This window comes from Furipterus horrens, unplaced genomic scaffold (genome assembly GCF_987537825.1).
Source record: "Furipterus horrens unplaced genomic scaffold, mFurHor1.1.pri manual_scaffold_7, whole genome shotgun sequence".
NCBI classification, from domain to species: domain Eukaryota; kingdom Metazoa; phylum Chordata; class Mammalia; order Chiroptera; family Furipteridae; genus Furipterus; species Furipterus horrens.
In genome coordinates, this window is record NW_028327177.1 from 106,158,036 (window position 1) to 106,446,393 (window position 288,358).

At 43.4% G+C, this 288,358-nt stretch overlaps 4 protein-coding genes and 1 pseudogene across 6 annotated transcripts; 2 read left to right on the forward strand and 3 right to left on the reverse strand.

Moving 5' to 3' along the window:
* The first annotated feature begins 277 nt into the window (after window positions 1-277).
* Window positions 278-24,107, forward strand: RBSN (rabenosyn, RAB effector). 2 transcript variants are annotated; one of them, XM_090284216.1, is made up of 12 exons: window positions 278-379; window positions 2,487-2,801; window positions 7,292-7,432; window positions 9,520-9,620; window positions 10,527-10,572; window positions 10,689-10,850; window positions 13,160-13,401; window positions 14,629-14,699; window positions 17,397-17,483; window positions 18,414-18,516; window positions 19,742-19,846; window positions 20,500-24,107. In XM_090284216.1, exons 2-12 carry the CDS (start codon window positions 2,654-2,656, stop codon window positions 21,640-21,642), a joined length of 2,349 nt encoding a protein of 782 aa, XP_090140342.1. In that variant the 5' UTR covers window positions 278-379; window positions 2,487-2,653; the 3' UTR covers window positions 21,643-24,107. The 2 variants fall into 2 exon arrangements, with proteins under 2 accessions (XP_090140342.1, XP_090140344.1); XM_090284218.1 differs by lacking the exon at window positions 278-379 and adding an exon at window positions 503-529.
* A 4,316-nt stretch (window positions 24,108-28,423) lies between these two features.
* Window positions 28,424-50,169, forward strand: MRPS25 (mitochondrial ribosomal protein S25). Of its 2 annotated transcripts, XM_090284220.1 has the most exons (5): window positions 28,424-28,678; window positions 32,918-33,024; window positions 38,287-38,374; window positions 48,489-48,708; window positions 48,907-50,169. In XM_090284220.1, exons 1-4 carry the CDS (start codon window positions 28,545-28,547, stop codon window positions 48,667-48,669), a joined length of 510 nt encoding a protein of 169 aa, XP_090140346.1. In that variant the 5' UTR covers window positions 28,424-28,544; the 3' UTR covers window positions 48,670-48,708; window positions 48,907-50,169. The 2 variants fall into 2 exon arrangements, with proteins under 2 accessions (XP_090140346.1, XP_090140345.1); XM_090284219.1 differs by lacking the exons at window positions 48,489-48,708; window positions 48,907-50,169 and adding an exon at window positions 39,125-39,410 and having other exon boundaries at window positions 28,425-28,678.
* On the reverse strand, window positions 37,622-37,923 carry LOC150004985 (small ribosomal subunit protein eS27-like pseudogene; annotated as a pseudogene).
* On the reverse strand, window positions 42,715-155,968 carry NR2C2 (nuclear receptor subfamily 2 group C member 2). The gene is made up of 15 exons (XM_090284221.1): window positions 155,923-155,968; window positions 140,202-140,285; window positions 85,231-85,341; window positions 66,581-66,781; window positions 64,356-64,458; window positions 61,663-61,842; window positions 60,342-60,489; window positions 59,285-59,378; window positions 57,218-57,351; window positions 56,072-56,249; window positions 54,761-54,882; window positions 53,408-53,547; window positions 51,959-52,096; window positions 50,665-50,770; window positions 42,715-47,845 (listed from the first exon to the last, which is right to left on the reverse strand). Exons 2-15 carry the CDS (start codon window positions 140,259-140,261, stop codon window positions 47,671-47,673), a joined length of 1,890 nt encoding a protein of 629 aa, XP_090140347.1. The 5' UTR covers window positions 140,262-140,285; window positions 155,923-155,968; the 3' UTR covers window positions 42,715-47,670.
* Window positions 155,969-168,554: 12,586 nt separating this feature from the next.
* On the reverse strand, window positions 168,555-284,558 carry FGD5 (FYVE, RhoGEF and PH domain containing 5). The gene is made up of 21 exons (XM_090284222.1): window positions 284,457-284,558; window positions 273,668-276,332; window positions 235,320-235,455; window positions 219,699-219,757; window positions 219,557-219,587; window positions 200,590-200,750; window positions 200,159-200,315; window positions 199,498-199,585; window positions 197,839-197,889; window positions 197,212-197,270; window positions 191,170-191,241; window positions 190,106-190,174; window positions 186,019-186,102; window positions 183,418-183,497; window positions 181,159-181,258; window positions 180,674-180,811; window positions 179,832-179,961; window positions 178,895-179,025; window positions 176,195-176,323; window positions 170,243-170,397; window positions 168,555-169,871 (listed from the first exon to the last, which is right to left on the reverse strand). The coding sequence occupies exons 1-21, from the start codon at window positions 284,467-284,469 to the stop codon at window positions 169,835-169,837; spliced, it is 4,545 nt and encodes a 1,514-aa protein (XP_090140348.1). The 5' UTR covers window positions 284,470-284,558; the 3' UTR covers window positions 168,555-169,834.
* Window positions 284,559-288,358: the final 3,800 nt, after the last annotated feature.

Below are 288,358 nucleotides of genomic sequence, written 5' to 3' on the forward strand. Positions count from 1 at the left end.
GGTCAAGAGCTAAAGAATTATTACCGTATGTACAGGATTCTATTTTTCCACTTGCACAATAAGTGGAGAGAAATGGGCTGGCTTTAAAAATCACAAATTTTTCGGAGCGCCCCCACTCTAGTTCTTACAGCGCCTGTGCTGAAGCGGCCCCACGCCCCGCGCAGTCCGAGTCCGTCCCCGCCCACTTCGCGCCCTGGAGGACTCGGCGCTCTACGGACGTCTGTCCGCCTGCTTCCCGATTTCGGCGCCGCCGCAGGCACTGCTGCCGAGCACCGAGTAGCCGATGGAGATGGAGTCCGCTGCTGTGTGAGAAATCGTGGAGGCCCGGAGCCAGGGCCAAGGACTGGACAGGCCTGCGAGCCCGCGAAAGTCCGACCAGGTACAGACGGCCGGGCCGGGCCTGAGGGGCGGGGGCGCGGCTTCCCCCGGGCACGGAGACGGGCGAACCGTGCGGGTGTGGAATGGTGTGGGTGTGGTGGAAGTGACGTGCGTGGTGGACGATGTGGCTTTCGGGCCGTACGGTTCGCTGGTGCGTGCTTGCCTCGAGTGGGTTCTGTTTGGTTGTGTGCTTACGCGGGGTGTGTACGTACAGTTGTGTTTGGTTGTTCAGGTGAGGGATGGGTCGGTGGTCGTCTCCCGGCTGGTGGTGTTTGGTTCTCTGGTTGGGTGCGATTAAGGCATTTGGGAGTCTGAGTTTGTGTGTTGTTCGTAGTGTTTTGTGTGTATCAGTGCAATGTGTGAAGTTGTCATGTTTGCTGTGTGAGGTGGAGTCTTCGTGTTGTGTGTCGTTTTGCGACGTGTGCATAATCGTGTTGAGGCCGGCTGTGTCCTGTCTCGAGGCTGTGCCGAGTGCGACTGTGCGATGTGTAGTCTAATCGGCCTGCGACCGCGTCGCATTCAGGCTGGAGGTATAGGTGCCAGATAGGTAGGTTTTATTTTTATTTTTACATGGTTTAGAGTGCGAGGGCTTGCATACGTATGGCTGTGGGATCTGGCTTGGTGGTTTGTGGTAGATTTCTGTGGTTTATGGTGTGTGTTTGATTATATGATCATAGAGTTTTATGGAATGTCTTCGTGGTTTGTGCCAAGTGCTGGGCTAGAACTTCGGGGATATAGTGGTGGGCAAAACAGACAGTCTCTGCCCTCACAGAGCTTACAGTCGTAGGTATTCAGCCACTTTATATTCTTGTGACTATAAATTGAGATCAGTGCTGTGAAGGGGAAGTGCAGGGACTGCCAGGAGGGACAAGGTCTGCAGTAGGAAGCATTTCCTTGAGGACCTGAGGTTGGATTGCGATGGGAAGGTTGTGTGTGTACGTGTTTGATTTGCGGTTGTTGGGGTGAGTGCACAGGAAGGAAGGGGGCTGTCAGCGTTGAGGCCTCAGATGAACCACTGGCTGGGAGAGAACGGCGGCAGCTGCTATTTCAGTGACTACCCGGGTGGTCAAGGGGCTGAGATCTGCTTGTATATAGTCGTTGGGTTTCTTCGTGGAAAAAATGGGGATCTGGTGTTTCATTTGTTTATTTTCTGGGTCACTGTCACCCTGTCACGCTTCAGCTTTGAGGATCTGGCAATCCCTCCTCAGTGGTCCTGTAAGGCAAGTCCACCCAAAGCTGAGGGTCATACATTCCCCCTCATTCTCTGGCGTGGTTTCTGGCCTCTAGCTCTCGGGGAGAAATTTCTCTGCTTTTGTGGAATAGTTTTGTCTGGGTTCTCCTTATGGGTGGCAGTTTTTCTGAGGTGACATTGGAAGTGACTTTGCCATGGCCCAGTAAAACTGAAAATGTAACTGATTAAGCCTTGAATTGTTTAAGCACCAAATTCTTTTACATCTGAAGCAGTGAGAACATTAAGCTTCCTGCTCAACTGTTACTGGTTTATAAAGTCTCTTTAAGTTCAGTGGAGAGAGAGTGCTCTGCAAATGTAAGACACAAAATGGATTTTTCTTTTTGACCAGTAGGTTTGTAAAGCACCTCCTTAGACTGATGTTGGGATATTTGTTTGTTTTGGTTTTGTTTATTAGGGCAGACACAATCTCTTTTTCATTGTTGCATTTTTGACACAGATGCAAGGGCTCGATACATGTAGTTGAATAAATAATCAAGGTACAGAGAGAGTCAAAGAAAAACTTCTGTTTGTTGATAAGAACATCAGACATTTTCCTTGTGGTATACAACTTATGAAGTTGGACCATTTGGAACAAATGTTAGAAAATTGCTATTGTATTTGTTGTTGAAGTTGAATTTTACTTTCTATCTTCAAGAATCTGTTTCCCACTTTATTGAGTTGCCATTGTCCAGTGATATTCTCATGTCTTAGAGTTTGTGTTCTTATCTAAGGATTTGAGAGAGTAGTTTGTGTTCTCAAACTTGTCCTGAACAAACGTTAAGGACCCTTGCTGAATTGTGAAAAGAACAAAGAAAATTCTCAATTGCTGCTAATTTGCCTGATTGGCTCCCCTGCCCCTCTTATTTCCTTTCTCAAGGCTTCTCTTCCTCCATAGAGGAAGTCTCATCCAGGACCATGATGCCACTTCCCCATCATCTGCGTGCTGCTTGGTTAAGCTAATGCTACCAGAGCCCTGTTCTGTGGAGGAGTCGAGCTGACTTGGCATGAGGCCCCTGCGTTGTGGGGGTTGAGAGGGATACTCGCATGGCTTCTCTGGATGACCCAGGGGAAGTGCGAGAGGGCTTCCTCTGCCCTTTGTGCCTGAAGGACCTGCAGTCTTTCTATCAGCTTCAGTCACATTATGAGGAAGAGCACTCCGGGGAAGACCGTGATGTCAGAGGGCAAATTAAAAGTAAGAGGGGAGGATCTTGCTTATCCCATTCTGTCAGTGGGAGCTTTAACTCATGGGATAATTTTCATCAGCTTCCATGTTGCCACCAGAACATGATAATCATAAATTAATAATAATAGCCATAAACACCTAATGCTTACCATGTGTCAGGTATTGTTCAAAGTCTTCCCATGCATTAACTTCGTCTAATCTTCACAATAGCTATGTATCTATGAGCCGCATTTTACTGATGAAGGTATCAAACAGAGAGATTAGATATCTTGCTTAAAGTCACATAATTATGCAGAGCCAAGCTTTGAACCTAATAAACACAATTACTGTGCTCTGCTGTCTCTTGCTAGATTGTTTAAATTATCTGCTAGCCTGAGAGGGTTTTGGAGTGGAATTCCTTTCCTTTGCAACGAGAACGGAGGTATATTGTTGACTCACTTACTTGTCATAAATTCTGCCATCCTTCTTTTCTCAATTAGACCTTGCCCTCTGCAGCACAGGAAAAGGAAGGTCATAGCTGAAAAGCTAAGAAAAACAACCCAAAAAGTTAAAACTTGGTTTTTGAGCTTCCAAGGACTCAGGTCCTGGAGAATTGCAGAAATAATTTTTCAAAGTAATTTTGTATACATAGCATTCATTTCTTGGGCTTCAGATTCTAATCCCAAAATAAGATGCTGCTGCTCTGGAACTCACTTTTTAGTGATTCAGCTAACCTGCTTTTTACAGCTGTTAGCATTTCTGAAGGCAGTGAGACAAAAGATCTGGATGCTGTATTCACAGATCTTTGTTGGGTGGGGAGAAGAATGATCATGTGTTCCTAGGTGTACTTTGGCTTCCCCACATGTGAGTCACATGCACCCTGTAATCAAATAGTCACACTATCTCCCATTTTTTGTTTAGAAAAAAGGAGTTGCTGAAAGCATTAACACTTACACCTTCTGTCCCAAAACATGACAGCTTAAAACATTTTCAGAATCCTGAAGGCTGTCATGGACCAGATGGGTTCTGGCTATAGACGCTGGTGCAGAGCCATAGCTATTAGGAAGCCCCCAACCTTCTCCTACAAAAAAAAAAAAAATTGTGCTGTACAGTTTTCAGAGTTTATTTTTTTTTACATATGTTATTTCATTTGACTCTCACAGCAACCCTGCAAGGTGGTTGATATCATTTTACAGACAAAAATTGAGACTCAGATGTTATATAACTTACCCAAGGTCACAGAGGAATTGGTAGAGCTAGGCTTTGAACCCAGGTCTTCTATCACCTCAAAGTCTAGTACTGCTCTTTCCACATGGCATCACTGATGATGTGAGGCCCTGTATTCCAATAAAGCATGTACTGCAGCTGGAAAACAAACAGATCACCTAAGTTTACTTGGATAACTGAAGGACCAGTGAGTGTCCAGACTTAGTGGTCAGCTGAACTGGGTCATATACTGTGATATCACTAAGGCTTTGATGCCAGTGGTTAGAGAGATTACAGAATACCCTCAGATTCCTTTTATAATACCCATTTTATTAGAGGAAAATTGTTTAAGGTTGTTTAGGGAATGACATATGGAAATCTATTTAGAGAATACTAAATAGAGTGGAAATTTTATTCCTTGTGAAAGAAACTTCAAAGTTTTCACTTGTTTTTCTCCCTCAATTTTTCACCCATTTCTACCTTAGAAGAACTGAGATTGAGTTAATTATTCTTTAGTCGGGAAGGAATTCTTAATTATGTTGTAATTTTCTGTGTTTCAGAATTAAGAAAGTAAAGTTTTAAAAATGGTCACCAAAGATTTTTGAGAAATCCTTTGAAAAGCAGATCAACTCTTCATTTGGTCTTTTGATTTTGTAGGAATTTTATGACATTGCTAGTTTAAGCAAGTGAAATATTAAAGCCAAAAATAGTAGACCTTGGTTTCAGGTTTTGGAGGCAGTTTAAATAAGAAAATATAAACTTACCGTAACTAAAAAGTAGTGGGTTTGGGCCCCATCCCTGGTTTAGCTTTAGTTTAGTACATCTTTAGTAATGTAGAAGAAAAGGTCATTGAGAATTAACTCTGGCTCTGCTTTGTGTTTTTAAAAACATATGGGATTCTTCTTTATTGGCCCCTCTTGAATGGCTACACCCACCCTGAGAAGGTTGCCAGGCTGGTTTTCTGTGCCTCCTAAAGGTTAAATGGCATGGACTGCCTGCTTAACTAGACACAGTTTAGTCTTTTTTTTTTTTTTAATCCTTTTGCCATACTTTTTTTTAATTTATTTTTTAAATTGTATTCTATTGTTTACGCTATTACAGTTGTCCCAATTTTTCCCCCTTTGTCCCCCTCCACCCAATCCCCCCCCCACTCCCTCAGGCAATCTCCACACCATTGTCCATGTCCATGAGTCATACATATATGTTCTTTGGCTACTCTATTCCCTGTGCTATACTTGACATCTCCATGACTACTCTGTAACTGCCAGCTTGTACTTCTTAATCCCCTTCACCTTTTTCACCCATTCCCCCAACCCTCCTCCCATCTGGCAACCATCAAAACGCTCTCTGTATCTCTGATTCTGTTTCTGTTCTGCTTGTTTGTTTATTTTGTTTATTTAGATTCAGTCGTTGATAGACATGTACTTATTGCCATTTTATGTTGTTCATATTTTATATCTTCTTCTTAAAGAAGACCCTTTAACAGTTCATATAATAATGGCTTGGTGGTGATGAACTCCTTTAGCTTTTTCTTGTCTGAGAAGCTCTTTATCTGTCTTTTGATTCTAAATGATAGCTTTGCTGGGTAGCTTAATCTTAGTTGTAGGTCCTTGCTTTTCAACACTTTGAATATTTCTTGCCAATCCCTTCTGACCTGCAAAGTTTCTTTTGAGAAATCAGCTGACAGTCTTATGGGGGCTCCCTTATAGGTAACTAATTGCTTTTCTCTTGCTGCATTTAAGATTCTCTCTTTGTTTTTAACCTTTGGCATTTTAATTATGATATGTCTTGGTCTTGTCTGCAAAAACTCATTGGTGTTTGCTAACTCCAATTTCCTGTTTGCTAGATCCTTTGTTATATCAGTTACTTTCCTCTTCCATGTTGTTAAGAAAGACTACTTTAATTATTTTAGAAGGTGTCCTTTAGTTCTTGTGGACCTTATTTTTCTAGTTGGAGAAAGCCATCCTAGAGTGACTGATAATCAGGGAATCTTATTAGCCTGAATGTCTAACAAAGATATGTCTATAACTATATTAATTTCACTCCCTCCCTCCCAAGCCCTCCATTTCTGCATTTACATTTGAAAAGCTATGGGTGTGTTTTTAATGTTATTGAAGTGACAGAGCACTTCAAAATCATGGAAACTCTATAAGTATTGATCTATTAAATTTAAAAGAAATTATATTATATTGAATCTGATACTTTCTTCTGGCTTCTAGTGGCAAAAGGCAGCAGTCACCCAAGATTTAAGAACATAAATGAAAGCAACTTAGAAGTCAGAATTCTTTTTCCCATCAGTTGACTGCTACTGCATTTTAACAGCAGGTCCTCTCACCTCAGCTTACGTGGCTGAACCGCTCTTCTACAGAAGCGTGGTTTTCGTTTTCAAATCATTGCTGGCTGGGCAGAACTGGGGCCCTTGTTTCAGACATGAGGTTTCCAGTTCCAACCCTGTTGCCTATAAGCTCGGTGATCTTTTCCCTCTCTCTGATGTCATGTCCTCATATGTAAGTAGGGATACACATGCCTCACAATGTGAGCACAGACTGGCATAACATATTTGGAAGTACTTTGCTTTGTGCTTGGTACATACAAAGAATCCAGGAAACATTAATTTCCTCTTCTTACGAAGTCTGTTACTCTTTGTGTTATGTTTTACATGTTATATATGTTTCTTGAAACTTTTTGTCAATACACTCATACATTTGGTAAGTGAGTAGGAAAGAACTCTGTGTACAAGCATTGTGGGGAACAGTAGCCCAAGGATGTTGGTTTGGCTGGGTCTCATCCTGGAGATAAATAGGAAATGTTTACTCGTGAGTCCCTACGGTAGATAGATTAGTATTATAGAATTTGATTTTTAAAAACTTTATTTTAATTGAGGTATAGTATACACATAAGTTTCTAAGTGTACAATCCAGTGAGTTCTGAAAAATGTGTATACTCACGTACCTATCTTCCCAGTTAAGGTATAGGAGAAAAGCACTTCCATCACCCTGATTCCCTTACTGAATTTGATTTTAACACTTCTATTTAAATGGGCTGCTTACATTTGGCAATGAGCAGTAATTTAGCTGTATATTGGCTACATAAACCAACTAGCTGCTAACACTGACAAGCAAATGGATTGCTCTTGTATTTGTGGTATAGTGGCTGAATGCTTATTATTGCATTTTATTTGGGATCCAAAATCTCTTGAGCATTTTTACACAAAGCATGATTATTTCTTCAACTCTTGTGCTTTGAGATTTCCCTGTATTCTTTACTGGGTGTTCTTCATGGAATCATTTATGGTGTTTGTTCCATTTTTCAAGGTCTTGTCCAGAAGGCTAAAAAAGCAAAGAACAGACTGTTGAAACGAGAAGGAGATGACCGAGCAGAGTCAGGGACCCAAGGATATGAGTCTTTCAGTTATGGAGGGGTTGATCCTTACATGTGGGAACCCCAGGAGCTTGGTAAGAAATTCTATTCATTCATTCAGTAAATGCTTATTGAGCATCTCTGTATCCTAGGTAATGTCTTAAGAGTTGGCTGAGGAGGCATCCGTAAACCAGAATGGTCTAAGCTTGTTGTGGACATTAGATCCTAGTGGGGGGTGGATAAAATAGACAAGAATGAGCTGAACAGCTGCCTTGTATTAGGCACTGCATTAAATGCTTTCCTTGTGTGCTCTCATGTAATCCTCACTGTACCCATAGGGACCTGCCCAGGATCAGACATCCGGGAAATTGCAGAACTGGGGTAGGAATCCAGGTCTGTGACACCAGCCCAGGCACAGATTCCATTGACTGTGCTGTCTCCTCATATAGGACGTTACCTGCCTACTATGAGGCACTGGTTGGTGCAGTTAATTTTATGAAACACATATTTATGGTATCATATACATACTTTAAAAATAATCTTCTTTTTTGAAGTGATGAAAATATTCAAAATAGTATGCTTTGATGTGGTTGCGCAACTCTGAGTATACTATTGGGTTCGCCAAAAAGTCCGTATGGTTTTTTTCTGTAAAATAAAAGACATTTTTCATTTTCACCAATAACTTTATTGACTTGGATATTTTGAGTATGTCGGCTATCTGTTATGGAGTAGAATGTTGATTGTTCTCAATTAAAGTCTCAGTTTGATCGCTATCAACTTCAACTGGTCTACTCAACTGAGTAGCAAGAAATCTCCAGCACAAAACTTCCTAAACCACTTTTGACACATTTGATCAGTCACAGCACCTTCTCTATATACTACACAAATCTTTGAGTTTCAGTTGTGTTTTTACCTTTCTTGAAATAATAAAGCATAATATGCCGGAAATTTTGTGTATTTTCTTCCATCTTCAGTAGTAAAATGGCTGCGAAAATTCACCAATTTTGATAAGTTTTTTGAAAAATAAACGCTGATATGACAGCTGTTACAATACAATCTAACAAAATTGTTTCAAATGAAGTTAAAGACAACTAAGTGCTACTAGAGCCATCTTAGGGAAAAAAACCAAATGAACGTCTTGACCAACCCAATAAAAACCATTGAATCTATATACTTTAAATGGTGAATTGTATGTATGTGACTAATATCTCAATAAAGTTGTTACTAAATAGGTCATGCCACACCAGAATTGGACTAGTTAATCTTACATGTCCTTTAACTTTTGAATGATAACAATCATGAATGTAATATTTTCTCTCTGTGCAATGGATAATGATTCCTTCATAGTGCTTTATTGTACTTTAATATTCATTATCCTGCTCACCTTTCACAAAAGCCTTGTGAGATAGAATGTGTAGTGACAGTCATTCCCATTTACGGATGAGGAAATAGAGTCTAAGAAGGGAAGTATTTACCTAGAGTCGTCTACCGTATTCTTATAGCCTCTACAGAATGTGTCTGTGAATGAGGGAAGTCCTAGAACTGTGCTGTCCAATACAGTAACTAACTCTGTAGCTATTTAAATTTGAGTAAAATTAAGTACAATTAAAAGTGATTTCTTAAACCGTACACTAGCCACATTTCAAGTTCTCAATCTCCACTTGTGGCTAGTGGCTACAATATTGGAGAGTAGAAACAGTTTCATGGTGGCAGGAGAAGATGGCTTTAAAAATAATACTATACAAATGTAATTACAAGTTACATCTGAAAGCCAGTTAGAAACATGAAAGACAAATTTCGGGCATGTGAATTCTTGTTAGCTTTTTGATAGCTTATCTCATGATAACCATTATTAAATTATAAGGGTGATTTTCTGATTAACTTGCCTATTTCAACAACTGAAGGAAGTCATAAATTACAGAAAGGTCAAGTGAATGGCAAATTTTAGAACTTAATAATTTACAGTCAACCCTAAAAACTCAAAAGTAAATTTTAATTAGATGTTAAGAGTATGGTTAGAGAAGAAAAGATACATGGATACTTTCCTAGTTTTTGAAGTTTTGTAAGACTAAAACCCTAAAATTTTCACATGTTTTTATAATTTATTGAGGTTAAGAGGCAAGGTAGAGAGGCTACCTCAGAGAAATGACATCACTTATCTCCCCACCTCCTCTCCTTGTAGGTGCTGTGAGAAGCCATCTTTCTGATTTCAAAAAACACCGAGCTGCCAGGATTGACCACTATGTTGTTGAAGTCAATAAATTAATAATCAGGTTGGAGAAGGTAAATTTTGTTGTTTAAAACACTTTCTTTCCTGCAAGTATAAATTTTCAGAGGGGGGGATTACATTTCTGCATCATTGTGTATCATTGTGCGTACATATGATGGTGGCAGTATCTGGTGTTGGCAGAGAAACACCTCACCTAGAGAGGTACTGATGGACAATTTTAGCCTGGCTGGTTTTATATAAAAGGAATAGCTCAGGTTGACAGACTTGCTTCATATCCAGTTTCCCTTTTCCTTCCTATGAAGCCCACTTGGCTGCTGGAAAACCTTTCTGTCTTCAGATTTGCTCTTCTGGGTGTCCCAGCCATAATCACACAGTGGGGCATCATGTGATACCATTTGTTGGCAAACAGAGAAGCTGATGACTAGGTCTGTGGGCAGAACTCAGCTGGTCCAGCACATAGCATGAGAACATCTTCACTGGGCCATTATGTCCTGTGGTCTGAGAGTGCATGTTCCATGCCATACTCACTCTGTTTTACTTTGACCCTAGAAATGCTTGTATATAAGCTGAATTATGCGGTAGGCATGGTAGCAACCACAGGTACAGTTCTTTATGTGTACTTTGCAGGGCTGAAATATATGTCTAGTTTAATTGTCCAGGAGGACAGTGAATTGGGAGTTCTCCACTGCTTTCAAGAGGCACCCCCACCATATCTTAGCCTAACCCTGGTTATTGCTTGAAGGTCTAACTGACAATAGAGAGATTGGAAGTGGGTCAAGGAAAGGGAGGTGCTTTCTAAATTATCCCAGGTGAAATTACTTTTGTGACTTTGTGGATTAGGAATGGTAGATGAGACTTCAGCAATGTGTATGTGATAATTTCCCTTTGATGCCTCTTGCCTGTGGAGAGTGTATTCATCACCTAATTAATTCCATTTGGCACTGTTTTCTCCTTGTCAGCTTACTGCATTTGACAGAACGAATACCGAGTCAGCTAAGATCCGAGGTAACTCTAAGAACTTTGTTCACATTTATGCTATTTATCTTTCTCCCTAACCAAATCTCTTTTTTTAAATGGCTTGCTTTTTTATTTGTTTGATTTTTGTTTTGTTCTTCTCAAAGCAATAGAAAAGTCCGTGGTACCTTGGGTCAACGACCAGGATGTCCCTTTTTGTCCAGATTGTGGTAATAAATTTAGCATCCGTAACCGCCGCCACCACTGCCGCCTCTGCGGGTCTATTATGTGCAAGAAGTGTATGGAGCTCATCAGCCTTCCCTTGGCAAGTAGGTAACATGCAGGTGGGACCCTGGACCCTAATCTCCTCCTGAGACTAACTTGTTTGCTCATTACCACTGGGTGATTTCTTTTTGAGCTTTTTTGTTTAAATTAATGGTGTTTGGGATCTTCATTCATTCACTGGTTGGTTACATGAAGCCCAGTACAGGCTAGGCACTGTGCCAGGGGTCAGGGAAACAGCGCTCTGCAACAGTGGTTGGCAAACTGTCTTCGTAAAAGATAGGATAGTAAATATTTTAGGTTGTGTGGGCTGCGTATGGTCTCTATGACATTTCTTCTTCTTTTTATTTTTTAAAGATTTTATTTATTTTTAGAGAGAGGGGAAGGGAAGAAAAGAGAGGGAGAGAGAAACATCAATGTGTGGTTGCCTCTCATGCGCCCCTAATGGGGCTCTGGCCCACAACCCAGGCCTGTGCCCTGACTGGGAATCGAACTGGTGAGCCACACCGGCCAGGGCCATTTCTTCTTTTTTTAAACAACCTTTTAAAAATGTAAAAATCGAGCCCTGGCCGGTGTAGCTCATTGAATTGAGTGCTGGCCTGTAAACTGAAAGGTTACTGGTTCGATTCCCAGTCAGGGCACATGCCTGGGTTCTGGGCCAGGTCCTCAGTTTGAGGGCATGCGAGAGGCAACCAACTGATGTATATCTCGTATGTTGCTGGTTCTCTCTCCCTCTCTTTCTCCCTCCCTTTCCTCTCTCTAAAAAATAAATAAATAAGGTCTTAGGAAAATAAAAATGTAAAAACTGTACTTAGCTCAAGGGCCTTATAAAAATAGGCTGGACTTGGCTTGCAGGTCATGTTTGCCCACCTCTAGTCTATAAGGAATTGCTTGTTCCTTCAAGGAGTTCAGCACCTAGCAGGAGATACAGACTCACAAACAAATAATTTCTTTATAAAGATATAAGTATAATGAGAGAAGTTATATCAGGTACCCATGAGAGCTGACCAAATCTTTATCAATTCTGCTTAGAAGTGGCAGATGAGACTTAGAGGGGAGACTGTAGGAAAGGGTTAGGTTCTTAAAGAAGGAGCAGCAGGCTAATCCTTTCATTTGAGATGAAAGTCACAAATGGTCATTGTCATATGGAATAGACCATAATGTCATAACATGAGAGAAATTGAGTGTGTTGGAGGCTGGCGGTGAGAGCGAGAGCATGGAGACTTAGAGTTGGGAGGTGATGTTCAAGAAGAGCCTTGAAAGACAACTAGGATTGCAGAGATGAGGCAGGAGGGCACCCTGGGTGAAGAACAGGACCGAAGACATGGAGTTTGGAAAGGCCCTGTGGAAGGTTAGTGGATGAACAAACAGTAGTTGGGGGAGTGCAGAGGACATGTTTGAGAATTGTGGGAATGAGTACAAAGGTTAGATGGAACCGAATGTCCAGAACTCTGAATCTCAGCTAGTTAAAAGGTGCTCAAGATGACCTCATGGGGTTTTGGCCAGGTCTGGGACGTTTGCATGTGTTACACTGGAGAGTTACACCGACTGCATGTGCTGTTGGCTGTGGAGCATCTGGACCGCAGAGGGCAGAAGCAGATGTTTCCTCTGTCAAACCCTGACATCTACCAGGCACACATTACCTTGATACTTCCCCTTTCTCCTTGAGACCAACTCCCTGTCTCCCTTGAGACTATAAACTATGGTTTTTGGACACTATTCACTTCTCTTCTCTTGGGCTAATTAACCAACATTTACTGGGCAGCTGCTATGAAGTGGCCCTGTTGTGTATATAAGGATACAAGGATGAATAAGACAGTTTCTACCTTCAGAGTCACAGATCCCTAGGGCAGCTCTGGGTGTACATAGACCTGTCATAAAGGGAGAAAAGTGAGGGTGATGTGGTAAGAACTGCTGAAAAGAAGGGCGGGCCATTTTTGCCTCAAGGAATAGGGGAGGGCTTCCTGAAAGACAGGCCATTTGAGCTGAGCTTTGAAAGGTGCAGAAGTCAGGTATTTGGGAGTGGGAAAGGCTGTCAGGACAGTTCAGGGAGAATGTGGGTGTGTCTGAGGTATAGCACATGGAGAGGGTAGTAGGTGGTAAGGCTAGGTTAGGGGTGGGCCTCAGAATCTCAAATACAGACTGTCCTAGCTGTCTGGCTCTTTCCTGGATGGCAGTGGGAGTCCCTCTCCCCACAGAACCTGACCCCAAGAATGCAGAGATGTGGGTGCTTCTTGCCCATAAGCAGAGCCTCCTCCTCCCTCATCAGCCCCCATGGACTCCCCTCCTGTTTTGGGTGGTGGAGTGATTGGAGGCTGCGGGCTTCCTGCTGCCTGCCCTGTATTGTGCTTTACAGATAAGCTCACCAGTGCCAGCAAAGACTCCGTGAGCTCCCACACCAGCCCCAGCCAGTCACCCAACAGTGTGCATGGCTCCCGCCGGGGCAGCATCAGCAGCGTGAGCAGTGTAAGCTCCGTCATGGATGAGAAGGATGATGACCGGATCCGCTGCTGTACACATTGCAAGGACACACTTCTCAAGAGGGAGCAACAGATCGATGAGAAGGAGCACACCCCTGACATTGTGAAGCTCTATGAGGTGACTTTTTCTGTGCAGTCCTGGGTCTGATTCGAGAGGCAAATGTGGCTGTTCATTACATACGTGCCTACAGAGTTTGGAGAATGATTTGGGAAGTTGTTCCTTTGAATTATTTTTAGTTTCTGTTGAAGGGTCATAGTATGATTTCCTAGCTAGGGCCCTGGGTGAGTCACAGAGTCATCCTGGGTGTGTTGCCACGAACTCATTCCCTCACTTTCTTGCCCTGTTGAAAACGGAAGTTGGAGGCTTTGGTGGCCCAGGGACAAGAGGAGAAAGAATAGTTTCCATGCAGTGTGGACAGGTTCTGTGAGTGAGGGCAGAAGCTGGAGCTGGTGGTCAGCAGTGGTCCAGAAGAGTCCTGTGACACTCACTTGGAAGATGCAGGCTTTACAAGTTTGAGTAACTGCCCATAGGCTTAGAACTTCCCCTTTTAAGTCCCTTCACATCCCTACCAGTGGTCCCAGAACACCTTTAGTAGATGCTGCTTTTAAAGGAACATAATGCAGTAAAAAAACATGGGATTTAGGGGCAGAGAGGTCAGGCCTCCCAATGGCCAGGTGAGCCCTGAGACTGAGACCTGCGAGCTGAGGGGGTGGGGCAGGGAGGCGGAGGAGATGAGCCCTGACAGAGGAAGCAACTCATCCAAACTCTCATAGGAAGAGTGTACATTTGTCTGATGATTACTGAATGGTTCCTGCTAGCAGTTCTGCAGGTCATAATAGCTGTGTTTCTGGGATCACCATGAAAATTCTCAGGGTACTAGAAATGGTGCTGATTAAACTCTGTGCTGAGCTGCAGATGTAGCCATTATCCATCCTTTATTTGGAGTTCATGACTTGATAACTCATTTAGTAAATGGCCACTGTGCTTTTTGCTTCTTTTTTGAAGTAGTTCTGGTGATGCCTTGTGCTGGTGTCTTGCACCACCTGCTAGAGAAAGAATGTAGCAGCTAATTTCTTTTCTCTGCCTTCATAAACTCTGGTTTGTGTCCTGGAAGGCCTTGCTCCTCTTTCCTTCCTGCAACATTTTCTGCTTGTAAAGTAGGTCTATAAATCAGGAAATTGATTACAACAGTAAAAAGAAACAAAACAAAAAACTACTACCTGCATTTTTACATTTTAGAAAACTGTGTATTTTAAATGTACCTCTGGTTGATGCAGCATAACTTCTGGGCAGACTTTTGCTGGATTCTGAGAGCACCACTTACCTCTTCTTTTTTGTTCTTAGAAATTGCGACTTTGCATGGAGAAAGTTGACCAAAAAGCTCCTGAATATATCAGGATGGCAGCATCATTAAAGTAAGCTATTCCTCTGATTTTCTAATTCAGTGGTGACTCTTTTCTGGCATTTTAGGTCAAATCTTCAGTAGCGGAAAATGAAAGTTTTAACTCTGGCTGTAGTCGTAACTCTGGCTGTGCTTTTCCTCTGTGACCGGCTACAGAGTCTTCATCAGGTCTCTTTCCATGTCACACTGTTACAGTCCTCTGTAGCCATGCTGAGGTGACCTCAGCTTTTCTGACTGAGCAGGTTTGGGAAGGGCCTGGAGTGCTAGGCACCTCTGCCAAGTGCAGCACCTGGAGGCGGGCGAGAGCAGTGTGCTTCCTGCTCATGCCTGGGCAGATGCCACGTCAGGGTGGCACTCAGGTATCGGGGTTAGGGCAGAGTTGGCAGATGTCAGCCCATGGGCCAAACCCAGCTGGCCATCTGCTGCTTTTCTTTAATGAAGATATAATTCACACACCATAAAATTCAGTGGTTTTCAGTATATTCACAGATTTGTACAACCATCACCACTATACTAACTTTAAAACATTATCGTCATCCTAATAAGAAACCCCATACTCATTAGCAGCCATAGCTCATTCCCCCTCTCCCTTTATGGAGAAATTTCCCGACTTTTTCTTAAGGGCATTGTTCCTTCTGAAGGTGAGTGATGTGTGAGCCAGAATTTGAGGTGCTCCTACTCAAATCGGATCCCAGCAGTCTTTTCCCAACCTGCAGAAAAAAATATTATGGCATCCAGTGTTCTCAATTTGAGGGTTATTTGCCTTTGTTTTAGGTTTGTGTTGCCCACTTGGCATTTTTGTAGTGATGCCTGTGCCTTGTTTAGAACAAATCTGTATTCTTATTTGGACATTTATTGTAGAGCGGTTTCAAAAAACAAAGGGTGTAAGCTTGGCTTTTCCTTCATGTTGTTCTTGACCATGTTCTAAGCCCATTGTGGGTCTTATATGTAAAGAAAATAAACTTTTTTGTTTGTATAGTCCTTAAGGAGTTTCCTGACTCTTGAGTCTGTAAATTTCTGACTTACAAAACACGAAAGACTAAACCCAGTTATCTTGTGGCACAGACACCCCTTCTGTTACATCTTTTCCTGCCTCTACTATTGCTTTGAGGATTTTCTTTCCTTCCCTGTTCATCCCCCAGTGTTTCACAGCCCACAGGAAGAGGAAAAGAGATAGGAAGAGAATAGCAAAAAGTTAGGGAAACCAGTGTAGATCCTGTTCCTTTTCCCCTCCATCTGAACAACTGGGTGTCTGCAGCTCCTGGCAGCAGACAGTGGGAGGAGCAAACCCTGTTTCTTGTGCCCTCTCAGCCAGCACTGTCCTAGGGCCCTCCCACCTTGTTTTTGCCCTTCCAGAGCCCAGTCTTCCTCTTTCCGTCCCTTAGCCTAGAGCACTGGTTCTAAATAACAGCAGGGAAAGGACCCATTTTCTTTTCTACCTGCAGTTCACTGATCAAGAATTTCAATCTGACCTCTCTGTGAGTAGGTTGGAAGAAGAACCCCTGGTGATTCTCCCAAATGGACAATCCTTGGCTTGAAGAATCAATCTGTCACATGCTCTTTTCCTCCCTGGAGCTTTCTGGAATCAGCACCCCTCCCCCCGTCCCTGTGCATTGGTTTGATTACTAGAGCAGGACTGTCCTCCGCATGGACACCAGCAAGGAGAGCTGTGTTCCTCACAATTTAAGCTGGTACTCAATGTTTTCTTCATGAAGTTACCGAGGGACTCCTCTCCCTGAGTGCTGTTGTGGTTTGTTCTGTCTATCTGTCTGTCTGTCTGTCTGTCTGTTAGCTTTGTGCCTCAGACACAATTGTGGGTTAATGGGTCTCCCTGGCCAGTCGGGGCACTACCATTTCTGAGCATATTTCCAGATGTTTAACTCCTCCTTCTCCTGAGAAAGGCTGGTCCTAAAGGGCTTTAAGTGCATTTCATTTTCTTACCTTTTCATTCAATGGGTATTTATCAAGCACTAGTTACATTTTAAGCACTAATCTAGGTGCTAGGGCTGTAGCAATGAGCAATGAAGACAGCGTCTGCTCTTGTGGAGCTTCAGTTTTGTGGGAGCACAGGCCATACCCAAGGGAACAAATAATGAACAAGGTAACTCCAGATGTGCTGGTTGCTCTAAGGGCAGTGCTGTTGGTTAACATGATTGCAACCAGGGGAAGTGACTTCCAATTTGGGCCAACCTTATTTTCCACATGACTTGGAGATATTGAAATAAAGCACAGTCTTCTCAGTTCTAGTCCGATGTTCTGTTTACAAACTATGCAGTGAAAGATAATGAAACAACCTTAATTACTCTTCACATTACAGCACACAGCAATATTTTTCCAGCCAGAGCTGTTTTTTTTTTTTTTTTTAATTTTATTTCTACTTTTAAAAAAACAAAAGGTGGTCAGGGCTATCTTTCAGTCATTTTAAATGATGTTGGAAAAATTGTTCAGTGAGCCTTTCAGCCATTAAACAATTGGTGATGTGAAAATTAAACTCAGTTAATGAAAAGATTCAGCAGTCAGTAAGCTAGTTTAGCGTTTCAATGATTTGTTGTATCTAAACCATATCAAAGCCCAATTTATATTAATGCAATTAAATCTTGAATAATGCATGATAACTTCTACAGTAGAAACAAAATGATTCCTGGCTGTATATTTTCTGAAAATAAAAAATTTAAAAGCCTAAAATAAAAACTTCATTGTTTCTCCTTAGTGCTGGAGAGACAACCTACAGTCTGGAACATGCCAACGACCTTCGAGTAGAAGTGCAGAAAGTGTACGAGCTGATAGACGCTTTAAGGTAGGTCTGTTTGGTGATGTCTTACCTGCTGCCTTGAGTGGAGGAGGTGCTATTTTAATGAGGTATTGGGCGGCTAGCAGACCAGAGCTTACCTCGAGCCCTGGTGACAGCAGTATGTGTGAGGAGGAGGCTGAGGAAGGTGTCAGTTCTGGCACCCAACACATCTCAGTAACTTCTGGTTAAGGATTTCTCGTGTTCATTATTATTAAAGGAATAGGAGTTTACTGAACACCAGCTGCGTGCCAGGAAATATCACTGGATATTTCCATATAGTGTAGCTCATTCTACCAGAGTTACCCTGTGAAGTAGGGATTAACACCCCCGTTTTATAGGTAAGAGAATGCATCACAGCTAGCAAAAGTGGTGGAGCCAGGATGGAAAGCCAGATTCTTTCTTCAGGTCAACAGCTGCTTTTTAACTGGAATGGGTGTTGAGGTTAACTCAGCCCTTCACAGTGTAGGACGTGCAATGACTCAGGGAAAGAACTGAGATGAGGAATCCTTGTCCATCCATACATGCAGGACTACCTACGTGATTGGTGGGGCCTGGTGTAAAATGAAAATGCCAGTTCCTTGTTCAAAATTATTAATTTTAAGACAGTAACAGCAGAATATTAAACCAAGCACAGGGCTCTTTTAAGCACCAGACCCTGTGTGGCTGCATGTGCCACTCACCCCTGAAGCTGCTCCTGCATGTGTGGTCAGTCCCTCAATGGCCAAGTGTTTGTCGTGCGCCCTGGGCTGTGTTAGAGGCCTCAGGACAGCAAAAGGGTAAGACACCAGCTTTGCCTTCAAAGACAATTCAGTGGAGTCTCTAACCTGTCTCCTCCACAAATCTTCCCAGCATGCAAGCCTGGCAACTCAGAGACTTTTCACCCTTGTTTCTGAGGCTGGCAGCGCTTGTTACATTGATGTGTTTGTTCCAATTCAGTAAGAAGATCTTAACCTTAGGCTTGAACCAGGACCCTCCACCACATCCAAACACTTTGCGGCTGCAGAGGATGGTCAGATACTCAGCTACACTTTTCGTGCAGGTAAAGCCACTCCTGAGGCGGCAGAAGCATGGCACTTGCCTCTCCTGCTCTTCTACCATTCAGGAAGCAGATCAAGCCAGTGGCTTTTTTATTTCCTATTTCCATGTTTATTATTTTTTAAGACTATAAATGCATTATGGTACATTTAGAGAAAAATCTGAATTTCAAAGAAAAATAAAAACTACTTTTAATCCTATGTCCCCAATACCATCGCATATTATTTTGGTATATTTTCTTCTTTTTTTTCCATTTGCATTTATTATATGTTATTACACTTAGTGTATCTTTGCAAATTTATGTCTTTTTTAATCACTGAATTTCATAGTACTTGTTTACATAGTCCTCAAATAGCTCTCAATTGAATACTGTTACAGAGTACTGCTTCGACATACACACCAGCCTTTATTTAACCGTTCCCCTTTCATTGGGCATTTGATATGATTTCCATTTTTGCCATTATGAATATTGCCTAATGGACATATATGTATGTAGCATTTCTTCCTTGGGATAAACTCCTAAGGGACTCTTTCTGGGCCATTCATTGGGAGGAAATAGCTGATTGTTCAAGAGCAGATTAAAGCTAGGTGGTTATATTGGAGTTGTTTCTACCTCAGAAGCCCCTCAGAGAGTCATTTAACCACCCTTGGGGCTCCGTGACAGAGAGATCTAATAGTGACCTTTTGGGTTAGTTTTCCAGTGTTGTATTGCAGAGAATTAGGCCCTTTCTCCTTCTGATGAGTGGCTATTTTCCACAGTCATTTGGTAAGTCCCCACTGTGAACCAGGCAATCTTCTAGGTGCTGGGTGTCCTGCTGTCAACAGAAAGACAACATTCCTGTTCTCATAAAGCTTATATTCTAGAGAGGGGGATAGACAAGAAACAACTATGTTGAAAAGTGCTGTGAACAAATATAAAGCAATGAAAGGGTAGTAGGAAGCTTGGGTGTAGACTTATAAATTTAGACGGGGAGGGCAGGGAAGAGGCTTCACTGAGAAGGTGAATAACTGGGATATTTGGGATTGATCATTTCATAAGAAAAAGGCAGGCCCATTTGGAAATTGTCTCTGGCCCAATTTAGAGATTTTGTCTTTTCCTATTACTGCCAATTAATGTGACTGTCTGAGGGTGGAATGGCTTAGCCTAAATGGACTCTCACTACAGGGCTTTTAGTTCATTTTTTTCCCTAAAAGGGTTTAAGTGTGAAATTGTCCATGGCTCCCTATAGGAAAAGTTGCTTGGTTTGATGTCACTGCCAACCAAAGAACAGTTTGAGGAACTAAAAAACAAAAGGAGGCAAGAGATGGAAAGGAAGAAGATCCTGGAGAGACAGGTGAGTGAAGCTCAGGGATGCTGGCCTCGGGCTTCCTCTGTGAGGCTCTTGAGCACAGAGGCCTCCACAGGCTCCTGAGAGATCTTGTGAGGTTGTAGTAACTCAGACTCTCTTGCTCTCTCTAGTTTCCATTTTTCCTTCAGTTGCTCTCATCTGTAGAAATCGGAATTGTTTTTCTCTGCAGGTCCTATTTTTCTTTCAGAGGTTCTGTTGGTTTTCTCCTGTCCAGAATACTGTGGAGATGGCTGTCCTCCTTCTACTACAGGTTATGAAGGACCCAGACACCAAGGAGTTCTTTGTGGAGCACTTTGGAATATGCAGTATTAGACAGAATGTAATATGTGTATCGTTTTGTGTGAGATTCTAGTGTAGATGAGTGCTTTAAGATGAGTGTATGGCCAGTGACTCTAAGACTGAGAACTTTATCCTTTTAACTCACTGTTACTGTTTTATTTTTGAAAATCAGGGTTTGTCCTTCCTCTCCTCCTGACACAAAAGCATGGCTTGATTTTAGCAGTTGACTGGTTGGTCCTGAGGTGGGCACCTATAGGCTCATGGGCACAGGGGTAGTGAGGATGCAGAGGGCAGTGATGGGGTGGCTGCTGTTGGCTTGGTGACTGTGTTTCTTCCCTTTGGCTTTGATGTCTCCTCAGGCTTCCCTGGAATCCCAGCGAAGGCTTGAGGAAAGGCGGAGTGACCTGCCATCTCGTGCCAACGGGGAGGTGACATCCCTTCGAGGGGGCTCTGCCCCCTTGAGAAAGGCTGAGGGCTGGCTCCCGCTGTCAGGAGGTCAGGGGCAGAGTGAAGACTTGGATCCCCTCCTCCAGCAGATCCACAACATTGTGTCGTTTATCAAGCAGGCCAAGGCTGCAGGCCGGACAGATGAGGTGCGCATGCTGCAGGAGAACCTGCGGCAGTTGCAGGACGAGTATGACCAGCAACAGACAGAGAAGGCCATCGAGCTGTCCCGTAAGCAGGCAGAGGAGGAGGACCTGCAGCGGGAACAGCTTCAGATGCTGCGTGAACGGGAATGGGAACGGGAGAAGGAGCAGTTCCAGGCGGCATCCCTGCACACACAGACCCAGTCCCTGGATTTCCGAGAAATCAGGCCTTTTCAGCTGGAGACCAGCAGAGAGCCTCGCGCCCACCTTGCTCATGCTTTGGATCTGGGCTCCTCCCCAGTTCAGAGCAGTACAGCTCCTAAGACCCCTTCACCCAGCTCAGCTCTCGAGCCTGTGAGAGTGTGGTCTGGGCCCCCAGGCCATGGCCAGGAAGTCTTCGTCCAGAGTGCCATGTCACAGCAACACGAGGTGGCCTCCCTAAATCCCTTTGATGAGGAAGACTTGTCTAGCCCCACTGCAGAGGGCTCCAGGAGCCCTCCTGCTGCAGAGCCTTCCCTCGGCCCTTCATCCTGCCTCCTCAAAGAGTACAATCCTTTTGAGGAAGAGGAGGAAGAGGCAGCAGTGGCAGGGAATCCCTTCACTAACTCAGACAGCCCAGCACCCAACCCCTTTGATGAGGAAGATGAGCATCCTTACCAGACGCCCTCAAGCCCTGTTCCTGGGAACCCCTTCAAGGAAGCCACCTGTACCAACCCCTTCGAGATGGACAGTGACAGCGGGCTGGAGGGCGAGGAGCCCATTGAGGAGGAGCTCCTACTCCAACAAATTGATAATATCAAGGCGTACATCTTTGATGCCAAGCAGTGTGGTCGCCTGGATGAGGTGGAGGTGCTGACGGAGAACCTGAGGGAGCTGAAGCACACTCTGGCCAAGCAGAAGGGGGGCACTGACTGACCATTGGGTGGGTAGGGCACCTTTGGGTCAAGGGGCCTGGCAAGGGCCAGTGGAGCAGGAGAGGGTTGGTGGGATCGACGGGAAGGGGGAAGGGTGAGAATTAAGATGCACACAAGTTAGAGAGGAAATCTGCTATTCTGTGCTGTGCACTTGGAGCTTTTTCCACTACAATTGAATAATAAAATGGGAATGAGAACAGGAAGAATCAGCATTCATTTGCTGTTTTTCCTGGGCTTTTTAAAAATTGGGTTTTCCCTTTAGAAGGGACTTTTAAGTTTTCACAACTGAGATATAACTAAATGCATTTCTGTTGGGTCCATGTGTTCCTGCCTAGTCTTTGGTCATTATGCAGTATTATAGGGCAGCCTTATATGGGGCCCTTCCTTTAGCCAAGACTGACAAGGTGGATTCCTTTAAACTTTACTGTCTTCTAGCACAAGTCTGACCCTGTTAGTCTGTGGGTTCCTTTCAGTGGGGCTTCCTTTGCCTTGCTGGACACATCCTGCCTGTGCAGTGGAAGGGGGAGGTATTGCTAGGAACGTAATAGTTTAGACCCAGGAGAGCCCAGCACCTACCTCTTTAAGAGAGGGTGACAGGGATGAGCTTTCACCAAGGTCTGTTTCCCTCTCAGTTTAAGTTCTTGTTTGTCTCTTAGGATGTTAAACTCCCACCGTAGTCTGATCATGAGCTTTTTAGAAAGTGGAAGTGGTTAACTTTTTAGTCGATCAAGGTAGTAGTATTTGGGAGAAGAGTCTCCACCCAGATATTGCTCTGTTCTCTCTGACTACTAGAACAATTGTCTAGCCCTGGAGAAACCTCCTAGAGCTTTGGCAACCATTACTTCTGTCTGGGATCTTCCGAAGACCCAGTCTGTGATTTAGGAATTAGTGATCAGGAGGCTTTTGTAGGACATTGCCAGGAGAATAGAAACTTCCTTAAGTCACAAGATAAGTCAAAATAATTTCCAAGACTGTTGATCAGCCTTCTTCCCTTTTGGTTCATCCTACCAATGTTTAGCATTAAGAAGCACAACCCAGGACCGTTCTGGTAGCATGGCTGTACTTGAACTCTTCACCAATGGAGGGCAAAAAGGGAAATTGTTAATTTAGCTCTGGTGCTTTGGTTTACAGGAACATAAACCTTAACTGACATCTGACATGATAGCCAAGTGTGCTCAGCTCTGGGTAGAGTTCCTGCAATTACAATTGTTAATTAATGAACAATAACTGACCACTAGTCACTTTATATCCCTTAAATAACTCTGGGTCGTACTCTCACTGGTTACTGGTGTGAGGGCTAAAATTTATTTTGTTACATTCTGGGAAGACTCCTGTTGATCTTGGAAATGTTTGAAAAATATTGTGGTGTAAAAATAATCTGTATTTGTGTTGACACTATTTACATTCTTTTAGCACCCGCTGGATCTTTGGGTTAAATGAAAAGGTAGTTCATAGGGCTGTGGAAATGGAGAGTTAGGGGAAAGTGGGTAGAAGACTCTTGCATTTGGATTCACTAGGGAACGTGAGTGGGTTACTGATGTCAGCCAGTACCACCCTTACTGACTGTTGTGGTAGTTTTTGGAAGTTGGCATTTAGGTGTTTAAAATGTTGCCTTGTACAGGCTCCTTGTCTTCCTTGAGGTCCATGCCTTCATGGTGTAATTCTGGAAGCTTCATGGATGGCTGCATCCTTCCTTCCTGCTCAGTCTGTCAGTTCTCTCAGACTGAAGAAGCAGCTCTTCTCCACTGGAAGGCAGGTAGTCCTAAATGCTGCTAAAGCTGCTTTTCATCATAATTACTTTTCTTATAAGACTGTATCTTCTAATTAGGTGGTTTCAGTTAAGACTAGTTTACTAAACATACCCTTTCCTTGAAATCAACCATAGGTTGTAATCTGTAAGTAACTAAGAGCATTGAGAAACACACATAAGAAACATTTTTAAAACTAAAAAAAAAAAAAAAAATCACTGAATATCCTAAACCAAACTAAAATCTTCTGACGTAATTGGATTCTTTTGTGGCCATACTCTTCCATGAATTCTTTGATTTAATTCTTCCATGGCTACATTCTTCTAGAATCATAGACATGACATAGTTAGAATTCTCTATCCCTCAGCAGCACCATTTCCCAGAATTCACACAGGCACAAAGCTGGATCTATAGAGATGGGTTAACATCAGGGAAAAGATGACCTATGACTTGCAACCACAACTTCAAGTTCTTACCTCATGTAACTGTTTCACCCTTCCTGTAGTCCTTCAAGGCAAATGGTACCCTCATCAGAAACTGAACAAGGTCTTGATACAGTGTTGGCAGATCTCCCTAGAAACAGATTATACATGGAAGAGACTGGCTTTTCCCTTTTATGCCTTGTTTGTGTTTTTCCCTAATACACTAAGCACACTTAATGTATTTGCAGCTCAATGTGTTTTTGCTGTTCAGATATTAAAATGTACCTGAATCGCCATGGGCCATGTGGTTGATTGGACATTTGCATAGTGAGCTTATGGGACTCCAAGTGAGAAGGTGGTCTCTTTACCAGGTTATAGGCTGGTATCAGATTATGCTGGTCATCTGACAATGAGGTTTGAGGGTCATTGATTTGCATGCACTACTCTGGGTCCTTGTATTGGAATCATTTAAAAAACAAACAAACAGATATTAGTGGTTGGGGGTGTGCGAGTATGTGTGCATGTGTGTGGCATGAGTCATCAGCTAATATACCTTCCTCACTTTCTTAATGACCTTCTAAGTGTTAGGAGATAGCCCTAGCTCCTGTTTGACCTGTGTGGTTAAGAGTCAAGGTCACTGGGCTCTTACCGGGGTAAATGTGAGTTCCAGTTCTTCCCTTATCCTCAGTCACTCCTGCAGTGTTGCTTAAATGAGCTGTTTTACACAAGTTCTGTGTAAAACCATTTGCAATCCTATTATCCCCATTTCACACTGGAAGAAACAGGCCCAGCAAGGTTGAGGAACCGTTTGGCTGCCATTTTTGCCAGGCACTGCTACATATTGATGCATTCTTCATTTAGCTCTACCAGCAGGCCTGTGAGGTACTTACTCGTGTATTCATTTGACAGATGAACAAACAGATTGAAAGGTTAGCCTGGCTGGGGTCACACTGCCAGTCAGTGGTGGAATAAGGATTTAAAGCCTGGTCTGCCTGACGCACGTTGCCCTAAGTAGCAGGAAAGGTTTGATCTGGGTCAGGCATAGTGGGAATGCTTAAGCATGTGTCTGGCTCAAAGGAGGCAGGAATGGGCAGGTTTAGGAGCTGCTGAGTGGGTTTCTGATATAGACATCACTTGAGCCTTTGAGACAGACCTTTCCAGGACCTGTGTAGCTTACTAAACCAGGAGGAGGTATTTAGTGCTCACTATGGGCCAGACAGAATGCTAAGTATTATGCATGGATTACTTTAGTTAATCTTCCCAACAACCTCAGTTTACAGATGAAAAATGAGTGTGGTAAAATTAAGCAAGCTCAGGGTTACACCACTGGGATTCCAGCGCAGGGATGTCTTGACTACAAAACCCAATTGTCCTGGCCTGCTTTATGTATGGACACTCACATTTCTAACATGGGATGGGGTATTTCATCCATAGGAAGCGCCTCCTGCAGACTTGAAGATCAAAAGCTCTTCTGTCTAAAACTCTTCAGTAGCCTAGCAGTTTAAAAAATACTTCAGAATGGACTTTGGGTTTCACCTCAGGCACACGGAGTTTGGAAGTTGTTAACTCCTATCCTTACAAGAAAAAGTTGGACAAACTGAAAATCAATTACTTTTCGACCCATCAGAGAATGGAGTTTACAGGGCAAACTGACACCCCAAAATCTGGAAAGAGATGAATTCAGAGAGTCACAGGTGAGGCCAGCTTACCTGGAACAGAAGCCACTGGAACCATAGATGTTAGGAACATTTTGATGAATTGCAGGAGGCTGAGTGCGGACTAGCATGAGAGTGAGGAACTCCTGGAGGCCCCAGCTTAAGGGAGATCCCACACTTTCGTGGCTTTTACCTCCAAGAACCCCTCCAGGTTTTCACAGCTAAGAGCTGAGAAAGAGCCTGGGGCGGGCCTGGCAGGAGAAGGGGAACAGTAGTCTTTTAAAAATAAACTCAGAGCATTCCAGGGGGAAAGACCTTACCAGAGCCAAATCCCACCTGGGGAAAGGGCATTTCACCCCCTCTACCCGTAGCCTTCCTGTCTTATTTAAGTGAGGGAAAGGTAAAGGAAAACTTGTTTTTCTATAAACACTACTCACACACTTCTAACACTAAATGTATGTTTTTTTCCTACGCTGATAAATTCTTCGGCACCAGCTGGGTGCCCCACAGTTTAATTCAATTCTGACCCTATCTACCTGGAATTATTGTAGAGTCTCATACATTAAGGGCTCAGTCTTCCGATCTAATTCACAAGTGCCAGCCTCCAATACTTCTGAGCCAACAGCTATAAACTGGGGTTCCCACAATCGCCTCACTAGGTTTGGTAATTTGCTATAATGGCTCACAGAACTCAGGAAAACAGTTAATTTACTATATCGCCAGTTTATTGTAAAATAATTCAATTTAGAAACAGCCAGATGGAAGAGTTGCATAGGACAAGGCATGGGAGAAGGAGTGCAGAGCTTTCACGCCTTCTCTGGGCACACCACTCCCCCAGCATCTTGGGCTCACTGACTCAGAAACTCTCCCAAGCTGTTCAGTTGGAGTTTTTTTAAATGGAGGCTTCATTACACAGGCATGATTGACTAAATCATTGGTCATTAGTGATTAACCTCTAACCCATCTTCCCTCCCTGGAGGTCAGGGTTGAGGCAAAGGGGCTTTAAGTTCCAACCTTCTAATCACATGGTTCTGGCAACTAGCCCCCAACCTCAGGGGCTTCCCAAAAGTCACTTCATTTGCATAAACTGGTGTGGCTGATCAGGGGCTTGTTATGAAGAACAAAAGATGCTCCTTTCACTTTTATCTCCACAACTATTTCAGGAATAGGGACAAAACCCAGCAATTATGACAAGACACTCCTATCTCATTAAGTAAATGATGGGCTTTTAGGAGCTCTGGAACCAGGACCAAAGGCCAAACACATATTTCTTACTATATTACAATATCACAGAGAGGGATTAAGAAACACTTATGAAGGTCACAGCCTAGGGACACAGGTTCCCTAAAATACTGAGATTTTTATCATAAGATTATAGGCCGATTCCTCTCCTCCACATCTTACCACAATACCAACAATGCTCCAGTTATAAGGGTAGGTTACAGCTGAAAGAGCTACAAAAATCAGTCTTTGAGGAGGACTATCTAAGGAAGACCAAAGTCAAGAGGGGAGGTAAAACAAAAGACTAGAGGAATTTGAAGCCTCTGGCACCTATGGCTACAGTTCACAAACACAGCTCAACTCCTAGTCAGATTATCATAAATCCACATACTGGAGGCTTATTTATCTCAGTTCTTATTACTCAACATAGCTAATATTGTCTGACTTTCAGTAAGAACGACAAGCATGCTGTAAAAAGGCAAGGAAAAAACACAGTCTGATGAAACAGCAAGTATCAGAATCAGATTCACATGACACAGATGTTGGAATTATCAGTAGGGAATTTAAAATAACTTATGTTAAGGAGCCTAATGGTAAAAGTAAGTAATATGCAAGAAGAGATGAGTAATGTAAGCAGATATAAGAACTCTAGGAAATAGTCAAAAGGAAATGCTGCAAACAGAAAAACTAACAAAGAATGCTTCTGATGGGCTCATCAGTAAATTGGACATAGATTAGGTAGGAATCCTTGCTGAAGGAAACCCTACTGAAATGCAAAGGAAAAAATGAATAAAAAAAAAGAAAAGAAAAAAGTATATCCAAGAACTCTGGCACAATTTCAAAAGATGTAAAATTGGAATACCAGAGGAGAAAAAAAGGAAGAAATATTAGAAGCATCAATAGCTAAGAACTTCCATATTAATGACAGTCACCAAACCACAGATCCAGGAAGCTCAGAGAATACCAGGCAGCATAAATATAAAAAATCTACATCTACATATATCTTATTTGAATTGCAAAATCCAAAGACAGAAAATCTTGAAAAAATCTAGAAGAAAAAACTATCTTACCTATAGAGAAATAGAGACATTACAGCTGACTAGTCAGAAACCATGCAAGAAGTCGGGAGAATGGAGTGAAAATTTTAAAATGAACGCCCCACCCCCACCCCATGAACTTAAAAGAGTCCTATATCTGGCAAAATTATCCTTCAAAAGTGAAGGAGAAATAAAAAGTTCTCAGATCAATAACAGTGGTGCTTCTGACATGCATCTCATCCACGTTTTGTTTATTAAAAATACTGATGTCCAGAGCAGTTAATGGGCAAAATCTGGAAGTGGTATACACAAAGTTTTCGTTTTCCTTTTGCAAATCAGTTTCTTTTTTTTTTTTTTTTGCACTGTTAGAACCCTTCATTTTGAAACCGGAGAAGTTGAGAAAAACTGACTTATCTGAGGTTTAATAGAAAGTTACTAACTTGGTATTGGAACTCAGAACTCCTGATTTATTTTCTGCTGTAATTTTGTTCTCTGAATGAGTTTAATCCTATTTTAAAATATATTCTCTTGTGGAGGAGAAGGCGAATACATAGAAAAAACTAAATGTTTTTAGGAGGGTGATATAAAGCGAAAATGTAAATACTCGTACGCCAACTCCCGCTCCAAAGCACCGCCACCAAAGACTACAAATTCCAGGCTGCCCCGCGGCACCCGCGCTGGCCGCCGGGGGGAGTCTTCTGTGAGTCTGCGCGGGAAGTGGAAACTGCGCGGAGGAAAAGCCGCGCGAGGTTCGCCGCCGGCGGCGTGTGCTGCTCTGGTAACTTCTCGCCGCCGGCTTCGCGGCACTGCCACCGCAGCCATGCTCATGAAGGGCCGCTTCCCCATCCGCCGCACTCTGCAGTACCTGGGCCAGGGGGACGTGGTGTTCAAGGACTCGGTGAAGGTCATGACGGTGAACTACAACACGCACGGGAAGCTGGGCGAAGGCGCCAGGTCAGTCCTAGACCTGTGAGGCCGCTCCCGGTGATTAACAACGTGTTGGTAACGTGGAGACCTGGGGCTGGACCCCCGAGGTTGGTGCTATTGCCTCCATTTTGCAGAATTGGAGACTGTGGAGCAGCTCCACAGTGAGAAGAGGACAGCAGAGCCACGCCGTGGCAGCCGACGTAGGGGGCGGAGGGCCAGGCCCCTTCCTCGTCCTCCTTCCTCCCGGGTGGAGGACGAGGCCAACCTGGGAAGGCCACAGCCTCCTTAGTCACCTGTGTCCCATGCCAGCAGTGGGGAGGGGCGGCAGGCGGTTTGGGTGGTGACAGACCTTGTTCGGATCCCTTTCCACCTGCTGCTGGCTCTGGGCGAGTGGATCCTCCTCACTGTCCCTAACGGGGAGGATAGCAGGACCCGGGCCGATGTGGCGATGCACGGAGGGAAGTGACAGCCGCTGGCATTTACTGAGTTCTTACGCGTGCAGCACGGTTCTGAACGCTGCTTGTGTATTCTCTCCCATTTGGTCTGTTCAGAAACCCGTTGTTATCCCCACTCTGGGGGTGGGGAAATGCTCCGAGAGGTTATAGGGAACTTGCCTGTCCAAAGTGTCACAGCTAGTGAGTGGTGGCTCTGCAAGTGTTGCTTTTTTGGTAGGAGTTCTCGTGTTATAATTAAGTGACTAGTCAACCGTGTAGTGGCAACCCCCCCACCCCCCAATTCCATGGTTTTCAGCCTGGAGCAGATCAGGGAATGGTTGAATGGAAGCTTGAGGCAACAGCTGAGCTTTGGGCTTTTCTGGTACCAAGTATACATTTATCGAGTGCCTGCTGTGTCCTGGGAATTCAACAGTGACTAAGGAAAAAGTACTGTCATGCAGAAACTTTGAGATCAGGTTTGTGGAACTGATCAGAATGAGAGCAGCTCACTGAGGGGTGGTCTGGTGTGGAGAAGGGCCTTCACTGCACAGCTGTCCAGGATAGCCTTACGCTACCTCTTAGCCATTTGCCCTCCACAGATGGACCCAAGAACTTGGACCTGCTGACACGGGATCCATGGGCACCCTTCCTAACCCCGCTGTATGCATATCGACACCAGAAACCACAGGGCAGAGGCCAGGTAGGTAGCAGAAAGGAGAGAGGCTGGCTGGATGAGCCTGCGTAACCTGGAGAAACGTGCCCTGTCTCAAGGGGCTGTTCACTGTGTGGCTACATCTTAGCTATGTCTGCTCCAGGAGAATTTCAGATTTGTTGAGAAGCCAGAAGGTCAGATTTTTATGTTAATCTCTGGTATTTCAGTGGCCAACCAGTCAAAATAGGCCTGCCAGCCCTAGTCTCACCTGTTTAAGTATTTTAATACCCCCCAGGTAAATAGAATACAAACAGCCATAATGTTTCTTGATCCTGGTGGTAAGGGCATACCTTACCCACCTGTGCCTTTTTTGTGATTTTGTGCCCTTGGGTTTGAGAGCCTGCCTGACTGGTGCCTTCTAGCCCCGCAGGCCTTTGTTCGTTGGCAGGCAGCATTGGAGCTGTGTCTTCATTCCAAGTGCTGGTGGCCAGCACTACTGCCCAGGGGAGCAATAGGCTTGGGTTATCTGCTGGGTGTGTGGGGAGCTGCCTTGTTCAGTGCCTGAGGGCTGAGTCCTGACTCACCCGTGCCAGGCGTTCTTGCTTTTACAATGTAGTAAGAGAAAGGACAGCTGCTCACATTTATTGAGTTCTGTGTTTAGCTCTGAGCCTCAGGGTCTAGGTGGATTGGATAACTTGATAGTGACAGAACAGTGTAGAAAAAGTCGCTGATCACAGACCCCCGGTTCTTTCACTTCCTAGTTGTTGACGTGGGGCAGTTTATTTAGTTTTTCAGTTTTACTTAGTTGGAAAACCCTACCTTCCAGTGTGCTGTGAGGATTACAGAATAAAGTGCCTAGTAAGGTGTCTGGCATATATAGCAGGTGCTCCACTAAAGGTAACCTACCGTTATTAACTTTCTTCCCATGCTTTAGCAAGAACCACTTAAAGATCCTGTTGAAGTTTTTTGTTTTAGTAGTTTTAGGTATGAAAAATTCCTACATGGATATGTCTTGGTTTATTTGTACAAAATTCTGCGATATTGGGGTACTCTGCTGTGGGACAGGAATTGAGCTTAGGCCTAGGAAGGTAAATTCAGTCTTGGAGCTTCTAGCCCTGTGTGTTGTCCTGGTTTGCAAGGCTTATAAGTAGCACCCTATTTCCACTTCCTTCTCTAGAGGCAGCACCTTTTAGCTCTAACCATTTAATTAAGAGTTTTCCCTCCACAGAGTTAAATACCTTACTTAGAGGGCTACTTCTTATTTTCTTAGCTGTAGACATTTATCTAGTGCCTTGTCACTATGGAGGATGAGGATTTAGTTCTTTCACTACCATTACCATTCTGCACACTCAACATGTGTATACTACCCAAACTGCTCCCATCTCCCCAATGTAGTCATTTCAAAATTTTGAATAGAACATTATTCAGTGTTTAAATTAATATGTGAACACTATACACAGTTGAGCCACATAGAGTACCATGATTATTTTTCCTTTTTGTTTTTGCAAAGATTTTTGTTTTCCCTGGAATTAATAAATGTCATTGCTTTTCTTTTGTTTCAGCTCAGATTCTGTCCCAATTATGGAAGTCTCCCTAACTAAATGGTCGCACAGGTTTTCTGTTGAGTCTGTCAATTTTATCTTCTTGAAAATAGACTTCCAGCTCCATTGTGGACTGCTTGTCCTGCATTGCCATCTTCGTGGCATAAACATTGAAGCACAGAGCACTCACTTGCCATGGGTCACACAGCTGGGAAGTGGTAGTTGGGCGACTGACTGCTTCTGTCCTGTGTATCTCCCTTCCCCCTTTCTGTCCTCTGGTGTGTGGGTCAGGGTGGCAGTAGGAAGCCAAGGTAGCATTTAAATTCACATCATTAAGGGACTATTAACAAAGGTTTGGGATGATGAGGAAAGGAAACCACAGGGAACAGTGCAAGACCCCCAGTCTAGGCTTGCAGAAATGGGGGGGAGTTGGAGAGGGCTGCCTGATAGAAGCCTGGGACTTAGCCAGGGGATGAGCCAGGGAAATAAACACTTTGGCTCTACTCCCTCCTTCCTGTCTTTAGCCAGTGCTCCCTCTTGGCTGAATGCAACAAAATCCAGAGGGCAAGAATTTCCGTTCCGTAGCCCATGTAAGTTAGCCATTCAGGATGGAAAGAGGTGGAGAGGGATGCAGAGATACAGTTGTATTGTAATGATTTAATAAGTCCCCTGTTGAGGGGCATTTACGTTGTTTCTGTTCCTTTGGTGTAAGAAATAATGCTGTAGTAAACCTTACATGTGCCTTTGTATTCAAGTGTGAAAGTATGTAAAAGCAGAAGTTAAATTGAGTCAAGATCTATGCTTTTAAAATTTTGTTAGTTCTAAACTGACCTCCAAAGAGGTTAAACCATTTTATACTCTTAATGAAATGTTTCCTCACTTCTATAACTTTTTAAAAATTTTAGCAATCTAAGAGGTGAAAAACTATTTTAATTTACATGATTTTACTGGGAAGATATAGAGAATCTCTTCATGTGATGATGATAGGCTGATTTTCCTTCTGCCTATTTCTGGCCTTTGCCTGCTGTTCCTCTCAACTATAAATCCTACTAATAATGTGTAAAACTGTCACAAGGTGATTAAGTTTTACAAACATTTTTCCCTTTGGTTTGGTGAATGTTTTTATTTTTGGTAAATTTTGCCATGCAAAAGCTGTAATGTAGTTACACTTATACATTATAAACTTCCTAAGGTTAAAGGTTTTACTAATTCTAGATTGTAAAAATATTTCCCATGTTTTTTAAAGTATATTTTAAAATTTCGGTATACATGAAGTGCATACCTATAAGTATACAGTTTGATGAATTCTACATATGGATACACCTATGTAACCACCATTCATATAGAGATTGAGGACATTCCATAGTTTCATTTTTACATTTATACTTCTGCTTGGGTGAGTTTTAGGTGTACAGATTTCTTTTCCCTCAGATGACAAACCACAAGTCTGAATACCCATGCTCAGAGAACACACCAACACATTCCTAAAGCTTCTTTTTTCAGCCTTTTTGGGGGGCAGGGTCCTCTGAGAAACTGATGAAAGTTCTGGACCTATTTTTTAGAAAAATAAATATACAGGTGTGCAAAATTTTAGGTTAAAAACTCTTGTTTTATTAGTTTAATTTATTCTTCTTTGCAGGAAATTTGTGTTTTTCAACATACCTCAGATCCAATACAAAAACCCTTGGGTGCAGATCATGATGTTTAAGAACATGACACCATCACCCTTCCTTCGCTTCTATTTAGGTGAGTACAGGGGGCCTCTCTGCTGTGGACCAGGACTGTCTTTCCTCCTCTCCGTTCTTCCTACAATAGCAGTCAGGCCATTTGAGGTACAGCTGTGTGAACTAACGTTGCTCTTGTCACTTTGGCTTCAGTGGCCATTGAGTTCAGGATGCCTTTTCCCTCTCCTCCATCGTCTCCTGTTGCCCTCATTATCCTACAGGCCTCACACCACACAGGCTGATTTTTCCAAATTCCCTTGCCATACCTTGCTTTGATGCTTTGCTCATGCTGGTCCCTCTGCTCAAATCTTTCTTTGTTCATTTAATTTTAAAATCCTTCCAGACTCATCTTGGGCACACTTCTTCCAGGAAGCCTTCCCTGAACACTTAGGCTGGCACTCCCCTGTCTCCCAGAGCCCCTCTCTCAATGCTGCACACATTCTCTTCAGAAGTGCGTGTTTGTGTGTCCTCTCTGCACTGAGTGAATATTTATTTGGGTAAATTGGGCTCAGTACCCAGAAGTCACAGGACCAGGTGTTTTGGTCTAGCTCTCAGTCATTCTGACCCTAAGTGAGAAATATTCCCATTGATTTGTTTCTCAAGTAAAGACAAAAATCTGCCTTACATGTTAAGAGAATCAAATGAAGTATAGTTTGGGAAATAAAATTATGTTCTTTCATTTTATTTCTGGCCAGGAATGGCCAGATCCTTCATCAGATATGTAATGCTAGGACTCATGTTCTACGTGCTTGGGATGTCAGGGAGCCATACAAAGACCTCTGCCCTTGTAGAGATGAACTCTAGCAGAGGAGACAAATGAATAAGACACTTAACAAGATAGTATGTTAGAAGATAAGTGCTATGAAAAAAAGGTCAAGGTAAGTGGGGAGTGAAGAGAATGAGAATGGTGGTATGATAATTTGGTGCATGTATTTTGTATTTACATTTAAAAATTAACTTTACTGATGTATAATTTAGCTGTAATAAATGCACAGGTCTAATGTGTATAGATTGATGAATTCTGACAGTTATGTGTTTGTGTCTCGGCTTTCCCAAAGATGAAGACCATTTCAGTTACTCCAGATAGTTCTCTATTGTTCCTTTCCTGTTAATTTCCCCTACCACCAGAGGCAACCACTGTTACGATTTCTTTCACCATAGATTGTTATTTCAGAACTTCATATAAATAGAATCTCACAATATGTACTTTGTGTCTTGTTTTTACTCGTGCTTTTGTGATTCATTCATGTTATATGTATTAATAGTTTATTCATTTTTATTGGTAAGTAGGATTCCATCATAGGTATGTACCACAGTTTACTTATCCATTCACCTGTTGATGAACACCTGGGTTTTCGTTAGATGCCAAGACAGAAGTATGAAATTTATTGGAGATAGAGGGGAGAGGGGATAGGGGTGGGCAGGGCAAGTCTTCATATGGCAAAACAGGTCCAGCATCTCTAAAAGGAGAGGGGGAAGGGAGGAGGTCTGGACAGGCAGCACCTCAGATGGTGACAGAGCCCTTAGAAGTCTGGGCTAGCTGAGTGGGAATTAGTTCTCCACTTTGGGCAGAAATAGCCAGATCTAGACCTAGGCCAAAGAGCCTGGGCTTGGCTCTGGTAGACCCCAAAACACTGCAGTTGGGCTGTTGGCTGGCAGCTCCTTGCAGGAGGGCTTCCCTGGCTGTGAAGGGTTGTTTCCAGTGTTTGGCTTGTCAGTACCTTCTTACACAAGTTGTTCTGTGCACACAGGTACTCAGCTGTCCAGGGCCTGTGGGTCAGGATGGGACTACTGGCTCACAGACTAGGAAGGTGACCTTAGGAACTGCCGAACAGGCTTCCAGAATGAGTGAGGCATCAGCTCCCACTCCAGGCAGCAGGGTGGGAGTCCTGGTGGCTCCACACCCTCACCCAAACTGGTATTGGTACTTGCCTTAGTTTACTGTGGCTGCTGTAACAAATTACCACAAACTTGGTGGTTTAAAACAACACAAATTTCTTACCTTGCAGTTATGTAGGTTAGAGGTGCAACAGATGAAAGTCAAGGTGTCAGCAGAGCCTTCCTTTCTGGAGGCTCTACGGATGCATCCATTTCCATGCCTCTCCCAGAGGTCACCCCTACTCTTTGGCTTGTGGCCCTGTCCTCAGTCTTCAGAGCCAGTAACGTCATATATCTGGCCATTGTGCCAGTCACATGTTTCTCTGACTACTGTCCAGGTAGGTTCTCTGATTTTAAGGACCATATGATTAAATTGGGCCCACCAGATTAGGACAATCACCCATCCCAGGTCCTTAACTTTAATCACATTCACAGAGTCCCTTTTGCCACATAAAGTGACATATTCATAGGTTCTGGGGGATTAGGACAGGAACATTTTTGGGGGCTGTTATTTCACTCACCACATTGTCTTTAAATTTTAGCCATTCCAAGGGGTTTTAATTTGCTTTTCCTCATGGATGGGCAACTTTTTATGTGCTTACTAGCTATTCATATACATATTTCTTTTGTAAAGAAACTATTTGTATCTTTTGTCTATTAAAGAAATGGGCTTTTAAAAATTAAGTTCTTTATATATTTTGGATGTAATTGCTTTGTCAGTTACATGTATTATGAATATTTTTTTTCTGTGGCTTGTTTTTCCTTAGTGGTGTCTTTTTTTTTTTTTTTTTTTTTTAATCCTTACCCAAGGACATTTTTTCATTGCTTTAAGAGAGAGGAAGGGAGAGAAGACAGGAGAGAGAAACATGATGTAAGAGAGAAACATCGATTGGTTGCCTTGCATACTTGCCCGGACCAGGGATCAGACGCACCTGGACGGAACCTGCAACCTTCGGTTATGGGATGATACTCCAACGGAGCCGCAGGGACCAGAGTTTAGTGGTGTCTTTTGAAGAGCACAGCTTTTAGTTTTGATAAACTCCAGCTTATCAGTTGCTTGCTGTTTAGTGCTTTTTGTGTCCCGTCCAAGAAATCCCCGCCTACCCTAAGGTTGCAAAGATTTTTCTCATCTTTCCTTTAGACATTTTATAGTTCTAGATTTTACATTTAGGTCTGTGCTCTAGTTGGAGTTATTTTCTGTGTTTTAAGTGAGGATAGAGATTGAGCTTTGCTTTTTTTTTTTTAGATTCATGCTATTCAGCTGTTATAACACTATTTGTTGGACAACTATCCTTTCCCTTATTGAATTCCTTGACATCTTTGTCAAAAATCAATCGATCATGAGTGGAAAAACAAAATGCTTGTATATCCAGATAGTGAGCCATGAAAAGGTATGAAGTAGTGACACAAGTTACATTACAGATGAACCTTGATAATATTATGTTAAATGAGAGAAGCCAGACGTGAAAGGCCACACGTTTTGCCTGATTCCATTTATATGTAATGTCCGGAAAAGTAAAGTCCATAAAGATAGACACTGGCTGCCAGGGAGGTGGGATGGTACTGTGTGCGAATAGGAAGTGACTGCTTAATTGGTAAAGGGTTTCTCTTTGGGGTGATCAGGAAGTTCTGGAACTACATAATGGTAATAGTTTTACAACATACTGAATGTACAAAAACCAAGTTATATACTTTAAAATGGTTAAAATGGTAAATTTTATGTCATGTATTTTACCATACACAAAAAAATCACTTGGTCATGTATTTTTGAACCCCTCATCCTCTTTCACCAATCTGTGTCTGTCCTTGTACTAATACCATACTTTCTTGGTTTTTGTAGCTTTATAAATGTTAAGATCAGGTAGTGTAGATCCAACATTGCTCTTTTTTTCTTCCCAAAATTACTTTGGCTAGTCTAGGTTCTCTGGTATTTCCATATAAATTTTACAACTTACCAGTTTCTAGAAAAAAGCTTGCTGGGATTTTGGTTGTAATTACAAGTAGTCCCTCTTGTATATCGCGGCCTCACTGTATCGCGGGATTTTTAAAAATATTATATTTAATTATTTATCGCGGATTTTTTGCTATATCGCTGGATTTTGCAGTACTGTATACATATGTTGTTAAAGTTACGTAGGTTTAAGAGTGTAGAATATGTTTAATAACATAAGTAGTGTTTATAAAAGTGTGGAAAAGGTTAATAAGGGACTGGGAACGGTTTATAAGTGTATGGGAAGGGTTTATAAAGCCTTAAAATATATATAAATACTAAAATAAATGTAAGGTTCTTCGCGTATTTTCACCTATCGTGTGGGGGAGGTCTAGAACGTAATACCCACGATAAGTGAGGGAATACTGTACAGTATAGCTCATTTTGTGGAGAATGGACATTTTAATAATATTAATTACATTTTGTGACTATTGTAAATATTTTAAAATATTTTTATTTTTCAATTTTTTTGTTAGTACAGTTGATTTTCGTATATGGTCTGCGTCTTGCAAGCTTGCTATAAATCCACTATTTCTTGTATTTTATTTTCTAAATTCCTTAGAATTTTCTGCATATGTAATCATGTTATCTACAATAGTTTTACTTCTCTTTTCACAGTCTTTCTATTCCTTTTGTGTCTTAATTCATTGGCTAAATTGGTTGTAGTATTTTGTATTTTTATCAGTAAAGTAGGAAAGTTCCCATTACTCTGCATCCTCACTAGCACTTGGTATTGTCTATGTAAAAAAATTTAAGCCACTCTTTCTTGTTGGTTTTTTTTTTTTCCCTTCATCCAAAATGTGTGTATTGGAATGGTTCCCCACTCATCTGGATTCAGGTGCTTTTTGTGCTGCTGCCTTCTGAAGGAGCACCCTTCTGTAAGCCTGGCTTTTCCTCCTGCAGGCTGACGGAGGACAGTGGAGCAGCCGACACACAAAACTACCGTTTGTGCATGGCTAAAGACGGTGGTGATTTTATAGCATCCTGGGCATGTCACATCCATGAAGTAGGAATTGGGGCTCTGCACCCAGTGTTCTTGTTTTGCATGAATTTTAGGTTCAGCTTGTCAGTTTCTACAGAAATACCCACTGGGATTTTGATGGGGATTGCATTGGATCTATAGATCAGTTTGGGGAAGATTGCAATATTAATAGTATATACTGAGTCTTTCTATCCATGAACATGGAATTTCTTTCTATTAAAATAGTATGCTGTTGTACCTGCCTAAAATTTGTCTGCTCATGTTTAAAGAAATGTGGAAAAAGGAAGGGTAGTATATTATGGGTTTTATCAACAAATACACTTACTTTATTAAAATATTTCTCCACTAAAAGCAAATCCCAGATCACCATCTGAGGCTGAGGAGCATGCTTCTAAGTTCTCAGGTTCCCTCCCCCCTTTACTTCCTGTTTACAGATTCTGGTGAGCAGATTCTAGTGGATGTGGAGACCAAGAGCAATAAAGAAATCGTGGAGCACATAAAGAAAATCGTGGGGAAGAATGAGTGAGTTTCTGGGTTTGACCTGGAGGGGAGTAAACGCCTTAGCCCAGGGACTTGGAGAGAGGAAAGGGCTGTGTTGGAAGGGGTGTCAAGAGGGCAGGCTCTCTGACAGTGAGTCTGACACTCACCTGGAGAGTCTGTTGCTTCTGGCTTTGCTGCTCACCAGATGTGAGACTGTTAAGTCACCGAGCCTCTGTGAGCTGTAACTCCTTCCACTGTGAAGTGGAGATAAAAGTCATTCCTCCCTCCTGAGGTCAGTGGGAAGCAGAGATGCAGCTAAAATACTTGCTCTGTGTGGCCAGAAACATGCCCCAGCTTGGAGACGGAGGGTGCACAACCCCATGGCCTGCTGCGACATGTCCCTTTTCTTTACAGAGAGGAGAGGAGGAAAGGGAGGGAAGCCAGGAATGTCTGAGAAAGCTTGCAAAGGCATTTTCAGGCCCCTTCATCCTGCTTGTCCCAGTCAGAAATGGGGCTGCCCCTTGGATATCTGTTAAAGGTTGACTGCTGCTGTTTGGGCCTGGGGCAAAGTGTCTTTCCCAAGTGACCCCCCCACCCCACCCCAGTGGTCCATATGCTTAAGGCCTCACCTGTGGTAAGGGGAGGGATAGGTTTGGGGAGTGGGGAGCACATTAGACACAGGATTTCCAGGTTTCCCTGGCAGATGGTGGGGTTCACACTGAGAAGTCCTGTGCTTCCCAGAGGCTCAGAGCAGTGTTGCCAATACCTTGTTGCTTCTCTGCTCTTCGATAGGGAAACCCTCAAGAAAGAGGAGCAGGAGAAAAAGCAGCTTTCTCATCCAGCTCACTTTGGACCTCGAAAGTATTGCCTGCGGGAGTGCATCTGTGAGGTAGAAGGGCAGGTGCCCTGCCCGGCCCTGGTGCCGCTACCCAAGGAGATGACAGGGAAGTACAAAGCAACTCTGAAAGCTGGTGCCCAGGACTAAGGCCCCAGGCCTGTGCACTAGGGTTACCGTGGCCATAGGGAAGCCCCTAGTTCTGTCCCCAGAGAGACTGAAAATAAAATGCTCCTTAATCAATCGCTCCAGCAGTATCGTATCTGGTCTGAGAGACACAAGGAGGAAGACCTGCATGGGGACAGGGCTTTGGGATCAGCATGTTAAGGCCACAGCCTGTTAACCCTGTGGCTTTTTCCTGGTCTCCACTGGTTTTGACTCCTTCCAGACCCTGCTCTGGAGAATTAGGAGTTGCTGTGGTTGAGTTTGGTTGATGCCATCTGTGGCTGGCAATATGGATGTCCCCTCCATTCAGACTCTGGTTATTTTTCAGAAATCCTGGGCAAACCATTGTGTAGTACTGACTTTTGAAACTAAAGCCAACTGACCCTTTCCTCCTGAGGGGCCTGGCTGTGGGCAGGCCAGAGATGCAGGAGGCTCCAGTGCCCTCAGACAGACCAGCCTCCCTTAGGCATGCACGCACTGGTGAGCCAGCCACTGCCAGCCCCCGTAGTCCCAGCCCCGTGCCCCTTAGGCAGGTTTATAGATCATGAAGGAGGAAGGAAGGAAGGCACTGACTGGCCAAGACTTTTTGGCCCTTCATCGAGGGACCAGTGTTTCAGGCTGCCTCTCAGTTCACCTTCTTGGCTTATTCAGTTCTCACTTTAAGGTTTGAAAGAGAGTCTGCCTAGTGGTTCTTTCCTCTTTAGGACACTGATATTTGTGACACTATTTGTGCTGGTTTTAGCCCTTATGAGACCCCAAAGCTCTCTAGGGTCATTTTAAGAATAAGTTTACTTGGTCAAAAGTAAAGGACCAGCTGGACTACAGACTCATGGAAACAAGACCAGGAGACTTTGCCCAATGGTATACAGCAAGAAGGGGGCTTAGAAGAGCCAGTTTAAGGTCAGAGTTCCTCTCTGATGGGAGACTTCCTTGGTCAAGGTCTCTCTCTGTAAAATGGGAATACGGGCATTACTCTGTGAGGTAATGAGCTGTACTTGAGTGTTGGAGATCATCCCATTAAATTGAGAAATCCAGTTCACTTTACATTTGATGCTCAAGTTACGGTTTACTGTGATTTTGTATCAGACCTATGTTCAGGGTGATAACTTTGCAGGGACTGGGAGGGAGAAGTGGGTGGGTAGGTCTAATGTGTAACTAACTGGCAGGCTTACTTCAGTTTTGTTCCATTGAAATTCAAATCTTGGTGACCTCTCCCCTACCACTATTTTGGAAAGCGGCTAGAAAAATCTATCCTCCATTCTAATCCCTCCTGTGGGTGCTGGGTTCAGTTCCTGCAACGTTTCTAACAGTCCAGCAATCCCACCTGGCTGGTTGCAGCAGGGCCTTCACACCAGCTGACTGGGCTTTCCCCTGGGCCACCAGGCCTTTTCTGAGTTTGTTCCTTTTGTTCTGCCTCTCCACAGCTGGTGAGACAAAAGGTCCTATGGAAGTATTCCTTCCCTCCATGGTCCACAGGCCCAGAAAGGTAGCTGAACCAAGCCAGTGACCCCTCTTTAGAGAGAGAATGTCCAATGCCTGATGGGAAAGCGCCACAGTTATTCTTTGCATGGGCTGTTTTCATAGACAGCAGACAGTGTTTCATGGAAATGAACACTACTTGGGGGTATTCTCTTTCACCCTTTTGTTTTCCATTTCCTACTTTAATAATGATAAAAGATGAGTTTAAAATTTACAGAAATGGGAGAAAATTATTAGAGAAGATTGCTGTGAAGATTTTATGATTGACACAATGTTTCTTAATTTTATTTGCATAACCAGTGTTTGCCAGATGGTTTTTGACCTTGTTCTGCTGAAGTGACCAATTTTCATTTCATTTTGAGTACTACCTGGCCAAGCTAAAGCTATTTCGCTGCCAGTGGGTTCTCTTAAGAATCTTGACTTTGGACCTCAGACTTCTCACCTGTAAGATGAGAGGTCAGATGATGTCTGAAACTTTAAGAATACTTTCTACTTTGGTGTGAGGCCTGGCTCTGTTTGTGTCTGTGACAGCAGTCTCTGAGGTCTGGTAGCCCAAGCCCTGCTCTGGAAACGTAAGTCCAAAGGGCTAGGCTAAGGAGAGGTGAGAGCTACAGGGTTCTGACTAGGGCACTTCCTTACTACTAGGAGTTTAGGTGAGAGCACTCTGGGGATTTTTGGGGGCCAGGCATTATTGTTATTACTATTATGAGGAAAAATGATGAGCAGGATGCACATTAGTCTTTAATTAACTTTTAATAGTATAAACCTCATTTAGGTAGTAGTATTAAGCCACAACAATAATGCCACATTGAAATAGCATTTAATAAAATGCATAAAGCTAATTCATGCACTGCAATACTCTATATACAAACACAACAATGCAAATTCTTCTTCAAGACTGAAGACATTGATTAGATATAAAATTCAGTTTAAAAAGAACATGCTATTTTTAAATGCCATCACATAAACAAAGCTGATTTCAAGCCACAGCTTTCAACAGGTTTTAAACCTGGAATTAAAATGTAATGGCATAGACAATATTTTCTATATTAGGAGGGTCAGAGGTTACAGAAACGGTCCCAAGAAAATCTAACACCCAAATTTTCCTTTAACAGATGTTTTTTAAAAGGGCTGGTAATACTTAGCTACATTTAAACAGAGGTCCAAACTACAGGTAAAAACTATGGTTTTGTACTATGAAAAATGTGCAGCTTTTCAGTTATAAAACTAGTTGAACACTGGTTTACAAGATAACTGGGAGGATATAGAAAAATATTCCAGCACTTGAGTTGAATGTGGCAGCAGCATTTGAGTCCATAAATGTCTGGTTGTTAAAATGATTATACTTTCCTAGAGAAAAGCCATTTTTCATGTAAAGTCTGCATCCAAATGTTATCCAAATATTAAGCATTATCACAGTCAATTGATAAATGTTGCTGTGCATTTTTTCAGCACTTATTTCTTATAGCACTTTCTTCTATGTTGTATGTATGCATTTTGAGACACCAAAATTATTGTCTGCTTAATTGAAAGTATAGATGGGCATTAAAAATATCTCACATTCCCTACCCCAAGATACTTGTTTTTAAAGTCTGTTTATTTTTAGATTGCTGCTAAGATAAATAGCTCCAAAGGAAATTTTTTATTTTAAAGATTCATTTAGAGACTGTCAAACTTCCATTTCTATTATTTGAACTGGAAAGCTACTTTCATTAATGATTGTCACAACAGGCAAGGACATGGGAAAGGTGACAATCACTGCTGGGAGGCCAGCGAAGCAGCAGGAGCTTCTTTACATCACAGATGGGGAAGCTGGAGGCTGAATGGCCCAGTCTCACGAAAGGCACTGAGTAGGATGGTCTCAATGAAGTGTTTTCAAATATTCCAACAGCTTATTAAAAAAAACAAAAACCCCCCACAGCCTGTGAATTAGGTTTTGCAGTTATCCAGTGATTTCTTTCAGCAGACCAGCTTTCAACCTTCCTTGCCAGTCAAGTCCAGGAGCAGCTACTGCTGCGCTGAGCCCTGGCTTGCTATGTCTCAGTTAAAGCCAATTTAAGGGAAAAATTCACCAGAATAAACCTGAACAAGGAAAATTTGGCATCTGTAGCTTTAAGGGCATACATAGTCATATTAAAATGCAAGTTGTATCTAAAATTTTAAAATCATAATTTAGAGAGAGAAGTCAGTGGATTTCATTCACATACTACAGTTGGAGGAGTAATTTAAGATTTGTAATTTATATGCCATAAAGTTAGCCATCAACATTTATGCTTATTCTTAAAGAATACCTAGTAGGTTGTTTCTTTTTTTTTATCGGGAATTTTAGTTACAGGGCAGTGCCCATGGTCTGCAGAGTCCAGAGCAAGTGGGGAAATTACTACAACACTGGGAACCAGGTCCCATGACACAGACTGTTCTGAAACTGACCACATGACAGAGTGAGTCTCTGGGAAACCCAACAGCTTGAGCTACCAAGTTCCAGTCAGGCCATAAATAGGTGTGTGAAAACCAGGTTCAAGATCCCTACCTAGTTTTTAGACATTACGATAAATTGTCTTCCAGCTTCCTAGCCCTTGTCTAATCCTAGAGAATACATAGCAATGTCATCCTGTCAGGACATTTTCTGTCTGGAACTTTCCCTGGTATAAGAGTGGAGATTATGACTTCATGGCCTTTCCCAGCTGAACTCATCCAAAGGAAAATGGAGTTAAAATCTCAGCAAATCCATCCTGCTGAGGGACCTTGGAACACGCACATCAATTTACTTCAGCAACTCTTACCATAGATTTTCTTTAAAACATAAGGAGAGTTTGGATATGTGGCTACATGTCTGTATACATAATATACATCTATGTACACATACACACACTATATACACTGTACATATATAGAAGATATAAACACATGTACATTCAGTCAGTCATACAAGCTTATAAATCTGTACACGCACAATACGTTGAGGGGAGCTCAGGGCTGGACACACAGACATGCCACACTGGTGGGAGGGGCACATGGAGGTCCAGAGCCCTGTGTACAAGAGACTCATACCCACTCTGTCTCAATTACAAACTCACACCAAAGTTAAAAGTTTCCAGAGAGCCGCACAATCTAGGGAATGGAAGTGGGACAAGCATGGGGTTATCTGCCTTGCCTGCTCAGACCTTTCCAGGATCTAAAGGGCACTGACCTCCTGGGATAAAAGTGAATGTCAGGAGATGACACTTTTTCATGACCTGGGCTCAGAAGAGTTGAAATGTCACCTCTAGTCCCACTGCACATAAGGCCATTTCCACTGGAAAGGAGGCCATGCGCTTCTGGACTCGAACCAGGTTACACGTAGAACTTGGATCCACAGCCAAGGGCCACTCGTCAGGTGGACAGCAGGCAGGGAGTGAGACTACTCTGCTGGAAACCCCCAAAGGGTCAGGATATGGTTTTCCCAAAATAAAAGCACTAGGTACAGCTAGAGCCCTTCTGATTCTTGGCTCCCTGCCATGGCTGTCCCCGAAATAAGCAAAACTGCTAAGTAAGCTCTAGTGAGTGTGTTGCCACCATGTTGGGGAGCCCAGGGTAGACATATCCGTTGCTATCAGCATGACTGGTGGCAACTGCCTCAGAACAGTTCACATTTAATACTGACACAAACAAGCTGGGGGATATTACATTAACACATCTTACAAGTGACTACACCAGAAATTAAAATGTAAAACCCAAACAGGAAAAGAACCCTAACCACAGATAAGACAATAAATAATGTAACTCCCAATGAACATATAAAACTCAAAATTAGAAGGGTGGTAGCATACTTCCTTAAAAATACTTTCCAGGAATAGGTTGGAAAGTATTTGTAATTTGGTCTTATTCTAAGTTTCTTCCTGTCCTGTTTTATAATTCTATGTAATGAATTCCACAAATTTCAACAACACATAACTGTCCAACGTTATCTAAGATAACAATAGGAAAGAGCCCACTTCATCACAAAGCAACTGTGCATATCCATCCCCATCTCCCTTAGCCAGTGTACCTCTCCTCACTGAGGGAGGGCTGGCTCGCTGGGTCAGCAGAAGGGTACATGTGAATAGGCTACATGGCAAAGAATCCTGCTCCTGCCTTATTTTTCTCAAGAGGTTCAGTAGGCAGAGGGCTGGTCTACTTCACTAAATCTAGAGTTTGAAACTGTCATGGGTTAAAAGTCTTGTGAAAGTTGAGCCCAAATAATCTGCTTGAGATCCCTCTAAATAATTCTTGACTTTGAGCTTACTTCTTTTAACCAATTTGACAAGAGATGGAATAGACCTGCTGTCAAATGCTTGAAATGATTTGGGGTAGCAAGAATTCAGGTAGTGTGGACCTGATCCTTAAGAGGCCACTTCAGAGTAATTGGAACTAATGTGGAGTGCTTAAACCCCAAAATGGTCCGCTGGAATCAACCATCACCATTGAAGGGATTCAAGGAAAAGGACCAGGTTAGAATCAGTAACTTCCTAAGCTAAAGAGACTTTTCTTCAGGGCTATCTTGCTGGAGTGTGGCACTTCCCTATCCAAGTGTTCACTGTCCTGCTGGTTATCACCTCTTCCCAACAAAGCTAAGCAGTGGGCTTCATCAGGACTGCAGCCTAGGTCTTGGCTAAGCTGCCCCAGTATCTCAAGACAACCAGAGTCTAAAAGCCTGAAAGACACAGAACTCCCAAGGCCTGCCCCTGGGAATTAGGGAACTGGCCAATGTGGACCTTTTCACCAACACTGAGAACTCAGATCTGAAAGATGTGACACTGTATTTCCAGGGAGCCACAATGTGATCAACAGATGCTTTAAAAATCAAGAGAAAAAGACAATTTGTTGTACAAGATGCAAGAAAATGCTTCAGAATGCCCTATGCTAAAACCTTTCACAAGCAGAAATGATACAGAGCTCCCCTAACTCCAGTATCTTGGCCAGTTTTTGTCTTAATTTTGAAATTCAAAATCACTTCTAAGTTAGAAAACCAAAACTTTAAGCTGGTAAGATTAAATCCTTTCCACCATTTTATAATGGGCACCCCCACTATACTCCAAAATTTGCTTCCAAGGCATAAACTATTAACGATAATTAAGTCCAAACTGGAAATCAGAATTGAAGAGACTGTCCCACTTAATTCTTCCTAATGATTTCATAAAGTGCTGTTAACATTTCAGAATAAAACATCTCATTTTGCTGTAAGCCTGTGGCTGGCTTGTCTGACACCCATGCACAGCTCATGAAGTATCCACCTTGACCGATGCCCTCGCCAGACTAGGGAGTGCACTGGGATCTTTTTGGCTATCATCTGATCAAAAGATGTAAGAGATGCAAATGACCTTATATTGTAGTTTTTTATTGTGGGCTATACAAAAAGAAAATGAAAAGTACCTGACTCAGTATTGGGCACACCACTTTTCCCAAACAGGAAATGCTCACTGTAACTCACACCCATGGGAATTTATGGGTCCTCTTCTCTAGATAGAATTTCCTTATAACCACATTCTGTTCTTGTAAACAATGGTTGCTACAAGTTATGAGAAAGAAGATAACTTTAGGAATCAGTGGTCACTTTTTAAGGAGCAGGCAGCTTGCTTCTGCATCCATCATTTAAATGCTCCAAGGTTTGTATGCTGGCACACACCTCGGGGAATCAAAGTGCATGGTGGGCCAGTACCATTAAAAGACTTGCCAACAGAGCTGCTGAGTTTGCAGACATTCTGAAAGACCCTGATATTTAAGGTCAACAGAGACCCTTCCATTCAACTTCACCACCACTGCCCTAGCCAGGCGACAAGATCCTGTACACATAGCCCACCCCCATAGTAGAGCTAAACTACAGGAACACAGGTCCTCTCAAGGGGCATCTGGAATAGAAACCACAGAGGGAAACCCTCATGCTCTAGGGGGGGCCACATCCCTCCATTTGAAAACCGCAGCCACCCCACCCCAGACTGTACCCAGGAAGTAACTACTATCAATGGTTCAAAATGCCCACCTTGTCAACTGCTGCAGGAATTGGCAGTTAATGTCTGACTGGTTGCAGTCCAATTCTGAGAACCAGTCATCAGAAGATGCCCAGGTTTGAAGGAGCCTGTAGATGCCTGTCACAGACCAGGACCAGAGGTCAGGGAACCTGACAAGCATCAGCTCTGTGACTGAAGCAGCTTTTGATTTGGGTCACCACTGACTGCTAGCACACTCCCACTTACTGCATGATACAGATAAGACACATTTCCATTTGCTCACAGGAATTTAGTTCAATACCACCAAAGTGTGCATTCAATTAGGAATGATGTCTTCTTTTCTTAAACTTAAATGATTGTCTCCTATACCCTATTGCATTTTCACAGAAATCATTAGCATTTCGGCAAAAGACATATACAGTTTTCCATTTGCCCTGCGAATAGACAAGATGTTGCTAACATTATGCATCAATACGAAGTGCTTAGAAAGTGCTATTATTATTACCCTGGTAATTAGTAGCTATTAACTCCAAGGACATTTTTAATATATATACACACACATATGGTTCTCTTAGGTTCTTTTAGTTTTAATACTAGTCTCCGACATTATAAAACTTTGTTTTTTGCCCTTTGAGAATTTCTAAATACAAACTGAGTTAAAAGATTGCTCCAAAATCTGCTTCATCAAAAGGCATTAAAACATTTCTTATGGCAGGAAAGGATGCTACTAGAGTTTTAGTTGCTATTGTCTGGGATTAACAGATAAGAAACCAGCTAGGAAATGATGAACATACTGGAAGTATTTGCACATACCAAAATACTACTACTTCATTTTCTTTGTCTCTGAGCAGTCCCGGAGGAACCTTTGCTCCTCAGCAGGTGTGTGGTGTGCACTATAGACTGGCTCCGGTGATCTGCCCATTGTACTCTGCCGTCTCCATCTTGAGGATGTAGGGAATTATGCTGTCTATCGAAACATTGCCAATGAGACCAGTAAAAAAAAGTTCTTCTGTTATGTTGGAGCTCATTAGCCTGAGTGCCGGCAGGCGGACGAGAATCCGGGCCAATCTGTAAGAGGGAGGGTCATTAGAGAAAGGGGGGTTCACTGCCCTTCAGACTTTGTGCTGGACAGGCTCCCAGGGGCCCTATCTGCCCTGCTCAGAACTGAACCAAACAACAGATCCATCCACTATCTGCCTCTTGTTTTTCTGATTTCAGTAGTTCTTCTTGTAGTTTATCATGAGAGAAAAAAAGTCAAAGAAGTGAGTGCAAAGATGTATGTACAAATATGTTCCCTTCATTGTTTACAACAGCCCCACCCCAACACACAAAAAAGTGGATATCTATCAACAGAGGACAGTCTAAAAGAAATATGGTGTCTTCATGTAATGGATTGGTACATACTCATTAAAAAGGATAATAAAGATCCATATTCTTTGATAAGGAAAGAAGTCTATGACATGTAGCCAAATAGAAACTTGAGAGGTTGTGAAGCAGCAAGCAGCACAATCGCACGTGTGTATATTTATTTTGTGCACATTCGTAAATAGTATCCAGGAGGATATGTACCGGAATGCTAATGGCTGGCCTCTGGGTACTGAGATTTGGAGTGATTTTACATATTAAAACTTCTTCTGTATTGCCCTCATTTCCAGTATTCATTTAGCATTATAATTTAAAATAAAACAATGGAACTGTTTTTGTTTTGAAGGAACCCTGGATGGAGGGCACGCCATGACCCTGTCCTGAAGGGTCATGAGACACTGTCTAAAGCCATTCCACAGCCAGTGCGCACAGCAGTGTGTGCAAGGACACGCACAGCAGTGCAGCCCTGTCTGGAAACAATCTACATTCTCATCAGCAGGAAATGTTACATTACAGCATCTCTTTAGCCACGGAAAATGATGAAGAATATGTACACTCACTGAATAGTAAATTATTGATGAAGAAGAGTATGTATACTCATTGAATATTAAATTTAAAAAAATGATTACAAAACCTTACTTTATATTTGGATTCCAATTACACATACATAAAAAACTTTTCGAAGTAAATACATAAAACATTAACAGGTATCTCTAGACAAGTGGTATTTACACAAAGTTAAAATTTTTCTTTTTACTTTCCAGAACATTTTCTACAGTGAACATGTTATTTTTAAAAAGGGAAAATTTATTATTTATTGTGTGAGCAGCATTCCAGCACCATCATCCATTCACCAGCCACGTGAGTCTCGCAGGGCGCACAAAGGTGTAAGGGGACCCCACCACAGACCTGGAGGGGTTGACCAGCGGCTGCAGGGTGTCAGGAGGCCAGCAAAGACAAATCAAGGAGGACTTTCTGGAGCATGCCACATCTCAGCTAGGCCTTAGAGGCTGGCTAAAATGTCTATCAGCAGAGATGCAAAGAATGGGGAGCAATGAGAGGTGTTTCAGGAGAAACAAACAGTATGAGAAAAAGCATAAGGATGGGAAAGACTAAAAAAGAAATGAATGTATAAACAGGGTGTAAACCATTCTAGGGCTGTTTCTTTGGAAACTGTCTTTGAGTTTCTGAATCCTATGACAAAGCCTCCCTTATCTCATTTTTGGTCCCAAATCACCTGGCTTGTCCCCTTCCCCCCTGGGGTCCCTGACTGGACAAAGAATGACTCAGGACTTTTTCAGAACATCTCCTTTCAAAGACCAGAGAGTTGCTGTTGTCAAGGTGATTCTAGTGTGCTGTAGCTCTGCAAGCAGCCCCCAGAGGGGCACTTTCAGCCTCTTCTGGCTGTAGGCACTGTGTGGGAGTAGGTCCATGGCCTCTTCAGGGGACAGCTTGCCTTCACACCTGGTTGGATGCATAAGTTCTGGGTATGGGTACATTACTTGACAGTCCCATTCTATATGTACTGAGACTCAAGATGTTCTAGATTCATGGTGAGGTCTTTCGTGATCCCAGTAGAAAATGGAACCTGCTTTGGCAAAAGCTGCCTGGAGGCCATAGAGGTGCGCCAAAAGCAGAGGTACGCTCTCTACCAGAAAGGCCAACCATAGGCCCCCCAGTCACACCCGAGAAGTGGTCCTCCTGGGGCTGAGAAGCAAGTTGGGAAGGTGGGGCCACACAGCTTCCCCTGCTCCAGCATTTATTTTGAGGGCATAGGATGGGGAGGGAAATACTAAATAATTTGCTTGTTAGGTCCCCAGAAATTCATGTAGCCCTAGTGGGTTGGAAGTAGTCATAGGCAAAGAGCTCTTCCATTCCTTGGCTGGAAAGCCTGTGAGGCATTCTGCCCTATTTCGGAACAACTTTGCTGTTCAAGTCTATACAAGAAAGGCATATATATATATTGCCCAAACCTTACAAATAATACAAATTACCTTTCACCCAAATAAAGGGACTTTTTAAAGTCAGTTTATCTGGAGGTAAAATTACTATTTTATATAGTCCACTCACTCACTGCTTTATAGGGGTCAGACTTGGTTTCAGTCAGTGAAATCTCTTCTGTCAAGTACTCCAGCAATGCCTTTTGAGTGGATGCAAACCAGGGGGGCAGAGCTTCCAACTGCTCTGGACAAGGGGTATCTCCTTGAGGACTCATGCATGTTAGCTCCAGAGAAGACCTTATAGTGTGGACTCCAGCCCCCAGATCACAGAGGAGCAACCCAAGGTCTCAATGCCCACAGTTACCCGGCAACACTGGGATGGCCTAGTATTCCTGACCCACCCTGCCTGGCACTTTCCACACTCCATTACCACCTATAAAATGCAGGAATTAAATAAACTGATCAAATGTAGGCTTTAACAGGTTGCTAGGAGCGGGAAGGCTAACAATTTATATTTGCAACTACAGATCCAGCTACATCCCTCCCTGCCCCAAACTAGAGCGTATGTGCCTGTCATCTCACCGGTAGGTGTCTTCTGAGTAGGTTTTCTGAACATAGTCCTGCAACTCCATCTGTGCCTTTTCTTGGAATTTTTCAATCTGGCTTGTGCTGGTCAAACCTGGATGATCTGAAAAGAGAAAAGTGCCCACAAATTGCCTTCTGTATTTGGAAAGCCTCACTGATTTCTTAGTGCTTATTTTTAATCAAATTTCTGATCAACTTCTCAAGTACAATAGCTTGAACTCTGAAGGCTGACTGGATTTGGATATTACTGGATTTTCCTGTGCTTAGCCAAGGCCTGAAGGTGCTCGGGAGGAAGTTGGACTCCTGAGTAGTCATTCCAGCCTCAGAAACCCCAACTGCTGGTTCTGGACATTTGACTTCCTACTGCTCTAGAAAACACATTGATTTTAAAACTAGCACATGAAACCAGACATTTATTTTCTAGATAGTCACATAATTTCTCTCATTAAAAAAATTTTTACTTATTTATTTTTAGAGAGAGGGGAAGCGATGGAGAAAGAAAGGGAGAGAAACATTGATTGGTTGTCTCTTGCAGGCCCCTAACTGGGGACCTGACTGGAAATTGAACTAGTGACCTTTCGGTTTGCAGGCCAGCACTCAATCCACTGAGCCATACCAGCCAGGGTAATTTCTCCCATTTTGATTAGCTATTTTGTTGTCTGTGAGTGTAGGGCTGGGGAGGAAGGGAAAGGTTAAACTGTGTACAACCCCAGCTGTTGAGCACTGGTAAGGACAACAGTCAGTCATGCTAGTGACCTCACAGGAGGCACCAAGATAACAGCCTAACAGCCAGGGCTAGTGAATGAGGCCAGCCCAGCTGTCTCTTACTTTCCACCAACAGTCCTGCTGATTCTTCTTCACCTGCTGTGACCACATCTTCTCCTGTGCCCTGTAACAGCTGCTGCTACTGTCCTCCACAGAGGACTATGGGTACACTTGTGCAGTTTCTATCTGTACTGGGTTACATATGCTAACGTAACCTGAAAACTGGCAAAGAGCAAAACAAAACAAATAAAAGGACACACAATGATAGAATATGCTATCATTTGGCCAATGGTTTAATTAGGATACAGATATTTAGTATATAAAGCTACTTCTTTGGGACTGTAAGGGCAAGGATTTAAAAGAATGTATTTATGTAAGTTAGCAAAGCACATGTATTATGAGAACATTCAGTCACAATCTGGCAGGGCTCTTCTCTCCACTGCTGACGACTCACAACACATTCACGTGCTCAAACATCAGCAGGCACAGGCGGAAACCAGTCATGCACCACCACCGTGTATCTTACCGGGGCTAAAGAGAACTATAGCTTTAAGGTATGCATACTCATAGCCGTCTATATCCAGCTTTGCCATACTGTTACAGAACTCCTGAAGCTTCCAGATGTGCTCCATGACTTGCTTTATCCGGTCGCCAGAAAGTTTATCTAGAAATCAACATAAGAGATCCCTTAAGAAAGGCTAATAAAAACAATAACACAAGCTTCTTTGAGGGGGGGAAAAAAGAGAATAATTTCATGTTTTAATGAAAATCCAGTTATCTCAAGATGGTCAAGAGCTTTATTTTCCAGTTGACGGTGAAGTCACAATAGGTACTCCAATTCCACTTTTCTATATTCTGCCTCAGTAACAAACTTCTGGACCTGTGATTCTCCCCGGCCCCACCCTGGGCAGCTCCTCTGGACTGTAATATAAATTGGTAATTTCTTTTATTCTGTGCTTAAGACCAATGTGTGCATTCTTATCAATGGTTAGGTTTTCTAAGTCTGCAGGCATTTAATAGATATTTGCCAACTTGAAATGCTGGCATTTTTTAGTCGTCAAAACAACTCTATATGCTATCTGATTTAATCCTCATAACAATATTTTGCTGAGGGATAGATATCATTATTATACACTCAGTTAAAAATGAATAAAAGTAAAAGCTCATATGTGAACAAATCTACCTTAAATTCAATAAAATGTTATAGGGTTTTAAAAATCACCTTTCTGTTAACTATTCCAAGTGTGACAGATATCATACACTTGGAATGCTCAATTACCAGTACAGCTGAATTCCCGTTCTGCTGCAAGTGAGACCGTCAGTGTTAAGTCTCGAACCCTGGGCATGTTCCACCTAGACAGTGTCTTCAGTGTACTGAGGACACGCAGCCTGTGGACAGACTGCACTGTATTGGCTGTCTCCTAGTCCTGAAAACAATGGGATCTGACCACCAAATGTTAGAAGGTTGCCACAGATCTTAGAGGAGAGTCATCTGTTCATTCACAAGGAGCCGGATGAGATAACTGTCCTGGACCTGGGGTCTGCATGACCTAGGTTGGTGCCTCAGCTCTTCTACTTGCTGTTTCATTTGGGACAAGCCAGGGATCTTACCAGGACCTCAGTCTCTCCATATATAACACTGAGATAATAGTCTCTATAGGGTTGTGAGGATTTGTGAAATATTACACATAGAAAGGGTAACTTGGTAATGAAGATAAAAACATAAATTGTGGTTATTCTGAAAACATCATTACCTGTCTATGTTGTAGGAAGTTACCAACTTTTTCAATTATCTTTTTGCCCCCTTATGTAAAAAAGGCAATGAGGTAGAAATTTAAATGTTCTGACTGGTTCTAACTTTTATTACTTAAAAGTTAAATCTCCTTCCACCTATGGATGGCACGGAACACTAAGGCTAGCCAATTTGCAACGGGCCAGCCTAACGGAGACATACTCCCCCACGTCCTGGCCCTACCTTCCTGGATGCTGTTCTGCAGGTGGTTGACGATGGCTGCCAGGATGGTGGACAGACTCATGACCTGAGCACACTGGGCCAGGCCGAGGGTGAAGAGCTCATTCCAGCAGGCCCGTACCAGGCTGGTATTACAGTCCTGCCTGGGGACATAGAGGAGAGGGTGAGTGCAGATATGAGTTGGCACTTCTCAAACCCAGCATGCTCCAAACAAGTGGATTCAGAGTGTGCTGAAGATCTACGGCATATCCAGGATCATTCTCCAAGAACACCACCGTCTAAGAATCTCTAGACTAAGTCCCTCTGAGAACAAACTACCATATTCCCTCACTTATCGCAGGTATTACATTCTAGACCCCCCGCAATAGGTGAAAATCTGTGAAGTAGGAACCTTACATTTATTTTAGTATTTATATATATTTTAAGGCTTTATAAACCCTTCCCACACACTTATAGACCATTCCCAGTCCCTGATTAACCTTGCCCACTCCCTTATTAACCTTTTCCACACTTCTATAAACACTACTTATGTTCTTAAACATATTTTACCCTCTTAAACCTACGTAACTTTAACAACATATATATACAGTACCGCAAAATCCCACGATACAGCGAAAAATCCGCGATAAATAATTAAATATATTTTTAAAAATCCCGCGATACAGTGAGGCCGTAATAAGTGAACCGCGATATACAGAGGGACTACTGTATTTTCTTTAAAAAGATTCTTTAAATTTAAGTAATGAGAAATTTTAATAGGTATGACAAAATCATCATTTACTCCAGTCTTCTAAATCTGCAGCTGTCCTGACATGGCTCTGTCATGAGAGGATGCAGTAATCAAAGGACTAAGAGGTGAGTGTAGACTCTGAAGGGAGGAGACATACCTATACCGAGGCTCAGGAACCAAGGGCCTGCAAACCCTGCAAAGGAGGAACTGGGACTGTGGTGGGGAGGAAGGGGCCACTCAAACCAGCTTTCAGCCCTGCCTTGGGTAAGTTATACTTAGGATGACATGGCTGGTGCACTGCAACACACTACGTCCATATCTCAGACGCCCCCAGAGGCAGCACATCCCTACTTGTCTCCAGTTTTTGAGATAACTCCTGCCTCTATTCCGCTCCATCACCAGCTGCTAGCTCTAACCCCTAAGCACATGGAGGAGCCTTGATAAAGATTTGAGGAATACTGCAGCATTAGCCACAAGGGTCCCCTGCTACCAGTCCATTGACTGTATTTAATAAGAAAACCAGGTCACAGAGGAACAAACTGGAAGGGCCCTCAGAGACGTTCCAGGCCATTCCTAGAGAGGGGAAGGCCCTTGCTGGAGGATACCCAGAGAAAAAGGCCCCTTACCCAAGTGCCTGGAAAGCGGGGATGGACCTGGCCCAGTGCATGGAGAGGAAGAGCAGGCGGGACGCCGACTCGCAGATGTAGTGCACGTTGAGGTACTCCGGCATCGGGCTGGGCATCGTCAGCTGCAGCAAGGAAGGCGCAGAGCACAGGGTGTGATGGATGGACAGGTGGTGGCTTGGTTTGTCAGTACAAATCCCTGTTGTGTTTCAGCACCGTGGTAGCCAGAGCACTGTCTCTGATGTTGAGGCTCCTGTGTGGACCCATTCTCCTAGGAAGTGTGTGTCCTCTGTAGAGGGCACTGGCACCAGCTCCCCGTGGTTTCTTGCCCAGTGAACTATAGTTACATGGCTCTCAGAATGTGGAATGATGGGACCCCCGAGCTTACCCATACAAAGATATACTTTTCAACTCTTGCCCCAACTGAATTGTCTGTTGTAAGGCAATTCCATTTTGAGTCTTAGGTTAAAATCTAAATCAAATTGGGAAAAAGGGGTCAACGTCCTGGAGCAGCAGACATTTGGTAGGTGGCCTCAAGGCAATAGTGAGTGAGGGCTGAACAGAAGCCCAGATGGTAGGAGAGTAATATCCCACCACTAGAATGTCAGGCCTGGGCTCTAGGAGCTCCGCGGTCTAGAAGGAGCTCTAATGCCTTTGAGGCTTGAGTCCCACTGGTGATCTGTGTCCTCAGTACCTCTGGGCAATTATAAGCAGGGTCTCAATCTTCCAAAACGACTGGCCATCTCTCTCTAGTAAAGAATGCTGGGGGAACAGGAAGACTCAGTCTGGAGATCTAGAGACTAAGAGGGCTTCAGGGAAGCTGTAAGTGTCCTGTAGAAGCAAGGCTGGTGGAGGAGAGTGTGGAGAAGACCTATGGGGACCTCACAGGACCCTTCAAGGATACCTGAAGTCTACTTTCTATAGCTCTAGAGGGCAGGTGGTCAGGACTGATGGGTCGGAATGAGGGCTGGCTGCTTGCTTTTGGAGCAGACCAGGTGGCCTGCCTCAGCCTGTGCTGGAGCCAGGCAACCATCAGAAGGCGGAAGGCACAGCAGCCAGCTTTTAGTTCTTGCTGGTCAGCACGACCACATCAGCCTGTCAGGGCTACCTTCAGAGCCAAATGCCACTGCGAGCAAAAGAAGAGTGAGGATGCTTCATAGTGGGAATGTAGTTCTAGAATACAATACCCTGAACAAATGCCACAACAGAAAATGAACTCACTACAACATCTGATTTTTAAACTGAGACCAGCTCAGTTTAAACAAAGCCCCTCTCCCAGCAGGCTGGAGACATGTGGTTAGGATTCACACTCACCTTAAATGTGACATGAGTGTCTGAAAGGAGGGGGCCTTCAACCTCAATGATGGGTGTGGACTGGTCTCTGCTGATGACGTGGATGCTTCCTCCTCCACTGGCGTCTATCCCATCTGCCAGGCTTGGAGGCGAGGAGCTGTCTGTGGTATTAAGTGCTTTCGCTAAAGTATCAAACGCCCTGTGAGCAAAATTGAAGCAAGCAAATGTGAATCCACAGCTTTTAGGGGAAGTGAACTCTAGCTGACACATAATTTAGAAAAACAGTGCCCTGGGGAAAGATAATTAAATTCTACCTGCTGAGAGAAGGAGTAACAATGAATGCTTCTATGTACTGTCCATACATCGCACTGGGCACTAAGCTATATATTAGTATTTTTACATGTAATTTTTATTTTTTACAACTACTTTCCAAGGTAGAATTCTCTCCATTTTACAGATGTGAAAGCTGAGGCTTAGGGATGCTAAATAACTTTTCCAAGACTGCCCACATAGTAAGTGGTAGAACCAGAATTCTGCCTAACTCAAATCCTGCCTTCTTTCTATTGGATCAGATATAAATTTTGCTATCAGACCACAAGCAGACATAAATACCAGCACACTTGTGTGGCCCAGAGGTGCACATGCCTGGTGGCTCCCACAGGAAAGGAGCAAACACAAGATCCATGCTGCAGAGAAGAAACATCCTCAGTAGCCAGCTGCAGATGTCTGGGACCCATGAACACTATCTACATACCCTGATGGATTTAAGGTCTAGACTCACTACTGGAAAAAAAATATACATGGGGAAAAAAAAAAGGCTAAAACAGAAATGGAAAAGGGGATGAGCTATTAACACTCAGGCACAATAAACAGTGACTTGATACAAGTAATATCTGTCCACTGAAGAGCTTTTCCTTGCTTCCACTGAGTTACTCAATGTCCTTTTTCACTGTTTGGCATGAAAAGCAATTTTGATTGTTTTATATAAGTGAGTCCACATTCCCATAGTTCAAATGTGAAAGGAGACAGATGTGCAGGGGCACTGTGACAATTTTACAATCCTTGATTAAATACAGTGTAGGTGTCAAAAGGCTGCCACCCACCCTCACACTGCAGTGACTGAGTGCGCACGTCAGGAGGGGAGCCTCTACCCTCATGGATTCGTACCGAGTAATCTCACTTGCAGACTGGTCCTCTGGCTGCATTTCTGAAGTGTCGCCATTGTTAAGGGATTCACTTAGGTTGGCAAGGGAGGTTACTACATTTGCCAGTGTGCCCAGAGCTCCCTGGCTTGTTTCAGCCTATTAAATAAAAAATAACAACATTAAAAGATGAATACATGCATGGACAAATGACTCTTGGGCCAATGAAGGCAAAATGTTGGTTTAAAAACAGCTGCTATGGGGGTATGACTACAATGGGGCAGCATGAGGAAGATTTTTTTTGGTGATGGATGAGTTCCGTATCTTGATTGTGGTGGCAGTTACACAAATCTACAAATGGATAAAATGACAGATCAATAAGAGATGAACTGGACATCACCAAAATTTAAACTTTTGTGTTTCAAAAGACATTATCAAGGGTAAAAGACCATTCCCATCACATAAAAGCAACCCACAGAATGGCAAATAATACACCTGATTAATGGTTTAGCTGCCAGAATATCTAAAAAGCTCTTATAACTCAATAATAAAAAGAGAAGCCAGTTAAAAAATGGGCAAAGAATTTAAGTAGACATTTCTTCAAGGAAGATACACAAATAGCCATAAGCGGATGAAAAGATGCTCATCACTGGAAATGTAAATTAAAACCACAATGAGATATCACTTCACACCCGCTAGGACGGCTGTAATGAAACAGACAAGTATCGGAGAGGATGTGGAGAAGCTAGAACCCTCATACACAGTTGGTGGGTACACAAAATGGTATAGTCACTGAGGAAAACAGCAATTCCTCAAAAGTTTTAACACAGAGTTACCGTATGAACAGCAAACCCACTTCTAGGTACATACATAAGAGAAATGAAAACATGTCCACAAAAACACTTGTACACAAATGTTAATAGCATCACTATTCATAATAGACAAAAAATATAAACAACCCAAATGTCATCAGCTGATGAATGGATAAATAAAATGTGGTATAGCCATTTAAAGGCATGTTATTAATCAATAAAAAGGCACAATGGAACAGGTGCTGTGAAATCCCTTGGTAGTCAGGAGTTTTAAGGCTATTCAGCTCTTCCTTGCAGTCTTATAGTTTTATCTCCACTCTACTACCCCTCCAGTCACTGTTCCGAATGTCTCCTGGGTGACAGCAGTGAGCCACGTGTGATTCCCAGGTCACACACATCATCACTGACCCAAGACAGGAAGTTCAAAGCCCAGTCTGAAGACCACTGGGTGGAGGACAGCTCTCCATGCCAGCCAGTGCCTCTAATTTTTGCCTTTTCTTTCCCAGAAGAGGATGCGCCTTAATGTACTGAGTGCACAGCAATGTGCACAGCAACAAACGAGAAGGCAGCCCACAGGCCCAGCTCTGGCCTGAAGGGCAGCAGCAGTGCCAGCAGCGCTCTGCTACTGAGTCAGTCCTTTGAGAGAAGAAAACCGGACCTCAGCTGTGGCTGGCTGCTCCTTTGGGTCACATCAGGAACAAGATGAGAAGGATAGTGGAGTTCCTCGCCTGGATACAACACTCCTCTTTGGTTATCGTCACACAAGTAGTCTCTCTCTCTTGGACTGACAGCTCTGTCCTCCACAAGTTATATTCCCTACAGCTGATTTGCTCTAGCAGTTTTAGAGTTGTTAGAATCCTGGCTGAACTTTCTTCTGCAGATAATCTAATAAAAAGGAATTAGAGGCTTCTGTAAAAGGCCATCTTAGGATAAGTAGGTATTTCTTCAGCAAGCCAATAGTGTTCAAATGTGTGTACGAGGGGGAAAAATCTTAATAGAGAAGAGAATCACAGAACTTTCTCCAAGTTGAACTCTAGACCCTGTTATAATGACTATAACCAGCCAGCCCTGATTGAATTTCTGAAAAGTGATTTGCATCCCTAAAACAAATCATGGTGCTGGGGCTGGGGAAGAGGAGGTCTAAATCACAAGAAATAAATTGAGAGGCAGAAGGTCAGGCTTTCAACGTGGTCTCTGAAGGCTAAGAAGAAGGTAGTGCACACATTTAGAAAAGCAGTATGTACTGCAACATGAAGGTAAAAGAGAAGGCGTAACATTACCTTGGAATCTGTGGCCAGGAGAACAGTACCATCCTCACGAATCAAAGGTTGCTGGATGTTCACAAGCATCCCTGGATCAAGAAGACCTGGTTGTCTATTTAAAGACATAAAGAAACCCAGAGTAGCTTCCAACATTTAATGCACAGTACAACCATGCCATATTTCCCTGTCCCTTCCACATCTGTGGGGCTGTCTGGGTAGAAGAAAAGCTCTAACCAGACTCAGCCACCAAGTGACTGAACAATGTGCGCACAGCTGGGTCTGTTGCTTGAGACGGGATGACACACAGATGCACATCCCCAGGGCTTCCATGCTGACTGCAGACTGTGGCCACTCTGCCAAACACTGTTAACTTGATTTTCAGAATATCACCAAGGCATTCTCAACTCTCATTCTCTCTATGATACATTTGTATTTCTTGTTTTCCCTCTCTCCATTTCTTTTAAATTAAGTTTAATAGATTTTTTAAAGGTTTTATTTTTTATTTATTTTTAGAGGGGAAGGGAGGGAGAAAGAGAGGGAGAAAAACATTGATGTGTGAGACATCAATTGGTTGCCTCTTGCACGCCCCCATCTGGGGACCTGGCCTACAACCCAGGCATGTGACCTGACTGGGAATTGAACCAGTGACCTTTCGATTTGCAGGATGGCGCTCAATCCACTGAGCCACACCAGCCAGGATAATAGATTACTTTAGAAAGAACATAAAAACTAACTTGTGGCACTATTGGGACCACACCTGGGAACATCAGCCTTTTGTCTATACTGCAAAAGAGCCCCAACCTTAAATTACAGAACTGTTTTCCTGTATGAAAAATGTCAAACTACAAGACATAATCTGAGCTCTTGAAAAATTCTGACCCCATCATCCATTGTCAGGACTGTCCAGAGGTTTGACTGGAGCAGCTCCATAAAGGGCCCAATAAGGCAAGACAAGTCTGATGGCTGTGGTAGGCAGGCAGGGAGCCACGTAGGCCCCCTTTCCAACATTGGTGCCTCCTCTGATCAACAACAAAAGCTAATGGTAGTGTTGCCCTTTGCCAAAACAGGGACTGACCTTGCTCCATCTTTATCTGCCACAAATGTGGGAGTGGCGATCAGAGGACTTCTCAGGTCCTTGCGGATGTAGATTTTCTCAGTTGAAGCAGCACAATTGCTTGGTTTCTCCCGTTGCACATCAAAAGGCTTCCGTTCACTCTGTACAGCTTAAATCACAACATAAATATTCATGTTTAAAGGAGAAATTTAAATCAATAAAAATCATATCCTTTATGTAAAGGGGTCTTACATAGAAAGTTTGGCTCAATTTTCACCGAGGACTTTTCAACAAAAGGAGAGAAAGATTCACAGCCAAACAATGCCATGTCAAATCTAAAGGCAGGAAGGAAAGAGCTCAAGACAGGGGCACAGCTGGCAAAGAGCCCGCAGCACAGCGTCTGCATGGCTGTGGGGCCCACACGCACCCTCTGGGTTTTCACTTCTTACTTGCTAACAAAATGGACTCTCTCCAGGATGAGAAACACCCATCTTCTAGTGGGTCTCTAATAGAGAGCTTGTCCAATGCTCCACATTGTAGAGGAACAATTCTAATGTCCACCTCAAGCCTGCATGACCTCTGCAAACTGTTTAATGGTGTCAATTTCCTATCACCCTAGCAACCTCTCCCTTCAGTAATCTGGTATAAGAATAGGTATACCAGAAAAAATGGAAGAAAATAAAGAAATACTATATAGTATTTCTTAAAAAGATTTTATTTATTATTTATTCATTTTTAGAGAGAGGAAAAGGGAAGGAGGGAGAAAGAGGGAGAGAAACATCAATCGGTTGCCTCCAGTATGTGCCTTGATCAGGGACCAAACCTGCACCCAGGTATGTGCTCTGACTGGGAATTGAACTGGCAACCTCTCACTTTGAGGGACAATGCCCAACCAACTGAGCCACACTGGTCAGGGCTAAAGACCTTTTTAAGAGAAAGACTGAACCCCAGATCCAATATGTAAGTAAAATAAGGGGTTCTGTTTCACAGAGGAGGCCTCTGTGGCTTAGAGAAGCTACGTGTCTTCCCCAGGCCTAACAGCTCCGAAGCGGCAGATCTAGAGTTTGATCTGGTATCAGCTTTACTCCAAAGCCTGTGTTTACCCCACTCCACAGTGCTGCCTCCCAATTTACCAGGTTTCCACATACCCCATGGGAACCGACCAACCCCAATGTCAGCGCTGAAGCACCCAGCTGATCCGAGAAGGTAAACCAAAATGAAGCCTGGGTGGATATTTTTTTCTCCGTTTTTTTAAAGTCAGGTACAGAAACCTTATCTAATACTCATGCTCACTTTCTCCCTCCTTGTTAAGTCACATGGTTTCTTTAATAATGTCACTCACATTCCATTTTCATGCCCATCTCTAAGCATTTTTTCAGTCGACAAAACTGACAGCGGTTCCGGTGGTGCTTATTGATGATACAGTCTTGGTTGCTCCGGCAGCTGTAGGTCAAATTTTTCCTTACGCTCCTTTTGAAGAAACCTTTGCAACCTTCACAACTGACAGCCCCATAGTGACGGCCTAAAAGGATAAAGAATGCATGAGGCAGTCCATCAAGAGAAGAGGTGACCTGTCACAGGCCCTGCTTTGAAGGCAAGTCTATCAAAGTGACAGGCTGGTATGCAGTGTCAGATGCCAGTGCCATGTGGAAAACCACAGGCCTGGGCATCAAGCATGGTACCCAGGTCCTTCACATAATTTTTCTACAATTTTTATAGTAGCCCTGTGAGATCCCCATGGAAAAACTTAAGCTCAGACAGGTGATATGACAGCTGTAAATGGCATGACCTTAATGCTCTTAGCATACGAAGGACCTACCATTTAACAGGAGCTCACGGAGGGCAGCCAAAGTGCACTGCCCCTGGTCTTGGCTCTGCAGACCTAGGCTTGCAAAGCTACTCATCTCTGCTGTTCTGCCCACAGTGGCAGGTAGAAAACACATGTGTGTACTATTTCATTCCTGCATTTATTCCCCCTGTGGGAGCCATGTCTGGGCCCTAGACTTCACCTGGGGGCAGAGGAATGATGACAGTACAATTGGCACAGCGACCTGATGTGACTGGGCAGATCAAGGCGAAGGAAGGTTACAATGTGGCTCATTTGGTTTAGCTAATCAGAGCCTTTAGGAAACATAGTCCTAGAAATATACTTATTTAAACACAATTCTTTTTTCCCTAACCTTGGTTACTTTGGTGTCTCCAACTCTTAATTACCACTGACATTAAAAAGAGCCCCCCCCCTCAGTTTAGTTCACAAAGTGCTTCCACGGGTATTATACCTCATTTGTTCCCAGTTGGGACTAAAAATACTTCAGTATTTTTTTTTAATTGATTGTATTCGTTAATAAAATCATATAGGTTGCAGGTGTACAATTCTATAATACATCATCTGTATGCTGTAGGGTGTGTTCACTACCCTAAGTCAAGTCTCCCTTCATCATCACATAGTTCAGTCTTCTGTAACCAGTGTCTTCGCTATTGCTGGGAGGACACTTCTCACAGGATCATCACCTACAGCAGCTACAGAGCACCCCACTGTCCTAAGTCTAGCACTTGGAGCCATTCCCCAAGGGTACACTTGCAGGTTCTGTTTTGTGCTAAAATTACGTACCATGTAGGCATCATTTTTCCTTCTTTGCAGGGTATTTCTGTGGGCTTAGCCCTTCGAGTGACCTCTGATACCTGGAGATAATGGCACTGTGAGCCTGTGACTAGGTTGTTTCTTTAAGCCAAGAAAGGGACTGACAAGTGGGGAGCCAAGCAGATTCTGTGCCTTTTTCCTTATGTTCATGCTTCATTCATTTGTTCAAAAGTTTTCAGAGTGTCTCTCCTTGCTGAGCAAGAAGATAGGGATACAGAGATGAAGGGGATCAGACATGGTTCTTGTTCTAACAAAACGGAGCACATTCTGGTGGGGAAGATAGGCCTATAAGAACCAATTATAAGACAATACAACAAATGCTCAGCGAGGTCTGTATAAAAAGGGGAGGAGCACAGAGGCGACACAGGTGAGGGCTTCAAAGGGGTGGAATGGGCTGGGTTTATCAGGATAAGGGGTGGACGCAGAGGCAGGACACCCGTGGTAAGGCAAATGGTGTCAGAAGCTGGGTGGAACACTGGAGCTTCTATAAATCCTTGCCTGGAGCTGTCTTTCTAAGAGACTGTTCCAATTCCTTTAAAAAATAAAAATGAAACAACAACAACAAAAAAAGAGGGCCACGAAGTGTCCCAAGTTCCTCTGAATTTTGTGAAACAGAATAAAGTGAAACTAAGCAGCCACCACAAAACTCAGGCTTGTGCCCCTAGCGTCACTGAAACTGGACCTTTATCAAATCTTTCTCTATTCCCCCCAGTCTGCCTCACTTATCTTCGACAGCCTTCAGTGTTAGCAGCCAAAGTCTGAACTCCTGGGCTAGACATCTTCTCCATTCTCCTTGTACCGATATGCCCAGGAGCTCTTCCCCAAAGACACCGTGGGTGTGGAAATCAAACTGAGCCCTGGCTCCACCAGCTGGAATGCCCTTCTGCTTTCCGTGACCTGGGCATACTCAACCACCAAGGCTCACAGGTATCTAACTACCTCTGGGGGCCTTTCCTGACCCTGGGACTCCAGCCAGAATCACGTGTTCCTTTCTCTGCTTGAGCAGTTTGTCACACTGGGTTACAGTGAGGGGATGACAGAGATAGTTTACAGGATTAAGGGGGGATAAATAACACATTTTGTGAAATAGCAAAGCACTGTGCAAATATTGACTAGATTAAAGAAATGATTACTTTCTTAGTAGCGCATTCATATTCAATACTCAATCATGATTTACAAACCTCAGAAATAGTTCCCTGACTTTTCTTTTAGATTCTAATAATCTGACAAACTGGTTTGTTTATATATATCATTACTCCAGTGAGAAAAGTAGAGCTAACATTTTGAAACCTACAACCCTATAGAAAATGTTCTCTTACCATTACACCCCTCCCCTAATGTGGTCCATGATGTTGGTCCATGATACACACCTAGCACGACCTATGATTACTTACCAGAGGCTTTGTCACCACAGACCACACAGTATTCTACCACCTGGGGCCGCTGGACATCAGCCTTCCCCAGCAAACGCTCCACAGAAGCAGAGTCCGTGACAATCTAAGAAGAATCAGAAAACAAGCAGGGTGTGGATTAAAAACTAGATTGCTAAGCAAAGTTAATGTTTAACTGTAAATTTCTAATCTTGGGTTTCTAAGTAGGGGAGATGATCTGGGCAGAACTGGGAAAATCCCACCTAACAACTTAGTCTGACCCCCAGAATGGCCCTGCTGCTCATCTGGACTGTACCTCTTCATCAGGGGTTGATGGTGGTTGGGTGGGGGAGCTGTCCAGGGTCAAACACTAGTGTTCACTGGCCTACTCTCCTCTCAGGCTACCACAACCACCCAGGATTGGGGGCCATGAGGGGAATCACACACAGAGGCCTCAACATGATACCAAAGGTCTTTCTGGCTCCCTCTATTCCCACGCAACAGCTTGATAATATGCAGAGAGGTATATTTGGTAGAGAAATAATCAAGCCTTATTAATTAACTAAGTATGTCTCTCATTAAGGCAGCTTAGAGTAGAATAACTAGAATAGTTATTCTATATCTCCTTCATTTGTAGGTGACTTTTTAAGTGCCAAATAGTGCTGCTACTCATCTAGAAGAATACTATAACTGATATCAATATGAAAAAGTGAAAAATAGCTATTGTTAAATATAAGCCTTAAAATGATATACGCATGGTAGGAATATATACAGAAATCATTACGTAGAATGACCTGTTGTAAAACATGCAGCAAAATTAATAGCCATCCTTTCACAAACAAGGAGTTGTCTAAATAAGCAGTGAGAAATTCTGATTTCAGATAATCAGAATGTACTGTGGGAGAGGAAAGATAAGGCAGTATTTACTAACTGTACTACGAGGTGTTGTAAAAGTACAATTCTGAAAGTTGAACACATTGGTGTTCTAAACCCAGCTCTATCAGGAGAGAAAAAAAAATCCTTGTTTTCCTTAATTTTCTCCATAGTACAAAGTCTGCCCCAAAACACATAGATTCTTAGCATTATCTGCAGTAACCAAAAGGTAAAAGCAACCCAAGTATCTACCAACAGACAAATGGATAAACTAAATGTGGTATGTACATACAGAATATTACAAACTCAGTCTGGAAATGGAAAGAAATTCTGACACCTGCTATGACATGGATGACTTTTGAAAACATTATGCTAAGTAAAATAAGCCATTCACAAAAGGACAATTATTGTAGGATTCCAGTTATATGAGGTGCCTAGAGTAATCAAATTTATAGGGACAGAAAGTAGACTGGTGGTACCAGGGGCTGCGCGGGAGGAGGGAACCAGAAGTTATTATTGAATGGGCAGAGTTTCACACTGAGATGAAAGAGTTCTATGCATGGGTGGTGGTGGTGGTGGTTGTACACCAGTGTGAATGCACTGAATGCTACTGAATTGTACCTTTAAAAACGACTAAGATGGTAAATTTTGTTATATTCTACCATAAATTAAAAAAAAATTAAAAACAAAAACATGAACTCCAACTTGATCCTGGCTAAACACGCTCCATGCTTGGCCTCTATAGGACACTGTCCTTGAGTGTCTGTTCCTTTAAATATTGGGCTTGGAAATTCAGTGCTTCCCAAACACCCTGCTTTCCTTCCAGCCCTTGCTCTTCTCCTTCCTATACCTGTCCCTGACCCCATCCCACCCCACCAGAGTAGGGACAAGCAGGGTAGAGATGGAGATGAAAACTGAGGGTCCCAGAGGCAGCGGTTCACAGGAGCAAATGAGGCCACAGTGAAGAGCTGGGTGAGGCCTGACCATGTGGACAAGGATGAGGTAAGTCAGTCCTTATCTATCTGACCGGTCAGCCCTAAGCGTGCTCTCTAAAATTTCCTCAGCCAAAGGTTGCCACCATGTGGCCTCAGTTAAGAACTAAGTGCCCTCACTGCCAGCTTGCTTCTGATAGTACCCTGTACACCACTGATGTTCCCAGCTCAACTTCCATCCCATCTGAGCACTGTGGGTGGCTGCCTTCCGGGTCTTGCCATTCATTTGCTGACTTCTTACTTTAGCCAAAGCAGCAATCTGCCATGTCTGCCAGTCCCCAAAGAACCTTCTAGAGATTAATGTGGCTTCCATGGCAGATATTACAGTCAGCAACAAGTTCAGTAGCAGAAGTGCAAAAATAAATGCCTGTCAACAGGCCTTACCTGGATCCTGCCAGGGACGAGGTTGTCCGAGGTGGTGAATATGAGCTGCTTGGCGCTGGATGTCTCCGGGGAAGCCAGGATCACCTTCCCAGTTCCAGCTCCATCTGGGCTGGTCAGGATGAACTGCTGCTTGGGGGATCCGGAGGCGTCCACTGCGGTGACTATCTGGATCTTCTGTCCTGTCTGCTGGTCTGTCACAATCTACAAGACACAACATGGAGGCTGCTCTCACGGAGCATCGTGCGACCCATGCACTTGCAGGTGGTGCTCAAAGCGGTGACTGCCCAACGCCGTCCTGGTGTCAATGCTGGTCCAAGATGCAATTTCACCAGTGCACGGTGAAATGAGAAAGATAAAACACAATAGTGAACTTTTCAGAATACAAATTGTACAAAGCAAATTTTATTCTAGGGTGGTATCATTCCCACTATTCTTAGAATTAAAATGCCCTTGGGGGTGAGGAAAAGGGGAATTGGGTGAAGGTGGTTCAAAGTTATAAAGTTGCAGTCACAGGAAAAGTAAGTCCTGGGAATGTAACGCACAACACAATGACTACAGATCACTCTGCCATACGGTGTATTTGAAAATTATTGAGAGAGTAGATCCTAAGAGATCTCACTGCAAGGAAAAGGTACATTTTTTCTTTTTCTTTTTTCTGTGGATGTTAACTAAACTTATGTGGCAATCATTTTACAATACATGTAAGTCAAGTCGTTATGCTGCACACCTTAAACTCAAACAGTGCTGCTTGTCAATTATATCTCAATAAAACTGGAAAAAGAAAAGCCCTTTCTTTTATAAAATAAAGACAATAATAAATAGTAGATGATAAGCTTAACTTAAAAAAGTAATATCCTTGTTCTGGGAATAATAAAAAGTGTGAACAACTTTTTTGAAATGCTACTGGCACCAAGATGCAAAAACTGGAAACGACTGCTGTCAAGAAGGGTTGTTTCTGAAGGGAAGGTCCTGTAAATAACCTGGCCTTGTGGTGACAGAACACAGGGAGTCCCTTGCTGACATACACCCAACCTTTTCCACTTCCTGGCTCAGAGGTCTTTAAGGATAGGGATGACACTTGATTCAGGACTGTGTCCCCAGGGCCACCACAGGCACTGGCACATGGAGAGAAAACTTAATAGATTGTGAAGATATTAATTCTGCAAAAGTCCTGACCCTAACTGCTCCAGGGACTCCTATCATTCAGAAGCCCAGCTGTCAAGAGACTGCCTCTCCCGAGAGTCTCTACTGAGTGTATCGATCACGATCAAGTAGTTGCTATGGCAAGAGTGACTTCTCTTATTCTGACTCATAAAGTTCTTTGAAGTTGTTCTATGCCCCGTCCTGCTCTCTCCCAGGCTAAGTGCCCAGCTTAGGGCACTGCCTACCTTCTCCCTAAGGACACCCACAGGCCCTCACTTCAAACAGCAGTCTTGGGGTTGTTGTGGCGGGTCCTTGGGCAAGGGGAGATGCGCTGCACCTCTGGCTGGAACTCAGTTCCCCACAGCATGTTTATGGGCAGGCCTGGAATCTGTGCCACATCTTGATAGATGTTGCTTTGTGATAGGGAATTCCATGGTTGAACAGGAAATGCACAGTTTAACACAAGAGCTTTGCCAGCTGTTCAATATGGAAAATCAGACAATGCTGGTTAGTTAAAAAAAATAATGACATAGGCAGGAAAGATGCCATCACTGAAAACATGTTTACTGAGCACCCAGTATATGTCAAGCACTGTTCTCAGTACCAGGGACAGGGACATGAATACCACACTAAAGTCCTATCTTGTGAAGCTAACCTTTTAGCAGGGGAAACAGACCGTGAACACTCAAAGAATATGTAAGTGCCACAGAGAAAACTAAAAAGCAGGGTAAATGAACAGAGCATGACATGAGGAAGTAGCCAGGGGAGCAACTTGAGAAAGAAAGGTCTCTCTGAAGGAGTGACGCTGAGCAAAGAGACCTGAATGAAGCAAGAGAGGAAGCCATGCAAAGATGTGGCAAAGTGTGTTACAGGCTGAGGGCACATGAAATGCAAGACCAGAAAGAACAGCAGACTGGGGACAGAAGACGCAAAAACAAAGCCTTAGCTGATGGCTGGGCACGAATCCCAGTAAATCATCATTTCCAACTGAAAGGTCAAAAAAATATTTAAGGTAGAAGAAGAACAGATTTAGAGAGAAGCAAAGGAAGTACCTTTCACTGTTACAATCTGTGGCATACCCAGAGTCCCCTGGAAGAGTAAAACATGAGACAGAAAAATCTTTTAAAAAGAATTCCCTTTAAAAAAACTTTCCTATCCAATGTTCAACTGAACGGCTGAAGCCAGACTGGCTGATTTCTCTCAGTGCCACAGAAGGGACTCCTGAGTTAAGAGGTAAGCACAATGGCCTTTGAATGGTCCTCATCTGAGTCAAATGTCTGACTTTCTTTCCAGTTCTTATTTCCTTTCTAATTTCCTTGTTGAAAAAGGAAACAGTCATGTGATTCACAGGGGTTTTCACAATGACAAACTACAACCAATGGAAGGCTAGTATAGTAAGTCCTTTGCCTTTGGAGTATTCAGAGGTAACACACGCTGCGCCTGAGCACCCACAGTAACTGGCATGTCACTTCCTTGTATGTTATTCCCTAATCCTGTTGGTTGAGGCAGGGAAGGTATCGGGCTGGGCAGGAGGTGGGAGGGGACTGACTGGGTTGAGACAGGGACAGTTGCTCTTGGTGACTGTATGTATAACAACCCCCAAAGCTCAGATTATTTTCTTTTTTTTTTTTTGATTCGGGCTCACATGAGTTCAATGAATTATTTACAAACATTTAAAAATCTTTTTGTTTATTCTTCCCTCACAAGACATTTCCATTTTCATTCAGAGAAATCACCTCGAAGAAAAAACTAAAAATGTAAGCAGAAAAAAAAAAATTCCCCAGATACCTAGTGGAAATCCCAAGGTAACCATTAGGAAAGCCAAAATGTTGTTAATAAATTTGAGCAGGTAGACTCCTGATTAATGGGCCCAAGCAAATATCAAATAAAGAGAATGTATCCAGACTCATTATTATGGTGGCTCCTATTTGGTGTCCATATAAGCAAGCCATGTGATGACAGAGATGGAGATTCCCATTAACCTGTGGTTTCCACTGCACAATTCTGAATAATGTGGAAAATTTTGGAAATGCCTATGTCTCATTATAGCAGAGCTGACAATTCTACCAGCCAAGGTCCTCTCTAGTTCTGCTCGCAAAGGACCTCAATGTGACCTGACACACTGTGATTCTCTTCCACATTCTGTTCTAGCCAGGGTGGGCTCATTATTTCTGTTGTAAAGAAAAGCCTGAAAATGGACTGCCTGAAGACAAAAACCAGCCACTGAATAATTTTTGTTTGACTTATCAAAGTTTAAAATGTTAAGAAAAACTGATTGCCAACATCCAAAAATAGAATATTTCCCATATAATTCAGATCTACAATTCCCTTGACAGACTGGAAGTTCTGGCCATCCCAGGCCCAAGTTCCCCCATGGTACTGGCTGGCCAGGTGTAGCTGCCTCTTTAGGTCACAGGCTCTCTTGTTTGTCCCAATCCCTACCTTGGCCACCTGGTCCTGTAAACACTTGAGTTTGTGAATCTGAAGACAGAGCTTTGCAGCTAGAGCAGCAGACAAAATGCTTGCTCTATGCTTTCCAATCGTGTCAGCATGTAGCAGTTATATGAGCCTTCTGAGCCTCTGTTTACATATCTATAAAAAAGGATTACTAGGAAAATGAAATGATGTGGTGTGTGTGAAAGTGCTTGGTACACTGCCCAGAACATAAAAGGGCCTTGATAAAAGTGTTGCTTCCCTCTAAGCTCTCACATACTTCTCTCCTCACTTCGGAAGTCTTGTCTTAGTGTTTCCAGCTCAAGTCTCACTCTCCCAGTGGGAAAATCAAGACTTTTACTGTGGCTCACTCATGCTTTCATTTATTCCTCAGATACGGGGGTCTACTCTGTGCTTGGTGTTTTGCTACATTATAGGCATTATGGAAACGGCTCCTGCTTTCATGAAGCTTTTAGTTTAGTGGAAAACACTGGCAAAAAAAAAAAAAAGAAAGTAAATAGACCAACTAGTTAACAACTTCAGTTTATGATACATACTATGAGGGAAAAGAGCAGGTTGGGGTAAGAGAGAATAACATGGACACTGAACTTTTAGAAAGAGAGGTCAGGAAAGGCCTCTGTGAGAAAGTGGCATTTAAACCAAGATTCAATGATGAGCACAACAGAGCCAGATAAAAGTTTAGGGAAAACTGTTCCAAGTAACAGGAAACATTTGGCATATAGAAAGCCCTAAGATGAAGGAACTCTTAAAACTGATATTAGGCCCAAGGACAATGAAGAATGACCCAAAGAGCCTAGAGAGGGATATGGGTTGGCCCTGCTGGAAGTCTGGATTTCATTCAAAGTACAGCGAGAGTGTCCTGGCTGGGTAGCTCAGTTTGTCAGAGCGTTGTCCCAATACACCAAGGTTGTGGGTTTGATCCCTAATCAGGGCACATATAATAATCAACCAATGAATACATAAATAAGTGGAACAACAAATTGATGTGGGAATGTGTGTGTCTGTCTCTAAAATCGATATCTTTAAAAAAGTACAATGAGAGCTACTCAAGGGGATTTTCCCTCCCAAAGCCAGGTCTTCAAGTTTCTTATAACTATTTTATATCTATCCTATAAAATTTAAATACATATATACACATACATACCACATACAAACATGTGTATGTAAGTATATATAAACACATAAAATTTGTCAGTTCATTACAAGTCAGGGGATATTAGAGCATAACAAAGGATGATAGCAAAGATAATTAAATTAAAAATAAAAAGTGAAATCTGTTTAAAAGAAATTCTTGATCTATGCAAAAGGTAAATGAACGTTTTACTTAAATATAGATTTTAACTCATATGAACAGTTAGTGTTGCTCATAGGCAATGGTCAAACAAATAACTCCTCCATTTAGGCCCACTAACTCAATCCCTATAAGGTTTAGGTGGGTAAATAATTTAATACAACTTTCTTTACCTGAATAACATAGAAAGTGTTGTCTAAAAACGTTCAGGTTTTTAAGTAAGAAAGTAATGGGAAATGCTTTACATTTTAAACAGCTCTTCCTGGATGTTAGATGAAAAAAATAAAAACAAAAAAAGTAGAAGTTAAGGAACTGCTGGGATGCCACAGGAGTGAGAGCTGCGTCTAGAGAGAAGAGGCTCACTCCGAGAGCCATGCTTGAGGGAAAAGCAACAGCATGTGTAGGTGGGTGGTGAAGTAAGGACTGGAGAAAGAAGAGTCAGGAACAACTCTCAGGTTTCTAGCCTTATCAATGGGGTGGTGGAGAGGCAAGGGTTGGCAGGAATTCAATAAGTCTGGTTTTGGTTTGCCAAGTATGAGATATTCAAGTAAATATGTGAAGTAAACTACCAGATAGATGGGTCTGAAGCTCAAAGTAAACTTCTGGTTTTAACTTCAACATGCAAAGAGCCAGGAAGTCATCGCTCCAGCCTTATAATACAAAAGGGCCAGACAAACTGAAAATCAGTGATTTTTCTTGGGTTTGCTAGACAGTTGAGTGCAAAGCAAAGTCTATCCTGAAGTCTGGAGAGAGGTGACACAAAGTCTGCGATCTGCTTATCTGGAGCAAAAGCCAAGCTGGAAGAACACTCAAATGGCAAGTATGATGAATTGCTGGTGACTTGACTTAGCATGAACTAGCACAGGAGTGAGAAACTCTTGGGGGGGTCCCAGGCTTAGCTACAGTAACCCCACTTGGTTCTCATGGTAAAGAGATGAGAAAGATCCCCTGGTGGCTCTGGCAGGGGAAGGGGAAGAGTAATTTTTGTAAAATAAACTCAAAAATATTCTCCATAACCGAGGCCCATTCCCCAATGGAAAAGACTGCCACAGTCTTATCCCAACAGGGGAAACTCGCGGCCCTTCTAGCCTTCCTGACTCATGGGAGAGGAGGGTGAGGGGTAATTAAGAAACCCTTGTGAAGGTCACAGCGCAAGGACACCAGGATCACTAAAAGACTGACAGCTGGAAAAGCTTCAAGACACAGACTCTCTGAGGACTATCTCAGGAAGCCCTAAGTCAATAGGGGAGGCAAAACTAAAGACACTAGATGAATTTGAAGCCTCTGGCACCTACAGCTACAGCAAACATTTAAACACAGCTCAACCCCTAGCCAGAGTAACACAGATCCTCACACTGAAGGCTTTACCTCAGTTCCCATTACCTAATACAGCTGATACTGTCTGGCCTGTAACAAAAATTTATAAGGCATCCCAAAAGGCAAGAAAACCACAATCTGAAGAGACAAAATAAGCATCAGAACCACACCCAGATATGACACAAATGTTGGAATTATGAGACAACGAATTTAAAATAACCGTGATAACATGTCAAGTTCTCTAAAGAAAAAAAGCTGACAACACGCAAGAAAAGATGAGAAATGTAAACAGAAATGGAAATTCTCAGAAAGTAGAAAATGCTAGAAATCAAACACACTGTAACAGAAATGAAGAATGCCTTGATAGCTCACCAGTACACGAGACACAACCAAGGAAAAAATCAGTGCGCCTGAAGACAGGTCAATAGAAACTTCTCTAACTGAAGTGCAAAGGGAAAAAGAATAAAAAAAGGAAAAGAAGAAAAAAAAAAAAACCCAAGAACTATGGGACAATGTCATACTATAACATATGCATAACTGGAATACCAAAGGGAAAATAATGAAAAAATATTTAAAGTAATAATGACCACGAACTTTACAAAATTAATGACAAGATCATGAAACCATAGATCCATGATGCTCAGATACTGAGCAGAATAAATGCTGAAAATCTGTATCTAGGCATATTCTGTTTTTAAGGTGAAATACAAATGAAAGAAAAGAGGTTTAATTCTCCCTGTTGAAAATAAGGGAAGAGACTTCTCCCCTGTCTCTCTTTCCTTTTAGTCCTTGCTCAGCCCTTTTCACACATAAGTACATCTTCATAATGGTTAGATAATCCTCTTGTCAGTCTCATAACTCAAGAATGTTTTTCAAGGATTTGAGAGCCATCTTTTTAAAATTCAAATGTCAAGAGAGATAACTCCCTTAACTCCTAGTCCTGTGGGAGAGAAAGAGCCTAACTAGAGGGTTACTTGCTCCCATTTGCAAATTACCTCCTGTCATAAAGATACAAGAAGTTTGCCCTGGCTGGTACGGCTATGTGGATTGAATGCCTGAGTGCCAGTCTGATAACTGAAAGGTCGCTGGTTTCATTCCTAGTTAGGGCACATGCCTGGGTTGCGGGCCAGGTCCCCAGTTGGGGTCATGTGAGAGGCAACCAATCCATGTATCTCTTGCACATTGCTGATTCCTCTCTCTTTCTCCCTCCCTTCCCCTCTCTCTAAAAGTAAATAAATAAAATCATTTAAAAGTTTGTCTCTAATCCTCCTGAATTAAGTAAAGGTAAAATAAAAAATTTATTTTCTAATTTTTAATTGACCTAGAAATAATTAAGTTAATAATAATATCGATGTACTAGGTAATTATAGTAAGTGAATAAATGAAACAAATGACAGCAATGTCACAAAGAACAGGAGGGATGAAGGAACTGGGGATCCTCTTAACAAGGTACCTGCATTGTAAGTGAAACAGAATAGTGTTATTTGAAGGTCAACTTAAAAATATATACCGTAAACTCCAGGGCCACAACAAAAATATCTGTGAAGTATATTTGATACACTAACAGAAGAAATAAAAGAGATCAAATGAATTGCTCAATCAAAACCAGAGAAGGCAGGAAAAGAAGAGCCTGGCAACAAATAAAAAATTTACATACATGGTTGATATATCCAAAATTACTTTAAGTGTGAATGGCTTGCATACACCAATTAAGAGACAGGGATTGTCATTTGGATAAAAAAAAAAGACAACCCAGCTATAAATTGTCAATAGGAAACCCTGGACACAGAAAGGTTAAAAGTAAAGGGATGAAGAAAGTTACCAGGGTAACACTAATCAAAAGACAGCTGGAGTAACTATATTAATTTAAAGATAAAGTAGACTTAAGAAAAAGGAAAATACCAGGAATAAAGAGGAACATTACATAATGATAAATGGCTCAATTCTCCCAAAAGACATAATAATCCTAAATGTGTATGCACCTAACAATGGAGAGCTTCAAAACATGTGGGGCAGAAAAATGGTAAAACTGCCAAGGAGAAACACAGAAATAAACTATTATAGTTGGGAGATGTCATTGCTTCCCTGTCAGCAATTAATAAACCGAGCAGGCAGAAAATAAGAACAAAGTAAGCCTGAATGGCATTATCGATAAACTTGACATAACTGACATTTATAAAATAATCCATCTAACTTCTGGCCAAGATGGAGGCCTAGACAGACACGCTGTGTCTCCTTCCACAACTAAGAAGAAATACAACTACCTCAAAACTAGAGACAATCAGAAGTTCCAGAAAATCAAGCTGCATGGAAGTCCAATGAAGATATAAAGAAGAAATACTCATCCAGACAGGTAGGAGGGGTGGAGTCGGGCGGAGAGGATGTGGTGTGGTGGCAGCAGCAGCAGTGGCAGCGGCAGGCCAGTGGAAAGAGCAGTCATATGTTTTTAAAAAGTTGGGAAAGACACCTGGGGAGCACTCCCAGCACCAGACCAGACTGTGCAGTGTATGGTCCCAGCACAGGGGAAAATAAAGCCTCATTGCTTTTGACTGTGCAAACCAGTGGGGGTTGGGGTGGAGGAAGAAACTGCCGGTTTCTCAGTAGAGTCTGCTTGTTTAAAGAGCCCCCACAGTCCAAGAATGTCTGCAGACCCACCGACTCTGGGAACGACAGCCAGGTCAGCAGCTAGAGGGGTGCCAGTCTAGTGCGGAAGTGGGAGAAGTGCCTGAAAAAGGGGCGAGTGCTGAGCAAGCAGCATTGTTCCCTCTCAAACCCCTCCCCCACAAACAGCACCACATCATGATGAAACGGGTCGCCCAGTACTGGCAAATACCTAAGGCTCCGCCCCTTACAACGCGACAGGAGCGGCAGCTCTACCTAAGACACAGAGGCAAACTAACACAGGAGCCTGTGAAAATGAGGAGACAGAGAAGTATGGCCCAGAAGAGGGAATGGATCAAGATTCCAGTGGGAGAACTAAGCGAGGACGAGATAGCCAACCTAACAAACGAGGAGAGCCAACCTAACAGACACAGAGTTCAAAACAGTGGTGATAAAGATGCTCACAGGCTTGACAGATATGCTTAAGTACAGAAAATACATAAGGGAAGAAGTGAAGGCTAGGCTAAATGAAATGAAGGAAAGTCCACACAAAACCAATGGTGAAGGGAAGGAAACCAGGGTTCAAATCAATGATTTGGAACATAAGGGAGAAAAAAACAGTTAACCAGTACAGAATGAGGAAACAAGAATTGAAAAAAATGAGGAGAGACTTAGGAACCTCTGGGACAACTTTAAACGTGCCAACATCCAAACCACAGGGGCCCCAGAAGGAGAAGAGGAAGAACAAGAAATTGAAAACTTATGTGAGAAAATAATGAAGGAAAACTCCCCGAATTTGGTGAAATAAATAGACGTACAAGGCCAGGAAGCACAGAAAGTCCCAAACAAGCTAGACCCAAAGAGGACCACATCAAGACACATCATCATTAAAATGCCAAAGGTTAAAGATAAAGAGAGAATCTTAAAAGCAGCAAGAGAAAAGCACAGAGTTACCTACAAAGGGGTGCCTATAAGACTATTAGCTGATTTCTCAAAAGAAACTTTATAGGCAAGAAGGGACTGGTAAGAAGTATTCAAGGTGATGAAAAGCAAGGATTTACAACCAAGATTACTCTATCCAGCAAAGCCATCATTTAGAATGGAAGGGAAGATAAAGTGCTTCTCAGACAAGGTAAAGCTAAAGGAGTTCATCATCACCAAGCTATTATTATATGAAATGTCAAACGGACTTAGGAAAAAGAAGATCAAAATTATGAACATTGAAATGACAACAAACTCAAAACTATCAACAACTGAATCTATAACATAAAAACAAAATCCAACTAAGCAAACTAGAATAGGAACAGAATCATAGGTATGGAGATCATTTGGAGGGTTATCAGCTGGTGGGGGGGAGGGGGGAATGGGGATATGGTGCAGGGATTAAGAAGCATAATCGGCGGTACAAAGTAGACAGAGGGAAGTTAAGAATAATATAGGGAAGAGTGAAGCCAAAGAACTTATATGCACAACCAATGGACATGAACTAAGGGGGGGTGGGATTGCTGGAGGGAAGGGGGTTGCTGGGCAGAGGGGAGCAAAGGGGAAAAATAATTGGGACTATTGTAACAACATAATTAATAAAATATACATAAAAAATAAAATAAGATAAAAAGGTAAAAAAAAAACTCAGCTTTCATAGTCAAAGAAAAAAAATCCATCTAATAACAGCAGAATACACATTCATCTCAAGCTTGCACAAAACATTCACATTCTGGGCTATAAAATACAGATTTAAAAAAATGTATATATATAGAAAGAGAGTTAGAAAATCCATAAATATTTAGAAATTAAACAACACACTTCTGAATAACACATGGGTCAAAGAAAAAGTCTTAAGAAAAAATTTTAAATATTTTGAACTAGCCCTGACTGGAGTGGCTCAGTGGATTGAGCGCTGATCTGCGAACGGAAAAGTCGCCAGTTTGATTCCCGGTCAGGGCACATGCCTGGGTTGCGGACCAGGTCCCAGTCGAGGGCATGCAAGAGGCAACTGATTGATCTTTCTTTCAAACATCCTTCTCTTTCTCCCTGCCTTCCCCTCACTCTAAAAATAAATTAATAAAATCTTCAAAAAAACATTTTGAACTCAATGGAGCTCACAACAGAGGTCTGGGCCATAGATATCCATTTGGGAGTCACTGGCATAGAATAAATGATATTTAAATCCATGGGCTCAGCTAGATAAAATACAGAGAGGAAAAAGTGGACCCAGAATGGAATCCCAAAGGACTCCAACATTGAGCAGTCTAGCAGAAAAAGTGCAGGAAAGAACTACAGCCAATACCATAAAAGTTAGCCTAGAATTATTTCTGGTAAGTTTAACTAATCTGAATTTTATAAAACAGTTACTTAGCTGAATGACTAATCTGGGATGTTTGAGAGCAGTGGTTCTGAAAAAGCCTAATATTTTAATATATGTATTTAGTTTTCAGTCATAGAAGTTTATTTAATAAGATAATCAAAATAAAATTAAGACATAAATTTTAAAAATCCTATTGGTTGAAAAGTAAATGGGTAGGGGTACAGGAAAAACAGTACTTTCTTATTTACAAGTATATAAAATCTGAGTATTAGCTTGGGTATTCAAGAGCAGAATAAATAATAGAAATGTAAAATTTATATAGCAATGATATATAATTTCACCTAGGAAACTAAAAAGGATTAAAAAGCATATATAGCACAATATACAGTTGAGTATGTGGGGAAAGAAATACTCTCCTTAGGAGGGTAGAAGTTGGCATGACTTCTTTGGAAGGCACTCTGGCAACAACGGTCAGAATTTCAAATGGACACACAGCTAATGTTATACTCAATGCTGAAAAGCTGAAAGCTTTTCCTCTAAGGTCAGAAACAAGAGAAGGATGCCTACCTACTCCTGTCACTTTTACTCAACATGGTATTGGTAGTCCTAGTCAGTGCAGTTAGGCAAAGAAAAAAAAAGAAAGGCATCTAGATTGGAAAGGAAGAAGTAAAACTGTCACTATCCACAGATGACATTATAGAAAACCTTAAAGAACCCATCAACAAAAAACTGTTAAAATTAACAAACAAATTTAGTAAAGTTACAGGATACAAAAATCAATATATAAAAATCTGTACAAATATACAATATACAAAAATAGTGTTTCTATACACACTAATGACTAACTCATAAAGAGAAATGAAGAAAAAATTCCCATTTACAGTTGCATCGAAAAGTATAAAATGCCTAGAAATAAATATAACCAAGGAGGTGTAAGACCTGTACACTGAAACCTGTAAGACATCAATAACATAACTTGAAGAAGACATAAATAAATGGAGATATTCCATTCTCCTAAATCGGAAGAATATTGTTAAAAATGTCCAAATACTGTATACTTTCTCTTACACGATGAATCTTAGGAACCAAACAAAACAAACAAAAGTACTCAGATATAGAGCACACATCGGTGACTGCCAGAAGCAGGAGCTGGAAGGTGAGAGCGCAATGTGTGAAGAAGGTCAAAAGGTACAAGCTTGCAGTTATAGAATAAATAAGTCACAGAACTGTAATGTATAGCATGGTGACTCAATAAGTTGCTAAGAGAGTAGATCTTAAAAGTTCTCATTGCAAGAAAAAATATGACTATGTATGGTGATGAGTGACAACTAGATTTATTGCGATCACCCAATACATACAAATATCAAATCATTATGTTGCACATGTCAATTAGCATCCACTTGAACAACATTCAGTGTTGCTTCCTTACAATGTTGATGAGATGCTGCAGGAATTTAACTCTTGTTTATATCAATTAGCCTATGGTAAAACTGGTTTCATTACATATTGTTTCACCCAAAGTTGCAGAACCTATTGATGTTAAGTGAGGACTTAACATATACTACGATTTAAAAAAATTACACATGGACACGCCCTTTCTCCCAGCAATCCTACTTTAAAGAATAGATCATACAGAAATACTCTCACATGTGCTAAATAAAGCAGGTTATTCATTCTAGCACCCATGAAATGGGACATCAAATTATCACTCAAGAGAAAGAGGAAGCTCTATGTGTATCCCACGGAACTACCTTCAAAAGATGTTAAGAAAGAAGATGGAGGCATAGACTGATACGCTCTGTCTCCCTCTACAACTAAGAAGAATTACAACTACTGCGAAACTAAAAATAATAAGAAGTTCCTGAAAATAAAGCTACATGGAAGTCCAACGTATAAAGTCATAAACAAGTGGTGCTCATCCGGATGGGTAGGAGAGGCGAACCCGCGGCTAAGATGGAACTGTGCTGGAGGCGGCAGCCGTAGCAGCGAACAGCCGGACCCGGTAAGCAGACACCAGTATTTGGGGGGAAGGAGAGAAGTGCCTGGGAACCAGCCCTGGCTACAGACCAGATCTGTCAGTTCGTGATTCCAACGCCGGGGAAGGCAGACCCCATTGGGAAGCGGCCATTTTCCTCAGCGGAGAGTAACAGCAGGAATCCATCTTGGACCCCCGCCACCACACAAAGCACCACAGTGTGGTGAGAAAGGTCGCCAGGTTGTGACAAGTACATGGGGCTCCGCCCAATATAGCGTAGGAGGTGTGACAGCGCCCCACCCAAGAAGGAAAGATAAACAAAACGGTCAGAATGGCAGAATTAATGATTGAAATACCAATCACACAGCTAACCAAAAAACAAATAAAAGCCTTGACTGATGAACAAATAGAGAATCTTTCCGAGGCTCAGTTCAGAGTTACAGTTATAAGACAGTTTACAGATCTAACAGCAGGGCTGAATCAAGACAGGGAAGGAATGAAGGCTAGTCCTGCTGAAATGAACAAAAATACAAGACAAGTGGTGAGGAAGGGAAAGCCAGGGATCAAATTAACAAATCGGTACATAGGGAGGGAACAAACAGTCAACCAGTGTAGAAAGAGGAAACAAAAATGAGAAATATGATGAGAGGCTCAGAAACCTCTGGGACAGCTATAAGCGATCGAAATTTCGAATTATCGGATTGCCAGAGGTGAAGAAAAAGAACTAGGAATTGAAAAATTATGTGAAAAAATAATGAAGCAGAACTTCCCTAACTTGGGGATGGAAATGAACTTACAGGTCCAGGAAGCACAGAGAGTTCTGGATAGGCTGGACCCAGGGAGGACCACACCAAGACACATTATCATCAAAAGTAAAAAATTACAGATAAAGAGAGAATCTTAAAAGCAGCAAGAGAGAAGAGAAGAATCATGTACAAAGGGGTCCCAATTAGACTATCAACGAATTTCTCAAAGGAGTCTCTACAGGCAAGAATGGACTGGCAAGAAATATTCAAAGAAATGAAAGCAAAAACCTACAACCACAATTACTCTATCCAGCGAAGCTGTCAGTCAGAATACAAGGGCAGAGAAAGTGCTTCCAGGACAAAATAAAACTGAAGGGTGTTCATTAGATCCAAACCACTGTTATACGAGATATTAAAGGGGCTGGTTTAGAAGAAGGAAGATCAAAATGATGAACATTAAAATGAAAACTGTATCACAACAACCAACAGCAGAAGCAAGGGAATCGAAACAAAGACAAACTAAGTAGGCAACGAGAGGGGAAAAGAATTATAGGTATGGGGAACATTTTGGGTAGGGGGTCAGTGGGGAGGGGGAAGGGGGGAAAGGGAGGGAGATGGTATAGGAATTAAGAAGCATAGTAGGAGGGAGTGGAATAGACAGGAAGATGTTGAGAAGAACTATATGCATGGACTAAGGGGGGGGAATTGAAGGGAGAGGGGGAGCAGGGGGGAAAAATTGGGACAACTGTAATGGCATAATCAATAATAAAAAAATTAAAAAATGATGTTAAGAAAAGAGTAAAGTGCAGAAGTGTGAGCAGAATGTTGACATATGTTTAAAAATATGCTCTATGTATTTACACATGTGTTTGTGGGTACATATGTACAGCCTGTCTCTGAAAGGATAAATAAGTAATACAGTAATAGAGGCCACCTCTTGGGACACACCTGGAGAAGAGGGGGGAAGAAGACTTATTTTTTACTCTGTACACTGCTTGGTGTGATTTTGTTATGGTGTGCACCTATCACCCACTGAACACCTACAAATAAGCAACACCTCCTGGTAGTACCTGAGAGGGGCCACTAGAGCATCAGAGTGAGAAAGGAAACATCAGATGGTTGTGGATGTGGAAATGACAGAGAACAGGTACTGGCAGCTCAAAGAAGGAATGTATAGGAACAAAGAGCTGGTAGAAGGGGGCAGTTGACAAAGGAGGGTGCTGTAAGAGCCCAAGATGCCTTCCACAGGGGACCGTAATAAAGACTGCAAAATTTAAAAAGTATATAAACAGAATAAGTCCTTTCTAGTAAAATGTGAATCCTCAATATATTAGATAAAAGATGTATTATATAATCTAAATGTATTTTATAAGCTCAAGTTTAAACATTTCCTTGGGTCAAACAATGAGTGCAATGTGCTCCTGAAAAACACAAACTTGAAATGGGGAGTACGGAGGAATGTCTCAGGAAAACCTGAAATACACAAAGGTGGCAAGAGAAGCTTTATACCTAAGTCTGCCCCAAGAGAATAAACACTGCAGCAAAAGTGAGTGCACTGGTGATCTCCAGTGTGTCAAATTTGGTACATGACATGTTCAAGTGTTTTTCTTTTCATCTATCATAATCACTTGGAAAACTGGATTAAAAAAATAAATTTTGAACCTAATGTTTGTGTAATTTGGGAGGCAATGAAGAACACAATTTGAACACCACTGGCCTATAAAGATGTACATATGATGAAAATGTGTGAGATTTACTGAAAGACTACTTTGTGATTCAATGGCTTAGATTAAGCTTCATTCTCAGACAAGTGGTGTTATCCTATGGCTGTTCTCAGACCCCCATCTCCTCCCAGTTCCCACCCCAGACCTCTGCATCCCCCCAAACAATAGCTTTCAACTCTAGCCACAAGGCTACCTACCCCACTCACGACTGCCACCCTTCCCACATGGCCGTAAAGCCCTTTTACAGCCATTAGGATAACATAATACTGATGAACACAAGTCTGTTTCAGCTCACCCTCCATTGGCCTGCATAACTAGATATGTTGGTCTTGTGTTAACCGCCACACTCTTATTATGATTATCATTATTAAAATCAGTAATATAAATCCTGGAATAGGAAAAGACAGCTTTAAAGGACTTAGCTGGGAAAACTGATAACATTTTAGTATATGGACTATGGATTAGATAATGGTATGTTTCAATATTAAGTTTCCTGATGTTGATAACTGAACTGTGATTTTGTAAGAGAATGCCATTGTTCTTATAAGTACTCAAGTATCCAGGGCAGGCAAAGATAAGTGATGTCTTTAATTCTCAAATGGTTTAGGAAATATATGCATACACACACTCAGAATTGATGAACATGGAAAAAGGGTATAATGAATTTCCATGTACTATTTTCCATAAATTTGAAATTATATAAAAATAAAAAAAAGATATAACTCATTTGCTAACATTTACTGATGTTTGTTTTCTGTAGGATTAAAGAAATTATCTCATTAAATCTTTTAAAAATTCTATAAAATAGACACTATTTTTGTTGCCATTTTACAGCTACACATATGGATTATGGAAATTTTCTCCAGGGTCACAGAGCTGAGGGGAGATAAGATTTCACCCTAAGTCTGTTCCATTCAGGGTCAAAGTTCCTATATGTTGCCTAGTCTGTCATCCTTATTGTATAAGCTTTCCCTCCCAGCCTTATCACAGAAGCTACTATTTGGGTTCCAAGCATCTTTATTTATTAAAACATCATAGTACTTATTCTCTACCCAGGCTTCAGGGCATGGGTGAATCAACACTGAAGTCAGGGCTAGAAATGAAAACTTCATCAAAGCCATCAGCACCAACATCAAGAATATAGAAATCATCCTATAAGCTTAATTTTTCTTTAAAAAAAAAAAAAAAGCAACAAAATTTGAAATGCAGCCAGTTCATGTATACTATATTTTACTATATATACACTTTACTTTATTTTCTTATTATCATTAAAAAAAAAAAAAAACCCAAGGATATGTTTATTGATTTTAGAGAGAGGGGAGAGAGATGGAGAAACACTGATGTGAGTTAGAAACATTGACTGGCTGCCATCTGTATGCTCCCCATCTGGGGCTGGAACCTGCAACCTTTTGGTGTGCAGAACAACACTCCAACCAACTGAGCACCTGGCCAGGGATATATTTACTACACATAAAACTCATATTAACAGGTTATCTTCCCCAGAGGGACTGAAAGCTCAATGCCAAGGATCTAGTCTACATGAATGTACTACATTCCAGCCATGAAAGCAATATCACCATGAGCAGAATACCAGGCACTAGAAATAGTCTTACTGTTTGGAATGGGAGGCTAGAACAGCCCTTAGAAAAACATAAAGATTCTACTTATATCAATGCAGGGGAAGTGCATACCCTCTTGAAATGTACACTAGCTACCGACAGTTTCCTGGAGGAGCTGTCGATGTTCTCACCTGCCCTCAGATGGATGTGATACCATGATGTAACAGCCATGATTAAATGCAGTTAGCTTCTTTTCCAGTCAGAAGAATAATGTAGGCAGGATCCTAACACCTACTACATAAAACTAGAAAGGTCCAATTTTTAAGTCACCATCAGCAAATAAGAACAAGTAAAAGAGAAAAAAATAATTTAATTATATAAAGTTCCTAATTCTGGAGAATAGTAAAACATTAATGTCAGGCCATTACTTCTGAATTTCCAAACACTCAGATATGTGTTTCCTACTTGGTATAAAGTTAAAACAATAACAAATATATGAACTCCTGTATTTATGATAAAATATCATGAAATATAGACATAATGGGAATAAAAATTTTAACTTGTTTCATTTCACTTATTAGAACTCTCCTATGCTTAATTTGTAATATTGTACATAAAATCACTTTTAAGAGTGAGCAAATACAATTGAAATTATCTAGTTACTCTTGTAGTGAGCTTGAAATAAACTGTAAATAAAAGCAATCTTTTTACTTATTTACTCAAATACCTGACATCTGTCCACCCTGGTAGTCTCTCAAACTCACGTTATGTAACTAACGTTTTTTTCTGCCACCCACCTCTGTTGATGTTTTTGGTCTGACCTTTTGATTCAGCTTGTTGAGATAACTATGAATCTTTAATGTGAGTTTGTTAATCCTACTTTCGATAGCCATACCCTCTCTTTTTCAATGGGCCAGAGGCAGTTTCAGAGCCCTGGGTAAGACTGAATTTCCCATAAGTGAATATCAATTCATTAATAAGAACAATACTGGTAATAACAGTTATTATATATAGATAATTAGTACATACTAAACATTAATACGTGTCAGGTACTGTTCTAAGCACTTTACAAGCAAGCCTCTCAGTTTGGATGCATCTAAGTAATAAAATGGAACTCCAATCAAATAGTTTTAAAAAGTAGTTTAGACTTTTGTACTAAGAGTTAATTCAAACCCTGACCAGTGTGGCTCAGTAGGTTGGGTGTTGTCCTGCAAAGTGAAAGGTCGCCAGTTGGATTCCTAGTCAGGGCACATGCCTGGGTTGCGGGTTCGGTCCCTGGATGGGGTGCATGTGAGAGGCAACTGATCAATGTTTGTCTCTCACATCAATGTTTCTCTTCCTCTCTTTCTCCCTCCCTTCCCCTTTCTCTAAAAATAAATAAATAAAAATTTTAAAGGGTTAATTCAATAAATGTAAACCTTTTCTTCTTTTATTTTTAAAAGAATAATGTTGTACTGTACTTGATGCCCAAGGCACAACTCCTTAGTGAAACCCTTAGGCAGGTGTCTAGAATTAAGTGGGACTGGTGCAGGTACCTGAATACGCTGAGGTGAGGCTACTGCAGAGTCGGTGGAGATTATCTGGATGCGTGGGGAGGGGCTGGTCATCCCTGGAGATTCTGGCTGAGAAGTCTGTATCCGTGGTACCTGTGGGCGAAAAGTGGGCTGGATCACAAGAGGGCTCAGGAAGATGCCCAGTGGTGGCCAGGGGGCCATGCTTTTTGCATTCTCTTTTTAAACTATAAGAGAAAGTTTATTTAGAAAGTTACAGAGGTAGAAATAAGTGGTGAAAAGAAATGGGCTTAGGAAACAAATTACAAAGGCAAAAGAAGAGGGCCCTTGGAGCTGGGGAGAAAGAAGGGTACAGATAATGCACCTGTGGAGGAAGAGGAAGGGGGCAGGAAAGATACAGGCGTGCTCCCCAGAGGGAGAGTGTGCCATGCCTTTCGCTTTCACAGTGGCTTTATTATTATTATTTTTATCCTCACCCCAGGATATTTTTTTCTTTGATTTTAGGGAGAGGAAGAGAGGAAGGGAGGGAGAGAGAGAGAGCAGGGGAGAAGAGACATCTGTGCAAAAGAGAAACATCGATTGGTTGCCTTCTCTATGTGCCTCAACCAGGGAATCAAACCCACAACCTTTCAGTGAACAGGATGATGCTCCAACCAGCTGAGTCACACTGGCCAGGGCTCACACTGGCTTTAAAGGAGTGATGAGCTACTGTTCTAGAGTGAGGACTCAATATGACAAAGGAATTAATGAGATATTGATACAAGATGGCACAAAGAAAATACAATTGTAAAGTAGCTGTTTCTAATGTTGTAAATGCAAGAAAAAAAAACAACAAAGGAATTTTCAGATCTGCTCTGTACAACTTCAGTAAAATAAAAAGCTACCAAAATAACTTTTTGAGATGATCTTTGAATGTTTTCACTGTCTCCAAAGCCAGCTATAAAACACTCCCCTAAGATGACAGTTTCCAGAAGGAATTCTCTAACAACACTGTAGCATATGGCAAACAGAACCAGCATTACACTGAAAACTACTGGGATTAATACTTGTGAAAGAGTCCTGGCAACCTCCCAGCCCCAATGGGACAGGACTGGGAAAAGCCCCTCAGTAATGCAAGAATCCGGAATTTAATCAATACCCATCAAAGCAAGACTCAAGGTTCTGAGGGGTCGCCTGGACACCTAAAGTGAGCAGATATTTTTCCTTGAATAAAAGTAAACGATGAACCTATGCTTTGAAAACTCTTCCGAAAAATAAAAAAGGAGGGAACAGTTCCCAATGCATTCTATGAGGTCAATATTACTTGATATCACACAAAAAAGTACAAGACCAATATTCCTTATGAATATAGACGAAGCAATACTCAACAACACACTATCAATTCTAATACAGAAGCATATAAAGGATTATAACCCATGACTAAGTGGGATTTATCCAGGAATGCAAAGTTTGTTCAACATGAATAAATAAGTGTAATACATCACATTAAAAGAGTAAGAGGACAAAAGCCACATGATCCTCTCACTGGATGCAAAAAAAGCATTTGACAAAATCCAACACCATTCCATGGTAAAAACATTCAACTGTGACTAGAAGGAAAGTTCTCAATCTGATAAACAGTGGACTTGGACAATAAATTGAGGTTAATTTTGGTCAGTTGCAGCTCTCAGAAGAGTAGCAGATACCCATCCCCCAACTCCACCCTGCAGTGACAGCTGTGCATTGTGGTCCTGCAGCAGCCTGCACACAGCTTGTGGGAGCCAAGGTGGGCAAAAGGACTCAGTCCTCCAGATATTGGGGAACTGTGCCCCAACTGCTGATTGCTACTTCTGACCACAGAAGCGCAGATGAGGAGGCGGCAATGACCACCGTGGAGCCTCCCTCTATTGTTGCAGGCCCTTTGCCTTTGGCTGAAGTGACTTCCAGGGGACTTAACGGGTTGGGTTGTTTTTTCCACACCTCCCTATTTTTCTTTTTCCTCTGTTGGAAGCCAGACATCAAACACTAGGACATTCAAAAGCAACTGCATATTCAAGAAAAATTAGAAAGTGACTGCACGTGCCCAGGAAAAACACAGGGTTGAAAAGGCCTTAGAAGACTTAAGGCTTTAAAAAAAAAAAAATTATTGCCATGTAATACACCAACTTAAAACTCACTAATGTAAAACAGTTAAAAGACTTAAGTTTTCATGCCAGGATGATCCTTGGCACAGTGACAGGTGACAATGACAATGACAACAACGAAATGACAATAACAAAGCCCAGCGAACCCTGGGAAAGGGAGCGACTCTGGTTTCCAGAGATAGCACATTATTAGATTGAAATGTCTTTTCAACAACAACAACAAAAAATCACAAGGCTTATTTTAAAAAATCCCAGGAAATTATGACCCATTCAAAGGAAAGATAGAAACCAACAGAAATTATCCTTGAAAAAGATATGATGTCAGATCTACTAGACAAATTCAAAGAACTCAAGGAAGATGTGGGAAAAGTCAGAAAGTGATGTATGAACAAAATGGAAGCCTCAATAAAAACCTAAAAAGAAAACAAAACAAAATTCTGGAGCTGAAAAGTAAAATAACTGAAATAAATTCACTAGGAGGATTTAAAGGCAGATTTCAGCAACAATCTGTGAACTTGAAGATAGAAGAATGCAAATTACCAAATCTCAAAAATAGGAAGAAAAAAACTGAAGAAAAGTGCCTAAAGGGGTCTGTAGGATGCCAACAGGTGAGGAAAGATGCATTGTGGGAGTCCAGAAAAAGAAGAAAGGGGCACAGAGAATATTTGAAAAATAGCCGACAACTCCCCAAATTTGAAGAAAGACATGAATAAAAACATCCAAGAAGCTTAATGAAGTCCAAGAAGTCAAAGACCCATCAAACTTTCTTTCTTTTAATCCTTGCCTGAGGATATGTTTACTGATTTTAGAGAGAGGATAGGAGAGAGAGAGAAATATCAATGCTAGAGAAACATTGACTGGCTGCCTCCTATACACGCCCTGACTGGGGATTGAACCTACAACCTTTTGGTGTATGGGATGATGCTCCAACCAACTGAGCCACCAGCCAGTACAGTACTCCAACTTTCAAAAGACAAGTGAGAATCTAGAAAGTAGCAAGAGAAACAAATCATCACATACAAGGGATCCTTAACTAGAATATTTAAAGAATGCTCATCAGAAATTTTGGAGGCCTCCAGAAGATAGTTAGCAGATATATTAAAAGTCCTCAAAGGAAAAAGAAACTTGTCAATCAAGAATCCTACAGCTGGCAAAACTGCCCTTCAAAATTGAGAGAGAAATCAAAACAGTCCCAGATAAACAACAGCCCAGGAAGTTCATGATCATTAGACTCACTGCGAAAAATGCTCACAGGAGTCCCCAAAGGTGAAATGAAAGGACCATAGACAGTAATTCAAAGCCAACTGGAAAAATGAAGATCTCAATGAAAGGAAATACTTGGGTAATTATAAAATCTAGTATTACTATAATGGTGGTTTGAAACTGTTTTTTTTTTTTTCTTCATGATTTAAGAGACTAATAGTTAAATTAAAAACAAACAAACAAAAAACCTGTTAGTTTAAGCTAATATTATTGCAACTTTGATTTGAACCTCCAAATCTTGTTTTCTACATAATTTAGTAGACTAAATGTATTTAAAAGAATTTACATTATGCTTTGGGCACACAATGTATAAAGATATAATTTTGTGACATTACCAACCAAATAGGGTGGGGACAGGGCTTTAAAGGAGAAATGTTTCTGCATGTCATTGAAGTTAAACTGGAATAAATTCAAACTAAGAGTGATGTAACTTTAGGATGTTAAATGTACTCCCCATAATTCCCTCAAAGACCATAGCTTTAGAATACACAGAGAAGGAAATGAGAAAGAGTTTTATACATTTCAATACAAAAAATCAACTAAACACAAAAGAAAGGAATGTAGAAAATGAGTGGCAAAAAACCCTATAAGGCATATATAAAACAGCAGAATGAGAGAAGTTCCTCCTCATCAATAATAATAATTATTATTTTTAGAGCTAGGAGAAGAGAGGAGGAGAGAAACATCAATGTGAGAAACATTTATCAGTTGCCTCTTGCATGTGCCCAACTGGAGACCAAACCTGACTGGGGACCAGATATTGAACCCACAACCCTTCAGTTTATGAGATGACACTCCAACTGAGCCACACCTGCCAGGGCTCATCGATAATTATTTTAAGTGCAAATTAAACTTTTCAATCAAAAGAAAAATTGGCAGAACGTATAGCAACTCATGATGCAACTTGTGCTTTTCACAAGAGACTCACTTTAGGACCAAAGACACAAATAGACTGAAAATGAAAGGAAGGAAAAAGATACTCCATACAAACAATAACCAAAAGAGAGCTGAGGTGGCTGTACTAATATTAAATAAAATATTTAAAATTTTAAGTTATTACGAGACCGAAAAAAGACACTACATTTAAACAAAAGATTCAACACAGCAAAATGTAATAATTGTAACATTTACATACCTAATAACATCAGAAAAAACATGTGAAGCAAAAACTAATAGAATTGAAGGGAGAAATAAAGTTCTGTGATAATAGTTGGAGACTTCAATATCACAATCTAAAAAATGGATAGAACAACCAGACAGAAGATATGTAAGGAAATAAAGAACTTAACAGACCTAATATACTATACAGAACACTACCCAGAAACAACAAATAAATCTTCTCAAGTGCACATTGGGCATTCTCCAGGATAGACCATATGTTAGGCCAAAAATTAAGCCTTAATGGAAATTTAAAGATATATAGCATATAAAGTATCTTCTCTGACCATAATGGGATGAAGTTAGAAATCACCAACAGAGGAAACTGGAATATTCAAAAATTTGTGGAAATTAAAACACATTCTTAAACAACTAATGGATTGAAGAGGAAATTAGAAAAAACTTGAGATGAATGAAAATGAAATAAATAAAATATCAAAACTTAGGGAACATCACAAAGTGGGGTTAAGGAAGAAATTTATAAGCTATAAATGATTACATTAAAAATTAAGAAAGATCTCAAATAAACAACATAACTTTACAACTTAAGGAACTAGAATTTTAAAAAGGTAAAAAACCCAAACCCTGCAGCAGAAAGGAAATAATAAAGATTATAGCAGAGATAAAAGAAATACAGAAAAAACAATAGAGTAAAATCAACAAAACCAAAGCTGGTTCTCAGAAAAAATCAACAAAAATGACAAACGATTGGCTAGATGGATTAAGGGAAAAAAAAAAAAAAAAAGAGTAAAGACTCAGATTACTAAAATCAGAAATAAAAGTGAGGATATCGACTTCCGGCCAAGATGGAGGCTTAGACGGACGCGCTAGGTCTCCCTCTACAACTAGAGAGGAATACAACTACTTCAAAACAAAGGATAACTAGAAATTCCAGAAAATAAAACTACACAGAAGCCCAACATACGAAGTTATAAACCAGCGGCGCCCTTTGGGCAGGTAAGAGCAAAAGAGGGCGGCGCTGTTTGCGGTCGCACCTGGGACAGCGGCGGAGAGAACAACCCCGGCTGCAGTCGAACCCCTGGCAGCTTGCGACCCCAACGCTGGGGAAAGCAGCCACCACATCGCCTTGAACAGTGAGGCCCAGGGGGGCGGGAGGACGGATCCCGGTCTCCTAGCGGAATAACTGTGTGAATCCATCTTGGACCCCCGCCCCCAAAGAAAGCGCCACAGGGCTGCGAAATAGGTCGCGGACAGGCACCGGTCACTAGATTGTGACGACAAAGCACCACGGCACAGCAAGAAAGGCTGCCGAACGGCGGCCGGTCGCTGGGTCATTACGAGTACACAGGCACTGCCCCCTACAGCCGGCCCAAGAAAACAAAACGCATCTGTCAAAATGAGGCAGACAACTATAGAAATCCCGGTGGCACAGCTCACCAGGCAACAGATGGAGAACCTGACAGATGAACAGATAAGAAACCTGTCAGATGCTCAGTTCTGGGCCATTGTTATCAGGTGGCTTACAGAATTCACAAAAGATCTGGAAAAAGATGAGAAAGAAGCGAAAAACACTCATAACGAAAGGAACAAAACCACATACGAGACAGATGGTGAGGAAAAAAAATCCAGAGTTCATTTCAACAAACTGGAATATGGAGAAGGAACAAGCAGTCAACCAATGCAGGGAGAGGAAATGGGAAGCAACGATGAGAGGATCAGAAACCTCTGGGACAGCTACAAAAGGCCCAACATAAGAATCATTGGTTTGCCAGAGAGCGAGGAAGATGAACTAGAACTTGAAAAATTGAGTGAAAATATAATAAAGGAGAACTTCCCAGACTTGGGGAAGGAAATAGACTTACAGGTCCAGGAAGCACAGAGAGTTCCAAAAAAACTGGACCCAGGGAGAACCACTCCAAGACACATTATAATCAAAATGTCAAAAATTAAAGATAAAGAGAGAATCTTAAAAGCGGCAAGAGAGAAGAAAAGAATTATGTACAAAGGGGTCCCAATTAGACTATCAGCTGACTTCTCAAGGGAGACCCTGCAGGCAAGAAGGGACTGGCAAGAAATATTCAAAATAATGAAAATCCAAAACCTACAACCACGAATACTCTATCCAGTGAAATTGTCATTCAGAATAGAAGGACAGAGAAAGTGTTTCCAGGACAAAATAAAACTGAAAGAGTTCATTAGATCCAAACCACTGTTATATGAGATGTTAAAGGGACTGGTTTAGAAAAAGGAGGATCAAGACAATGAAATCTAAAATGAAAACTGCATCACAAGAAACAACAGAAGCTAGGGAATTGAAACAAAGGCAAACTAAACAGGCAACGAGAGTGGAAAAAGAACTATAGGTACGGGGAACATATTGGGGGAGGTCAACAGGGAGGGGGAATGGGGAGAGGGAGGGAGATGATATAGGAATTAAGGATCATGGTAGGAGGGAATGGAATAGACAGAGAGAGGTTGAGAAGAACTGTATGCACAACTAATGGACATGATCTAAAAGGGGGGGACAACTGGAGGGAGGGGGGCCACCGGGTGAAGGGGAGCAGAGGGAAGGGAAATTGGCACAAATGTAATATTATAATTAATAAAACACATTAAAAAAAAAGTGAGGATATCATTACCAAATTTACAGAAATATAAATGATTATAAGAGAATATTATGAACAATTGCATGTCAACAAATTGGATAACCTAGATGAAATGGACAAATTCCTAGAAATATAAAACCTATCATGACAAAATCATGAAGAAATAGAAGATATGAATAGACCTGTAACTACTCACAAAGAAAACCCCTGGACCTGATGGCTTCATTGCTGATTTCTACCAAACATTTAAAGAACTAGTACCAAGCCTTCTCAAACTCATCCAAAAAATTGAAAAGAAAGGAACACTTCCTAATTCATCCTACAAGGCCAGCATTACCTTGATACCAAAGCTAGACTGAAAGAAAAAACTACAGACCAACATCCCTCATGAATTCATCAACAAAACACTAGCAAACTGATATCAGGAGTACATTTAAAAGATTATACACCATGACCAAGCAGGATTTATTCCTGGAATACCAGGTTGGTTCAACATAAAAAACCATATCAATGCAATACACCACAGTAACAGAATAAAGGGGGGAAAGCACATGATATCTCAACTGATGCAGAAAAAGCACTTCACAAAATTCAACATCCTTTCATAATAAAAACACTCAACAACTAGGAGTAGAAGGAAACTACTCTCACAAAATAAAAACTATGTATGAAACACCCAGTGAACATCATACTCAATGATGAAAGATGAGAAGTTTTTCCTCTAAGATGAGGAACAAGACAAAAATACCTTCTTTCACCACTTCTACTCAACACAGTACTTAAAAGTTCTAGTCACAGCAATTAGGCAAGAAAAAGGGGTGGGGGCGGGGGGTGGGAAGACATCCAAATTGGACAGAAGTAAAATGATCTCTATCTGTAGATGGTACGACCTTATATGTAAAAAACTCCTAACAATTACACACACGCAGAGAACGATGTTAGAATAAATGAATTCAGCAAAGTTGCAGGATACAAAGTCAACACACAAAATTCAGTAGCATTTGTATACATGAGCAATAAATAATCTGAAAAGGAAATTACAAAAACAATTCCATTAAATAGCATCAAAAAGAATATAATACTTAAGGATTAACTTAACCAAGCAGGTGAAAGACTTGTACAATGAAAACTACAAAACATTCCTGAAAGAAATTAAAGATCTAAATAAAGGGAAACATCCCATATTCATGGATTGAGAGACTTAATTATCGCTAAAATGGCAGTACTATCCAAAGTGATCTAGAGATTGAATACAATTCCTACCAAAATCTTTTTTTTTTTTTTCAGAAATAGAAAAACTCATCCTAAGATTTCAAGGAATCCCAGATAGCCAAAAATACTATGGAAAAAAACAAAACTGGAGAGCTCACACTTCCTGATTTTAAAACTTGCTACAAAGCTACAGTCATCAACAATGTGTGATACTGGCATAAATACAGACATACAACCCTGGTTGGGTAGCTTCGTTGGTTGGAACATATCCTGATACACCAAGTTTAGGGGTTTGATCCCTGGTCAGGGTACATACAAGAAGCAATCATTGAGTGCACAAATAAGTGGAACAACAAATCAATGCCCCCCCGCCTCTGTCTCTAAATCAAAGGAAAGAAGAAAAAAAAAAGACAAAAGAAAAAAAAAAGAGACAGACATAAACCAAAGAAATAGGATAGAATAGGAAAAAACCCTCACATATATGGTTAAATGATTTTTGACAAGGGTGCCAAGACCATTCAATGGGGGAAAGGATAGTCTTTTCAAAAATGTGCTGGGAAACTGGATATCCACATGCAAAAGAATGAAGTTGAGACTCTTATCTAACACAATATACAAAAATTAATTCAAAATGAATCAAAGACTTAAATTTAATACCCAGAACTATAAAATTTAGCAGAAAACATAGGAGAAAGCATCACAGTATTGGATTTGGCAATAATTTCATGGATGTGACACCAAAGGCACCAGCCACAAAAGAAAAAAAAAGAGACAAACTGAACTTCATAAAAAATTTAAAAACTTGTGCACTGGAAGACAATATTAACAGAACAAAAAAAAAAGTAATCATCAGAATGGGAGAAAATATTTGCAAGTAATGTATCTGATAAGGCATTAATATCTAGACTATATGGAATCCTAAAACCCAACATAAAAAACAAAACAAAACAACCTAATTAACAAATGGGCAGAAGATTTGAATAGACATTTCTCCAAAGAAGATATACAAACAGCCAATAAGTACACGAAAAGCTACTCAACATCACTAGTACTTAGGGAAAGATAAATCCAAACCATCTCACACTCACAGAATGGCTACTATAAAAACAAAACAAAACATAAAATAAAGTGTTGGCAAGGATGTGGAAAACTTGGAACCCTTATTTTACTCTTTGTGGAAATGTAAAATCATACAGCTGTTATGGAAAACAGAATGGAGTTCTCTCAAAAAATTACACACAGAATTACCATATGATACAGTAATTCTACTTCTAGGTATGTACACAAAAGAACTAAAAGCAGTGCCTTGAAGAAACAGTTGTACACACATGTTCATAGTGGCATTATTCCCAATAGTCAAGGGGTGACAGTGACCTAAGTGCCTATATAAAGATGAATGGATAATCAAAACGTGATACATTTATACAATGGAATATTACCCAGTCTTAAAAAGGGAGGAAATTCTGACACACAATACAATGTGGATGAACTTTGAGGGCATTATGCTAAGTGAAATAAGCCAGCCACAAAAAGACAAATATTGTATGATTCTACTTATGTGAGGTACCGAGGACAGTCAGATTCATAAAGACAGAAAGTACAATGTTGAATCCTAGAGACTGCGGGGAGAGGGGCAATCTTGGTTAGTGTTTAATGGGCATAAAGTTTGAGTTTTACAACATGAAAAGAGTTATGAAGATGGATGACGGTGAAGAATGCATAACATTATTAATGTATTTAATACCACTGACCTGTATACTTAAACATGGTTAAGATGTTAAATTTTGTTAAGTGTATTTTATCGCTAAAGTGAAAAATACAAGAGCTAAAACTATAAAACTAGTAGAAGGAAATATAGGTATAAATGTCAGTTTACTTGGATTAGGTGATAGTTTCTAAGATATGAAACCAAAAGAAAGATAAAGTGGACATCATCGAAATTCAAGTTTTGTGCTTCAAAGGACACCATCTAGAAAGTGAAAAGACAGCCTACAAAAAGGGAGAAAGTTTTTGCAATTTTCATGTACTTGATACATGGGCACACATATATAGAATATAAAGAAGTATTACAACTTAAAAGACGGACAATAACAAGTGCTGACAAGGATGCAGAGAAACTGGAACTCTCATACACTGTTGGCATGAAAATAGAATGGTACAGCCTCTTTGGAAAACAGTCTGGCCAATCCTCAAAGGTTAAACATAGAGATGCCATATGAACCAACCATTCCACTCCTAGGTATATACTCATATGTTCACCTGTATGGAAATGTTCACATACTATTATTCATAATAGCTCAAAGGTAGAAACAACTCAAGTGTCTATCAACTGATGAATGGATCAATAAAATGTGATATGTATATACATATCCATGCAATGGAATATTACTTTGCAATCAGGAAGAAATGAAGCACTGATACATTCTACAATATTGATTATATAAGTCACAAAAGACCACATATTCTATGATTTCATTTATATAAAATGTCCAGAATAGGCAAACCCATAGGAATAGAAAGTAGGTTAGTGGTTGCCGAGGACTGATGAGATGGGGAAAGGGGAATAACTGCTAAGAGGTATGAAGTTTGTTTTGGGGATGATGAAAATATTCTGGAATTAGATGGTGAACATACCAAAAACCAAATTGTATACTTTAAATAAGGTGAATTTTATGGTAAGTGAATTCTATCTTAATTTTATAAAGCATATCATAATTACTGGAACAGTTATTTAAAAGATATTTTCTTTCATAAGCATTAATTTTATCAACTAAAAATTCACTATAATAAAGAAAACAGAATCCAATATCATCATAGTGCTTTTCAGTTTACAAAATGCTTCATATAAATTAACTCTCTCCTGGCTAAGAGATAGGCAGGATAGATGTAAATTATTTTAGAAAAGGTGTGATGAGGCTCAAATCTTGCAGAATATATTTTTCACAATTCGTGTACATATATTTGCCAGCTCTGTTTACTATTTGTAATTAAGAAGAAAAGGTTGGCCAGTTACTTTATCAGAGCGCACTTATTAAATCCTTCTTTAAAAATGAATATTTAGAATTTTGGTTCAGCTCATTGCTTTGCAAGTTAACTCTATAATTTCAGATATTTGGAATTCTTAACTGATAGAATAATATACTGACATTCTGATCTAGATACTCACTTTACCTATAAGAAGTTTTAAAGCAATCAACAAGCTATGGAATCAGATGGACCTGGGCTCTGAAGCATGTACTGTCACCCTGAGCAAGTCATGTAACTCTCTAAACTTCAGTCTCTTCAAATTCAACATGGACATGTTGTTACTACTTTATGGGACTAATGAGAGGGTTAATAAATAATATGTTAAGTATTAATTCCATTCAGCACATAGAAACTATTAATACTCTCACAAACTTCCTGAAAATTCTTCTAAAGTCTGAATTATATAGTGTGTAAATGTTTTGTTACACATGATAAATTGTACTGAGGTTCTCCCTAAACAGAAAATTCTTTTTATAAAAAACAATATTAAACCCTACTTCACATCATATAAAAAAGTTAGAAAACATAAGTGTAAATCTTCATGACCTTGGATTAGGCAATGATTTATTAGCTATTATACTTAAAGCATAACAAACAATAGAAAAAAAAAGGATAAGCTGGATTTTGTCAAACTTGAAAATTTTCTGTGCTTCCAAGGACACTATATAGAAAATGAAAAGTAATCCAGAGAATGGGAGAAAATATTTGCAAGTCATAGATCTGACAAGAGACTTGTATTGAGAATATATAAAGAATCCTTATAATTCAATAAGAATACCAAAATTTTTTCTTAATGGGCAAAGAAGTTGAATGGATATTTCTCCAAAGAAGATATACATATGGCCAATAAGTCCATGAAAAGATGCTCAACTTTAGTCATTACAGAAATTCAAATAAAAATACATTAAGATACCACTTCATACCCATTAGGATAGTTTTAATCATAAAGAAAGATTAGAAAGCCCTATAGACTCCACTAAAAACTACTCAATATAATAAGTAAATTTGGCAAAATAGCAGGGTACAAAGTCAATATTCAGAAATCGAAGGCATTTCTGTACACCAACAATAAAAAATCAGAGATAGAAACTAGAAAAAAAATCCCACTTACTATAGCAACAAGAAAAATAAAGTACCTAGGAATAAACTTAACTAAAGAGATAAAAGACCTATACTCAGAAAACTACATAACACTGAAGAAAGAAACTAAGACGATACAAATAAATGGAAGCATATACCATGTTGATGGATGGGAAGAATCAACATCATTAAAATGTCCATACTATCCAAAGCAAATTTATAGATTCAACACAATCCCTATTAAAATATCAGTGACATTATTTCACAGACCTAGAAAAATACTTCAAAAATTTACATGGAACCAAAAAAGACCCCGAATAACCACAGCAATCTTGAGACAGAAGAACACAGTAGGAGGAATCACAATAACTGACATCAAACTATACTACAAGGCCACAGTAATCAAAACAGCCTGGTACTGGCATAAGAACAGATACACAGATCAATGGTACAGAATAGAGAGCCCAGAAATAAACCCAGGTCCATATGGTCAACTAATATTCAACAAAGGGGGAAGGAACATAAAATGGAGTGAGAAGAGCCTCTTCAACAAATGGTGCTTGGAGAACTGAACAGGGATTTGCAAAAAAATGAAACCAGACACCAACTTACACCACACACCAGAATAAACTCAAGATGGAGCAAAGACTTAAATGTAAGCCGTGACACCAGGAAAGTTTTAGAGGAAAACATAGGCAGGAAAATTTCAGCTATCCACGTAGCAATATTTTCACTGATACATCTCCTAAGGCAAGGAAAATAAAGGAAAGAATAAACAAATGAGACTACATTAAACTAAAAGAGTGTCTGCTCAGCAAAAGAAAACATCAGCAAGATGAAAAGGGAACCAACCATATGGGAAAACATATTTGCCAATGACACCTCAGACAAAGGATCGATCTCCAAAGTATATAAAGAACTTACACATCTCAACACCAAGAAAACAGACAGCCCAATTAAAAAGTGGGCGAAGGACCTGAAAAAATACTTCTCCAAGGAAGATACACAGAGGGTCCATAGGCATATGAAAGAATGCTCAACATCACTAGCCATCAGAGAGATGCAAATAAAAACCACAATGACATACTGCTTCACACCAGTCAGAATGGCCATCATTAACAAATCAACAAACAACAAGTGCTGGTGAGGATGTGCAGAAACGAGAACCCTACTGCACTGTTGGTGGGAATGCAGACTGGTGCAGCCACTATGGAAAACAGTATGGAATTTCCTCAAAAAACTAAAAATGGAACTGCCTTTTGAACCAGTGATTCCACTGCTAGGATTATACCTGAAAAATCCTGAAACCCCAATTCAAAAGAACCTATGCAACTCTATGTTCATAGCAGCGCTATTTACAGTAGCCAAGTGCTGGAAATAGCCTAAGTGCCCATCTGTAGATGAGTGGATTAAAAAACTGTAGTACATTTACACAATGGAGTACTATGCAGCAGAAAAAAAGAAGGAACTCCTGCCATTTGCAACAACATGGATGGAACTAGAGAGAATTATGCTTAGTGAAATAAGCCAGTTAACAAAAGAAAAATACCATATGATATCACCTAATACAGGAGACTAATGAACAACACAAACGAACAAAATTGAACTAGAGACATGTAAACAAGGAACAGAATAACAGTTAACAGAGGGGAAAGGGGGAGGGGAGTAAATAGTGGAAGGGTTTAGTAAAGGAATTAGTGTAAATAACCCATGGACATGAACAGTGAGGTGGGGATTGACTGTGGGAGAAGGGGTGGGTTGGGTGAGGGACGGGGAGCTAATGGGGAAATAGAAAAACAATAAAAATAAATTTTTTTAAAAAAGGAAGATTAAGTGTTGGCAAAGATATGGAGAAATTGGAACTCTCATTCACTGCTGGTACAGTTTGGAAAACAGTATCAGTTCTTCAAATGGTTAAACAGAGTTGTTATATGATTCAGTACTTCTGAATCAGAGAAATGAAAACATATGTCCACACAAAAACTTGTATATGAATATTCATAGTGGCATTATTCCTACTAGCCAAAAAGTAGAAACCACCCAATGTCCACCAACAGATGAGTAAACAAATGTGGTATACATATACAATGGATTATTCAGCCATAAAAAGAAATGAAGTACTGATTTATGCTACATAATCGATAAACCTTGAAAACATCATGCTGAATGAAAGCAACTAGCCACAAAAGGCCACATATATGAATCCATTTATATAAAATGTCCAGAATAGGCAAATCGATAAGAAGTCAGAGAGTAAATTAGTGGTTGCTTATGACTAGGGGAATAAGGGAGGTCTGTGTGTGTGGGGTAGCTAAAAGGTTTAAGGTATCTTTGCGATAATGAAAAATGTTCTGGGGCTAGATTGTGGTGATGACTGCACAATATTATAAATATATTAAAAGCCACAGAATTGTACAATTTAAATAGGTAAATTGTATGGTATACCTTAATAAAGCTCTAAACATTTTTTTTTTTTCTAATAGAATGAACAAGTAAATTATTCAATCCATGGTGTAAGCAGTCAGGACAGAGGTCACCTTTAGGGAGGGCAGGAAATTGTATTTGTTTTTAACCTGCATGGTGTTTTTTTTACCATGGGAATATCCTCTGTGATAATTCTGTTATATACTTATGGATTGTGAGCTTATGTATGTTATACTACAATAAGGAGTTTATTTAAAAGAATAACAGTATTAAAAAAGTATTCCACAGGTACTCAAAGGAGCTTTCTAAGCAGTAAGCAAAAAGTGACCGTGTCCATGCTTCACCTGAACCTGCTGAGCCTGACCCTGTGCCACCCTGGAGCTATGTGCTGGGTACACAGAGCATTTGAAAGTGCCCCTGCCTTCAAGTATCTGGGGGTGCGGGGTAGAGAGGGACAGCTACAGGGGAAAAAGTGGGGCTGGGCACTGAGACTGCAATATGCCAGCTTTGCAACTCTGCCTGAGCCACCGTTTAATCTTCTTGGATTCTGGCTCCCTCACCTGTTAAGAGATACACTTGCAAATTTTATGATTCCTTTTTATACTAGAAGCCCCAAAGCCTCAACAGATTTGCCCGAGAGGGGGCATGGGTTATACTGGCAATGGCTCCCTACAGCTCAGTAATAAATGGAGAGGAGTGAACAGCCTTAAAACATTCCTGGGATTCAGAAGAGGGATGCTTAACTCTGGAAGTGACAGGTTAATGGGGAACTACTTGGGATCCTCTACCCCTGTGGTCTTTAGGGAGAAGGTGTGTTCTAGTCTCACCGGGGGCAGTTTAGATATGATCTGACTTGAAGGCAAAAGTGATGCCATGATGGGACCTCTCAAAAATTCTTGCAGCTGTGTAGATTAGAGCCTAATATCAGACACTAAGACAGGAAATTACTTTTTTTTCCCCACAAGCATTTTGTTGAATATCATTTAGCACAGTGATAAAAAATTTGATAACAGGACATAAAAATAATAGATGTATTTCTGACTACTTGAAGTGTCTGCTTTGCATTATTTCCTATTTTCAGTGCCTGATGACAATCTTGGCCCTCTGTCTTAACCTACCTTCTACTACTTCAACCTGCTCAAGTCACAAAGAACAGAATTTTTTAGTTCACACTGAAGTATAAATGCCTGATAACACCTAGGTGTGAGCGATACCCTGGCCAGAGTACTCGTACTGTGACTGGGAAACTGCTGGTCCAAAGAACTCAATTAAACCATGAGCAAGCTGGGTGTAAAAGTATGTTTAGATACAGGTCTTCATATCATGGTCTTTGACACATGCTTAAAGGATAAAGTCATCTGTGTCATTTCACATCCTTTCTAAAGTTAACCATGCTGGCCCAACACACAAATGTCTACTGTCTAAAGAGGGTTTTAATAAAAACCCTGCTCCTCTGGCCAGTCTTTCCTGATCCCTAGGTTGGTATGTATGTCCTGCTCTGCTCTCCCAGGGCTCCGGCATCACAGCACTCTCCCAGGGCACTTACTGTAAACTGCTTGTTGAAGCCTACCCAGTAGGGCAGGCGGGTACATTTCCTATTTCTCCTTTTACTCCCAAGCCCAGGCACAAATTAGGCCCACAATGACTGCTTAGTGAGTGAACACTTTTAAACTCAGGGAATAAATAAGAAGTCATTTTTACAGTACTTGATCCTGGGATTCTGCATAGCCCTTTTCTTATTTTACTCTACTCCTGTGCCTATCTGCTAATTAGACATCCTGCAGGTACAGCGCAACAACTGCCTTGGAAGTTTAATATAAAAACCAATGAGTACTAGCTTCCACTGACACACCTGGGTTTATGAGGCTGATCGGAAAGTTCATACATTTCAGTGTGGAGTGAGAACCTTCTCTATTCCACCATAATCTAACATTGTCTTGGTAGCATTTTTAAAGAAAATAATTCTTAGGAAAATTTTCTGTGGTTTATACTCAGTCATTTGCTAAAAGAGGAACATCTAGATTAAAGAAAATGTCCACAGACAGCACTGGACTAATGAGCAAACATTAAAGAGTTTCTAAGCTGTAATTTATTCTGGGTTCTGGCTGCAATATTTCCATGGGTTATTAATAGGGCAACGCAGTTCACACCTTGTGAAAAAAACCAGATCACACAGACCTAATATGTTACAAATCTCAATCAGGAAGTTCCAACTTTACCTTAACATTCCCAGTAAAAAACTGAACAATGTAAATGGCTAATAGGGTAAAAGGTTTCAGGGAGGGGACACCTCCAGCCTGAACTGAAATGTACCACATCCTCCTTTCATTTTTTATTTCAAAGAACCACTAAAAAGTATAGTGAAAGGTCAATGAGCACGTAGGCCTGTGAGCCAAGTGTCGCTGGTTCAATTCCCAGTCAGGGCACATTACTAGGTTGCATGTCAGGTCTCCAGTTGGGGGCACGAGTGAGAGGCAACCACACAGTGATGTTTCTCTTGCTCTCTTTCTGCTTTCCCCTCTCTCTACAAATAAAATAAATAAACAAACAAACAAAAAAAAAAGGTCAATGAGCAAAGAGTTAAACTCTCTGTGTTGCAGCTTGAATCACAGAAGGAAGAATCCACAGGAAGCTACTGGTCTTCAAAAGTGCTTATCCTCGTCGCCTGAGAGCCAAATGTCGCTGGTTCGATTCCCAGTCAGGGCATATTACTAGGTTGCACGTCAGGTCCCCAGTTGGGGGCGCAAGTAAGAGGCAACCACACAGTGATGTTTCTCTACCTTTCTTTTTCCTTTCCCCTTTCTCTAAAAAGAAATAAATAAACAAATAAATAATTAATAAATAAATAAATAACCTTTAAAAAAAAAAGTGCTTATCCTTTACCTCACACAGAGGATTAAAACCTTACAATGCCCGTGCCACATTCCTAAAGAATTACTTCTCTTGATGACTGGTTAAGATGAACTCTTCTTTATTAGTATAAAGTGAAAGAAAGAATGAAAGCTGAACATCATAAATGAGTCTCATTATATCAAAATTGATTAACCAGTTCTTCAATTTTCCATATCATATGTTAAAAAAGATGAAACTACAGCCCTTAAATTTCCTGGCACAAAAACAAAGACCCAAAGTCAATACCGCTACCTACAATTATTTAAAACAATGAGGTGTTTAAGAGCAACATGGTTCATAAACTCTGCATTCATAGGCAGATTAACCTGCTGAAACCAACAATAAATGAACAGTTTTTGTCCCACATGAATTTACAAAGTATATTCAAATCTAAGTGTCTATAAAGAAATAATTTGCTAGGTGCTAAGCATAGCAGTAGACACTACCTTGAATTCCTTCAAGTAGGTGTCTAAATCCACTGCTATTTTACTAACTGCTCTAAAAATAAGTGCATATGAAATACACTGTGTTACAGGAGGCCTTCCTACAGAAACAGAAAACAGGCTTCAATATCAGTCTTGTTTTCTTCAGAAACCTTATACTTACCACGCTGATGGCTCCCTGTAGCTTTATTTACATTTTTCCTCAGCAACCTCCCACACCAGATTCTAACCCAAAGGGCCAGCAGTTGGTTGGGGGAATTCACAGGCATTTGCTTTCAAACTGCCACTGCAGATTCCATTCCCTAAAGCCAGACAGAGCTGTTTCAAGATGCCCTTTTTAGGACCCTGCTCTGCTGAAGGTCAAGTACACTATCATTCCCTTTAACTAAGGAAGCAAAATTGACATGTTCGTGCTGTTTCACCAGCTGCTGAAGTAGTCTGTCTAATGATATGATTTATTACTTCTAGGGAAGATGTCTCTTGCTTTACAAAGTTCTCCCTTCACTTAGATTGCTGCATTTGCTAAATGCACCCTCTTCCCCTTAAAGATCACCTTTCCTAAACTGAGAGTTCACAAGAATGTTACCATGGGAGTCCAATCAATTCAAAATAGTTTTAAAACTATAGGAAGTGGGCAGGAAAGGAGGTCGTGCATGCGTCCTAGTTCCCACAGGGAGTGGAGGTTACTTCCAGCCAAGATGGATGCCTAGACTGACAAGCTCTGTGTCCCTCCACAACTAAGAAGGAATACAACTACTGCAAAACCAGAAATAACCAGAAGTTCCAGAAAATAAAGCTACATGGAATCCAATGTATGAAGTTATAAAGAAGTGGTGTTTCTCTGGACGGGTAGGAGGGGCGAAACCAGGGTGGAGAGGTCAAGCTGTGCTGGTGTCAGCAGCTGCAGCAATGGCAGCAATGGAGGCGGTATGGCGGTAAGCACAGACACCCCTATTTAAGGGGAAGCGAGAAGCGCCTGGGGAGCACCCCCGGCTGCAGATCAAACCTGTTAGCTCACGATTTTAAGGCTGAGGAAGGCAGACCCCCATTGCCTTGGGCTGAAGGCTGGAGGGGGTGGGGATGGAGGAGGAGGCTCCCAGTCTCTCAGCTGAGAGTGAATGGCAGGAATCCACCTTGGACCCCCACCCCCACACAAAGCGCCACAGCTGGTGAGAAGGGTTGACCGGTAGTGACGAGTGCATGGGGCTCCGCCCCCTATAGCTTAGGAGGTGTGACAGCCCCGCCGAGGAGGCAAAGATAAAAACAAAACTGTCAGGATGGCACAGATCATGATAGAGATCCCAGTGATACAGCTGACCGGACAGCAAATATCTAATCTAAAAAAGTAGCAGATAGGAAATCTTTCTGAGGCACAGTTCAGAGCTTTGGTTATAAAAATGCTAACAGACCTAACAGCAGATCTTAAACAAGATGGGGAAGGAATGAAGGCTAGTCGTGCTGAAATGAATGAAAACACATATGAAACAAGTGGTGAGGGAAAGAAAGTGGTGAGGGAAAGAAAACCAGGGATCAAATCAACAAATCAGAACATAGGGAAGGAATCAACAGTCAACCAGTGCAGAAAGAGGAAACGAAAAGTGAGGAAAATGAGGAGAGACTCAGAAACCTATGGGACAGCTATAAGTGGGCCAACATCCAAATCATAGGGTTGCCAGAGGTGAAGAAGAGCTAGAAATTGAAAAATTCTGTGAAAAAACAATGAAGCAGAACTTCCCTAACCTGGGGAAGGAAATAGACTTCCAGGTCCAGGAAGCACAGAGAGTTCCAAAAAAACTGGACCCAGGGAGAACCACACCAAGACACATTAGAATCAAAATGTCAAAAATTAAGGATAAAGAGAGAATCTTAAAAGCAGCAAGAGAGAAGAAGAGAATTACGTACAAAGAGGTCCCAGTAAGACTATCAGCTGATTTCTCAAAGGAGACTCTGCAGGCAAGAAGGGACTGGCAAGAAATATTCAAAGAAATGAAAGCAAAAACCTACAACCACGATTACTCTATCTAGCGAAGCTGTCAGTCAGAATACAAGGGCAGAGAAAGTGCTTCCACGAAAAAGTAAAACTGAAGGAGTTCATCAGATCCAAACCACTGTTATATGAAATGTTAAAGGGACTTGTTTAGGAGAAGGAGGATCAAAACCATGAATATTAAAATGAAAACTGTATCACAACAACCAACAACAGAGCTAGGGAATTGAAACAAAGGCAAACTAAGTAGGCAATGAGAGTGGGAAAAGAATTATAGGTATGGGGAACATTTTGTGGGGGGGTCAGCAGGGAGGGGGAAGGGGAGAAAGGGAGGAAGATGGTACAGGAATTAAGAAGCATAGTAGGAGGGAGTGGAGTAGATAGGAAAATGTTGAGAACTACAGTATATGCACAACCAATGGGCATGGACTAAGGGGGGGGGGGGACAACTGGAGGGAGGGGGGTCACTGGGTGGAGGGGAGCAAAGGGAAAAGAAATTGGGACAACCGTAACAGCATAATCCATAAAGCTTAAAAAGAAAAGAAATAAAAGAAAACTAAATAAATTCTTAAAAATAAATGAATAAAATAAAATAAAATAAAATAAAAAAAGAAGTCCCTCTAACATTTCTTGTAATACTAGTTATGTGTTGATGAATTCCTTCAGCTTTTTCTTGTTTAGGAAACATGATTTCTTTCATTGTACCATTGATGAATAAAAAGACTGATTTTAAATCTTTCATTACTGTTTTACCTGGCCAATGTAAACTTCACATCCTAGCAAGGCTGTATTTTATAGTACTTTTGTAAAGAATTGATTATGGAGAGCCCTTTAGATTTACTTAATTTTTAAAAAATACCAGACAGGGTTTCAAGTGATTCCCAGGAAGGTTTTTAGGATAATTAAATTTAAAATACTTCTTGGGCATGAAGTATCTATTATATAATATGGTGGAGTCTGAGATACAAAGGTGAATAAGACATAGTCTATACCCACAAAGAGTCAAATTCACTACTTTCTATAAGAAAAAATTTAAAGAAAGGGCACTGTAAGTAAAGACACTTGTCATGTACCAAATGCCCCAAAGCTGCCATCCACTGAAGTCAATGGGGTGTTAAAATCCCCTACTACCACTATATTTCTGTCAGTCTCTCCCTGTATGTCACTCAAGATTTGCTTTACATATTTTGGTGCTCCTATGTTGGGTGCATACATGTTTACTAGGGTTATATTCTCTTGTTGGATTGTTCCCTTCATCATTATAAGTGTCTTTCTTTGTCTTTTACTATAGCCTTGGTGTTAAAGTCTCTTTTGTTGGCTATAAGTACCGCTACCGCAGATTTTTTTACTTTTCCATTTGGATGAACTATCTCTTTCCATCCCTTTATTTTTAGTCTGAGTGTATCTTTCATTCTGAGGTGGGTCTCTTGAAGACAGAATATATATAGGTCTTGTTTTCTTATCCATTCAGCCACCCTGTATCTTTTGACTAGAGCATTGAAGCGATTTACATTCAAAGTGATTATTGATAGATACATATTTATTGCCATATTATTTTAAACTATTTACCTCATTGTTTTTCTTTTTCTTTTTCTTCTTCTTAAAGCAAGCCCTTTCATATTTGTTGCAATATGGTTTGGTGTTAACAAACTCCATTAGCTTTTTCTTGTCTGCGGAGCTCCTTATTACTCCTTCAATTTTAAATGTTAGTCTTGTTGGGTAAAGTAGCCTTGGTTGTAGGGCCTTGCTTTTCATCACTTTGAATATTTCATGCCACTCCCTCCTGGCCTGAAATGTTTCTGTTGAGAAATCAGGCAACAGTCAAATTGGAGCTCCATTGTGGGTAACTAACGGCCTTTCTTTTGTGGCTTTTAGAATTCTCTCCATGTCTTTAAGCTTTGCCATTTTAATTACAATGTGCCTTCGTGTAGGCCTCTTGGGGTCCATCATGATTGGGACTCTCTGCACTTCTTGGACTCGTGTGTCTTTTTCTTTCACTAGACTAGGGAAGTTTTCAGTCATTAGTTCTCAGATAAGTTCTCATACTTTTCTCGCTCTCCTTTCTTTCTGGTATTCCCATGATGCAGAAGTTGTTACACTTCATGTTGTTCCAAAGGCTTCTTAAGCTCTCCTCATTTTTTTGTAATTCTTTTTTCTTTTTGCTGCTCTTCTTGACTTCCAGTTGCTGATTCAATCTTCTGCTTAATCTAACCTATGGTTTATTTCTTCAAGTGTGTTATTTCTTCCATATATTGCATTCTTTATTTCTGACTGGTCCTGTTTTACAGTTTCCTTGTCATTTTTTATGCTGTTGAGTATGCTTATAATCATTCCTTGAAACTCTGTATCTGATAAATTGCTTACCTCCATTTCATTTACTTCTTCTGGAGAATTCTCTTGTTCTTTCCCTTGGAAACTGTTTCTTTGTCTTCCAATTTTGGCTGCCTCTTGGTATGTTTCTGTGTATCAGGTAGCTCTGCAAAGAGTCCATTGCAGGACTCTGTCAGATGATGGCTGTGGCTGGCCCAGGGCAAAGTATTTGGAGCTATCAACAATCCATAGCTGGTGACTCCATCTGCTGGGCCTGGGTGTGTGTGGAAAGATTCAAGCTGTGCACCAAGGCCAGCCTTTACCAGCACCAGTTCCAGGGGAGGGTCAGCTAAAGTCTCAGAGTTCCCAGAGATCCACCTTGGCCTGCAGGCTTTTTTAGGCTTAATTAATGAAGTTGCCTCCTCTTGTACGCCTTTGCAACCTGGCTTAAGCACAACATGGTGGGTAAAGAGAGTCCTGCGTGTGGGGCTATTGCTTTCCACCAGGCTGATGCCGCATGGAGGGGAGTGCACTCCCCGAGAAAGTTGGCTTCTGCAGTATGGGGAATGACTCAGCACAGGGATCCTGGTGGCTGACCCTTCAGCTCTTTCCCCAGAGACACCAACCTCAGACTCTCCTCATGAGTCTCTAGTCCAGTTTGCCCGCCCTTTGCCGGAGCCCAGGGCAAGTGGCTGCAAATGAATTTTTGTGTGTTGGCCCTTTAAGAGGTTATCCAATCTCTAGCCATCTCTCCCTGGGGGACAGGAACCCTGCTGCTTCACAGCCAATGTTATCTGGGTTCCTTTCTCTGCTCTGATGCTGTAGGCTGGGAAGCCTTTATTGGGGTTTAGACCCAACACTTCTCAGGGGGAACCCCTGGCCATTGAAATATCCCCCTGGCATTTCAGCTGCTGCCTATGGGAGCCCAACCAGCCCTCTTGGGCCTCCACACTCCCTACCAGTCTTGTTGTGTTGATGTGGTTTCTTCCATAAATCCTTGGTTTAAGGCTTTTCTCCAGTTAATGTTCAGTTGGTTATTCAGGATGATTTTTCTATAATATAGTTGTAATTCCAGTTTGGTTCTGGAGAAGATTAGTGTAGCTTCCACCTACTCCACCACCATCTCAGATTTTCCTGAAGTTTTTTTGAGTGAAAATTTAAATGCATAACTAAAAGAGTTAATCTCTCTTTACAAAAGGGAAATAAAACTAATTAGGCCCATTTGATACTTGGAAAGTGCATTTCAATAAAATTGTCCCCCTTCAAGGATAAAAATGTATTAATGATAATCCATATGTATTCTTGTTGGATAGAAGCATTTCCACATTGAGGAGCTACAGCCATAGCGGACACAAATACTTTTAGAGAGAATTTTTCCTGCTTGGAAAATCCCTACAGAGTCCCATAAAGATTGGGAACTCGTTTCACTAGACAAATTTTGTACTAAGTGTGCAAAACCTAGCTGATATTGCAGCATTTTTATTGTTCTTATCAACCCCAGTTCTCTGGTTTTATAGAACAAACTGTTAAGATAGGTAAAATTCAATTGGTAAAACTTGCTGGATCTTTTAATCTACCTTGGCCTAAGGCCTTTCTCTTGGTATAACTTAACTGGAGATCAATTCCTCTTGTTATACATTGATTGTCCCCTTCTAAAATTGTTACCGGACAACCTACCTGTGATGCTAGATCAGGGATGGTGCGAACCTGCCTCATTAAGGAGTCCTTCTAACTTACTACAAAGAACTTGCAAAGGCTCTTGAAATTAATGCAGGCTTATAGAGCTATCTTTCCACAGTGCGTTCCCAGGAGATGAAGACACCGAAGATCAAGACCTTACAACCTGGACACTTGGTCCATCAAAACAGTATTCTCCAGCCTCGCTGGAGTGGACAATACTGACTATTGTTAATACCCGAGGCTGCAAGGTTAATAAGTACTGATACATGAATTTATGACTTTTACTTTTAAAGGCTCTCCAACTTATACTTTATTCACTTGACTGAACACCCAAGCCTATAGGGGACCTCAAATTAAAGTTATCTAGAGCTTGCCTTTTGCCTTGACAGTTTTACATTACATGCTGTGTCTTTGGGTCTGCATTTACTTAGCTGAAATCAGATCATTATGCTAAAAAAATGTTCTATTAGTATTATTTCTTAATTATGAATTGTTTTTATAAATAGATATAATTAACTCATAGACCGGCAGCTTTTGTTGAAATTCATTCTCTCTCCTCCTTCCTGAGCTTATTCTAATCTCCAACTGTAACTTGTAAACATCTGTCTATAATTGATGGAATGATCCCGTTTGGTTCCAATCAGCTCAGCAACAGAGACTGTCATGCTTAGGAACTGAGTATTACAGATGTAGGTAAAAATTAACTAAGTGTTGTAGAGGGAAAACCTCACAGGCAATTTCCTCTAAAGACATGCTTTATGCAAAGTTGAGACTCTAGGAAAGAAATACTAAAGGAAAATAATTACTAGAACAAAAACTTACACATGTGATTAAAACAGTCCATGGACTGAAAGCAGGGAGCTGTCTTTGAGGATTAGTCTAAAATATAATGTGCCAGAGGCTCCCCCTAAGTGTCCTCAAGCCCTGCCTGCTCCCTCTGTGCTGCCATAAAAGGGTAGAATGGGACCCAACATGTCACCTCACCCTCTGTACCTCTGCAGAAGTCCTTTCATCCAGAAGTTTCCAAGTGTTTTTGCAAATGTAAATTAACCAGCCTCATCATTACTTCTCTCCACAGAGCTGGTTCATTTCAGTAGCACAGAAATTTACCTAAACGGCCTACTCAAGGTCCTCTGAGAGGTCCTTTGTGGGTCTGCAAGTGGATGTTCAAAGTGTAATAACACCTTGCAGCCTCACTGCAGATCCAGACTCATCACATCCTTAGCAAGTACCACTGGAGGGAAGGACGGGTGGATCATCTTCTTTAATCTTATAGCAAGTCTCCTTCCAGTTGGCCTTTTCTCGGCCTCACCAAGCACCCACATACCTGGGAACCCAGACCTCAGCCTCCCTCCTTCCTGTCTTATCTGCCCCAAAAGCTGAGTGAGGACAAACATGAATTTTTAAAGATACTTTATGAGTCATTTTGATTCAATAAATAGGTTGGCCATATTTTTTTGTTCCCCTAAACTTTTCTATTAATTCAGTGAACAAACATTTATTAAACACTTACTTCGTGGCCACTCACCGCGCTAGACACAGCAGCCACCGCAGTCATGCTTCTCCCTTCATGGGAAGCGCAGACAGTGAACAAGAGCCAGGTGCTCCGCGGTCAGTGCCGTGAAGATGACAAATGTGATGGGCTGGGTGAGGCGGGTAGGAAAGGGTGGATCAGGGAAGCCCTCTCTAAGCAGGTGGTGTTTGAACTAAGATCTGTAATGTGAGAGTAAGTCATATTTTTCATTTTCATTTTATTTTCTTTTTTCGCACCTAGCATATTTTCATTTCTTAAGTAAATATCAACCTTTAATATCACACATAAAAAAAACCTTTGGGGGGACCCTTTTATTTTTTTCCTGAGTAAAACAGTTATGAGACCAAAAAGCCACTGCAGTTTATCCCCAGCCAGGGGTCCACTTCTTGCTCTGACCTCATAAAGCAGCACTGTGATGGGTCCCAAATCACTGCTACATAATCCCCTGGTGGGGCTGAGTTAGTCTCGGTCCGTGAGAGCCCTGGGAGCTGACTGTGGTGACCAGTGGGACGTGGACTAGCTTGCTTATTTTCTCATTTTTCTTTTCTTTATTTTTTGTTTCTTTTTTTTCATTTTGAGTTTTATATTTTTATTTTACTTTTTACATTTTTATTTGTTTTTATTTTGTTTTTAATTTTATTTTTATTTAAAAATTTATATTTTCTATTTTTATTTTATTTTCCTCAAATTTTTTATATTTTATTAATTTATTTATTCTTATTTTACTTTTTTACATTTTTATTTGTATTTTATTTTGTTTTTAAATTTATTTTTATTATAAAATTTTTATTTGTATTTTCTGTTTTATTTTATTTTTCTCAAATTTTGATATTTTATTGTTTAATTAATTTATTTATTTTCTTTTATTTTACTTTTTTACATTTTTATTTGTATTTTTATTTTGTTTTTAAATTGGTTTATTTTTATTAAAAATTTTTATTTGTATTTCCTACTATATTTTATTTTTGATATTTATTTTTTGATATTTTATTTATTTATTTGTTTATTTACAAGCCACCATGTCTGACTTTGTAGCCACCTCTGGGCATAAACAGCACCGCATTGGTAATTACATAATGTGGAAATGCATCAACAAGGGAGCCTATGGCGAGGTGTAATTGGCCCAGCACGTGCTGACAGGGACAGAGGTGGCCATCAAAATCATTAGCCGGCGGGGCACCTCTAAACAGTTTCAGGAGCTGCAATGCCTCAAGAGTTTATCCCACCCAAACATTGCGAGGCTATATGAGGTTATTACCACCCGAGAAAAACAGTACCTCATCATGGAGCATGTCAGTGGGAGGGACTTATTCGACCATCTACAGGAGTGCGGCCACAAAACTGAAGAGGAAGACAGAGCCATGTACAGACAGATGGTGTCCGCCATCCACTACTGTCACCAAAAGGGAATTGTGCACCGAGATCTCAAGCCAGAGAATATCCTTCTCGACCGTGACCTGAATATCAAGATAGCCGATTTTGGGTTCGGGAGGGACTTTACCAACTACGCCCTCACCACCTTCTGCGGCACCGTCACTTACATGGCCCCAGAGGTATTGCAGCGTCAAGCGTATGACGGCCCCAAAATAGATGTGTGGGGTCTTGGAGCCATACTATATAGGATGGTGACGGGGGATGAGCTGGCTGTGGGGGACAGCCCTGGGGAAGTACTTAAGGCAATAAACAGGGGGAAGCTCGATGTCCCACACTTTATCTCTGCGCCATGTGAAAACCTGTTAAAGAAAGTGTTGACTGTTAATCCCAGCCAAAAGCCAACGTTGGAAGAGGTAATGCAAGACCCATGGGTCAGGAGGAGGAACTGAGGCCCTACACTGAGCAGTCCTGGGGGGACATTGATCCCCAGGTGACAAAAACAATGAAAGACATGGGGTTTAAGGAGAGAAACATTCAAGAGTCACTGACAAACAAGAAGTATGACAGAGTAATGGGACTATACTTAATACTCCAGACAAAGTCAAACAAGATGAAGGGCCGCATCATAAAAGTCAGGCCCTGCCCTGCCCTCGGCCCCGACAGTGGTGCTTCCTCCAGCCGAGAGGTTGAGCCTGCCATTCCCTCAACCGTTTCCCAACCCAGCCTGGAATCCAGCTCCACCACTCCCCCAGGTACCATGAAAGCCAAGAAGAAAGGTATCCCAGCCAGAGAGGGGGTGAGAATGGCCGTTTCGACACCCAGCCTGGAATCCAGCTCTATTACTTCCTCAGCCAGCCTACAAGAGAGGGTGACCGCTCCCCCACCCAGCCTGGAATCCGGCTCTGTCACTTCCCCAGCCAGCCTACAAGAGAGGGTGACCGCTCCCCCACCCAGCCTGGAATCCAGCTCCACCATTTCCTCATCCAACTGGGAAGAGAGGGTGACTGCTTCCCTACCCTGCCTAGAGTCCAGGACCGCCACTCCCAGCCCAGCCTTCCAGCGTGGCCCTCAGGGCTCCTCCACCCACAGCAGCAGCACCAACAGCGCTGGAGGAGCCCCAGCCTCTCCTGCTGGTCCCAGCCACGGCCACTGGCAGGGAATGGCTAGGAGGGTCCTCACGTTCCTTTCAAAATTTATATGCTGTCGGCCGTCCACCAACAAGCAGCGTCACTGGAAAACAAAAGTAAAACCAATATTTTAAATTGTGGACGGCCGAGGCAGGGCCCCTTTCAGACACTGGGGAGAAGAAGCCGCATTCCCTGCATCTTATTTTATTTTCAAAATCTATTTTCTGAGTCCATTGGGACTCAGACCACATGGTTGCAGTGTCTCCCTTCTAATAAAAGCCCTTAATTGGACTTTCTTGGCTCCGGGTCCTTTCTTAATCACCTGGACTACCTAACAGATACTACTGGTGCCTTTCAAGCTGCTATCTCGGTGCTGGAGCTCAGAGGGAGTGGGTCTGAGTAGGTGAGTCCACTTGTGGGTTCTTTAAGAGGAATTGCTTGGGGCTCTACCAGTTTCTTCCACCAACTCAATTCCTGCTGGTTTTTGCAGCCAGAATTTGCGGGGACTCATCTTCCTAGCACCTAAACCCTGGGCTGGTGGGCCTGGTGTGGGGCTGGGAGCCCCTCACTCCCGAGACATCCCTCCTGAATTTCTATCCACCACACGTAGGTGAGAGACCAGCTCGTCTGCATCTGCACACCTCCTACCAGTCTGGATGGATGTGGTTTCTTTAACTTCGTAGTTGTCAGACTTCCATTCAACTATTTCTGATGGTCCTGAGTGATGATTGTTCTATATTTTAGTTGTAATTTTGATGCAATTGTGCAAAGAGGTGAGCTTCTCTAATGGAGGAGCTGATTTGTGGAAGGAGGCACCTTCTCTGCAACAAAAGCCTTCAATGACCAGGGGAAGCTGGAGACCTGAGGACCCCTGGGTTGGGCTTCTATTTGGGGGCTACAGGAGGCGGAGGAATCTAAAGCAGGCTGCCTACAACCTCCGGCCTGAAAGAGAAGTGGGAGGGAGGGTAAGGATGGGGGCATCCTTGAGGCAGGGGGGTGACCATGGTGCCTGGTAAGCTGCCTTCTTGAGCCCCCAGGTGCACAGCCCTCAATCACATGGGTCTCATCACCGCCGCCTGTTCTGTCACTTCCCTGCCTGGACTGGGATGAGCCGCCTCTAGATCTCCCACCTGTGTGCTGCCTCCCACTGTGTCAGGTGTCACTCTTCCCCATAATCTCTACTCCCTGAGTCAGTGTCAGGCCCTCCCCTGCGGTTAATATATAAAATAAAAAGAACTCTTGGTGATGTTACTGAGAGCCACAGCAGGGTGGGAAGGAGACTAGATTTCAAGATATCTGTGTTCTGCCCACAGATTTTGGAGGACTTCCCCACTAGCGTTTTAAAACTCTAAGAATGCCTGCAAGAGAATGAAGAGAATAGGGTTACCTGGGAAAATCAGTTGGCCTAACCCAGGAGAGGAAGGAATGAAGTAGGCCACTTGTTTAATAGCTCGGGGGCAACCTACGTTATTTGCTCCTCTTTTAGAGTAAGAAGAAATGAAGAATTGTGGTGGGCAGTTAGACAGACATGAGCAGAGCAAGGATGGTGGGCCAGGTACAGAAGGTCACCAGGCCGGGAAGCCCTGGGTGCCTAGCAATGGGCAAAATGGGTAAAACAAGGACCTCAGCCCGAAGGTGACCTTTCCTCCCCTAGCACATCACTGGTCATATGGTTTAGACCCTCTGACCTTTCATCTGTAGAGATAACATGCAGGCCTGAGTTGTGTTTCAGCTCCAGGCCCAGAAAAGCAGCAAAAGCAGACACTGGGACCAGCAGCACAGACCAATGAGCCCCTGGTGGTGAAGACCACCACCCTGAAAGGACATACCTGGAAAGCTGATGAATATTCTATTGAGATCCTCCCCTGTGACTGCCCCTAAAGTCCCCGCCCTTAAAAGCCCTTAGGACAGAGGACCCAGCTGGAGGTCTCCCTGGAGCACTTTCCCCACCCTCCTTCCTCCACGCACATTTTCCTCGCCTCTTTCTCCTAAGCTCCAAGGGCCCTTCCTTTGCCTCTGTAACTTGTTTACTGAGCCCATTTCTTCTATGGCTCAGTTCTTCTACCTCTGTGACCTTCTAAATAAAATTTATCTTTGAGTTTGAGTCCTAGTTCTGAATTCTTTCCTGGCCAGAACTCAAGTACCAAGGTTGCTGGACCAAGGTCCAGTCTGACTCCACCTGTGTAACACCTGGTACCATTTGGCCACCAACAGAATGACAACTAAAAATAAATAAATAAATAAAACAAAAGGACATTTAAATAAATTCAAATAAAACAAAATATAAATTTATTTAAATAAATAATAAAACAAGTAAAATTTATATCTCTAGCTCTAAAAGTCAACTCATCTTTACCATGTGGAGAAATATAAGCCTGACATATTGTTGCCTTTTTACTTTTCCTAGTTTGATCTAAGTGCACAGCATATAATTGAAGGAGATGGAAGCAGTGTTAATCTGTGAAGTGGATTGGACCCCTACAATCCCCTAGATGCTGGATATAAGAAATCGTTGACAAATTACTTTAAGTCAGTTTTACTGAACCATTAATAGAGCAGAAGACTGATTTGAATTTCAGTTCCAAAATCTAACGTGAAACTCTACAAATCCCAAGAAAAAATTTTATATTAAAATTATATTAATATTTTAGTTTTATTTGTAATTCTGTATGATAAGAATGTATAACCTGTGCAGGGACTGACTGGTTTTTAAAAGGAAAACATTTATTTGGTTAAAACCATCTTTCTACTCAGTGTGCTCTGAGGAAAAGTTTGCCAACAGAATTCTAGAAAACAGTAAGGAATCAGCACAAAATTTGTATTCAGGTTCAGTTAAAAAAATCTATATGATTACCAGTTTGTTAGTTCTTCTAAAGAAGAGGATGAGACTTAAAACTAGATATTTCTCAACTCTGAAAGACTTTCATATTTGAGAACAAAATAGTTCTCTTAAGTCAGAACAGTGATTTGTTAAAAGCAACCTCTTCTCTTTCTTTCTTTTTTTTGTTAAGACAACTTTAGCCCACCTTGGAGAGAATATAAGTCACACGTTAGCAAAAAGTTAGAGGACTTCTGGCAAGATGACTCCTAGCTACTCAAACTGGTCAGCTTTCTTCAAAACACTCAAAAGTGCTGTTTTACTGGTAATTGAGGGCTTTGATTTCTGAAATCTGGATGGAGAATCAGACATTGTCTTTAATTTTCATTTTGTTTCACTATAGCTCATCCATGCCTTACTATATGATTAGTACCTCTCCTAATTTAATAAAAACCAAGTAGTGAGTAGGTAAAAAAAAAACATAATGCACACCAAATTGAATGTATTATTATTTTTTAAATAATTTTCTTTACTTGTTTTGTGTGTGTGCGTTAGTGTATTCCTTAATTTACTGTTGTAATTAGACATGATCTTCCTACCTTTATGCCTTTCTACTAGCATTAGTGTTTGTTGACTCACGGCTTTTATTATGTGTTTGCCTTTGCCAGTTTGCTTTGTGTTATTTTCTTACCCATATTTTTATTTTCTTCTTCTTAAAGAAGTCCCTCTAGGACTTACGGCCAAGATGGAGGCCTAGACTGACATGCTCCATCTCCCTCCACAACTAAGAAGGAATACAACTACCGCAAAACCAGAAAAAAACAGAAGTTTCAGAAAATAAAGTTACATGGAAGTCCAATGTGTACAAAGTTATAAAGAAGTGGTGCTTGTCTGGATGGGTAGGAGGGGCAAAGCCCGGGCAGAGAGGTTAAGCTGTGCTGGCGGCGGCAGCTGCAGCAACGGCGGCAGGACAGCAGTAAGCACAGACACCCGTATTTAAGAGGAGGTGAGAAGCGCCTGGGGAGCACTCCTGGCTGCAGACCAGACCCGTCAGCTTGCGATTCCAATGCTGGGGAAGGCAGACCCCCATTGCCTCGGACTGTGAGGGCCGGAGGGGGCGGGGACGGAGGAGGAGGCTCCCAGTCTCTCAGCAGAGAGTGAATGACAGGAATCCGTCTTGGACCCCTGCCCCCCACGCAAAACGCCACAGCGTGGTGAGAAGGGTTGCCCATTAGTGATGAGTGCACTGGGCTCCACCCCCTATAGCGTAGGAGGTGTGACAGCCCTGCCCAGGAAGCAAAGGTAAACACAAAACTGTCTGGATGGCACAGATCATGATATAGAGATCCCAGTGATACAGCTGACCGGACAGCAAATATCTAATCTAAAAAAGTAGCAGATAGGAGGTACAGTTCAGAGCTTTGGTTGTACAAATGCTTACAGACCTAACAGCAGATATTAAACAAGACGGGGAAGGAATGAAGGCTAGTCCTGCTGAAATGAACGAAAACACATACGAAACTAGTGGTGAGGGAAAGAAAACCAACGACCAAATCAACAAATCGGAACATAGGGAAGGAACAAAAACAGTCAACCAGTAAAGAAAGAGGAAACGAAAAGTGAGGAAAATGAGGAGAGGCTCAGAAACCTATGGGACAGCTCATAAGTGGGCCAACACTGAATCATAGGGTTGCCAGAAGGTGAAGAGGAGCTAGAAATTGAAAAATTTTGTGAAAAAATAATGAAGCAGAACTTCCTTAACTTAGGGAAGGAAATAAGACTCCCAGGTCCAGGAAGCACAGAGAGTTCCAAAAAAACTGGACCCAGGGAGAACCACACCAAGACACATTAGAATCAAAATGTCAAAATTTAAGGATAAGGAGAGAATCTTAAAAGCAGCAAGAGAGAAGGAGAGAATTACGTACAAAGAGGTCCCAGTATGACTATCAGTTGATTTCTCAAAAGTAACTCTACAGGCAAGAAGGGATTGGCAAGAAATATTCAAAGTACTGTAATTAAAAGCAAAAACCTACAACCACGATTACTCTATCCAGTGAAGCTGTCAAGTCAGAATAGAAGGGCAGAGAAAGTGCCTCCAGAACAAAGTAAAACTGAAGGAGTTCATCAGATCCAAACCACTGTTATATGAAATGTCAAAGGGACTTGTTTAGAAGAAAGAGGATCAAAACTATGAACATTAAAATGAAAACTGCATCACAACAACCAACAACACAAGCTAGGGAATTGAAACAAAGGCAAACTAAGTAGGCAACAAGAGTGGGAAAAGAATTATAGATATGGGGAACATTTTGGGGGTAGGTTAGTGGGGAGGGGGAAGGGGGAAAAGGGAGGGAGATGGTACAGGAATTAAGAAGCATAGTAGGAGGGAGTGGAGTAGACAGGAAGATGTTGAGAAGAACTATATGCACAACCAATGGGCATGGACTAAGGGGGGTGGACAACTGTAAGCATAATCAATAAAGCATATTAAAAAAAAAACCTTTAATCCAATAATTCCAGCTCTATGAAACTTGAAGTATTAAGATGTGAATAAAGATCTTAAAAGATGCAAAAAACAAACAAAAAAACTACAGGAAGTGGAGGGAAGATTTGGAGAACTCAGAAATACCGCATTCTGCATACAACATTTTCAACTTCACAGTACTGTACAATATGCCAATATTTTTAAAGATATAGGACCTTTGCAAGTTCCTTTTTCATTTAAAGGGAAGGCAACAACATAGCCTGCATTACAGACAAAAACACCCACAAGAATAACAGTACTAGCTAATTTAACAAATGTTTGATCTACATCCACTCTGAATACAGGTCAGAGTTCTAGCCTCTGCAGCCTCCCATTCTGGTGGGAGGATGAACACAGGCACTTAGTGAAAAGGCAGCGCTGTAATAGGCCATGGAATGGCTTCTAGTCTAAGCTTCACCCTTCCCTCAAGGCCACAGAGGAAAAGGAGCTCTGAGGTCACACTGAGTTAGAAGTGAGACAGGAACTAAACACTCAGATTCTATGCCAGCCAAGAGCACCTGCCCCTAAAGTCAACCTGTAGCCTCCCGTTTGACATGGAGACTCACCTATTTTAACACCTCAACAAACAACTACCATGAAGCAAATACTATTCAGTTACCAAAAACCAAACAAAAGTCTGGGGGAAGGATGGGAAGAAAGAAGTTTTATGGATATTTATTTTTATATGGGACGGGGGGGTGGTTTAGAGGAAGGCAACTAAAATAATAAGTTCTTTACACTGCTACAAGTTTGTATGTGCACTATCTTAAAACAATCTAAGCTAAGAGAATGTTATCCATTTTTCAAACACTAGCCTAAACCTAGGCACCCAACCCAAAAGGGAAAAATTAATTAAAAGGTAAAAAAAGGGATGATTTTCCTCTTTTAAAAGAGAGATTACGCCCTGGTCAGGTGGCTCAGTTGGTTGGAGCATTATCCCATGCAACAAAGGTTACAGGTTCAACTCCCATCAGGGCATATATCTGGGTTTCAGGTTCAATTCCCAGATGGGGTGCATATGGGAGACAACCGATGGATTAGTGTTTCTTTCTTTCTTTTCTTCCCACTTCCTTTCTTCCTTTCCTTTCAATGGAAGCATATCCTCGGGTAAGGATGAAAAAATAATAATAATAAAATTAAAAAATAAAAAGATTACAGTCCCTTCCCATCTCAACTACTTAAAAAGTTCTAAAAAAAATAACACTCTATTCACTAAGTACAGCATATAAATGATGTATAAAAGGAAAGATTAATCCAAGTAAACAAAGAGCTCCAGGGTGCAACAGTTGAGGTCAATAGACCTCCTCTGACCTGGTAATTCTACTTCTGGGAATCCATCTTACAAAAATTATCCTAAATACAGAAATGGCTTTATCAGTGTATGGTCCTAAATTATTTTTCTAGAGACAACAGAAATTCCCCTTCTCGGGCAGTCCATAAAAAGCAGAACCTACCTCCAAGTAGAAGCAGAAAATGTCAGATACTGGCTGTCCTGGTGTCCCTTGAAGGGCGAGGGGGTCCATGAGATGCACAAGCCTGAGACTTTGCATTGGCAGCAGAATGTTAAGACTATACGAGGGTCTCAAGGTCTGGCCCATTCTTATTAAATGTTGTTTCTTACTAATGTTAAAATGTAACAGTATTTTGCAGATGCAGGGTAAACAGGATGAGCTGACAGGAACACAAACAGGATAAATGTGTCCAAGAAGTCAACTGACATGCAGCAGTAGTCTATATAAGCAATGGCTAAGCTTCCCTTCAGGAAGGCAGAGCTTTGGATAAGAATCCTGCATCCTTTATTTGCTAAAGTAAATAAAACTTGCGACAATCACAGCTAATTTCTGAATAGAGCACCTCAAGTGGAGGACCCCGTGAGTTCAGTAATAGGACTCACATGTCTAGCTTTGGCAATGTGGTGTGCACCCACAGCTTCACTGGACAGGAGTTTCAGTGAGATGTGGGTATAGTTCCTAGATACAAAGCTATTTATTCAGCCCTGCTGGTAACTATCAGGTTATCCACCCATCTACCCATCTATCCATCCATTTTTCCTCATGTATATTTTAACTCAAATGTTTTTAAAGACTGTTTAAATCATAAACAACTGGTTTGTTATTAGGCCCCTTTGACTGGTAAAACATATTTGTCAGTGTTAATTTATAATAGAGAAAGGTCAGAAGTAACTTTAATGTTCCACACTAGAAGGTGGGTTAGTAAATTATACTATGGTCTCTTGATACAAAATTAAGTAGCTATGAACAAGGACGGTCATGCAGGTGATGGAGAAATCTGTGGAAAAGATTATTACTTTTATTCTGTGAAATAATGGGACACTAAGTTGTATGTACACTATAATTACAATGGGATGACATATCTGTGAAAAAAAGACCAAAACCAAGTATGTTTATTCATTTAATAATCTTAATATTGATGGTTTACCAAATTCCAGGCACTGCTTTAGATACCGGGAATACAACAGCAAATGAAACAAAGTTTCTGCCTTCCTGCAATTTACATTCTAGTGTGATGAATAACAGGTATACATGTTTGTTAGATAGTAGTAAACATCATGGAGAAAATTAAGAGTAAGGAGAATAAAGAGTGAAAGTAGAGGTAGAAATTGTTATTTTATTTGGGGAGGTGATAAGGTAATAAAATAGTGATAGATGCATTAAAATGGTAGAAATATGGCTTCTCCTTTTCAACTTGTTAAAAACATTACATCACTTTTATAATAAATTTAAAAAATGTTTCCAACAATAGTTTCATTTTAAAACCAGCAAACACGGCTAGAAATTGGTATCATGAGTGATTTTATTTTCAATCCAAGTCTGAAATAATGGGTGTTTCCTGTACTTCTTTTCCTAATTATTAGTATTATTGGTCGTCAAATGATCTTTTATTGAAATATTTTCCTCTGTAGTTCTTAACTAGCCAGGCATTCCACTGCACCACTGTTGATGTCATCTATGATGTCATGAAGGTGGCAGCTATCAACAATGCAGCCCACAGACTCGGCAGTCCCTAGGAGCTCCTGTGCTGCACCTTCTGGGCAATGTTGATAATCTCATCAAAAGTGATATTTCTGCTATCTTCTGGGCAATGTTGATAATCTCATCAAAAGTGATATTTCTGCTATATTTAATGTTTTTTTTTTTTTTTTTTGCTTCTTTCTGTTTCATGGCGGTTCTTTGAGGGCTTTGATGATAAGGGCAGAGACAGAAGGCACAACCTCAATCTGGGCCTAACTGTTCTGAATGGTCAGTTCCACTGTAGCCCTCAGACCCTTCCAATCACCAGTTGCTTTGGTGATATTGTTACAGAATGGGGGTGTCCAAAAAAAACCCCAGAGCCAGAGGTTGCTGCTGGAGGATGGGGAAAAGGAAGCAGCTTTTAGGATGCCTTTGCATGCCCGGGGCTAGTGGCTGGTAATTTTGTTGCACAAATGGCTTTGAAACTTCCAAGGCCCAGGAAGATAGGAGGGGCCTTGGACCAGGGGATGGTACTGAAAGAGCGGACAGAGCCTGCGTAGGGTTCTGTGAATGGTCAGAACTGGTTGACACACCAACTGTGTCAGAGGATGCAGTCAGGTATTTAAAAAGCAGCTGCATACATTTTAGCGGGGGCTCTCCATGCTGCTTTAAGAAGGGGCTCTCGCCATGCGGTTTTGAGAAGGAGAGGAGATCCACGCGATTTGCAGGAAGAAGGTGCTCTCTCACCCCATGCGGATTAAAGAAGCTGAGTTCTCCATGCAGTTTTGAGAAGGTTCTCCATGTTGTTTTGAGAGGGAAACACCATGCGGCTTTGAGAAGGCAGTTTTACAAGGAGGCTGAGAATCCACGTGGTTCTGCATTGAAAGCTGGTGGGCACCACAACACAAAAAGGACCTCCCTAATCAGAATTGAATGATTGGCAGCTTCCGGTAAAGGTGAACTGTGTCTAGGAAGTAGGGAAACGGTATTTCTAACTTTTCTAAAACTAGCCTGGTTTGGTAGGGGGAGGCAGAGCTATGTATTTGTGGGTGTTTTAAAGAACATAAGACTTAACAGTAGAAATTCACAAATAATCTAAATCTATGTAACTGTTAAATAAACACTTCTTTTTCTTTTCACTAAACTCTGGTACTGAGAGTTATAACTCTGGTGGCGGGCAATCGGGCCCCTAACTAAAGAGCCCGTGGGTTCTGTTTCAAATCAGAGCAGCCCAGAAGTTCTGTTACAATATCACCAACCTTTTTTGGAAACAGACCCAGGGGGACGATCTTGGGAGCCAGGGCAGATGTGGCACCAACTTCCCTGCTGGTGCACCTCAGATATACAACTTTGATCTTGCTAGGGTCGAACTTCGGGGCATGGTGGAGGTGGCTGGTGTTGGATGAACCCAGATTCGGGATGACCGAAGGAAGTTACACCTATGCCTCCTCCAAGCCAAAAGCCGAAAGCCTTTTCCCAATTTTTAAAAGAAAAACTCCTCTTATACCCATCTAAAAAAGAACAAGGAAATCTTTTTTTTTTTTTCGCAAGATAAGATAAAACTCTACTGTGAAAAATAATTGTCTCCTTGTCCTCCTTGCCTATTAGAGAATTGCTGATATTTTAAAACTATGCTATGTTTCTGCAACTACAAATTTAAACTGAATCATGCTCTTAGTAACACTTAGCTAGAATGCCAGCTCCTATTTGCCTGTCTTTGGATAAGTCCCTTAATTGTTCTAAGCCTCTGTTTATGCATTTGTGAAACTGAGGTTAATATCTCATACCTCACAGGATAATATAAGGATTAAATAAGGCAATAAACAGAAAGTGCAATGTATAGTGGTGGGCAAAAGCAGGTTTTACAGTTGTGAGTATACAAAACAGAATTTATCCTTGTGTTATTATTTATTAATTATTGTATTACAACTGTAAGCCTACTTTTGCCATTCCTTATTATGTAAATATAGAGCATTCCTATTACAATTTCCCCGAGGGAATCAAGTGCAGTGCTAAACCTATGACCCTGAGTATGATGTCATCTCCTCCTATAACAGATGTTTAGTTTGGGGGTATTTTTTGGGGGAGGGGGGTGGACAAAATGGTTTTGTTTCTAATTCTCTATTTCCTAAGACCAATAAAAGGATATGGTCTCCAAAGTCTTTTAAAAGTATGAGACACTACAGATATATACCTCAAATGCTGAAATATAAAATGGTACAACTACTTTGAAAAATCATTTGACAGTTTCTTAAAAATTACCATGTGACCTAGTAAGTCTACTCCTAGGTACCTACCCAAGAGAAATAAAAGCATATGTTCTCACAAACACTTACACAATGTTCATAGCATCTTTAGCTGTAATGGTAAAATGAAAACAACCCAAATGTCCATAAATAGGAAAACAGATTTAAAAATTGTATATCTATACAATGATTTACCAAAAAAAGGGAATGAACTGCCAATACATAAAATAACACCGATGAGTATCAAAAATAATTATGCTAAATGAAAGAAGCCAGACCAGAAAAGGGTACATATTATATGATTCCTTTCACAGAAAATTCTAGAAAATACAAAATAATCTAAAATGATAGGACGATAACCTCAGGTGGCTAGAGGTGTACTCAGAAAACAATATACAGTGGTCCAGCACTTATATTAGAAAGGAGAAAGGCTGTGAAATCAACCAGCTAAGATCTATCCTGAGAATTTAGAATACCAAGGTAAGTGTCAAGAAAGTAGAAGGAAAAATAAAGACAGAAATTAATTGGAGATAAAAACAACTCTGATGAAATCAATCAAGGAAAAAAGAGATGACACAAATAATATTAGGAATGAAAAGGGACTATAACTAGAAATGCTTCAAGCATTAAAAGATAATATCCTGAACAACTATATGCCAAAAAATTAGAAAATTGGACAAAACAGATACATTCTTAGAAAAAGGTACAACATTAAAACAGTCAATTACAAATATCTGACTAGTCCTTTAACCATTTAAAGAAATTAAGTCATTAGTTAAAAATCTTTCCAAGCCCTAATAGGTTTTTAAAATATGCTTTATTGATTATTCTGTTACAGTTGTCCTAATTTTTCTCCCTTTGCCCCCCTCTCCCTGGTACCGATCTTCCCTCAAGCAATCCCCCCCTTTTAGTTCATGTCCATGGGTCATGCATGTTAAGTTCTTTGGCTTTGCCCTTTTCCATACTATACTTAACATCCCCTTCTCTATTTTATTCCTAACCAATTCTGCTTCTTGATCCCTGCACCTTTTCCCCCTTTATTCCTTTTCTCCCTCCCAGCTTATAACCCTCCAAATGATTCCCATACATGTCATTCCAAGCCCTAATGGTTTTATTGGTGAGTTCTACAAGCATTCAAGGACCAAATAATTCCAATTTATAGAAATTATTACAGAAAGTAGAAAAGGAAGGAACCTTCTACCAATCATTTTATAAGGCTAGTATAACTCTGATCCCAAAACATTAAAAAGAAAAAAAAAAAAATTAAGTCAATCATGAACAGATGGAAAATTCCCAAACAAAATGTTAGAAAACTGAATCTAAAATGTGTGTATGTATAGAGATTAACTCCAGAACAAGATGTTTAACATTAGAAAATCAATTCAATTCACCACAATCACTGGTCAAAAAAGAGAAATTACATGATCATCTCAGTAGATGCAAAAGAAGTGTTTGATAAAATCCAACACCTGCTGAATATAACAATTTTTCTTTGACCTAGGAACAGAATAAAAGTGCAGAGCAAAATCATACCTAATAATGACTTGTTTAAAGCATTCATTTTAATGAGGAAAGCCATACCAAACTAGCTGACAAGCCTTATGCATATGCAAAAAATCTTTTTTAACTTTTTTCAGTTTTAAGTGCTTCATTCTTAAAATGGAAACCAACAATAAGGATCATTAGCTATTTGAGGAAAGCTTCCATACTAAATTAGGAACTAAAAGAAACAAAAAGAAACTTGGATAAAATGGCAACTATGTAAGAAGCAAAGGAAAATGATTCCTGGCTGGTGTGGCTCAGTGGATTGAGTTCTGGCCCAAAAGATCGCCAGTTCGATTCCCAATCAGGGCACATGCCTGGGTTGCAGGCCAGGTCCCTGGTTGGGAGTGTGTGAGAGGCGACCAATCGATGTTTCTCTCACACATAGATGTTTTTCTCCCTCTTTTTTTCCCTCCCTTATCCTTTCCCTAAAAAATATTATAAATAAAATCTTTAAAACAAACAAACAAAATATGAAAAAGAGCATCCCACCTCGAAACCTGCCATTAATATCCTCCTAGATTCACTGCACCATGAGACAAGAAAAAGTTGTCATATGGTTCCATCCGGTTGGTCCTCCCACCTCCCCCACAGCCAATCCGGTTTGGGCAGCAAGCAGTCAGGCCCAGCCTCTAGGCGGCTCCTCCCCAGCAGTCTCTCCCCCATGCTGCCACCTGTGCCACCACCATGCATGGCCACAGGAAAGTCAGCTCCATGGAGGAGCCCAAGAGATCAGCTCAGCGAGGTTGTCAGCTAAACCTGCTTCTGCAAAAGTGGAAAACAAACCAAAAATGCAGCAGGAAAGGATAACTTCAGACCAGAAAGTACAAACGAAAGGGAAAAGGGGAACAAAGAGAAAACAGGCCTAAGTGGCTATACAAGAAACTAAAGAAGGTTTGCCTGCAGAAAACAGAAACTAAAAACAAGGAAAGCCTAGCCTATGATGAAGCAGGTGAGAAAGAAGTGAAATCTGATAAACATAGCCCAACTCTTATCAGTGGTCTTTTTCTCCCTTCTTGTAAAATGGAGAGGAATATTTTTTATCAACTATTTTGTTGCAGGTTTTTTTAGTAGCTCTAGAATCACTTTTGAGGAGGAAATCTCACATTATCCCATTTTTAAAGTTAAATAAGTTTTTGAGAGGTGAAATCATTTGCAGATTGGTTTACTTTTGGTAAAATCAGAAATAATGGGATGTAGGAGCTATGATTATCTTGGGTGTCAGCTTAACCTTTCATAGATGAGGGTAGTTTTTATATCCCGTTATACAAAACATACACTAAATGGCAATTTGAAATTGCAGTCATACATTTAATGTGCCATGTTGTTTTAGTAGAATTGTTTTTTAAAGAAAACTACTCCTTGATCTTGGCTTTCCCTGTCAGAACTGCATGCACTCTGTTACATGTTTGGGTGGTGCTAGTCCAGTTTTCCTAGCACCTTTATTAATGTGCTGTGAAAGATCGAAAATTTGAGTACACATACATTAAATGGTGAGTCAGTGAGACTTATAAAGGAACAGCTTACCAACATTTGAACATAATGATACTTGACATCCTCTGAAGGAAAATTTGCTTCCAAATTTTAAGCTGAAATAACTGTTCAGAAAAGAATCACAACTTAAATGGCGTTCAGATATTTAGATTGTGTGCAAATTAAAAAAATGTCTATGTACTGATTCTCAAAACAGCCACTAAAATTTCAATTATTACAGGAAAAAAAGGTTGCTATAAGCCTTGGCTGGGTAAGCTCAGTTGGTTAGAGTGTCATCCTGATAGACTTGTAGGTTTGATCCCCAGACAGGACATATATAAGAATTAACCATGACTGCATATATAATTGGAACAAAATTGATGTTTCTCTTTCTCCCTGTCTCTCCCCCTTCCTCTCTCTAAAATCAATTAAAAAAAATTTTTAACATGGCTATGAAAGAGAAAAATGGGTTTCTAAATTTAGAAATAAGAGCAAAAATGAGCCCTGGCTGGTGTGGTCCAGTGGACTGAGTGACAGCTTGAGAACCAAAGGGTCGCTGGTTGATCCCCAGTCAGGGCACATGCCTGGGTTGCAGACCGGGTCCCTGGTTGGGGGTGCCATATTTCTCTCCCTCTTTCTCCCTCCCTTTCCCTCTCTCTAAAAATAAGTAAAATCTTGGAAAAAAAAAAAAAAGCAAAAGTGAAAACAAAGTTGAAGAAACAATAATAACAAAAGCATTAGCAGGAGCTGGGTGCTTACTATTTGCCACAATGTATTACTTGCTATATGTTATGCTTTATATGAATTTATATGTATTTAATTTCACAATAATCCTTTAAAATAAGTATAATCATTAACCCACTTGACTGTTGGAGAAATAGGCACAATAAGGTTAAATAATACTCAAGCAACTGTTAAGTGCTTAAGAGAAATCTAAATCAGGAAATCTCCCTGAAAATAGAAGCAGGAGAAGTTGGAAATTGAAGAAAAGACGAGGAAATAAAAGGAATTAGTTCAAGAGACCCAGCATCCAATAAATTAGGAGTTCTGGAAAGAGACTAGAAAAAATATTGAGGAAAGGAATTATCAAAGAGCTAACGTAGAATAATTTCCTAAAACAGTAAGACATGAGTTTTTAGATTGAAATGAACCTCTAAGTGCCCAGTATAATGTATGAAAAAATAAGTACGCTAAGAGACATTACTGTGAAATTTCAGAAGAACAAGGATGAAGAAAAGACCTTAACAATGTGGTAAGGGTGGTAAAGGCAAAAAGGAATGAGAAAGACACACAATACTCCAAAGTAATATTTCCCTAAAGCAACACTCAAAGCTGGAAGACAATAAAATGATGCCTCAAAATTTGAGTTAAAGTTATGTTCAACTTAGATTTCTATTCCCAGTCAAACTATTAATCAGGCATATCAGTAGATAGAGACATATTTAGATATATAATATTTTAAAACAATTCACCTCTGACACACACTTCCCTAGGAAGCTATTGGAGCAAGTTATTTCCATTAAAAATAAAAATAAAAAAGGAAAATCACAGACTCGAGGCAACAAAGAGTCCAACACAAGATAGAAGTAAAAGATGACAGTTGTGGAGCAGGCTTAAAAAGCAATGAGTAAGGGTAACCAGAGCAACAGCTCTACCTAAGACACAGAGGCAAACAAACACAAGAGTCTGTCAAGATAAGGAGACAGAGAAGTATGATCCAAAAGGGGGAACGGCTCAAAGTTCCAGTGAGAGAACGAAGCGATGAGAAGATAGCCAACCTAACAGAAACAGAATTCAAAACACTGGTGATAAAGATGCTCACAGGCTTGACAGATATGCTTGAGTATGGCAAACACGTAAGGGAAGAAGTGAAGGCTATGCTAAGTGAAATGAAGGGAAATCCACACAAAACCAATGGTGAAGGGAAGGAAACCAGGGTTCAAGTCAATAATTTGGACTATAAGGAAGAAAAAGTCAACCAGTGCAGAATGAGGAAACAAGAATTGAACAAAACGAGGAGAGGCTTAGGAACCTCTGGGACAACTTTCAACATGCCAACATCTGAACCATAGAGGTGCCAGAAGAAGAGGAAGAGCTAGAAATGGAAAGCTTATGTGAAAAAATAATGAAGGAAAACTCCCCAAATTTGGCGAAGGAAAAAGATATACAAGTCCAGGAAGCACAGAGAGTCCGAAACAAGCTAGACCCAAAGAGGACCACATCAAGACACATCATCATTAAAATGCCAAAGGTGAAAGATAAAGAGCGAATCTTAAAAACAGCAAGAGAAAAGCACAGAGTTACCTACAAAGGGGTGCCTATAACATTATCAGCTGATTTCTCAAAAGGAACTTTGCAGGCAAGAAGTGACTGGAAAGAAGTATTCAATATGATGAAAAGCAAGGACCTACAACCAAGACTACTCTATCCAGCAAAGCTATCATTTAGAATGGAAGGGCAGATAAAGTGCTTCCCAGACAAGGGAAAGCTAAGAGAGTTCATCATCACCAAGCCATTATTATATGAAATGTTAAAGGGACTTATTTAAGAAAAAGAAGATCAAAACTATGAACACTAAAATGACAACAAACTTACAACTATCAACAACTGAATCTAAAAAATAAACAAATCCAACTAAGCAAACTGGAAAAGGAACAGAATCATAGGTATAGGGATCATCTGGAGGGTTATCAGCTGGGAGGGGGAAGGGGGAGAAATGGGGAAATGGTGCAGGGATTAAGAAGCATAATTGGTTGGTACAAAATAGACAGGGTAAAGCCAAAGAACTTGTATGCATGACCCATGGACATGAACTAAGGGGGTGGGATTGCTGGGCGATAGGGGGTACTGAGCAGAGGGGAGCAAAGGGGAAAAAATTGGGACTACTGTAACAACATAATCAATAAAATATGCTTAAGAAAAAGAAACAGTACAGTGAACACTGTATTAAACATAAAAAAAAAAGCAATGAGTAAGGACTGAAGCAGGAGGTCAGAAGACTTTCAGAAGGAGTGTTTTTTAGGGGAAAAAGGAAACAAATTTCTCTGTGTGTGTGACATTGATGTATTCTGGCAGCCAAGGAGAGTGGACCAGAATGCGCATGTGTGAACAGTGACAACTTCACTGTACTAGTCAGTGGGGGCAGTAGATGCTGTTAAGTGAGCATGTGTACTGTGTGGCCGTTGCATTCAAAATGACTGGTAAAGCAATGAATCTCCATCAGATTTTCCCTTTGCTTGAACATTTCTCCACAAAAACTATTTGGATAATTGAGAAGGCTGCAGCTATGGGCAACTGGTGACTGGCAGCTTTATCATGATAACACTCCTGCTCATGCATCACGTCTCATGCACAATTCTTTGGCAAAACACCAAATCAGGTGACTCAGCTCCTCTACAGCCCAGATTTGGTGCCCTGTGACTTCTGGCTTTTCCTAAAACCAAAATCACCTTTGAAAGGGAAGAGATTTCAGACCCTCAATGAGATTTAGGAAAATATGATGGGGCAGCTGATGGTGATTGGGAGAACTCTGTGAGGACCCAAACTGCCTAATTTGAAGGGGACTGAGGCATCATTGTTCTATGTGCAATGTTTCTTGTATCTTCCTAAATAAATATCTTCTTTTCCCCATATTACATGACAGGATACTTTCTGGACAGACCTCACATTCAGTGAGATGATGAGTATGGCACACTGTATCATACAGTACATGGCATATAGCTATAGATAAATGTTAGATAAAAACCTTACAAAACTGAAATCAAACGGTATATGCTGCAGTGTTTTAATTTGTAGTTTATTGTATATGTACTCATGCTTTACTGTTTTTGAAAGTATGTAATTCCAATTAAAAAGTGGAAGTTGTCACAAGTTCCTTTAGTTTTCTTAAAATTTTTTTGTTCTTTTATTTTGGAATATATTTCCTAATTTTGGAAGTGACATCTGGTTGCTGTTATTACTTTTAAAAAGTTTTATTGAGATAAACCACCTACTATATAATCTACCCATTTAAAGTATATAATTCAATAGTTTCTAGTATACAGTGTGGGGCAAAAGTAGGTTTATAATTGTGAGAACATGAAACATTTTATTCTTGTATTAATTATTGTATCCTTTTCCATACAAACAACTGTAAACCTACTTTTGCCCCACCCCATATTTACAAATATGTGAAAGCATCATCACAGTCAATTTTAGAATATTTAATCACCTAAGGAGAAAAAATACCAAAAATCCTATACTCTTAGATATCACCCTAATAACCAGCCCTAAGCAACAACCAATCTACATTTTATCTCTATAGATTCCCCTGTTCTGGAAATTTAATATGAATGGAATAATATAGTACATGGTCTTTTATGACTACCACCTTTCACCGAGTATATTGTCAGGTTCATCCACGCTATAGCAAGTGTCAGTACTTCAAATCTTTGTGTGCCTGAATAACATTCCATTGCATAGATTTACACCCCATTTTGTCATCTATTTGTCAGTTGATGGACATTTAGCTGTTTCTACCTTCTGGCTCTTTTGAATAATGCTGCTATAAACATTCATGCAGAAGTTTTTGTGGAGACATATGTTTTCATCTCTTTTGGTTATATACCTAGTAATGGAATTGCTGGGTCATAGGGTAACTCTATGTTTAACTTTTTGAGAAACTGCCAGACTGTTTTCCAAAGTGACCATACCATTTTACATTCCCACTAGCAATGTAGGAGATTTTAAATTTCTCTACTCCCTCACCCACACTTGTTATCTGATTTTTTATTTCTAAGCATTCTAGTGGAAGTGAAATGGTATTTCACCGTATTTTGATTACAGTGGAAATTAATGAAACAGAGAGTACAAAAACAATAGAGGAAAAATATCAGTGAAACCAAAAGGTGGTTCTTTGAAAAGATCAAATTAGCTAGTCTGACCAAGAAAAAATCAAATTACTAGAAGCAGAAATGTGTGCGGGGAAATAGCAACTGACATTACAGAAATAAAAAGATTGCAAGGATTATAAAGGAATACTGTGAACAACTGTATGCCAACAAACTAGATAACTTAAGTGAATAAATTCTCAAAAAGACACATATTACTGAAACTGACTCAAGAAGAAATAGTATGAATACACACATTACAAGTGAATACACTAAATTAGTAACCAAAAAAAATACCCACAAAGAAAAGCCCACACCCAGATGGCTTCATTGCTGAATTCTATCATATATTTGAAAAATACTAAATAAAAACCCTACTAAAATATAATCTTTCCCTGAAGAATTATCTGATTTAAGAAAATTAATACTAATTCTTCATAAATAATTTCAAAAAACAGAGAGGTCAAACAGTTTCCAAGTGGAAAGGCAGACTTTAAATCCAGGTGATCTGGTTCCAGAGTTTACACTCTTGACCACTGTATTAAACCATTTCTATGCATAACTGAATAAATTTGAACACATTATATAGGGCATCAAGTTGTTACTTTATATTATCCAACTTTTGTAGTTTACCTTGAGCTTTGTGATTTATCTGGTCTATATAGATTACAAGATGGCTGATCTCGAGAAAATCATTTGCATATTGAAAATGTTGATTTCATTCATGGAGCAAAAGCATGGCACCTACTAGAGCTCTTTATACATTTCTTAATTTTTTTAAAACCTCACCAGAGGATATGTTTTATTAGTTTGAGAGAGGGAGAGAGAAGAGAGGGAAGGAGGAAGGAAGTGGGGGTAACAAAGAGAGAGAGACAGAGAAACACTGGCTGCCTCCCATATGCTCCCCTATGCTCCCCGACCAGGAATCAAAACCACAACCTACATACATGCCCTGGCTAGGAATAAAACCTGCAACCCTTTGGTGTACAGGATGATGCTCCAACCAATGAGTCACCTGACCAGGGCTCTTTATACATTTTTTAAAAAAGATTTTATTTATTTATTTTTAGAGAGAAGGGAAGGGAAAGAGAAAGATCAATGTGTGGTTGCCTCTTGTGTGCCCCCAACTGGGGACTTGGCCTGAAACCCAGGCATGTGCCCTGATTGGGAATCGAACCGGCAACCCTTTGATTGGCAGGCTGGCACTCAATCCACTGAGCCATGCCAGCTAGGGCTTTTTATACATTTTAATTTCAATAACTTCTCACAACAATCCCATGCGATAGGTACTATTATTCCCATTTTCTAGATGAGAATACTGAGGCCCAAAGCAATCACCCAGATAGCAAATGGCAGGACCTGGACTTAAACCCCAATCTCTCTGATCTCTATGAGCCTCCTTTCCTCTTTGGAAGGCCATCCCTCTAGTTTGGCCCATCTCATGCTTGACCCCTTTGAAGAGAGCTCTTGGGAAGCAGATGTGCAGTCCTACTATTCACCTGGGTGCCTTCTCTGGTGGATGGGCAGGAAAAGTGGTATGTTCCTTCACTGTCTCCTGAGTAAATAAACAGCTGTCCCAAACTGCCTGTTCATAACCCCTCAATTTAGACACTTAATTCCCACTCAATTAGTGCTTCCCACTGAAACGGACTGAGGATGAACTGTAGGTTCTCTTACTTGTTTAGCAGATCTAATACACGGGTAGGCAAAAAGAGCTTTATAGTTATGAGTATGCAAAGTGTTATTTATTAATTATTGTATTATTTCCACCTGAACAACTGTAAATCTACTTTTGCCCACCCCATATATACAGCCACACAACTGTGTAGTGACATTTTGGTCAATGATGGGCCACATATACAACTGTGATCCCAAATAATTATAATAAAGCTGAAAAATTCCTATTGCTTAGTGACTGCATTCTTTGTTTGTGGTGATGCTGGTGGAAACAAACCTATTGTGCTGCCAGTCATATAAAAGTATGGCACATACAATATGTACAGTATATAATACCTGATAATTATAGTAAGTGACTATGTCATTGGTTTATTTACTATACTTGTCATTGTTATTTTAGAGCATACTTTTTACTTATAAAAAACCTTTGCTGTAAAACAGGATGCTGTTATGCCTGCAGCAGCCTCATACATCTCGTTTACCACATCTCTTGATTGTATAATTTTTCTTGTTTGATTAAATTTTGTGTTGTTTTGTACAGTAACATGCTATACAAACTTGTAGTCTAGGCGCAATAGACTATACCAGCGATTTTCAACTGGTGTGCTCCAAGTGACACATTGGTGTGCCTCAAGAATTTTAAAAACGTGGAATACCTGACTATTTAGTCAGGAGCACTCACCTCTTTTCCCTCAGATTATCAAATAAAAAAATAACAGCCAACACAATTGCCATCTGGTGTGAATGAATCAAAATCATACCTAGTTTTTTGATCAGATTGTTACAGAAACAGGGGAGTCCAAAAACAAACCCCAGAGTTTGCGGCTGGGAGATAGGAAGCAGGAAGCAGCTTTCAGGATGCCCTTGCATTCCTGGAGCTAGTGGCTGGATACATTGTTGCAAAGATCCACTTTACTTCCAAGACTCAGGAAGATGGGAGGGATCTTGGACTGTGGGCTGGTAGGGAAGAAGCAGACTGAGCCTAAGTAGGGTTCTGTGAATGGTCAGAACTGTTTGCAACAACCACTGCGTGAGAGGACGCAGGGGGAGAGAGGAGGCAGGGAGGAAGAGGGAAGGAGCTGCAGACATTTTGGGCTGGCTCTGGCTCTAGGAGGCTCTCTCTCTCAGGCTCTCTCTGGCCCTCACGCCCTCACTCTCTGGCTCTTGTGGGCTCCCTCCATCTGGCTTGGAGAAGGGATCTCCAGGCTGCTTTAAGAAGAGGCTTTTGCCAGGCTGCTTTGAGAAGGAGAGGAGATCCATGCGATTTGTAGGAAGAAGGCAGTTTACAAGGAGGCTGAGAATCCAGGCGGTCCTGCATTGAGAGCTGGAGGGCACCACGGCACAGAAAGGACCTCCCCAATCAGAACTGAGTGATTGGCAGCTACTGGTAAAGCTGAACTGTGCCTAGGAAGTAGGGAAACGGTGTTTCTGACTTTCCTAAGACTGGCCAGGTCTGGGAGGGGGAGGCAGGACTTTGTGTAAATAAACAGTTCTTTTTCTTTTCACCAAACTCTGGTATTCAGAGTTATGATTCTGGCGGTGGGCAATCAGCCCCTAATTAAACAGCCCGTGGGTTCTGTTTCAATCGAAGCAGCCCAGGGATTCTGTTACAAGATCAGCAAAAAATATATTTTTTGGTGTACCAGAGAATTTTATTTATTTTCCATTTTAAAATAATTTTTAGCCCTGGCTGGTGTGGCTCAGTGGATTGAGCACCGGCCTGTGAACCAAAGGGTCACCAGTTTGATTCCCACTCAGGACACATGTCTGGGTTGTGGATCAGGTCCCCAGTTGGGGGCATGTGAGAGGCAACCACACATTGTTGTTTCTCTCATTTTCTTTCTTCCTCCATTCCCCTCTCTCTAAAAATAAATAAATAAATAAATGAAATAAGTAAAATCATTTTATCTTTCAATTATGGTTGACATATATTATTATGTTAGCTTCAGATGTACACTCCAGTGATTAGACATATAACTTAACTAAGTGATTAGCCAGATAAATCTTGCACCTGTCTCACACCATAGTTATTAGAATATTATTGACTATATTCCCTATGCTATACTTTACATCTCCATGACTATTATGTAACAACCAATTTGTACTTCTTTTCCTTTTTTAATCTTCACCCGAGGATGCTTTTTCCTTGCTTTCAGAGATATAGGAAGGGACTGAGAAACATCGATGTGAGAGAAGCACTGATTAGGTTTCTCTCTTACATGCCAGGACCAAGGGATCACATGAGCCCAAACCAACAACCTAGGTATGCGCCATGACTGGAATCAAACTCACAACCCTTTGTTCACAGGATGATGCCCCAAATAAATGAACCACACCAGCAAGGGCCAATTTTTACGTCTTAATCCCTTTGCCTATTTCACTGATACGACCAACCCCCTTCCCATCTGGCAACATGAATTTCTGTCCTGTTTGTTGGTTTGTTTTCTTAAATTCAATTGTTGATAGATAAGCATTTATTGTCATTTTATTTTTTACATTTTTAACCTTTTTTTCCTTCTTTTTCAAGAAGATCCTTTAACATTTCTTTTAATACTGGTTTGGTGGTGATGAACTCCTTTAGCTTTTTCTTCTCTGGGAAGCTCTTTATCTGTCCTTTGATTCTAAATGATAGCTTTGGGTAGAGTAACCTTGGTTGTAGGTCCTTGTTTTTCATCACTTTGAATATTTCATGCCAGTCCCCTGGCCTGAAAAGTTTCTGTTGAGAAATCAGCTGACTGTCTTATGGGATGTAGGTAACTAACTGCTTTTCCCTTGCTGCTTTTAAGATTCTGTCTTTAACCTTTTGCATTTTAATTATGATATGTCTCAGTGTGGGCCTCTTTGGGTGCATCTTGTTAGGGACTCTGTGCTTCCTAGACTTAATGTCTATTTCCTTTTCCTTGACCAGGTTAGGGAAGTTTTCTGTCATTTTTTTTTTCAAATAGGTTTTCAATTTCTTGCTCCCTCTTCTCTTTCCAGCACCCTCATGATGTGAAAGTTGGTAAGCTTGAAGTTGTCCCAGAGGCTCCTCACACTATCTACATTAAAAAAATTTTTTTTCTTTTTGCTCTTTTGACTGGGTGTTTTTTGCTTCCTTATATTCCAAATTGCTGATGTGATTCTCTGCTTCATCTACTATATTGTTAATTCCCTGAAAATGATTAGTTTCTGTTAGTGTAGCCTTCATTTCTGACTGGTCCTTTTTTATGCTGTTGAGGTCCTTACTAAGCTCATTATAACCAGTGTTTTGAACTTTGCATCCAGTAGATTGCTTGTCTCCATTTTGTTAGTTCTTTTTCTGGAATTTTAATTTTTTTTTCATTTTGGACATATTTATTTGTCTTACCACTTTGTCAGGCTCCCTGTGTTTGTTTCTATGAATTAGGTAGAGCTGCTATGTCTCCCAGGCTTGGTAGAGTGGCCTAATGTAATAGGTGTCCTGTAGGGTCCAGTGGCACAGCTTTCCTGATCACCCAAGCTGAGTACTTGAGGTGTGCCCATATAGGTGTGTACACCCTCCTGTAGTAGTTGAGCCTTGATTGGTGATCAATGGGAGGGATTTACCCTCAGGTCTATAAGCTGCAAGGACTGGCAGTGACCATCGACCTCCAACCATGGTGGAGTATCAGTTGCAAAGGGGCCCACTCCTCAGAGGAGGACTTACTTCAGCAGTGCTCTTGTGCCTTGAACATGTTGCTTGTGGAGGTGTTCGGGTAGTAATGCTTCAATGTAGTCTGAAGCTGTCCACTGGGTGTGCTGGCTCTGGGGCCTCTCAAGAGGTACAGACCAAGGTCAGCTGCCACCTGTGTTCTTTCCCAGGGACACCTGGCATTAGCTACGAAGTGATCTGCAGATGACTGTTATTTGTGCTGGGCTTGGAGGTGCCCAGGTGAGGCCAAGCTGTGAACCAACGCTGGCTGCTGCTGGTGCTGAGGCTGGGGCCACTTAGCCAGAGGTACGGGACATGCTGAGAAGAGATGCTGCTTGTTTGAGAGATTTTAGGAAAATCTGAAGCATAAGCCAAGACAGGTCATTTGTATGAAAAAGCCACTGAAAAGGTATTGGCTCAGCCTGAAAGTTGGGTGAGGCGGGGCCTCAGGGAATCACTAGGGCAGGGTAAACAATATGAGCCAGGTTGATGGAATCTCAAGATATGGTACCTGCCTGCCGTCTCTATGGTGAGGCAGGTCTCAGAAAAAGGCCTCTGCCAGCATTTCTCTCTGGGAGAAAGCTGCTCCTTCCAGCTCTTGTCCTCATGCCAGACAATTCAGTGCCTCCTCATCCTAGTGCCCTCAAGCTGCTGCTCCAATACTAGAGATCAGAAGAAGTGAGTCTGAATAAGTCTATGCTAGGACCGTCTAAGAGGAACTGCTTGGAATCCCGGAAGTCCTCTGTCTCCTCCAGCTTCATTTCCCTCTGGTTTTATATCTAGAAGTTATGGGGACTTTTCTTTCTACCACTGGAACCCTGAGCTGGGAGGTCTGGGACACCCTGCTTCACATTGGGGACCTCTACAGCCAAGATACCTCTCCCAAGTCGTATCCACAGCACATGGGTATGGGACTAGCATGTTTCATGTCTCTGCCTCTCTTACTTGTCTTGATTTGGTCTCTTTAATTCCCTAGTTGTAAGACTTCCATTCAACCAGATTTCGGGCAGTTCTGAATGACGGTTGTTCTGTAGTTTAGTTGTAATTTTGATGTGGTTGTGAGAAGAGGCAAGTATCGTGTTTATGTATGCTGCTATCTTGCCTGGAAATCATCACCATTGGTGTGTGAAGAACTTAAGTAATTAGTATATGCATGCCATGAGGTGGAAAAGGTTGAAAATTACTAAACTATACTATGCACCCCAGGTGTGCATACAGTAGGGAGGCTAGACCATCCAAGTTTATATAGTGCACTCTATGATGTTTGCACAACAGAACTGCCTAACAATGAATTTCTCAGACGTATCCCTATTGTTAAGTAGTACATGACTGTAGTTATAATATGTAGTTCAAAGTTATTAAGTTCAAATTTCCTAAGAACACATGCATTGCTTCTTGGCCTTTTGGCTAAGATCAAGTGCAAAGAACACACGCACATACCTGTCCCTCATAATAATAACAAGGAAATCTAGGGAATATTTTAAATAGGAAGCTGGCTTTTGCACTCTTGTTGAAGATGCCTATTATTTTGAAAATCTCCTAAAACTGTACTTTTTGTCATGGGAAACAATAGTTGCACTAAGTTAATACTATATGAAATTCAATTTCCTGAAGGAAGTAAGGTACTTGACAGAAAATTTTAGCTAGCGTATTTTCTGAATGTACACACAAAATATATTAACCTGTAAGTTACTATAGGTTAGCCCTATACATTACTAAATGCAACTCTTCCTCTTAAAGAATTAACAATGATCTCTTTATGGCAGTGATCCATAGTCTCTAAATCAGCCTCAACTAGAAACTATATTAAATGCAAGATAACCCTAAATATTTGAAAACCCAATGGTTTTCAAGGTAATTATTCCTATTAGAAACTAAAGCAACAAATAACTGCAAACATTTTAATAGGTCATTGGTCTTTCAAAAATATAATAAAAAATGAGTGAAATCCATCTGCTATCATCTTTAGTTAATATAATCATTATTTGCTGGAGGAAGGGAATGATTAGTTATACTGTTGCCTTCAAGTTAATAGCTGATCTAAAATCTGAAAAATCTGCTCACTAACTTTTACTGGTTTAAACTGGCATGTATATACTTAATGTTTTATTTTTTAAAATACTTTCTGTAAATGTCCATTCTTTCATAAATTTGCATTTTTGCCCTAGAAATATGAGTACTGGTTCAAAAATACAAATCTGAATCCTTCTAAAGGGTCCTGGTTGCAGTATGATGCATTGTTTATTGAAGACGTTTTGGAAGAAGTGAAACAGAACTGAGTCAGTGTGCCCTTGGCCAATTACTTATCTTTGGACCTTGGTTTCCTTACTTTTGAAATGCAAATAATGATCACACCAACCTCATTAGGTTGTTGTGATGATTGAACACTTTGCATAGGACCTGGTACAGAGTGAAAAGTCTGGCCCTATTTCCCTCCTTTACACTTCAAGTTGCCTGAACATAGCCAGCTCTTTCAGGTCTTTTTACAGGTATCTGAGTTATGCCACCCCACCCACCTCCAGGATCACCTTCCTCACACGGAGTTGTACTTTTATAATTACTTTTTAATCAGGCTCTGAAAATGCCAAAGGAAGGAACATATTTCTCAGCCCTCAGCAAAATCCCCAGTACAAGGTAGATGGTTAATAATGACTGCAGAATGCACAGAATCGGGTTTCCCACCACACCACAATATTAACAAAGTATCAAATGTGGAATAAACTAAGACAAGCCTTGGAGTTAATGCTGTACTCGCATGTTTGAGAAACATCTAGATTCTTTTAGTCCAAGGTCAAAATTTTAAAAGTCACCTGTTGTATGCGATTAGGCCACCCTACTCATGCAAAGGAACAAAGGAGTAAATGTTTTTGTCATTTTCATATATTTTCTTTCATGGCAACATCCTGCTTTGGGTTTAGATTACATGCTGACCTCATTGGGACTGTTTTCAAAAAAAGAGCACACTGATGTACTTTTGCTTTCAAAAGCAAGGGTGCCAGCTATTGTGCTAGCCCCTGTCACTCACCTCAGCCACCTGCTGGGTCCCCACTCTGTTCTGAACCAGCCCCTCCATATTTGTAGCCATGGTGAAGCAAGATCATTAGAGAACCTGTTTGGAAAGATGCAGCAACTTCTATCAGGTGGAGAGAAGCCAGACGATTTGAAAAATATCAGCAATCAAAATTCACCTTTGATACTGTCTTGTGTAGATTTTGTCCTCTATAGAAAACAGCTAGCAGGCTAAACTTATCTGGATATGCTGCCCCAGATTCTTCAATTACAGGTACCAACATTAATTAGTAGAAACATTTCAATTTGGAAACAAGACTTTCTCTGGTAAATATAGACAAAGATTAATTTGGAACTTTAATTATCAGCTCTCTTGGGTTGTAACACCTTGGTTCACCTCTCAGGGACGTGGGAATCACACCTTTTTAGATGTCTGTCACATTATGCTGAATAAGAAGGTGGCTACCTGAGAAAAGTGTGAGATCAGCTTCAAATACAGAGCACTCGATTGCTATCATCAACTATACTTCTGTTACTAGTGGCAGTGTGAGAACCCAGCCCAGGTGCAACACACCTCACTCTTAATATTATCACTAACAAAGAAAGAAAAGAAGTATGGAAACTGCATTACTAAAGTGGGCTAAGAACATGGTACCCATAAATTTATCAATTCATATCTTTAAGTGTTCATTAAAGTAGAAAAATAGACAATTCCGCTTCCTATTAATAGAAAAAAATAGTGTGATCATTTGTAAAAACTAAGGAAGATTATCTAAAGACCAAAAATTGTGCTAGTCTCCTGGGTCAGATCATTTCAGTACTAGCACTTTTGGTGAAACAGAGCCCCTGGTCTCTTCAGGTCATAAAACCTAGCTACCCTGAATAGTCCCTAAACTCTTTTCACTGTAATACAAAGAATTCAGGATAAAGGGATTCCACTTTGTACCTAATTCCTGGACAAATCAGAAAGACTTCATTACTGGCTGTATAGGTCCCATGGTTAATAGGAGTACAAGGCTCTGGTATTTATTTCCAGCATTTACATTTACAAACTAGATGGTACTACTGCTTAGTGTATAATATACACAACTGCATACACAGTTCATTTGCTTGGTCCTTCCTCAATTACAAATTTTGCAATGTAATTTTACACTTTCGTGTAGTTCTTACCTAAAGTATTATACTTATAAGCACTGATCTCTATGAAGCTCTTTCACTCTACTGTGACTTTCTCTATTCTTCTATCCGCTATCAGATAGGCCTCTTTATGATCACAATTCTCCTTCAGATTATTTTCCCAAAATAGTAATGAGAAATGGGAGCATGAAACACTGATCGACAAATATAAAATAAATGGCCCCTGCCTTCAAGGAGTCAAAATCCTAGAAGAGCAGGTACTGTGCCAGCTGCCACAGGATCCAGGTCACCAGTGTCAGTGATTCATCTTCACATAACAGTCACATAGTCTGAAATTACAGAGGTAGTGTTTCTGTTTATTTGCTCTTTTTAGTAAGTAGTTAAGACTTTTAACTGTTATTTACTTTCCCTTGTTTACAGAAGAAAAAGCATAGAGAAACTCTGGTCTTTTCCCTACTTGCAGTTTGGTTCCAACTAATAGAAATAGAGGAAAAAAAGCATCATTTCACAGAAAAGTCAACTGATTGTTGTTAAAAACACAATTACTGCATGTGAAGAGTCTAGAGTTCCATTTTCCCCCCTCAAAACAGAGCTAAGGAATAAAATGGATAAAGACAGCCAATAGGTATTACATATTAAGAAATAAAATCCATACACATAGCTGCAACTATTAATTTTTTTTTTTAAGAGAGAGGAAGGGAGGGAGGAAGAGAGAGGGAGAGAGACATAGGTGCAAGAGAGAAATACCGCTTGGTTGCCTTGTGTACGTGTCCCGACCAGAGACCAAACCTGCAACCCAGGCATGTGCCCTAACCAGAAGTCAAACCCATGATCTTCCAGTTTACTGATGACGCTCCAATCAGCTGAGCCACACCGGCCAGGGCTGCAACTGTTAATTTTTATCACTTTTAGGTGTTATTAGCATTTCTGTTCTATTATAAATTGCAGTTTTCATTAGGGAATATTATTGAGTAGTATAGACATAAGAGTACTAGAAAGACCTATCTTTCTATTGGCTTTCCCTAAAAGAGGTAGCTTGATCCTTCAAGTTTTGAGTTGAAGTGGATTTAATAGATGACTGCCTCCCTGATAAAAATGACTTAGTAACTCAGAAACTGTCAGTAATGAATCACTTTTAACACTAAATTTACAGGACCAATCAACCTCACATAGGGTGTGGGGGCTCCAAGATACTGCTAATGACCAATAATTACAGAGATTAGGTGATAGAGAAGTAGTGATTAACATGTTTAGCTTAGAAGAGTTTAATATTCTAGATATTAAGTCTTTGTTGATTACATAAATTATAAATATCTTCTACTCTGGAGCATATCTGTTTACTTAATTTATGGTGTCTTCTGATGAACAGAAGTTCTTAAATTTAATAAGGCTGAATTTATCATTATTTTCTTTTATAGTTTCTACTTCAATATTTTATTTGTAAGAATCCTACCCTATCTGAGGGTCAAAAGTATAATTTAATGTGTTATAAATGTTTAAGAGTTTTGTCCTTCAAATTCGATTCCTCAATCTATCTGAAAACTGATTTTAAAAAAGATTTTATTTATTTTTAGAGAGAGGGGTGAGAAGAGAGAAAGAGAGGGAGAGAAACATCAATGTGTGGTTGCCTCTCTTGTGCCCCAACTGGGGACCTGGCTCGCAACCCAAGCATGTGCCCTGACTGGGAATCGAACAGGTGACCCTTTGATTTGCAGGCCGGCACTCAATCCACTGAGCCACACTAGCCAGGGCTGTAAATGGATTCTTGAGTGTAATTAGAAGACTTTAATTACTTTTCTTCCTGTATGGTTAATCAACTTTCCAGCACCATTTTTTGAACAATCTATCCTTTACCTCACTAATCTGCAATGTTACATCTGCTGTATCTCAGCTTTCCCTGTATGTGTGGATGTAATTCTAGGTTCTGTATTATATTCCACTACTGTTACTTACCATTTTCCATGCCACTACCATTATCTTATTACTGCAGCTTTGTAATAAATCTTGTTCTCTGTTAGGCAAGTGCCCCCCACTCCCTGCAACTTGCTTGCTTTCTCACAACTTCCTAGATCATCTCAAACACTCAAGACCCAGAATAGAAACCTTTCTTTATACACATGAATTCTTACAATTTTTTATCTCACTGTTGGTTTTCTGCCTCCAAAGCACATTCAGGCATCAACAGCAGCTTTGGAACTGCTTAAAAATGAACAAGGAGGAATGTGCACCTTCAGGGAAAATAAGCAAAAACAGTGAGAATAACAGAGAAACTGAAAGAGAAATTATGAAAAGCAAGTGCTTTCAATAAAGATTCAAATTCAATGAGAGAAGATAAATAAGAAGGTGATTTCAAAAAAAAAGAAAGTTTTACATTTCACCATTTTTGGAACTCACAAACCATATTCTATTATCATATATAAATAAGAAAGACAGGTTTATTCCAGGATAGCACAATGTAAGAAGAACATCTTCAGGTGATATCAGAAAGTGAGGGAAAACATTTAACTCAAGTGCACAGGTTAAAAAAAAAAAAGACAATGTCAAGAAGATTATCACCTGAGAGCTTTTCTTACTGCTACCACAGCCATAGGCTATCCTAAAGACAGAAAGACGACATAGTAGGAGGAAAAGGCAGAGCACTTTGACAATGGTTGTCAATTAGGAGGTATACCCCTAGAATGAGAAGCTCCAGGAAATACTGTATTATGTCCACATGTAGTTTGAAAAACCACAGTCACTAGCACAATATAATTTTGCATTTGAAGTCTGAAAAAAGAACCTATTGCTTTGATACTACAAACTACACAAAGCACGTAAAAACAACCTTCTTGGCTGGTGGAACTAAGCATGATGATACTGGTAGTAACTAACACTGAGTGATTACTATACACCAGACACTGTTTAATAAGCACTATGGACAAAACAACATAGCTCTTGGTACAGAAACCTGAGGTTCTCAAAGGTCGGTCTTTGACCTATTCAGCTCCCTAATGCTTGAAGATTGCTCCTACACATAACAATCCAGGAAAAGAGCAAGTATCTTAAGTAAAAAAAGAAACAATTGCTACAGAATATTTTCCTAGCATAGTTTTAAGCTAATCAAGTTCAACCACCACCAATCTTTTTAAAGCAATTGCTATGAAATAGGAAATGAACTGACTGCTGAGAATTATCAACAATAAGAGGAGGAGGAGAAAGTCCTTGTCCTTAAAGAACTTTAGGAAACCAATAAAAGCTATGCAGTGTAAATGCTGCAATGAGTATCCAAAGGAAGAAGCACCTCCCTCTGCCTGTGGGAGCCAATGACAGTTATAGGAGAGGAGCTGGGTCTTGAAGGAAGAGCAGAAATTCAACAAGCAAAGAGGAGGATGGGGAGAGTCCTACGTACAGAGGACAGCACATACAGACTGGCAGGTATGAAGGAGAATGGCATATTTGAGGAACAGCAGGAGATCTGGTAGGGAATTGCTGGAGAGGTAAGGGGAGGACAGAGGCTGCCAATGTAAACAACACAGAACTATCAGAAGTCTGGCAGAAAAATGAAGTGATCACATCTGGATCTTCAAAAAATCCTTTAAGCAAAAGGGTGGAGATGATAGAGAAGGAAAGACTGTATGAGCATTAGAGGGCCAGTCAGGAAACGGCTGCAGCAAAGACTAGGTATGAAGGCATAGTCCTGAACTTAATTTGAACTTGACTTTTTCCTGTATAGCATACGTAGGACAACAGGGCATAATAAATAAAAACTGTAATACAGAATTTGTTTTATAACAAATTCTTTCAACGACAATGAGGTCAATATCACTCTTTAAACAACAAAGAAAGAAAGAACACCATGATGGCTCTGAATCAGCTCTTCTAGCCTCACAAAAAGTGTACACCTGACCAAACTTTGCAACCAGGGTTTCTTTAGTCAAGCAGAGCTACAGACCTCTGACTGGGAACACCTGAATAGCCAGTAAGTTGCCAGGACAGTTCAACTATGCTCTCCACAGGGGCAGGCTTAGGAGCCAGCGTCTCAGATAACAACAAACAAGCCCTGGGACAAAGAAACTCTGTCTTTATTGATAGGAATGGGTGAGCCTTTCCCGTCACAATTAACTGATTCACATTATCCATATTTATGTATTACATGGCCCATAATTATATAACATTCAAAAGTATCTACTGTCTTCTAAATTTTTCTTATTTATTAAATTTATTGGGTGACATTGGTTAACAGGGTCATATAGGTTTCAAGTGTACATTACTATGATACATGATCTGTATGTTGCAATGTGCACCTACCACACATAGTCAAATCATCTTCTGTCACCACACCCCAGTTCACGCTCTACCACTCCCCACCCCCTTCCCAATGGTAAGCACCACAGCGTTGTCTGTGTCTGAGTTTCAGTTTTCTATCCCACAGAAGAGGGATAGACAGCTAAGAATCATATAGTTCTTAGCTTCTTCTGACTGACTTATTTCACTTAGTGTAACATGCTCAAGGTCCCTACTGTCTTGATATTTTCTCACCCCAAAATACTGGGTTCTGAGGCTCTAGCTCTAAGTTGATCTCTCTGATACTAAACCACCTAAGATCACTGTGAAAATTAGATCTTAAGTATGTATGTAAGGGGCCTAACATGGTGCCTGGCACACAGCAGACACACACTACAGGGAAGCTGCTATTGGTACAAGAGATGATGCTTTTATTTTCTCAAAGAAATGTGAAAGCAGTAACTCAAACTATAAAGTGTATTACTCAGAAAGAGGTCTCTCATTTTTACATAAGATCCACATGAAATTTAAATATATTTCTATGTATCATATGCTCACATAGCATTTATAATCATTGTTAAGTTGTATAACTGCAAAATTAGGATAAATCTTGCAAATATTTAAAAATAAACCAATATGTAATAACTATTTGCAAAATACTACATAAGTATAGAACTTTTTGATAGGTTCAAGGTATCAGTATAAGTTTTGTTATGCTGTGATTGTCAGAGTCTTTTTATTTATACTCATGGGAAAACAAAAACTGAACAATCTAGACAGCATGAAAAAGAATTTTAAAAAAATGAAACATACATAGCTCAAGACTTGAAATCATGGATCAAAACTTGAAATCAGGAAATGGAAATTAAGTGGCAGATTTAATATAATACAAATGTTTGTCAAAAGATAAGAGGTTCATGGGGATGCTTCTAAGGTCAAGTTCATATATACACCCTGTTATGAGAAATCCTGCCGCTACTTAGACTCAAAGATACTTGCTTTTGGATCAGGTGATTTCCTGTGGTCCACAAGAAACTTATAACAACTCTGGACTATAGTAAGTGCTTCTGGGTAGGAGGTGGTGGGATGAAGAGTAAACAGTGGGGAAAGAAGGGTTCTCATCTATGGAGTTCCTATGCTACCACAGCAGTGCTATGATCTTCTGTATGGAGACTCCTGCTAAAAAAATCATTGTACACTGTTCATGATTTTCCTCACCTCCCCAAGGCCCAAAGTATGGGTGATGGTGATAAGAACTCTATTTTTTTTCTATTAGTGAGCCAGGGATAGATGGATGGAATGAAAGCAGACAGACTTTCTGAGAATCTACAATATGCCTTATATCAAACTAGGCATCATTTAATCCTTAAAATACCTTCTAAATAAGTATTTTTAGCTCCACCAATGCATACAGACAAAAAAAACAAACAAACAAAAAAGAACCTGAGACTCAGAAGTTTAATCAACTTTTTTCAAGTGTTCCAGCTAGTAAGAGGTGAGCCTAGGATTCTAACTCAGGCTTCTCTGACTCTAAGAACAAGACATTCCCTCTGTACCACAGTGCCCTTCAAAATTATTTCCCAGAAAATGTCAAGAGGAAGGACTTTTAAAAAGTGACAGGAGACCAGTTAATTACCTAAGGGAACAAACTGCTTATATTAATAAGCTAGATGATTTAATAACTCATTTATACAACCACTAATTCCTAAATATTGCAGGTCTTTAAATAATGTCATTTTGTTATGATATTGATGAGATGCCCTAGAAACTTACTCCCATTTATGTCAAGTAGCCTATGGTAAAATTGGTTTCAATATGTGTTTCACTTAAAAGTTGCAGAATCTGTTGACAATGGTAACTGAAGACTTACTGTATGTGCTTTATGTTTCAGTACTGCTCATAGAAATTTCTGACCTAGCTCCACCAAAATAATAACATGACAATTCTTTTGGAATTCTACCTACGTAACAGTCATATTGATTAAAATGGTGAGGATAATTTTACTGTCCTTTTTAAAGTAAAAATGTTTATTGAAGTACAACATGCAAATATAAAAGTGTACAAATCATAAATGAAACAGCTCAATGAATTTTCACTGAGCACAAACACTAACACCACTCAGATTAGTAAAACATTACCAGCACCCCAGAAGTCTCCCTTATACCCCCTCCCCATAGTCATTTACTTACTTCCCTTCTCCTCTCCTGACTTCCATTTTGATGGATTAGTTTTGCTTGTTTTTGAGTTGTACGTAATATATTTTTTGTGTCTCTGGCTTCTTTAGTTCATTATTTTTGTGGTAACCAAGAGTAATTAGTCCATTTTCATTGTTGTGTAGTATTACAATGTGTGACTACACAACAATTTATTTATCCATTCTATAGCTAATGAACATCTAGACCAGTGGTTCTCTACCTGTGGGTCGCGACCCCTTTGGGGGTCAAACGACCCTTTCACAGGGGTTGCCTAAGGCCATCGGAAAACACATATATAATTACATACTGTTTTTGTGATTAATCACTATGCTTTAATTATGTTCAATTTGTAACAATGAAAATACATCCTGCATATCAGATCTTTACATTACCATTCATAACAGTAGCAAAATTACAGTTATGAAGTAGCAACGAAAATAATTTTATGGTTGGGGATCACCACAACATGAGGAACTGTAAAGGGTCATGGCATTAGGAAGGCTGAGAACCACTGATCTAGACTGTTTCAAGTTTGGAGCTCTTAGGACTCCTACTTCTATGAATATTCTTGTATTGGGTTGGCCAAAAAGTCCGTATGGTTTTTTCCGTAAAATAAAAGATATATTTTTATTTTCACCAGTAACTTTATTGATTTGGATATTTTGAGTATTTTCACTGCCTCCTACATAGTATAATGTTGATTGTTCTCAATTAATGTCTTCATTTGATTGCTATCAACTTAAACTGGTTTACTCAACGGAGGAACATTACCGTCCAGCAAGAAATCTCCAGCACAAAACTTTGCAAACCACTTTTGACACATTTGATTAGTCACAGCACCTTCTCCACACACTGTACAAATCTTTTTTTTTTTTGCATTTCAGTTGCATTTTTACCATACTTGAAATAATAAAGCACAATATGCCAAAAATGTTGGTGTATTTTTTTCCATTCTCAGTATTAAAATGGCTATACAAAAATTCATCAATTTTGATAAGTGTTTTTTTAATGCATGCTGATATGACAGCTGTCACAATACAATCTAGCAAAAGTGTTTTGAATGAAGTCAGACAACTAAGTACTACTAGAGCCATCTTATGGAAAAACAAAACAAAACAACTTTTTGGCCAGTGTAATACATGCCTTTTGATGAAAGGTCAACTTTTCTTCATTTGAAAATTTTCCTTTTTTAAAAAACTGTCTTTTACTTCAGAAAAGAAACATACATTTAATTTTTTAAAAGCTGCATTGCACTAAATGTTAGGTAGCCTTGCTCTGACAAATCACCCGGAGACCATTCTAGATTGAACAGGTTTATTGAGGAAAAAGGGTGAAGTGAGATGGAGGGAAGAGAGAACTCCCGGACCAACTCTCAAGGGGCTGTAGGAGCAAGGGAAATGGGGATGGGGACTCCAGAGCCACCTCGAGGGCCCGTAAGGAGTCAACTACCTGAGCCTCTTGCAGGCGGTGTCTCCACATTTTGCCAAATACACATTTAGGTTAGGGTGAGCCTGTCCATCAACACATCCAGTAGGTTATTTACATCTCCCTGCTTTCCCCCCTACCAAGACAGTCAACATATGGGCCTTGGTCCATCAACATTTCCTCTGGGAAGGAGCAAAATCCATTATCATTTTCTATGGGAGAAGCTAGGACCAGGTTGATTTGTATATGGTTCATTTGCATACATCAAAAGTCCAGGTAGGCAGTCCATCAGCTTCCAATGTTCTGACACGAAATAAGTCAACAAACATGTTCTAATTACTAGTCTTTTAGCCAAAGGCTGACCTAGCCTCTGCAATATGGGCTTTTAACCTTGGTAAATACAATTTTTCAATAATTCCAGGATTACTCACCTAATCAACCAATTAAAAAGATGCATTGTTACAGAAGCAATAGGAGAGGGCGAGAGAAAGAGAATAAGGGTGGTATGCAGAGGCAGGCAGTTACTGAAGGTCCATGTGTGGGCAACCAAGTAAGAAACTTTAAATTTTTTTTTGCACGGCTTCTACCAATACATGAACAATAAAGGTAATATAAGGTGGCTCTTAGTAAAAGGATGAAGACTTCAAGTTTGAGTGCAGCACTGCCAGCCTCTCATTTCTCCTCCTTAATCTTCCGTAGCATTCATCCAATTTTCCAGCCCCCAGTACCTTCTTCCTCACCTCCCACTAATCCAAACAGGACAGGATGGTATCCTCTTTTACACTTGGAATGAAATACCTCCCTATCAGTAGTTAACATTCCCAGGGCTTAAAATCTTTGGGGTTACTGTCAATAACTATGGAATGAAAGGTTTCACCTCCTATTTAGGGATGTCAGGCCTCTTTTTACAGTGGAAGAGGTAATTTTTCTTGTCCTTAAAGATAACACTTCGTCCCTGTGGTTGGCTTTCATCATTATAAGCTACCTGGAGTCCAGGAGTAAATCAGAAAGGACAGTTGAGTGCCTGAGTTAGCCTATTCCTTCCTCATCCTAACAATTCACTTCCCATCCCTCTGCTCCAAGACTCCCAGATGCCACAGGTATGAATCTGCTCCTACTGGCCCAGTAGCAATGTCTATGCCAATGCCCCAATTTGGCCTTTCATCCCCTCTATCCACTACCCCTCATCATCACTGTGAGCTATGCTAGTTGAGTTACTGTTCCCAGGCAGTCCTGACTTGGTACAGAGCTCCTGCTGCTTCAAACTCTGTAGTTCCCAGGGCATCTAAAGAGAGGGTGAGGAGCCAGTAGCAGAAATAGGTGGCAAGGGATATGGGGAAGGAATGGCAGAATGGGAGGAATTACAAAGAGAATCTCAGCCTTCAGTCATGTTAGGTTAAAAGCAAGCAAAACTTCCAACCAATAAGAGCTTATCTTTCACAACGTGTGACAGGAACACAATTGTGTCCATCAGGTTAAAGATGATAATCATATCTGGAGGAAAAGTCAACATTACTGAAGTTCCACAAAACCAGTAATAAAGTGAAAAGAGCTAAACTAATAAACTCTGGCACATGAATTTTGCATCAGGTATGAGGCTGGACTTGAGCTCTAAGATGGATTCCTTCACAGATTCCTCCTATGTGGTTTTAAGGGAAACTACCTGCTTTAGAGTGTGCTTTCAGACTAAAGGAGCATATGGCACATAGGTAAGAGAACTCAAAGATAAAAACCCCAAATGAGAACCCTCAATATGTGGAGACACTAAGTTAGACACAAAAAGCCAGTGGTTCAGTGCCAAGGGCGGGGGTGGGGTGGGGTGGGATGTCTGCTCCACACAGGCTTACCTGCCTTGTTGTCTATGTTATTTGGACAAGAGACCCCTACTCCTGGCCCCAATCTCAGTGCTGGCTCCCCCTCTCCCCATTTTAAAAGTGGCAAAAGTATAAGCCTCAGAGAGCCTACCCACTGAAGGTTCCAGAGACAGGCACTGAACTGTTACTTGATTCTTTGGAGACAAATGTTAAGACTTCCCATCATTCCTATTAAATGAGGTTACTACACTTACATTTTTCTTCTTTCTGCAAAGGCATGTGCATGAGACTAAAACTTCAAGGTCACTCTACAACTTTTGGAAGCAATATATAAGCAATTTAATGTTTTAAGACAATATATAGCTTTTTCATTACACTATTAGTTATTTGGTTACCCTCAGTAATTAATTCAAGGAATCAAAACTGTTAAATAAATGATACCAAAAAATCCTATTGATGGCCAAAGGGAAGGGGGAGTGGGGGCTGGGTGGAGATGGGCAAGGGGGTTAGAAAATAGGGCTATCTGTAATAGTGTCAACAATAAAAAGAAAGTATCCTGTAACAGGATACAAAAAATTCAAAACCAAAGAATTAAAATGTGACTGTTATTGGTTTTAAAATACTATAACATTTTATTTTTTTAATCAATATTATATAAAAATAAGTCAACAAAAATGTTCTATTAACCAGACTCTGCAGTGGAAGCTTGACAAATAACTTTTGCAAAATCTGCTTTTAGCCCTAGCCAGGTGGCTCCTGAGGTAACTGATCGATGTTTCTTTCTCTTCCCCCCTCCCCTTCCTGTCTGTCTAAAATCAATAAACATATCCTTGGGTGAAGGTTCTTTTAAACCTGCTTTTTTGTTTATAAAACAAAACTTTTTGGCCAGTGTAATACATGCCTTTTGATGAAATGTCACCTTTTCTTCATTTGAAAATTTTCAAATTTTCCTTATTTTCAAATTTAACAATTAAAAGGTGATTCTCAATAATTCTGTTCCGTGAATCAATTTATCTTTAGAAGATAAATATTTAAAACTAATGACTACAGAGACTTTTAATTCTCAACTCCCTGCAAACTTATTAAAGGCTTCTTTTCTATTATTCCTGTGATAGAGAAAATGACCAGCATTTTTAATTTCAAGAAAATCATTGGTGCCCTGGCTGGTGTGGCTCAGTGGATTCAGCCTGGGCTTGCAAATCGGGGGATCGCCAGTTTGGTTCCCAGTCAGGCCACATGCCTGGGTTGCGGGCTGGGTCCCCAGTTGGGGCCATGCAAGAGGCAACCACACATTGATGTTTCTCTTCTTCTCTTTCTCCCTCACTTCCCCTCTCTCTAAAAGTAAAAAATAAATAAAATCTTAAAAAGAAAAGAAAAGAAAAAGAAAATCATTGGTGCTTTGTTTCTTCAGTTAAAGGAAATGGCATGATTATATTTGGGCTATCTGTTTATTAATGATTCCATATAAACTCATTAACTTTCATGTAATTCATTTGTAATTTAGTTAATTATTAAATACCTATTTCATGTCTTAAAAACTAACCATAAAACAAAATATAAGTGGGTAAAAAATTCATCTAGGTTATCTTATTCATATTTCCAGTCTGTGCCATATCTGTGAGGGGCTACTATCTAAATTCATCCAAATACTGTAACAAACATTTCATTACTGGCACTGCTATCTGAATTGCCAAACAAGCTCACACAAAAAGGTACCATTAATGAGAAGCAACTTAGTTATCAGTGATATCATAAATTATCAATTCATTCACCCAGCAAATAGTGCCAAGCATTCTGCTAAGTGCTGGAAATATAACAATGAGCAAAATAATTCCTGCTCTCATAAAGCTTACCGCATGGTAGGGGGAACAAAAATATCAAGCAATCATAGAAGGGAGTATAATTACAAAGTGAGACAATGGTTACAATGGAAAAAAACACATTGTAGTAAAGAATCTGATCTAGACTGGTACTGGGCATCAAAGAAGGTTACTCTGAGGAAATGATGCTTGAGCTGAGATCTGCAGAACTGGGGTATGTGTGGGAATGATATGGGGCGGGGGCAGGACACATGAGGATTTCAGGCCTGGGGTTAAGGTAAGTCACAGTATCAAGACGGCTGAAGGCAAGCCAGTATGTTTAGAGCACAGGGGGCTAGGGCTACAGGAATAAAATAATAATGGAAGATCTTCGAAGGTTTTAAAATAGAGAGCAGGAAAAGGGCCTCCACAATTACATTGGTTCTAGTGGGGCTTGAACAATGTAATGCTTGTAAAAGAGTATTATAAATTGTAAAGTACCTCATACATTTTGTTAGTACTATTAGTTCCACTACTTCGTTTTCTAAACAAAGTTTTGGTCTGGGTGCCAAGTAATAACCAAAAGCAGAAGAGCCAAAACTAGAACTCCAGTGTTCTAATCCAGTGTTCTGCCCCTATACCACACTGCCTACAAATTTCATTGTTTATATTCTTTAACTAGTCCAGTATCTCTATCAGACAGCTAGTGTTTCATAATGACAATAACTTCAATTATGAGTATTTACTATGTGCAAGGCATTTTTCTTTTTCTTTCTTTTTTTAAATCCTCACCCAAGGACATTTTCATTTGCTTTTTGAGAGAGAAACGACAATGTGAGAGAAGCATCAATTGGTTGCCTTCTTGGTTATCTTGGCAAGCACCCAGACTAGGGATCCCTGCCAAGATTTGGTAGAGGGGGAAGGGGCATCCCACTGGCCTGCACCCAGACGGGGGATGAATCTGCAACCTAGGTATGTGCCCTGACCAGGAATTGAACCCACAACCTTTCAGTTATGAGACGACGCTCCAACCACATCTGCCAGGGCTTAAGGCACTTTTCTAAGCTCTTTGATTACATTAATTAATGTAATCCTCAATTCTAGAAGGAAGGGTCTATTGTCCAGATGAAGACACTAAGGCTCAAAAAAGTTAACTTAACCAAAGTCACACAGGTAGTAAATGTTGGCACTGTTAACTAACACACTAATTAGCTTTTGCTTAAAACATTTTATGAGTGCATGTATAAGTGTATATGGGGAAGGAGTGGAGAGAAAACAAGAACTTTCTGTAAAGAACCACATTCACATATGCTTGAGGATATAGATCAGTGTCTTAGTCATCTCTGTATTCCCAGTCTAGCACCTAGTTCCTGGGGTATTCGTGAGGATCGGCAAATACTTGATGAATTGAAGATGGGTGGATATAAGGGGCTGACAAAGGATTTGAATCTGGAAGTGATTTTCTGAGTCCCTTTCCCAGGTCATATATTCATCAGCAATTCATTTGACAGCTTTATTTTCCTTAACTTTTTTTGTGTGTGTTAAGTTGGAGATGTAGTGTCTGTTACCTCTGTCATATTTCACAGACTTTAGCCTGGAGAGATAAGAGTGAGATAATGGAGAGAACAAAGAACTAGTCCCAACGACTTTCTAGCCTAAAACTATTTTTTATTGTCCTGTTCTCAAATCACACCAAATGCTTTTCCTCCTGGGCCTTTATACTTGTGGTTCTCTATTCATTCCTTCTTTGGGTTCCTTCTTCAAACATCACCTCTTTACAGTCTCCTAACCACCCAATCTAAATTTGTCTCCTCTTGCCTTCTTTAATACATTTCATTTCTTTCCCAGAATTTACCATTGTCTGAAATTTATCTATTCATCCCCACCCCCAATTCTAGGAGGGCAGAGGCCTTGTCTTGCTGGTTCTCTGGATGTATCACTACTGCCCCAAACTAAGCAAATAAGCATTTACGTACTCAGCGAAAAAAAAGAGAATTACCTGATTCACCTGTGTTCTCTCACGCCCTCAATACACTTAATCTTTCCACTCCTGGTGCTTCTACATCCGATTTTCAACAATAACACCATTTTTACATTACTCTGGAGTTCACAAAGTAGCCTGGAATCCATTTTCTGAGTAGAGCACCTCAACAGTCCTGAGAAGGGAGGTCCAGCCTAGCAAGAAGGCCCATTCTCATCATTTTACAGTCTATGAAATTGAGTCTCAGAGGATTCCCCCGCGGCTGCGACGGAAATACGAGGAGCCCTGAAAGGTGTCCAGATCCCGAAAAGTCTTTCCCACGAGTCAGCACCATGGATTCAAGATGCTTTGCAACCTTTATTGATAGTGTTCTATACTACACATTTTGGACGCGTTCCAGGCTGGGAGAAGACGCCCCGCTCCTCCCCGTGTCCCCGTGCGCCCCAGAATCCCTCGCCCTGACCGCGCCCCCGGGCCCCACTCCCCGCCCTGGCCTCTGCTCCGGCCCCACTAGGACTCAACCTCCACGCGGGGGCCGCCCTCTCCGGCCCTATCCAATCAGCGGAGCTTTAGGAGGCGTGGCCACAGGCCCCGTCTCTCCCGTCTGGGTACCAATTGGTCAGCAAAGCCGTCATTCACAAGGTCGCGCTCTATACCCGCCTTCCGCCCTCCCCGTCAGGAAAAACGGCGGTTGGGCCTTGGCGGCCAACAGCACAGGAGGAGCGGAGGGGCGAGGAGCCGGGGAGCGAGGGGAAGGAGGCACTGCAGGGAGAAGGATGACAAGAAGGAGGGAAGGTCGGCTCAGCCAAAGCCATCTCCATCGAGAACAAAATGGCGGCGCTGGCGAAGGGCCAACCGTGAGGCGGGGCTGCGGCCATTCCCCCTCTGCCCCCACCCTCGCGCCGGCCAGGCCGGTCAGGGGGAGCTCGCTCCCTGCTCCCGGCGCGGGAGGGAATGGGAGGGGAGCGGCCCGGCCCACTATGCAAAGCGTCCGGCGCCGCCGCCCCGTGGCAAAGGTAAAAGGGTCGGGTTCAGCCGCTGCCACGGCGCCTCAATGTCCGCGCGCCAGGACCGCCCCCTCCGCCGCCGGCCCGACCCCGCCCCAGCCCTTTTCCAATTTTACCTCAGGATTTGGCGCCAAAGCAGCCTCGAAGCAGGTCCCGTGTCTGCGGCGGGCGGCCCCCGGCGCGGAGGGCAGGGCGCGGGGAGGCCGGGCTCCCGGCGTTAGCGGATGGCGGGAGCCCCGGGGCCGCAGGCTCGCGGGGCAGCGGGCAAGAGAAGAGACGCCGAGGTGGAAGCGGGGGGCGGCCCGGGGGCGCCGCCAGGGTCGCGGGTAAGGGGGGGTTTGTTATTGTTTTTGTCAGTGAAAGGTCAGAGTTCGTGACCCCAGTGCCGCTGCCGCCGCCGCCCGCGCGCTGGTAGGAGGAGGGCGAATGTTCTTCTTCCTCTTTCCAGCGCCAGCCTCGCCGCGGTCGTGGGGGGCGGGCGAGCACCCGATTGGCTGAGCCACGCGCGCTCACCGGAACGCCGCGGCTGGCGCTGCTTCATCCGGCCCCTCGCGGGCCCGGCGGGGCGGCAGCGGCACTCACTGCCACTGCCTGACGCCTGACGCCTGATACCGGGGTCTGCACTATTCTCCCTGGAAACCTCGAACCCGGATTCAGTCGGCACAACCATCAGACGAAAAACAGAATTTAAATGGCGCGGCCGCCACTGTTCTCTGGGTAAAGGGTGGGCTGGTCGTTTTACGAACCTGGAAACGCGGGGCACCGTTATTCCGGAGCAAGCCCGCCCCTGCCGGAGGATCGCGAGCGTAGAGGCTAGGCGGGGACTGTTTTCCCTGTGACATTATGTACCACGGCCTCCCGTGGAGCGGAGGCCCCTTATGTGTGTTGATTGAAGGAGCAGTCACACAGAACGCCTGTAGGTCAGTCGGGAGTGCTTTATTGGGTGGGTGTTGGACTGTTGGGCCCTACTCCGTACAGACTGTCTTTTATTTAGGTTTTAAAGGTCCGAGGATGCGCCAGCTTCTGGTAGTATCAGGTAAAGTGTTGAAACACTTCAAAAACCAAGTATTTTTAAAAAATTTAAAAATTGATTATAGACAGAAGAAGAGAAAGATTAAAAAGGCCTATTTGTTATTCCACTTATGCATTCATTGGTTTACTCCTGTATGTGCCCTGACGGGGGGATCAAACCTGCAACCTTGGCGTATTGGGGCGATGCTGTACCAACAGAGTTACCAGGCCAGGGCTGAAACCTATGGTCGTTTAGTGAATATATCCAAATTTTAATTTCATGTCTCTTTCCTTTGCAATTTGGAACAAGTAAACAGTGATACAGAAGTATATAAAAAGCAACTCTTTGCAGTATTGTTTGAATATATAAAGAAAATGGCTTCTGTTGATCTTACGACTCTTGGGTTGTAGATTTTCCTTAGATATTTCTAAGTTACAGTTTTGATTTGCTTTGGAGGGTGCAGACTGCTTATTTAGCCTAGATGCCCTGAAGTGTTTAGGCTGGACTCTCCTTGATCATCATTCCTAGTAGGTCAAAGATCCTCTGCTAATTGATTTTTTTCTCCCTTGCACTTGTTTATTATGAATGAGTTACTGTCTCCGGAATGGATAGATCAATCTTTCTTCTTAAACAGCCCTTTTGGCTTTTATCAGGGTGACCCCCAACTTTGAGTATTTTGTCCTTAATCTTATTTTCTGTTTGCTAGGAAATGCTTTAAACACATCGATTTTCCCTTCTTCCTTGTTCTCACCTTGCAAGGAAGTAAGCAGGGAAAACAGTTAAATTTTGTAATGTCATAGTGAACCATGCACGTCCTGAAGCTGGAAGGGGCCTCAAGAGATGATGTAGCCAAATCGTCTTCTGGTAGGAAGATTTTATAGGAGAGATGGGTAAGAACAAGAAAGCCAAGTGTGATAATGGTATGTCCTTGTAAATATGAACTGCTTTGCACTGTGGATTCTTTTTCAAAAATTTAAGTTTTTAATGTTAAATATTGCTTTTAGATACACTGCAAAAATTCATATCAGTGAATTTGGGGGTTTATTTTTGCAAACATTACAATTATACTAGATTTTGAAATAAGTACTAAACAATAATTAATGTTTATATAATGTTTTATCGTTTTTAAAATTCTCTTCATGTAATACTCAGCAGGTCTGTGTCTTCCATTTTACTGAGGTGCAGGAACTGAGGCTCAGATGAGTTAGGTGACCTGCCCAATGCCCAAATGCTACCGGTGCAGTAAGTGAAGTCAGGGCTCTGATCTAGTTGGACATTAAGATTTATGCTGTAAACTAAGCTGCATCAGTTTGCCCTATTTATAATAGTATTCAGTAAATTTTCAATTGAAGGTTAGTTTAATATTAAAAGTAGCAGCAAGGTTCATAATCTTGACCTGCCTGAGTGGCTTTCTCTTTCCCTGAAAACAGATGCACATGTCAACACAGATTGCAGATAAATAATATCAGTAGGTTACAAGGCTCTGCAGCTGAGGAAGGCACTCCCATAGTGCCATATTTTGCTCCATTGTGTTTTTGCTAGAAATCTTTCTAGTAAGAACACTTTTTAAGTGGCTTTGTAACATTTAATGGATTTTAAAATCACAAAAACATCAAGTTGCATTACACTGGCTAGCTATACTTATTTTTTAGTGTCAATAAGAAGTATTTACATTTGCATTAATAGTACTTTTAACATTGTTTTATCAGCCTTTAAAATAAAGGGTTCTTAACTAAAGAACTGCCTGGTTCCTAGAGGTTCTGAAGCAGTGAGCTTTGGGTGGGGCCTGGCATCAGCACTTCTACTGAGCCTGAACCACTGATCTAATTTCAGAAATATTAACTGGGAAAAAAACCAAGACAAAACTTTAAAATAAACTTTTAACCCTGGCTGGGTAGCTCAGTTGTTTGGAGTACTGGTTTGCATACTGGAAGGTTGCAGGTTCAATCCCCAGTTGGAGTGCATGGGAAGCAGCTGATAAATGTTTTTCTCTCACATTGGTGTCTCCTCCCCCTTTCTAAAGATCAATTTTAAAAAACCATAAGAAAGTAAACTTAAATTTCCTATAATTGTTATTAGCCTTATTTTTGAAGAATGTGGACTCTAAAAAGATGTAATTGCAGAATACCAGATCGCACATTCCATACACTTACGTGTTATTCTGTTTAATCTTCACAGTAATTATTTTGTTTTTTATAGCTGAAAAGGCTGAGGTCTTAAACAGAGGGAGAATGAATTCTTCAAAGCTACATGGGTAGCAAGTGGTGAAACATTTATTAATAGTTATTTCTGTTTATTTCTTCTCTTCTGTTCTTGAAGACTTGAGAGGAAGGAAACTCTCTTTTACCCACCTCCATGATTCTGTCATAGTCAAGCTCTGACACAGTAGAAGGCTACTTGGAGAGGTCTTAACTTCCATAAAAATGGTCCTTGCTCTTCCCAGGAAGAGAAAAGAGACCCACCCTGTGGTGAACTGGTCATGGGAGAGGAGGGACACCATGGAACACCAGAAGTGGAAGCATGAGTACTAGAACCCCATCCAGTTTGACTTTTACTGACAGTCATATTTCTTTTGTTTCTGATCTGGGGTTTCCTGGGCCTTGAAAAGGTGGTGTTTCCAAGTTGTATTTGGCTCAAATATCTTGCAGCATGATGTAAAATTAGGTTACTTAATCAATCAATCAATCAATAAAGGCACCTCCTGGTTTAGGACCTGGACTGCTCAGAAGGATGTTTTTATTTGGGGTTTTTAATATTTAAAAGAGCCATTTCTTTATTTGACACAAAATGCAAGTGAGTCAGTTGAGTTCTTGCTATTTAGGCCAAATCTAATGTTTCAGAGTATCCACTTGGAACATACTACGAATTAAACAAAGATTTAACAGATAGCATTTACCCTTTTGCTTCATAACAAAAAAGGACCTGTAATCCTTTTTATGGAAGATTATGTGATAGCTGAAGGGAATGGCACCTCTGATGAGGGGTGGATCAGTGAAGGATGTTTTTGTTTTTAAAGGTCATCTGATCAGGAACTTGATCTTGAGGCTTGATAGTTCTTTCCTAGTTCAGCACCACCTCAAGAGCTAATCCACTTGGGACTGTTCACAAAGTCTAAAAGTTAAATAGTGGCATTCCTTGAGTTTCTTAATGAGATTATTTTAGTGCCACTGCCTACTTACTCTGGTCAGGGCATGTACCTTGAAGCCAAATGCTCCTTGGAAAAGTCTTTTCTGCAATTTACTTTGGATTCTACCCTTCACTGTGGGGAGAGATAGGGTGCTACCTTGTGGCTTTTGACCTTCAGGATGCTCTGGGTACACTGTCAGAACTGAGGGTCTAAACACTAAAACCTCAAAGTTCTCTCCTCATATCTCGCCCCCCCCCCCCATTCCCTAGTTTAGGTCTCATCTGTCCCACTGCAATGGTTTCCTAACCTGCCACACTTGGACCAGTAGTTGCCTCCCTATCCCTTCTTCCCTTCCTCTGTCCTTCCCTCCCTTACTTTCCAAGGCTGCCAGTGTTTTGAAATAGAGCCATTGCTAGCCGTCTTCTATTTATGAAGTTCTTTAATGGTTCTGCATTACTTAGGACTGAAGTGAAAACTCAGATGCCTAAGGTGAGGGCAGTAGGGGGTGGCAGGGGGAGGTTAGGAAGCTGATGTAAACACCTTTAGAATGTTAAATGGTGGAAGTGACACCTGGAGAGCTCACTACCCTATCAAAAGAGGCAGACCATCATCAGCACCTGGAATGTGGCTCACAGATAATGTATCTTAGGATTTCTCACAAGAAGCCAGAAATCCAATCTGTACATGTGAAATCTCTTTTGACTATAAAGTATTGGCGATTCACAAATTTTTTATTGTTTTTCTTTTACGGTTGTCCCATTTTTCCCCTCATTGCTCTCCCTGCCCTGCCTACCTCACAAATGGTTTTTATACTATGCAGGCCAAGCAGTGTCTCCTACTCAAAAGCAGTCTGGGAACTCTGCTCAGATAAAATCCAAACTCCCAAGCCAGGGGCATTCAAAGTCCTTCACAGTGGGTCTTTTCAGCCACCTTGAGATTACAGCATTATTTAGCAGTAGTCTTCCAAGAAAAACATGGTTGAACTCGGTGAGAATTTTGATTCCTTCTATTGGGCATACATTTTCATGTCATAGGGAACCTGGCAGGCTGAAACAGAGCCCTTGTCTAAAGGCTGAACCCAGAGAGGTAGAGAGTTGGATGTGGGGGCTTGTTCCTCCAATAGTTCTTGTTTTTTCTCCTGTTAGGAAGGGCAGTTAGGAGATCTGAGTACTGAGGCTGTCTGTAGTCTCACCCTGGCCTTCCCAGACACATGTGCCTCTAGTCTCTGAGCCTCTCCAGGGGCAGGGGTCCTTGTATCTCACTAGCATCCTCCCCTGCAGGTCTTTCATTGTTAACTTTCTCTTCTGCCAAGTCAGCTGCCACTGTCCATTCATGTTATATGCTGCAAAAATGAATTAACAGTTTTCATACCCTATGCCTCTTAGAGTTGTCATTCAGGTTATATCTTTATTCATTTACTGTCCTTTTAGTGGGTGTTGGAGGGGGAGCCAAGAATGCGTGTTTTCTGGTTATCACTGCATAACTAATCATAGCCAAACTCAAAGGCTTAAAAACCAACAATTACTTTTTATTATTATCTTGCAGTTCTTGGGTTCTCAGAGCGGAGGTTCTCTCTTGGGGCCTCTCATGGTTGCAGTAAAATAGTGGCTGGAGCTAGTTATCAGAAAGGCTTCCTTGTGTATCTAGTGGTTGAAGCTGGCTAGCAGCATCAACACTAACATGTTGCCTCTCCACGTGGCCTGGGCTTCTGGGCTTTCTTACAGCATGGCAGATTAATTCCAAAAGTGAGTGTCAAAAGAGAACAAAGTAGCATTTACATAGAGTCACTTGCTCTGTTTGCTACTTACTGAGCCATCACGAAGGTTGTTCAGGTTCATGGGGAAGGGATATTTGCTCCACCACACATGGGAAGAGTGTCAAATTCACATTGTAAGAACATGCAGGAGGGGATCTATTGTGGTGCCATCTTTGACAGAATAGACTTGAAATTACATGTGTTGAATTCATCTTTAAATGGAAGGACCACAGTGGTCTTCCTCAAACTTAGATCTGGCTGTGGCTGCGTGGTTTAGTTGGTTGGAGCACCATTCTATACAACAAAATGTTGCCTGTTCAATTCCCAGTCAGGGCACATATCTAGGTTGCAGGTTTCATTCCCATTCGGGAATGAACAGGAGGCAACCAGTTGATGTTTCTCTCTTTCCCGCTCTAAAATCCATAAACATGTCCTCAGGTGAGAATTAAAACAAACTTAGATCTGTTCTTGTCCTCAGGTAAGAATTAAAACAAACTTAGATCTGTTCTTGTCACCTCTCTATTTTCACACATCTGAAGGCTCCCACAGCCTATCCTATAGACAACTATAGGATAAAGGCAATGGCCCTGAATGATCTGGCCCCAAAAAGCCTTGTCTCATCTGCTTTTGTGACTTCTACCTGCACTCTGACAACTCTGAACTATCCCATTCCCCGAATGTGTTGCATGGTGCCCTGCTGGTCTCACACACCTCACTCTTTCTACTCCATGCCCCGAGGGGCCTCTGCAACCCTCTTTCTCTGTAAAACAGTCTCCTCAAGTCAAGCTCCAACTCACAAGTCACCTTCGTGAACTCTCCTAATTGGCCTCAGACACAACCCATTCACTTTGTTAACCCATTTTCCCACAGCACTTCCTCATGCTTCTACCACAGAGAATTAGAGCCATTTGTGCCTGACTTCAGATTGTGAGCTGCAAGTAAATTACCATGAGTCTAGTGCTTAGTACTATGCCAAGCCTGGTGTCACTGCCACAGTAGTAGTACCTGAGTTTTGCAGTGTTCCAAAGTCCTTTTGCATTCTTACGGGCTCACATATGCAACATTCAGCCACTTACTTATCCCTCTTCTTATTCCAACAGTGATAATTTCTAGCACCAGGAAATAAAACCCAGATCATATTAACCTTTCTTTCCAGCTGATTGATTCTGGAATAAATAAATTATTTCTTGAGGCTCCAGCTTTCAACACGAAATTTGATTTCTTCTTAGGTGTTTCGGTTATGACTTAGGTAATCATTTCTCTGTATTAGAAAAGTCAGTATTTATCAGACAACTGTATATCAGACTTTCAGTCAGTGGAGTCAGTTTCCAGAATAACAAAATTAAACCTTTTAGCTGAGGAGGGTGGCAGTGGCAGAGTGGAAAACACCCTTGATGTCTCACCTCATTCCAGATTTGCCATGAACTGATTGTGGGGCTTTTGACAAGAGCTCCAACTCCCTAGTTTGTTTGCTCCAAGGTTAGCTAAGGCTGCACCACCTGCCAGGGTGGGTGACTGTGGAAAGGAAGCATAGGGAAGCACTTCTGTAAGTGGGAAATGGAGGCATTCACCAAGGCTGCTGAACCAAGTTCAAAACTCTTGACTGAAGCCCTGAACTGAACATCTTAAATTATGTAGATAAGAAACTTTGAATGTTTACTGCACAATGTTAAATTTATTTAAAATTTTGAAATGTGCTATTTAGCAGATATTTTATTTATTGTGATTTTTCTCCCAAAGAAACAATTTGTCAAGAGACACTACGTTTTAGCCCTACAGTTTTTCTAAATAAAGAGGGAAAAAATTTTTCTCTTAAACAATTTCACAAATAAAGCTTAATATTGTCAAGGGACATATCTAGGAAAAGAAAAGCTTTTAAAAAATGTTTTTTAAAAGGCCATTTTCCTCACTTCTTTTTGTCAGGAGGGGATATGTTTCTGATCCTGATCCTGTGTAGCAAGGAATGAACCCAGAGGATGAGACAGCAATAACTTGATAATTGTAAAAATGGAAGACCTTTGTAGAGTAGGGTGAAAGGTTGAGACTTAAATTAGTCATATTGCTATAGTGAAAATTAATGGTCATTTTTCATTGACAAGTCATAAAATAAGATTCAGGGTCACACTGATATTGTAGCTTTATCTTTAAATGAGCTATCTAATCTATGCCTATAATAACTTCCATAATTTTACATGTTGGAATAGTCAAATCTCATGCTTTGGGGCATAGCCAATTACTGTAGAGATCAAGAGGCAATTTGTTTTCTCTTGTGTGCTGCTCACAGCAGGATAGCTGCATTACACTTTCATGAATTCTAGTGTGGTATCGTTAGGGGTTAAGTACTGGCCACTGGATTTGAAGGGCCACGGGTTTACTGGAGATGACAATTCTTTTAAATCCTGATCTGCTTGTATCTGTTATTTAAGAGGAGTTCAGAGGGACATAGGACTTAAACCTTATACTTTACCACAGACAGATTTTTGGAGACAGCTGTTGGTGAAGGTATTAGACACTTCACTCTGAGTCCACTTTTGGAGAGAAAGTGAACTGCACTTTTGAAGGTGAGATCCCAAGTTTGAAGAGACCTTGTGGTCAGTTTTGACAGTTTGCACTTGAGTGGGGCATCTTTATATAAACCAGAGTAGTCATGGTTTATATGAAGCACTAACATACTGTTAGAAATCCTGGCTTAAAACATTTTATTTATTTTTATATGTTTATTGAATTTAGAGAGGAAGGGAGAGGGAGAGAGAAACATCGATTGGCTGCCTCGCATATGCACTCCATTCAGGGACTGAACCTGCTACCTAGATATGTGTCCTGACCAGGAATCAAACCCCAACCTTTTGATGTACAGGACAATGCTCCAACCACTGAGCCACACTGTCCAGGGCACATTATTATTTTAAAGCTCTAATTGCAACTCTCAACTGCTGAAGAATTTCATTTACATATACCTATAATAGGGTTTTCCCTAATTATAATATCTTTCCTGATCAAAATGTGTATCTTTACCATGAAGTTTATACTTCTTCCCCCTTGTAATATTTTTTAAGCATTCAAAAAATAAAACTGGGAATATGTCATATTTAAATGTAACCTTAATGAAGTCTTTTGTCTGTATTATGTGTCTTCAACTTTATGATCTTTGTTTCTTTTTAAAATCTTTTATTTATTGATTTTACAGAAAGGAAAGGAGGAAGAGAGAGAGAGAGAGACATCAATTTATTGTTCCATTTATTTATATATTCATTGGTTGCTTCTTGTATGTGCCCTGACTGGAAATTGAACCTGCAACCTTGGTGAATCAGGATGATGCTCTAACCAACCGAACTTCCCAGCCAGGGCCTCTTTTTTATTTTTATTTATTTTTTCTTACCTGATACTCTTGAACTAGTTTAAAAATTTTTGACCACAATCTGTATATAAATACATTTTACAGTCAACAATCAGTATATTGTATGTATATACACACACAATTGAATCAAAGATGTCATAAAATAGTCCTTAAGGACAATGGGTATACTCTTGTATTGTACTTTCTTCTCTATGGGGATGGGGGGTTGATTGTGACCCATTACGTAGATTTCATAACCCACTCCCAGAACTTCAAAAAACAAAGCTAAAAAATTTGTTTATGGTAATTTCTTTTTTCTATTTTTGGTGCTTTCTTAATACAGATTTTATTTTGTATAAGCCTTTCTTTTGCTCCTGGAGAAGTGCTGCCTCTACACTGGCTCTGTCAAAAAGGCATCCTTGAAAGATAGTCAAAGTACAAAATGAGGCCTGCTGTCATATTGCTCTGTCAACACAGAATGCCCTTCCCTGTGAGACATCATCAAATTATCTGTACAAGGAAGAAGTCAAGACCACGTAGAGAAGTTGTTCTGGGGAGTCTCTCTCCTATGAGCACCAGGAGGAACATCATAAGGGTGACCACACAGTCATTAAACTTCTCCAGAGAAGAGCTCTGTGGAAGGGGATATTTTACTGATGGCATTACCATTGTGGTAGTCCTTTGTCCCTGGCTGGTTTAGCTCAGTGAATTGAGCGTCGGCCTGCGAGCTAAGTGTCGCTGGTTCGATCTTCCAGTCAGGGTACATCAGAGAAGGAAAACTCTGACTCCAAAAAACCTCCGCTGCCTTGCGGCATACCTCTTCAGGGGAAAGGCTAAGGGAGTAAACCCCGACAGAAAATCCGGAGCCGGAGTCCCTAAGGCGGTTTGACGTTGTAGTCAACACCGGCAACTCCTGCGGCGCACCTGAAGCCAAGCTGTATTGACTCCGTCTTTCCCTTGGACCCTTCAGCTGCGAAGAGAGGGGGGGTCTGCTGCATGGGCAACAGCAGACCCTCCATATTACCCTGCCCAGGCTCTGTAGCTTCAGCGTCATCGCAAGATGTCGATTCAACACGGGAGGAGACAGATACCATGTCACTCCCGAGTCGGACTGCACAGCCATTCTCGGCGGTGCAGATAGACTCTTAAGCTACACCATCGTCTCTCGAGACGGACGGCTGCCGACGACGACCTGGTCTGTGCCAGTCATAGTTAGCCCCTTCCCAGTGACTGTCTCAGGAGAGGGCAGCCACAAGTGTCCTGAAGGAGTGTGGAGGGTGGCTGGGTGCTTCTAAGAAAAAGCTAGCTACAGGAAACAACTCTTCCTACCTGGCAGCTATGAACAGGCAAGGCTGTAGCCCCAACCATTGGCGGCAGTCACAACCAGCCTCTTGGGACCCAGCCCTGGTTCTCACCAGTCCTTACAGTGGGCAGGTCAGAGAAGTCCAAGGAGCTTGGTTTTTGTGATACTCTTAACCCTTAACCTGCCCAGCTTTTGCACCTCTTGTTGAACTAGTTTTCTAATTGTTTAAACCAATGTACTCTTGAAAATGGAGAACTGATCATTAATGCGTGGAATCACAGAAGCTATAAATCACAGCGTGAATCAATTTGCAGAATATTCCGGCATGTTGTTACTTTGCCCTGTAGCAGAAAAAAACTAGGCTCCAGCCTGGTCCTACCATTCCTAGTCCAGGTGGTCTCAGTCTCCATCTAGGGTTTCAGTGTTCAGTGATGACATTTACATTGTCAAGCAAATGAAAGGCTGAACTAGATGAATAAAGGACTGACCATATTATCCTTTGTGGCTGTAGCAGGGCTGTCAGGTCCATGACACTGGCTTGGATGTTGCACGCCCAAAGGTGAACCTAAGCATCAGCCCCTCCACACCTCACACAGGACGAAGCTGCATCCAAGGGCGAATGAGTAGTCAGTCAGTCTGTCAGCTTGACCAATTCTCTGTACACCCTTGTTGCATACTGGTGGCAAATTAGTCCACAGGACTCTTATCTGATATTTACTTATGTAAATGACTTGGAAACTAAATTGGAGGTTATTAACTTAGTAAAACAATAAAGTGCTTTTAATGAAAGTAGTAGGTGTTATTTACTGGTTTCTTCTGATAGGTGAAAGAATTATTAGGACACAGGACCTCCATCAATATCCTTGGACACTAGTGTGTTTCTAGTGCTTTTTGTTAGTATTGATGAACAGAATTCGGCTGGAAAGACACATTCAATCTACAGGGAAGGTGTGAAGCCATCATAATAATGCAAGTGCTACCAGCTTTCAGTAGAACCCTGAGTTTTATAAAATCTTACTGATTCCAAGAAGCAGGCAGAGGCCAGTCCTGCAAAGGTCTATTTTCCTGATCCACACGTGAAGAGTTCAGGAAGAGGTCACTGACAGCAGAGGGAAGAAAAGATCTGATGAAAGGAGTGCATGCTACCCACTGCAGGCCCTCTCCAGGCGTGGTTTCTCTTTCTTGCCATTTTCATGCATATTGTCCTCATTTTGTATCATCACAGAGAAGGGCCCATGATTATATTTTCACTTTGTATAACAATGCTGTGCCCTTATCCACAGTTTTATGGTCTTTTGTCCACTTTTACATTCAGTTTGTGCTTGATCCCCTGAACTCTGGGAAGCTGGAATGGTCCTCCACGTAACATAGACTCCAAAGCTCAGGACTTCTGAAATGAATGACTTGGTCAGGGCCTGAGTTCTAATTTCTGAGCCACAGTTTGGCACACAGCTTTTGCTGGAGGCACACAGTGAAGGGGCTGCTCTGTGCTGAGGGAGCAGGGGTGAAGCAGACACCGCAGGGAGCTTCAGGCAGGTGTCAAAGCTGGCCATTTCTCCAGCCTCCAAGCCTAGTGGGAAGGACTGCCCTCAGGCAAGTTGGGCAGGCCCCATAGGAGGCCAGGTGACAACAACATGTAAAACTGGTAGAAAGAGAAGGGCAGGGAAGGGACGAGGTGTGAAGTCAGCCAGGAGAAATTGGCTGGAATCAGTACACAGAACCATGGGAAGGGCAGGTGAAAACAGGTGTGTCCTTGTCCAGTCACACACAAGCTGTGGAGGATCTTGGTGGCCCCTGCCACTTCCTTCTACAAAACACTTCAAGTGTACTTGATCTATCACCCAGGTATTTTTATTAGGATAACTATTCACTGAGAAATAAAAGCCCTATTACCTCTTCTTTACAGAATATCAGAAATAGGATGTTATATGGTAAAAGATTCTTTCAAATAACTTGTAGACACAGTTCTCCCTGGAGCTTAGGAACTGACAATGGGTGGTGCCACACAGCAGGCTGGGACAACCTGCACTACCTCATGCTGCTGTGCTTTTTAAAAGCTCAAAGGGTTTAAGAGTCCCATCTAAATATGTCTGGTGATGAAAATGACCCATTGGAATTAAGCCCTCAGAACTTGATAAAAGACTTGTCTACTCACTTAGAATCATTACATATTTAATGCAAACATTTTAAAAGAACTGCCAACTAGAAAAAACTTCCCCTAAAAATATTTAATGTAAATAACTCCTTGAGATGTTGCTTTTTACAAGAGGTTTGTCAGCAAATGCCTTTTTGGGGGGATGGGCAGCAGGAGGGTGGGGACAAGACATCAGAAAATGATACGATTTTTTAAGTTTTGATGATGATAACAAGGAATCCCACTCATCCCCCACCCCTCCAACTTGCTTTATGTAAAATTACTTCCAGCATAATGAGCAGCAGTCATCAGCGGGAGGTGACTGAGCCCCAGGAACCTACTATCTTCAAGCCACAACTTCTGTGCTCCCTCACTGTGCCCAGAGCAGCGGCCAAGACCATGAACTCACCTGCTGGTCCTATCTCGTTTTCTCTCTTATCTCTCTCAAGGTTTTGGTAATACAGAAAGGATTACTGTGTTGGAAATAACAGGTTTTCATAAACATAACACTGTCAGCTTGTGTTGGGTAAAACTCAGGAAGGCACACAATAAGTTAAAGCAGACCCTGTCTCAGAGGGTTTGCAGTGACCTCTGGGGCAAGGGCTGACTCTGCCAGCAGCCGACCTTCCAGCACTGGTATAGCGATGAGGACACCGTGGGAAAGGAGTCCCTGCTTTACGGAGTAGTCCTGTCAACATACAGGTTGCAGGATCAAATGGAGGAGAAATCCTCGCCTTCCTATCCAGTGCTGTGCGCCGTCCGTAGTAAAAAGGACCCTCCCCTCTGAGTGTCTCCACAGCCAAATTTGTGTTAGTCAATTTTCTGTACACTCTTGTTGCGTACTGGTGGCAAATTAGTCCACAGCACTCTTATCTGATATTTACTTAAGTAAATCACTTGGAAACAAAATTGGAGGTTGTAGCTCAGTAAAACAATAAAGTGCTTTTGATGAGAGTAGTAGGTGTTATTTATGGTTGTTTCTTGTTTCACTTGAGGCACCAAAATCAACAATATGAAAAGTGACAATGTTATCTAGGAATAAAAAGCCTGCATTTCTAAAATGTACTTTTCTATGTTTTCCATGTCTTCATGTTACTGAATTTTAGCTCATTGCCGGGTAAGGAAATAGTTTATGCCGGGGTGGGGCAGGGTGGCAAACACAAGACAAAAGGAACCGTGTCCATAAATATCCCTTAAGGGCTCCACCTGTGAAGGTGTGAGTGGGTGGGTTCCGCAGGAAAGGTCAGGCCTTCATGCTGAATCCAATGTGTGTTCAGATGAGTGGAGACACAGATTGGCTTCTGGAAGGTTCACATATCAACCTAAGAGTTTATTCTGAGTCCACACGCTTGATAACTGCTATAACACACTTGCATCTTCCATGGCCTCGATCCACCTGTAAACAAAAGAGAGGAGACACTTGGTGTCATGACTGTGCCTGTGACCCTGGTCACAGGACCTGTAAGTGACTAAACTAGATTACTATGAGCCTAAGATCAGGGACCACATCATATTCACGCTTATTTGTTTCCTCAGCATTTAGCAAAAGGCCTGGAACACAGTACAGTACAAAGGTTTGCTGAATCAATGCATCAATAAATCATAATCTTTAAAAATCGCACAACTAAGCATAGGTAGTTCTGCTATGGCCCATAGAGACTTGATGGGATGTGATGGCTGGAGGAGAATGGAAACCACAGCCCCAGGTAACAACTAGTTTCCTTCTGAGAGCAAGGCAAGGAAATGTAGGACTAGTTATTGTAGTACCTCTGGGCTGAACTGGTATCCTCTGCTTTGAAGCTATAAAATAGGGTTTTCTTGTGGTAAAGGTGAAAAACAGGTCCTACTTCGCTGCTGCCCTCTTCCTTTTCTGGGGCAATGGTGAACCCTAGCAGAGGCATACTCTCCATGGCTACTGTGTCCTGCAGGGAACAAACAGAAGGAAAAACTGATATTAAACACAGCAGTATACACAGTCAACTGCTTAGCATTCACTGATAACTCCAATTTGAGCTACATGATGAGCCCTTCTGCTGGGACATGCCTTGGACACAATGAGATATCCTCTTCATCTTCACTGCCTGCCAGGACTAGGCATGAGGTAAAAAAGAAATTTATCATTTTGTGATAGCCTATCAGGGTCCAGGCATTTTCATCTTTACATTATCTTGTTTAATCATGATGATTAGAAAATGTTATAGAAAATGTCACCCCCATTCTAAAAAGATACTGAGGCTCAGAGAAGGTAAATAACTTCTGAAAATCACACAGCAAGTAAGGGGCAGAGCTGGAATTTGGACTCATGATCAGCTTCTAATCCCATATTCTTTCCACTGATTCAGTTAATCAGTGACTCAGTTTTCTAGAGTTACTTCTTTTTATTCTCACCTGAGCACATTTTCATTTACTATTTTAGAGTGAGAGAGAGAGAGAGGAAGGGAGGGAGAGAAACACTGATGTGAGAGAAGCTGATCAGTTGCCTTCGTAGACACCCAGACTGGGGAATCTGCAGGGGAGCTGGGGTTCCACGCTAGGATTGGGGATCGTACAGCATCCTGACCAGGGGTTGCATGTGCTGCACCCAGACGGGGGATGCACCCACAACCCAGGTATGTACCCTGACTGAGAATCGAACCCACAACCCTTTGGTTCCAGGATGACACTCCAACCACTGAGCTGTACTGGCTAGGGCTAGAGTTGCTTCTGATAACATATTTTGTACTCATTTCCCCCTGCCCTCATTCACAGGGCTTCAGAATGGAGTACTTGGGGTGTCTATGCTATAAAGGTGCTAATAATGTAATGAGATGCACTCAGAGAACATAGATGGGCCTTAAATCATAGTGCTTTGTGGAAAAAGAAAGCTTTTATACATAAAGATTTTTACATACACATCTATGTAAAAATATCTGTTCATAAGCAATACAATTTTATAAAATGACATTTAAACAAAGATATAATTAGTTAAGCACATTAGAATAGTGGGAGGGGAGAAGATTCTGTATAAAAGGAAATCAATTTTCAAAGATTGCTAGATTAGAAAAATAATTTGACCAACATCCATACATGATAAAAACTCAGCAAACTAGCAGAAGGGAACTTCCTTAATCTGACACAGCACATCCATAAAATACCTATAACTTAACATCATACTTAATAGTGACATACTGAATGTTTATCCCTTAAGACTGGGAACAAATAAGACGGTGTTAATCTTATCAATGAAATTCAACACTGTTCTAGAGGTCCTAGCCTTTGGATTAAGGAAAGAAAAAGAAGTAAAAGACAAAGATCAGAAAAGAAGCAAAGCTGCTTACAAAGGACAAAACAACTAAAACAAATTAGGAATTTACTAAGGTCACAAGATAATCATTAAAAAAATATTTATATAGTAGCAGCAAACAACTAGAGCATAAAATAAATTCTATTCAAAATTGCACCCAAAAGTAAAATACTTAGGAATAAAGTTAACAGAAATTCAAGAACACAAATGTAAGACCTCTATACTAAAAACTACAAAACATTAAAAGAAATAAAGATTAATACCATGTTCATGAATTGGAAGATTCAATATTGTTAAGATGCCAATTCTTCCCAAACTGACCTACAAATTTACTAATCCTTGTCTTAATCTCAGCAGGCATTTGTAGAAATTGACAAGCTTATATGGAAACACAAAAGACCTAGAATATGCAAAACAATCTTTAAAAAGAACAAAGTTGGAGGACTGACACAACCTTACATCAAGACTTATTATAAAGTTATAGTAATTAAGACAGTATGGTACTGGCATAAGGACTGGTAAAAATATACCAGTCAAATAAAATAGCCCAGAAGTAGACCCACACTTTTTCAGTTATTTGATATGTAACAAAGACACCCGAATAATCCAATAGGGAAAGGAAAATCTTTTCAACAAATGGTGTCGGAACAACTGGATATCCATATGGAAAAAAATAAACCTCAACCCCTATCTCACAGCATACAGCTAATTTGAACAGACCTAAATGTAAAAGCTGAAACAGGAGAGTTTTCATAAGAAAATATAGGGGAATAACTGACTTTCAGTAGACAAAGGCTTCTTAGGTCATAAATTAATAGCCATAAAGGAAAACATGGGTAAACTAGGTTTTACTGAAGTTATAAACTTCATTCACTGAAAGAGCCATTCATTAAGAAAATCAACAGGCAAGCCACAGACATTTATCTGACAAAAAGACTTGTATCCAAGGTATACAAAGAATTCCTATAACTCAGGAAGAAAACCTGCTTTAGAGAAAACAGTCAAGAGATCTAAACAGACACCTCTCAAAGGGAAATATATGAATGACCAAAATGTACATAAAAATATCATTAGTCATTAGGAGAATCTAAAAACCACATTGAGCAGCAATCTCTATGGAGCACATCTGTGCCTTTTCCCTCCCTCTTCCTTCTCTAGAGCAATCTCTCTCTCTCTCCTTCCAGAGCACTCCCATGCCTCTTCCTCTTTAATCCCTCAAGGCGTGCATCTCTATCCTTCTTTTTCCTAAGCTCCAAGGGCCCTTCTACTATCTCTGTGGCTTTCTAAGTAAACTTGCTTTTATTAAAAAAAAAAACAAAAGAAAAGAAAACATTGAGGTACTACTATACCTTCACAGAATGGCTAAAGTTACAGACAATACCACGTGTTGACAAACATGTGGAGCAACCAGAACTCCCATATTTAATATATTGTTGGGGGGACTGTAAACTGGTATGTCATTTTGGGAAAAGGTCTGGTTATTTTTTATAAACCAAACACATAAGTTTCTATAATCCAAAAATTCCAACTCTAGGTATTTACCCAAGGTGAAATAAAAGCTTATTTTCACACAAAAACCTGTATGCAAATGTTTGAAGTGGCTTTATTAATAATTACCCTTAACTGGAAACACCCTAAATGTCCTCCAACTGGTGAATGGATAAATAAACTGGTGCGTTCACAAAACAGAATACTTCTCAGCCATGAAAAGGAATGACCTATTGCTATATGTGATGTGACTGAATCTCAAAAACATCATGCTGACTGGAAGAAGTCACATGTGATTCCACTTATATGAAGATCTAAAAGAGGCAAACTACGGTGGAAAAAAAATCAGAATGGTGTGTTGCCTCTGGGACAGGAGTGAGGTGGAACTTTATAGATGTATGCATGCTCCAAACCCATCAAACAGCACCCTATTTGTGCACTTCATTTTGTGTAAGCTGTACCTCAAAAGAAAAAAAGATACACAAAAACTGAACTCTTAGGAGGAAGTATACTTTAAAAAGCATCAAAAAGATGGAAGAGGGATGAATATAAATAGATACCTGACCAAGGAAGTATAGTAACATGTTAACTGTATAATCTAGCTCATGAATTTTTGACAGTTCACTGAAAATTCTTTCAACATACCTTTGTTTGAAATTTGTATAATAGTACCTATATTAAATAATCGTCGTCGGCAGCCGTCCGTCTCGAGAGACGATGGTGTAGCTTCTTAAGAGTCTATCTGCACCGCCGAGAATGGCTGTGCAGTCCGACTCGGGAGTGACACGGTATCTGTCTCCTCCCGTGTTGAATCGACATCTTGCGATGACGCTGGGGTGTCCTCTCCAGTGAAGCTGAAGCTACAGAGCCTGGGCAGGGTGATATGGAGGGTCTGCTGTTGCCCATGCAGCAGACCCCCCCTCTCTTCGCAGCTGAAGGGTCCAAGGGAAAGACGGAGTCAATACAGCTTGGCTTCAGGTGCGCCGCAGGAGTTGCCGGTGATGACTACAACGTCAAACCGCCTTAGGGACTCCGGCTCCGGATTTTCTGTCGGGGTTTACTCCCCTAGCCTTTCCCCTGAAGAGGTATGCCGCAAGGCAGCGGAGGTTTTTTGGAGTCAGAGTTTTCCTTCTCTGATGTGCCCTGACTGGAAGATTGAACCAGCGACACTTAGCTCGCAGGCCGACGCTCAATCCACTGAGCCAAACCAGCCAGGGGATTAAATAATAAATTGTTAGAAAAAAGAAAAAAGATTCCTTTGTGTTTCTGACAGTCACTTTCTGTCAGGACTATTACTGAATAGCAAGTTACATTAGCTTTGGTCAGCACAGGTACATGATGTGTTCACGATCGTATAAACAGTGAATATTGGCTATCCACATTATCGAGCCTTTTTTCTTTGATGGAATTTAAAGCTGGTCCTATCACTAGAATATGCTTATTGACAAATTGTACAAGTTCTCCTCTCAAACTATTTTGGAAGCATACTTAAATTCATCTTTTAAAATCAACTTATGCTGTCACTTCCAAGACAACTATTGCTTAGAACATAAAGACTTTGGGTTTTCCATTCTCAGACAGGACTCATCTCTCTTTGGTGTTATTTAATTATCACTAGCCCTTGCTGATCTAAGTCAGAATTTCTTCTCAACGTGTGTCCGGTGCAACAACAGTTCTACCTGATGTTCCATGAGGAATGGTCTGTGGTGAGGCCAGCTTGGGAAATTGCCATGTCTAAGAGATCCGCAACATGGCTTTGTATGTGAGAGATTCTGAGAAGTATGACTGTAAGGAAGTCCCACTCACTGCCTACGCAGGGTTCCCTCAGAACCCCATTTTTAGAGAACCGCTGCAGTGAACTGTGGAAAGTCTGCTCAGGAAGATGCTGCCCTGGGCTGCAGAGGACAGTACATCATACTTCACTTTGTTCTGGAAAGATCAAAATTCTCCCCAGCATAGAATGCCCCATCTGTGGACATGTGAGCAAAGGAGCCCCTTGAGGTGGGCTCCTGAGTCGCTCAGGTCCACAGTGAGTACCCTCTCTATGTCTGGGTCCCTGCTGGCCTCTGGAACCCCTGAGGACACGGCTGACTGCAGCCATCACAGCTGTGGGTCCCTTGTCAGGGAAGCTTTAGGTGCTGAAGAAGGAAGTTGCTTTTGCTCACTTGCCAGCATCTGTGCTCAGGGGAAAGGGCCAGCCCTGTGCTCTGTGCATATCCTCACGGGGTGATACACCCAGCCTGTGCAGCAGGGCAGGATGCGTTTAGGTTCTGTTTTCAAAGCGCATTTATTTAGCCTGTGGAAGTCACCACATGGTGGGGCCTGGACATGGAAATCTTTCACGTTATCCTACAGGCTCAGCCTGAGTCAGGACCGGACGGCTCCTGCTGTAGAACCACAGCCCACACCTATCTACTTCAGTAGGAGGCTTGATTTCTGAGGCCTTCTCTCCTATATTTTAGAAGATGTAAGATGTTCTATAAAAAAATATAAACAAGTTTTACTTAATAGAAGAGTTATTACAAGACAATGTAATAATGAAAGAAAAGCACAGAAGAAGATGTGGCAGCTTCCTTCAACCTGTTCAATTTTGTCCCAAACAACTGAAGTGGAGAACAGAAAGCAGCTTCCTCTTACAGAGCGCTGGGCTCATACTGGATGCTGGGCCTGTGACATCCAAACGCTTTGGTGCACAGGTCCGCATGCTGTACTACCTTATCTCCACGCAGGTCTGGGGTGGACACACAGCTGTATGTCCACAGCAACGCTCAGCACATTGCATTGCTTAGTAAAGACTTGACTGACATGGGAACTGGAACCAGCACCCAGGCTTCACACTGCCCTGAGGTGACAAGGCGTGTTGCACACCTCACACGGACATTCTGAGGCTCAAGCTTAACCTTCGAGCCTTCACAGGAGAGAGGAGAGAAAGCACAAACCACTACTACCTCACTGGCCATGTAGGTGTAGAGTACTTTGCCTTTGATGACAAACCAGAGCTTCTTCCAGTGCCTCTTGCCTTTCTTACACCGGCTCAGATAGCCACTGATGGCGGAGCCCTCTCCAGAGGCGGCCACCTGGCAGAAAGGAAGCAGAGTGGTCAGAGCGCCAGGTGGTGGGCACAGTTCAGAAAGAGCCAAAATGACATGCAAAACAATTGGCAGTGTTTATACTGCTTTGAAATCTGAGACTTGGATGAGGTCTCAGGACCATTCTAGCACCTCAAAGGCAGCAAAACAGTACCTTGGTTTGAGGCCCAGGATTTGCTGACCAAGAATCAAGAAATGCCTTCAGGAGTGCTGCCCCCTAGTGGCGTTCCAGATTCCTGGTCCTCCTAAAAGCCCCAACACCCCCAAATTATGAAACTGTTGATACCCAGAGGAAGGGTTCTTTCTTCCTTCTAAAATTGATTCTTACACTTCTCCGCTTATAGATTTCTTGCACTTAAGGAGGGATCCTCTTTGTACTGTTTACCTAAAGGTTTTATCATCTCCTGCCTAATGAGATGTAACTCCTCCCCTTATTATTATTAGTAATCATCTCTTGGGCAGGCTTTATGTGGGGGTTAAGAACACAGGCTTGGAGCAATACCAATCTAGGTGCTACCAGTTTATGGACAGGTACTGTCATGCAACTTCCTCTAAGTCTCAGATTCCTTACTAGTTAAATTGGAATTAAATGACATAAGACAGGTGACCTGCCTGACAGGTACAGTGACTGACCAACAGCAGGTGCTCCATAAATATTAATCTTACTGTTAGAGCAAGGCATCCAGGTTTAGAAATAATTTAATTTGACTTTCTCATTGTACAAGTGGGGAAACTGAGGCTTAGAGGAATGGAGGGATCTACCAAAGGTCAAATCCCTGCTGAGTCGAAGAGAGGTAAGAACATGAATCTCTCAGCAAACACTTCAGAGGTCAATGAACGTCAGTGGAGGGAAAGGAAGTGCTGACTAGCTCTGGCTGTTCTGAGAAGCATAGGGAAGGAACCTGCCTGCCACAGGTCCGGGACTTCTACACCAAACACTGGTTCTCTCTCCCCCCACTTGCTGTGCTCAAACATCTCACAGTGAGAAAGGCAGGGTGGACAGAACATGGCAGGGGAAACCGATTCTGCAACCTCCCTTTCTGACAGATGCTTGGAGGGCAGCATTTCTACAGACTCTCAGGGGGAGTAGGTCTTACTGGTGAGGCACAGCCCTTGGGGGAAGGGGGAAGGGCGGCAGGAGACTGGGGCACGTTTCTCCTGGGGCCGCTATAGATCCACTGACTGCAGTCTTTGCTGGATAATAAAAAGGCTGTCATTTGGGCAAAAATTACCAAGGGGCTGGCTGGGGCAGAGCCACATGGCAACAGGATCAGAGCAGCTGGACACTGGAAGGACAAGAGCAGTGTTCTCAGACTCGGCCCCCACGGAACACTCAGGTTCTATGAGCCTGACTCATGTAGACCACCAGCACGGTGGGAGTGACAGGGTGAGCTTTTCTTGGTTTGTGGAAAGGGACTAGTTAAAGAAAAGATGGGACAACCATACCATGTAAAATGTGAGAGCAGATGGGAAATAATATCTAAGAGAAATTAAGTGAAGATTCAGGATAATATGCTATCCTTTGGGTAGAAAAGAGGACCTATAAATGTACACTTTTGTGATGTATATACATTAAAATTCCTGGAAGGATCCATGAGAAACTTGATGGCGGTTACTTCTGGGGTGGGTAGGACTGAAGGAGTTTGTGGAGGGAGAGAAACTCACTCTTATCACATATTCTTTTGTGCTTTAAAAAATAAAATTTTTTTTTTTTTACCAAGCATGGGTTATTCCCAAGTTTTTTAATATTTAAAAAATTTTTTTTTACCAAGCATGGGTTATTCCCAAGTTTTTTAATATGCAAAAGGAATTAAGTTGACAGAACTGCACCCATTAACATTTTTCATCCCCTAACACATTTTAAACCCTTGCCATCTGCTGCTCAATAATGAATATTAATGAAAAAACTTAGAAACAGCTGATCACACTTCTTTCAACAGCTTGCATATTCAGGGGCACACATTTGTTTGTGGCTGTGATTAGGATCCAGAGGTGTAAGTCTGGCCCTATTTCCGGATGAAACTGAGTTTAGCCAGTTTTGAAGTCTCCTGCAAAGAATGCTGTGGCTTCCAGGGGGCTTGCCACCTGAGCCTGTTTGGGACCCACAGGGTGAGAGGTTGGTACAGCTCAGAGGGCCTGCCATGGGAGAGCCAAGCTGGATTGAAGATGCTTTAGTTGGAAAAGCCCCAGGGATCTATGCTGGACCCTTGGGTACTAGGTCTAGGCTATGTGTTAGGAGAAAGAAAAGAGAAAAGACAGAGTTGGACAAGAGAGGCAGAGAGAAGGATGCAGAAGCTGTCTCCTGACACCACCTACAACCACTTCGGGTCCTGCCCTCTGCCACCAAGCAGGCATCTTCTCAGTCATGCCCAGGAGATAGGCACTGCCCTTGTCAGTGGTGAGTCAGTCCTGGTAGACAGAATGTCTCCCGTTAGGGGTGCTCTTTGTCCCAAAAGCCCAGTCAGGCTAGGGGACAGAGGAGCCTGACACAGTCCACACAGGAGACCATGAACCTTCCAAGTCCCTCGATGCCCACACAGGCAGCCCCACCTGTCTCACCTCGGTCAGGGCTGAAGGGACTTTCTTCTGCTTCTTGGAGGTCGAGGGGTGGATGCTATGGAAGACTGATGAGAAGGCACTGCTCGAGAAGCGGGGGGAGGACAGAGGGAAGCTCATGCTCACTGGCCGCTCTGTAGCCAAGACAGTTAAGGGGGAGGGAGGTAAGTGCCCACGTGGACAGGCATGCTGGTTCCTTGGAACACCAATTCCTGTAACCCAGAGCTCCCAATCCTTCCCGAGACGGGAACCAGCCTCACCGTGGGGTTTAAGCGCAACCAGAAAAGTGGGCACACTCCCTTCCTCTGACACAAAGGCCCTGGGGGTCAGGAAGGAAGGCTTCTCCTGGGTACTGGCTATACCTTCTTCTCCAGGTCCCCAGGAGGCTGGGGTGCCACTGTCCTGTCTGATGGCCTCAGTAGCCCCCAAGGAGAACCCTTTGGATTTAGGCCCAGGTTACACTTGCTCTCCCTCCTGCCCAACCCTGCTTGGGCAAAGCCAATGCCCTGAGCACAGTCTCTCAGGAGCCAGCTCAGTGTCCTCAGGCGGCTTTATCAGAGGACCTCAGCCCTTCCCTGACCCACGACTCTGCTGTGCGTCTCACCGCCCTTGTCCCCCAAGGGCCCACAGAACACAGGCCTACAAAACACTAAGAAAAGGGGTGCTATGGCAAAGTAAACACAAGCACCCCACTTACTGTCCCCATCACTGAGAGGCACTGACTCAGCATTTCCCAAACTTGGCTGCCCTTGGAACCCGTCTTCTGGGAGCACCTATCAATTTTCCTCGGAACCCGCATTTTGGGAAATGGTGTCCAGTGTGAGTTTAAACCCCTAGTTTCTCCTGGAGGGCTGCTGCTGTCTTGAGCCTCTGGGGAAAGTGGCTTAAGGAACCAATCACAGGCCACCTGGAAGGAAGGTGAGGCTGGGTCCCAGGTTACCTCTCATCAGGCCTGGGACATCCCCGCCCCTCTTCTTTAGCTCCCTGTAGCAGCCGTCGCAGACCTTAGCCATCCGGTCCTTGAGGTACTTCAGAGGGTACTTGTTTCTCGAACAGTTCCGGCACACGATCTGCAGGCCCAGTTGGGGATGCGTGTCAGAGTGGTTCTCATCATTTTGGCACATGCAGGGGGTCAGCAGCCTTTCCCCTCTGCCTGCCTACCTGCCCTCATCTCCTCCAGGGACTATGCCAGGTCCCCCTGCTTTTCCAATGTACCCCCTCAGACTGTGCAGATGCTTATCTGTTTTTTTCTGATGAGCCCTTAACCATGACAGATACTTTTTAAAAATCCTCACCCAAGGATATGTTCACTGATTTTAGAGAAATAGGAAGAAGGGGTTAGAGAGGGGGAGAGAGAGAGAAAGGGAGAGAAAGATTAATGTGAGATTGGTTGCCTCCCGTACATGCCCCAGTTGGGGATTGAACCTGCAACTTAGGTATGTGCCCTGACTGGGGATCGAACTGTAATCTCTTTAGTGTATGGGATAACACTCCAATCCACTGAACCACACCAGCCAGGGCAAGATACTTTTTTTTTTCACAAGGACAATAACCACATATGCTATGACTTTCTTTTGGGAACATGGTGGTGTTGTGGCAGGTGTCCAGTACTAGGAACCATGGTTTGAGGTTATCAATAAAATGAGCGCTAACAGTCCCTACCTCACAGGGTTGGTGTGAACATGCCGTGCTCCAGGCCGGTGTGCAGTAGCTGCTGGGTGCCCCTGAATCCCAAACCCACGCCCCGCCCTGCACACACTCCCCTGTCACGGAGCAACTCACCTTGCCACAAGCATGGCAGTGATGACGCCTCAAGGTGAGGGAGAAGTCACAGCCGCAGTTCATGCACATCATAACGTGTGTGACAGGCACCAGAGTGGGGGGCCTCTCCCCTAGGCTGACCCCCAGCCTTTCCCGTATCTAGAGCAATGGGATGGGGTCAAGCACTGTGGTCAGCAGACTGACTGGATGGGTGCCCCTTTCCTGTACAGGGGATGTATCTGTGTGGATTCTAGATCTATACCATCCCCCTGTCCTTGCATCCTCCAGGAGGCTGATCTTGGGTTAGAAACAGAGCCAGCTGGAGGGGCCATGCTCCAGGTGGGGCTGCACAGTGATGCTGGGCTGGTGGAAACATGACAAGTGAGGTAGGAGGGAAGCCAGTGCCTGATGCAAAGAGATGCAGGTTTTTCTGGGTGTGTTACCTGCCCAGGGAAGCCCAGGGCTGTGTGGTGTGGTGTCAGGAGGGTCCCGGGGCCCCCACGCACCTCCACGCTGTGGTGGAAGGCAGCCAGAGCCTGGGCCTTGTAGTCCTCAGGGAGGGCTCTGCTCAGACAGCCATGCCATTCGTCCCGCTCTGCACAGGAGCTGTGGGCACAGGCCAGAGTTAGTGAGAGTGTGTGAGGGGCCCAAGCGCCTGGCGCCCCTGCCCCTCCCACATGCCTGAGCCCCTCAGTGTCTGAAATCCCACCAGCAAGTACCCGCCACCTGCTAGACTAGGCTTGCACCTCAGCACCACCTGCTAGCAGGGAGCCCGGGGCACACTGCCATTTCCCTGGCTCCTTTTCACCTACAACATGGGGGTGTCAAAATTCTTCCTCCCTCAGGGCTTTTGTGGGGATGAAATGACATATGGGATGTAGATGGACTTTGTCAATGACAAAGCAGAGTGTTAGGGAGGCTCTCAGGGGCCCACATTTTAGGAGGGATGGGTGGGCAGGGGGCAGGGGGAGAGGGGTATACAGCAGCTGGCTAAGGCCAAGATCCCAGTCTCACCAACTGACCACACAGTTTCCCAAACTTCTCAGACACTCACTCATCCTAAAGCTGACTTCCCACATCCCGCTGTGTGCCTGGAAGCGGACCTGCGTGGTGGCAGCCACACTAGGCTTTGAGCTGCCCAATTCTCACAGGGTCCACTAGGTGTCGCTCCCACCCCACACTAAGTATGTTGCCTCACCCAGAGAAGGGGTTGGGTTGGCCTGGGAGGCAGAAAGGGTGGTGGCCAGCCAGATGCCATGTCCCTAAAAGCAGATGTATGGGTCCCGCTGTCCCTGGAAGCTTTGGTGGGAAGGATCTGGGTTAGCAGGGCGATGACCCGCCTGTCAGTGACGGTGGCTCCTTGAGGCCACTGGCCAAAGGGCAGTGACTCCACCTAAGAGAGATGAGCAGCCCCACCTGAAGGGCTGAGCAGCCTGACCTGTCAGCACCCTCACCTCACAGTTGGGCAAACAGAAACCATACCCTGGGTCTGATTTTACCTCTAGTCAAGGGGAGGGGAGGGGAGGGGAGGCCATGGAACCCCACCCAGGCATTACCTCCTCCATGAAGCTTCCTCTTGCTCCCCAATATGGGTTCACTCCTTGAAATGTCCAAGGCTTCTTCTACCCCCAGGCAGTAAATAGTAGTAAAAAAGCGCTCTGGGTCGCACAGTACTGCATTTGCACCCCTGTTTGGTTTCACGTGGCTATGTGACCCCTTTCTAGCCCTCAGCTCCCCAAGCACAGGAGGAGCTGCAAGGCCCACCTCCAGGGTCAGTGAGGAGGGTCAGAGACCCAGCAGGTGCCCATGAGGGTCACTCTTGCCATCACCATTATTAATTCTTACAGCAGTTATATTCTGTATTGTAACCAGTTCACAACTCCTACCCAGGATGTGGGCTCTCTCCAGCCCTGAGCAAATCAAGGCTTAAAGACTCAGTGCCCTCAGCACAGACCTGGCACTGAGGAGCGGCTAATCAAGACTTAATAGTCAAACACGTCTATGAGACAGCCTGTGGGTGGGTACGCGCACATTTCACGCCACACCAGGACCTCCACCCCACACAAAGGGCACTGCTGCCAACCTGGGTCACCACTACCTGAGAGGAAAGACACCCAAGCCTTGGGGACCCTGTCCCCCCCACCATGCCCAGTGCGGCCCTGGCAGGATCCACACCTCCCTGGTTTCTGAGCTTGAGTTGGCCTGGCCCTGAACGCCCGGGTAGGGGTGAGGGTGGGGGTGGGGGTCGGGGTGGAGCTTCTTCACTGCCTGCAGCCAGAGGAGGAACCCTGGGCATCTGAGGGCCTGGGGAGAAACGGAGGGTTCTGAGAGAGAGGCCAAACGCCCAACCAGGGAGGGCTGGACCACACGCTCACTTGTTTTTTCTCTCCAGACACGAAAGCCTAAAAGCAGATACTTGATGAACTAAGGTGCAAAATGCATTCTTTACCCGACTTAACTTTCTGTGTTGTTGTAAAGACCCCACAATCCCTAGCGGTTTACAACCATGAGATACTGTTATTGTTACATTTTAGGGAAAGGGGCTCATGCATATTTTAGGGGTGGGGAGAGATGTCAGTTTTAGCAGATCCTCAAAGTCACCTGTGATCCCAAAATGGTTAAGAAACACTGAAAAGAAAGAAGTTCTTTGATCCAACAGATACCAAAATAAAACTGAAGATACATCCAACATTTGTTATTCCACTTTCCACCTGAAACTCTGTCCCTTTATCCCCCAGGTCCTCCCTCCTTCCTCCTCCCCATACCTTGCAGACAGAATCAGACAGGACTCAGACGTCTCAATCTTTAGAGCGTAGGGTACTTTCTCCATCACAGGGCGGCTGACCTGGAAACGAACAGAGGCACCTCAGGGAGAGGGCATGAAGGAGCCACCACAGACTAGATTCTTCCTCTGGTCCTGCCACTGCCCCTCTCTAAGCCTGTGTTTCCTCAGATGCTCAAAGACATGGCTGATGCTGGTGGGGGGGGGGGCAGTGGAGTCCTGGCTGCCAACTCCGACTCTGATTCCATGGTCCTTGGCCGAAGCCCGCCCTCAGGAAGGTTGTGCAGTCTCCCCCTCCAGGTCCAGCCTCCAGGAGCTGGCGAGGCCCCCACAGTGCCTCTCATGACTCTCCTCCCCATCCTCACCTCCCACTCCATTCTCCCAACTCAGTGTTCCCCACTCTGACCCCAAAGCCAGAGTTAACTTCCTAAACCCACCTGCCCATTAAGCCCTCAAGAATCTCCATCAGCTCCCAGCCATCCTTGTACTTAGGATGAAGTTACACTGACCAGGCCCTCTTCCTTCCTGTCTTTTCTGCCCTTATCCATGAGATTGTCTAGCTGGGTGGGCATCTCTCTTACATTTGTTTAAAAAATGTCTGCCACTTGAACAGATGTTTGCATCTCAAGTTTATAGCAGCATTATTTACCATAGTCTAAAGGTAGAAGCAACCCAAGCATCCATCCATGGGTGAAAGGACAAACAAAATATGGTATATCCACAGGATCTCATTTGTATGTGGAATCTAATGACTGAAATAAACTGATGAACAAAACAGAAACAGAGGCATAGATCCATGGAACAGACTGACAGCTGTCAGAAGGGAGGGGGAGGAGGGAATGGATGAAAGAAGGTGAAGGGATTAGCCTAAGAAATTATGCGTAACTCATTGATACAGACAACAGTGTGGTGATGGCCAGAAGGAAGTGGGGCAGGGGCTAGGAGGAGGGGGGAAAATGAGGGGAAATGTGGATATCTGTAATAGTGTTAATAATAAAAATATTATGGCTAAAAATGTGGTATATGTGTACAATGGAATATTAGACATAAAAAGGAAGGAAATTCTGACACATGGCAACATCCATGTTTTATGTGGGTGGATCTTGAGGACATAAGGCTAAGTGGAGTAAGCCACTCTCAAAAGGACAAATACTGTGTGAATCCACCTGTCTGAGGCGCCCTTGTGCACTGTTGGTGGGATCATCAACTGGTACAGACACTGTGGAAAACAGTATACAGAGTCCTTAAAACATTAAGATTAGAACTACCATATAATCTAGCTATTCCACTTCATTTTCTTTATTTGAAGCAAATGAAAACACTCATTAAAAAAATGCACTCCTATGTTCACTGCAACATTATTTACAATAGCCAAGATACGGCAATGACTTAAGTGTCCTCTGATAGATGAATGGATAAAAAAGATGTGGTACAAACTCAGCCACAAAAAAAGAATGAAATCTTGCCATCTGTGACAACATGAATGAACCATGAAGTTATAATGTTAACAAGTCGGGAGGAGAAAGACACAGAAAGTATGATTTCACTCTATGTGGAATCAAAAACCAACCAAACAAACAAAGATTCAGATACAGAGGGAAGACTGGTTGTCACTAGAGGGCAAGGGGATTAGGGGGACAAAAGAGTGAGGGGGGGTCAACTGTATGGTGATGGATAGTGACTAGACTTTTGAAGGTGATCACTTTGTAGTGTATACAGATATTAAGTTATAATGCAAATCTGAAACTTATATAATAAAACACTTAACATAATTAGTAAAGTCATAGAGAGACAGCAGAACGGTGGCTGCCAGGGGTGGGGTTGGGGGAACGGGGAGTTAGTGCTGGATGGGCGTGGAGTTTCAGTTTAGGGAGCTGGATGATGGCCACGGCTGCACAATGTAAATGTACAATGCCGCTGAGTAGTATAATTAAAAATGGTTAAAATGATAAGTTTTATGTATACTTTTACCACATTTAAAAAAAAATTACCGCCCTGGCTGGTGTGGCTCAGTGGATTGAGCACCGGTCTGCAAACCAAACCAAAAGGTTGCAGGTTCGTTTCCCAGTCAGGGCACATGCCTGAGTTACAGGCTAGGTCCCCAGTTGGAGGTGTGCAAGAGGCAACTGATCCATGTTTCTCTCACACACTGATGTTTCTCTCCCTCTCTTTCTCCCTCCTTTCCCCTCTCTTTATAAATATATAAATAAATATTTTTTTTTTAAAGTGGCTATTGCTGTTAAGTAACTACAATTAAAAAAAAAAATTACCAAACACCTATGTGTTTCTTCCCTCCGAGCCTTTGCTTACACATTTCTCTCCTCCTAGGACACCCTTCTCCAACTGTCCACACATTATTCACTCTAAGGGACTCAGCTCCCATCCTCCAGAAAGCCCTCCTTCACCCTCTACCCCTGCACTGGCCTACCTATAGCATAATCCTGCTGTAACCCACACCATAGCCCTGGTTGTCGGGGCTCCCTCTGCCCAGCTGGTCTGTGAGCTCCTAGAAGCAGGGATGTTGTCCCCTCCTCACCTGGGGTCTCCCCTGACCACCCCAGGGTGCCTAGCATTAGGCATTTACCTTCATGCTGGCTACTGGCAACGTGTTCTTCAGCCGATACTTCCCATCCTTCTGGGGATACGTGTACAGGAGCATGTCGCTCATCTGGGGAGAAGGAAACCCTATCAGACTTGTCTTGGTCCCAGAAGGCTGCGCTGAGCTTCTGTCCTGGATGATCACCAAGCACGGGGTCCACATGCCTCCTGCATTCCCCAGGGACCACACAAGAGAGCGAAACCATAGTGGGCTGAGACATGAACCCCCTCTCCGCAGTTTCACTCCTAGGTAAACACTGAAGAGTTACATATGCAGATGCCCACAAAAGTCAAGTACAGGGACGTGCACAGAGGCATTATTCACAATAGCCAAATAATGGAAACAACAGAACTATATCTATACTGTGATCAAAAGGGACATGCTGATGACACACACAATGACATGGACGAAGTTCCAAACATGCTGACTGAGAGAGAAGTCAGACACAGAGGAGTACATCTGCTTGATAACATTTACACGAAGCTCCAGAATGGGCAAAACTAATCTGTAGTGACAGAAATCAGGCCAGTGGTGGCCTGGGGCAGGGGTGGGGGAAAGCGACTGCTCAGGGCCACAGGGGGACCTTCTGGAGGGCTGGAAATGCTCCATATCTTGACTCAGGCAGTGGTTTCAGAATAATACAGGTTTGCTAATATATACTGACGTATACACTTAAGATTGGAGCATCTTACTCTATATAAATTAAGCCTCTATAAAGTATAGTTAAGGAAACAAGGGAGGGAGGTCGATCCTTGGAAGAGGGAGTTGGTGGGTCCTGTTCTCTACGGTATCTCCAGTGAAACAGCAGGTGCTCAATTAATATCTGTTGAATGAACAACTATAGCTCCTCACCCCAGGAAGAAATATAATGGAAGCCACTTCACCTCCTTAGGAGAGAGCGTTTCTGTTTGGCTAAAAGGTTTATAGTTTGAAAAGAGAACATCAGGCTCTGGGTGGTCTGTGGGCTGTCCATCCTGACCCTGCTCTGTACCTGCTGTGTGACTACGGATAAGCTGCTTCCGTCTCGGAGCTCAGCTTCCTCACCTGTGAAGCTTGGTTCATCTCTGCCCCTGCCTCATTATGAACGCTGAGAGAGAATGGCCCGAGTGAGCCCTCTGTGTGTGGGGGCCGATGTAGAGTAGGGGTGTTGTGAGCACTGAACAGGACACGGCAGCTAAGGTCCGAAACAGGGCAAGATCTCAGGGTTAACATTTCCTCTCCCTGTAGACAGAGTCTGCTGAGGGAACAGAAAGGATGAGTTTTCCTGCCACCAGCTCTTCCTGGGATTCTGACGTCCCAGCCAGAGTAGTGTGGGAGACTTGACTGAAACACTGAGCTGCTGTGTGACCTCAGGCAAACCCTTCCTGTCTCTGGGCCTTACCGTCTCTAACTGGAGCTGGAGCAGAACAGGACCAGCAAACATTTTTTAAACGAGCAAGATAGTAAATATTTAAGTCTCCATAGGCTACATGGTTTCTGTCACAATTATTTAGCTCAGCCATTGTAGCCCTAAAGCAGCCATGACAGGCAAAGCTGAGGCATAGATTGGTTGGGTAACCTGCCCGAGGTCACAAAGCTCTGGTGGCAGAGCCAGGTGGTAAGTAAATGAGTGTGCCTACAGTATGTTCAGGTGTGGTGTGTGGGGGTGACCATACAGTGAGTCCTGGCCCCTTCGGGGGACAGTGACAAAACCCCATACAGAGCCTCACTTATTAGCCCACTCTGAGAAGCCTGCCTATGTCAGTCACCAGAATAGTCCCAGCTTCTTTGTGGCTGCCCCTTGAGCACCTGCTGCCATGGAAACTGCCATTAGCACCCTGAGGTTTTATGATGGGTTCAGGACCAGGCTGCTTCCTAATTGCCCATGGTTCTTCTTTCTTCTTCAAAGCCTGTGTTTTACAACTCCAGTTTGGAGGAAGGAAGAGAAATTCTTCATGGAGGAGAAAGCAGGAATTTCTCACAATATGGAGCTTCCAGTAGGACACAGCACCTACTATTTGGGGCTGGAGGGGATGTGGGGGACATGGTGAGAACCTCTCTGCAGCATCACTGAAGACCCTGTGTGTTGGTGGGCAGATGCCCTGACGATTCTGCAGTTAATATTATTTTTATGAAACTGGCACCGTATGAAGAAGAAAAATTCTTCCTTTGGTGTATTTGCTACAGTGCTCCCTGGCTCAAGAACCTGTCTGTCCTTCCTCCTGCCATCTATCCCTCCAAGGGATGTTACCAATACCTACTCAGTAGAAGGTCCTGTGCTGAGAAACTGAGAACTGGACCTGGGTTCAGACTCTGGAGGGGGGGCACTTGTGGACTCACGATGACAGGGAAACAGTTATCATGATTGAGTGGGAGAGAGGCTAAGAAAAAGGGTCAACTACATGCTGGAGGGAGCATGGGAGAGGGAAAGCGGGGGGGGGGGGGGAGCCCAGGGGGCAGGTGGTGAGAGGTGGGGGAAGGAAAGGAGCAAGGGAGGAGGACAGACTGGGAAGATCATGATGACGTATCTGTGCCTGGCATTTGAGTCCCTGTGAGAGGGACATGGCCGGAGGACCTGGCCAGATGCGGAACCAAGACAGGAGAGCTCCTCTGCTCTAGCCATTGCTTCAGGAAATTCTCTCTTTTATAGGAGGGACTATTTCATTTGTCAAGAGAAGGACACTGATATTCAGAGAAGGAACAGGACCTGCCATGGGCTGCACAGCCAGTAAGTCAGAGCTGGGGAATGAATCCAGTCTGTCTGACTCCAAAGCTGGTGCTCTTCATCACCACCCTGGATGCCTCCCTTTTTCATGCTGGAGAAAAAAAGCCTTGGGAGGACCCCATCATGAGCCATGCTGGGACACAGGGAGCTGATGACTGCAGCTCTAGGCGGGGGTGGGGTGGGGGTGGGGCTGTGTCCCAAGGGATAATTGTCAGAGGAAAGGGCAGAAATTTAATTCTCAAAACTGCCCATATTTCCACTTTCCCTGAGGGAAATTGAGGCTCAGACACATCTGTGATCTCTCTAAGAGTTAAGGAGGGCTAAGTGTCAGATCAGTATCTAACCAGCTCAGTCTTGCTCATTACCAAGGATATGTCCAAACCTCAAGGGTATGGATTTCTTCTCAATAGAAAGAGTATTCAAATATTTAGACTCTAACATGGAAGAAGGGATGGCTTCCCCCACTGGGCTCCAAAATCTACCATAGGGCAGGAGCCATGTCTATATACGCTGTACAGATCTCAGAGACGAATAAGAAGTTGCAGAATTAATGACTGTCACGTTAAGTGAAGCTCCACTTCACCAGAGGTATAGAAACAGAGTTCAAAAAACTACCCAGAGAAAAGGACACAAGTATCTCTGTGGACTTCAAGATCCTTTTGAGAACTCAAACTAGCCACTGGATTACCCACTCTGGACTATCCACTGTGCGGCTCTCACATCCCTTTCAAAGCTCCCATTTGGGTTCTGATCTCTTGCCTGTAGGCAAATCTCTCCCTTGCACTGCAGCTCAAATCAGCCAGAGGGGGGTGTTCTCATGGGGGGTGGGGTAAGAGATGGCTGGTAGGAGGGACGAAGAGCTGCTTGTAGCTTAACAGCCACTGAGGTTGATGTTACTACACCATAGGTCTGGAGGTTCCCTGGCATTCCAGACTGTGGCTGTAAACCATAAAATAAGTGATACATTATATTCTTTCCTGTGCACAGTGGATAAAGTGCTGGACTGGCCATGCAGCCCTTGCTCCAACTTGCTGGGAGATTTGGCCAAGTCAATTCTCCTTTCTGGATCTATATTCTCATGTGTTAGATAAGGCGGTTGGAGTTACTCCTGGTTTTAAGATGTCTAAGAAAAGGACATGGGTAATTAACTTTTGGCACATTCCATTTAAGATAATTGAAATAATAAATGAGGGATGGTTAAGCTCTCAGCTTTCTGGAAAGCTCAGCTACACAGAAGGATTCTCAGCCTACAGATGCGGCTCTGTTCCAGTCTTCTACTCTGCCTTCAAGTTGTCCTTGAATACTGGTCCTAGAAAATCTCACAGAACTTGACAGTCCCAAAGCTTGGTTTGGGGGTCAGGTACTTACCAGGAACAGGTGCCGGGGGCGTCTGTTTTTCTCTGTTACTTTCATCAGGGTCCCTTCCTTCAGAAACTCCTGTGCAAAGAGAAACAGACCTCAGTGGTAAGGCCAGTGCCCCTACTGCCCTAGAGAAAGGTGGGGGGAAGCCTTTGAGTGGAAAATTAAATTATGATGCCTCCCAGAGGGCCAGAGGGCAACTCATGGGGGGAATTCCCAGCTTAAGAGACCTGTACTATGTATGCTATAGCAGCCCTGGGGAGGGACACCTTGGCTGTTCAGGAGCATTCCACCTGGAGTTACACCAGGCACCAGGCATGGTTCTAGCCACAGAGTGGTCCAAACAGTAACTCACACCCTGGTTTGCTGCCACAAGAGTCCTTTCAGAGTAAAGCCTCTGAAGGTTTGCTAAAGTAGCTGCAGACTTGTGAAGAGTTGTGATATCCCTCTTAAATCTGGAGGATACAAATAGATGCTTAATAATTATTTACTGAACTGATGAACCAGGCCAAAACATGAAGTGTGATTTTATAGTATCTCAGGCCAGTGAGATATATGCTTATTTTGAATAAAATCTGAAGACAATCTTTCATTTCTTTGTCTCTTGTCCTTCGTGGACTGTAACAGGTAACAAACATATTTTTTAGTATTTTTGAGCTGAGTTTTATGTTTTCCATTTGGAAGATTGAAAGTGGATAAATTTGTCTCTTGAAAAATGTTATTTTTAAGATGCTTTATTGGGGCTCTTGAGAGATGGTTTTCCTGATTTCCCAATAATGCTGCACTAAACTAAAAACACGCGGTCTCACTTCTTCCTGGAGATGAAGAAAAACACAGGGAACACTGAACCCAAATGCACTGTTTCTTTAAAGGCCTTGAGAGTGGAAAACCCCAGGGGAGGCAGTCCATGGGCCCTGGGAGCCCAGCCCTGCCCTCCCTCCTCCCCTGGTAAACAGCACCTGCAGCCAGGCCCGTCTGGGGCCAGCCCAGCTGAACAATGGGGCTTATCAGAGCCTCGCCTGCCTGCTGCCAGTACGCCCTCTGCCCCTGCTCATGGTGGCGGTGGCACTCACCCTTCCTGGCTGGAGGAGATCCCCTTGGCCCTGAACACTGTGCTCAATGTGGACAAGCTTCTGCAGGTTTTCCTGTGGGCAAGAGCAGGGTGAGGGGGAGTTGGTCAGCACCCCTTCAAGGGGTCTTACGTCCTCTGTAAGGGGTGCTGCTGCTTCTGTTTCAGAGGAGGAAAATGGAGCCCAGAAGGACCTTGCCCAAAATCGGACCTCCTGTAAGAGGCAGGAGTGAGACCTGAGCCCAGGTCTGTAGGATGCGGCATGTGAGTTGCCCACAATCAGGCTCGTCCTTGTGGGCCTGGGTCAGACACCCCATCTTCCTGCACACCATGGTGACGATCTCTTGGCCTTGCTGTGTCTCTGGGCCACTGCTCCTACTCTAAGCCTGTGTCCTCCGTAAGGCCGGGAGCATCCGGCCTTCAGTAACCCAGGAATGACAAATGCCCAAGGCCAGACTGTTTCTCTGGGCTTAGAGCCCAGGTTGTGGCCTCTGAGAGTCAGTAACCAAGAAAATTCACCCCTTTGGGAGAAAATGGGCCTGTGCTCCTTGAATACAAATAAGTGTGTCTGAGAACTCCTTATCACCCCCCCCCCACTGGGTTATCCACAATATGTAAAGTAGCACACCTCTGTGAAGCACCCCATAATATTAGAAATAACAAGCACCTAACCTATGGGGCAAGTGTCCCTTGTACCTCACAGAGGGTCAGGTTCTCAAATGAACTAACGAGGTGAAAGCTGTGTGTAGAGAAATTGCTTTAAAAAAAAAAAAACCCTTTATACTCTCCATAGTTTTGGGTATAAAATTTTACACATGGGAAATGTTTAATAGTTGTTCCATTTCCACTTACGATGTAGAAGTCTGCAAGAGAACAATGACCCCACCCTAACAGGGAGAAAAAAAACAGATAATCTACAGAATCGTAACTCTTCTTATGCTTATTGGAGAGCTGAGGTCACAAGGCAACCAACTGCATGGAATCCCAAAGAAGGACAAGCCCTCCCACAGAGATTCGAACAAGGGCCCTGCCTTTGGCAGCACACAGAAGGAAGAGGCAGCTGGCATGGAGGGTAAGAAGAAAGCAGATAAAACGTTAATGAATCCAGGTATGGGCTGGCGGGACAGTTTAGAATAACAGGGAACCTCAGACACTAGAAACATTTGCAGTCACTTGCAAGCTCTTTCCAGAAGTTTCCAACAGGTGTTTACAAGGAAGACTGGGGGCAGGGCAGGGGGTCAGAAAGAACATCAATACCCACCCCCTTGGTGGTGAAACAAATGCTGTTTGTCCCAAGGAGAAGGGTCGCAAGTCCTTGGGTCCAATATGGTGCACCAACACAAGGCAGAAGCCTCCAAGACCTGCCGAGGTAGGTATAAGGCGGAGTTTGGCTGCCGAGCTGGGGAGGGGCAGGAATGCTGAGAGTCCAGCTCCCAGGGCTGCTTAAGACTGAGGCTTGTCCGGAAGAGCCAAGATTTATGAGCTTAGAACTGAGTAAGAGGACACTAGTCTACCTCCAGAAGGGGCAAGGGCATGGGGAGGTCCCTTCTGTGACACAGTAACTGCTAAAAGCTGAGACTGGAGCAGGAATATAAGAAAAACTCTCCGGCATTTCAGGCCCCACAAACAGTTCCAGGTAATAACAGTCCCATTTTAGAGGAGCATAAAATCTGTGGGATGCTGAAGGCGACAATGGTGACAACAAAACTAAACCTAGTTCAACTACTGACTGGACTGACCCAACTCCTACCCCCAACATGAACAGCATGACAAAAAAAAGAAAAAGAAAAAAAAGAGGCACACCCACTTCTGGGGGTAGATACTATTTCCCTCAATCTCTATAATTCTTCTACACATAATGTTAGGCATTCAAATAGTATGAGAAAAAAAAGCAAGAAAGAACCCCAACTAATTTTCAAGAGATAAAGCATTCAACAAAATCATAATTAGAGGTGACACAGATATTGGAACCATCAGATAGGGATTTAGAGTAATTATGATTAATATGTTCAAGGAGCTGGTGGAAAAGGTGGACAGCAGGCATGACAGATGGAGAAGTTCAGCAGAGATGGAAACTATAAGAGTCAAATGGAAATGTTAAAAATAAAAAACATGATATCACAAATGAAAAATTCCTTTGATGGGCTTAGCAGCAACTGAACACAGATGAGGGGAAAAAAATAATCAATGAACTTGGAATTAGGTAAGTAGAGAGATTAACCAAACTGAATCACAAAGAGAAAAAAAAGTGCAGGTGGAAAAAAGAACAGAGCATTCAAGAGAATTTCCCAAAATTAATGAATGACCACCTGAAACATAATGTTGTATGTTAACTGTAAGTGGAAAACAAATTGATTTTTAAAAATAAATTTAATGAATGACAACAAATCATAGATCCAGGAAACTTGAGAATCACAAAAGGATAATTAACACCCAAGCCCCTAAAATTACATATACTTAGACATCATAGTCAAACTTCTAAAACTCAAATGTAAGGAGATCTTGAAGGCAGCTAGAATAAAGAAGCACATTAAATAAGAGAAATAAATGTGACCATTACAAGAGATTTCTTTTATTTTTTAATTTCTTTTTTTTTTACTGTTGTTCTGTTACAGTTGTCCTCCATTTTCCCCCATTGCTCTCCCCTGCCCTGCCCACCCCCGCCCTTCTTCCACACTCAATTCCCTCTCTGTTGTCCATGCCATGGGTCATTTATATTAGGTCCTTGACTAGACCCTTCCCCTACTATTCTCCTTTTTCCCCCTCCCCCCTTGTAGCATATTTCTTATCAGAAACTATGCAGGCCATAAGAGAGTGGAATGGCATCTTAAAAATACTGGGGAAAAAATGATCAACTCAGATTTCTATATCCATGAAAAATATCTTTCCAGAATGAAAGTAAATTGACAAATTAAATAAATGGATAATAGATGGTGGGAACTAGGTTTCTCACTGTTGGAGTGGAAATTTACAGATTGGCAAGGGGACGAGGCTGGAATGATCTACCCACGTGGTAACGACTAGAGTTGGAGACATCAGTAAGAACTTATGTTTAGCTTAATATAGATGGTTACGTATAGAAATATATATATGGGTTAGTACAGATGACCCTTGAGCAACTTATATGTGGAATTTTTTCATTGACTCATGCAGTTCAAACCCCTGTTGTTCAAGATGACTCTGTGTGATTGGGAATCTGTGTATGCAGAGCCAACTGTAGTTATACTCAGATTTTTGACTGCATGGGAGGTTGATGCCCCCAACCCTCCATGTTGTCCAAGGGTCAACTGTATATATACGTATATTTCTTTTCTCTGTCAGCTAAGATGACCTGAAAGAAACGATACCCCAGTAGCAATGAGCACACCTAGTGACCAGATCTTGGTTTCTAATACCATTGTACAATTAAAGAAACCAGGGGTCATTGGAGAAATGGCTGACTCTAAGACTGGGGCAGGAAATATACTAGATGAGCCTGGAGCACCTTATACTGCCAGAAAGTAAGAAAGTGCTAAAATATAAAGAAACAAAAATCCCTCAAACACATATGCATGGGGGTATGTGAAAGGGTTATAGGAACCAACCAAAAGGGCTGCCAACACTGGAACAGTTTGAGAAATAAAGCAGTATAAAATTCTAACCCAAAGCATTAAGTAAATATCCATGAGTCTTAACTGACATGAATGATTGACTGATTTATAATGAATACATTAACAAATGAAGGAGAAGAGAAAAACTTCCCATGCAGAAGAATTCCAAACAATTTAGGTAGATACTCCATCCTAAAGGAGAGGAAGCATAATTCCCCATTCCTTAAATGTGGGCTGTGCAATAGTAATTTTCTTCCAAAGAGTGTGGACATGGTGGTGTGTATGTGTGTATAACATTACTGTGGAGAAACCTGACAAGCACTACCTCAGCCAGGTGATCAATGTCAACATCAACAGTCATAAATCATGTTGCTAGTATGTACCTTCACACGATTTGATGCAAGTGGTACTTTATTTCAGTGATCTTCTTCCCCACCCCAATCACAAACCTAGTCTAATCATGAGGAAAATATCATACAAATTCCAAAGGGGAACATCCTACAATATACATGACTAATATTTCTCAAATTTGTCAAGGACATCAAAAATAAGGAAAGTCTGTGAAACTGTCACAGTCAAGAGAAGACTAAGGAAGTATGAATGAACTATGGACCTTAGCTAAAAATATGGCATCAATATCAATATTGGTTCTTTAATGTAACAAATGCACCATATTAATATGTTAATAATAGAGGAAACTGTGTGTGGGATGCATGGGAACTCTCTACATTCTCAATTTTGCCTGTAAACTTAAAATTGTTCTAAAAAATAAAGTCTATTCAGAAAGAATGGTGTTTCCAGGAGCTGGAGGGAGGGGGATGGGGAGTAGCGTTTAATGGGCAGAGTTTCAGGTGGAGATGGTGAAACAGCTCTGGAGCTAGGTGGCGGCGGCGGCCGCACAACGACATGAATGGACTTCATGCCCCTGAACTGGCCAGTTAAAAATGGTTACGGCAGTACGTGTTTTGTTATGTATATTTTACCTCAATAAAAGACTTGTAAAGAATAAAGTTTATTTTAAAAATGAAGGGGAAAATGGTAGAAACTATACTCGCACATGTCTCCTCACTCTCTTCTGAAGGGAGATATTTTACTTCTACATGGTGGAGAAAAGGGCAATCAATGGATAATTTGATCTTAAGTCTCAAAAGCCTGACCTTGTACCCCAACACCTGATAGTTCATCTAGGGAATTGCCTGATGCTTGGTCTGAGCACCTGCAGCTAGAAGGCAGGTACAGTTACCCTCTGATCAAATCTCCGCTCAGTCCTTGAAAAGAAGCTCTCATTACTGACAAACCTGGAGCCAACTTCAAGCCCCTATGCTTACATAGAATGACATACCTCATGGCTGGGGTAATAAAAAAGAAAATCGCAAATGTAGGAAGCAGAGAAAATTATTCTCTATGTGAGTTTATATGTACCACATGAGGAGCAAGGACTACATGTTGGTACATGGATGTCTATTCATGCCAGATTATGTGTGAGGTTGCAGGTATGATGAGCACAAGGAAGTCTGGCCTGGTGGTTAAGGCAGGCTTGAGTTCAAGGAAATCTTTTCAAAAGATAGTGCTGAAACAATTAGATACTCATATGCAAAGGCATGAATTTTATCCATACCTCATATCAACTAAAATGGACTAAGAGACCTATACGTAAAATATAAAACTAGAAAACTTCTAGAAAAAAAAACCAGGAGAAAAACTTTGTAACTTGAAGCAAAGATTTCTTAGATATAACATTAAAGTCATGATCCATAAAATAAAAATTAATAAAGTGGGCTTTTTATTAAAATTAAGAACTTCTGGCCCAGGCTGGTGTTGTTCAGTGGATTGAGTGCTGGCCTGTGAACCAAAAGGTTGCTGGTTCGATTCCCAGTCAGGGCACATGTCTGGGTTGCGGGCCAGAATCCCAGTTGGGGGTGTGCAAGAGGCAACCACACATTGACGTTTCTTTCCCTCCCTTCCCCTCTCTCCAAAAATAAATAAGTAAAATCTTTAAAATAAATAAATAAAATAAAACAAAATAAAGCAATTCTAGTCTTCTAGAGATACTGTTAAGTGAATGGAATGACATTGTCGTTCCATATTGTAAATCAGTATCTGATAAAGGAGTGAAGGAAGGCAAACAAAAAAGAGCACATATTGAATAATTTCATTTTATAAAATTCTAGAAAATGCTAACCAATCTATAGTGACAGAAGACCAGTGCTTGCCTCCGGATGGGGAGTAAGAGATTACAAAGGGGTGCAAGGAAACTTTTGGAGGTCATGAATATGTTCAGCATTGTAATTATGGAGATGGTTTCACAGATAAATACAAACATCAAATCTTATGTAATTGTATACTTTAAACTTTTGCAATTCATAGTACATAAGTTGTACTCCAAGGCAGAACTGGGCATGGTGGAGGGGGTCCTGACCTGTACCCCAGAGAAGGAGCCCGGAGGCTGGACTTACCCCTTGCTCCATACTGTCATTGGCATGGTCTGTGACTTTGGAGATGAGGGTCAGCGCGCCTGAGGAGGGAAGCAGAGCAGATCGCGGGGCCTTCTCGGAAGGGCCAGTCTAGTTGCCACCATCCTTGCCTCTTCTCTGTCTTCTCCCCTCCCCACTCACCTCCTGAGGTCACTGCATTTTCAGGGCCTTGTAAGTGGTGGCACCAATTTTTCCCATGGCTGGGTCAGGTTGCAGGCCCAACCCCAGCTTTGCCACTACTGTGTAAGGAACCCTGACAGTGAATTGACCATTTTGTGTCTAAGTTCCCCTGGCTATAAACTGAATATATTAAAGTAGGGGCTGCCCTGGCAGGTTATATGAACAGCCACATAGAATTGGGAGGAAACAGGGACACTGGAGTAAGTGTTTTAGACCTGGCACTACTCCCTATCACCACATTCTGTTAATCCCCTTCTCCTCTGACTGGATGACACCCCATCCTAGGGAGGTGAAGCAGGGGCCACCTCAGAAGCCGTGGAAGCTTCATGTCATTGCACCCCCAGCTGGTGGGGAGGGGACTAGAACTGGCGTAAAGATTTGGGGCAAAACGGGACTGCGCTCCCTCCTCTGGGTTCACGCTGGACTTACCCTGTGTGTTATCATACTCAGCTGAGTCCGGGGAAAGGTTATTTAAATAGTCTGCAGGCAGAACAAGAGCCAGGAGTCAGTTTGCCCCGGTGAGGCCAGCCCCTCCCGTCCACAACAGGAGACTCTCTCTCCAGAGATGTTAGCCCCATCACACCACCATACTAGCACACAGCCAGGCCTCCAGGACTGCCACCAGCACCACTGCCACCACTGCCAGTCATTCTCCCATGAGTGACTTCTGTGTGCTTGACTCTGTGCTATGCTTTCAGGATACAGACACAAACAAGGTGAAACCTGCCTTCAGAAGCACATGTCTGGGCGAGAGAGATGTGACTGTCAGCAGTAGAGTGTGATGTGTTCAAGCTTTAACACATTCACATGCACAGCGTTTTGCACAGGCGCGCCTCGCTCCAGCTACCTCTCCACGTCACTTGTCCACTCTGGCCATGCTGCCGTTATTGCTGTCTTGAACACATCAAGCTTTTTCCTACCCCAGAGCCTTGGCACTCAGCACTCCCTCTACCTGGTGCTTTCTTCTTTCAGATCTTCAGACGGCCCACGTCCGCTGCGCCCTATGATGTTACCTCCTCAAAGTGGTCTTTCCTGAGCACTGTATCTAATCAGAGCACTGTTCGCCTGCTTTATTTTTCTTCGGCACTCTTATCACTGACATATATTTTTATTTCCTTATTTGTTTGTTAGAGTATAAGCTCCACAGTGTCATAATGTTTGGCTGTTTAATTCACTCCTATTTCTGGCATTGAGCACAGGGCCTAGGACAGAGTGGATGCTCAATAAGTATTTGTTGAATTAGATGAATTCTGTCTCCTGGTCCTATGTATTTTTCTTACAGCCTTGCTCACTACCTGGAATTACATGGATATCTCTGCGTGTGTGTCTGTCTCCCCCACTGCAATACTGGATCCCAGGCTACGAGTCTTTGTCCGTTTGAGAAGCAGTTGGGTAAATGGGTCTAGAGCTCTGGACAGAGGTGTGTGTGCTTCTGGCAGGTGGAGGAAGCAGAGGGGATGACGTTTCCTGGTGAGAATTTGTAGAGAGGGAAGTAAAGAGGACCTAGGATGGAGCCCTGAGAAATTTACAGCACAGTGGAGGAAGAGAGGTTGTCAACAGAGGGGATGGAGCAATCGGAGAGGCAGGGGAGAGAGTATGTCACAGAGGTCCCAAGATGAAAGGGCTCAAGAAGCAGGAGGCGGTGAGTGGCAAAGCTGCAGAGAGGGCCAGAAGGTCCCAGGTGGAAAACGTCCAATGATTCAGCCACAAGGAGGGCTTTGGCAATAAGAACCGCTTTAGGGAAGGCAGCCACCCACCGAGACAGGAAGGAAATGCAGAATGGGAGAAAGTGTGAGTTTGTGTTTAGGAAGGGAAAGGCTGGAGGAAGATACAAGAGGTGGCCACTGATGTGAGGCTTCCAAGGTGGCAGTATGGGGTCCAAAGCTCAGCTGAAGGGAAGGTGGTGGCAGGGTCTAGTCCCTCTGGAGGGGCAGAAGGCAGGAATTGAGAGCAATCCTCCCCCGCCCCTTCCTGCCAGGCTGGGAGGGGAGGCTGTGATCATATACCTTGCCATCATTGCCCCCACCCCTCTGCAGGGGCCTTCCCTCCCCACAGCCTCCATGTACCTTGGCCTGCCATGGGGCCCACCTGTGAGGAGCACTTGGTATTGGAAGAGGCGCTGAACCACCCGCAGCAGCCTGTGCTTCACGTTCTGGCTGCCTCCTTGCTGATTCTGCTGTTCCAAAGACAAGGGGAGGACAGAACTCCATCAGGGACCCCGGCCTTAGGGCACTGGGCTCATGCATCCTACTTGCACTGTCCCACCCATCTCACTTCCTGGCCAAACTGAACTTCCCCCATCTCTAAACCAGTTCCCCCTCCTCCAGGAAGGCCTCCCAGATGAGTACAACCCTGCTGTGACAGTTCATTCCTCCAGGTTCACAGTCTGTGCTATATTCAGTAATATGCCTCTCATAGTCTCAGCTGTGCATCTAGTGTTTGTAATAGAAAAAAAGCCCCCCATTTTCATGCCCAATAACTGGATCCCCAGTTGGTGGACATTTGTTGGTCACTCAAATGGCTGGGGCTCCACTTTGCTTTGTGCTTTTCTACGGGGACAGGAGAAGGGCTACTGAGACCCTCCCTGTAGCTGCGGCTCACTGAGTTGTCATCTTCTGGGTCACCTGCTGCCCCTCTCCCAGCTGGAGGGTGACCAAGAAGCCCCACTGACTTGTTTTTAGCCATACCCACCCCACCACCACCAACCCTGTGTCTTTAGGGCAGGCTCTCAGCAGACCGAGGGACCCACCTCAAATTCACGGACAGCAGCCGCCAGCCGGGGGGAATGGAGGCAGTTTTCAGCAAGTAGGCTCAGACACCTGTCAAACTGCAGGATGTGGGCAGCATGGCGGTCAAATGCCTGCTCCCGAGCCAGGAAGACATCGGCCACCTTCTGCTGGCCCTCCCTGTAGCCAGGAGGGGGACAGGGCAGGGAGAACTCAGCCTTGTGACCAGCACAGTGTTGGACAGGGAGAGCTGGAGTCACATCCCTGGGTGGGGAACCCAGCTTGCTCCTCCCACACTTGTTCTACTTTGGGTAAATGACCACACATCTCTCTGTCTTGGCTTCTGCATCTGTCAAATGGAGACACCATTTCACATGGTGGAGTTTTAACCCCCACCCCCTTCGCCCATCCCTTAGGGTAACAGAGTAGGGGCAGGAGTTCAGGGACTGCTCACCAGTGCAGCAGCCTCTCTCCCAACTCCTCCAGGATGCCCTGATGAAGGTCGAGGAGGGCTGGGAGTTGGCTCAGGCCACGCCTCAGCTCCTCCCTGGCCAATGTGTCCTTGCCCTCTTGGTCCATTTCATCCAAGGCCCTCACAACTGCTCCGTGGAAATCCTGAAATCCCAAAGGCCTGTTACCCAGGGGTTGATAGGACTGAGCACAAGTCCTCTCTGGAAGTTTCCTTGTGGCTCTGGAGCCTTGGCCTACAGACAGACAGCTGGGATCTTAAGCAAATGTCTCAGGCCCTGGAGTTCTCACCTGCCAAACAGGGCTGATAACACACACCTATGGTCACAGGTAACTGATGCCCAAACATCACTGAATGTAAATCCCGGCACAGAGTAGGGCTTAAAGCAGGTCATTCTGCCCCCTCCCTTGTGGGAACTTGGTTGTATGTTCTTCTTTTACAAGGTGGGTGAGAGGTTGGTTAATTCTTTCTCTGAAGAAATATAAAGTTCTTGACAATGAGCCATCTTTGAAAAGGTCATGCACTGTGTTATTTCAAAACAAAGTCTTAAGAAGTCATAGATATCCACTCCATGGCATATCAAATGGTCAATAAAAATGATGCAGATAGTGACTATGTTCAATATTCATGACCTGGAGCTGAGAATTCAAGGAAGGATACAAAGTTGTCTTCCCACCCCAATACAGTTGTATAAAACATGAACAAAGAAAAAGGCTAAAAGAAAATGGAGTGAAATGGAAACAGTGGCTATGTCAGGGGTATGCAATTAGGAATGATTTATTTTTCTTCTTGTCTCTGTTTTCTAAAATTTCTGTATCAAGATTAATTACTTTAAACATTAAACTAAATTTAATAAACATTAAAATGATGAACAATGCAAGACTTCTTTCTCACAACAAAAATATTTTATCATTAATTACAACTGCTTTTGCATGAGGCCCAGGTCTATAGTTTTAAATACACGAGATATCCCGAAACAACCTTGGATTGTGGAGCAATGCATATTGGGAAACCTCAGCATTAGGGGTCATGTGGTCCAGCTTAAATCAGGAAGGTCAAATTACCTTTACAACATTCAGGAAGGATGATCACCCTGTCTTTTTTGATTCCCTCCTTGACAAGGAACTCATTACTGAGCAAAGACAGTTAATTCCATTGTTTTTATTGCTAGAAAGGTCTCTTTATATAGAGATCTAAAAGGGGAAAGTGCCTGAGAGGATGGGCAGCGCTTCCTCCAGGAAGTCTTTCTGGTCTTCTCGCAGGCATAAAAGGAGTGCAGGAGATCTAGTGGTGACAGGACAGGGCTAGGAAAACCGGCAGGAAGGTCAGATAGGGGTAGGGAAAGGGAAAGGTGGAAAGGAAGGAAGGCAGTAAGAGAGGAAGGAAGGGAGGGAGGAAAGAAGGGGAAGGGCAGGGAAGAGAAGAGATGAGAAGGAACTAAAAGAAAAGAAGAAAAGGGAGAGAAAAAGAGAAAGAGAGAAGGAGGAGACTGAGGGGGAGAGAGGGAGGGTAGGATGGAGTGACTGACAGAGACAGGAAACATGAAAGGCAGGAGATTCCTGCCTCTCCAGCATCTCTAAAGAGGTCGCTTATGTTGTCAGACAGGAAAGCAGATGTGGAGGTTACAAAGGTCCCACTTCCTGAACACTTTATCCTGTCCTGGGCTGACCTCCTGCTGCTGTAACCTGCTCTGCCGGGAATTGCAGGGAGGACAAGGGCAGGGCGGCTCACCCTGGCTTGCAGTCCCAAGGAGGAAGGATGAGCTGGTTCTTGCTGAGGCTGGCCCTCACCAGCCCCAGACTGGTATAACTCAAAGATCTTGGGAAACCTCTAGCCCCATCACTAAGGTCAGAAACTCTTGGGGCTGTTTTGAACTAATGAATAGATTCTCTGGGCTAAAGGCATGTGTGTCCTTAAGTGGAGACCACATGCTTGAACTATGATTAGAAATGAATTTCATTGCATCTGAGCTACAATAGCCCTTCCTGAAAACATGTTTCATAGGGTGGAGAAAGTGTGAATTACAAGTAAGAGCCGCTAGGTGGGGAAGGTGGCTAGAGGGAGGTAGTGTTTAGTTATTGTTTCTGCCCACAGCTGGCTCTGGGACACAGGATCATTCTGAACCTGGAGGGGAGGTTTCTCCTTTGACTTGGGGGCAGAAGGACCCTCCTACTTTTTCCTTGTGAGTCTTCATGTTTAGGACTTAGCATCCAGCCCAGCAGAGTCTTCTCAGCCCTGGTATTCCCAGAGAAAGAAAGAAAACGTCCTGATGAGGACAATAACCCCTCTGGCTTGGGAAGCTGGCTGATAGAGGACTTTTGACATATTCTCTCATTGGCCAAGTTCAAGCCCAGCTTTAGCACAAGTGTAGCTGAATGACTGTGGGCAAACTGTAACCTACCTAAGACTCAGTTTCCTCACCTGTAAAATGGGGATAACCACACAGCATGAGGCTGATGGGAGCTCATTCTGATGTTTAAAACTGTAAAGTGCTGTCCCGAAAGCAGCTATGATTATATATTTTAGACGTGACACCTTCAGAGTAGGGCTATATGTTTTGTCTCCTACTATGTTTCTCAGGTCCAGCAGCATATGTGACAGAGAGGGAGTGTTATAATGCTTGCTAATTGATGGATTGCACGACCCTTATTGAACAGAAAAGGAGAGTGAGTCATGGGGAAGCCAAGCCCGGAAGCCCAGGCCCAGAGCACCACAGAAAGAGGGTGGGCTGGGAGAGGGGGGGAGGGACAAGCAGAGACGAGACTGATGGCTGCATTTGTATCACACTCCAGGGAGCTTCAATATTAACTGCTCTGCAAGCTGGTTTCTTGTCTGTAATTAATTCTCACTAAATTGACTCAGTCTCAATGGACAGGATAGCCATCATCAACGTGACTCATTAAAAAAACTGGAGCATAATCAGAATCACCACAAACATCCATTCTTAAACTCATGCGTCAGCTGAAAGCGCCAAGTACCGGCCGCACCATCCATCACTCCCTGAACGGTTTCTGCTCTCTCGGTGGTCTGACCACCATTGCACCCTGGGGTGCCTGCATCCATCTCCCAGGTGGGAACGTGGAAGAAGACACCTGGCCCTCTTCCCCTCACTCATTCAACAAATATACTGAAAGCCGGCTCTGCACCAAGCCTTGAGGAGAGAGTGGGAGTAGGAGGAATGCAGTTCTGCCCTCAAAGAGTTTGTAGTCTGATGAATAAAAAGATAATTTCAACACAGGGGTGTAAGTGTTGTAGTGAGGAAAAGCACAGGAGCCAAGGCAGTCCACAAAAGGCAGACCTGGTTTAGCTCTGGGAAGGCCTGCCAAAGCCTGAGACAAGAGGGGGAGTGTTCCAGGTAGCGGGGACAGCATGTGCAAAGGCCCCGAGGGAAGAGGAACTGAAGACTTGAGTATGGTTTGTGTGCAGAGTGACTGGGTTGGAGGTATGTGCACCCTTGGGATTGGAACATGATGATGCTGAGGGATCCGGCAAGGCACGTGTTCCACATGGCCCTGCAGGCTTTTCAAGGGACTTGGTTTTACCACTGAGCAGTGTGCTAAGTAGGGGAGCAATGTGACCAGACATCTGCCTTAGAAAGTTCACTCTGTTGGGAGAAACTGGAGGTGGCCAGGATGAGAGTGAGACCAGTGAGGTGGCCATTCTAGGAGAGCAGGAGAGAGTTCAGGACTTGAGGTGGAACCAGAGTCTGTCCATGGGGACAGAGAGAGTGGATGAACTAGAGACAATAAGAAGGAAGAAATGACTGGCCCTAATGCCTGCAGGGTCCAATCCAAACCCCTCTGGGCACCTGAGGCATTCCTGATCCAGTCCACCCTTTCACCATCCTCACTTCCCCGGCTCTCTGTGGAGTCCCTTACAAGACTCTAGAAAACATTAACGAATTCTTGTCTACCAAGACAGTTGCCTACGTGTGACCCTGGGCAAGTCACTTTATCTCCACGGACCTCAAGTTCCCCCTCTGCAAAATGGCAATACAAACACCTTCTTTGCAGGGTTTGTGTGGACTGTTCCTGTCATGGATTATTTCTTTCTGTGCCTTCCTTCTCCTCAGACTGAGTGTTTCTTACCTCCGTAGCCCCAGCACCCAGTCCAGGGGAGGTGTTCAACAAATAACGACAGCTGACACTTACTGAAACACATGCCACATGAGTCATTGTCTGCTCAACACTTTACATTGGTTTTCTCACTTCATCCTCACAACAAGCCTATCACTTTGGCATTATTACTTCCAATGGACCTATAAGAAAATTAGGCCCAGAGAGATTAAGTAACTTGCCCAAGGCCACCAAGTTGGCCTGACTCCAAAGTCTTAGCTGTTCCCATTGCCCCACACCAATTCCTCATTCTAGTGATGACACAGACAGGGGGGTGACTTGGTTAGGTGTAGGAAGGGGACTGAAACCCGATTTCCAGAATCCCAGCCAGGGCTCTCTGCCCAACCTCAGGGACCCTGGGGAAGCCTGGTGGCAAGGCCCAGTGTAAAGACTCTGCCGCTGGAGCTCTGACAAGTTCCCCAGAACTCACAGGGCTCTCAGGACCTCCGGGCTTACCTGTGGTAGAAGAGGTGACCTCACATTCAGGGGTCTGGTCCCCTGAACACTTCCCCCTTCTCCAAACCCACTGTTGGGTTTTCTGGGTGACACAGTATCTGTTTTCTGGGCTGACAGTGGGTAGCCAGAATGTTCTTTTTTCAAGTGGTCAAACCACTGAGGTCACTGCCAAAAGTCAAGTGGCCTTGCTTGGATCCCATTTGGCCAAACACATACCAACCTCAACCATGACCCATTATGTCACAAAAATGCCTTGGCAAGCCGAGAACTGCCCAGGGGACATAACTTCACTTGTCCTGGTCAGTCACTGGAGGGTACTTTGGAACCCTGAAAATAATTCTCTATGGGGCATGCAAAGACTTCTTAAACTGTAAACAAATAGTGCTAACTATGCAGGAAAAATATAAATGGGACTTCATGTTAAAAGATGAATTAGGCCCTGGCTGCTGTGGCTCAGTGGACTGAGCGTCGGCCTGCGAGCCAAGTGTCACTGGTTCAATTCCCAGTCGGGGTACATGACTAGGTTGCACGTCAAGTCCCCATTTGGGGGCACGAATGAGAGGCAACCACACAGTGATGTTTCTCTCCCTCTCTTTCTCCTTTCCCTCTCTCTAAAAATAAACAAACAAATAAATACATTATTTAAAAAAAGAAGATGAATTAGGGAACTTGGCTGTTCTATGTACTACTACTCTTGTTACTTTTCTGTAAAACTGAAATTATTTTAAAATAAAAGGTTAAAAATCATTTTAAAATTGAATAAGATGAAAAAAATAAAATGCTCAGGAATACATTTAATAACAACAACAACAAAGCACAGAACCTGTACTCTGGAAACAGAGCACTGTTGAAAGAAATTTAAAAAGCCCTAAGTAAATAGAAATGGGTCCCATATTCACAACTTAATATTATTAAGAGGTCAACACTCCCCAACTTGATATATAGACTTGTCTCAACCCCTATCAAAATCCCAATTGCCTTTTTAACAAAAATTGATAAGATGGTCCTAAAATTCGTGTGGACATGCAAGAGACCCCAAAGAGCCAAAACAATCTAGAAAAAGAACGAAGTTGGAGGACTCACACCTCCTGATTTCAAAGCTTGCTATAAGGCTACAGGGATCAAGACTGTGTGGTATTGGCATGAGAACATCACATAGACCAATGGACTAGAACTGAGAATCCAGAAACAAACCCTTACAGTTATGGTCAAGTGACTTTCAACAAGGATGCCAAAAAAAATTCAATGGGAGAAAATAGTCTTTTCAATAAATGGTGCTGAGCTATTTAAATTTTCACATGAAAAATAATGAATTTGGACTCCTTCTTTATATCATATACAAAAATTAACCCCAAATCAAAGGCTTAAATGGAAGAGCTAAAAGTATAAAACTCATAGAAGAAATTATGGGAGCAAATGTTTGTGATTTGGGGCTAAGCAAAGATTTCTTAGCTATGACAACAAAATACAAGCAACAAAAAAATTTGATAAATTAGGCTTCATGAAAAATTAAAAACGTTTGTGCTTCAAAGGACACTATAGAGAGAGTGAAAAGAGCCCTAACTGGTGTGGCTCAGTGAGCTGGGCATTGTCCCACGAACTGAAAGGTCACCAGTTCAATTCCTGGTCAGGGCACAAGTCTGGGTTGTAGACCAGGTCCCCAGTTGTGGGTTTGTGAGTAATGTAAATACATTAGTGTTTCTGTCCCTCTCTTTTACCCTCCCTTAAAATAAATAAAATCTTTAAAAAAGATTAAAAAGACAATCTACAGAATGGGAGGAAATGTTTGCAAATCATATATCTTTACATTAAAAGAAGCCCAGTATCATTAATCATTAGGAAAATGAGATACCACTTCACACTCACAAGAATAGCTACAACAAAAAAGATCTATAACAACAAGCACTACAAGGAAGTAGAGGAATTGGAACCCTATGATGGTGGGAATACGAAATGGTACAACCACTTGGAGAACAACCTGGCAGTTCCTCAAAAGGTTAAAAAGTTACCATATGACACAGCAATTGCACTACTAAATATGTATCCAAGAACACAGAAAATATATGTTCATATAAGAATTTGTACATAAATGTTCATAGCAACATTTTCATAACAGTCAAAAAGAGGGAAGAATCCAGGTGTCCATCAAGTATTAACAGGTAAACAAAATGTGGTCTAGTCACACAATGGAATATTACTTAGTCGTGAAAAGGAATGAGGTACTGACACATGCTACATACAAATAGATGAATCTTAAAAACATTATGCTAGGTGAGAGAAGCCAATGACAAGAGACCCCAATTGTATGATTCCCTTTATATGAAATATCCAGAACAGGCAAATCTAAAGAAACAGATGCACAGGGCTAGGGGGCTGGTGATGAAGAGTGATATCTAAGATGTAAGGGATTTCTTTTTGGGGTGATGAGAATGATTGTGGTGATAATTGTACAACTCTGAGCATACCAAAAACCATTGAATTTTTCACTTTTAAGTGGCTGACTTGAATGGTATGAGATTTTCATCTCAATGCAGCTGTCAAAAAATTGAAGAAGGCACAGACTAGGAAAATGTTCCTACAAATCAATAAGAAAAAAGACAGACAACTCAATTAAAATTAAAAAAGAAGCAAAAACATTTTCAAATAAGGATTTCCAAATGGCTAAAAAATAGAAGGAAAGATACACGTTTTATTGTGCTTCACTTTATTGCACTCTATGGATGTTGCATTTTTGCAAATGGAAAGCAAAACCCTCCAACAGTAAAAGATTATAACTTGCTTAATTGTGATGGTGTGAACCAAACCTGCAGTATCTCTGAGGTCTGCCTGCAATAGCCTAGACTGGAAACAACCCAAGTGATCATTAACAGGAGTATAGATATACCAACTGGTATATCCATATAAAAGAAAACTGATGTACATGAAAATGTGGATGAATCTCACATATTATGTTGAACTAAAGAAGCCAGACACAAAAGAATATGTAATTCATAATTCCATTCATATGAAGTTCAAAAACAGGCTAACACAATCGAATGTGATGGAAAGCAAAATAGTGGTAAACCTCTGGGAAGGGGGCGGGGGGGTGACTGAATGGGAAGGGGCATTAGAGTCATCTTCCAGATGATAGAAATGTTCTACCAGGGTGGTGGGTTACAAGTGTACACATGTGCACACCGTTATTAAAAATTTAAGCCCTATCTTTTTAAAAAAGTATATTTTATTGATTATGTTGTTACAGTAGTTCAATTTTTTTTCACCTTTGCTCCCCTCTCCCCAGTACCCCACTTCCCTCCAGCAATCCCACCCAACTTAGTTCATGTCCATGGGTCATGCATATAAGTTCTTTGGCTTCACCCTTTCCTATATTATTCTTAACATCCCCCTGTCTATTTTGTATGAACCGATTATGCTCCTTAGTCTTTGCACCATTTCCCCATTTCTCCCCTCCCCCCTCCCAGCTGATAACCCTCTAAATGATCCCCATACCTATGATTCTGTTCCTATTCTGGTTTCCTTAGTTAAATTTTGTTTTTATTTTTTCAGTTGCTGATAATTGTGTTTGTTGTCATTTTAGTGTTCATAGTTTTGCTCTTCTTTTTCTTAAGTAAGTCCCTTTGAGATTTCATATAATAATGGCTTGATGATGATGAACTCCTTTACCTTCACCTTGTCTGGGAAGCACTTCATCTGCCCTTCCATTCCAAATGATAGCTTTGCTGGATAGAATAATCTTGGTTGTGGGTTGCTTTTCATCACATTGAATAAAGCTTACCAATTCCTTCCTGCCTGCAGAGTGTCCTCTGAGAAATCAGCTGATAGTCCTATAGGCAAGGCAACTTTCCATCTCTCTCTTGCTGCTCCCAGGACTCTCTCTTTATCTTTCACCTTTGGCATCTCAGTCATGATGCGTCCTGGTGTGGTCCCCTCTGGGTCCAGCTCACCTGGGACCCTCCATGCTTCCCAGACCTGTATGTCCATCTCCTTCACAAAATTTGGGAAGTTTTCCTCATTTTTTCAATTCTTGCTTCCTCATTCTGCACTGGTTGACTGTTTTTTTCTTCGTTATGTTCCAAATCATTGATTTGAACCCCGGTTTCCTTCCCTTCACCATTGCTTTTGTGTGGATTTTTCTCGTTTCACTTAGCATTGCCTTCACTTCTTCTCTTATGCGTTTGCCATACTCGGGCATATCTGTCAAGCCTGTGAGCATCCTTATCACCAGTGTTTTGAATTCTGCATCTGTTAGGTTGTCTTTCTCCTCATCTGTTAGGTTGGCTATCTCCTCGTTGCTTAGTTCTCCCACTGGAACCTTGATCCGTTCCCCCTTTTGGGCCATACTTCTCTGCCTCCGCGTCCCAGGTAAAGCTGTCGTTCCTGTTATGTTGTAAGGGGCAGAGCCTTAGGGATTTGTCAGTACAGGGCGACCTATTTCACTATATTGTGGCACTGTATGTGGGGGAGGGGTCTGAGAGGGAACAAGGCCGCCTGCCCAGCACTCGCCCCTTTTCTAGACACCTCTCCCACTTCTGCACCAAACTGGCGCCCCTCTAGCTGCTGCCCTGGCTGTCATTCCCAGAGTGGGTGGGTCACTTTCTAGGGCCGTGGGGGCCCTTTAAACAAGCAGTTTCTGCCTCTACCCAACCCCCACTGGTCTGCACAGTCAGAAGCAAAGAGGCTTGACTTTCTCCGGTGCTGGGACTGTGGGCTGCTAGGTCTGGTGAGGACCTGGGAATGCTCCCCAGGTGCCCCTCCTGACTTTTTAAAATGTGTGACTGGGCTTTCTGCTGGCCTGCCACTGCTGCCGCCACTACACCGAGTCGTCTCCATCCTGGCTCTGTCCCTCCTACCTGTCTGGATAAGTATTTCTTCTTTATACTTTTGTTTGCTGGACTTCCATGCAGTTTGATTTTCTGGAACTTCTGATCGTTTCTAGTTTCGAGGTAGTTGTACTCCTTCCTAGTTGTGGAGGGAGATGCAGCGTGTCTGTCTATGCCTCCATCTTGGCTGGAAGTCCTTAAGCTCTATCTTTAAGATTTGTGCACTGAGCTGTATACTATAAGTTACAAAACTTTTTCTTTTTCAATCAGTACTCTGAGGTCCCTGCGGGAAGAGAGAACAAGCACTGCTTTTCCCCGCTGCTTTCATGTTTCCTCCAAATCCTTCATTTGTGTCCATACCTTGGGGCTAAGTGAAATTCCTGGGCCTGGAGTTCATGGCCCTTTGAAAGGTGGTCCAGCCTACCTCTGTAGCTGACAGCTCATTTCTATATACCAGTGGTTCTCCGCATTAAGTGTGCCTCACAGTCACCTGCTGGACCTATTCAAATTGCATAGATTGCTCACCCAGCCCAGAGTTTCCATTTTGTAGGTCAAGGTGGAGCTGGATAATTTTAATTTCTCACCAGTTCCCAGATGCTGCTGCTGGTCCAATGACCATGCTTTGAGCACTGCTACTTTCTATGAGTCCTCTTTCCAGCCTCCATGTCTTTGTTCTGTGCTTCTGGCATCTGATTCATATCTTGCTTATCTTTAAAAGCTGCTTCAAATACCACCTTCACCCTGAATCCCTCTTAGGTTACTTCAGCAGTCCTCTTATGTGTCCTATAGCCTCCAGAAATTTTGAGACATAGCCTGAAGGGAGCCACCCTGGTCTCAGAATCTCTCTGAAGTCTTGTGTTTTAGCTTAAAAATTAATACTTATTTTACATTATTCTCCAAACTATATCCATGTCTTATTTAATGTGTTTTAAATTATGTATCTAGAGCAAAGCAGAGGCTCTTAGAAAATGTGTTCTGTTTGTCCGGTGGCCCTGAGTATTCCTGGACATCTACTGCATGCCTCTGGCAGGGTTATATGTAACCCAGCCTGAAAAGCAACAGCTTTGCACAAGTTTGCATTGTCAGGCTGTTTACTTACTCTGAATGTTTCTGTTATCTTCCTTCTAACTAAGCAGAGAGCAGACTGTATCTCATTCCCTTTGGTTTTACCCTCATGTTGACCCAGTTTTGTTCACAACTGTGCTAATGAATGTTTGCTACTTTTTCACTAGGTTCTAAGTTTTAGGTGCAAATTGGAATCATCTAGGGACCTTTTCAACTCCAGATGACCTGGCAGCACCCTAGACCAATTAAATACAAATCTCTGAAGGTGGGATGAGCATCCATATTCTTTAACACTCCTGGGTACTCGTGTACAGCCAGGGTTGGGAACCAGTTTCCTAGTGGATGCTGGCTTCTAGGAGACAGGGAATCACAGAGAGACCATGCGAAGGGACCTTAAAGGACCATCTGTCTGTGAGTCTCAAATGTTACTGTCCATTGGTACCACCTAGGGGGATCATTAAAATACAAAGGGCTGAGCCCCACCCCAGAGCTCCTGGTTTAGCAGTTGTGCGGTGGGGCCCAAGAATATGTGTTTCTCACCAGTTCCCGGGTGATGCTGACACTGCTGGTTTGGGGACCCACTTTGAGAACCACTGACTTAAATGATATTTCTCTCATTGTGCTCTGTGGAGACCCAGGGTTATGAGAACCTGAACTTTGGCCTCCTCCTGCCTTTGAACCAAAGCACCTCCACTTTCAACCACTCTTCACATTGGGGTTCTCGGTAAAATTTTATTTGAAGACAAGCTTCTGTGGCTAAAAATGTCTGAGACCCACCAGACACCTCAGGGCGAGGGAAGAAGGAGGATGAGACTTTCCAGGGTTACAGAGAAATATTTTTCTGGGACTGAGTGAAAATACTTGGCCTGGGATGAAATTTGGGTCCCCCAGCATCACTCCCTTCCACTAAACCCACTGGACCAACCTTCCCTGCTCAAGTCCTCAGGGCTCCCAAATTCCCATGTCTCCCTTTTGAAACACCTGGGGACATGGCATTCAGGCTCGTCCTGAAGCCAGATCTCTGGCCACTTCCTGAAGGCCCCACACTCCCGAGCTTCCCCTCCATGCACTTAGTCTTGTTGTTCTTGCCCTCTGGGAGGCCTGCTCCTGCTTTCTGTCCATTGATGCCAGTTTCTAAACTCCCTCTTCCAAGAACCTCTCCTTCATGTCATTCCTCTCGCTGACTGACACTGGCGCCCTCCCTCCTTGGGCTCCTGACCACCTAACCAGACTGTTCCACATCCCTTTGTCTCCTCCCCTTCTCAGGGCTCTGGAGTCACACACCCCTGGCCCCACTTCTCACTGGCTGTGTGACTTTGGGTAAGTCCCCTCCTCTGAGATTCAGTTTTGGCCCCATACAGCCATCTGAGAAATATTTATCAAGCACAAACTACATGCAGTTAAATGAGATAATGTATATAAATTGCCAAGCACACATCAGAGCTCAACAAATGCTCACACACGCCCCGCCCCCATACACAGCATCCGAAACACTGGACACTGACCTTCCTGAGGAGCAAGAACTGGCTGGGTGAGGAAAGAGGGCTGCAGTGGGGGCGTGCTGACAGCACACAGGTAAGTAAACTCTTAAGTTACAACAGAGTTCTGTTAGGTCGTGCGTTGTTGCCCTGTTACGTTAGTACTGAGGCCACAGCCAAATAAAACTCCCACACAGTGATGAGGGAGGGCTTCTGAATGAACCTCCTACTTCTCTGAGCAGTCTGAGAAGCCTGGCTCTGTCCTGGGCTCTCCTGACACCCTGTCAAGTGGCTACTATCACTGAGAAAAGCAGGGGGTGCATGGGTGGGGTGCACGCAAGCTGGGTCCGGAAGCCTCCCATTGCCTTTCTGCCCTGTGTCCTCCCTCAACTCTCCCAAAGTCCCTTCAGCCCCTTCACGTAAACCTGGCAGTCCCCAGGCTCACACCTTTCAGGGCACCTCCTTTCTCCTCAGGGTACCCAAGAGCCCTCTCCTGATTGCACATACTCCCTTGGGGACATCCAGGCCTCTCCAGGAGTTTCAGTTAACATCTCTACACTTGATCACTTCGCATGCCCAGCTGACCACTAGGATGTTCTTCCCTGAGCCCCTCAGCAAGACCCGCACTACATTCACCACCACCCCCCCCACGCCTAGCCTGAGCAACTCCAGCACTTGCCTTCTTAGTGCGTCAGCAATCCAGAAATCTGGGGTCAGCTTGGAGCCCTCCCTTCTTCTCCTGCACCCCATAGTCCATCAATCGCCAAGCACACAGTCCTGTCCAGTTCACTGTCACCTCTTGCTGGAACCACCCAGCAACCTCCCCAAGGACTTCAGGGGATCAAACCCAAACCCCAAACATGCCTCATGGGGCTGCCTGTGGTCACCCCATACCTTGCTGGCCTCAGCTCTCATTGTTCTCACACTCATAACACCCCCCCCCCCCAGGCTGAATTTCTTTCAGTTCCCAATCACACCACTCTCTAACTGAACTCCCGGCCTTTGCACATCCTGATCCCTTTGCCAGATGCAAGCCTTCCTCATTGTTCCTTCATCTGGCTAACTCCTCCCCATCCTTCAAGTCTCAGCTTGGTCACATTTTCTCCAGAAATCCTTTTCTGACCCCAGAAGCCCAGGGCAGGTGCCTCCCATGCACCGACCCCCCCAGCTTCTGTATGCCCCCGACCACTGTATTAATATTGTTTCTTTCTATGCCCATCTCTCTTGTAGACTGCCAGTTTCTGGTGGACAGGGACCTCCCCTTGTCATTCCTCCATAAGTCCTCTGTACCCAGCACACAGGAAATGCTCAGGAAATATTTCTGACTGAAGAAATGCTAAGACTGCTAGAAGGACCGACCCTGGCATCACTCACTCACTCACCAGATACGTATTGAGCACTGATGGTATATTAGGTACCACAATCCACCGGGGATGGGACCTGTCAAGCTCTGCCCTCAGGGAGCTCTAAGTTCAGTCAGGAACCAGACCACAGACAAGTACCTAAAAACAGCCCCAAAATGCACGGAGCAAAGCTGATAAAGGGAACAATGGACAATTCAAAATTCATAGCTGAAGACTACAATATCTCGCTCTCAGTAACAAATGGAAAATGAAACAGAAAATTATCAGCAAGGGTGCCGAAGACTCAGACAGTGCTGTCAATCAACCTGACCTAAGTGATATCTACAGAACAAACAGCCACGTCCTAGCTGGTGTGGCTCAGTGGATTAAGGACTGACCTGTGAACTAGAACAGCTAGCCAACTAGAGCGGAAAAACATTCTTTTCAAGTACACATGAAACATTCTCCAGGATATACAACATGCCAGGCCATAAACAAGTCTCCTTAAATTTAAGAAGATTAAAACCACACAAAATACATTCTCCAATCACAATGAAATTAGACAGCAGCAGCAGAAAGAAATTTGAAAAATTCACAGATATTTGGAAATTAAACAGCATAATTTTAAATAACCCATGGGTCAAAGAAGAAATCATAAGGGAAATAAGATATCCAGGCCTCGCTAGGAGCTTCGGTTAACATCTGAATGAAACCGAATAAAAATGAAAACATAACATAAGTAAACAAATACACAAATTAGGTAATTTTAGATAGTGGAAGATGCAATGAAGAAGACAAAACGGAGCATGAGAGACTGTAGAAGAGGCAGTATAGTTATAGATCTTCACCCTCCCTGCATCCACACCCACCCTTGCCATGGCCTCATTGTGCGGGAGAGCATTTCCCTGTCCTTGCCTTTGGGCCTGGCCATGGCACTTGCTCTGGCCAATGGGATGTGGACAAAGCAAGTTGTGAGCTGGAATTTTAGAAGCCCTCTGGTGTTTCAACTTGCTCTCCTGCCATTACCATGGGAAGAGCCTCCCCTGCTGCCCTTCCAGCCCAGACCCCAGAATGAACACACAAGAAGCACAGCCACTGAGCTGAACACAGCTCCGGCCAACTGACTTCCACTTGACCCAGCTTCTCTTGCAACAAAGAGTGCCCAATGAGATGGAAGTAGAAGTTGCCAAACGAAACTTTCAGGAATTCTTTTTCAAGTGAACTAACTCAGCTGGGAGTATGGCTTTTGATATTCTCCCTCTCTTCATTCCTGCGTGGGACATTGATGTGATGGCTAGAGCTGCAGCAGCTATCTGTGTTCATGAGGAAGTGTGGAAAGGATGCAGCAGAGAGATGGAACCTTGGTCCCTGAGGCTTTTTGGAACTGCCAAACTTGACCTGGACCTCCTACTTCTGGACTTACCTCACATGGGAGAATAACTTCCAAATTATTTAAGCCATCATAATTGGGTTTTTATTACTAGCAGTCAAATACAATTTTTAACTGACACAGAATCATTATGAGAGGTTTCTGTAGTAATTTCAAAAGTAGCCATAACAACATCTCATATCGCACATGGTTTATGCAATGTGAGCTTGATACTACTCCCCCTGAATGGTAGAGACTATACTCCCTCCTCTTGAACTTGGGTGGACCTTACTGACTGTTTCAACTAATAAGAGTATGATAGAAGTGCTGTTACGTAATTTCCAAGGCTAGATCATAAAAATGCCACGCACTTCCTCCTGGCTCTCTTGGGACGCTTGCTCTTGGAAGCAGGCCACCATGCTGTGAGGAAGTCCAGGCTTGCCCATGCAGAGAGACTGCATAGAGAGGTTACAATAAGTGTTCTGGCCAACAGCCCAGCTGAGGTCCATGACAACAGCCAGCACCAATCAGTAGCCATGTGAGTGAAGGCACCTCCAGGTGATTCCGTTAAGTCACCCCTAGTCTTTTAAAACATTTTTAAATTTAATTAATTTGTTTTTAAATTTATTTTTCAATTTCAGTTGTCATACAATATTATTTTAGTTTCAGGTGAGTCACCTCTAGTCTTTAAGTCTTCTCCAGACACCATGGAACAGAGACATGCTCTCCCCACCTTGCTCTGTCCAAAATCCAGAAAATCTGTGAGTATAATAAAATGATTGTTTGATGTTATTCAGTTTTGGGGCACCTCCTCTTCTTTGAGGAGGTGACACTTGGACTGAGACCGGGGTGAGAAGGAGGGACTGGCTATGAGAAGATCAGGGGTAGGCCATTCCAGGAGAGGAAAAAGCAAGTGCAAAAGCCAGGTGACGTGACTGCATTTGCAGTATTGGAACAGCAAGAAGGCCAGTTGTGGCTGGAGCAAATGAAGAAGAAACTGTTAAGAGATAACGCCAGAGAGGCAGACAAGGACCAGATCATGTCGGGCCCGCCTAGGTATGGGAACTTCTCCTGGGTGTCAGATGGTGATAACTGCCAGAGTCACCTCTCCTAATTGGCAGACTGGCTTCTGAACATGTCTTCAATGTGTTGGCCCAAATAAGGAACCCCTGGTAAGAATTTTTATCTGTTGTTAGGAGAAGATTTTTTTTAGATGAGAAAACAGAGGATTAAAGGTGTCCAGGAACCACATCTGTTTAAAATCTCCAACGACTCACTATATACAAGGAAAAGCATAAGCCCGTTAGCCTGGCATTTTAGGTACTTTTCAATCTAGTGCTAACCTTGCTTTTGGACCCATCACTTAACCCCTGATTCCATCGCCAACCTGCCTTTCCGAACTTATCCATGTTCTAACCATATGTGATGACATACCATTCTCCAGATACATTATGTACCTTCAGACCTGTGAGCATTTCCATTCTGACCACCTGCCTTACATGCCCTCCTCCTTTACCTGGCCTTGTGGGATGATTCAGTCCACCTCAGCATCACCTCTTCTGCCAACCTTCCCGGATACCCCAAAGGAGAATAAGTCTCTCCCTCCCTCATGATCCTGCAGACTTTGCACAAAACTAAAGTTGCACATACTGTACTTACAGAGCAGCATAACTGTCTATTCACTTTTCTAGGCCCCCTCCCCACCTTAACCCCCACAATAAAAGAGAGACCTACTCAAAGGCAAGTTCATCTTTAGGGTCCCAAGGCCTATCTCAGTGACTATAATACTGTAAACATCCTATGATGTTCCATCCAGAAGGAATGAGTAAGTTAGGTGAATGGATGGATGGAGAGCTGAATGACTGGGTGAATGGATGGGTGGATATGTGAGTAGTGGATGAACTGGGTGCGGTGAATGGCTACATGGATGTGTCATTAGGTGCACAGATAGATGACAGGACAGTTGAGTGGGTAAAAGACTGGCAAGATAAATGGATGAGAAATTGACTATATAGGCAGATGGGCAGGTGGATGAACAGGTTTTTGATGGGGTTCTCAGAAGAATGGGGTGAGTCTTTAAACTAGAAGCTAGAAACTTTTTCTGTAAAGGGCCAGATAAATATTTTAAAACATGTAAATCCCAATCGTAGTTAATAGTCTATACGAAACAGGATCTTAATCATTAGAATTCAATTTTGGATGACTAAAAATTTTAATAATCCCCAAGTAAGCTCTACCTATTATTTGGTAAGCACAGAGTTGAATCCCAAACTCAGAAGACCAGAGGCCATCTTCCTCCCTTTCTCGACAACTGCAAAATGGAGTCCAGGACTTTTCTAGCTGGGGAGGTTTAGAATGCACGGTCGACCTCTCCCCATCACTGGGCAGCCTTGGGATTGCAACAGCATCAAATCGCTAAGGAGAAACTTGGAAAGAGAACCTGCCAATTCAGCAATCAGTAATAGATCCAGGGTGGGGAATGGTGTAGAACGCCCCAAAGTCTATGAGTCTGCTTTTGACTAGGGTCGCTGGCTAAGACTTGGAGTCACGTTGTGGCATTTCTGCTTCTTCTGTCCCCATAAACACTGATGTCATACATGTAGCTTTGGACTACAATTTCCCGCAACTAGCTTATGAGTTGTGATTTTTATGGGCTCTTTTTTTTTTCTCCTCAGGATATTATTATGAATTACCAGCAGCTTCAGCATCTTTCCAACTGGCAGGAAGCAGTGTGAACACAGATGGAAGTTGCCAGTTAAAACCCTCTTAACAAAGTCATAAAACAAAAATGCCCAGCCCCTCTATGACATGTTGCCAACTCAGAAGCAAGGGACAAAGAAAAAAACAAGAGTGATTCTTCCTGTCCTTGCTAAATAGGTTGTTTAGATGTAAAGATGGGTGGAGGGGTATAGGTACATTTCATACATGAGGGCTTTGGGGTTCCATAATGCACACAAAGGTCTCTTCCTGAGGTTAAAAATGAGAGGCTGATATAGAAGACCAGAGTAGTGCTCTGTCTCCTCCTGGGGACCTGGGTGCCCCTGCTCACATGGCAATGTGACACCGTGGTGATGTCACGACAGGGACCTCAGCTGGATTCAGCAAGAAACCTGGCTTGGTGCTTTGCTGCCTCCAGAGAGGTCCCTTCCCTGAGGAACTCCAAAGGCAGATGGGAACGCAGGATTAACATGTGATGACTGTACACTGGGAGTCAGGAGAATGGGTAATTGCCCTAGCTCAGTCACTGTGCGACGCTGGCCAAGTCGCTCCTTCTGAACCTCCATATCACCACTGACAAAATGTTCAGGATCGACACCCCCAGCTCTGACATTCTTGGGAAGACATGAAGAACAATCCAAAGCAGTGCAGAATCAGATGCTAAACTACAAGGAGATTGCAAAGGACTTAAAAGCCCAGAGGAGTAGGGAGCTGTCACAAAGGCCTGGGGTAGCTGAGCCTACTACATCCTTTCACTTCCCATGTCTTTGCTCTACTCCATTTCCTCACTTCCTCAGGAAAGCTGACCTAGATTTCCCCAGGTGGTCAGTCACTCCCCTTGTGCTCTATATAATTATTGATTCACTAATTTGTCTCCTTCACTGGCCAGATTGCTCCTGGGTAAGGGCCCTGTCTGATTTGTCTTTCCATTTCCCAGCTCTTGTCACATAGCAAGTGTTCAAAAAATGTCTGTTGAACTGAATCGGACTTCAAAGGGAGACTTTCCAGGCAATTTTCTGGGTTTTGAAGGGTGGCACTGTCTGATATCTGGGCAGTCCCCAAGTCTGGCATCCTCTTCTCTGAAAGTCCAGAGGATTCCCTCACCACCGACTCAGGCATTATTGCCACAATGCTGGGTTGACTAAGAAAGCCTCATGAGACCCCAACTTCTCTGTCACTGTGAAAACACATTATCTTCTCCATACGGACCAAAACATTATGATGTGCACACACATGTACACACACACACACACACACACACACACACACACACAAACTCACATGCACAGCAATGACCCAGAACTAGGGGGCTGAGGAAACCACAGACCTCCTTCCAAAAATCTCAGCATGTCCTTCAGGCAGCACCCACCAGGGCAGAAAGGCATACCCATGGAAAGCACGGCACCCCCCACCTCTGACACACGTGAATCAGGACACAAGCTTCTCTGAAAAGCCTCTGAGAACACTTGCCTGCTGCCAAGCCTCTGTTCATGGAAATCACCTCTGCCTCCTCACTGCTTTTCTGCCTCTTACATCACTGTCTTGTAAAAGGGCAATTAGTTTTGGGTAGTTAGGATGATTAACTCACCAGATGTAAGTGCTGGAGCATCTCCACATATCTGTAGAGGGAAAGGGGGTTGAGTTGCATTAATTCTCATCCTGTATAAGCCAGGGAGGGGCGATGATCTGTTAACAAGTTCAAGGCCAGAGGCAGCTGCTTGGGGACTCACGCTTTTTCTGAAGACAGCAATTCCTGTGCAATGACATGGGCTCTGGACTGTCCCTCCACCTGTGGGAAGGAACAGAGCCATCAGGAAGGACAGCACCAATGGGGGAAGAAGAGAGAGACCCCGGCTCCACAAGCATCAGGCTCACAGAAGGACCTCTAAGCTGCTGAAGGCAAATTCCACGAACTTCTCAGGTCCTTCCCTGACACTCATTACCTGTGTGATCGTCAACCTCGCTGCACCTCGGTTTCCTCATCTACAGAAGGGGATAGTAATAGCATCTGACTCAGAAGGCTGCTGAACTGATGCTCAGCACACTGTCTGACACATAGTAAGTGCTCAATAAGTGACCACTATTATAACTGTGATCTTGAACAACCTGTAATTCTCTGTGCATAGGGAGCTCTCTCCTGTCTCTTGCTTTAGCAGATGCTGCCCCCTCAGTGTCTCTTTCCCCTTCTCTGTCTGGCTTACTCTCAGTTATCCTTAAGAATCCTTAAGACTTAACCATGGCACCTATCACTTCCTCAAGGAGACCTTCCTGTTTCCCTCCCTGAACAGGCTCAGGTAGCTATCCATTCTGGGTATCCCCTCTCAGGAGAGCAAGTAATGTCTCCCCTGGAGGGCATGGGTCATCAATTTCACCTCTGCATGAATGGTGCCTGGTATACTGTAGATTCCCTTGAAAGAAAATAAAATAAAAGACAAGGAAAGAAAAGGAAAGGAAAGAAAAGAAAGAAAAAAAGAAAAAGAAAGAAAGAAAGAATCAATCACTTTGGAAGCATTAATGCTCTTGGCTGACCTCAGAAGCTGAGCTATGTAACCTATCCAGCCCCACCTTCTGCACCTGTAAGGAAGGATGGCAGGGGCGGAGACAGATAGATGCCTGGGCCTTTTGCCACAAGCTGGCCCCTCCTCTGTGGCCCCAAACCTGCCGGATATCAGACATGGTTGGTGGCTGGGATCCAGAAGAACATTATGGACAGCCTGACGGAACAGATGGTGGATGATGGGAATGTGCAGACATGGCTGGGGCAGGGTGGCCCACGGGGGAGCAGAGGGCACTTGGACGGGATGCCTGGCTTCTGACTCCAGTTCTACCACTGCCTCCCAGTGCAACCCTGCACAAGTTACTTTCTGAAGTCGGGTCTCCATTTCCTCATGTTTGAACAAAGTGACCTTCAAATTCACTTCCTGTGTGACACCAAACTTGAGGAGTTAACAGTCGAGTGAATGATCTACTCTAGAAAATCACTACCTGCTGAGAAAGCAACTACACGGTGTGGCAGCTCCGACTGAGGACTCAGGAAATTGGCAGTTTGGATCCAAATCCTGCCGCGGCCTTTTTTGCTAGTAGAACAAATCATTTAACCTCTCTGTGCCTCAATTTTCTTATTTGTAAAATGTGTACAACAGTACAATGGTATCTAACACACATGCATATTGTAAAGATTATATGCACACATATATATTTATAAACATATATAAATATATACAGGGAGAAATCCACTAATAGATCTATATATCTATCTATATATAGATATCTATCTAGAAATCTTATAATTTCTCTCTCTCTCTCTCTCTCTCTCTCTCTCTCTCTCTCTCTATATATATATATATATATATATATATATGGCTATCTCACACTTGGAACAGTACCTGGCACACAGTAATGGGTCATTATCCTTATTTTTGTTATTGAGGCAGTACCAGAAACAGAACCAAGTACTCAGAACCATGGCTTCTACCCACTGAATGAGAGTAGCAGGGATGGAATAAGAAAAATAATTTACATGGTCAGGTGGGGAAAAGGCCTCAGCTGCAAAATGAAGGCTGAGCTGCCACTCCTCTGGCAGTAGCAGCTGAGGCAGTAGAAAGCAAATGGGCTCTGGAATCAAGCACATCCAAGTTCAAATCCCAGCCCAGCACTGTTTAATTGTGTGACATCTGGCAAACCATTACCTCTGTGCCTTAGTTCTTTCATCTGAAATACAGTGAACAAAAATCAGCCTGACCTCCTATGCTGGTTCTTTTGATAATGCATCCTGACCCAGGGCCTTTGCACTCACTGTTCTCAATGCTTGTGATGTTCTTCTCCAGATCTTCTTATTCTTACCTTCTGACTTTTTCAGGCCCCTGCTCAAAAGTCACATCCCTTCCTCAGTGTGGCCATGCGTGACCACCTGACCTAAAGAACACCCAAAGTCATCTTCTTACCCCAGAGTTTCTTAACCTTGGCTTTACTGACATTTGGGGCCAGACAACTTTTGTTGCAGAGGCTGTCCTATGTATTAACAGCATCTAAGGCTTCTACCCCCTGGATGACAGTAACAGCCCTCAGTTGTGACAATCAAAATGTCTCTACACACTGCCAAGTGTCCTCCGGAGGCCAAAATCTCACCCCCTATGGAGAACCACTGCTCTAGCCCCTTTATCTTGTTGTACTTTTCTTTATAGCAGTCACATGACCTAATATTATCCTTGCACAAACTGATAAAATGAGATACAGTGCCTGACACATAGTAGGTGCTCAATAAATGAGTTCCCTCCCTAGCTAGTCCATCCCTAATAGTTTCTTAGTATTTTCTGGAGATTCAGTCCCTCTGAAGCCACCCCAATAGTGCAGACCCTGTGCCCATGGTGACTCAGTCCCCCTCCTGCATCTGTCATGGCATCCACAGAGCAGGAGGGAAAACTGTGATGCCTACAGAGGCTTTCTGCCTCACCTGGCCTTCCGCCCTCCCACTGGCGCCGAGCTGTGACTCACTGTCTGCCTTCTGCATCTGCAGGGCTAGCATAGGGCTCTGTGGACAAGAGCAGCTCACTCTTCCCAATGCAGGGGCTCCTCCAGAGTCCCACGTGTGAAAAGGCTTTGTAAACAAAACCCTCTCAATGGAAAATGTATTCTGCCAGGACAGGCCTCAACAGCTAAGAAAACCCTGTGGTCAAGCTTCCATAGAAAAGAGAATGACTCTGTAGAGAAAGGACAGCAGCCAGGAGATCTTAACCTCAGGTTCTTCCCCGATGAAATGAGGACAAGAAACAAGATGACCTCCAACCTCCAATGTGCCGGAAGTCTTTGATTCAGGTCTCCTTTGTCACCTAGCACGATGCTGAGAAGGCGCGATTCAAATCCTGGGTGCCACCCCCTCCTATATGTGTGCCCTTGGACAAGTTATTTCTCTTCTGAGCCCCATTTATAAAACGTAGATGATGATAATAATATCTACTTAATAATATAATAGCTAGCACTTATTGAACACTTAGTATGTGCTAAGTATGGCTCTAAACTTTGTACACATATTATCTCACTGAATATTCCCCCAAATCTATGAGGTAGGTACTTATTATCTCCATTTTACAGGTGAGAAAACTGAGGCACAAATAAGTCCTACCCTTTGCCCAGAGTCACTACTAGTAAAAGATTCAAATCCAGGCAGTCTGACTACAACATCCAAGCACTTAGCAGCATGCCTTGCACACAGTAAGGACACAGTAAATGGCATCTCTGTTCATTATAGATGAGGGTAGGATTTTCAAACTGAGAAGCACCTATTCTTTTCCTGCGCTATAAAGCCGACAGCAGGAGTCTTGCACTCCAGAAGAGGCCTGGGCCAGTCCTCAGGCCTCAGTTCTTCTGATTCTTATCCTCAGAGTAGTGCCTACCATGGTACATAAGAAAGAACGATGCTCAAGGTCAGGACACCTGGATCCACATCCCAGCCAGGCTGTGAGCAGTTCTGTGACTAAGGGCACACCCCTCTCAGATGCCTCAGTTTCCTCATCTGGAAGATGGGGGTCAATATTCCCACCATCCATGAGGTGATAGATAGAAGTGGTCAATTTCTGCTCAGACTTTTGGAGTTGCCATCGTTTCCACTGTTAGCATCTTGAAGCTGTAAGGTGGACTTCTGATAGGGTCAGGGCACAGGCCACTCTGCCCGTCCCTCCAGCCCCTCCTGCCAGACAGGCGGACTCCGGGTGGGACGTACAGGCTGTCCTGCTTTAGTGACCCTGCCAATGATGGATGTGTCTTTGCCAGCCAGACAAGGGGGAGGCCTGGCAGGCCATGTGCCCAAGGCTCTCCTCAGAAGCTGCTTATGGGCGTTGCCCCACCGGGCCATATAATATAGATGTTTGTTTAATCAGGAAATGAACTCTGAGGTTGACTACAGTGTCCAGGGACAGACTTCTGGGAACAGGGTTCCTCCCAGGAGTGTGGGGGCTGGGTTGCCAGGGACACGGTCTTTCTCAGGCTGACACTGTGGGTGTCAAATCAGGGTGCTGCTGGCCCTGCTGCCTCAGGCCGAAGCGGCTTATCCCCTCTGTGCCCCAGCGCCGCCTAGTCCTGCACTTCCTCCCCAGGCCCCAGGGAAACCAGCCAGGTCGCCGCTGGCTCTTCTGGGACCGGTCAGGTTGGGAGGGACGGTTCTCCTTTAGGGATCTTTGAGGTTAAACAGTGGGTCGCAGAAAGAGCTGGGAGTTCTGATCTCTATCTATGTGCCTCAGTTTGTCCAGCTATAAAATGGGCATACTTAGCCCCCTTCTACAACAGCAGTTCACCAAAGTGTGATCCCAGAACCTCTAGGGTCTGCTGCCTTTTTCCAACTGTATATCTGTGTGATCCTGAGATTTTCATGGAAGTTGACCAAAACAACAGTTCCAACAGTTTGAATGCAGAAGCAGCTAGGAGAATCCAGCTGTCTTTATTATTAAATGAGACATGAACAATATTTGCAAATATGCAAAACTAATGTCATTCTTCTCATTGATTTTTTAAAAAAGTTATTTTTCATTAAAAAATGCTTTTGATGTTAATATGTAATGAGTTTATTATTGTTATTTGAAAATAAATTAAAAGACAGTGTGACTTTCTCACATGGTAAACATTGATAGCTATAACTCATAGAAATAAAAGCTCTGAGGTCCTCAATCATTTTTAAGAGGTCTGAGACCAAAAGGTTTTGAGAGCTGCTGGTTTAGAGGTTGTCACAAAGATCATACAGGATGATTGATGGAAAGCTCTTCATTCTCAGTGAAGAGCGATGGAGGAGTGAGGCATCACTGTCACTGTACTATAACAACAATGATTATTGTGGGAAGCAGGCCAACAAACCGCGGGCTTTATGACCTGGCCCTTAGGATGACCCCAAGCGTGCTCAGGGGCCACATAATCTTTCTCCACAATGTCCTATCCTGCAGAAGAGGAAGAAACCACCTTCAAAGCTTCTAGTCTGTCACCTCACTCCCTGCTGGCAGGACCCTGGGTTAAACCTGCTTTGCATTTAAATAGCCATCTCCCTTTTCACCCTCATCTCTGCTAGATCCATATCCTGACATCTCGGGGCCTACCTCAGGTCCCCTCTCCAGTTCACAGCTGTCCTTTTCACCTATGGTCACCTGGGAACTCCACTCTTTGTGCTGTAACCCTCAGCCTCTTGCCTCCTTGAGACTTCCTTTTCAGACAACTTTTGCCTACACCTACATCTGCTCAATCCACCCTGGGCTTGTCCCCACTCAGAACTGCCCTGCCTCTAATGCGATGGGCTTCCTGGTCCCCATCTTGGACCTAAGCTCCCTAGTGTCCTTACACCCTCTGCTGAACTTATCACTTAGCCTATCAAGAGCTCCAGTCTTTTACCCACTCCAATCCATCCTCTACCATGGTGGTCACCTTCTGTTAGCACCTATGGCCACAACTGATTCCTGTGACTCCCCAGCACTAGATGACAGAAATAACTTGTCATTTAGTGTTATGCTGAGAGCCCATGCTCTGGGGTCAGAACCTGGTTTCAAATCCTGGGCTCTACCCCTTCCATCTACCTATGTCCTTGGACAAGTTCCTTCTCTTCTCTGAGCCCCATCTGTAAAACAGGGATAATAATAATACCTACTTAATGATATAATAGCTAGCACTTATTGAACACTTAGTATGTGCTAAGTATGGCTCTAAACTTTTTACATGTATTATCTTACTGAGTCTTCCCAACACCCTATGAGACAGGTACTATTATTATTATCTCTGTTTTACAGATGAAGACACTGAGGCACAAATAAGTCCTGTCCTTTGCCTATGACTTAGCCTGAAGACCCTTTCCAGGTACCTCCCCTGCATTCCTCCATGCCCCAGGGAACCCAGTTTTATTCCTAAATTCAGTCTGTTTTTCCCTACCTTCGGGCCTTTTTGGCTCATGCAGGTTCCTGCACCCAGAATCCCCTCCAGATTCATTAAGTGTCTCTAGGTCACTCACTAAACCTGAGGTGGGGCAGGGGGCCAAGGCAGGCACCCCACGTTCCCTATCTGTCAGCCTCCTCAGCCACACAACCCATCAAGAAAAATAAAAATCACAGGCTGTTTGAAGCCCTGGGGAAATATTCCCGAGTCTTCATTGTATTGAGGGTTCCCGTGAAGGGCACGCTGGAAGGTTCCTAGGTCATGTCTGGAAAAGGGGTAATGCCAGGAAGCCCAGAGAGGCGGCCCCAGACTCCAGGAAAGTGTCGGCTCTCACGTGCCTCTGGGCACCACTGTCATGGCACGGGCCTCCCCCTTGGAATTCAGACTGCGATTTCCAGCACAGCCTTCAAGGGCTAGGAAATTCCAAGACAGGAACTCAGGGAGAGATGGCTCGTTTTCTATCCTAGCTGTCACTTGTGCTCCCACAGGGGCAGGGACGGGATGAGGATGGAGAAGAGGAGGCAATACCTCCGAGGACAAGAGAAGGAGAAATGGGACCAAATGGATCCTACCAAGTGGTCAGCTTCCCGTTAATGCTGGCACCTGCCTCTTTCTAGTTATAGGTGGGTGTGAATCTGGGTTTGACCCAGATACTTTTAAATACTTTTAATTTTTAAAGAATCTTTGGTTCTGGCTGCAGTGTGTAATGCATTTGTAGAAGCATCAAGTTATCTTGGAACGCCCTGAATGAAGCAACAGGAAACCTGATTTCTAATCCTGACTTTGCCTCTGACCTGCCAAATAACCCTGAGCAAGTGATGGCCTCTCTATGAGCTTTAGTTTTCCTTCCTGTAAGGCAAAGCAATCTCCGGCATAACCGAGACTTTATACCCATTAAATAGCAACTCCCAATTTCCCTCTTCCCCTAGCTCCTAGCAAACACCATTCGACTCTGCTTCTATGAATTTGACTGTTTTAAGACTTTTCGTATAGGTGGAATCATGAACTATTTGTCCTTCTGTGACCAGCTTACTTCGCTTAGCATAATATCCCACAGGTTCATCCATATGGCAGGATTCCCTTCCATTAAAAAAAAAATTTGATTTCGGGGGAGGGGAGAGAGAGAGAGAGAGAGAGAGAGAATCTATTTGTTTCACTTAGTTATGCATTTATTAGTTGATTCTTTAAAAAAAGTTTTCCCATCTTTACCCAAAGACAGTTTTTCATTGCTTTTAGAGATACAGGAATGGACAGGGAGAGTGGGAGGAAGGGGGGAAAGAGAGAGAGGGAAACATCGATTGGTTGCCTTCTCGTCTGACTGGGAATTGAACTCATGACCTTTCAGTCTATGGGACAATGTTCCAAGCAACTGAGACATACCGGCCAGGCATTGGTTAATTCTTATATGTGCCCTGCTCGGGGATTGAACCCACAATCTTGGCCTATCAGAATGATGTTCTAACCAACTATCTACCGAGCCTGGGCCCCTTCCTATTTAAGGCTTAATAATATTCTACTGTACGTCTACACCACATTTTATTTATCCATTCATCCACCAATGGATATTAAGACGGTAGATCTCATGCTAACTGTTCTTACCACAGGAAAAAACAAAACAAAACAACGTGATCTGTAAATGCCCCTGTTAGCTCTCTCACCTTCTAGAATCCTAGTGTGACTGTGATTGTGACTGGCAAGCTCTCCCTGTCTGACAGCCAGAAAAGGTCTGCTCACATGGTGAACTTTCAGCTGCAGGGGTGTATATGAGGTATCCTCGTATACAGTGACTGACATGAAGTCAGGAAGGAGAAAGTGAGGGTGCGTATGACTTTGGGACCCAAATCCCAAACAACTGGGGAAGGGGCACTGTGGCAGAGAGGAAAGTCAGCCCAGAACAAGCTCTCGCAGGCCAGGGCGTTCTCACTGTCCCCATTTTTAGCCCTTTAGCTCCTCATAGCCCTCAAGCCCTCCAGGCCCCTGAACAAGGTGTGTGGGACATGTGAGTACCCAGGAGCCCTCCCAGACCTCTGAGCCCCTGTTCTTTGCCATCCCTTTGTGCTGAGAGTTTGTATCCCTCATCCTCCTCCAATCATGCTTTCTTCAAGTGTCTCTTTGTGTTACTGTACTAAACGCTGCACCCTTTCTCTGCGTGGTTGCTGGGCAGCCGGTGGGAAGCAAGGTGGGCACCCAGCTTGGCCCCTCACTGTACCAAGTAAACCACACAGAACCAAACAAGTGTTTTCATTGTATTGAACTGTCATGCATCTAAGTTTATTTTCCTTACTTAAATGTAGGAGCGAAGTCTAATGTACTAATTTCTTTATTAGTTTATTTGAAGACATTCACTGAATACTATTTTATATGCCAGGCAGTAAGGATACAACTGTGAACAGAATAAGCATGGCACCTGCCCTCCTGGGAGCTATTCTGACAGGAAAAGCCAAGTAGCATGCAGAAAAATAAAGAACATAATCACAACATGAGATAAGTATGACGAAGGCAATAAGTAGAAATGCCATTGCCAAACACAGCAGGTGAGCAAGGTAGGCCCCCCTGAGGAGGTGACATTAACTTGCGACCTATAGCCAGCTGTGCAAAAGGCAGGAAGAGTGTTTCAGGTGGCCAAAACTGCAGTGCAAAGGCCCTGGGGTGTGTTTAAAGAACAGACAGAACTCATTTTTATATCCTTCATCATGCCTGGTCAAAGGCCTACACTTTGTTGAATTTCATTTGATCCATGATTAACATAAGGCAACAGAAGATGAAATCGTTGATGCCAATGAGAAGAGCAAACACAAGAGGAGAAGCAGGTCAGGGTGGAATGGGAAGATAACGAATTCAGTTTGGGATCTGTGGAGTTCGAGGAGTCTGCAGGGCTTCCAAGAAGGGTCCAAAAGGGCAACTGGAAGATAGAATGTGGGGCTGCACAGCGGGATCAGGCCAGAGGGTCAGCTCGGGGAATGCCATCGAAGTAGGGCTGGCTGCCAGCCTGGAACGGTCTGAGCAATGGACACAAAATAACAGGCAGCGCTGGAGCTCAGGACTTGGGAAATAAACACCTCATGTAGGGGCACAGGCAGGTTAGGATATTGAAGAAATAGGGAGAGAGCCAGGAGAGGGTGGAGTATGAGAATCCAAAGAAGGGAGACCACTGAGCTGAGGGCCGAGGTCTGAGTAAGACAGGAGCTGAGGCAGACAGTGCTGAGAGGGCCTGGCTTGTGGAGGTCAGGGAAGGTCATGCAAAGCAGATGACAGAAGTGAGGGAGGTGGGCCCTGACCGCTGTGGTCAGTTGGTTGGGCATCCTTCGCAAAGCAAAAGGTCACCGGTTCAATTCCCAGATACGGCACATGCTTGGGCTGTGGGTTTGGTTCCCAGTTGGGGCAAGTGCAAGAGAAAACTGATGGATGTTTCTCTTTTTCTTTCTCCCTCCCTTCTTCTTTCTCTAAAAATAAAAAATAAACCAAATCTTCAACAACAACAACAAGAAAAAGTGAGGGAGGTGGAAGCATGGGGAAGACTTAAATGCGTTTTGGGGCTGAGGGAAGCCCTACAGAATTTCTTCTACCCACCTCCTTCTCCTTTGCTCCAGCCACACTGACCTAGTCTTCCAGCTCACAAAGGTCACTCCCACCAGCGCACCTTCACACTGCTGTTGTCTGTCTGGAACACTCTGTCCCTAGGTCTTCCCAATACTTTGTCCCTCACACTATTCAGCTTGCTGCCCAAGTGTTTCCCCTTCATCAAGAAGACATTCCCTTAGAAATCAGAGCCCTCACGCATTGCTGGTGGGAGTGTAAAATGGTGCAGCTAGCTGCTGTGGAAATCAGACGGTGGTTTTTCAAAAAATGTAAACACAGAATTACCTTTTGATCCAGTAATTCTACTTCCAAAAGAACTGAAAGCAAGGTCTCAAAGAGGCAGCTGCACACACATGTTCAGGGTAGCATTATTCACAATGGCCAAGATGGAAAAGCAACTCGAGTATCCATCAGCCATGAATGGATAAGCAAAATGTAGTCCATACGTATAGTGGAATATTACTCAGCCTTAAAAAGGAAAACACATGACATATGCTAGACTATGGATGAACCTTGAGGACATTATGGTAAGTGAAATAAGACAGTCACAAAGGATAAATATTGTAAGAGGTCCCTAGAGCAGTCAGACAGAAAGCAGGATGGTGGGTGCCGGGGGCTGGGGGAAGGAGGATAGGGAGTTACTGTTTAATGGGCACACAGTGTCAGTTTGGGAAGACGAAAAAGTCCTGGAGGTGAATAGTGCTGATGGCTGGAAAACAATGTGAATGTATTTAATGCCATTCAACTCTACATTTAAAAATGGTTAAGATGGTGGATTTTACATTATGTGAATTTTAACATGCTTTTTTAAAAGGAAAAAAAGGCCCACTCTAGCTTCCCTGTCTAGGTTGCCCCCTGTCCTCAGCCCTGGTGCTCTGTCCTCCACCATCACAGCGTGTTTTGTCTGTCTACTGGTTACAGCACTTGCACTGCCTGTGCTAGCCCTGGAGCTTTCTGGCTAACTGCTCCTCTTCTTCTCCAGGATATAAAGGCCACCAGGGCAGGGAGGTCCCTGGTCTGGCTTGTTGCTGCTGTATGTTGAACCCTTAGAAGGGTGCCTGGCACATAGTAGGTACTCAGTGAGTACTTAGTACGTAAATAAATTTTGGTTGCAGAAGAGGAACAGGAAGAAACTCAGTGAGGATATGGCTAGAAGAGATGCAGAGGGGATGAAATTCATGTTTGACAGGGGACAAGGTTGTTTTCTAGGAAGGAGAATAGGCTGCAGCCTGAGGAAGTTGATGCAGGTCTAGAAAGGTCTCCGCGGGGACAAGGGGACACAGAATTTGCGGTGGAGCCATTGTGCACGTCTGCAGCATTGAAAGCACATGGTGACACTTAACCCAGGCTTGAGACTGGCCCAACAGAAATAACCAGGGTTCAAGTGGACCCTTTAACCTAGGCAGATGGTCAGGGTGAGGCCAAAGGTGCAAGGCCTAGGGGCATGTCGGCAAAGAGGCCTAGGCTAGGCGGACTGACCTTGGGTGGAGCCAGAGGCTACGACTTGCATAAATGAGGAGCCTTGCATAAATGAGGAGCCGGGGAGGGCGTGATGGCAGGAAGATCTGTTCCAGAAGGCAGGGTTCTAACTTCTGCCTGGGGTCAAGGGTGGACCTGTCAGGAAAACTTGATGACGATGGATCTCAGGTGCTGGAGGGGCTACCAATCCCTGGCTGGTCTCAGGGGAGCTGGTATTTAGCTTGAAAAGTACCCATTAGTCTGAGAACTGGGCTCATTGTCAGGGAGGAGTGACAGGCCAGCCAGCCTTTGAATGTCTCCTTTCACAGCTAGATCTATTTTTAAGTCCGTCTCATTTTTTCTTTCTTGCCCCCTCCTTCCTTCAACCCACACCCTTTGTATGTCTACGAGTGGGATAGAGGGAGAGGTCACATGTGGGTGGACCAGCTGGGTTCAGCTTCCTATCCTGCTCCAAAATTCTCTTCTCTCCTGACTTGGTTATCCCAAAACATCTAGAAAGAGTGGGCTCACTACCCTTTATTTTTATATAAACCATATCAAACTGTAAGAAGTGTGGGGCTCACACCTCCCCCCAACCTGACTCCTGGGGGGTTGGCAATTCTACTGGTCACTCACTCCCTGTGAGGGACTGGAGATGGAAATCTGACTCCCACATTCCCCACAATGTGATGGAGGCACAGAGAGGAGAGGTCTTTGCCTTTTGGAGAAATAAAATTTTCAGACACCATGGAAGACAAAGAATCATGAGTAAATGCTCATTCTCCCCCCTCTCCCCCCCAAACTTCTATTGCAAAAAGGAGCCAGGAAAGAGGGTTTACTCTAGAAATCTTCCTTCACACCCGCCCTGGGGCCCAGCGACTTGGGAACTCTTCCACACCGTGGGCTGCCAGTGAGTGCTCTGGGAACAGCCTCTCAAGGGTCAAGTTAGTGGCAGGTACAGAGACTGCCTTCTGATCCACTGATTGCCTTCTGGGATCTGCCCCAGAGAAAATCTCGCATGTGTATCTAAGGAGGTATATGAACAGTGCACTGCAATACTGTTGGTGATGCAAACACTTGAGAAACATTACCGAGGTCTCTAAGCAGAGGAATGGAGACATAAACCATAGCATATTCATAAAATGAAATACTATGCAGCACCAAAAAATAATTAAGAAAGCCTTACACCAATATGAGAACATCTCTTAAGAATTTTGTGAATGAACCCAGTCAAGTTACTCTAGGTTTCTTACAGTTTGATATAATTGAGGGAAAAATAACTCCACAAACAATACCACCCATTTTCCACTCTATGAAATATGTAGGTGAATACAGGGGAAAGTTCTAGAAGGGTTCACTCCAAACTGTACCAGTTACCTCTGTGAGGGAACAGGGACTGGGAAGGGTGTTCCAGGAGACTATAACCTCCACTTACAATGATTTCATATGTTACGGAGAGTATCTAGCAGAGCACACCTTCTGTGATGAAACATAATTTTTAAAGGTGATTTTAACTTTGGTACATGACAAAAGCCTCACAAAGAAGGATGGGGGGCTGGCAGGGTAGAGATGCTCAGTTCCATTTTGTAGATAAGAAGGCTAGGCTCCCGAGAGTGAACTGACCTGCACTTCTCTGTCTGTGCTCAGAATGACAGGATGCTCCTGTCCCTGACCGTGGCTCCCTATATGTAGGTCCCACACCTAGCTAGCCACACTGGCTCTGGCTCCAGTAGGATGTATAAGAGGCCCTTGTCTGAGGCAGGAGCTGCCTTAGGACCATGACCTTGGCATTGCTGCTGAGTCCTACTTGACCTGAGATAGGTTGCTTCCCTGTCCTGGCCCATGGTCCCCCCCGAAAGCTCTCACCTTTGTGTGTGCTTTTCCTGTATGAGTCATTGTTCTAAGTCTCCACAGATTTACTTACTCTCATACTATTCTGAAGCAGGTAGTATGACTGTTTTCCTGATTTTGTAGATAGGGAAACGGAGGGACAGAGTGATTAAGAAGTTGCTCAAAACACTCATCTAACAAGTGGCAAAGCTGAGTGTGAGCCTCTTATTCTCTGTGCTACTCTGCCTCTGGCAAGCTCCTTATTCCTGAGGGTGTCCAAGGAGTAGCCTGGAGACCAGAAGGCTGCGAAGCTCATGACCAATGTCCAGGGCCCTAGGACCTCATGACTTCACAGTGATCCTGGGTGAGCCAGACCTTTTCTTCTCCGACTCCCCTCTCCCTCCTAGACTCAGACCCAGCAGACAGTTATTATGCCTGTACTATGTGGCTGGCACTTTCCCATCTATGTTCTTATTTCAACCCTCCCAAGCCCAGCAGAGACAGGGAGGCTAAGTGACTGGCCAGTGGTTACACTGCTGGAGGAGGAGATGCAGGCAGCTCCAGGAGAAGGTTTAACAGAGAACTCAGTGACTGTAGTGGGAAGCCAACAAGAGGTGGGGGAGCTCAAGGCACAGAAAGTTGGACATGGGAGGTCTGGTAACCAGATCTGATCAGATTTCAGGTTCAGACCACATTCCTGATGACGACTATCCATGCTCCCAGGTCCCATGACCCCAGGGATGCCCAGAAAAGGGAAATCCATCTCTAAATGGATACGGGCATGCTAACTCAAAGTTCCCCTCCCTGCTCCCCCAAAAGTCAGTAGGTCTTCCTGGGAGACAGGGAGGAGTGAAGAGGGAAAAGAATGCCCCAGGGCTACCGTGAAAAACAAACACACACTGGACTTGTATCAGCGACACCTGTTTTTGAGTCCTGACCCCTTCAATCACCAGCAGTGGGGTTCTGGGTAACTTACTTAACCTCTCTGAACCTCTGTGTCCTCAACCGTAAAATGCAGATGTTGGTCCTGACTCTGAAACTGTCCCAAGAAGTGAAGAAATAACAAACGTGGAGTCACCTAGTGCTAGCAGAGCACTCACTCTATCTAGGGACGGAGGAGCTGGGACAAGAGTGTAAGGCGAAGGGGATGAGGAGCCAGGAGGGAAAGCCTCCTTCACAGTTCGCCATGCACCGGCTAGCTAACTTTACGAAAACACTGTATAGGGAGAGAAATGAATTTTTAAAAGAAATCAAGGGTATAAAAACAAAATGAAAGACATGACCATTTACAAAATGCTTGGTAAGGGCCAGGCCCTCCTGCTGAGTGCTTCCACATGAGTAGTCTTTAGGAGGGAAAGAGAAGATAACAAAGTGTGGGAGACAGACACAGGATGAAGTGCCTGCAGGAGGTCTGTCACATCGGAGGCAGGGCTCCTCTGCCTCCCCAGCTGCTCCTCACAGGGAGAGAGACGTGGGGTGGAGAGAATTTCAGGCTGCTAACCCTTCCTAGTCTGTGCCCCCTTGAAGCAGGGGTGACCCCTGTGGTCTCAATTCCTGGCCCGCATCATCCTGTGGTGTCTCCTGAGTAACACTGAATAGCAGCTGTGTGACCTGGGCAAGTTCTTCATCTCTCTGTTTCTGCAAATGTAAAATACGGGAGGCAAGTCTTGGCTCCCAGAAGCAGAGTGTGGAAGGAATGAGATCATGTCAGTGAATGACAGTGAAACAGGGCTCACTGTGAGCACTCAAAGCGAGCATGTGTACTGTGGATTCAAACAACTGCAAATCAAAAATATTTGAAAAACAATCACAGGAAGTTCCAAAAAGCAAATCTTGAATCTGCTGCACTCTCAGCACTATGCTGAACTCACAGTAATGCAGTGGTGTGTAGGCATACCCTGCCATAGCCTCTGGGCAGATAGTTTCTATAAAGGACTTGAGCAACTGCGGATTTTGGTATCTGTGGGGCTTCTGGAACCAATCCCCCATGGATACTGTGGGCCAACTGCATAAGAAAGTCTGGGTCTCCACTGTGACTTGGGCGCAACTTGCTGTCTGCCTCCAGACAAAGGGCCAGCAGCCCTTCTCTCAGGCCCACCCCCAACTGAATCACGGCAGGGCATGGAGAAACCAACTTTCATTCTGTAACTCTGTATTCAGTTAAGGAAATTCATTCAGATCCTTTAACTCACCTCACCATCATGTTTCCCACTTTGCAGGTGAAGAAACTGAAGCCGAGGGGCCAAGGTCATTAGTCTGTCTTGATTCAACTCAGGAAGCTCTACTCCACTACATCCACAAGAGCTCTGGGAGGCCCAAACTTCCTGAGACCCAAGAGGACAGCAGCAGGAGTGGTTGCCCTTGTATGACCAATGCAGGACTCCATGTCTGCCATATGTTTTAATGCTGCAGCCCCAGCTGCTCGTGACTCAGCCTCTGTATCCAGCTCGGGGCTGGCTGTTTCCCAACAGCTCCCTCCATGTTGAGAGGGATGGAATGGGACCTTTGCCATCTTCTCTCCAACCTCATGTCTCTGACACCCCACATTCCACTGGACCCTTGCCCTGGGTGGAGCACCCTACCTTGTGTGTGAGGCTGGAATCTTTTGGAGCACTGTCCTCCTCCTCCTCCGAGCTCCCCTGCTCTTCATCTGATGTGAGGTCCTCCTTGGGGGTTGCTGCCAAAATGGGACAGACCTTGTAGGGTTCTGTGTAGGCACTGAAGGTAAAGCAGAGGAGAGAAATGGTTAGAGCTCTGTGTCCAGCAAAGACAAAGTGTATAGACCAGGGGCCTGATTAATGCCATGAGCCATTAACAAGTGCTCTGTGTGTAGAGCTCTGTGCCCTCTATGGGGACCCAGAAGTGAGTGAGACCCAGATATAAAACCTCCCTACCTGCCCCAACTCCAGCCATGCTGGATTTCTTTTAGTTCCTTGAACATGCCAAGCTCTGCCTCAGTGCCTTGACACATGCTGTATAAGACACAGACTCTTCTCCTTGTTAGATACTGGCAGGCTGTGATGCTAAAGGGAGGTACAAATAATTACTATGAGGACAAGAGACATTCAACCTGATTGATCTGGTCATCCAGACTGGTTGGTCAGGTAGCAGAGTCAGTCTACCAGGTGGCCATGTCCTCTGGGCCTGAAGAAGAAATGCAACTATGTGGTAGAGAGAGTCTGGGATGTCCATGCCAATCCTTAATCCCAGCTTTGCCATTAACTAGATCATGGACAAGACATAACTCAGGGTATCAGTTTCTATCTAGGCTACTTGGGGGTAATTCCCATCTCACTTTCTTGGCAGATGCTATGAGGACCAGTGCTTATAAGGCATATACAGTTGACCCTTGAACAACACAGAGTTAGGGGCACCGACCAATAGCACAGTTGAAAATCCATATATAATTTAAGTTGGACTTCTGCACACATGGATTCCCAACTGTGGATAGAAAATATACTTAACCCTCGAACAAAGGTATTTAAGTGTAGTTCAAACCATGCTTTTCAAGGGTCACCTCTATAGGTGTGATAATCTCATATCTATATTACTGTGACTATTATGCCGTCATTCCATTAGTTAATTAATTCATACATGCATTCAATGGATATTTATTGATTGCCTGCTTTATGTCAAGCACAGAGCTAGACAGCCAGTAAAACACAGGTGACTAAAGCGGATATGGCCCCTGTCCTCAAAAAGGTACAACTAACATATGATCATAAACTGCTAAGTAAAGGATAGGAAAGAGGTGCTTTCCTGGAGAAGAATGAAGGCAGAGAGTTCAATAGATCAGGAAGGGCTTCTCTGGGTCTGATATGGGGGAGAAGGAGCCAGCTTTGCGGTAGTGGGGGGCAGTGCTGCAGGTAGGGAAAGCAGCATATTGAAAGGGACTGAGGCAGCACAGAGCTTTGCACGTGACCCAGACCAAATCGGAGCAGAAGCAGTCTCCTTTCTCCAAGTTCCAAACCATCCCCACAGAGAAGGCTCTGGTCCCATAATAGCCTCCTTGGCCTGATCCCTGTTCCTGACCTCCCTCTCCACAAAGCAGAGTGATTGTTCTAGAGACTGGGTCATGTCCCTCTCCTGCTCAAAAACCTTCAATGGTTCCCTCCTGCCTTTGGCAATGTGGTCCCAGACTTCTCATAAAACTTCTCTTTATACTCAATATCCAGGCATCTGGTCTTATTAAATTTTTATCACATACTTAATTCCTGCCCTCTGGGAATGCCAGCATGAGATGACAGAATGATGGATGGATGATAAATGGATGGATGGATGGATGGATGGATGAAAAATGGATGGGAAGAGAGAAGGGGGCATCCACTTGCTAGGTTGGCTGGGCCAACTCTAGCCCTCTAGCCAAGGCCTTCTGCAGGCACGAGCACTGCCTTTGCTTCAGGTCCTGGTCCAGGCAGGAGGAAGCATGGCTGAGGGAAGGGACATCAGAAAAAGAAACAGCCTCAGCTACATCTGAACTAGGGGCCATCCTGGAGCTCCTTCTCAACTAGGATCATGGATACCTATCGCCACAACAACCTGCAGCCCAAGAACCAAGAGCAGGAATGAGCATCCCCTAGTCCACACAGGGACCATTGGACCAGAGTGGTCAAGGACAAGGTGGCCTGTGATGGTGGGGCCTGTTCCTGCTTGGGTGTCTGCTGACATAATATATGTGTGTGGGGGGTGCGGGGGTGAGTATTGTAACTGTGCACTTGTGTACAAAGGGTAAAACTGAGTCCTGACCCAGGCTGAGCCTTGATCCTGAACCCTCAGCTGAACCAAGATCTACTTTACTATCCAATTGGCTATTCCGCTGGTCAGACATCTTCTCTTCATTTTCAAAAATGTTGGCCTTTTCTTTCAAACTATGAGAGCAAACAACATATTCTGCAATAAGCTATATATCACCAAGGTGTACAAAGGCATGAGAGTCCTCCCAGGATCACCCTAAGCTCTTTCATTGTCAGGGCCACTAGTTCCCTCCACTAAGGAGCTGTCCCCAGCCTAAAGGTCAGGCACTCTGCACTTGCTCAGCAAGCTCAGAACCATGTTCAGAATGGACTGACCGCACTGAGCCCTAGCTCCCCTCCCTCCAGAGCTGCCTGCATCGATTTGCAGCCGTGTGTCCAGCAGACAGGGAGCGGACCCCTGATCTCAGCCTAAGAGAAACAGCCACATTAGGTCCCAGCAGGAGCCCACGGCACCCTGTGGAGGGTAACCAGTAACGGTGAGGGATGAAGTAGTTAACTGCCGCTGGACCATTCCTCCTCCTCATCAATGAAAAGAAGGTACATGCCAGGCCTTTCCTAGAATGTGCTGTAAAGGAGGAAAGGATTCCCAGCCAAGCCTCCCACAGGGTGCAATCTGAGCATCTCCTTGCATAGCCAGCCACTACTTAAGCATTAAGCCTGTCCCAGATTTACCTTTAAATATCTCTCACCTCTGCCTGCAGCTCTATCGCAGCCTCTGTGGTCCAAGCCATCTGTTGCCTGGACATCTGTAACAGCTGCTTTCCTGCTCTTTCCCGTCTCACCCTGGCTGCCCTCCAATCTGTTCTCCACCCAGCGGCCAGAGGGACCTTGTCAAAACCCACTCTGATTGTGTCAGCCTCTTGCTTAAAACGTTCAGAGATATTCCAGTGCTGCTGGAACTAAAATCCAACAGCTCAGCCTGTCAGGCAAGGCTTGGCTCAACTTGGGACACAGGAAGGTGGGTGTCCTTGGGCCATGACGCTTGCTGTGAAGTCCGTCTAACGTCAGATGCTGCTGGGCATCACGGAACTTGGGGGTTCTGCCTTAAACCAAGCAGAGGCTTCAATTCCATGGAGCCAAACTATGAGTGATGCTGGGGAGAAAGCTAATGGAAGCCAAACACCCAGAGAGGGGGAGGGGCTGGGTCAAGGTCATATGGCAAATCTAAGCCAACACATGTTGCCTCTGAAGAGGCCTCTCACTATGCTCGATCCCATTTTCTAGACATGAAAACATGCCCACTCGGGTTCCTTCAGTGTGCTGAAGTGTGGAGTGGGGTCACCGGTTGCAAGCAAAGAGGGTTTTGTTTTTGTTATTTGTGCTATTATTTTATTTTATTTTATTTTATTTTCAAGAGGCATGCTCCCATGTCAGACTGGGTTCAAACTCTGGCTTGGCCACTTGTTGGCATGTTTAACCTTTCCAAGCCTCAGTGGTGCCTAATTCATGGAGCTGTTTGGGGATTCAATGAGTGAAATCATGTAAACTAGCTCTCTTCATTATCAGCTCAGCCTTAGCTGCAGACAGCTATTTTATTATTTACCTACTATTGTCTTAAAAGTCAACTCATTTTTAACATGTGCTATTTATTACTCTGGTCTCATCCTTCAGTATCCATGAAGTCACACTGTATGTTCTTCTAACACTTTAAAATAAAACACATAATTATTAATCCATAACATTTGACTCAAATGATCTCGCTCACCACTGGAGATGGACAGACCTCACAGAGATAAACCCAGTGGCCTCTGACCCATCAACCTGCTGTGCTCAATCCAACCTCAGCTTTGGCTAGAAATGTGGCCCATGCTTTTTTCATTCTACTTCTTCCTGTGACTTCTATTTTCTCAAACGATCCCTAAAGCAAGTCAGGAGACAAGGGTTCGGATGCTCTGATGATATTTCTGGCTTTTTTATTTCACTGTGAGCACAACAAATGAGGATAAATTGCCATTAAAAATATGCTTTCACAGTAGAAAAGAGCAAGTGTCATCCAATGTCTTTGCACTCAATAAAAGTTATAGTGACAGACCTTACCTTGAATAAAAGTCATTAGTTAAACGAGCAAACCAAAACATTCTGATTCTAAGACCACAAGTGTCAACAGAGCTGCTCCTTCAGACCCTTGACAGTAACTATCAGGCTGAGCTTCAAACACAGGGGAAGAAAACATCTCTCAGAAATGTTTCCTTAACACCTTCTGTTCCAATATAGTAGTCCCTCTCTATATCGAGGTTCATTTATCACAGCCTCATTATATAGTGGGATTTTAAAAAATATTATATTTAATTATTTATCATGGATTTTTCACTATATCGCAGAATTTTGCAGTACTGTATACATATGTTGTTAAAGTTACGTAGGTTAAGAGTGTAGAATATGTTTAAGAACATAAGTAGTGTTTATAAAAGTGTGGAAAAGGTTAATAAAGGAGTGGGAAAGGTTAATAAGGGACTGGAAATGGTTTATAAGTGTGTGGGAAGGGTTTATAAAGCCTTAAAATATATATAAGTACTAAAATAAATGTACGGTTCCTACTTTGCGGATTTTCACCTATTGTGGGGGTATCTAGAACATAATACCCGTGATAAGTGAGGGATCACTGTACTCTGCCAGGCCCTGGCAGAACTTGTGCCCTGGGTGAGAAGCCACTTATTCCCAAGGAAACTGAGCGGGAGCCCTTACGTAGGACATCCGTTTCCCCAGTCTGTCAACATACAACTCTGAGATGGGTCCTTTGTACTATATGATCTAAGAAGGACTGCAACGCTTTATATTTTTGGCTTTCTGGTGCCTGTTTGGTTTTCCAGTCACTCAAAAAACAAATAAACAAACAAAAAACAATCAAGAGCCCCCATGTTTCCAGCTCTGTAGTATAGGTCCTGGTGCAGAACAAGTAGACATTGTTTTTGTTCTATGGTCTCTCTAGTTATAACACCCATTATAATCATAAATAAGTGAGGTGTTATGTCCAGACAGCTTCTGTGAACTGACCAATATATTACATATGAGAAAGCCCTCTAGCCCAATCAACATCAACAACCCATCTATATACCCTTCCATCCACTCACCCACTCAATCAGCCAAACTTCCATCAACCCCCTTAGCTAACCAGCCATCCAGTTATCCATCCTTCTATCCACCCATTCCCCTACTCACTTACTCAACAAATATGGATTAGCACCGACTTCAAGGAGCTAACACATGGAGGAATTAATGACTAAAGTACTCTCTCTGGCCTCAAAGAAAGTACAATGCAAAATACTGGTTAAGAGGGTGGACTCAGAAATTAGACTGCTTGATTTAAATTCCAGCTCTACTTCAAGCAAGTTACTTAACCTTTTCATGTCTCATCTTTTGTCTTTTAATTTTTTTAAATCTGTAAATCAGGAGTCACTAAACATGCCAGGGAAGGCAGATAAAAGAGCCAGGTGGTCAGCACTGTACATTTAAAGACCAAGTGGCCTAAACTTTGGTATCAGATAGTGGAGAGTCACTGTGGGATCTTAGGCAAGTCACCCAACCTCTCTGTTTCTTATCTGTAAAGTGGGGATGACTACATAGGTTCATTGTGGGATTAAATGAGAACACGATGGTGAAAGCGGCTACTTCCTGGCATGTAGTAGGTCCTTTCTGGCCAGCCTAGAAGAGCCTGCACAAGGCCCAAGTTCTAAACCCCCAGACTGGTCTCCAGAGAGCTGTGTCCTCCTTCTGAGTCAACTTGTGCTTTAAAGGGAACATAAATTAAAGCTGCCCAGAGCTCGTTACCTTAAATGATCCTTAAAATGAGCTTAGTCCTTTCCAGTAGTCTAGAGTCATAAAAGGACACGTGCATCCACGTGGGGAGACGAGCACTTTGTTACCAGGCCCAGGGCTGTCCAACTCTGCCCATTAAATCCTGTCCTATGTGACACTTGCTGGGAGTCATAACCCCCAGCACAGCCAAAAGGGCCTAATAACTCATAAAAAAGGAACACTTGCCCCATTAGGAATCTTTCAGCATAAGCTCTGGCCCCAAACTCTGTCCTTGCTGGTGCTATGATATGTGTGAAGGAGGCCAGATTGCAGATGCAACATCCTTTGGCTCCTCTGAGACAGGCTAGGACCCTTCCAAAGCTTGCCAGCTCAGTGGGGAGGGGCAGGGGCTTCAGGACTGAGCTTTCTGGGAGCTGGAAAGTTTGAGATGGAGGAGACAGGATGACAGATTTGGCAACTATGATTATCCTAATTAGTGGAGCAGCTGGAAGAATCTGGGAGTGGACAGAGGGGAGGGCTGGGTGTACAATCAGGGTTTTCTAAACCCTCAGACATTCAGTCCTGTCTCCTGCCTACTCCCCACAACCTCTAAGCACCCCAGCACTTTCAGAGTTCACTCCAATGATCCCTCTAGGCCTTCCTCAGCTGGTACCTTCTGCTCTGATACTTCCTTGTCATCAAAACTGACTCCTCCCATGCTCCCCTTTCTCAAAGGGTCATTGGGATTTTCACAGATACAGCCATCTGCACCATAACTGGGAACCTTCAATCTGATACAGTGGAAAGAGCAAGAGGACATGGTGTCCAAGACCAAGGAGTCCTGGATTCACCTTTAACCTACTGCATGATCTGAGACTTTGGGACTGTTCTGGTGGACCTCAGTTTACGTAACTGTGAAATGGGAGGTGGAGAAACAAAGCACTCAGAGATGTGAAATCTTGTGTTGGGACCAGACCACGTGCATCCTGCAGCACGGAGGCCAGGCTCTGAGGGCAGCTGCTTGCCTGGAGCCTCCTCAGTTCCAGAGTGAGGCTCTATGCTCTTCCCCCTTGGAGGGAATACAACCTGCACCCAGGGTCAGCCAAGGGATAGTGCTCATAATGGTTCCCAGAAACAGGACTGAGGAGAGGCTTCTTAAAAAATTCAATTTCCATTTTTCACTAAGTGAAAACAGAAGTATATCCTTGCTCTCTGACCTGTGACATCCCTACCCTTCCTCTTAAAACAGTGTTAACAGTTTTATAGGGATTTGTTCTCCGTTGTAACAGCTTCATTGACATATAATTCACATACCATAAAATGTACCCTTTTAAAATGTACAATTCAGTGCTTTTTAGTATATTCACAGGGTTGTGCAACCATCATTACTATCTAATTTTAGAACATTTTCATCAACTTAGAAAGAAACCCCATACCCTTCAGCAGCCAATCTTCTTCCTCCCCTCCCCCAAACCTTGGCAACCACTAATCTCCTTTCTGTCTCTATGGATTTGCCTATTCTGTACATTTCATACCAATAAAATCAGACAATATGTGTCATTTTGTGCTTTTTTCACTTAGAATAATGTTTTCAAGGCTCATTCATGTATCAGGACTTCATTTCTTTTTTATGTCTGAATAATATTCCACTATACAGCTGTACCACATTTTATTTATCTGTTGGTGAACAATTTTAATTGTTTCCACTTTTTGGCTAATTAAAAACGCTATGAACATGTGTGTCCAAGTTTTTTTGTGTACACGTGTTTTCATTTCTCTTGAGATATACCTAGAAATGAAATTGCTGGGTTATACGGTAATTCTATATTTAACATTTTGAGGAGCTACCAAATTCATTTCCACAGTGGCTGCACCATTTTACATTCCCACCAGCAGTGTTGAGGGTTCCAATTTCTCCACATCCTCATCAACACTTATTACTGTCTATCTTTTTATTTTAGCCATCCTAGTGATGATAGGGATTTTTCAGAGAACTTTGATTTCCTTCATTCCAGCTCAGCCCACTACAGTTTTTTCTAGCCAAAGTGAAACATAACTGTGACTTATGAGGCTTTCTCTTCAGATAACTGAGATTCAGAAGTCCAGGGGGGAAATTATTATAATTAGATGATCTGCAGAAGCCTCATAAAATAATAGACTAATATAAAGAAAATAGACTAATATATAAGAAAAATCATAAGCTAGAGCCCCCAGCCCACCAGTGCAGTGGTCTCTAGGGTTCTGGCTTTGAAAAGCAATAACTTGTGCAACTTGGGGTATGATAAGGGCAGCAGATAAAGGGCCCTGTATTCTGGCCTTTAGAAGCAGCTGCATTGCTGGCACACAGGCCTGGCCTCGCTCTGACCGCTGACCCTAGCATTTTGGCCTTCTCTGGGACCACAGAAGAGGCTAATCATAAAGAACACAGGTGGTGGAATTCGACCTTTTGAGGTCAGGATCCGGTTCTGCCACTTGTCAAACCAATGATGCTAGGTCAGTGGCTTAACCTCCCTGTCTCGGTTTCCTCCTCTGTAAAACGGACATGATAACAGCACTTGTGTTCCCAGGGTCTATGAGATGATCTGTATGAATGAGGTAGGTGGACTGCTCGGCACAGTGCCTGGCAGTTTTATTTGCTACAGTCAGTCTGAGCTGATGGCCAGGGCTGAATTAATTAGGCAGAGATCCTCAAGGTCTTACAGACATTGGTTCTAGTCTCACCTCTGCCACCAGCTTACTGTATGACACTGGGTGGACCCCTTCCTCTCTCTGGGCCTGTTTCCTCATCTGCAAGATGGGCTCCACAGCTGTTGGTCTGAGCACCCAGCCCCAAACAGAAGGAAAGTTGAACACATCTTCTTCCTGTTGTCTCTGCTCTGGGATTCAGGCCGCTGAGGAGGCAGGAAGGAAGAGGGAGCCATTGCTGCAAACTTGAGCAGCCAGGGAGGATGTGGTGGCCGAAGAGGCATGATGGGCACTATAATTCATAACCACACACCACATCTGAGGCTGCCAGCAGCTGTGAGAGGGGCTGTTTGTGGTTTCCGTGTGTGGTGTCTGAAAACAGTCCCCCTTTCCCACCCCTCCCTTGCGCATGGACACAGCCAGCCAATAATAATAGTAATAGCAGCAGCAGCAATAACAGAAGCAGAAGTCAGAGATTTGGGGCTGTTACTATGTGCCAGATGCCTTATGACTTCTCTCCAATCACTCTATCCTGTAGGTAATAACATGCCCATTTTATAGATGGAGAAATAGGCGCCGGCAGGTTAAGTGCAGAGCTGGGGCCTGAACACAGGGAATCTGGCTACAGAGCCTGTCCTACAGAGCCTAGGCTATACTGCTTCTACCAGTAATAGCAGCTGTTGTTTATTGAGCACTGAGCTGAGTGCGTCTTATGGATGATCTCATTTGATCCTCTCAACCACTTAGTAAGGTGAACACCATTATCATCCCCATTTTTCATCTGGATAAACAGGCTGTGTGAAGTTAAACAACTTGCCCAAGGTCCGCTCTGCTATTCCCCTTCCGTCATCCACTCCCAGACAGGATCACAAGGAGATGATGTGCAGCTGGACCTATTCATTAGACACGTTCATTCATCTGGTTCACTGCTGCCTTATCTGTGCCAGGAGACACACACACAAATGTGCCAGATGTGCCAGGACACAGAATTGTCTGCAGTGCAACTGGCATAGAAGGGCAGGAGGGTAGAGGCCTTTCTGACATACATGAACACATGAGTCACGTGTGACCAGAGTGTGATGTGTGGTTGGGGGACAGAGGAAATCAATCACACAGAGCCAGACAGAGATGAACACACTAAGGCTCAGATCCAGAAGGGAAGTGATAAGGCAAGGGCAACACGCCTGGACCCAGACGCACACTTGTCACATGGCTCATCATATGGTCTTGTTGAACTCCACCCACCTCCTTTGCCCCAAACGGGGAAGAAGCAGTTTCAGAAAAATGCTTCCCTTTGCCAAAGGCCTTTAAGATCCTATAAATCCACCCTGCTTCTCAAGGGTAGGGGCTGCCAGCTGAGAACAGATGCCTGGGACATGTCTGCTGACTTGACACCCTCACATTGGCCAGGGCTGATAAATCCTTCTCTCTAGATCCAGTCAAATCTCACCTCCTACTCCAGGAAGCCTTCTTTCACTACTAAGGCAGGTCTACCAGGAAGGTAGTAAGACTTTAAGCTTCACAACTGCATGGGTCTCTTTCAAGACTCTACAAATTATTTCATATTCTTAACTATATGTTCTTTTTCTTAAAGAGACCACCCCAAGTTCAATAAGCTTCAGAATCTGCCCCTGCCCAGCCACACTTATTTGCAGAGGCCCTGTTCCTCTCTACATGCCAGTGTACCCATGAACACACCTCATCTGGTGATCTTAGATTTTGACAGGTTTTCTCTCCCTAACCAAAGTCGAGGTCCTTCCTGCCAGCTTGCCTTATTATACTCTGCACATAGCAGGTGTTCAATTAATACATCCTAGTTTTAACTGACTCACAGGGGAAGCACCTCAGCCAGGACCTCTGTGTGCATCCATGAGCAGACATGGATTGAGATGTACCCAAGTCAGCTCCACTCTACTCAGCACAAGCCTGCTGTGTGCACTGTTTCACCTGACACACTCCAGGTTTGCTCATTGTCTACCCTATGCATGGTGTTGGGGACATAGGAGTGAAGATATCCCTTATCTGTCTGTGAGGCATTCATGGCCTACTGGGGATGCAGACAGACAGACAGGAAGTAGGGTGGTATGTGCTTCAAGGAAGCAGCACAGAAAAGGGACCCTAAGCCTGTGTGTTGCAGGGGGCGGAACACAGGAGAGCAGCGAGAGGGTTTAACCGGGGGAAGAACCAGACTGGTCGTGCTACATGGGGAGTTCATCCTGGCCACCTGTGAACAGCAAAGGGAGGGAGACATGCTGGAGGCCAGGAGACCACAGGCTGGCCACGGTCTGGGTGCTGGTGGCAAGCCTGCGGGATGAAGAAGGGCGTGTAGGAAACAACAAACTTTCACGTGTGAGAAAGCTGATGCTCTGAGCAGCTGGAGGATTCGCCACCCAGCTTCCAAGTGGCGGTACCAAGACTTAAATTCAGGTCTTCTATCCTCAAATATAATCCTTGTCTCTTCAAGGGTGATTTCGGGCACGTAAAAGTAATGAGGACAGTGCCTGATGCCTGGTGTGGACTCAGTGAAGTTAGTTTCCTTTCCAGTTCTTATTCAGGCTTCAAAAATTAACCTGCATTCCGAATATAATCAACACAGGGCCCATTTTACAAAATTTCAATTTACACACTCTTCTTCAGGGCTATTTCTGTGAGGACAACCTGTATTCGCCAGTTATAGGGCTGACTGGGCCTGGCCTGTTCCTTTCCCGCCCTGTCCTCTCAGCTGGGCTGTGGGCTCCATGGGGGCAGTGAGCTTTGCTCTGTGTTTGTTAGGGCTGCAGCAAGTCACCCATTTAACAGGTTGGGGAATCGAGGCGCAGGGCAGGAAAGAGCAGAGGTAGATCTGTCGCCCAGTTCAATGCTCATTCCGCTGCTCCCGGGAGCCACACACGGGAGGAAGGGTCAGTTGGCCCGGGGTTTCGGAGGCGTGTGGGGTGTGGCAGTCTTGCGGGGCAGAGGCAAGAGGAGGGCTAGAGGTGCCTGGGAAGTGAGACCTTTCCCTTAAACACCAACCAAAAGCCTCAACTTTAGGGTGAGAAGAGGGCACCTGCCCTCAGCCCCACCAGTATCCAGACATCTTCAGGGCTACTGGAGGCAGGCTGCCCCCTCCTCCACCCACCATCCAGGCCTTGTCCTGCATTTCCTGTAAACATGGACACTTCCTCCTTGGGGAGAGCAGGGGAGAGCCTGGCAGTGCCGGGGTCACACCCAGCCGCCCTGTGAGCCCAGCACACAATGGCTGGCTGGGGCTCGAGCTGGCCACTCCACACCCCAGACCTTCCGCGGGACCCAGAGAAATGCCACCCTTTGCTAGAGCTGGGCAGTCCAACATTCCCATGGCAGGTATGCCAAGTAAGGCTGGTCGGTGTAGGGGAAAGAGGTTCGCCCCAGGCTGCACGGCAAGGCTGCAGCAAAATGTAGGGTGGTGCCCTGCTCCCTTCTGCACCCCAGCACTCTCTGCACGGACTGCCCCCTGCTGAGTCCCTAGAGTGAGAATGCTGACTAGGAGCACAGCATCTGTTTCCAAAATCTGGTTCTCTGCCACTTCCCAGCTACTCCACCTGGGGCAAGTTTCTCTGCCTCGTTGTACTCATCTGTAAAATGAGGAGAATATCAGTATCAATTTTCATTGTTTTTTTGTGAGGATTTAGTGGCTTGACATATATAAAAAGCATCTAGAACAGTGACTCTTACATAGTAGCTATGATGTTGCTGTTTTAAATGTTTACTGGAAGCTCCAGGACAGACCCAGGTCTCCAGGCTACAATCCACTAAGGATAAATTTTGGGGTTGGATTTACAGCCTCAAAATTGTTCAGAGTTAGAAAGGCTGTTCTGGGAATCAGGAGACTCTTGTTCTTTGTTACCCTTGGGCAAGTGACCTTGGGCAAAACCACTTCCCTCCTGTGTCTCAGTTTCCTCGTCTATAAAACGGCGATGAAAATCCCTGCTCTGTCTACCTACTTCACAGGTTCTTGGGAGATGGTGTGACAGTGGGCAGGCAAGCAAACTGACGTGTTAGGTGTTCCCAAGTTTGTCCCGAAAACGATGTGTGAGAGTTTCTCATGGGCCATATGCTGGCAGTTACAGGCGAGGAAGTCAGCAGAGCTTCATCTTCGGTCCTGTCCAAAAAAGCTATTGGATAGTGCAGCAGATGCCTGGAGTCTGAAATAAAGGTAGTGGCCAGTATTCCTAAGGACATCACCACAACAAATTATCATTTTTAACGATAAACTGAAAAAGTCTTCTGTGGCACAGTGTTAGTATTATGGCTACACCAAGAGCTGCCTGTGCACCAAGCCCTGGCCAAACGCCTACCTGCATAGCCTCACTTACTCCTCGTGACAGATCTGCACTAGGGCATTAGCAGCTCGTGCCATGGATGACAGAACTGAGCCTTGTGAAGTGGGAGAGGCAGGACTGGAACTGATTTCCCTGACTCCAAAGAAACTATATATGCTGCCTCTAGGGGAGCAATTCCCTAAATTTAGTGTCCTTTGGTTTTTCCCAAAACCTTAGTGTCTGAGAATGGGCTGTAAGGATTTTCTTACAGCCCAGCTAAGATCTGCACAGCGCTCGACAGTCCACAAACACCTGCGCACGTCCCGTCTCAGCTGATTCTCCCTGCAAACCTGTAAGGCAAGCATCATTACTTCCAACTAAGAGAGGAGGAATGGAGGCCCACAGAGGCTGAGCGAGCTGACCCTGAATGGTGGTTGCTGACCCCAGACCCAGTGCAGGGGCATGTCAGGTGACTCCCCCACATGGGCCTGGGTGCCATGTGAGCAGTTCTGGGGGCCTGTGACTCAGTATCTGGAAGTATTTATGAACTATGCTGCCTTTTTTTTTTTTTTTTTTTTCAGTAATTGCTTTGAAATTTGGGTTCTGAGAGTTTGGCTGCAACACCATCTGGCACAGCGTGCTCCCTACACACCCAGGACAGAGACTACAACAAAGCAGGGCTGGGAAAAACACACATCACATAAGCTATTCTGGCTTCAAATGAAAGAGAAGTTCTGGAAATGAGGCAATGAGCTGGAAAATAGAACCGTGAGGTTGGCACGGCACCCTCTTCCCTCAGCCTCATCCTCACGAATCCCATCTTTCAGCACCCCTGCAGGGGACCCCTTGAGTCCCGAAACTGGCTGAAACAGTTTCTTCTACACGAAGATCAGATTGTGCACCCAGGTTCAATGAAAACGGGGTCCGGGGTGTGGCCTAGGAATCTGTATTTATAACAAACCCCCGAGTTAGTGATTCAGGAGAAGAATCTTATGTGAAGCAAGCTGGAAGTCTCATCAACTAGGGAAAAGGTTTTATAGGAACAAGTAGCCTTTACCTAAATAAACAGGGCATGGTAGGCATAGGTTCTTACCTCTGTATCTACTACACCCAGCTACAAATCCAGCCACCATGCAGCCCGACTCCTCATCTCTTCCTCCTTTCTCTCTACCTGCTGGGCCACCTGGCCCCCAACTTTAGTCTTAGCCCCTCCAGATTCTGGGATCCATTCTGCCACTAGTCAGGGAGGAACTGGGCACCTTCTTCCAGCCCCACAGGATCTGATCATAAGTGTATTAAGGTGATGTACAAATGGGAAAACGTATAAGATGGAGTATACTGGGGTGATCCCACTCCAGAGCCCACCTGAACTGTGCTGTTTCTGATACAAAACTCACTTTGTAACCCTGCTCCGGGGTCAGAGTCCCCGTCTGGATAAACACACATTCCAGCATCAGTAAGTGGAGTCCTGCTGCCTTCATCCCACCTGCATCACCTGTTCCCAGACTCCCTTATCTGGAGAAACTTCCGAAACCTCTCAGAGCAGGAAGAGAAACCAGCAGATAAAACTGCAAGGATGCCACAGTCTTGCATGGGGGTGACGAGAACCCCATCCCTGAGGGCACTCAAGACTGGCTTGGTGAGAACGGCAGCATTCAGTGAGGGGTGGGATATCCCCTTCTCAAAAGTCCCTTCCCATTCTAAAGTCGCTGACATCATTTGTTTTTATTCAAACCTCCCAGAGTAAAACAAATTATGGGCTGCTGAGGCCAGCAAGTTGAGGATGACATCAGAATGCAGCTGGATGAAGCCTTTCCTGCAAAAGTCTCCTTCTGCCTTTAGAATCCTTACAGTGAAGATGACTTGGGGTGAGGGCATCAACAACATTTTGTTGGCATGTTCTAGTGACAGAAAAGAACAAACAAATAAAAACCTAGAAGCTCTCTCCATATTTCCTGAGTGAGCCAAGGCAGACTTTCTATTAAATCTCAAATTCTAGGAGGTACACAACACCTGCCCTTCCCAGCTACTCTAAAACCTGGGGGTGAGGACTCGCTTGTACACCTTGGAGGGTAATGAGACACCTCTCATGGGCTATTGCAACTGACCAGACTGGCAATATTGAGTTAAAAGAAGAGATGAGGGAAAGACTGACTTTCCAGCAAGGAAAAACAGCATAAACAAGGCATGGCAACAGGATTTTGTGTGGTCTATTTTGGAGAAATTGGGGTTTCCTTTTTATTCAAGCACAGCACTGTCTAATTTAGTTCTCTCAACAAGTCTATGAAGTAGGAATTATTCGCTCCATTTCACAGATTTAAAAACTGAGGCACACACACATACAACTAAACCCAAATCACAGAGCCGTTAAACTATGTAGCCAGGGTTTTAAACCAAGTCTGATTGAAAAGTAAGCTGCTCAGGCACTGCCACCTACACCTTCCTGTTCAGCCTGGCTGTCCCTTTCCCCCAACCCTTTCTTTACATAAACCCAGGAGTGTCAGCCATGTCCCAAGGCTGCCACCTCTGGAAAGGACCTGATGGAGGGAGAGGGAACTTCTCCACAAAGCTAGATAAGCAGAAGTCACATGATAAGAGGAATGGTGAACTGGGATTATCTGGGAGATTCTGCTATAAATGCAGATTTCTAGGCCACACTCAGACCTTGTGGATCAGAATCTCAAGGTGCAGAACTTGGAAATCTGCATTTTAATAGGTGTTGGGTTTCTGGTTGTTGTTGTTTTGGGGCATAGTTAAGACTTGAGAAATGCTGTAGCTGAAAGGGTCAGGAGACTCAGGTTCAAATTCAAGCTCTCCTAGTGTGCAAGCCCAGGAAAGCCTCTTCTCTTTTCTGAGTCTCAGTTTCTCCACCTGTCAGGTGGGAATCCCTTCTCTCCAACCTAAAGGGTTGCTGTGAAGATCAAAGGAACTTAGAAAGGCTCTCTGGACATGCACAGATCCAGACCCCAAGACTCCTACATTCTTTCCAGCCACCAGACTGGTGCTTTGTCCTGAAAACCGCTCCCTGATAGGGAGAGGCTGGTTGGGACCTTGCCAAAGGGGTGGGGGACCCTGACTGGTGTGGCTCAGTTGGTTGGGCGTCATCCCACAAAGCAAAAGGTCACCAGTTCAATTCCCCGTCAGGGCACATGCCTGGGTTGTGGGTTCAGTCCCCGGTTGGGATTGGGGTGTGTATGAGAGGCAACTGACCGATGTCTCTCTCTCACATGGATGTTTCTCACCCTCTCTTTCTCCCTCCCTTCTCCTTTCTCTAAAAATAAATTTAAAAAAATATTTTTGTAAAAAAAGAGTTGAATAACATGGGTGGGGGAGGGGCAGGGTGAACCTGGCATATCCCCCCCATCAGGCTGGCGAGCCAAATGGCAGCCAGATGGTGCTCTGCATGCAATGACTGCTACAGAGCCCTGGGGCGGAGGGCTGTCTGCAGCCGGGTCTGTTCAGTGTCAGCCCCCAAGAGAGCATCAAGGGAGATTTCAAGGCTATAAGGAAAAGACCATGGCAGAGGACATCTGGCAGAGCACATCAGCCTCATCCTCCTCTCAAGCTCAGCTCTCACTTCTAACACACATAAAGGACAATCTCCAAGATGCACAGACCCCAAGGGCTCCTAGGCTGTCGAGGACACTGTAATGCTCTTCAGTATTTACAGGGGCCCTGCTGTGTGCCAGGTATTGTGCTAAGCTCAAGACGGGGACCCTTCCTTTCATGGAGAGCCAGAGTCCTTAAAGGAAAAGAATAAATCAAGCAAAACGTCAAACATGAGAAAAAGGCGACTCGATTTAGAGTCTCTTTTCCTTGAAGACATATCAAGTATTCAACTCCCAGGACTTTAAAATTAAGAACAAGAAATGTAAGACTTCATTTGATAAATATAACAAATCTTAAAAATATAATTCTGTTTTCTATTTTAATAGTGGGGAGGAGAGCAGCGGGGAGGAAGCACGGTACAGGGGTCTCCCTGGGCCAATCCGTCTAGGACAGGATGACACCATGGACAGTGGGACCACTGTTTGACACCCACCCTCCTGTCCAACTAACTACTACCCATCTGTCTGTCTGCTCACCACCCACCCATATTCACATCCATGCACAGTACTGAACATGCAAGACTCCTGCCAGAGCCCAGAGAGGCAGGAGTTTGGGGTCTACAGCGAGCACACCATGGCAGGGCAGTAGGAAGGCCCCAGAGCTGCAAGAGAAGGAGGGAAAACTGGTGGGTAAATTCAGATGACACTGGAGATGATACTAATTTCAGAAGATACAACAAAGGCTTCATGGAGAAGGTAGTACTTAAAACAGGCCAAGGATGTGAGCCTGCAGAAGGAGCGACAGAGCAGCTGGGCCCAAAGGCTCAGGAGATATGAGGACAAGACAGACTTCTGACTGAGGGATGGAGAGGTGAACCGAGAGATGCTGGGAGAAATGGGTGTCAACAAGAGCACGAGGCCTTGAGGTGGGCTCTGGCCCCTGCAGGGAAGAGCTGGGCCGCAGAGAGGGAGCGGGCTTCCCCAACCCCACAGCCAGGTGGGGTCTTTGTGACCTGCTGTACGTGGCTCTGGTGATGAGGAGGAGGCTGCTTTGTTCCCAGTGCCCAGACAGCAGCGGACCCCACAGTGCGGCATGGGGGGCCTCAGATCTCAGGGTCTGAGGTCACTGGAGAAGCCCCTGGCTGTGGAGAAACAGTGGAGGGGCCTGGCTGGAGACACCATCAGTTGGTTTGAGGACAGCCTGGCATTTCCAACTTGGGGACACGTATTTGTATTTCCCTGGGTTCCAGAAAGCTGCAGCGACCCACGATGCAATGCCTTTCCAGGAACAAAAAGAACACTGACTTAACTGTCAGGTCAAGTGCTGCACCAGGCGGAGATGAAGCAAGCACCCTGATTTTAGCAACCGCCTGTCTTCTTAGGGGGAAATGTACGGCAGAAGCCAGAGTCTGGGACCCTGGCATGCTGTGGGGTGGGGGCAGGGGACGTCTAATGCTCCAGGAACAAGCACTCTCAAGTGACTGGATGCTGTGGGAAGCAGGCAGGTACCCCTCAAGCATACTGGTAATCCAGCACTGCCTGGTGATGGCACTGACCGCTTGGGACCCCACTCCCCACCTGTGTCCTTTCTAGATAAGGGAGGAAGGACAATTGTCAGTGATACTCATGCCCTTTGGTGTCTAACTTTTTCTGTATCTTTTCTGAAATCTTATCCTAACAAAATCCATCTTCTCTTTAAGCCTATTCATCTTCCTCCTCTCTCCAGCCATCCTTTTTGTGCCTCAGAATCTTGAATTATTCACACCAACCCATCTCTGCTTGTCAGCCCTCCATAATTTGATACCAACCAGTTGCAGAGCTGCATTTAACCCAGCGGGCCCCAGTGCTCCGCAAGGGCACGTGCACCAGCCTCACCCCCCACGGCGAGGCAACCATTCATCCTGCACTTTACCATTCTAACCCCCACTGCCTCCACTTTTATGAACAGTCTTCACAATTATTCCTCATTGTCCCTTGATGGTGCCACTGTTCCCATCTTAGATGGGACCCACTGAGCAGGCCCAGGGGATTACCACAGATCACTTGGCAACAGGGAAGCCCCTTACCCCTGCCATCTCTTCTATGGAAATGAACCCAAACACTGAAAAAGCTTTTATTACAAATATGTTCACCTAAGCATTCTTTACAATGTAGCAGGATATTATAAACAACCTGAATTTACAGTGGAAGGGAATGAATACATTAATTTGGGGCACAGTCACTCAAATGGAGTATTTGTGCAATCCTTTGGTACTGCAGCGCTTAGCTCAGACTATCTCAGAGTCACTTTTATTAATTCCATACGCTATTTAATAATATAGGCAAATACAATACGCGATTAAATAAAATAAGGTAAGAGATCTTTTGCATAACATGACTACATCCACATTAAACACACCCTAGATACATTCACATAAGACAAGAGCAAAACCCAATCTAATGCTAATAGTGATTATGTCAGCATGGTAGGATTGTCTCTCTCTCTCTTTCTTTTTAACCTTCACATATAGTCTTTTTTTTTTTAAGTACTTCTATCTAGCCTTTTTTTTTTTTTAACAAGGTTACTTTATTTTATTTATTTTTATTTTATTTTATGTATCTGTTTTTAGAGAGAGGGGAAAGGAGAAAGAGAGGGAGAGGAACATTAATGTGCGGTTGTCTCTCATGTGCCCCCAACTGGGGATCTGGCATGCAACCTAGTCATATACCCTGACTGGGAATCGAACCAGCGATACCAGATATATTCTTAAATGTGCTCAATTGTGTATAAAAACTTACTAATTGTGGCATTTTTCAGAGAAGTATTCGACTGGAAGCAACCTAGATATCTATCAATAAGTGACTAGATATTGGAATCACTTGTAGTCATTAAAAAGAATGAAGACAGATCTATATACCCTAATAGGGAACAATATCTGAAGTGACAAAAACAAGTCCTGGAAAAGAGCATTCAATAGGCTTCTTCCACTGATGTTTGGAAGAAGCTGAGGGTCAGGGAGCAGTGTGTATATATGTAAGTATCCTGCATGTCTGCACACACAAATTATCAGGGAGGGGCCTGGAGGACAGGAACTCATTGGTGCAGGATTTGATTTTCCCCTGCAGATCTGAGATTTTGGAGCACACGTTGCCTTTTATGAAAACATTTTTAAACTTGTTTTTGAACCACCATGGACTGGCCAAATGACCCTCCCACTGGACTATCCCTACAGCATGACTTTCTCCTCTGTGGCCAGAATTCTGGCCACTGTGCCTTTCTCTGTGACCCTGTGCTGTGCCACACAAGACAGGATCCTGCACTTCTTGGCAGATTAGCATGGAGGTGGGGGTCATTCCAAAGGAGGAGGAGAAGGTGCCTTGGCAGCCAAGCTTCCTGGGACCTCCCCACCCCACCCCAGGGTGGGCACATCAGGGCTCAGACCACACACACAGCTACCATTTGCAAAGAGTTCCAAGTCTACAAAATACTTCACATTCTATTCCCACTGGATCTTCACAATAAGTCTATGAGGTATGTCATAATATCTCCATTTTATAGCGGAGGAGACTAAGGCTCAGCGGGGTGAAATGGTTTCCCTAATTCCACACAGCTGGAAAGTGGCAGCTCTAATGTGAAAGTCTGCATTTCCCACTTCCTGGTGTTGAGGAAAGGGAAGGGGAGGTGCTGAAGCTCGAGCTTTTCCTTTCCTAGAGTTAGTAAACCCTTTTCATTCAAACATCACTCCTAAGTCTTACTTTTTTGCTACATTTCAAATGCATTCCCTATGGCTTCTAACCAAGGCTGTGCAAATGTATTCCTCCCAGCACCCCAGAGACAAGGCAGCCACTGTATGCAGAGGTGAGGAGGGAGGCAAGGGGCTAGTTCTGTCTGCTCTTCTCCCATAGTTTTGGGAGAATCACGTGATGACCTATGGAATCGCACCTGATTCTGTTTTCCATTTTCTCCCTGTTTGAACTGTAATGTTCATAACTTGTCCCACCTTGTATTTTGGGAACAAATAAGTTACCTCTTTGGTTTCCCAGGTTTACAGATGAAGAGAAATTACGCCCAGGATGGATGATACCCAGAGAATCACCCATACCTTACCCTATTAGACATGTGGATGATGAGATGTGGGACTGCTAAACTGATGAGACTCAGAAGAGATTTGTTGAGTTGGTGCTATCACGGGATGAAATCTTTGGGGACCTTGGGATGGAGTGAATGTGCATTTGGAATGGACGGGAATCTTTGTGGACTCAGAGGGTAGACTGTCATAGGCAGAATCATGATCCTCAAACTGTCCTCACCCTAATCCTGGGACCTTTGGCTATTTCGTATTACATGGCTAAAGAGACTTTGCAGATGTATGTAAGATTACAAAGTTTACAATAGGGAGATTATCCTGGGTTATCTGGGTGGGCCGATCTAATTCCACAGGTCCTTAAAGCTTTCTCTAGCTGGAGTCAGAGATTCCAAGTGTGAGAAAGACTCAAACCACCATTGCTGGAGAAGGTCACATGGAAAGGATGAGCAAGAATGCAAGCAGCCTCTAGGAGCAACACCCAAACCCTACCCAATGGCCAGCTGGGAAACAGGGACCTCATTCCTACGTGAAGCTGAAGTCAGTCGGCAAACAACCTTAATGCACTTCCAAAGGGGTTTTCCCCAGCAGCCTCCAGCTAAAAGGCCAGGCCAGCTGACACCTTGGTTTGGGCCTTGGGAGACCCTAAGCAGAGTACTCAGCCCAGCTCACTGAACTTCCAACCTAAAGAACTGTTGAGATTTTAAAAAAAGGGGGGTGGTGCTGTTGTTTTAAGCCAATAAATGTGTGGTCAACTGCTATGGCAGCAACAGAAAACTAATATGCCATCTCAGAAACTACTATGTCAGCCCTCAGAAATCACTTTCCTGAACCCTTCATTTTGCAAATCGCGAAACCAAGGCCTGGAAAGCAGAACTCAGCAAGGTTTACAGCAAGAGGCAGAGAGAAAAGAAGCCCAGATATTCTAGGCCACTTCCTGCTCTCAGAGGGAGACTAAGCCCAAAACCAAACTGAGACACCATGAACACCTTTGTGAATGACCATAATCAATCATTTTAAATATGGTGAATTCCAGAGAGCCCGCAAGTAGTTCCCAGCCTGTGGGAGGAGGAGAGTTCATGCAGGAACATTATTTCTGCTCAATACAAAACCTAGCCACTTTCCAGGCCAGAAAGATAGGGATGGGACAGGGCAGATGCTGACTCAGGACTCCGAAAAGCCACAATCTAGAGAGAAAGGCCTTGGACCAAAGCTACCTCACTACATTTCCCCCCAGTTATTAGCTCTAATTGGCCTATTGAAAGGAAACTAATTTATGCCTGTCACCAAGGCATCTTTGATTAGCAGTAATTTGAGAATGAAGCCCTGTGAGTTGAGTAGTTACCTCCCCAGGGATAATTGGGAGGCAGACTGGACTCCAAGCCTCAAAAGGCATTGTTACATCCACACCTTCCCCTTCCCCAACTGCAGGGGAGGGGAGTCTCACAAAATTTCAATGGAGGCTGTAAAGGGCAGGGGACAGTCCTTTGAAGGCCACAAGGGCAGAGAGAGCCCCTCACTGGGAGTATCAGGGCACCTCTGCTGATTGGCACTCTCAGCCTCTGAGTCTACCCTCTGCACTTCAGAACCACAAGCTGGGGGCTTTAAACTCTCACCTCTGGTCACTCCCTTCCACATGCAGCCTGGCCACTGTGCACTTGTCCTCAGTCTTTGTACACTGAGGCCAGTTATGACCATGTGCCTTCGCATGAATGTCCCTTCCTTTTGCAATGCTCTTCCCACACTTCTTCACCATGCAAACTCTCACTTGCCCTTTGAGCTCAGCTCAAATGTCCCATTTGAACACTGCAAACTCCGTGGGGAGGCCTTTTCTTCAACACACTTGGCCATTCCTTCTGTGCTGCCAGAATGTTGTTCATTATCCTACCAGACTTATAACAGCATTCAGTCAGCTTTTCACAGATCTGCCTCCCCCACAGACCTTAAGTCTGAGCCTTGTCTGTGGTCCCCAGCTCCCAATCCTGCAGGGCTGGCACGTAGTAGGTGCCTAGTGAATGTACCTTAAAGTGGTTTGAGAATTTCTTTCTAGACCTGAGACTCATAGTTTTCCAAGGTCATATTTCTGTGCAGTAAAATCCCAGACTGCCGGGAGCTTGAGAAAGTCTGTTACATGATCCCCCACTGAAAGGCTGAGGAAACAGAGGCCTGTCACACAGGTAGGTGATGCAAAGACAAATGAAGGGAAGAGCAGATGAGAAAAGGACCTGGGTGTGGATGAGCCCCTGGGTGTGGGGAGGTAGTGGGGCAGTGACTGTGTGGCATCCACCTTCCCGGGGGGAAGCGAGGGCTGGGCCCAGCACACTGTGATGCCACAGAGGCCACATCGGGCTCCCTGCCTGTTCAGGGCCAAGCCAGCAGGAGAAAAGCCTGGGCTCAAGTCAGACAGACCTGCATGGAAACCACGGCTTCTTCTCTTGCTACCTGTGTGACCTTAGGCAAGTCCTGTCCCTGCTCTGAGCCTCAGTTTCCTCATGTGTAACAGGGGAATGATAACTACCTTTCCCACAGGGCCTTTGTGTACATTTGGTTCCCTGGGCCTGGAAATGTTCTTCCTGACCCTATCCCTCTACTGAGTCAATCTCTCATCATATTTCTGGGCCAAGGCAAGTCTCACCTCAGAGGTCTTCTCCAGCCACAAATAGCTCAAGGCACTTCTCAGAAGCTACTAGAACTGCCTGCACTTCGTTGGAGCACTCCGAACAGTTGAATTTAAGTAATTAACTGTATTACCAGGCATTTGGTGTCCATCTCCCCAGGTTGACTGTGATTCTGCCTTGTTTCTCTTGTTCTAGCACCCAGAGTACCCGTGGGATTTGGGAAGAATCATGGAAAGTCTTACCCTGGTGGGGTATGCCCCTCTGAGATAACAGTTATCCCCAGAAAGTATCCATTTATTTAACAAACTTTTATTGAGCGCCATCTGGGTACCAAGCTGTATGCCAAGTGTTGGGGACACGGTGCAGTAAGGGAGGTTATGTAAACAACCCAGCAGACAGATTCTGCATGGAGGTGCAAAGGCGAAAGTGATTCATCCTTTCTGTTCCAGAATACTCTCCCAAGCATTTCATACAATGTCTGAAATTCCCCCCATCAGAATGTCCTGTCCTTCCTTTGTCCTCACTGTCCTCTCCATCATTACCTCATGCATTTAACAGGGAGGCAGCTTATCTAGTGGAAGTACAAATCGAGGAACCAAATCCTTTCTCTGGGCCTCAGTTTTCTCTTCTGTAAAGTGAGGGAGCTCAGAGAGGCTCAGTGATATCTTGAGCCTCCCTCCCCAACAATGGAGTATAATGGAGGGTCAAAGAAAGACCAAGGTCAGAGCAATCATCTCTTCACTGCCGGTAGGCTTTGGATGGAAACCTAGGGGCCTGGAGTTGGGGGTGGCCCCTCATCCCAGAGGCTGAGCAGTCTGAAATTAATCCTCACTAAGCCACAGACTCACTGCAACTCTGAACCCAGCCTTGACCTCTGGCCTCAGGCCAGCAAGGAAACTTGGGTTTGGACCAGGGTCCTCCCTGGAAACCAGATGTAGCATCTACAAGGAGCGTCCCGAGAGGGAAGCGTGGGCCCAGAACAATCCCTAGCTGCATGACATCACCCTCCTTTCTTCTGTTATCACCCAGAGCAATTCCAGGTGTGGCCCAGGACCTGTCACACCCTGTCCTGGGTCCGCCCAAGGGACCCATCTTTGTGCACCTCCATTCCCACGGAACATGTGGCATGGCAGCTTCATAGTAGACACTTCTGAGTGTTAAGTGTGGCTCTGCCACTTGCTGGTTATGTGGACAACACTCTTTGAGCCTCCGGTTCTTTTTTCTGCTCTTCATTACTCCTGTCTTGGGAGTTACCCAAACTCTCAGTCTTATAGGATAGGACCTTTTCCTCCTACACTGCCTCAGATCCTGCGCTCATAGGAGGTACAGTCATTATAATAACCATAATTACATTCACTGAGAACCCACCTACTACACGCCAGTCCCTGCACCAAGCACTTGGCATAGGTTATTCTTTACCTGTCACTATTGATACCCATTGTTATAGTTGAGGAAACTGAGAAGCCATCCAGGAAAACGGCTTACTCAAGGCTCCACCCAGAAAATAACTCTGCATGGCTACCCTGAAATCCTTTCAGGTCTTTGATTAAATTGTGCTTTTCATCCGTGTCTTACAGTGATTGTTGGGAGAACCAATGGATAGGCATGGAAAAGCTTTACAAGCTCTAAGGTATGTAGCTGCCACATCAAGGCTTCATGACTTTGAACTTTCTGGGTTCTCTGGTCCAGCTTTCTGGCCCACAAAAGGAATCTCCAGGATAGCCTCTGGCAGGGGTTCACCTAACCCCTTTGCACACACCCACAGTTAGGGTGACTCACTGCCCCCCAAGGTAGGGGTAACTCTTGCCAGCAGCAAGCACTGCTCAGTGGGTAGGGGCCTGCTTTCTTGTGCCCACTCAGGGTTCTGTTTGCCTTTTCTGCCACATGATGTCCTAAAGCCTCAGTTTTCTTACCTGTGAATGGAGTTGCTCATCAATGAGAACGTATAAAAGTAGTGGAGTGTACACATGTACATAAAATATTGGCAGAGAGAGGAACCTGCTGAGTGTTGCTTCCTTTCCCCATTCACGTTGTTAATTTCATTTCCATTCTCATAAAAGAGATAGTGAGGTGTTATTATAATCCTGGAGTTTATGAGCCAGTAGTTATTTACCCCTGAATTGCTTAACCTGCCATGCCTGCTTCTGAAAGACAGGCAGAAACCACCATTTCTCCACCTCCCCTATTGTGTCTGGCACAGGGTGCTACCAACCACTGATTACATTATTGGTGAAAAAGACTTATGCATACCTGATAGATAGCATTTATTAAAAGAAACATGCCCAGATTATATGAGATGAGGTGGGGTTTTCAAACTGCATTCCTCAGAAACCCTGGTGAGGGTTTCTGTGGGTGAGGATTCATAAATGTCTTCTTGGAATTTCATAGATATAGACACTGTTAGAGTGTTAATAAGAACAGCTAAAGTGTACTGGGCATTTAAAATGCACCCAGCTCTGGCTATATCCTTTGCAACTATTAACTCATTAAAATATCACAACAATCAGTTGAGGTAGGTAGTGCCAACTTCCCTGTTTTTACACATAAGGTGGCTAAAGCACAGAGAGGTTAAGTAATCTGCCCAAGGACAAAGAGCTAGTAACTGGCAGAGCCGGAATTTGAACCCTGTCTTCAGTTCTAGAAAGCATGCTCTCAACCCTCAAAATAGGCTATAAGAGCAGCACTGCAATCCATAACTTCCAATTTCCAAGATTTCTATTCATCATGGCGATCTCATTAATTGACTTCCTGTGAAGAACTTATGAAAAGAACTCTAATAACTTGCCTTCTATGTCATTTGAAAAGAGTTTCTGTTGTAATACTAAGTGTAAAAACTGCAGAGACTATATGTGAGGGGGCCCCACAGGAGCACCAAATAACCTATTTCCCCATTCTTTTAGGTGGCCAGGCTCTTGACTCTGGAAGAACTTGTGCCCTCTCCTGAGGCAGGCCAGAGCCAGAGCTATACCACCCCTCCTAGTGCTGCTTTTTAGCAGGTGAGCTTTTTAGTTATTCAGAGGATTTGGCTACAGTGGGCAATGGGCATGAAAAACACACCTCGCTGTACAGGAAGAACCTTCCAGAACTGGTCTCAGAGCCGATATTGAGTATATCTAGAGTCTTCTGGGGCCTCTCCAGCCTTGAGGCCAGGAAACCTTTCAGGGGCTGCTGAGGCAGTACCTGTAGCAGCCCACTTGCTTCCTTTTTGTCCAGCCAAAAATGACCCCAAGAGCTCAGATTTCCTGGCCTGTGCAAGTCACAAGAGCCTCGTGATACATTCTAGTATCCTTTCTACTGACCACGTGGAGAGCTTAATTATTGTTCTTACTTACTGACCATGATGGGGAGCTCACTACCTCACAGGACATTGCTCAGTATAAGAAAGTCTCATCATAACAAAGTATAGCAGAACTTAAAAGTCTCTGAGCAGATTCTATAAGGCAGCCACACACACACACACACACACACACACCCCACCGTGCGTCTTGATTTCTTAATTACAATCACACAAGCAAGTCTTCAATTTGAAGTTCTTGGGTCGTGCCTTGACCTGAACAAATTTCCCTGGGGCCCTATCCAGGGCTCCAGACAAATCCCATGCATGCAGAGAATGGGTCTGCTTACAGAGACAAGCAACATCAGCCTGACAAACAATCTCAACCCTGAGGCTTTCGTCTTGCAGGAAAACAGCAAAGACACATGCATCTCCAAGATGCTCTTGGAACCACTGAAATTCTCAGTTGCAAGCTTGGAATCTCCTCCACACATGGCTCAGTGGCTGCTTTCATCTCTTGGAGGCTGAACAGTCTTTGGGCACTCTCAGAGTTAGATGAAACACACTAATTCATCACTCAGAAATTATTATGAGCTTTTGGCCTGTTAACCTAGAGTATCATAAGCACAGATGATAAATTTCCCAAGGGCTCTTCCTGGGCCTAGCCAGGCGATGTAAGGAGGCCTTAACCTACTGCGTAACATCAGCCCACAGACCATTACTGTTACTGCAACTGTGTGCACTGTTCTCTCTACATAGTTCTTACATCACTCCTACGCAAGTGGACAGTCATAAGATGTCCTATAATAAGGAAATGTTAACTCCGAAAATTCATACCCCACTGTGTGTCTTCACCTTTGACACCTCGAGAGTCAATTCCAAAGGGGGTGAAACAGAAAGAGGGAAGAACCTATACCTAGAGATACCTTCCTTCTGCTCCTAGTTCTGTCACTTACTGACTTACAAGTCATGCCACCACTCTGAACCTCAGTTTCCTCTTCTATTAAAATAGTAAGACTGAATAGCTACTTCCAAAGGGACATTCAGCAAATTAAATGAAATGATGCACATAAAGGAAGTAAGAACCTCACAACAGAGTTGAGAGCATGGGTGCTAGAAGATGCCTGGGTTGAAATTCTGGATCTGCTGACCAGCAGTGTAACCTTGGGCTCTTTACTTAACTTCTTTGTACCTTAGTTTCCTCATCCGCTGAGTGTAGATATGTATTTTTTAAATTTCACTCATATGTGGAATCTAATGAACAAGCTGAACTAAGAAGGAAAATGGGAACAGACTCATAGAACAGGATGACAGCTAGTGGCAGGGGGGTGGTGGTAAGGGGGTAGAGGGGTTGTGCATATAGGAAAAAAGACTCATGGACATGGATAACAATGTAGTGATTGCTGGGGGGGGTATAAGGAGTCTAAATGGTAATGGAAAAAAATACAACAAAGATTTTTAAAAGTTTTTAAAATATCTATATAGCAGGGTTGTTTTTCAGGCTAACTGAGTGAATATATATGGGGTCTAAGAGAGTGCCTGGTATATAGTGAACACCCAAGAAAGCCTCATGTGCTGTGGTGCACAGCAGCGTATGTTCTCCCAGCAGCAAAGGTCAAGACCGATGCTATTACTTTTAACACCTGGCAAAGCCCTTGCACATGCACTTTCTCTGACTCCTCATGACAGCTCAGTGGTGAAGGGACCATCATCATACCACCTGAACAGGTGAGGAAACTGAGGTTCAGATCAGGTGATAAGGTAAAGGCAGAGCTGGACTCAAGCTCATGGTCTCTTCCTGCTGTGCCATGCTGCCCTCTGGTTATGTCATCTGTGCTGCCTAAATGCCACGCTGAGAACTCTATACTGGGGAGCTCCAGACTAGCCACAATTGGGTTAACTCTGCTCTGAATGATTGTGCAGTTGCCATGCTGGGAGGCATCTTACTACGGAGGCTGAAGAAGCCGGGTCCTGTTGTCATGCCTCCATCCACTGATATTTAGACGCCTTACCCTGGTGGCTCCTTTTCCTCCATTCCTCCCCACACAGCTGACAATAACTGTGCGAGAGAACTGGCTGATTATGTCACTCCTCTGTTCTAAAACCTTCAATACTTTCCTATGGCTCACAGTTCAAATCAGTTCCCATAGGCAGTACAAGTCCAAGTGCTGCACATTTCTTTTCAAGAAACTTCCCAGCCTTATCACCTCCCACGCTTTCTCTGGTGTGGATGGACTAGTCTCCTCTCAGGTCCCCAGCCTACCACCATCTTCTGTAAAGAGCATTCAGGTGGGGAACTCACAACTGCTAATTCCTAGCCATTTCAGAGCAGTCACAGGAGGGAGAGACCCTGAGACTCAGAAACTCAAAACTCACATAGCCAAGGGGCAGAGCAGGGATCTCTTTACACTCCCAGAACCATTCTGAATAGCACATGTTCTTTGCTGCATTTTCAAATTATTTGCTGATCTGACCCTAAATGTACAAGTTCTGTGAAATGAATTCAAACATTTTTGGATCCTAACACTTCCCTCCAATGGCATCTCATGAAAGTAAAATTCAAATGTTTTACACTGGCCTTTGCCTGCCCCATCCCCCATCACTCGCCCACTGTGTTCTGTGCTCCATCCACACTGGCCTCCTGGCCTCTTCACAAACCCCACAAGGGCCTTCAGTTTCAGGGCTTTTCTACTGCCTGGAGTGCCCTAGCCTCTGATGATGTCTGATCTTCCTTCAGGTTTTACTCAAATGTCACCTCCTCAGAGGAGCCTTCCCTGACCACCCCATCTAAAGTGTCCCTTCCACCAGTCACCTTCTACCACATTGCTTTTTTCCTTTTTCATAAAAATCATCTCATCTCCAAAGAATGACCTCATTATCTACAATTATCTCATTTACTTATTAGTCTGTTTACTGTCTGACTCTCCCCAGAACACCAGTTCTGCCAGGGCAGGGATTTTGTCAGCTTACTACAAAGCTCACAGAACAGTGCCCAGCACCTAGTAGGCGCCTGATACAGATTTACTGAAAAAAATGCATGAAATACAAAGATGACTTTTATCTTTGGCAGCATCCTGTGCATCATTTGCTTGTCCCTAATTAATAGGCGGGGAACAGGGAGGCCCAAATATTGCACATCCAGCACCATTCAAACTGGGCTGGAACAAAGACCTCACTCCTCCTCTGGGGCTCAGCTGGTCCAGGAGGCCTGCTGCTGACATTTCACCAAAGCGCTCATGCAACAAGACTGCCTTCTATTAGTGAGAATTATTTTCACACCCCCCACAGAGGGAAGCCCTGATTTTATGAAGGTAAAACCACATTGTGATTAACATTTAACCAGGATTCCGTCTATGTTATAGCTCTGCAAGGAAAAAAAATAGTTGGGGGGTCTTAATATCATGCTAGTAAATGTTACAATAAGTGTGTTCCTGACACGATTTTCTTATTAGGGTCCTTCCCTGTAAATTTTATTGCATTTAATTAAAAATTATTGCTAAAAGAAACAGCTGCAGCTGGTCTTATTTTAAGTCAGAAAATTAAAAACCAAATATTCTCATCAGTCAATTTCAACAAGAAGCCCAGCCGCATGCATTGGGAATGTGATGGTTTTGAGATTATAATAATTTTTATGGCATTTCCAGGTCTATTCAATGAAATTTAATGAAAGCTCTGCATGAGTTCATTTGTCAAAAACAGTAATAATGGGAAGGCTCCTGGCTTACAGGCAGATACAAAGATACCGATGAAAACTACGGCGGGGGATGTGCCGAAAATCCAGCCACGCAGCTCTCAGTACCAATGGAATTAGTTGGTAGGAGGCTTAGGTGCAACTCTGCCTTATCTTTCCCACCCCAGCCAAAGCATTTAGAGCTGAGGGTGTAAATCACCTTTGTTTTACAATAATGTGTATAATTTTTGCTACAGTACAAAATATTTTTATTTTGTATAAAATAAAGGTCAGGTTTTACTCTCTCGGTGAACCACTTCCGCAAGATATTTACTGCATTCTGAAGATGCTGGGGGCTTGGAGGAAGGAAGGAAGCACTCTTTTGCTAGGTTTTTGTGCTGGATTTAAGAAATTTAATGGTGGTCACCATGCTTGGTCTGGATTGGTCATACAATTACCTCCCCCAACTTTATGACTTGGCTGTTTCCTTTAACTTCTTTTCTATGGAATGGATTCTTATTTTTCTTACTATGTCTTCTATTGGAAACCAACTCAATTCTTTTATTTATTTGAGACCAGAGTGTAACAGATAAATAAAAGAACGAGAAGAGAAAAGCAAAGGCAGACATAAGCTAGCCCTGGAGTTGACACTGGAGAACTGGGTTGCTGTGGACATTCTGGAACCAGAACTCCACTCCTCCCCTTCCCACAGCTACAGCTCTGCTTGCTCTATGTATTCTCTGGAGAGGACCATTGCAACAGCCTCTTGGCTACTCTCCCTGCTCCCCATCTCTCCAACCCCTCCATTCTCCACCCTGCCCACAAGGTGTCTGAGCCAGTGCACCATCCCCACTGCGGCAGCCCGCTGCTAAAAACCCCCATGGACTCCCCACTGCCCAGGGGTGTGTACTAACTCTCCAAGCCGATGTAGGAGGCCCTTCTTGGCTGGGTTCCAGCCTGCCTTCCCCACTTCAGCTCACAGACGTGCACACTGAGCTCCATCTGAACACTTCAGGGTTCTTTCTTACCTCCCAGACTCATGCTCAGACTTGTGCTCTTCCTAGATTGTCTGTCTTCATAATGAACTCCTGTTCCTCTGGCAATACCCACCTCAAGTGTCTCCCAGAGACTTCTCCAGAACTGCTGGGAGGGACCACCTGAGCAAAGCCTTTAACACACCAGGTTCTAACGACCTCTATCAGTCTCTCAGCCAGACGGAAAGGCCTTGAGGGCAGGGACAGCAGACTCGGAACAAACTCAGGAGAGGGAGTGCATCAACTAGCTGAGCCTGTGTGACATTCTACGGTAAGAACTGGAAATTAGAAAAAGGTGGGGTTTGAATTTAGTCTTTAAGATTTTTCAACCCAATCTCCTCCAGATATTCTCCATACCTAAACATATCAAGGTACTTGCTGAAGCAAGATAAAATCATTTTCATTGCAGTTTTACCAGCTAAAAACCATAGTCCTAAGTTTCTCTGTATGTTCTCATACCTTCCTCCTACCTCCTATGTGGAAATTCTACTTTTCCTCAGTGTCCATTCAAATGTCACCCTATCCATAAAGCCAGTCCACCTTCCTCTGGACTCCTACTCTTTTGGCCCTGAGCATTTTCTACTTACACTTCAGGGAGCCCCCTTCCCTCACCTAATTGTAAGTCCACTGAAGCCAGCCATGGTGCCTGGTCCACCTGCCCATCTCCTTCCATACTTCACTTGGCACAGTTCCTTGCCCAGAATTACTCACTTCTCAAATAGTAATCATCAGTTAGCCAAAATAGTCAATTACCTGGATTTTCCCACTCCTTATCTTCATATGCATTCTGTATAATGTGGCCGATCCACAAACTCCTGGGCTTGTAATTTGAGCTTCATCTTAACATAGGACAGCTCTGTAAGAACCCAGGGCAGGGAGGAGGGAGTAATGAAACGCTGGGCCTTGGACCTTCCATAGCTCTCTCTGGAAGGCACAAGCACTCGTGAGTGTCTGCTACAGGTGGGCTGAATCACCTGACACTCCCATAAGGAGCAGCAGATCCCAAACAGATGGCCTGTTCCAGACCCAGGCTCTTGGTTGCTCTGCAGGCACAACTGGCTGCAGAAGGACAAGGGTCCCCACCATGGCCCTGAGGGAAGGAAAGATATCTGAGTACTTAATTAGCAAATTCCAGGAAAGCATGTCAGTCTTTTTGATGAGTTGCCAACAGAGCAATAAACCCACCAGCCATCAGAGAAGAAATGAAAATGTCCTTCTGTTTTTCCTTGAGCCTTTTGGACAATAAGCAAAGCCAACATTTGGGTCATGGTTGTACTGGTCCGTCTTCTGCGAGGGAGACACTCAGCAGCTGTTAGATGAAGACCACCAGCTAACATTTTGCAACCACAGAAAAGGGGTAGTGGAAAGGGCACTAGATTGAGAGTCAGAAAGAGTTGGGTTCGAATCTTGGTTTGACTAGTTAATACTTTTGTGACAAAGAATAATGTATATCACTTCATTGGGCCTCAGTTTTCTTACCTGGAAAATGGGGCTGGAAATTTCTAATGTGACTAACTAATTATAAATTACAAGTGAAATAATAGGTATAGTCAGAGTCATAGAGACAGGCACTCCTGCTATTATGATTATAGAATCATAAAATACCTGGTCTGCAGCCCTGATGCCATTTCAAGTGGGTTTTAGAGGTAATACTGACGCCACACAGAGAAGGAAAACTCTGACTCCAAAAAACCTCCGCTGCCTTGCGGCATACCTCTTCAGGGGAAAGGCTAAGGGAGTAAACCCCGACAGAAAATCCGGAGCCGGAGTCCCTAAGGCGGTTTGACGTTGTAGTCAACACCGGCAACTCCTGCGGCGCACCTGAAGCCAAGCTGTATTGACTCCGTCTTTCCCTTGGACCCTTCAGCTGCGAAGAGAGGGGGGGTTTGCTGCATGGGCAACAGCAGACCCTCCATATCACCCTGCCCAGGCTCTGTAGCTTCAGCTTCACTGGAGAGGACACTCCAGCGTCATCACAAGATGTCGATTTAACACGGGAGGAGACAGATACCGTGTCACTCCCGAGTCGGACTGCACAGCCATTCTCGGCGGTGCAGATAGACTCTTAAGAAGCTACCCCATCGTCTCTCGAGACGGACGGCTGCCGACGACGACTGACGCCACACCCCACAACTGAATCTTGAAAGGTCATGGTTCTGCTTTTACTGATGTGATATCCTGAACACTGCATCAAATACATGCAGAAGAACAGTCTTGAGAGAGAGAAAGTGGGATGGAGAAAGAGAGAGAAAGAGTGAGGGAGAAAGACAGACAGAGTGAGAGAGCGAGTGATACCCCCACAGTGATAGGGACCAGATTCTCTACCTATACTACTCTTGGACTCAAATTCATACCCATAACTATGTGACCTTGATCATGTCACTTAACAGCTAATATTTACTGATCATTTCACTACATGCAGTCTGTAACTCATGTAAGTCTTAATGACGTTATAAGAAAGGTACTATTATCATACCTTTTTACAGATGAAGAAACTGAGGCAGAGAGAGGTAAATAACTTGTCTCAGGTCACACACATAATAATTTGTGGAGTGGAGACTGAAACCCAGGCAGCCTGGTTCACAAGTCTACATGCTTTAACCACAGTGCTCTTACAGGCTCCCCAGGCTACATTATCCTCATCTGTAATCATAAAAAGCTGCCATACATATTGGGTTGGCCAAAAAGTTTTAGTTTTTTCCATACGATGGCTCTAGCAGTGCTTAGTTGGCTTTAACTTCATTAGAAACAATTCTGTTTGATTATATTGTGACAGCTGTCATATCAGCGTGCATTTAAAAATATAAAAATTGTGAATTTTTGTGCAGCCATTTTAATATTAAAGATGGAAGAAGATATGCAACATTTTCAGCATATTATGCTTTATGATTTCAAGAAAGGTAAAAACACAAGTGAAACGCAAAGAAAGATTTGTGCAGTATATGGAGAAGGTGCTGTGACTGATCAAATGTGTCAAAAGTGGTTTGTGAAGTTTCTTGGTACTATTGACATTTTGTCCAAATAACTCCTTGTTGTGAAGCTGTCTTATGCATTGGAAGATGTTTAGCAGCACTCTTGGCCTCTACCCACTAGAAGCCAATAGCAGGAGATAGCCAACATACTAAAAATATCTAAATCAATAAAGTTATCAGTGAAAATGAAAAATGTGTCTTTTATTTTACGGAGAAAACTCAATGGACTTTTTGGCCAACCCAATTCATCAAAAACAATATGCATTAATGAATGGAGAGTGCTGGACAGAAAGAGAATGAGAGAAAGTCAGTGTGGCAATATGATAATGGTATATCTGAGGGGGTAAGTATATAAACATTCACTGTAAAACCAACTTTTTGGTAAGTTTGAATATTTTCATTATGAAATGTTGGAAAAAATTGGCATCAGAGATCTGTGCTGATGTATAGAGCTGTGATTAAGGTAGACTTAACATCATGCAAAAAAAGTAAACACACGATTTTGGGGCTTTAAATGAGACACTTAGGACAAACCAGTTTTTGTAGTGTTTTGCATCAAATGGGTATTTTATAAGTATATACAGAACACAGTGATTGCCTAAGATAGGCACTTAATAAATTGCATTTCTTTCCAGAACCCTTGTGAAGCTCAAAATCACCTACTTGCATGGAATAATAAAAATCCTGGTCATCAATATACCTTTATTAAACTCCTATTGCATAGCCAACCTACTGGGATGCCACAGATATTTAAAAGTCAAGAATAGGTTTCCCCAACCAAGAGTACTGACTGCGGACATAAAACATCTTATTTGAAAAGCAAGAGTGTTGAACTATATCTCTAGTTCTTTTATTCCCCAAGAGGGTCAATTCAGAAAAAAAGAATGTGGGTACAATTTAAAGGATGACAAAACCTTTTTTTTTTGTATACCATGGGGAAACTGTACATAGGTATTGTGTGTATATACAATTTTATTTATGAGATAGAAGACTGTTAATAAGATTATTATAGCTCCTAAAATGTTATCTGTGTATACAAATCTCAGAGGAAGTAACTGCACAGAAGAAACTTAACCATCATCCATTAGCCCCTGAGCTGCTGCTCTGATTTAGGGGTCCCTAAGGGCTCTCTGAATTCTATTATATACTCTACTCTTTCTTGAAGGGAGATATTTTTAGTGGAAAAAGGACTTGGATTTAAACAACACCGAACCACACCACTTTTCAGTCCTATGAATCCTTTGGATTATGCCAAGCAGAAAGTCTCTGTGTGGTGCCAGGATGTCCTTCACACCTCTCTCTGTTTAACAAAGGGACCAAGCCTCCAGCTCACAGCCTTGGCAAGTAATAACTTCAAGCTAGATTTTACCTGTTATTTTATTTTCCTTTGTATCTTATTTGTACAATTGCCTTCTATTTATGGCAACTGATACTGTTTTTCCACTTCCTAATAGTGACAAAAAATTTCCTTTCTAAATATTTTTTGTTAAGTAAAAAAGATGGACTGTTTGAAAGATGAATAATAAGTAAGCGAGAGTATCGGCTGTATAACAGAGATATAAAGATGGCGCAGGAAAGGTGAATGGTCGAGCAATACAAATCTGCTCCAATCTTACCATTTTACGGCTGACCAAACTGCGGCCTAGCCCTGTCAAAGATCTCACAGAAAGTCAGTGACTGAGTGGGCTTTAAATCCATGCCTCCTGATGCACTGTTCCTGCGCTCTTTCAGGACTGATATTTACTTGGCTTCTGCCTCTGACTGCCACACTTAAGCGAGGTATATAGGGCAGGAAAGTAGCAGAAGGAGGAAGAAACTGCCTCCCTACTCTCTGGTCCCATCCAACCCAAAGCACCCCGGGCCCCTGTCTCAAATCAGCAGCACCCCTTCCACTAGATTCTCAAAGCTCCCATTCAGGTGAAGCAGAGTGGGGCCCCTGCCCCCTTGGCCGTCCCTGTGCCTCTCAACTTGTTGTGTCTGAAACCTCCCTTGCCCAGACCTGTTCCAGCCCAAAGCGGGGATTTTTCTCTCCCTCTTCTTCCATCTGTTTCATGCAGGAAAACGGAAGAAAGCTTTGCTCACTGATTGATGTCCAAGAGGATGTGGTTCCTGCACAGGAGATTTATCTCAGTCAGTCTGGCCTTCAGTGAAATAGTATCAGAGTGGGGGTGAAACAGTGTCAGATTCTGACAGTTAGGGAACTCAACCAAAGCCCCAGGCTGTAGCATCAAATGTGAGCTATGCAGGGAAAGCCACCTAGCACAGTGCCTAGCACACAGTAAGCAGTCATGACATGGTACCATTAGCATTTTCTTGGGTATTTTATTCCCTCACTGTCACGTTAATTTGAGTGAAGGAAACTTTTTTTGTTTTTGTTTTTTTTTTGGATAAATTACAGATCAAGACAACAGGTCTTTCTCATACGGCCAAATAGCCTGTGCAATGCAGAACCCCAGAGGGCACCATATAGACTAAAAGATAAATATGTCCCCGAGTTGTAGGGTGTGGGGCATGCACAGTCAGACTTGGCATCGAGCAACATAATTCACTGCAAATTCCTGAAGAAGTTAGGAAATCTAAGTTCTAGCACTGATTTCTCCCCTAAGTTGCTGGGAAACTCTTGGCAAGTCCCTTTCCCTTTCTGTGCCTCAGTTTCCTCCTCTGTAACACGACCAAATGTTGTCTAAAGGTCCCCTCCAGCTATAAAATTCTTTGAGTCTACAAAAGCAGATTACAATTTCTAAAAGGCTGTCATACAAAAGAGGAAATGGGCTAGGGATATTAGATGGAGAAAGCTTTAACTCAGACAGAAAGGAAAACTTAATCACAGCACCTAGCAACAGAGAAGGCAGCTCTGGGAGGTGGTGAGTTCCTTGTGGCTTAAGGAATTCCAGCAGAGACTGGGTTAAGAGAGAAACCTGTTAGAGGTAGGAGGTTTGACCACATGCCCTTTGAGATGCTTTCCAGCATGGAGATTTTATGGTTTCAAAGCTTGGTTCCACTTTCACTAATGCTAGGAGGCACTCACCTAGGGTTGGGTCTCATCAAACCCTGCTTGCTGATACTCATTAATGCAATGACCTTGTTGGCTCTTTTCCTCTCACCCTCTAACATTCTCACACGTCCACATTCTGCAAACTAAACTTGGTCCCTCCACAGTGCTGGTGTTTACCTCTGCTCCAGCAAACAAACCTTTTCATCCTAGAAATAACTAATTAATAATAGCTTTGCTCAGGCTTGGGGAAGGGAGAAGATAGAGCCAGAGTGGGGAACTATATTTTTAAAAAGTCAAGAGAATAAACCATACAAACACTTCTAGCATCTATATACTCCAGCGACAGCTAATGCTAATTGCAAATCATTCGTACCTATTCATTACTGCAGGTCTCCTAGGAAGTTCTAGCAGCAACAGCTGTGTGGGACTGGGCTAAGTTAGCGCACACAAGGGGAAAGAATCAGGATTTGCTTTAAGATCACAACCATTTTGGCTTTTCACTACATTTGATTGGGTACCCTCAAAGAGTATAACTGGTTGAGACTGAATTGCATCACCTTTAAGTTGTATCCACAATGTATAAGGAACAGCAAGATTTGGCAATTATCCACTTGATCAATAAGGGCATTGGGTCAGTCTTAGGAAGGTGTGGTCAGAAACTCCCCACTGTTGTCAACATTTCAGTGTGTCACACTCACTGCCAAGGTGAATGAATCCCCACTAACACCCCCCTTCCCCACAAAACAGCTTGGATGTACCTCTTAAAGACTTCTATTGAGAAATTTAGCTCAGGGCAGCCTTGGCTTTTTAAATAACTTAAGTAAATTATCTTTTCTAGTTCCCTTCAATAGAGTGTATATTTACACAATAAAAAGGTATAAATCTCATTGCGGTATTTTCTTTATGGGGAAAGATATTGAGTTTGGCAAGATCCCAGAACCTTCTCTCTTGGTGACTTTCCCAGAGAGGAATAGTAAAGCCATCTACCTAGATGAGAAATATTCCCCAGGTAATGCAAATACACATGCTCACATTTGCACTGAACTTAGCATTTTAGGTAATACTTTCACATAGATTATCTATTCTGATCTTCTCAAACACTCTGCCATGAGGTAGAATGAATCCCATTTCACAGATTATGTAACTGAGGCTCAGACAGGTAAAGCCACTCATCTAGTCCCATAGCTGGAAAGAAATAGCGCTTGAGGCTAAAAGAGCAAGTCCTTTCTGTCCCCTACACCTAAGCTTGCCTCTTGGACAGTTACACTTGCTAAAGAACAAAAAAACTAATTTCACAGTACCTTTCTGCTTCTTGGTCTACACTCTGCTGCTTGCTCTCGAAGGTGTTGAAGCTGCTCATGTCCACATAACCATCATTTTCATTTGCTGTAGATAGGGCTCTGCTCTGATCTTCAAACAGCTTCGTAAAGGTCCCAGCCCTTGCAGGCCTCCGGGGCGGAATCTGTATATTCTCATAGTCTGAATTCATGGCTGGAATGTTCTCATAGTCTGAAGTGTCGGCATTGGGGAATGAGATGGACCGGGGTTTGGTCAGGGGCAAGGGCAAAAAGGGAGGCCGGGATCGGTCTTCAAAGGACTCTACTCGGGACACTGTCCTGCTGAAGGGGACGTCTTTCCTCTTACCATCCCTGTAGAAGATGAGAGAAGACGGTGATTCGGAAGCCCGGAGCTTCCCGGTCCGGGCCTTAAGCTGAGGGGAGTTACTGAGGCTCCTGCGGTCAATTTCCAGAAGCCGTGAAGGCCCGTGGTAGCTGGATTCTGAAGAGGACCTGGAAGAAGACACGTTGACATCCACGTGCACTTTGTTCTCCGTCTTCTTCTTAAAAGTCAGTGCCAGGAACCGCTTAAAGGACGACTTCTTCTTCTTGCTGTGCTTGTCTGGGGGCTCACTCTCAATCAGCAGTGAGGGAGAGCTCTTGGTGATGGGCTTCTTGGTAATGCAGGCCAGGTCGAAAGGTGGTGGGATGTCGACCATGGAAGATGGTGTTGAAGTGCCGCTGGACGGAAGGTGGTTCCTCTGGGAGAAACTCCCAGAGGAGCCAATCACACAGGGCAGAGAGAGGTTGTCATCTTTCCTTTTGATTCGATGGTCATCTAAGCCAGGTGCCTCAGGCTCCCTGTACACGGAGACAGGGATCTCTCGGCCTTCCACGGAGAATGAGCGAGGGTATAGCGTGAAGGCTCTGGGCTTTGCTGGTAAGGCCTTGCTGGCTTCCAGTGGCTTCCCTTCCAATGATAGAACCATCTTCCTTGCCTCCTCGGTGGCACCTCCAATGCCAATGGCTGACAACAAGACAGCTTCTGGTCCAGTTTCTTCTGGGACAGTTTCTGGGACATAGCCAGCCACCTTCCCAGAGTGGGGCCTGGCCCTTGAGATGATGTTCTTCCTGTCAAGGGGGACCAGTGCGCCCTCAGCATCCGAGTTCATTTCTTCTTGTAAGCCACAACCGCTCAGTGCATCTGACGCAGCCCGTGTCTCAGGCTTTTCTCCCTCTTCAGGGTCAGTCCTACACACCAAGTCATCGACTCCCATCTCATAGGGGTTGGTGAGTGCATCATCTGCAGCATCCTCATCCCCTGGCAAGACCACTACATCAGGGACAGAGAGGCCCTCCCCAGTGCCATCCTGCGGGGAACCATGCTGGGCACACAAAGTTCCGGCCATGGTGTCCTGGTCTGCACATTCCCCCGACTTTGCTTCCTGCTCTGACTCTAAGCCTTTCACTGACTTGGAAAAAGAAGAGTAGCTTTCACTACAGAAAGAGGTGCTCTCTGTAGGGAAGAACTCATACGGACTTCCTGGGAGTGAAGTCACGAAGCTGTCCATACAGTCATTCTCGAAAGGAATGATCTGGCAGCTCTCTTCAGCAGGTTCATCCAGCACAGAGTCTTCACCTTCTTGAGCATCCTCTCCCTTCTCTTGGGTGACTGCTGCCATTTCTTCCTGGGCAGTTTTCTCATCTTGGTCAGGTGGGTCATCCTGGTTACCACCACCTGAGGCATCTTCACACTCCTCAGAGAGGTCAGGGCTGTCTGTGACTGTCTCCACCTCCTGCACACCTGTGGTCAATCCCTCCAGGGGCTCCTCATTGGCATCTTCAGCATCCCCCTCAGCAGGTCTGTCAGAATCCACATACTCGTCTGGCACCCCTAGTTCTACATTGGCACAGCCTTCCTCACCATCCTCCTCTGCCTCTCTGGGTGTCTCAGGGAGCCTAGGCTCCCTGTCAGGTGCTTCTAGACCCTCTAAATCAACTTGAGTTAGAATGATATCGCTGGGAAAGACTGCCTCTCCATCCCAAGAGCCTCTGTCCTCCAGGTTGTACATATTGTGTTCTTCCACTAGCTTCTCTTCCTCCTCACTTGTGGGCTTCTGCTCTTCTGCCCCCGGGTCTTGGGCACAGTCATCAGCGCCCATATTCTCAGGAATGGGGGCCACATCTTCATCAGCCTCTCCACTCAGCGCCACTTCGACTGGGGCTGCCACTTTGTCTGCAGCTCCTGTCCCTTCCTCCTCACCTCCCTCCTGGGATTCCTCTTCACCAGTGGTGTCTGGAGGCACTGTGACCACAGTCTCCACAGAGTCCTCATCCCTGGGCTCGTCCTCTCTTGGCGGAGCCCTGGGGACCACAATGTAATCCTCATTGGCTTTGGCCTCGGAGCACTCCAAGTTGGACTTCTGCTCTTCATAAAGCCCCCTGTCTACACAGAGCAGTTTCCCATTGCTGCATTTGTTCAAGCTGTTGATCATGTACACACTGGCCCTCCACTCGTTGGGGGTATCCAGCCTGGGCTTAGGAGCGATGGGAGGTTTTGGGCCCCTCGACATGGAGTTGGGACTGTGAAGACTGTCAGGCCTGGGTGATGAAGGGAATTTGGGTGCTGTCACTGGTGTGAGGGGACTGGCAGTCTTTGGCTTGGGAGCAACTGGTGGTTTTGGTGAATCTAAGGGATGACAATAGAGAAAAGAAAGAGACAAAAAGTACAGTTACCTTTATTTCCACTCCTACTTATCATTTTTGAGACAGCATTGAAGATGGTTTCTCAACTCATGTGAACCCAATCTACTATGTTTTGTCTTAGATTTATGTCTCCATCATCATCTTTAAAATACCTTGACCTTCCACTAAAGATCTATTCTGTAAAAAAAGTAGCTAGATCTTTCTTACGTACACAGTCCAGCTAACGAAACAAATGACACCTTGTACTCATCAAATAAAGGTGCGCAGATCACTGCACTCACTCATTCAACAACTATTTATTAAACACTTTCTATGTGCCGGGTACCCAGGAGACAATGTTGAAATCAATAGTCACCATTCCTGCTGCCATTATACAGCTTACATTCAGTCTACAGTTAATTCATTGAATACCTGCATCTATTCACATAGCACTATACACAGTAGGGTCTTCTAGGATCAAGAAGAGAGGAACACCTCTGCTGACTACTCACAGCTGAGTTACAGGGACAAGACTAATAGCACAATTGGAGGACAGAGCTGTATACCTTTGAACATTATAACTGAATAGCCATTATCTCATTCCCTCAAGAATGACAGACCCAAGCTTGTGACAGTGATGTATTATATGATTCTCCTGAGGGTCACCTCTGAATTCTACATGGTGCAGACTGGTGTCCAGCTAAGTGCCCAGCATCCAAATTTTACAGCATCTGAATTTCATGGGAGAAATGACATGGTATTTTATAACATAGATGTTTGCAAAAGGCCTCTACCCTTGTGAATGGTGGTGATCTATTAACCACAGCAGAAAATGTGGTACAAACCATACATGCAATAGGAGTTCAAGAAGCAAGAGCTGCTATAGCTAAGGAAGACCTCTTGGAGAAGGAGAAATTTCAACTAAATTTTGCAGGATGGAAGAGACTTGGACAATTATAGGGTCAGGAGAATAGTCACCCATTACCAAGTTCAGCATCTCTCCTACCTACCAGCCAACCCATGCCTCCTGCCTGAGTCTCTGAGCCTAGGGGTACACTTCGGTCAGACTGAGGAAAGCAATTTCCAAGAATGCAACTCCATCCTGACAAGACCATTTCAAGAGATCTGCCTGGTTCCCCAATGCCCATGGATTAGGATGTATAAGTCTTGCTTCAGCCCAGTCTCACCTCCCAGTTCCATCCCCACTAAGGCTTGGGTTTGACACAGGGAAGCTTCAGAATGACAGCCTGGTTGTGACAGAAAGAAGGTGGAGCAGAGGGCCTGGGGGTCTGTCAGCAAACTCTTGTCCTCCCCGTGCATTTGACTCCCAGGTAAATCCTTGAAGCAGCTAACCCCAGTCAAATCCAATCCAGGGCTATCTGACAGAAATATAATGTAAGTCATATTTATATTTATATAGTAATCTTAATTTTTTCATAGCCACATGAAAAAGTAAAAATGGAACAGGTGAAATTAATTTTAACAATACAGTTTTTTAACTCATTTATCTAAAATATTATTTTGAATATCATCACGTAATCAGTGAATCATTTTTGGATCAACATACAAAATTTATTAATGAGTTATTTGACATTCTTTTTTGAACTAAGTGTACTGTATACATACATACAGCATGTCACAGTTCAGACTAGCCACATTTCAAGTGCTTAGTAGCCACACATGGCCGGTAGCTGTGGCACTGGTCAGCACAGCTCTGACATGAGACATCTCCATGGGACTGTCTCATTAGCACCTCAATTTCAAGATGTCTGAAGCCAAAGTGAATAACATCTCCCCAAACTGGCAGGACCATGTTAAATTCAGCTGAGGCCCCAAAAGAAAGAAAAAGCCCTGGGGTAGTAACAATGCAGGATTACAAAGCCCATGCACTCTGTTTCTAAAAGGGTTTCATTTCAGAGCCTCTTTATTTACACTTTGCACATACAAGTACATCTAATGAACTTGATTGTCTGGTTTCCCAATGCATAGCTAATTAGAAGGGGTCGGGGGAGAAAGTTAGAACCGGGACACTGCCAGCTGTAAGGTGTGGTAGCTGAGAGCAGGAAAGGGAGAGAAGAGGCACAGCTATCAAAGTACCCACTGTTAACATACCACAGCTTCAGCCTCCTGACCCTCACCTACATTTGTCTGCATCAATGCCCAGGCCTTCCACTCACATCCAGATAATAACCCAATGTCTTCAAGATGCAATATGTGACTTCCCAACTCCTTGTTTCCATAAGCAATCAAATATACCTTCATTTAGAAAAACTTCTGTCCAGATTAGGAAAAAAATTAAAAACCACCACCAAAATTTGGAACTTAAACAGCTAAGTTCACTGTGGAGTAACAGAGTGGGCCTTTGGAGCCTGGCTCATCAGGTTCAAAGTCTGCCTTTGCCACTCACAAGCTATGAAACAGCCTCAATTCCCTCATTTGTAGAATAGGTACAAAAGTAGCACCTACTCTCAAAGAAGTGTTGTGAAGATTAAAAGATGTATATTAGTCCTGAACAGTGTGCCTCAGTTGGTTGGGTATCATCCCGCAAAGTGAAAGGTCACCAGTTTGATCTCTAGTTAGGGCACATGCCTGGGTTGTGGGTTCCATTCCTGGTTGGGGAGCTTATGAGAGGCAGCTGATTGATGTTTCTCTTTCTCTCTTTCTCCCTCCCTTCCCCTCTGTCTAAAAATAAATAAACTCTTTAAAAAAGGTATATATTAAAAATGCTTAGTAGCAGGCCTTCACATAGGAGTACTCACTAAACAGGAGCTATTATTATTCTAATAAAATCAGTCTTTGCCTATCTCATATCTTCCTCTGGTATAAGTCTTGCTTTATACTGATATACAGTATTGTGTAATATTAGTTTCACACTCTCAACATCAGGTGTCAGGTATTGGCATGAAATTATTCTTTGGGGGCAGGGACTCTCATTTCTCATCCTTAACAGGTGGTATTTCACATAGGCACCATGAGACCTGACAGAGGGACAGAAGGGCCATGAAAAACGACAGTCACCTTGGTTGCATCACCCCCACCCCTACCCCATCCTTCATCCAATCAAGCTATTGATCTGTGGGCACCATCTCACTGGGAAAGGTTACAGTGGGCGTCTGAGGCGTGATCCTGCAAGAAAATGCCTTCCCCATTGAGACCTTAGGAATGATAAATATGCAGTGTTCATGCCCTGCTTCCAGCTCTGAGATCAAGGGATGCCAGAGTCAGAAAAGCCTCATTGGAAGATGGGGAAACTGAGGCACAGAGAGGACAGAGGACTGGCATGGAGCTACTCAGCAAGTATGAAGCAGGGCCCAGATAGAATGCGGGTTTCCTGCTGCAGTCAATTGAACCACTGCCTTGACCCTTTTACCACTGAGCTTTTCCTCTACCGGGGAGACTCAAGACTCTCAGCTTCTAGTGAGGCAGAGGAGAGAAAAAAAATGCAGGGAAACTGAGGCCAAAGAGACCAGGAACAGCTATCGAGGCAAGAAATTTACATGAGGCTGAGTCCAGAACTCACAAATACTAACTGACCATAAATTGAATGACTTTCATTTGCTCCTATCCAATTTCATTTAATCCAGTTCCATTAAATATTTGTTGAGCACCTACTACGTGCCAGGGCACTCAACTAGAATCTTTGGATACATCAATAAACAAAATAAAGTTTATGAAAAAAGATTAGGAGTTGAAGGTTTTTGCAATTTTAACTAGAGTGATCAGGATAGGCCTCACAGAGAAGCTATTACAGCAAAAACTTGAAAGAGGTGAGGGAAACCATGACTTATTATACCTAGCATGTTCAAGGAGGTAAGAGTGGCTGGAGGGGAGTGAGTGAGATAGAAGGAGAAGCAGAAGATGAGGTCAGAGGGCCATTGGAGGGTGTAGATTATGAAGCACCTTAAGAGGAAGAAGGACATGGTCACTTTGGCTAATGTGATGGAATTAATAGAAGGGGTGAGGATGGATGCAGAGAGATCTGTGAGGAGGCTCTTGCAATAATCCAGGCAAGAGATGATGGAGGTTTGGACGGAGTTGGTAGTAGTGGAGGGGTCAAAGAGTCAGATTCCAAATACGAAGGCAGAGCTGGTGGGATATACCAACAATCTGGATATGGGGTGTAAGAGAAAAAGAGAAGTCAAGGACAACACCAAGGTTTTGAGTTAGAGGAACTGGAAAGGTGAAGTTGCTACTAATAGAGCTGGAGAAGTCAGAGATAAGAATTTCAGTTTGCACATTAGATCTGAGTTACCTTTCACACACCATGGTGGAGACATCAAGTGGGCCCTTGGGTATTCCAGTCTGGGTCTGGGAGAGGTCTGGCTGGAGGTATCCATCACAGAGATGGAAGTCAAAGCATGAATCTGGTGAGATCACCAAGCGAAGGAGTGTGGACTGACATAATAGCAGGACCAAGAAGGGAGATAGAAGGAACCAGCAAAGGAGGAGGAGGAGGGAGCAAAGAAAATGAACGGAGTGTGAGGGCTTCCAGCTCTGCTCCCTCACAAAAAAGAACCAGATAGAACCCCTGTCCTTGATACTGGTCTCAGACCCACTCTGCCTGGAGAAGGCTCAGAGAAGAGGTAGCACTGGAGTGCATGTCGAAAGACAGGGAGGATTTCACAATTGAAAAGGAGGCTGAGTATTCCACGTAGGGGGAACAGAGTGTGAAAAGGTCCAGAGGCAGGTAGATGCGAAGCCCTTTGCAAGGGTAGTAGAGTCCAGTTTGGCTGAGCTTAAGTATGATGGAGGTAGCAGGATTAAAGGATAAATCAGAGCTGGGGGTTCCTCCTCTGGGTTAAACATAACTTCTAACTGCCCAGAACCCAGCATGAATGGAGCTGCTGTCTCCTGACTCCTTCTGGCTGCCAAATGAACCTTCTCTCTCCTTGAATGACAGAATCTGGGGTTACGACCGCTCCAGCCTGAGTTATCAATGCCCAGGACCTCCTGGCAATTTGCTATGCCTGAGGATAACTTGAATGCAAGTACCCTTGAAGCCAAGGTGCAAGAGTTCACTGGGGGGGTAGAGGAACCACAGTGACAGGAGGAAGAGATTTTTAACAGCTTCGGGTGAGAGAAATCATCCCCAGCCAGCCCCCGGTACCAGTTTATATTTTCTTTCTCTATCTTAATTAAGTATCTGTCACTCACATTCATGCTTGCTGCTCCCTTGTCAGCTATGTAGAGGTTCAATTAAAATGGGTATTGGAAGGAGCACTTGAATAGGAGTCAAGAGCTCTGACCTCCACTCCTCGCTCTGCCCTTAATTGGAGGCAAGTCCCTTTTCCTCCCTGAGCTTCAGTTTCCCTATCTGTAGAGTTGGTGCCTGGTCTGCTCTGGGTGACTACAACCTATTAAACTCACGGCTCTTCTTATATCTCCTGACATCCTTGCCTTCAGTCCCTGAGTCTGTTTCAACTGCAGTTCACTATACTCCTCCTGGAACTCTCATAACCATATGTTCCAAGAGTAATTATCTTCCAATTTCACCTTCCAATTGCATCTTAATTTAACTTTCATTCCTGAATGCCTACTGGAATGTCCACACCAAGCCTGATGATTTCTAATTAGGCTGCTATTAAGCTAGTCCAGTGACCCATGGACAGGGCTTTTACTAGGAAGCCAGCATGGGACAGAGGTGGAAGAGCATGGGCACCAGACTCAGAGAGACCTGGACCCCAACCCCAGCTCTGCCACACATCAGCTGTGTGATCTTGGGCATATCACTTTGCCTCTCTGAGCCTCAGTTTCTTTCTTGGTAACATGAAAGAAATACCCCCTTTTTTCTTAAGGCTGTTGAGAAGATTAAAGGAAGTAATAGACATAAAGATGACTAGCAAAGTCAACTAGCAAAAATTCTTTGTGTATCGATTATATGCTAGATACTGTATAAAAAAGTAGGCTCTCAAGCTGGACAGTCCTATATTGGTTCCCCATTAAGTCAGTGACTATTAAATCCTTGCAGCTCAGTTTCCCGTCTATGACATGGAGATAGCAAGAGTACTCACCTCATCAGGTCAATGTGAAACACTTAAAGCAGTACCTGACTCATAGTATGTACCCAGTAATATTAGGTAGTATTTATTGGTCACTTATAATGTGATGACAGATACTCTTCTAGGCACCTTTATTTTACTGAAGCATGAGAACTCAATGACCAAGATCTTATTATCCCCATTATTCAGATGAAGAAACTGAGGCACAGAGAGGTTAAGTAACCTGCTCAAGGTTTATAAAAGTATACAGTGGTTCTGAGATTCAGTCCCATGGAGTCTGTGAATCACTATGCTACATGATCAGGAAATCCAGAGCATGGCACACAGAAATCATTGTGTGAGGTTTCTATCATTGCCATCGACAGAAAAAGGAACCAGGTTTATGTTGGAGACAAATTACAGGATGGCTGAACCAGGAGGAGCAACTGCTAAGATTTACTGAGACCAAACAGGCCTCTCAGTTTATTCCGGCTCACTCCATTCCCCCAGCTTCTCAGAGAAGGAAGGGCTTGCCCAAGCAGGAAAACGTGGGAAAACTGGAACTCCTCTCACCATTGTTTTAAAGCGAGTTTTATTAGGAGTGTAGGAAAAAGCTAGCCTGGTTCTGTCCAGGCTATGCCAGAACAGCCAGGAGGTGACCTTCTTCCTCCAAGGAGTGGCTGGCTGGGTGCTGGGACTCACCCCAGCCTTTTCCAGTCCCACAAAGTGGCACCCCTGCTCCTACTCCACCCCCCGCCCCATCCTGTGACCCACATGCTAACTGTCCAGGTGTCCACCAACTCTGCAACAAAAGGGCCTGAACACAGGGAGGCGGCTGCTACATTCCTAAGTCCCCAAGTGGCTCCTTTTTTTTTCATGTCAGTCCAGCCAATGTCTCCTGTCTGCACCTCACTCCTAAGACAATGAGTTTTTTATTTAAAAGAGTTTAAAAAGAAAAAAACCCGTAACACGCAGCAGCAGCAGCAGCAGCAGCAGCAGGATATGGTTCTAAGACAGTCAAAATGGTGGCTTCCTGTTTCTTTAGGGATGTCTGTTTTGGAGTATGGCTTCAGACTAGGGTGTTGGTTGGGGAGAGGACTGCCTTTTGCTTAAATCCAAGAGAGAGGGAGAGAGAGAGAAAGAGTGGCAATCGTTCCTTGGCAGGCGGATGAAGCAAGTTCGCTGGGACTGTTCCCTTGCTAACTCTTTGAGGGAACTTTCTGCCTTCCCCATGGATGGAGTCAGGAATCCCGGGAACTAGATTCCAGGCACCGCCCATCTCTGAGTCTCAGTCGCTAAATCTGTTAAATGGCATTCCTCTGGAGAGATCGCTAATATTTGCTGTCAAACGCATTCTGGATTGCAAAGAGTCCCTGAGCTGGCGAGTCAGATTTACAGGGCAGAGACGTGAGGGATGGGAGGGAACGCGTGGAGTGCGGCTCAGCCTCGACCAGGAGTGTCCGCTTGGCTTTCGGTCCCCTGCGGGAGGCACAAAGTGGGCCCGGGTCAGGGCGCTGCCAGGGACGAGGGCGCTGCGAGGGACGGGGGCGCTTCAGGGAGAAATGATTTAGGGCTTTTTAGTCCTACCGGGAGAGTAAGCTCCAAGTCTCGGGGTCTGGAGAGAAAGAAAGGAGCAGAAATCTCTTAAGGGTGCGCCGCCGAGTGATGAAGGACCAAGAACAGACCCCGGGGTGGGGGAGACAAGGACGGATCCCGTGTACTAGGAGGGGTCCCTGCGGGGCCAGCGAGGGTCAGGCGGGGACTCCAAGCAGCGGGATGAGGGTGTAGGGGAGCAACCTGGTTGCCTCTGCGAAGGGGGCGTCTATCTCCGTGGCCAGGGGAACCCTTATTCTGAGGGCCGCCGTGGGAGTGGGATGAAGGCGTTCACGGCCAGGATGCAACCTTGCCGAGACTGAGGGGGCGTCCCTGGAGCGGGACGACTAGGACAGGGGCCCTAAACGATTCTCAGCCTCCTCGATGAGGGGATTCCGGACCCGCCCATATCTCGTCTCGACCAAAGCCTGGTAGAGTAGGAAAGGTCGGGGGATTCTCGGCCGTCGCTCTAGTTGCTCCGCGGGCTTCAACTTGGAGCTCATGGCCAGGGGCCCCTCCCCCGCGGCCCTCGGCGCCCGAGGTCGCGCGAAGCCTACCTGCTCTGTTCATCTTCCAGCTCAAGGAGCCCGGGGCCGCCCGTCGGTCCGTCCGTCAGTCCAAGCTCCTGTGCACACGGCGCCTCACTCCATAGTCGACCCGCGGGTTCCGCAGCCCCTGGCACCGGCCCCGCCCCCCAGCGCGCGCTGTACTCCCTGAGGGGCTCAGGGCCAGTAGGGGCGCGGGGCGCTGGGTGCAAGCCTCCAGGGCTGGGCGGGGCCGGGGAAGGGGTGCGAGCGCCGGGCGCGCGAGGCGGCAGCCGGGACAGCGCGCGGCGTCCCGCTCACCAGTACTCAGCGCGGGGCGCTAGGCAGTAGGGGCTCGGGGTACGAGCCTCTGGGGCTGGGCGGGGCCGTACGGGCAGGGCGGGGAGGGGGCGCTAGCGCGCCGCGTGGGGGGCGGTGGCCCGAGCTGCGCGCGGTGTCGCGTCCGCTCCGAGCTCCCGGCTCCGTGCCCGGTGCGCTGCGCTCTGACCGCTACCCCTCTGTCTGCGCTCAGCCGTCGCCGCCGCGCCTCCGCCCCCTCCTAGACGTTTCCTCCCGCTCCCGAAGAGGAAGGCTTTTTTTCCCCTTTCTGCTCTGTCAAGGATCGAGGGAGCCGAGGGGCGAGGCGTCCCCGTACACATTTAAAGGGACCGTGGTCATGGGGACTCGGAGAGCCACGTGAGGTCCAAGGGACTACCATCGGGACTTGGGGAGAACCGCGAGTTGCTCTTGTGAGGACTTCCTCTTCCCGTTGCCAAACGGACCGTCCATCTTTATTTTCATTTCCTTGCACATTCATTCAGTACTGCACCAGGCTCTGTGCTGAACCCCCAAGACAGCCCCAAATTCTTGCCCTCATGGAGCTTCGATGGGAGACACAAGTGTGCAAACCAGCATGGGAATTGTTAAAAATGCAAATTCTTGGTACGCTCCCCAGACGTACTGAATCAGAAATCCTGTGTCTAACAAAGCTCTAAGGTCCTTCTGAAGCAAGCTGAAGTTTGGGAACCACTGGAGTAGAGAATGGGTGATCAAGGAAGGCCTCCCTGAGGAGGTGATGTTGAAAGGGAGACCTGGTTGATGAAGAGCCTGTTTTTGTTCACTCACCGTACTGTGTAACCAGCACTTCTCTAAGACCAGGCCTAGTGTTGGGCAATATGGATATTCCCATCAAACCTCCACCTCGAGCTCTGGTCTGATTGTTCATACAAACATAGGCAGATAGTTCTGCTTCCCCAGACAAGTGCTGGGATGGGGATAGGAATACCCACGAGCTTATGGGTATTCTGAAGTAGCTTTGAAGTGGAGGGGCTTCAAGCAAAGTAAAGGCCTTTAGGGTAGAGGGAACATCTTGGACAAAGATTTAGAGATGTGAAAAGGCATGACCTGTTCGATGAGCCTGAGGTGACTGGCTTGGGGAATAGAGGGTGATAGTATCCCATTATGAGGTACAGAGGGCCAGAAAGAGAGGTGCTCTGACTGCCGTTCTTTCTGTCAGGTGGTCCCAGATAGCCAGATGTTTTCATTGCATAGATGAAACACCTCTTGGCTCTAAGCATCAGTGTCACTCAGGAGCTTGTTAGAAATGCAGAACCCCAGGCCCCACCACAGACCCATAATCTGCATTTTAACTAGGTTTTTCAGATGATCTGTATATACATCACAGTTGGAGACCCACTGTCCTAGATGACCCCCCCCCTTTTTGTAAGCACTCACTGGGGTGAGTACTTAATCCCTGACCTCTGTCTTCTTATGAATACATTATTGGAAAGCTGATAGGCTTCTGGATACCTGAGGGCCTTCACCCAGCAGAATTGGTGTCTATGAGGTGCTCACTAAAAATATATGACATACATGAAGGTCTGATTTGAATTGTTACATGAGCCAGTTGGTGCCTGGCACACAGAAGGTGTTTAATGCCTATGTGCTGAAGATAAGAATGCATGAATTTCAATTAGGTGATACAGAAAGGCTCCGAGAATGTTAAACTCTTTTCTCCACCATCATTATCTTACTTAGTATTTTCACATTCCCCAAGCAGGTTCATACACCCAACCAGGCTTACAAGATTTGTTTTATTTTTGTCTTTTAATGTCCATAGTATGGAATTAGGTTATGCATGCTTCAGGCAAAGGCCTGGAGTGTACCTCAGTTTTCCTAAATCAGGAATTGAATTTGATTCTTTCAAATGGCCTTTTCAGCTCTGAGCCACCAGAGTCCTTAAGCCTCCAGCCTTCTGTGGAGAAATACTTATGCCTCTGGAATAGAAAATCTATGGCAGAATTTGTTACTTGGGTTCTGAATAAACTTTATGGATCCCTGCATAGAGATAGTAAAGATGGTGATAGTGATGTTGGTGGAGGTGATGGCAGAAGTGATCGTGGATGTGGGAGACATGGTGTTGTAGTCAAAGGAGGCAGAGGAGCTCGAGGTGGCGAGGTGATAGAAGTAGCTGTGAAAGTCATGGTGAAGATGGAAGATGTGATATAGTTGGTGGTGGTGGAGGAGGTATTGGGATTGATAGATGTGGAGATGGACTTGAGGAGATGATGGAGGTGATAGAGTTGAGTAAGTTGATAGAGGTGGTGGGGATAGTGAAGTAGAGTGAGGTGATGGAGCTGGTAGTGGCGGGGGTGGTGAAGTTGGTCAAGGTGATGAAGGTGGTGAAGATGATGGAGTTGAGTGAGGTCTTGAGGGTGGGAGGGGGTGGAGGAGATAGAGTTGATGGTTGAGAAGGTGGCATTTTATATGATGCAAAAAAACCCCATATGTCTTAAAAATTGAACTTGTTTCTGGAACTAGCAATAGAACCCAAATAACCTAGGACCTCAGGGCAGGGACAGAAGAGGGAGGCTCAGATCATTTGACCAATAGCCAACGTTACTCTTCACTGTCAGGCCTGAGTACAGGAGAAGGGAGGGCGTGAAGAGACTTCAGTGTCTTGTTAAGCCCTTTCCATGACTGTTGAATTTGGGATTTGAGGCCTAAGCAAAGTCTGCTTATGAAGACCATAGTGCCAGTGACAGCTGGGAAAAAAACACAGGTCTGAACTTGTTGAGCTGAAACCACATGTTGGGGTAGAGGGATGATGGGCTGTGAAGATGAACAGTTCATTCCTTTGTTAGCTTTTCCTAACGAGAGAAAATGGATGTGAAAGACCATAAGGTTCTGAAGACATCCAGGACTAATGCTAGTGCTTGGACTTGCTCAGTCCTTTTGGAATGGGCCATAAGCTCTCATTGAGCTAGGGGATGGCTGAAAATACCCACAAAGGACATGACCAAGGTGGGGTGTGGTAATGGTCATCATTGCTCCTGCTTTGGGCCTTTCACACATGTGTATTCTCAAGAATTCTATAAAGGGATTATTATAGCCCTGTTTCACACATGGGAAAACCGAGGTCTAAACAGGGAAAGTGACTTGCCCCTACAGCCAGGATGCACACCCCATTCACTCTGAGAATGTGATCCGAATTCCTCCTAGGCTTTCACGTTTTCCAGATTGCTCTCAACATCTTAGCTGTTCCTCTCAGCAGACCGTGAGCCACTCAGGGTAGGTGTTATGCCCACTTGACAGACTGGGAAACTGAAGTCCATAGGGGAAAATAAATGGTCTGTGATCATACATTAAGTTAGGGGAGCTGCAAGTGGTGGAATCCACACCTCCTGACAGCTAGGCCTAAGTCAGAATTACGTGGAACCTGAAACCATGCACCTTCTCCAATGGTACAGTTTCTTGCTTTGTCTTTTGAGGGCAGGAGTCCCTCCCTGCTTTTCTGAAGGAGCCTGGCAGGGTTGGGGCACGACACCTTTAAGACAGATCCACAGTAGGAGTCAGGCTTCCCTAACCAGGTCGTCCTTCTCTCTTCCTCTTTCTTTTCCTCCCTTCTCTCTATCTGCATTGAATAGTCAGAAAGG

Coding starts and splice junctions, on each gene's coding strand:
- MRPS25 (XM_090284219.1), top strand. CDS start 28,545: ATGCTCATGAAGGGCCGCTTCCCCATCCGCCGCACTCTGCAGTACCTG. Junction 28,679..32,917: donor AAGCTGGGCGAAGGCGCCAG/GTCAGTCCTAGA, acceptor TCTTCTTTGCAG/GAAATTTGTGTTTTTCAACA. Junction 33,025..38,286: donor CTTCCTTCGCTTCTATTTAG/GTGAGTACAGGG, acceptor TCCTGTTTACAG/ATTCTGGTGAGCAGATTCTA.
- NR2C2 (XM_090284221.1), bottom strand. CDS start 140,261: ATGGCTACAAATATGGAGGGGCTGGTTCAGAACAGAGTGGGGACCCAG. Junction 54,883..56,071: donor ACACTCATGTCACATTTAAG/GTGAGTGTGAAT, acceptor TCCTTGCTGCAG/CTGACGATGCCCAGCCCGAT. Junction 53,548..54,760: donor CCCGCTTTCCAGGCACTTGG/GTAAGGGGCCTT, acceptor CTATGTCCCCAG/GCAGGACTGTAATACCAGCC.
- FGD5 (XM_090284222.1), bottom strand. Junction 186,103..190,105: donor GCCCCCGGCACCTGTTCCTG/GTAAGTACCTGA, acceptor CCTTCTCCCCAG/ATGAGCGACATGCTCCTGTA. Junction 179,026..179,831: donor TGTCCCAGGCCTGATGAGAG/GTAACCTGGGAC, acceptor TCTTGGCTACAG/AGCGGCCAGTGAGCATGAGC.
- RBSN (XM_090284216.1), top strand. CDS start 2,654: ATGGCTTCTCTGGATGACCCAGGGGAAGTGCGAGAGGGCTTCCTCTGC. Junction 17,484..18,413: donor GAGCTGATAGACGCTTTAAG/GTAGGTCTGTTT, acceptor GTTCCAATTCAG/TAAGAAGATCTTAACCTTAG. Junction 18,517..19,741: donor CAGCTACACTTTTCGTGCAG/GTAAAGCCACTC, acceptor GGCTCCCTATAG/GAAAAGTTGCTTGGTTTGAT.